Source organism: Artibeus jamaicensis, unplaced genomic scaffold (assembly GCF_021234435.1).
Source record: "Artibeus jamaicensis isolate MK-2021 breed Jamaican fruit bat unplaced genomic scaffold, CSHL_Jam_final contig_1582, whole genome shotgun sequence".
Lineage (NCBI taxonomy): Eukaryota > Metazoa > Chordata > Mammalia > Chiroptera > Phyllostomidae > Artibeus > Artibeus jamaicensis.
The window spans coordinates 853,557-1,098,802 of NW_026521309.1; the positions used below are offsets into that span (position 1 = coordinate 853,557).

Genomic DNA, 245,246 nt, shown 5'->3' on the forward strand with positions numbered 1-245,246 from the left:
ATGGGCAGAGACTTGACTTGGGGTGGTGAACACACAAGACAATGAAACCTGTATAATGTTGTTAACCAGTGTTGACCCAATAAATTCAATGAAAAGGAAACAAATACACAAATGAAATCATATCAGGGTTGCTGAGTGGCAGGGAAAGGGCACCATGGAACTTTCTGGAGTGATGGAAATGTTCTGTGCACTGAGAAGGGTGGGGGTTACATTAGTGTACGCATTTTTACTTTGTAAAGTATTCTTTCCAGTTAAATCCATTTGACTATGTAACACCTTGTAAATTTAAGATGTACAACATGTTAATTTGATGCATTTGTATATTATGTATTGCCATTTGTATGAATAGTTAGCCTCTCCATATATCACACAATTATCATTATCATTTCTTTTTTGTGGTTGGAATCATTAAGATGTAGATTCTTCGCAAGTTCAATGGTTATAATACAATGTTGTTTTTTATATTCACTATGCCGTGCATTAAATCTCCAGGATCCATTAATCAGTTGGAAGTTTGTAACGTGTGCATTTTTCAAAACAACCATTAAACTGTATACTTAAGATCTATGTATTTTATTGTTTTCAATATAAAAAGATAGAAAAGAAGGAAAACTTATCATTACAAAAGTTAAAGGCAAGCCATAGACCAGGAATAGATACTTGCAATACAGAAATCTATAAAGAACTTACATCCAGAATATGTAAAGTGAAGCCACTCCATTCGGGGTAAAGCTTGAGGCCCTCAGCTTGGCATTCAAGGCCTCCGTGGCCCACCCCACTTGCCTCTCCAGGCTGTCGGACCAGATGTGAGCTTATGGGGCCTGTGGGGGACCTGGAGGGGTGTGGAGCTGAGCAGGCACTCATCAGGCTGGCATCAGGGCAGGCCGTGGGGAGGCTGTGGAAGGCCCAGAGCATTGTTGGGGGGATGAGACAAATCAGGCAAGGCTCGGAGAAGTGTGGAGTGGAGGTGGGGTGGCTGTGCAGTTGGTGAAGGGGAAAGGGAAAAGCCTGCGCCACCGCCACCGGGAGAAGTCAGCCAACTGTGGAGGGTGGGGGCATTGGGAGGTCTCAAACTAAAGCAGCTATTCCTCAGCTTTGTGGATTTGAGGCAACTGCCGGAGGTTAGCCGCATCTGTCAAGCAGACCCTGGGCGCCAAAACTTGTGGTGGATTCTGTATCAGGAGGGTCTCAGCAGGGGGTCAGTGATACACCCAAAGAAATTAACAGAAAGGACTGTAGATAAGGGAGTGTGTGCAGAAAGAGGTGGGGCGGGGGCGGGGGCAAAAGAGCCAAGAAGAGGTGTGGAGGCCCAGCTGCGATCCACCTGCCCCCAGGCCTGGAGGGGAACAGGACGGGAAAGTGCTACCAGGGTCCAGCAAGAGTAGGACCCCCCCATCCCACCCCCAGCAGCTGAGAGCCTGGAGGAACAGCCACTAGCAGAACTGGGGTAAACACCCCCACTTCTCTACCTCCTGCCCTGCTCCCACAAGCACCTCATATGCACCGCTCGGTCATCATCCTTCATTTTTAGTCCATTTTATGGGGAAGGAAAGTGAAGGTCAGCAGTAAGGGGACCTGCCCACAGCCACTGCACAGTTGCTGAGTAGCCAAGGCACAGTTCTAGGACCTTGAGCTTGGCACTCAGGGCAACTCTCCAAGGGATTCTTTGGGCAGAGGACACAGAAGGTGTGGCAGGCCGACCCTGGTTAAAGCCCTGGCCGGGCGGCCCCGTGGGTCGGAGTGCTGTCCTGATAGCCTGAAGTTGTGGCTCCCATCCCTAGGACACCTACAAGAAGCAACCAATGAATGTATAAATAAGTGGAACAAGTGATGCTTCTCTCTCTCTCTCTCCTTCTCTCTCTTCTCAAATCTATAAATTTTTTAAAAAATGTGAAAAATTAAAGCTAGCTTCAAGGACCTGGAGCTATCAAGGTGGCTCCCTCAGGATGGTGACTTCAGCCCTCTCCTCCTCTGAGCGAGGCCCTGAACGGCATCTGGCCCCCCTCTGGTGGCTCCCCTCAAGGCCATGGCTCCACACCAGCCTGTCACGTGGCCTGTGCTGACAGATTGGGTGTCTCCGGTGCGCCGGCGGCTGCTGCTAAGTGGCTTCCTGGCAGGGAGTCAGGGGTCACCTCATCGCTGCTCTACTCAAACAGCGCTGGCCTCTTCAGGGCGCCTCCCACATCTGTCTGCTACGATTGGCTGTGCTTAGCATCACCTCGGAGATCCAGCCCCTGCCCGGAACTCTCTGGAGAGGGGCCTTGGGAATCTGTGGCCCCTAGGGCAGATGGACTGTCAGCCGAAGCACCCTGGGCAGAGCTGGAGAGTCTCACCACCCATCTTCTCGGTGCTCCCCACATGCTGGGCCACTCTGCGTCCTGGGCTCCTCTATTCCACACCTCGTTCTGGGCAGTGGCATCCAGGACTCTGGCTCTGGGCCTCAGCTCTGGGCAAGCCCTTGATCTCAGAGGTTTTTCTTTTTCTTCTTGCACTGTGTCTCCTTGAGGCCAGTGTAGGGCCTGGGGACTTGGTGAGACCGTGACCAAGCCACTGTCCAAGACTGTGGTCCTGATCAGTGAATCTACTGGTGTGGGGGGGTGATCACTGGGGTCAGTTCTGGCGCCAGCACCGCCACCTCAGCTGAGTGATTCCCCTTGCCCAGGAAGGGTAAGCCGATTCCCCTTCCTGGGGCTCTGCTGTCTTTGGGAAACAGAGAAGAGAGAGCTGAGTACATAGCAGGACTTCAGCAGCCCCTGAGTCATCTGAGTCTGGGCATGGGTGTCCCCACAAGGCAGCTCTGACCCGCTCTCCTGGCAGCCTTGGCTGGCCCTGTGCAGGGGCATCACACACAGCCCCAGCGGGAGGGGAGGCAGGTTTGCTACAGAGTGACGAGTGCAACTAGAAGATATATCAGGACAAGGGACAAGGTGGGCATCAGGGAAGGCTTCTCAGAGTGACGTTGGAGCTGGTCTGTGAGCCGAGCGGGAATATCTTGGGTAGAAAGGAGGCCATCAAGCAAACGTTCCAGACTTAGGGGCCAGCACAGGGAGGAGGACAGGGCACTGCGTGCTGGGCAAACAGATGTGCTCTCCCTGGTCAGAGCAGAGGGTACATGGGGTGGGGAGGTAGGAAGTCTGCTGGAAAAGTGAGGGCCTGAGGACCAGGGAGCCAGGGATGTGCGTGAAGCTCAGCAGGCAGCACAGGACATTCTGGAAGCCAGGAGACGATGGCTAGCTGGGGAAGGGACCAGAGCACCTTTTCTTCAGGTGTGGCCTCGATCACCTTCCTGGGCCTGCAGCTCCACAGTTACAGCTGGGTTGATTGCAGAGAAATCTGGGGAAGAAATGAAGGTTTTGACAACCCAGTCAAAACTTGGGGCAGTTTTGGGGGCACTTGCAGAGAGCAGCTGAGGCCCAGGCTGAGCCAAGCGGGTGGGCCCTGGGGGGCCTACCACATGCCCCAACTCTGCTAGGCCTCTGGCTCAGCCCACAGGTGGACTCTCTGCATGTTTCCCAGCAGGCAGCGGGCTCAGTTACCTCCACCTCTTCCTTTCAAGACAAGGAAAGGAAGGGCCTGAGCTTCTAGGATCCCTGATTGGGGCTCAGGCCTTGGATCCCTTCAGTGAGAAGCTTGTCCCCACAGCCAGTGGGTGGAGGTGGAGCCCACCCCACTGACACTCGCTCTTTGTCTGCTTCTCAGCAGGAGAAGGTGCCTGAGTTGGTGTCCAGCTTGGTTGGTATTCAAACTGGCTCAGCAGCACCAGCCTCCCATCTGGCCCTGGAGACACCCCCAGTGTTCCAGGGACCCTCTGAGAGAGGTCAGGATGGCCAAAGGCTCAGGGGCAAGGAGCTGGCACTGTGGTTGGCAAGGCCCCTCAAATAAACAGCCTGTCCACCACTTGCAGGCAGAGGCTCATCGGATGTGCGGAGATGTGGATGGGCTGTGCTGGGCCAAACCCCAGGCCCAGGGTGGCAAACCCCATGCTGCTCCAGACAGCTCAGAGGCTTGGTGAGTTTGCATACGGAAGTGAGGCGTTCCCCAGATTACCAAGGCTTGGATTTTAAATAATCCCAGCTCAGTGAGGGCTGGGGGGCTGAGGAGGCCAAGGAGGAGGGTGGGGCACAGGGACAGGGCCTGGGGAGGATCTGAGGGCTCCAAGAGGGGCTTGCATCCTGAGCCCGGGGATCAGCCAAAGCTTGGCCCAGGCTTAGCTCCCTGGGTGCCTGGCACCAGCTGAGGCTGGGGGGCCTGGCTTCTTCCAAAGCCCTCCTTGTCCAGCAGCGGGCAGGCCGGGGGCTGGGTGAGGCCGCTCATATCTTCCTTGTTACTTCATTCATTTTGCTCCCACTGATCCCTTGTTTATCTCACTGGGAATGCAGCTGTGGTGGAAGCTGGGGCCAAGGGGAGGGCCAGAGCCTGGGCCCCATCCAAGAAAGCCCCAGCCCCACTCATTCGCCTCCCTCACCTGGGTCTCTGGGTGGCATATGGCCAAGGATGGCCAGCTCTGACATGGAGCCCAGGGGCCAAGTTTTGGACCAGGCTGAGTTCTAGGCTTTGCTTTTTCCATCTGTGAGTTGAAGGTTGTTCTAAATGACCTTTGGAAATGCTTATTGTCATCAGCAATAAAGCCACCCTGTCTGGCCCAGAGGTTCCTACTTTCACCTGAGGCTCACACGTCTCCATGGATTACCACGATCCCACCTTACAGAAGAGATGGGGTGCGAGGGGCATCCCCAGTAGGGCTGGGAGAAGACCCTCTGAGCAGGTTGGGGGGGTGCAGCAACGTAAGTCAGTGCTGCCAAGGGCAGGGAGGGATGTGAGAGCCAGCAGGGCCAGTGTCTGAAAATGTCCTTTAAAAACTGGTCAGAAGGGTAGGCCGGTCCCTACCACACACTCCTGTTGTTGGGCTCCTGGCTGGGCTCAGCTGTGGTCCTTGGGGGCTTAGGTTAGGTGGGCCCTAATCCCATCACCGAACAAACCTGTCTGCCCCAGAAAATCGCTCCCTCAGGGAGGGGGGTGGGCACTTAGGCTTCCAGCAGACTGGTCTGAAACTTTATCCTTCGTCAGTGATGTCCAAGGACACCACTGCCAGGAAGGGGCTGCCAGGCCCCCGGTCAGATGTAAGAACTGAGGCCCCGAGAAGCAGATGGAGTTACTCAGGCTATAGCTGTGAGTGGCAGGGCTGGGATCCAATCACAAGTGGTCTGTCCCAGAAGTTCGCCCACTCTCTATCTGACTCCATGTCCCCAAAGGGTGTGAATTCAGGCCCTCTTGTCTTCTTTCCCTCCGTGATTTGGTTTTCCAGTCTGTAAAATAGGGTGGGTGGGTCCAACTCCAGGCCCATTTCTACCCTCTGTCCTGGAGCCTTGTGAGGAGAAATGAGGTCATATTTGTCTAGGGGCTGGAGTGTCTTGGAAGGAGAAAGCTCGGCAAAGACAAGGGCCCATTGTCCCTTGTTCCCCAGACCCCTGCCAGCTCCCGCCCCAGTCACCAGACAAGGCCAGCCCTGCCTGCGAGCTCCAGAGGCCACCACGTGCCAACAGGGGATGACTCAGTGCCCCCTCCCTTCCCATTGATTGACAATGTCTGGAATCCCACCATCAAAACTTTGCTGGGGTGCCACAGAGGGAAAGGCAGGAGAAGAAGGGAAGGCTCTGGGGGTCCTGGCTTGGGGATTTCACACTCAGGACATTACAGTGGGCTTGAGAGGGGCCAGACAATGATAAGTAAGAAGAACAGTGACTTGTGCACTTACTTCCACAGCCTTGGTGTGAAGCTCTTACAAGCACTAGCTCAGTGAATGCTCACGGAAGCCCTGAGGGGACATTGATGTCATTGCCCCATTTTACAGATGCAGAACCCTTAACCTAGGGCTCCCATCTCACAACTAGTTAGATAAGGATGGAAGAGGTAGAATTTGGGCTGGCTCTTGTGTGGCTCTAAGGAATTCTGCAGAGAGCACCCGGGATGTGCAGGTGGAGGCTGGACCGGGGCGAGCAGAAGGATCAGGTCAGACCCTGAAGCTCACAGTGGATCGGGGAGAGGTCCCAACAGAGATGTGGACACCTCCTCACTGAGCCTATGGACCAGGTCATGGTCCTTCTTTGCTATAAATGGAGAGGTTGGGGCAATTCCTAAGGACTAGGAAGGCTCCTTGGTCTGTGGCATTTGAAGGCAGGGTAACGGATGCTCAAGAATTTCAATGCTTTGAAACACCTAATAGGGCCACACATGGGTAGGACGGTTTCTGGCCTAGAGACACCCCTCTCTCTGCCCCCCCGCCCCCACAGCTCTGAGGCCCATGGAGCTCTGTCAGCAATTAGCCAAGCAAGACAAATAACGGCTCAAGCTTAACAGGTCCAAAAGCAAACTCTTGATTTCCTCCCCAACCTGCTCCTCCCTGTGTCTTCCCCGTCTCAGGAAATGGCACCATCATCCGCCCCACTGCTCAGGCCAGAAAACTGGGAGGCATCCCTGGATCTTCCCTCCCCTCACCACCCACATCGATTCATTGCCAAGACTCGTCAAATTCTACCTCCAAAATAAATCCCAAATCCACTTTGCTCGGTTCCCACAGCCACTGCTGTGTTCGAGCCACTGCTGGCTCTCCCCCGGGCCACAGTGCCAGCCTCCTGCCTGCCTCCCCTCTGCCCACTGCAGCCCACTCCCCCACAGAGCCGAAGGGACTGGCTTAAAATATAAATCAGATCCACCCTTCTCCTGCTTAGACAGCCCTTTCCCCCATTGGTTGCCTATTGCATTTGGAGCAAAATCGACACCCTTGGTGGCGATGAGGCCCCTCTGACCTGACGTTACCTCGCCTCCTTCTGCTCTCCCAGCACTATCTTCTCTTGGCATCGGTGCGTTGGCACGTGCTGTCCCCCTCTGCCTGGAAGCTCTTCCCCACTGTTCTTCACCCAGCTGGTCCATCCTTGTCCTTCAGGTCTTGGTCTCTTGTTTGTCTCCTTACAGGAATTTACCTTAATTTATAATTATGTATTCATCCTTGTCTCTGCAACCAAGACTATAACATCCACAAGGGCAGAGCCTTGTCTACCTTGCTCACTGCTGGGTTCCCGGTTGGCGTGCAGATCTCCACTGAAGGAAATAACAGCAGCAGCTATTATGTATTGAGCATTTCCAACGCTCTCTCATTTTGAGTATAATCATCTCAACTACCCAATGATGTAGGTAATATCTGTGTTTTCCACTTTTCAGATGTGAAAACCAAGGCTCAGAAGCTACAGTTAGTTACCCAGTGTAGCAAAGCCTGCCATACTGGGTAACTAATTGTTGCTCAGAACCTGGGTCAGTCCAATCACAGGCCTGCCCTTACCGCCACTACGAGGTCTCAGTGGCACACTGCAGGCGATGCCATCACCGCATCCCATCAAGCCTTAGAGGCCAGAGAATGAAAGATGCGCCATTGGTTTGTGGGCAATGAGAAGCCCTGCCCATGGCCCTGGAGAGTTCAAGGTTGAGCAAGGTCAATCCAATGTAATATGTGTGCTGGATGCTGCAATGGAGAGTGCTCAGGACCTGCCAGGTATTCAAAGGAGAGCCCCCAGACCTGCTGGGAAGGCGGTGAGGAGGAAGAGCACAAACAGGCTTCACGGAGGAGGGGGTGTCTGCAGCAGATGCCGGAGCAGGAGCAGAGGTGAAGCGGGCTGACGGGGGTGGGAAGTGTGCCACACCCCCCCCACCCCCGCAAAGGCCTGGGCACATCTTTCCTTGTGGGAAATGGCATGTAGCTAGCTCAGTGTGGCCAAAACAGAGCAAGAGAGAGGAGGCCGGAGGCGTCATGGGGTGGATGGCGGTGGTCTTTTCGGGGCTGATGAAGGGGTTGAGGCTTCATCCGGCAAGGAAGCGAACCCATGAAGCCATTAAGCAGCAGGGTGACAAGGCCACCTTTGTGAGTTAGAAGGACGGAGTGAAAGATGACAGAGAGCCTGGGGGCCTGGGGACATTTGGGGAGATGCTGGGGGTCCCCAGTTACCTTGGGTTGCGCGGTACAGTAGGGGCACCGGGTGGAGGCTGGGCGGGGGGGGCATCCTCCCCCCAGGCCTGAGAATGTCCGGGTCGGCTGACAGCCTGCTGGAGGCTGGTGAAAGGCCCACTTACCGTGACGGATGGGGGCCCCGTCAGGCTGCGCCAATTAGGCAAGATGGAGTGCCAGTGCAGTGCTATAAATATCTTGGCTGCCGACCGGCCCAGGAATGTAAATGGTGGTGTTGAACAAGCAGGAGAAAATGTTCAGTTCAGACAGGGTGGCTTTTTTTCGTGTTTTAAAAACATGTTCTTCCCGCCACAAAGACTTTGAATTGAGCAGCAAGGGGACAAGGGGACTGACTACTTGTTCAGCCCAGGGTAGGAGCAAAGGCTCGTGAAATTGAAGTTTTACGGCAAATCTGTGAAAAATTCAGTGCCTTTGATGCCCAGAAAAAGCCCGAACCTCACTTGTGAGTTTGTCCCTGCTCAGAGGGGCACCTGGGTGAGGGCGGGCACTAACCATCCAGTTTGGGGACACACAACCCAGCCAGGTGTCAGGTTTGCCAGTGGCGAGTAGATGTGCCTTCCTGACATGGGGCCGCCTCCCCGAGCTCCCTGTCCCGTTGTGGGTGCGGCCCAGCAGGGTGTCACGTGCTAGGGTGGAGGGCTCAGCTGCTCTCAAAGGCCAGAGTCAGGAAGACCTGGCTTTTTGAGGAGTCATCAAACGGTAAAGCTGGGAGGCCCTCAGAGGTACCGCTGGAGACATGCGTCCTGTTTTCCATAACATCCTTCGTAAATTTCTGAGCAACGCTGATCCCACATTAACCCTCCGACTCATCGCCACATTTGTTTGGAACCACGAGGTCGCAGAATGACAGGCAGAGAAGGTGAGAGGGAGGAATGCCTTTGGCGTGCCCGGCAGTCTTAGTACCTCTCTGCCTGCACAGAGAGGCCACCCGTGCAGGGTGCTTGGAGCAGCCCGGTAGCCCTCAGTCAAGCCCTGAGAGGGAAATATACACACTCAGAGGGGACACAAGGATGCCCGACACGGAAGAGACCAGGCCCAGGATGAGCCAGGCCTGCAGAAAACCTCACGACAGCAGAAAGGGGGCCATCCAAGGTACCTTGTGGTGTTAGGACCCTGCTCTGTGTGTCCAGGAGGAGGCACTTTGAATTGGAAAGGACACACCCTCCCCAGGGAAGGGAGAGGCACCCGGGGAGCACGAGTAACTCGGGATGGGAGGCAGGAACAGAGTTGCATCGGGCAGGTCCTTGTCTCCTGGCCCACAGCAGCCCACTCCAGGAGCAAGGCAGAGGGGATGGGTTGCAGAGCTTGCTGGACTATTTGAGGAGACTGCAGAGGAACTGACCCGTTTGGCAAATACTGATTGCCAGCCTGCTCTGTTCCAGGGGCTATGCTCAGCTCTGGCTGAAATCTCCTGGATGTGGAGAAGGGGATCTGGCCTATAGATGGGATGAGGGCTCAACCAAGCTCCAGATGAAGTTTGGGACAGAACTCGAGTTCTAGGGTGAAGTTCTGAGTCTTGGAGTGGGGGATAAACTCAGGCAGATGTTGGGGGTGGTGGGGCTGGACCAAGTGCAGGGGGGTAAAGGGCAGTGAGGGGCTTGGTGGGCAACAGCAGACCCAGGGAGCAGAGGTGAAGGCCAGCCCTGCTCCCTGGAGACCCCTGAGAAGGTGGCAGAATGTCCTCCCAGCCTGCGCTGGTGGGCTTGGGGAGCATAGCTGAACCTGCAGATGAAGTGGTGATGAGCAAGACCTGCGCCCTTGCCTGGAACACACTACTGATCTCTCAGGCCTCCAGACAGGGCTCAGAGCAGATGAAGATGTGCAGTGTGGCTTGGGCTGGAGAGGGATCCCAGGTGGAGTTCTGGGGGGCAGCAGGAGCTGAAGCAGATCAGAGGGTGAGTTGGGCCCTGGGCTCTTCCTGGGCCCTTCTGGGTCGGCCTCAGGACCCTCAGCTGCCACACTCTGGAGTGAGTTGGTCACCCAAAGAGGCCAGGCTGGGTAGACAGATGGTGCCCTGGCCAGTGCCCAGCCACTGGCTGTATCTTCCCAGCAAGCTGGCACGTGACCACATGTGCACAGACGTCTCAGCAACCCCCAAGGGAGCGCTTTTTTGAGAGAACAATGGGGTGTGCGAAGCCAAGAGAAGATGTGCCTGAGAGTGCAAAAGTGTGTGAGTGCAAACCAGGGATCTGGTGCACAACTGAGGATGTAAGTGTGCCTTGGGGATGTGGCCTCTGAGAGCATCCAAGGGCTGCCAGTGGATTCCAGGCACCCGCAACGTGGCCGCGGCACGCTGCTGTCTGCTTCTCAGTCTCCACAGATCATTTCCACAGCCGAGCACTGCGGCTTCATCCCCACGGTCACCGCTAGGGTCCTGCCCCTTCCCCCACATCCCCACCTTAAAGCCGAGACCATTCATCTCTTCCATGTGATTTCTTCTATTATTTGGAAACTTATAAGCCCCTCAGGAAATTTAAGAAACGTTAAGGAAAACTTATAAATGCTTTTCCAGAGGGCAAAAAAGACTCACTATTTCCTACTGGCTACTGTAGAATTTTATTACTTACTTATATAAGTTTTAACTCTTTCATCTGCCTGGAGATAATTTCGGTGTTAAATATAGTATTAGCTAATTTTCTCCCACTCTGAATCGCTGACTCTTCAATTCATTTTACAAGACCTGTTTTACCATGCATTGCATTTTTTAATATGTAATTGCTCCTTGTATCTATTCCAGTGGTTTGTATTTCTGACCTTACTCTAGTACCACACTGTTAAATTATTGTTCTTTTAGAACATGTTTTATTGAAGGCTTTATAGTATAGTAGTTAATATTATGACCTTTGAAGTCAAGCTGAATGGAATTTATATTGAAACTTCACCATTTAATAAATATAAGGCCTTGGACAAATTGCCTCACAGTTTCTCATCTGTAAAATAGACCATTAGGGAGCTTATAAAACACATTTTCCTCACAATTTCAGAATAAGCTGAGAGAGACTAGGAATCAGTCAGACAGAGATAAATAACCTTACTACAGTGCATTTCTGTCCACTGCTTCCACTAGTATCAACATTGTACTGGAGGGCCTAGCCATTGCACTAAGGCAAGAAAAAGAAAGAAAAGGTATGATGATTTGCCCAACCAATCAAAAAACAAAGCCAAAGTGGACATCTGGCCCCTTATCCCTGACTTAGATACACTTGGACCCAGTCATAGGAAGTGCCAGACACCCCAGGTCTCCCTTGTACCCTTGCCAAGCAGAGCCTTCTCCACAGAATTACTATAGACTACAACATAAAATATAGGTGTCCTGGGGGGTGGGGAGAAACAAGAGTGAAGAGGAGACCGGAATGTCCTCTTGCCAAAGTCCCTTCACATAGAAATATGAGGTGGAAGTGGTGGTGGAGACCTCCCCAGCGACAACCTCACACAGGGCCACAGTGAGTGTGCTGCGAGCTAGTGCCCATCAGGCCCTCAGCACAGGCCCGATGCGCAGTGGGTGCAGCGTCAGTGCTGCTCCTGTCACCAATATGTGAAGGTCTCGTTCCATCTCATTTCCCTTCTTGTTCTGAATTCCTAAACAATAAAAAAAGCATCACATGTATTGGTCCAGAAGAAATATAGGACTATTTGGTGGTGTTCTAAGAAAAAAGTCCTAAAACTCCTACCCTTCGTGCTCACATTTCAATAGGTGCTACCTCAACTTATAAATGATGGGTGGGGGGGTGGTAGTTAATTCTGGTACAGGACATGGGTGACGGCAGGGACAGGAAGGAGGGCCGGTGAGACACCAGCTATGGAGGGGTCAAGCAAATGCTACAGAGGGGGCTAGAGCAGGGCCTGGCTGGGTGGGTGGAATGGTTATCAGGTTCAGGAGAGTGTGAGTCTGAGGTAGAGCCAGCGATGAAGGGCTGAGGGGGTTGGGAAGATGGTGAGCAAGTTGTGGAGGAGAAAAAAGGTTATAAGAGAGCCAGATAGGCTTCCAGGGGTGATGCTATGAGCACAGAGAGTGAAGGCCAAAGCCAAGGGAGGTGTGACCTTCTGGGGGCTGAGCCTATGACTGTCAGTCAGGGCCCTCCTTTCCAGGGTTTAGCTCTGCAACCTGCCATTGTGTGGCCCTGGCAAAGCTCCAACCTTCTCTGGCCTCAGAGCCCCTTTGTCAGATGAGGGCCTTCTCCATGCCGCGGTGCTATGAGTCTCTTCCCCAGCTGGAGTGTTCCCAGCCGCCCCAGCCCACTCTACCTCTCCCAGACAGCCCCAGGCCTGCTTCTGTTTCCATTTCATCTGCTGGTCTCTGCAAAAGAGAAATACTCAGGTATCTGGACTCCCTCCCTCCCTGCCCACCACCCCATGTCCACCAGGCCCCTCTTTCAAGAGAGCCACTCCTCTTCTTCTTTGGCCCCATTGCCACCTCTGCTGTTCGTTAGTGCATTAGGTCAGCCGGCCCTCACATCCCCTGCCCTGTACCTGGTTCTCTCCTGGTTCCTGGGAACACAAAGGGAAATAAGCCAGGGACCCGCCTGCCTGGAGCTCACAGTCTGGTGGGGACCTGTGCATGGTCTGGCCCTCTCTTTATGCTCATTCATTCTCAAAATGGTTTTAAGTGACTGCCATGTGCTTGGAACAGGAAAAACAGTGGTGGGCTCCCAGTCTCTGCTCTTGGGGCTTCTTCCAACCTTGAGATCAGAGAGCCAAGAAATCGTGACTCATGTGATTTGTGCTCCCCTGTTTCCATGGCAGCCCAGTGGGGAACCTCGGACCAGCCCTGGGAATGAGGGAAGGCTTCTTGATGGAGGTGATGTCTGTGCTAAGCAGGTGGATGAACAGACCATATGGTTGGAAGGAGAGAGGTAGAGAGGGCTCTGGGGAGGGGGTGATCTAATCCTGGCTGAGAGGGGAGCACAGTGCAGGCTGCCTGGGTGGAGTGGGAATGAGAGACCACTGCAAAATCAGTGCAGGAGGCTGGAAAGCACAGGGCCCTGTGGGCATGGGAAGGAGTGAGTATGTTCTTCTACGGGTAGTGGGAAGTTATTGTAAGTTTTAGGCAAGTGGCATGATAAGATTGGCATTTTTTAAAGATCAGGCTGGACTAGAAGGGGCGCGGATGGTTGAGGGTAGATGAGTTGGAAAGCTAGCCCAGGAAATCGGCTGATGGCAGCTTGCACTGCAGTGGGAGGCCGCAGGGAGTCGGGAAGAAGGGTGGAAGTGCTGGATGGGAAAGGTATGGGCAGGGTGAGGGGGAGATGGTGGTTTGAGGAGTGATGAGGTGTGGTGAGGTGTCAAGGGGCTACAGATGAGGGCGGGTGGGGGTAACAAGGCAGTGCTGTGTGGTGACGGGGGCGGCAACAGTGTAGAATTAGGGAAGTGGGCAAAGGTGAGAGATACTCACCGGGTAAGATTTCCAGGGCATGGCATCGCGGGGGGGGCCTGGGGCGGGGAGGAAGAGGGAAGTGTGGAGAATGACCCGGGTTTGAACAGCAGAGATGGTGCGATCCACTGGGCTGTGAGCACTGCAGGGCGAGCAGTTTGAGGGAGGAGGAGGAGCCTGGGTTTGAACTGCTGAGATCAAATTGCCCGAGGGCCAGCCAGGCAGAGGTGGCACTGCGGGTCTGAACTGAGGAGGACAGAGTGAGGTCCTAGGGCCAGAAAAGAGCAGGTTTTGGGGAGTGGGTCGTACAGTGTCAAAGGCTGCTGAGATGGTGGTGAGTTAAAGACTGCAGCAGTGCCCTTTGGGCTGGGCTCCGCGGGGTCACCGCTGACCTTGGGCAGCATGGGGGGGCCGCTGACGGGACTGGGCATAGGAGCAAGAAGGAGGCGGGGGTGGAAACGGCTGCGCAGACAGCTTTTTGGACAGTTTGACTGCGACAGGGAGGTGAGAGCTGGGGGGCAGCCAGAGGTGGAAGCGGGTTTCAGGGAGGGTTCTCTTTTTCTTTGTCAATGGAATGTTTAAATACCGATGAGGAGCTGAAAAAATGAGAAGTGCTGGAAATAAAGGTGGTGGATGGGCTGAGGTGTCAAGCAAGTGGAGGGGCAGGGGACCAGGTACGGGTCAAAGGGGCCTGTGTCATCCGAGCAGGGAGGGAGGAGGAGCAGGCAGGAGGCCCCAGGCTTGGCGATGGGAGGTTGAGGACAGTCCCACAGAACTGGCCTCAGGCTGAGGATGAAGGCTCAGAGCTTGGGGACAGTGAAGGAGGTATGCAGGATCTCTGTGTGGAAGCTCAATGACAGGGGGACGCCCTGCCTGGGGCTGGGGTCAGAGGTCATTGCAGGCCTTGGGTCAGGTCCGAGTCTGGAGTTGGGGTCCACATTCAATCTGGGGTCAGAGAGGGCTCTGTCCAGAGTGGGAAGCAGATGGCGAGGTGAAAACAGGCCAGACACCCCTGGGGTCCATCCCGAGCTCAGGGTACAGTCCCCGTAGCCACTGAGGTCAAGGGTGAGCTCAGCCAGGCGTTCCAACTCCAGGTGCTTGATCTGGCCAGGCTCTCATTCAAGAACCCTCCACCCTGAGGGGCAATGCTTGTCCAGACCCCACTCTGCCTTCAGGCCAGAAGGGCCTCCAGCCCAGCCAACCCTCCCCACAGCTGGGCACGAGCCGGAGTCCTGCCCTGCCCAGTCCAGGGTGAGAATTCCGGCCACACGTCTCTGTGATGTGGTCACGTTGGAAAAATGTTAATCAAATATTCTCCTCCGTGTTTCCTTTCTTTCCCAGGCTGGATTCCTAGAAGACAGGAATTTATGGTGTGAGAGCTCCAGCCCCCGCAAACCCACAGCCAAGGTCAACAGCATAAGGCGGGCAGTGCTGCCAAGCCAGGAGGGGAGCGGTGACTTTGGGAGCTGATATCACAGAAAATCAAAGTACACGAATTAAAAAAATCCTTTCTCTCCCTCACATTCCCCAACTGGGGGCTCACACATGTCCCCCAGACTGACCCAGACGGGCTCCTTGTCTGGGAAGCATGCTCCACTCAGAGACAGGGTCTGTGAAGCCGCCAGGAGAGTCCCTTGGCCCCGAGGAAGGTCAGAAAGTGGTCCCATTGCTGAGACTCTAGTGTAGCAGCCCCTGTCTGGCCTCAGGGGGTCACGGGCAAGCTGCCCATGGCGCCCTCATCCTTTCGGCCGCCCGAGGGCGGCTGCAATGGCAGGAGGCACCCTGGGCTCCTTCACAAAGCCCCATGAGGTGGCAGCCTGATCCACCCCAGTCTCCCCTCTGCCTTCTGGGGTCTGGGGTCTTGGCTGCCCATGCGCAGTGAACATCCAATGCCCAGGGCCAGGGCTCCCTGTCTCAAGCCCAGGCCCGTGGGTCTCTGGCAACAGAGAATAGCTTATTCCAGCCTCCTGGCTTAGCTGAGGAGAGGTAAGGAGGGGCCTGGAGACCACCTCAGTTCAAACCCCAGTGACTCGGTGCTGGGAAGACACCCCTGCCCTGCCCTGAGCCCCCGCAGGTATGACTGAGCACCCATGAGCCATCCGTGCACATGATATTCCCTGAGCCCCGTGGGTACCAGGCACCTGGGAAGGAGGAACGACTCAGACTCATGCCCTGGAGGGACCCCTCCGAGTCAGGTGGAGGAAGACCAACAGGGAAATGGAGAGCGATCTTCAAGTGAGGGGTGTGGGTCCCCCCAAGAGAGTGTGACTGCCCCTGGGTGGGGGGCACGGACATTGGTCAGGGAAAGCTTCCTGAAAGAGAGGCCTAGAAGGATGGCTGGAGGTCACCAGGCAGATGCAGAGCAGGAGAGGGGCTTGGAGGGAACATTCCAGCTAAGTCTGCCGCATGTGCAAAGGCCCAGAATGTTTATACCTCGGTAAGACTTTTCATATAAATAAATGCTCAAATCAAAAAAAAAAAAAAAAAGGCCTTTGGCAAATCCCATGTCTGGGTTTCTTGTTCAGAAAATGAGGCCCTGCCCGGCCCGGGGCTGGGGGCCAGCAGAGAGTGTGGCCCGACACAGCCCCCAGGCTCCCAGTCTTCCCTCCAGCCCCCCCCCCCCGTCAGCCGTGTCTCACACCGTACCCCCACCATACCCCCGAGGGGCCCACCGCCGCTGCCGTCCAGGCCCTCGGCTCCCACCTCACAGTCCGGCTTCCTCCCCACCAGGTCCCTTCCAGTCCCAGTTTCCATCTTCATCCTGTTCTCCCTTCCAGGGCCAGGGTAGGAGGGGATGGTGGCCCGCACCCCAGGTCTTTCTCTTCCAGGGCCTCTGCTCCCTGGGTGCCTGGAGTGGAGGGAATCCGAGCCTCTATTTTATACTTTACTATAAAACAGAACCCCTTTTCGGTTCTTACGTGGTCTGTGTTGATCCCGTCCCCCCCACCCCAGCATGTTCCAATGCGTGTCCTTTCATGTGTGTGTGTTCCTGTACAGCACGGGCAACAGATGAGCACTTAGTGGGCCTGGGTGTCCTCTCGGAGGGAGACGAGGCTCAGAACTGGACGGAGCGGGGAGCTGCACCCCAGGGTGAATGTGCTCAGTGCGGCTGGATCATGCACTTTAAAGTGGTTCATGGTCAACACTGTGTGAATGTTATCTCACATTTTTAAATGTGTACCACTGTTTTGGTGGGATTTTTATTTAAGATTATTTATTTATTTATTTATTTATTTATTTTTAGAGAGAGGGGAAGGGAGGAAAAAAGAGAGGGAGAGAAACATCAGTGTGTGGCTGCCTCTCATGTGTCCCCTACTGGGGACCTGGCCCGCAACCCAGGCATGTGCCCGGACTGGGAATCAAACTGGCACATTTTTGGTTCCTAGGCCAGTACTCAATCCACTGAGCCACACCAGCCAGGGCAGGAGGATTTTTATTTATAAAAGTGGAAGTGTGCCGTGGTCCATATTCTTTTTGATCTTTTCCACTCAGTGTTCTGTTTTTAAGATCTAACAACACAGTCTCATCTCTACCAGACTTGTTGCTTTGAACTGCTGATGGGGGTCCCCGGATGAGCATGGCCAGGTTTAGGTGGAAGAGCCTTGAGGAGGAAGCCAGGCAGCGGGGTTTCAAGGTCACGAAGCACTTCGAGATGGGACTCCAGTGGGCTGCTCTCGCCCGCGTGCCGGCCGACATTTGGCATTGCCCAGCTCGCTAATGCCCAGAAATCTGAGGGGCTTCCGCCAATATCTCATTATGGTTTTAATTTGCACTCCTCCGATTATAAGTGAGTTTGGGTCTCTCTTTCTACGCTGTTTAATTGTTTAATTTTTTTCCTCTGCAAACTGCCAATACATACTCCTGGCCCATTTTTCCGCCGGTTTTGCCGTCTTTTTCTCCTTGCTCTGCAGGCATCCCCAGGGTACTCAGATCTCAGTTTCTCGTTGCTCTAAAATCACAAAATAGCATCATCCTCCCATTTGTCACTTTGTCCATAGCCCTTCACTGAACCGAAATCCCTAATGTTAACCAGTTAATGTGGAGGAACTTGATAAACTTCCTCCCCAATATATAGAATACACATCTGTGAATGGCTAGGGAGTGTGAAAAAAGCATGGAGAGGGAGAGCTTGCTTTGCCTGGTGTTAGCACGTACCACAAGCCTCTGCAAGGGGAAATGAGGGCAAGAACAGACGGACGGGCGACGGGGCAGAGGACCAAGCACAAAGACAGAGCTTCACACGCCGCAGGTCCGCTGTTGGCAGGTTGCCGAAGTGGGCTTACTTTGTGGAGGAAAATTTGCAACTGGGTCCTACCTAATATCTCTTAAAAAGGTGACTCCAGATGGATTACATTGAGAACCTAAACATGAAAAAAAAAAAGACTGAGTGTGCTTGAATAAACTGTTGGAGAATATCTTTGTAACATAGGATCAGGGAAGGACTTCTTAAAACAAAACCCAAAATGCATAAACCATAATGCAAAAACTGTGGGCCTCTGGCCTTATCCACAGGAAGTGGCTTTTCCTCCCGGACACCAGCCTGGGCCCTGCCCACCTGGTGAGTCATGGGTGCTCTCTTGAGCCTGTCGGCCTGGCCCGCCCTTCCCGTCGGTACCCAAGAGGGAGCCGAGTGCAATGCCCGCCTTATCTCGCCCTCGCCCAGGCCCTGCAGACATGAGGTCAGGGCTGGGGATGTGATGAGGGTGGGAGGTAGGAGGGAGACAGTGGGGGGGTCAGGGAGAGGTCAAGGGTCGCTGGCAGAATTGCAGCTGCCCTTCCAAGGCGGAGGTGGGAGGCAAAGCAGGCCATTGAGGGACCCCAGCCAACCTCCAGGGCTGGGGGTGGTGAAAGGTTCATGTCATCAGGGGGTGGCTGGGGTCAGGGGAATAGGGACTTATGAGGCAGCCTAGTGGAGCGGAGGGCTCTAGATTAAGATCTCATGTCTGGGACTCTATCCCATACCCTACCCCTCCCAGAATCCTCTCCGGTTTCTCTAACAGCTCTTCAGAGCCAACCCCTTCCAGCCAAGACACACCAGACTCAGACACTGTGTGGAGAGAACAATCGAGGGTGTGTCTGCCTCTCCCAGCGTGTGTCTGGGCTCCACCTGGACGTCTTCCTAAAGAACTTCGGGCATCTGGGCCTCCTCCCTGGGTCACCCGATGAAGGATCACCCAGCGGCGGCACCAGCCCTGGTTCTCTGAGTCCAAGGTGGAATGAGTCTCCCTCAACAGCAGGTGTCTTTTTTCCTGGGTCCTGTGGCTCAGCCGTTCCTCTGGTTGCCTGACCCTCGGACCCAAGCCCAGTACATGAGGTCCACACGTGTCTGTGACCATGTGTGTGCAAATGTCCAACCGTCTGTCCCTCTTGCTCTGTCCCTGAATCCACGCTGGCTATGCCAACTGCTCTTTTTTCAGAAGGTCCGCAGAGGCGGCGTGTTCTCCAGCCTGTTCCTGGGCATCCTGACCGGCGGCAGACAACGGTCTGTGAGTTGTGCAGGCAGTCAACCAACAAACAGTTCTCTCGGGGGTGTAGGTCGGCCCTGGGACTTACTGCCTGGTCTGCCTCCACGTGCCAGCTTGTAGGCACTGAGAGGAGACGTAGTCGTTCCCTCTGACAAGTGCTACGGTTTTTCTCTGCAGCTGGAGGGGCCCCAGAGCCCTTCCCCTTCCACAGGGTGCTGGTCTGTGGGTGGGGGGACCTACTCCATAGTCCATACTTCCTGCTACCCTTCCCCCAGCGGAGAACCCAAATGTGTTTCAAGAAAAAACATTAGCCAAATTCTCCTGAATCTGCAGATATACAGAGATAAATGATAAGTAGGTAGGTAGGTAGGTAGACAGACAGATGATAGATAGATAGATATAGACAGGCATACGTTTGCATACACGCACACACACACACACACACATACATGTATTAAAATACTGTCCTAAATTTTGAACTTTTTAATTGTAGTATTACATTATTTATATAGAGAAGTGCACAGATCATATGTGAACATTCATCAGACCAAATGTGAATTTTTACAAACTGAACATTTGTCCTGACTGCACCCAGACCAACATGCAGAGCTCTGCCAGGCCCCCAAAACCCCTTTGCACCCCCCCGTCCCTGCTGTCCTACCCACAATAACCTCCCTTCTGACTCCTTCAGTGTTGATGGGTTTTGCCTGTTTCTGAGTTTGGTGTACGTGGGATCCTGGAGAATGCCTGTCCTTTCTGTCTGAGATTCTTTAATTCAAAGCTGCCACCTACCGCTAACAGTGTGTGTGTGTGTGTGTGTGTGTGTGTGTGTGTGTGTCCTCCACTCCGTCCCCACCCTCACCTGCGTTCTCAGGAGCACACCCGGGGAAGATTCTAGAAGCAGCCTTTTTGAGAGAACTAACCCCTTGGGCCTGCTGCCCTCCCAGAGAGCGGGGTGACCTCAGTGGCTTCTTCTCTTTTTCATCCTCAACGAAGAATATTTTTTCAGTGCTTTTTTAGAGAGAGGAAGGGGAGTGGAGAAACGTGGATGCGAAAGAGAAGCATCTATCAGTTGCCTCCTACACGTGCCCAGACCCGAGGTCAAACGTGCCCACACCCAGACCAGGGAGGGAGCCCACAAGCAAAGTATGGGCCCTGACCAGAAATCGGACCAGCTACCCTTCAACAACGCTCCAACCAACTGAGCCATGTTGGCCAGGGCCGTCAGTGGCTTCTGCTGAGCTTCCAGACCAACGCCCCTGGCGCCGGGCAGCAGGGAACGAGAGACCAGAGGGTTGGCCCCCAGGCCTCCCCTGGGCCTTTCCAGAAACATGCAGAGGGAAAGCAAGCCTGGCACAGGTGCTGGACGCAAGCAGCCTCCTCCAGGGTGGGATGGGGACCCTCCTCAGGCCGGGCCCTGGTGGACGTGGCTCTAAGGCCTTGGGCAAGGGGAGCTGGGCAGGCGTGGATGGAGCACCTCCTAGGCACAGCGGGGCACTGGAACATTCCACTGCCTGTCTCCAAGAGAGAATGCCTTTGTGGGCCACTCAACCAACACGGGCCCCTCCCCAAGCCCTGTGTCTGTGCCAGGCCCAGGGACAAATGGGGGCCAGACACCCCTGTCTAGACATCCTCTCGCTCCTCTTCTTAGGCCCAGACTGAGCACTGCCTCCTCTGTGAAGCTACCTGGACGCTCTGCCTGGACCCCTCCTGGACCCTATGGCCCCTTCCTCAGTACCCTCAGGGTATGTTCTGCCCATAGGAGGCAGTGCTTCAAGAGTCATTCTAGGATGCAATACTGGTCATGCAGCCTCTCTGTGTTGAACCTCTCACGGCTCCCATTTCCTTCACTGACTGTTCAAAGTCTCCCGTCTGGCATTTCATGCCTGGCAGGATCTGGCCCCACTGGCCCCCCCACCTTGTTTCTAGCCACTGTCCTCTCTCAGGCACTCCACCCAAAGTCTAGCCTGCTGTGTCTGGCTTTGTGCTTTCTGAATTGTGGTTACCCTGATTGCAATGCCCACTGAGTCTCTTTCAACTAGCAAGCTTCTCCTTGTCCTCTAAGACTCTGCTGGAAAGTACCTCCCCCCATCTACCCAAGAAGACTTCTTTGACTACTAATGCAAGGTCTATACCTGCTCTGGGATCCTACAGCCTTATGTTCCCCACAGGACACTCCATTCCTCCATTGTAATAGCTTCCTCACTGGACTTTGGGTCTCTGGGGGAAAAGGCTGGTACTGAGGAGGGGCACCATGTGGGCCTGTGGCAGGTGGCTGCCTGAGGGCATCCGGGCGGGGGCAACCAGCAGGCAGCTGGCCATGTGGGTCTGGGTCTTGCAAAAGACACCCCCGGCTCTGTGGGAAGGCCAATGGGATCAGGACTGCGGCCTGGCGAGTGTGCCACAACAGACAGATGCGGGACTGTTACTAGCATCGGTCCCCATTGCCTTGGCTGGCACAGGGCCCTGGAAGGGACCAGTTGCGGGAGGATGGTAGGACCCTGGTGAGGACATCTTCCCAGGGATGAGCCAGCCTGCCCTCCGAGCTGACCGGGCAGCTGTGAATGCAGTGTGATCCTTTGGATCAGAAGCCAGTCTTGAACAGCGCCTCTGCTTTGAACCTCCTCTGACTCCTCCAGCTGCCCCTCAGGATTCCACAGCCCCGGACCAAGGCTCTCAACCTTCCCTGGCCCATTCTCCACACGGCAGTCAGAGGGCTCTTGTTCACATGCAGATCTGACTGTGTTGCTCCCTGCCTTAAACACGCCATGGCTCCTCAGTGCCTCAGGGCAGTCTTTTGGCTTGATTCCCATGGTCTGCTAACCTCTTCAGTTTCATATCTCAGCACTGGCACCTCACCCCCAGGACCTTACTCCTGCAGACTATGCCATGGGCCGGTCCTCATATGGTCCCCCTGAGCCTTTGCCGCTGCCTGGGGTGGTCCCTCCATGTGCTCACCCGGCCCCGGGCACTCCTCTGAACAGTCCTGTTTGCCCCAGAGAGGACTGACTGTTCATCTGAGTCCCCCTGCCACGCCCGTCGCCATCTGTCCTGGACCACGAGACACGCTGGGGCACTCCAGTGTCCTTGTCTATCATCCCCACTAGGCTGTGCACTCGGCCAAGGCTCTGCCTGGTGCATCTCCGTGCCTGGGGCTCTGCACACAGTGTAGCCGTCCCCCCTTTATCCAGAGGGACACAGCCCAAGACCCCCAGCGGATGCCTGAAACCACAAATAGTACCAAACGGTATATACGATGTTTTTCCTGTGACAAAATTTAACTTATAGATTAGGCACAGTAAGCAATTGACAAGAATAACTAATAATAAGATAGAACAATTATAACAATATGCTGTAATAGAAGTTATGTGAATATGGTCTCTCTCTCTCTCTCTGTCTGGTAACCAGTCGGATAAACAAGACCGCTGCTAAGTGACTAATGAATGGGGAGCATTAGTGCGGAGACAACTCAACAAAAAGGTAATTCGTGTCCTGGGAGGGATGGAGAAGAACAGTGTGAGATTCCAGCACATGCTCAGAACTGTGCTCAGTTTAACATTCGTGAATTATTATTCTGGAATTTTCCATTTAACATTTTCAGACCACAAATGACTGCTGGTAACTGAACTACAGAAAGCAAAACCAAGACAAAGGAGGGACTACTGCAAGTGTTTGTGGAGTGAAAGTGTGAATGCACCCATTTTACATACAAGAGATGTGAGGCTTGGGAGAGCAGTGATGAAGGCTTTGACCCACTGTGGAAGGCAGACACAGCCCTCTGAGGTTCTAAAAGGGGGTAGGCGAGCCCCAGCTAGTGTGGTTCAGTTGCTTGGACATCGTCCGCACACTGAAGGGTTGCCACTTCAATTCCCAGTAAAGACATGTGCCTGGGTGGCAGGCCAGTCCCCAGTCAGGGCGCATGTGAGAAGTAACCAACCAATGTTCCTCTCATTCTTTGTCTTCCTCCCTTTTCCTCTCTGTAAGAATAAATAAATAAAATCTAAAAAATAAAAACAAAGGGTGTAGCCCCATTTCCAGCCTCTGATCTGCCCGTTCCCCACCCTACCCTGAGGCTGTCCTCTGAAGGGAACAGCAGGCTCGACCGTGCCCCCAGGAGCCAGGAAGACGGGTGGCCACTGGAGAAGTCTTTGGAGGCCTTTGGAGATGCTTCCTGAGGACCAGGTCACTCAGGACAGCTGCTCTGCCAAACCCAGAGCTCCTGGACCAGGCCTAGGCTTGCCTCTGGGCCCCTCTCTGCCTCCAAGGCAGGGTGGGACTCGGTGGGGCAGGGAGCCAGGGGAGGGTGTGGCAGGAGCAGGGAGGCGAGGGGTGAGGCGGGCCTGATTTATGAGGCAGGCAATGATGGGACCACTTGGCAAGGTGGGCACGCACGACAGACCCTTGCAGATAAGAGCCCAGAAGTATGTGAGCAATGTAAACAGTGGGGGAGGGTGTCGGGCAGCAGACAGCCTAGCTCCCCAGTACCAGCCAGAGGCATCGCGACCAGGGCAGACATCTTGGCTGGTCCTTGCTCTGCCCTCCAGCAGACCTGGGCCCCTCTTTTTTCCCCCGCATTGCCACCTCCCCACCACTGCTCACAGCATCCCTTCCAGGGAGATCCTACTCTGTCACTGAACCCTGCCCAACTTAGCATTCTCTTTCAAGGTCAACCTGCTCCATGATTTTCCCTGACTTCCCCTGTCTCTCCTTCATCCCCAACTGGTTGAGTCCGGCTCTCCTCCTTCGTGGCTCCTCATGGCCACCCTCAAGCTCGGCCTTCCAGACCTCCTGCACTTCCCCGAGTGTGTACCACACTTCCTATCACCTTGGGTCTTTTGCACACATGATGACTTAACTCTGAAGTCCTTCTCCACTCTGATCTACTGGCAAACTCCTACTCAGCCTTCAAAACCCATCTCATAGGTCCCTTCCTCCAGAGTCATGCCTGCCTCTCTGATGGACGCCCTCAGCTCCCATGACCCACCCCAGCCTTCTCAGTCACAGTGCTCAGCACTCTTGCCAGACTTTGGTGGGGACTCTCTAGGGCAGAGGCCTCACAGTGCCCTCTCTGGACCCCTGACTTCCACCTGGGACTCTTGAGGACTCAGAATCTTCCAGGTCAAGACTAGAAGCTTCCTTCTTTTGTGAAGTTGCCAAAAGATCAGGCCTTTAGCATGATTCCCACCAAACTCAGTCCTGGGCCCAGGGACAAAAAAATGTTCTGGCCGTTGCCCTTTATCACGATTGCAGTGGTCACGTGAAGGGTGCAAAACTAGGCCCACTTAAAGAGGAGAAAGCTGAGGCTAGGGCCTGGGAGGACATATCTATCCACGTCATTCTCAAGCTGGTTGACTTAAATGACCCTGTGTCTAAAGCAGGTTGAAGACACGCCCACTGTAAGTGCAGTGCAGGGCACAGGTAAGCTGCTGTCTGCACAGGACACAGGGACAGGGGAAACGTCTGTGTGCGCAGGGCAGGTGCTGCCCCGGCTGCCTGCTCAGGGCTCAGGACATGCCACTCGTCCACGGGGAACCAGGATAGGTACCAGCTGAGTTCCCAGGGCAGAAAACAGAAGAACCAGGGCATCGGCCATATGTACAAGGCTGGTGTTGCTGACTGCCTGCAAAGGCAGGAACACAGCTGTGTGCCCATGGCACAGCTACCCCGGTGGGGTGCATTTGGCATGGACCCCCCAGGCTGTGGGTGCAGCCCAGGGACCCACATCTGCACGTAGGACCGTGTGTGCCGCAGCAGAGCCCCCACCACTGCAGACAGCCTCGACCCCTCCTCACTGCCCTCCCACAGGAATGCAGGACTTGGGATGGAGAATGTGTCATCCAAGAAACATTCCATGTTTTCCTTGGTGCATGCTCTGGGAACGTGGCGAGAACGGCTGTCCACACTGCCGTCCACATACTTGGGCAGCTGCCGGAAAGCTGGACTGCCCAGGCCAGCTATGTCCTCAGTCTAGAGGGGCCTGGCCCCTGGGAAGCCTCCACCTACCACCCCCACCTGCCTGGGGAAACAGGTGGGAATGTTTTAGGGCTGGGATCTAGGGGGCTGCTGGCGGGGGGTGGGGTGTGTGTTAGATTTCAGAGAACTGAGCTCAACTGCCCCCCCATCCAGGCCCAGGCCCTGTAGATCGAACACTGTCTTTGAGTCTGGGAGACAGAGCCATGGATGCCAGTTGCCACACAGGCCACGCTCATGTGACACGGGGCAAGCCATGCGTTTCCCTGAGCCTCTGTCTCACACTCCATACAATGGGCTACCCCAAGGCCTTCTCAACTCTGAGGGACCTGCAGATAGAAACCTCGTGTCTTGACCTGGGCAGCTCACACCAACGGGAGAGTAGTGGCCCCACTAGAACCCCCACTCGCACTCTCCGCTACGGCAGGGACCTAGCAGCCTTGGTTCCTGCTGATGCCTTGTCCCCGAAGCGTCTCTCCTTTCACTTCTTTGAGCACCGGGGCTGGCCACAGGGCCCTCCCTGATAGCTCACCCAGCTTCTCCTTCCTCTAGGGCCTCCAGGGCTCACCTGTCCCTACCCTTGTGCTGCAGGTGACCAAACAAGGTGGGGGCAGGGGGCGCTGCTGCCTGTATTCCTCCCTCTCTAGTGGGGAACCCCCCCAGCCCTCAGGTGGCTCTGAAACGTTTCTGGGATGGGTGCGCTTCCCTGGGGCCCCAGTGGGGCAGGAGAGAGAGTGTCAGTGGCCCAGCAGTTCTGCAGCAGCCGGCCTTTCCCTCCTTTGCCCCCCACCTCCCTTCAGAAAGGCCTCCCACTGAGACAGCAGGTCTGGGTGTCCCTGGGCCCAGGCGTGAGTTTGGCTGACACCAAGCTCCCACGTGCTGGCCAGTCCTAAACACGCCTGGGGCCCGCTGAGGGGCAGCCCCGGAGGGGCTGCGTCAGGACCCCGCCCCGGCCCTAGGCCTGCCGCTCCCTCCGCAGGAGTGCACGGCAGCACTGCAGCGCCTTGTTTTTGGTTAGGATGTGGTGGACAGAGCTTAAGGATTTATGAGGTTCTTTCCACATTGCTGGGCTGGAGCCTGGGCAGGGGCTTCAGGGTGAGGAGTCAGGCACCGCTTGCCCCCTGTCTGGGAGGCCATGTTGGAACAGCAGAGCTCAGGGTGTCCTGCTCCCCGGCTCACGGGGCGCCCAGGCCCACAGGGTGGCAGCGCCCAAGTAGCCTCTTTCACAGACGAGGCAACTGAGGCCCACGGAGTGGAGGAGCTTGCCCAGGGCCAGCAGGGCAGAGATGGGACCCCGTGGCACCTACCTGCGGCCTTTGACTGAGCAGCTTCTGAGGTGGCAGCTCTAAGGTATGTACCCTGTCTCCCGGGGGTCAGAGACCCTAGTTGAAAGGGGCCTTTCCATATAAACTGGGTCTGCTCCTCCTCTGGGCCTCAGGTCCCTGCCGTGGGGACACAGGTGTGTGTATGTGTGAGGCACGTTGAGGCTACACCCTCTGCCTGATATTCTAATTTGGGAGACTCTGGGACTGCAAATCCACCAGAGAATGACCCCTAAGGGCTTAGTGTGCCAGCTCCCAGGCTCAGGGTCTCATCTGGGACCCTGGAGCTAAGAACTGGACCAAACCAGGCATGGCCTCAGCCAGTCCTCAGGCCCCTTGGCCTTCCAGGCCCATCCTCTGCCCGCCCCCCGCCCAGTCAGCATTTGCCTCGGCCTGACTCTCACCCAGCCCTGTAGAGACCCAAGCTCCCGGATTTGGTCATATCTGGCCCAGCCCTCTAAATAGGCCTTAGACCCTAAAGCTTTCTGGGCCCAAGGGGAGCCCAAAATAACATCTGAGTCAGCATCCCTACAGACACCCCCACCCGGGCCCACAGGGAGAGGCCCGGAGTCAGCCCAGACAAGGGACGGGGCCAGGTCAGATGGCCACCTGCTCCAGCGAGGCCCCGCCAGCGATGGGCCCAGCCCAGAGGGCAGCAGGACAAGTAGGGTTCGAGAGGGGGAGGCTGGGGCAGTGGGAAATGGGGTCCCTGACCTGGGGGTTCTGAGGGAGACAGGTGCCTGCAGATGCTGGCGGTCCCGTGTGGTCAGTGTTCCAGTAGAGGGAGAAGCAGGGGGCTGGGGGAGCGGGAGGAAGCCTGAATCCCGGCCTCGGGTTAGAGAACACCCCTGGAGGCAGGGCAGTCTGGAATGACGTGTTGGAACTGGACAGGACAGGGACAGAGGAGACACACTCCAGACAGGGGAGGGAAAGGAGCAAGGCCGGGGACGCTGGGCCTCAGGACAAGCTGGGTGCCTCCACCCCTCTGTGGACAGACACAGAGGGCAGAGCTCCCACCCCAGCCGCCTGACAGCTATCCACCCCTCACACCACAAGTCAGGTCTCAGCCTACGAACAAGGACCGGAGCTAGGCCACTGTCATCCTGGGCTTAGTCTGAGGCGGGGCCAGAGCTGGGCCTGTGCCAGGGAGTGGGTGCTCCAGGCCGTGAGACCTGGGCCTGTCTGGGAGAGTGGTTAGGAGGCATTCGGCCCCAGCCCCTCCCTAAAGGGGGTGGTCTCGGAATCAACCTGGCCCCGGTGGTGCTGCGTTCCCACATCCCTGGGTGGGAGGCTATGTCGGTCCTTTTGTTTCCCAGCCCCGGGCTGCTGTGAGGTCATCCTTTCCCTCGTCTCCAGTTGGGGACAGGAGGCAGATACCTGAGTCCCCTCAGGCCTGAGGCTAAATCCCCCGGCTTTCCTGAGAACGGCTCTGCTGTTCTTGGCCAATGGCCTCCACTGAGCCTGGCACGGCCCAGCTTGGCCCTCACCAGCGAAGTGAGGACTTGGCGGGGTCCCAGCCGGGGCGGTGGACACAGTGAAAGCACGGAGCGTGGGGCCCAAGCGGGCAGCAGGGCCCCAGCTGGGCTCAGGTCAGCGGCTCTGCAGAAGAGATGGGGCTTACCTACCGGCTCCCTCTCATCCAGAGGAGACCTAGTGGCCTACTCCCAGCTTGCCTGGTCCAGAAAACATTCAGACCCTGCTCTTTCACGCCCCTGAAACAAATCAGGGCTTTCCCAGAGGGGAAAAAACAGGAGATTGAGAGCAAAACCCTGGTCCTCCCTCCCCCCACCCCCACAATGGGCCTTGATCGTGTCTTTACCATGTCCCCAGCTCAGTGCTGAGCTCTGGGTAGGGCCACAGAGGTGAGTTTTCTAAGGAGCCCTGAGCTCAGGCCGCACACCTCCTCACCGCCCCGGTTTCTTGGTATAGCCCGGAACCGGCCCCCTTAGTGGGGCGACAGGGAGGCTGGGGCTGACGTGTGCAGTGCACTCGGCCCCTCTACACACCTCTCTCTAATAAAGGGGAAGCCGGGGCTCAGGGAAGCTTGCCTGAGGTCAAAGAGTTCAAAGTGGGACAGTGGGAACTTGAACCTGAGTTACGGGAGCCCAGAACCTTGGCTTTTATTCAATACCGTGCTGGTAGTGGGAGGAGTGGGAGAAAAAGAGATTCTCTATGTGCTCGTGTCTGCATATATTGTCCGTGTCCACGTTTGCATGTGTCTGCATGTGTGTGTCCTTGTGTGAGTGTGTGTCTACGTGTCCATGTACACGTCTCTGTGTGTGTGCACACCGGGGAGGGGCAGAGATTCCTGAGGCCAGCTCGGAGGGAGAAAGGCCAGCATGGTGCCCGAGCAGCCCTGAGCAGTCCCGTGGAAGTCCCAGAGCCCGCGGTCCCTGGGGTTTTCTTTGCAGGCCTCATTTGTGACCTCCTTTCTGAAAAGTTATTTGGAGAGAAACATTTCAACTATGGAACCCTAGTGACCCACCAATTTCTAGTTTTTAAAAAAATTGTATAATAATCTCACCCCAGGGACTGGGGGTGGAGGTGGAGGAGTAAGCAATAGCCAGCTCAGCAGATGGCAAATGACCATGACTTGGGACCCATGGTTCATTCATCGTTCAATATACATTGAATGTCGGCACGGAGGAAGTCATGCAGACCTCAGCATGGACCAGACTCTGTGCCCTGCACTGAAATACGCTATGACTGAAACACAGGAGGTGCTTAGTCAATATTTGTTGAATAAACGAATAAGGGCCTCTGCTGAATAGCTAATACTGAGCCTCTAAGCCATCTCAATGAAGAGCTGAATGAGCCCTTGAACGAGTCCTTTAAAATCACCAATTCAAAAGAATATATGCACCCCTATGTTCATAGCAGTGCTATTTATCATAGGCAAGATTTGGAAACAGTCTAAGTGCCCATCAGTAGATGAGTGGATAAACAAGCTGTGGTACGTTTACACAATGGAATACTATACAGCAGTAAAAAAGGAGTCCTTGCTTTTTGTGACGGCATGGATGGAACTGGAGACCACTATGCTAAGTGAAATAAACCATGAAGTTTTAGGCAAATACCATACGATCTCACTGATGACTGGAAACTAAGGAACAAAATAAACTAACAAGCAAAATAGAATCAGAGGCATGGAATCACAGAATAGACTGACAGCAGTGAAAGGGGAGTAACAGGGGACTGGCTGAAAGAAGGTGAAGGGATTAGTCAAAGGACATACATGCATGCATCACCCATGGACATGGACAACGGTGAGGGAACTGACGGTGGTGAGGGGGTTGGTGGGAAGGTATCAAAGGGGGGAAATTAGAACAACTATCACAGCATAAACAATTTTTAAAAATCTACTTTGGACTAATTTTAATGAGGGGCTTCAACTAGATCAGAGACACCAAGGACAAAGCATGCAGGGCAGCCAGGCTGCCTCTTGCTCGCAGGCCGGCATTACCAAGCACCTGCCGTACCGGGTGCAGAACCCTTTCTGATGCCACTTCAGGCAGTTGTTGCTGGTCAAACGTGGTTGGTGACAAAACCTGTTTTCTATCCCGGGAGTGGCCGAGACCCTCCGGTCAGTAAATCTGTGCCCCCGGGGAGAGAAGCAAGGAGTGGGGAAGGATCAGCTGAGGTTCCTTGGAGGTCTCTTGCCCCAGGCTGAGCACTCTCAGTGTGGTGTGAGTGGGTGAGATGGTCCAGCCAAAGGGGGTAAGAAGTGCAGCTGGGGAGGGGCTGGCGGGCAGGCTGAGGCCTGGCTCTGCTGAAATTTGAAACGCTCCTGTATCAAAGTAGATCAGAAACTTTAAAGGGGAAGGGAAAGCTACAGAGCCTCTAGAAGAATGTCTGTGTGACCTGTTAGTAGGCAAAAATGTCTTAAACAGCACAGAAGAGACACCTACCAGTAGAGAAAAGATGGATAAATTAGACTTTATTACTTCATTAAAATCAAGGACTCCCATTCACCAAAAGATAACATTTTTTTAAAGGCAAACCACATAGCAAGAGGTCTTTCTAATACATTAACTAAGCACAGAATTGTATCAGCATATACAAAGAACTGCTACAAAACAATAGGAAAATACCAAACAACCAATTTTCCAACAATGGACATAAGACTTGAATAGACACTCCACAGAGATTTGCAAATGTCCCAAAGGCATGGGAAATCGTGCTCACTGTGATTAGCCATCCGAGAAATGAAAGTCAAAACAAGGTGAGAAACCCCTATACACCCACCAGAATGGCTGAAAGTTCGAGACTGACAATTCCGTCAACAGCACGTGGAGCTACTGGAACTCTCATCCGTTGCTGGTGGGAATGTAAGACGGCGCAACCACTTGAAAAGCGGTCTGAAAGTTCCTCAAAAGACTAAACACACACTTAGCATAAAATCCAGCGATTCCACTTCTGGCTCTATACCCGTGAGAAATGAGAACATATGTCCATAAAAAGAAGGAAGTATTCCTAGTAGCATTATTCATCATAACAAAAAAAAGAAACAACTTAAATGTACATTAACGTTAGAGCAGGTAAATAAAGTGTGGTATATTTCTAAGATGGAATATTACACAGCAATGAAAAAGAATGACCTACTACCTGAATAAATTTCATAGGCACAATATGAGCAAAAGAGACCAGACACAGAAGAGTACATACACTGGGATTCCATTTACATGGAGCTTGTATTAGTTTCCTGGTGCTGTCATAACAGATTATCACACACAAAAGAACTTTATTCTCTCACAGTTCTGGAAGCCAGAGTTCAAAACCAAGGCATCGGAGAGACTGTGCTCCTTCTGAAGGCTCTGCAGAAGAACCTTTCCCTGCCTTTGTCTAGCTTTTGGTGGCTAATGGCCATCACTGGTCTCCCTTGGCTTACAGGTGATTCACTCCAATCTCTGCCTCGATCTGCACATGGCCACCTTCTTCCTGTGTGTCTCTGTGTCCCAGGTCTTCACATGGTCTCCTCATGACACATTGCGTAGGACTTAGGACCCACAGCAATCCGATATGACCTCATCTTAATTGGATTGTATCTCCAAAGACTCTATTTCCAGATGAGGCCACATTCATAGGTACTAAGGATTAGGGTCTGAACACATATTTTAGAAGACACAGTGGGACCCACTGCAGAGTGGAAGAATAAGCAGAACTAATCTGCGGTGAGAGACACCACTGAGTGATGTGCTCTCGCGGGGACTGACCGGGAAGGGGGCACAGAGGGGCCTGCCAGGCTGGGGATGTCCTGTGTTACTGTGGGTATAGTCATATGGGTACACAGACCTGTAAAACTTTAAGCTTTGTGCATTTTGTGTGTGTTATTCTTACTTTAAAACACTCTTGTGGAGTTGAGTTAGTTGTTGGGTGAGCACGTATCATCGTGCAAGTCGATATGAAAGCACACAGAGCACACACCCACAGACAGTCGGACACACACACAGACCCACCCGCCCTCCCTGACGCCTCCCGTGCGGGCCTCGGTCCCCTCCTCGATCAGCAGGGGCGGCAGCAGGCCCGTCCAGGCTGCCCTGGTGATTTCGAGTGTGGAGCACGAGACGGAGGAAGGATGAGCCTCCCCCGGAGCTGAAAGCCATGACGGGAAACACGGAGACCACCCCCCTGGTCGGACGTCCTCCTCTGGGTCCTGGAATGAGAGTTCAGGCAGCCGAGTCTGCTCAGGATAAACGACTTTGTGCAAACCCGGCAGCCGGAGAGCCTCAGGCTCTGCAGGAGCAGACCCCTGAGAGAACAGAGAGAGAGGCCAGCAGGAACACAGAGAGGCTGCTTGGAGAAGAAGCTTCACACAGACAGACAGACAGACAGAGACTCAGAGCAAGAGAGGTGGAGAGAAGGGGCAGAGCAGGGGACGTCCATCCATTCACTTTTTTCCTACCACCCAGGCATGTGTTCTGGGCCAGGCCACGGGGGTGCTGTGGACACGGAGGGCCTGAGACACAGCACCAGCTCCCAAGGAGCGCCTGCAAATTGGAAGCAGACGCTCCAGCTATCCAGAGGGAGGGGGGCAGGCACAGGGCAGGTCTGCCTCCTCCTCTTTCAAAGGAGTTGTGTCTCCTTCACCTCCCTCCAAGCCCCTCAAGAATCTGGACACAGGACAGAGCACAGAGAACGGAAGTGATGGGCCGTCCCAGAGTGTCTGGACCACAGACTCGGCAGGAGAGGGAAACGTGGGCAAGAGTCTTTGCTGTTCCTTCTGTGGCAAGGAACCGGCAAGGCAGGGTAAGCAGATTTGGGATTGGCTAGTTTGAATAATTTCAAACCCAGTGTGCTCTTAGGCACAGGGGCTGCCCCTGGCTGCATGACACCTGGCCGTGGGGTGAGTAGGGCAAGTGCGGGTGGGGAGGAGGGCCAGAGTGTGAGAGCCATGAAGGTGGTGGTTTGGGTGTGGCCCTTGACATGCTCTGGGCAAGCTGTTTGCTTTCTCTAGGAGTTCGTTAGCCCTGGAAGGGGCTGTCCCTCCAGAGTCAGCAAGGCTCCGAGATGGCAAGTCACCAAAAATACAGAATAAAAGGATATGATTAATACAGGGGAATAACAGCACCTTTGCATTTGTTTGGGAACTAAACCAGCTATTTTCATGGAAGCCCCCAGCACGGTGAGTGGGTGGTGAGGATACCACACAGGCCGGAGTCCAAAGCCCCATCGCACCTGCTCTGAGCAGCCTCCCCAGACCGGCCCCAGCTGGCATCTCTGCTGCTCGGCACCCCTGGTTTCCGATCAGCACCGTCAGGGTTTCCTGCTATACCAGTGAACTCTCACACACACGTTTCTGGGGGACCAGGGATCTCACCGGATTGGGCTGATGGGGAAAGAGTGGGCAGCTCAGTGTGAAACAAAGAATATTCTGAAGGAAATAGATGAGAACAGTCATGCTTGGACACTCAGACCCCTCAGGGACGTCAGTGCAGGGGTGGGGTCTTCTTTGCATCTTGTTTCAAGAAGGGCACACCTCCCCATGTGCACCCCTCAAGAACCAGAGCTGGAGGGTCTGCTCTCAGGAGGACAGTGACACATTGATGGTCAGGAAAGGAGTTGAGTTCCAGGAGGAACTAAGAGAATCTGGAGGGCTTAGTTCCAGAACGCCCCTCCCTCAGGACCCCACAGGCCCCTGTTACGGGCGGGTTTGTGTCCCTCCCCCAAATTCATATAATGAGGCTCTGACCCCCGTACCTCAGAATGTGGCTATATTTGGAAATAGGGTCTTTAAAGAGGTAATTAAGTTACAGTAAGGTTCTTAGGTGGGCCCTAAACCAGTATGGCCAGTGTCCTAATAAGAAGAGATTAGGACAGTGACACATAGAAGAGAGACCACATGAGGACACAGGGAGAAGGGGCCATCTGCAAGCCAAGGCGAGAGGCCTCAGGAGAAACCAACCCTGCCAACACCCTGATCCCAGACTTCCAGCCTCCAGACCGGGAAACAGTAAGTTTCTGCTAATGATGGCGCCCCGCCTGCGGAACTTTGTCCTGGCGGCCGGGAAAAGGCGGCGCACTCACCAGAAACCACTGGTGGCTCCGTCCTTTCTCCAGAAGCAGAAGCGCTGTTTGCGGGACACAGGTGACCTTCACGCAAAGGAGTCTGATGGCCAAGGTTAGGTCAGTGTTCTCAAGCTTGAGTGTGCATCAGCATCACCTGGTGGGCTTGTTTGAGCACAGGTCCATGGTCCCACCCCAGAGTTTCTGAGCCAGAAGATCTGGGGCAGGCCTGAGAATGTGCATTTCTAACATTGATTAGGATGCTCGTTAAACTTTGAGAACAGCCTGAGCACCCTGTGGGATGGTCCCTTGTAGAGATGGGCCACCTAGCCCAGTGGTTTTCAAACTCTGCTGTGTGGAGAGCTGCACGAACACTAACACCAGGGCCCTGCCCCCGAGATTTCAGTCAGGGCCACGGCCCAGGCAGTGGAACTGATGAAGCGGAGCCCCAGGGGTTCTAATGCGTGGCCAGGGGCCGGAGCCACGGCTCCAGTCTGCACCCCCAATGTTCAGAGGCAGCTCCAGAGGATGGGAGAAGCTACCCAGAGTCACACAGCGATTGGGGCAGGTCAGGGAGTTGGACGCCAGCCTCCTGAGGACCCCGGCTTCTCAGCAGAGTGGTAGTTTTTGTGATTTTTTTCAAGCCCCAAGAGCCTGTCTTCAAATGAAATGTCACTCAGAACCCTAGTATCTCGTATAAACCACACAAAACCCGGAAGCCCTGCCCGCCCAGCAGCCCCAACAATGTCTCTCAGACTTACTGGCCATGACGTGCAGACAAAAATACTCATCATAATCCAGTGCTCAGGTGCAAACATGTGTAACTCAGGCAAAATGTTCAAGACACAGGCTGATTTGGTCACCTGTATTACATGTGCATTTATTTTATTCTATTCCCTCATTTTCCAATGCTGTTCCTTACCCACTAAATCAATGTCACACCCCACCAATAGGTCACGTCCTATAATTTGAAAAGTACCAGAGGCATGGGGGAAAGGCTGAGCAGGAAGGGCCGACATCTTCCCAGAGTCAGCGACTGGCAGGCTCAGTGCTGGGTGGGGACAGCTGGGATCTGTGCTTTCGGGAGCTTGGAAAGGAGCAGCAGCCTGTGGGTGGCCTGATGGGCAAAGGCCAGAGCTGCCCGCAGCCTTCCTCCTCCGGCCAGCACCACCCAGACACGTCTTCCTTTGAGAGAAGGGAACAGGACTCAGCTCTGGCATCATCTCCTCCAGGAAGTCTTCCTGATTGCCGCCCCCTGTCCCAGGACTGCGGGTGCTGATGTCCCGTCTGTACCCCTTCCTAAAGCCCGAAGTCCAGCCAGACCAGGCAGCTCAGAAATGTGGAGAGCAGAATAAATGAGCGAGTAGATAACCCAGGCCTGGTGGGAGCCCCTGGCCCAGCCTCTTCTGCCTCCCACCCCGCATCCTGGCAGCTTCCCGGCCCGCCCTGTGGGACCCGCCCGGCGCCACAGGAATCAGGCCAGCTGAGGGTTCCGGGCATGGGCGGAGGGGTCTGCCCAGGGCAGGGAGTGACCAGACGTGGGGTAGGGGTGAAGACCGGCAGAATCCTGAAGGAAGAGAGCTCCCTGCACAGCAGCGTTCCCAGTTCGGGCTCTTGGAAGGGCTCCTCCTGGGCATGGCGGGCTGGGGGAAGGGAGGCGATAAGGGAGAGCAGGAGCGAGCACTGCCGTGAGCAGGGCGGAGAGAGCACGGGCCAGGGCGGGGCGGGGTGGGGGGCGTGGGGAGCTGGGACAGCTCTGCCCATCAGGCCCCTGGGCCAGCACAGAAACCCCTGAGGCTCCCAGCATTGAGCAAAAAGCTCTGCTCCCCAGGTGCTGAGCGTGCCCAGAGCTGGGGCTGCTGCCCCATTGGAGAGCTGTGTGGTCGGCAGGGTGAAACACCCCAGTAGCCCCAGCTCCAGACCGCAGTGCCTTGGGGTGACCCTGGGCCAGTTGTGAGTTTTCACAAGATTCTGTTTCCTCACCTGGGGAGAAGGGTGGTTTATTAAGTCATGAGCCCCGGAGTGTATCCTGCCCCTCCCACTGTGTACCAGGCTGCAGGCCAAAGCAGTCTGAAGCCTTTTTTTAATTTGAGAAACTATCCTAAAGTGGCAGGAGACTCAGGGGGAAGATGTGCCACCCGGCGGAGTGGGTCCCATGAGCCGGTCACTCCTTGCAAACATCCCCAGAGCCAGCCCAGGGCCGGGCTCCCTGGCCTCGGCACGTTCTCCGGGCGCACGAAAGCACAGAGGCTCCGATAAAGGGGATCATCAAAGCTAGGGCCCCCACCTCCAGGCCCTCACTCTTGACGCCTGGATTTCAGTCAGGGGTGGCGGCAGAGACCCAATAACGAGGGTGGAATTTACTGCTGTCCGTGTGCCGGGGGCTCCAAGTGAAGATTAAATAGATCTAAAGGAGATACCAAGAGTGCTCTTTCTGGCGGCCAGAGTTTGTAGACAGGGCTCCTAACCCTGTGTTTATAAACTGGGATAATAATATCTGTGATCGCAAAGAGCGATGTGCTTTGTAAACTGTCAAGTGTCAAAGGAGAGGCGTGTTCTGGCCTCCTCATCCCAAGTCCCCTGGGGAGGGGCACTCGAGCACCCAGCTCACAATGTTCCCCCCAGACCGCAGCAGACAGGCGATGTGGGAACAGCACAGGGCAGAACGACCGGTCCAGGACACCCACCCCCCACCCAGGCCTGCACCCGCCAAGGACCCAGACTGACAAATGACTCAGACATGCAAACACCCGGCCTGAGCAGAGGCCGCATCAGAGATGCAGCTCAGGAGCCAGGGGTGCCAGGCGGTAGTGGGGCTGGTACTTGTGGGAGGGGCTTCCTCCCCCCCCCCCCCCGCCCCCAGCCTCAATTGTTTGCTCCAGATGCCTGTGATGATGTCATGGACCTCGTCCCACTTTTGAGCACTTGCTGTGTACCAGGCTTGTTAAGACATGAGCCTTCAATCTTGAAGGCTTGTGAAACGCCCCCCCCACCCCCTGTCTCCATAAAAGGTAACAGGGGCTTCCCTGCATTCATTACTGTTTATGCCACCATGATCAGGTATGACTAAGTGATCTGCTAATTATGCTAATCAGTGCTAATCCCCGTCATCACCACTGGCCCCTCTGCATCTCCCCTGCACCCCACCTCTGCTCCCAGCACCCTGGCCTGGGGGTTGCAGAAGCAGCTGGTACTGGAACTCCAGCCCCCCACCCCAACTTTTAAACCCCTCTCCGAGCACAGCCTTTTCTTCCCTCAAGCCAATCCTACACGAGGAAGTGAGACCCAACGAGTGGCCCAGACCAGCCGTGTCCCTGCGGACCCTTTGCCTCCAATGAAGCCTGTGGCAGGTCCCTTCCTTCCCTGGCTTCTTGCTCTCAGAGGGTCGCTGGCCACATCTGGAACAAGATAAGCTGCAGAGACCTTTCTTGCGTCCTCGCCGAAGTGCTGGCTCTGGGCTGTTGCAGCCTGGTGCCCGTCTGGAAGCAGTGCCCTCTTGGGCTTGGTCACCAGCATGAGGGCAGGGCCTCTCCCTGGGGGCTGCCTGTCGCGGGTGTAACCAGGCCTTTCCCCACCAGCCCTCCGGGGTGCCCCTCCCGCCCTGGTCCTCTCCCTCACCCTCATGGGCCATCCTACCGGCAAACTTGGAGCAGCAGGAGCCACCATTTGGTGTCCCCTCCTCACCTGTCCTAAGTCAGATTCGTCCTCACCAGTCCCCTCATGGTCTCAACCTGTGCTGTCCCCGCTGGTGGCCCCTGGCCACACGTGACTTCTGAGCACTTGAAATTTGACTAGTCCAAATTGAGATGTGTTCTAAGTATAACTTACATACCAGTTTTAAGACTTAGTCCAAAATAGAATGCAAAATATCTCATTGATAATTTTAAGTATATTGTATTGATTATACTATTATAGTTTTCCCAATTGCCCCCCTTCATCCCCCTCTGCCCTGACCCCCCAACCCTCCAGCATTCTCCCCTCCTTAGCTCATGTCCATGGGTTGTGCACGTAAATTCTTTGAGTCCTCTGTTTCCTGTACCATTCTTAACCTCTCCTGTCTATTTTACGCCTACCGATTACACTTCTCATTCCCTGTACCTCCCCCCCATTCCTCCCTACCTCGTCCCCACTGAAAACCCTCCATGTGATGTCCATGTCTCTGATTCTCCTCCTGTTCTAGTTGTTTGCTTAGTTTTCGCCCCCTTACAACTGAACAGGTGGTCCAAGACAAAGAAATAGGGCCCAAATGAAAGAACAGAGCAAAACCTCAGCAAGAGAGCTAAGCAATGAGATAGCCAACCTATCTGACGGAGAATTTAAAGCCCTGGTAATCAAAATGCTCACAGAACTGATTGAACTTGGTCATTAACCATTTTAACTTCAATTACAGGTTCGAGTGATAATATTTTAGCTGTATTAGGTTAAATATAGCATATTACTAAAATGAATTTTACTTACTCTTTCTTTTATGTTATTTGGCTTCTAGAAAACTTTTAATCAGAGGAGAAGGAGGTTCCGGCCCCCTCCCTAACGCCTGCAGCTGGTCTAATGGGTGAGGGCAGGTGGGTTGCGGGGAGGTGTGAAGGGGTCCTTTACCTTTCTGCTTGTTCTCTCCTGGAATATTTGCGCTTGAACCCATGCTACCCAATCAGCATGTATTTCAGTCCCAAACCTCACTTGGGTCCACATGAGAAAGTCATGGTCCTCCCTCGCTCACACACAGGCACAAATGACTGGAGGCAGAGAGGTCTGCACTTGGAGAGAGAGCAGCAGGGCCCTGGGTCCAGCTGACACTAAGCTCTTCCCAGGCAGTGCATGCTGGTCTCTCTCTGGTCCAAGGTGCCATGCAGATGGGGCATCCTGCACTCAGTGGGTGAAAGGACCACGTGCAGACAAGGGAGAAAACAAAACTCGTGCCCCCAGGTTCTTGGAGGCCTGTCCCCATCTTTTGGAAAGCACACATTTCCTTATCACCTGACACTCTTGGATGAGGGGGGAAACGGACAGAAGTGGTCCATCCTTTAGCTGGCTTCAGTGATGGCCAGGCCAGTAGGGGAGAAGATAAAGCCACAAGCTCCACCTCTGGGGGCCGGCACTGAGGATCCTCAGGGAGATCCTGGGGGCAAGGATGCCAAGGGCACAGATCTGCAGGGAGGGAAGCTGAGATGAGGGAACCTTGGCGACAATGGTCCAGCATCTGAACCGCTAGGACAAGCCTCGGGGTCTGAGGAGCAGCTGCACCAGCCAGAAGGGAGGCCAGGCTGGCTGGCCAGAAGGAAGAAAAGTGACAGAGAAGTTGAGCTGGGTCGTGCAAAGCCTTGAAGGCCATTCTCAAAAGTCTGGACTTTATCCAGAAGCAACTGGGGGTTTCTGAGCAAAGCAATGACATGCTCAGAGCTGTGTAGAGGCTGGAGGCTCTGTTCTCCCCAGACAGGTGCACCCGGAGGGGCTGAGGACGAAGATGGCCTGTCAGGGACTCACCTGAATGCCCAGCAGGTGAGGCTTGTCAATGGTAATGGTGAAGCCAGGCTCACACAGCATTCAATGAGCCCTCTGTGGGAAGTGCAACGTTTATACCTTGTATACAGCTATGCAGGGAGGTGGCACATAACAGCTGAGGACTGTTAGATTTCCTAAATGTACGAGTGAGTGAATGAGTGAAAGTTTGTTGACAACTCTATCCCCCCGTCCTTACATTATGTGTTGAATGCATTGGGCTGAATTGCACTGGATAATCAGTTCAGTGGGCTGGAGTCTGAACTGAGGCCCCCTTGGAGGTGCACAGCGCCTGGTTGGGTGCGAGTTAATGGAGCTCCTGCGATGAGCACGGAATGCTAAGAAGAGGGGGGAACACAGGTAGGGGGCAAGATGCAGGGCCCTGGTTTTGCAGAAAGAGGCCTGGCCCAGCAGCCTCAAGTCTATCCCTGCAAGCGCCCCTCCACACCTCTCCCGAATCCCCCCACAGCAAGCCCTCTCCAGCTGGCTACAGCCTCTCTCCCGGTCCTGGAATTAATAAAGACTGAGCAGACTGCGGTTTGCAAGTCTGAAAGCCGGTTCCTGCCCACGTCATTGCCCTGAGACGAGTGGGGCCCAGCTCCTCCCCAGCGCCCCATCCTTCCCTCTTCCTGGGAGGAGACAGGCATGTAGATGGACCCCTGGGTCTCCCCTCCCCACCAGCAGGCACATCCAGGCACTGGGCCTCAGACCCTGACCCAGAGCAGCCTCTACCTCCCCAACGAGGGCTAGCTCAGGCTCTTGATCTCCATCAGCTACCCCCAAAACACCCCGGGATGTAAGAGTCACACACTTGCTGTGCAAACAGCTGTAAGGCAATTCCTCCAGCATGCCCACCCCTTCCAGGCCCCTGGAGTGCCCACCACCGGAGAGCAGGAAGAGGAAGGGGTAGCCCAGGGTGCCGCTGTACAAACAAGAGTGGAGCTTGCGGAGCTCATGGTAGTGACGGCGGCATTACAGCCGTACCAGCACCCAATGAGCACAGAGCATCTTGGATCGAGCAGGCGCAGTACAGAAACATACAACCACATGTCGTTTATGTTTGCAATAACCCTCTGAGGGAAGGATAGTAATCGCCATTTGACAGATGAGGAAACCGAAACTCTACAAAGAGGTGACCCCAATAGAAAGTGCTAGAGCTAGAATTGAGGCCTAGTCCCGGGTCCCCAAGCCCGTTGGCATCTCCACTCTTGGCCGCCCTTGGTGGCCCTCCGGACTGCCACGATGCTCCTGGCCAGAGGAGGGACCATTTCATTCCTTCCCTTGATGTCGAGGCGGTGTCCTCCCCTCATTCTCCTTCTGGGCGAGGAAGGTGGGGAGAAGCTCTCAGATCTTGTGACCTCGACTTACCCCTTCCCAGGCTGCGATGAGGGCAAGTACCACTTTCCCCCTCCTACACTGTGGCTCCCAAATTTCTTCCCTCCCCCAAACCCCAAATCCCCAGGGGGTCCTCATCGTGCCCAGTTAGGCGGTTATAACCCCGTCCTTCTGGAAATGCTGGTCCCAGCTGCTTCAGCACAGGGCCGCCCCCTTCTGGCCACCCGAGGAATGTCATCCCAGTCTGGAGCCAGGAGAGAATCAGCAGTCTGCGAGTTCCCATGTCCGTCCAGGTGCTAGCAGTGCTCAGTTTGGGGACAGGTGGGGGCAGAGTGGTAAAGGGAGGCTGGGTCACCTATGAGTCTTGGCAGGCTTCCCAAGCCCCTGTTCTCCCTCCCACAGGCACCTTGGGGATCCAGCCTGATCTTTGCTAGACAATGTGGCCTGCACAGGCCTGCGTGTGGGACTGTGACTTTGATCCATGTAAGGGGAACCCCTGTGGTGTGTCAGGGTCTCCCACATGTCCCCCAGATGCCCCAGTAAACAACATCAACATGGTCTCAACTCCCAGGCCATCCCCCTGTGCAGCCCCTCACCCTCTGCCGCCAGGGACCACAGACCCGACAGAAGCCCCCACCCCACCCAGGCTTCAGGTGGGAGGCTGTGACCTTAGCTCCTGTAGAACCGGACCATGTATTGTGTCAGGGTCCCCCTTCCTGCCCCCCGATGCCTCGGGGGATAGCAGCAGGGTGATTTTACCCTCCAGGCCGTTCTGCCTGCAGGTAAACCTCAACCTCTGTCGGCACTGGCCCTGGGCCGGAGCCCCCAGACCTGCCCGACACCCCACTCCCCCAGCTTTAAGCAGGGCCTGTCTCAGGCCAGGCCTGGGGGTGTTGGGGAAGTCTGGAGGGCCAGGGTGGGGGCAGAGGCGCGGGACAGCTGGCCTGTGTCCCCACACTGGGCCTGGGGCCCAGCCGGAGGGGCGGGGGCCTGGCCACTTGGGCCTTGGCTGGGGCTGGATTTTTGGCCGGGCTGCAGGGCCCTCCCTCCTGCTTCCTCTCCCGAGGGCTGTCCTGGCAGAGGCCCCCCTCACACTTTCTGGCGGGAACAGGGCCAGCAGTGAGAGAACAGCCACAGAGGGAAAGCGAGAGAGAGAGAGAGAGAGAGAGAGAGAGAGAGAGAGAGAGAGAGATGAGGGGAAACTGTGTGTGTGTGTGTGTGTGTGTGTGTGTGTGTACGCGCACGCGTGAGCGAGTGTGTGTTTTAAGGAAAAGAGCCCACAGTCCAGTCCACTCAGACCCAGCCTGGGAGGCTTGTGAACCGGCCTTTCGTAATTGCCCCCCTCCCCACAGCCCCCTCCCCCAGGCCTCCCCCTTCTCAGGCCCTCCTGCCCGCCCTCTCTCCCTCCCTTCTTCCCTCGCAGCCGAGGAGGCAGCAATTACGCTTTGGGGATAAAACGAGGCGCGGAGAGCGGGCTGGGGCATTTCTCCCTGAGATGGCGGGTCCGACAGCTGCAGCCCTGCGGCCCGGAGTCCTCCTGCTCCTGCTGTCCGTCATCCACCCCTCGCAGCCTGGAGGTAGGCCTCACCCTGTTCCCGGAGCTGCCGGCGGACCCTCCATCCTCCCAGCCAGGTGTCTGGGCTAATGGATGAGAGGGTGCCCTTCACCCCGGCATCCTCCAGGGGTTCCAAGGCAGGAGCCCAGCGATCACTGGATCCTTATAGCCTCCCATCCCCGGACCTCGCCCATTCTGAGGTGGAACCTGTCACATAGATACCCCTCGATGTGGGATGGTCCCAACAGTGACCAGGTTCTGCTGCGCTGAGGGGACCAAGGCGCTCCTGCTCTGTCTCTGCTCTGTCGGGGCGCTGTCCCAGTGGGGGTGTTGGGAGCCTGCTGAGGAGGGGCCAGGCACCAGCAGTTTGCATACCTGCGGACCCAGCCCAGTGAGCACGTGTGCCCTGCAGGCAGGGCGACCTGAGCTAGCGACCAGCCAAAGTGAGCTATGGGGCTTCAGCAGGTTCCTTGTCCCCTGGGAAGTCAGGAACCCCTCTGAGGAAGGTCAGGGTTAGTTGATTACGGGGTCGCCAGTTAGAAAGCTCCTTCTGTGGTCTGTCCATGGTAAAAAGGGCTGGGACTTCTGAGTGTGTGAAGTGTGTGTGCACACGCATACAGATGCAAACAGAAATGAGTGTGTTGCATGCTATTCCATAGGTGTGCATGGGTGTATGTGCCCAGAGACATCACCAAATAGTGGAGGAGGTTTCTGGGATAAATCTCTGTTAACAGGTTCATCCCCGGACAGGTGTGTATATATGTGTGCACGTGTGTGTGCTGGTGTGTTTTGGGGGAGGAGGTTGTAGGGTAGGTGAAAGACATTCACAGAAGTCTGCCACCTGATAGACATGTACACATGGGAGATCTGGTGTCCAGGTGTGTCCTTAGGTGTGGATTGTCTCCATGTACGTGATGGTGCACGTGAGAGTGTGTGCGTAGCAGTTGTCGTGTGGAACATAAGGGAGAACAGGGAGGCTGGGTGAGGTGTTTACCTCCTGGCAGAGGCTGGAGTAGACCTTGGGGCAGTCCTGGACCATCTAGGGTGTGTCTTGCCTCAGGCCTCAAGGGTCTCCCCATGGGGATGCCACGCACTTTGGGGGCCCCTGGGAGGCACACACCAGAGACCCTGGTAGGTGCTCCTGGCCATGGGCAGAGGGGAGTGAAGGCTCAGGAGCCATGTAGAGGGGGCCAGGGCGGGGTCTGGTCCCTGTGAGAGTCCTCCTTGCCATGAGAACTTGACCTCAGTGGGGACCACCATGGGCGGCACATGGGGTGGGGGAGCAGGGCCGAGGAGGAGGGCAGCAGCGGGGGGCCGGGCAGGAGCAGCAGCTGTTTCCGTGAGATTGACTGTCTGGACGGGGCTGCTGGGAATAGGGGCTTCCTGCACAGAGGTCATCAGCTCCGGGCCTGACCAGCACTATGGGGTGTGTGCGCCGTCAGATGGGGCCTGGGGGTGGGGAGCAAGACAGCCCAGAGGACCAGCACCCCACTGTCAGAGAGCAGCAGCTCTGGACCTGCCTGAACCTCCCCTTGCAAGGCGTGGCCCTGAACACCTGCCTGCCTTCTCAGAGCTCCCACCTGGAGCACAGCAGTTAAGCCCCACAGGAGCCCTGACAGTGAAGAATTACTAGCTTCACTTCACAAGGGGGACACTGAGGCACAGACTGGCTACGGCAGCCCCAGGAGCTTCGGTACCAGCCAGCTCTCTTCCCTGGGCCAGTGGATGAGGGGTGGAGGTCAGGTGCTAGGCAACATCGGGGCAGGTTGAGGCCTAGGGCTGAGTCCTCTAGGGCGGGCAAGCCCTAGGGCAGAAAGCACCCTGTGCTTGTCCCCTCAGTGACACTGGGAAATGCTCAGCTGGCCTTGGTCTTCCCTTGCAAATGTAAATCACAGCTCTGTTCCAGGTGGTAGAATGAATCCTGGGTCTAAGTAAGGGGTGCACGATTGATGAGCTCCTTAGGGGTTTGACCAAAGTCTAGAGAGGTCAAGGAGTAGAGGGGCCGAGATACACATGCGCACACAGAGCCACCTGACTGGCTGTCCTGGGGGAGCCCAGCGGCCCCCCACCCAAAGACAGTGTCAGCCTCATATGTTTCCCAACTCCAAAGAGCCACGTTACCAGTGGGGGCAAGGAAGGGGCTCCCCGGGATGACTGTGCAATGGAAAAGGTTGTCTAGACTGAGTCCAAATGAGTCCAAAGTCGCTTCGAGGGCCAGGTGTCCAGACTCCCATACCAAAGAGGGAGAGAGAGAGAAACTAAATTAAGCATCTCCCATCCCCCAGAAATACTATCAGGTTTTTAAATTTATTCTGGAACTGAGGATGATTTGGAAGATGGGTTTTGAACCCTGGCTGCATATTGGGGTTACCCAGGGGATTTTAAACAATTCTGATATGGGGGTCCCACTCAAGAATTCTTGTTTCATCTGGTCTGTGGTGGGACCCTGACATGGAGGTTTTGTCAAAGCTGCCCACGTGACACCGATGAGCCTCCAGGGCCGAGGACCTCTGGCTTAGGGGCTGATCTGCTCTCTGCGTCCTCGAGGCCGGCACAGGAGGGCAGACGCGCCTTGCGGGCAACGGGGACTGGAGCCCTTCACTGGGAGGACAGATTGTTTCTGAAAAGCCCTTGGCAGCCTTTCTCCAAACAAGCAGCAAACAGCTTCGTGTGGTCTTATCTGCTCCCCAGGCGGGCCCTTTGGACTCGGGCTTGGCAAAAACACCTACCAAAGGACCGCTTGCCCACTGCCTGCTCCCAAACAGCCTTCTCCCAGATCTTTGAACTTGGAGCCCAGGCTCCAGGCAGAAGGCCCTGCGTGTGACTGGGTTCAGCTCTGAGTCCTAGGCCAGGCACTTCATTTCACGGGCTCTTGGTTTCCCTGGCTGGGAAATGGGGAGAAACATCCCTGCCCTACTGTCTCCTAGGGCTGGTGGGAGGCTCCAGCAATACAACATCTGTCAAAACTGTATCAAATAAGAGAACCGTGGGGATGTGGACTTTTAAAATGATGATCTTCTTATTTAGAATTTGCTAACGTGGGCCGATCGACCTTTGTAATTAGTGCACATTTATAAGCTTTCGTTTCCCTTTTCCCATGTTTCGTCTAGTGGGGAGCAGAGTGCTGTGATGGAGGAAGCAGCCAGGACTGAGGCAGGGAGTGTCTGGAGGCGTTCCAGAAACCCCAGGAAGGCTTCACGAGGAAGCAGAAGTGACCTCTGAGCTAGACCTTTAAAGAAAGGTCAATGTTTGAAGGGCTATTGTTGAATGACAGGTGAACTTCAGTCTATGGGGCTCTGGGAGGCAGAATTAGAAAGACAGAGGGGCAGATTCTCTCCCGATAGGAGGACGGCCTCTCTGCAGGTAGAGTGGACAGCACCAGGAAGAGGTGATTTTCCCATCACTGGAGGCGTGCAAGCAGGAACACCAGGGGATGTTTGCAGGAGGAGGTTTCAGCCCAGGCCAGAAGACTGTTATGATCTCTGAGAGTCTAGGATCAGGATTCCAAGATGCAAGAGACAAGTTCACCCTGGACCAGCCGGTGAAATAAGCCAAACCCACATAAAACAAGACAAGCGCGCAGCAGGCCAACCATTCTGGGCCAGCTGAACAGTGAGAATCACAGGCTCAGAAAAGGCAGCAGGGAGAATCTGAGCTCAGTCTCGAGGCAAGGGTAGGACTTGGAGAGAGGAGAAGGCATTCCTGGCAGGAGGACCTGCTCAGGCCAAGGAGTGAAGATGACCTGCTGGAGCACAAAAGTGACTGCTGCCTTTTCGTAGGCCCTTGCTGGCCTCTGTTTTATTATAGTCTCGCCTCTCCTGCACCTGAAGAGAGAAGGCCAGGCAGGGACCCTTCACATCCACTAAGTCGTCTCTGTTTCCTCTGCGCCGAATGGGCATCAGAACCCATAGTTCCCCAGGCTGTCACAGTTCAGGCTCGGAGTTTGGCACATGCTGTTGGGATTTGAATCATGGGGGTGGAGAGTGGGGAGAGGAGATGGGTAGGCGCTGGGGAGAAAGGAAGCAGAGGAGGAGCTGGCAGGCCTGGGAGGGGCCGGGTCACAAGCAGGTGTGGGACGGCAGAACCCCGAGAGAGGAAGTGGGGTTCCAGCCAGGCCCCAGTGCTGCCAGAGCAGGCCAAGGGGGGAGACTCCCAGGCTGCCTGGGGGTAGAACAGGTCAGATCCAGACCCGCAGGCAGAGTCTTTGTTTCCCCTCTACCGAAAGTGCCCATTGTTTATTGAGCACCCACTGTACACCCAGCCCCAGGCTGTGTAGGGCCATGGATACAAAGAGTCACCATCTTTTTTTTTTTTTTGAGAAATTAACTGTCTACCAGGTCCAGGGCAGAACAGGTGTCTCTTAATTGAACCATTTGACAACTTGCAGCAACTTTGCACAGCAGCGGCTATAGGCCCCCATTGCTGGAAAGGAAACTGAGGCTCAAAGGGGCCGAGTGACTGGCCCAAGGTCACACTGATGGTAAGAAGTGGATGGCACAGCCAGGAGTAGAGGCAGATGGGTCTGTCCTGAGCCCCAACGCTGCTCCCACAGTCCGCTCTGGACCTAGAGAGGAGGGAGCCAGGCTGAGGCAGAGAAAGGCCCGGAGTGCACCCGGGAAAGGACAGAAGACACAGCGCTCAGAGCTGGAGGCCAGAGCCGGGGAAGGCGAAGGCATCAAAGGCTCGATGCGGCCCATGTGTGTGCTTGGCAGCGGATGACAGGGCTGCAGCACTCACTCCCAGCGGGCCCGCCCTCCTGGGGCCACCACTTCAAGCCCCGAGGCTTTGACCAGATTTCTTGCACACTCCAGGCCTGGAGTGCAGTTCCTGGGGGACCGCAGGCCTTGGGGGCGGGTGGTGGCGCCAGGACATTGGCACGGGGTGGCCGTGAAAGCTTGGCATGCCCTGTCCTGCTGGTCTGTGTCTGGGGCTGACAGGGCCCTGGGGCCAACAGGCCAGCTGTGTAGCATCGCCAGGGCACAGAGGCCAGATGTCTGTCCCTGAGGCCTCCGGATACACCAGAGCTGACCAACACTGTCCCCCAGCCCTGCCCGTGCCCTTTTCAGCAAGGTGGTGCTGGGGCTTGGGCTGGGGTATCGGCAAGGCAGCTTGTCAAGGTCGGGACCATTCTGAGGCGGCGGAGTTTGGGCCAGGTCCGCAGCAGGATCATCTGTTGCCATGACCAGGCCTGGGGCTGGGGCCTGGCCTCACAGCATTCCCCAGTGAGAGCTTCACTGCTCTGTGGGGACTGAACCCGTGATCTTGGCTGTGCAGACAGTCCCTGGCCTGGCCAGTGAATTAGCTTTTCCTTAGGAAACTATTCACTTTGCTCATTCATGGTGTCCCCCTCTGGGGCCCGGCGCCTCCTAAGACAGCCCTATGTCAGGCAGCCAGAACCCCACCCATCCACTGTTGCCCAGTGGCTGAGGACGCTGACCTCACGCCGTCCTATCAGTGTGGGAATGGCTGCATTTTTACTGGCAGCGGCCTCATTTCCTTACTGCTCATTTACAGCCCGGCCTGCTCTCCCACAGCCCTGGCCCCTGCTGCTCAGGCTGGAGAGAGCTGGCTGCCCAGTGAAAGGCGCTCAAACCCAGCCTCACACCAGGCCCTCTCCAGGGAGAGAATTGTCTGGGTTTGAATCCAGGTTCCATCTCTTTCCAGCTGTGTGGCCCCAAGCATGTCCCTTAACTTCTCTGAGCCTGATTTCACATCTGTTGGGATGAAGATAGTAATCCCAGTCCTTCCCACTTCACAGGGTCACTTAGCAGAGCATGAATAAAAAAATGCTTTGAAAACAAAAATTGCTTTGTGTACATGCAATATTATTATCATAATGGTCATCATTGTTACCATGTTTGTGTTAGTTCTGGCTAACAGGAAACTCTACCTACTTCCTTTCAGGGGTCCCGGGGGCTATTCCTGGAGCCATCCCTGGAGCCGTCCCTGGAGCCATCCCTGGAGCCATCCCTGGAGTCGTCCCTGGAGCCATCCCTGGAGCCATCCCTGGAGTCGTCCCCGGAGGCATTCCCGGAGTTCCTGGAGCCATTCCTGGAGGGGTTCCTGGAGGAGCCTATTACCCAGGTAATGTACACGAAACTTTCACACACCCAGGTGAGGCAGACTGCGAGTCCCTTCCTGAGAGGAACACATTTTGACACTGCTGAAGGGGACAATGTTGTCATGCCTACCACGGAGGACCCACAAGTCACTCCTACTTAGAAAAGCAGTTTATATGACAATTTCACACCTGTTAAGGGCATAAATCTTCTGAAAGATGAAACAGTGCTTTTGAGGCTACAGGAAAGTAGGTGTCTTCGCACATTCCTGCCATTCACGGTCTTCAAACCGTGGAAATCCATTGAAAGGAAATAATTGACGAGAGAAAAGGAAGGACCTGCAGCAAGGTTCATGGGAGTGGTGTTTGCAAAACATGAAACAAGAACCCACCTGACTGGAGGGCATGATGGAGAAAAACTAAAATATTACCCTGTTACTAAAAAGTATGAGTAGGTTACCTGTTGTGCAATATGGTGAGGTGCTTTCCAAGTAAAAACAATATAAAAGCAACAGCCATGTGCCGGTGGAAACCGGCTCCCCCCACCCCCCAAATGAAAATGGGCAGAATGTTGGAGCAATGCCATCCAAGGGCCATATTTTCCTTTAATTCAGGGGGAAAAGCATGGGGCTTTAATGTAGACTGAAGAATCAAGGTAATATTTTCAATCCAGAGCTGACAGGGAAGTGAGGGCAGCGACCAGCACACTCTCAGGCACAAACTGGCACAGGACGACTGGCCCGATGAGGCAGATGAGGAAACTGAGGCTCACAGGGAAGGCTTGCCCGAGGTCGTGTAGCGAGGCAGTGATGGATTTGACCGTGGGTTGATGGGTGGCTTTCTGGCAGGGGCACTGTTGTTTCTCTTCTTTCTCTCTCTCTGTATATATACTGTGTGTGTGTGTGTGTGTGTGTGTGTGTGTGTGTCCCTGAGATTGGCCTCGAAGGCCTGGGAGGAGGAGGTGAGCTCAGAAGCCAAATGTGGTTCCTCACTGAGGGGGACTCGGTGTCACCCTGGCTCACATAGGTCCTCAAACCCCAGGACCCCAGAAGGCCCCGGCATCAAGGGGGCCCTCGTTTTATAGGCTGAGTGTCTAATGGAGAAAGACTTGTCTGAGCACTGGAACCCACCGGCCTTTTGAGCACCTCCCCCAGGCTTCTTCCCTGGCGGTCCCTGCGTTCATTCACATTTCCTTTGATCCTCCACAACATTCCTGAAATGCCGGCTGAATGGGTACTAACGTCCCCTTCAGAGGCTGAGAAACTGAGTCTGAGAGTCAAAACCACAGATCAGGGCGGGAGCTGGGCTTCCTACCAGGTGTCTAGACATTGGGCTTCCAGCAGCTCCTTGTCCTAAGGGAGGGCTGTCCCTGACGGCCCGTTTAGGACTTGGAGAGTTAGACCCCACAATGCCCTTGCTTTGCCCTGGGGGGATAAATTGTAAGGCAGGTGGACCATTCACTACTATCTCTTTCCTCTGCAGGGCTGGGGCCTGGAGCCAAACCACCTAAGCCAGGTAAGACCTGAGGTCTTAGGGCACTGAGAGCAGGCCAAGGGCCAGGGAAGGGGAGGGGAGAGGGGGAGAGGGTCCACAGAGCTGCAGACCTAACAATGGAGCCTCCGGGCAAAAGGCAAGAAGGAAGTGGGGGGGGCTGTTCTGGCCCCCCCAGGTACGAGCAGTCTCAGGCAGGGCCGAAGGGCTCTGGGGACAGGAAGCTGGTGGCAGCTTTTGTGAGGAGTGTCCAGCATTTATTCTATAAGTGCCTATGTGCCCAGCTGCCCTGTCCCTTCTGCACATGGTCTCAGAAACAGCCTGGTGCTCAGGACAAAGGTAAGGGTTGAGGTTCCAGGGCCCCAACCCTATGAATGTCACTCTGAGGCTTGGACACACATGATAGGCTCCAGACTCCACCTGGATGCTGCCCTGACTCCAGACCGAGCCCCCTCTAACTCCATGCCAAGACCCTCAATATCCCTGACCTTGCTGACGATTCAAGCCCTTAGCCTGATCCCATGCTGAGCCCTGACTCCAGACCGAGCCCTAAACTTAACCCCAGGCTGGACCCTGGCCCTGCTGCAGACAGGCGTCCTTCCTGATCCTTGGCCCTTTCTAGCTGTGTCTAGACCATGGAGTTTTCCAGGCAGGAGATATGACTGGATTGTCCTGGCCTCGCCCAATGGGCCATAAGGGTCCACCTCCAGTTCCAAAGAACACACCCCCAGGAAAGACAGAGGGCGTGCCCTTCCCAGAAAGCACTGGTGGATACGGAGCAGGTGGAGGAAATGGTGTCTCTGCGCAGACCGATGACCCCGCTGGTGTGAGATGCTCCGCATGTGGCCTTGGCACTCCCCGCCACGCTGTTTCTCCCCGGCTCTGGAGGCTGAGGCTCTAGGATAATCTGCATGTCCAACAGCTCTTACGAAATCCCGCCGTTCGATGATGCAACTGCAGATGAATCTGCAAGACCCAGATTCCCCTTCCCTGCAAGCCCATCTGGGTTTTGAAACTCCAGGGTGAGGGCCAGGCTAGAGAGAGGCCGAAGGGCAGGAAGCTAGGGCTGCAGGCTTCCTGGAGTCTGGGTTTCTGCAAGGCCGGAGTCCTTGGAATTCACTGCTGTTCCTGCCGGAGCCTGTATTCTGCCTCTTTGGAGGGACCTTCCCAGGGTCTTTGATGGTAGAAAGAATGGAGGGAAGGATTAGGTAAGCCAAGGTGTAGAGGTAGGTCTGTGCTTAGCCAAGAAGACCCAAAATGTGGAGGTTGTGACCGCAAAGCTAGAGGGGAGATTGTCTGGTCCCACTGGCAGCAGGGGACACATGTCGTGCTGTGATTAAACACAGGAGGGAGGACTGAAAGAACTGCATAGAATCCCACAATAGCTGGTTGCTAAAATGAAGCTTTTAGTAACAGTTTAGTTTAGACTTCCAAAAGAATTTTCAGCTCAGGGTGAAGGAGTAGACATAAACAAACAAACAAACAAATAAATAAATAAAAGTCAGGGCATCTCTTTCTCTTTCTGATGAAAGAGGGCTGGATCTCACAAACTCCCTGTGCTCATCTTTGAGCCTCAGGGCTCTGGACCACAAAGGCCTGGACAAAGCCAGTCCCCCGCCCTCCCCCAGGCAGCTCCCCACATCCGGGCCCTGGGGATGTCCGGGCCTGCCCAGGCAAGATGGAACAGGGCATAGGTCGTGTGTGTCGTGCTTCAGAACAATTAATCCCTTGGCGAGTAGCGGGTGGGTGGCCTGGCAGCTGCTCCATGTGGGCCTCGGCGGCTGGCCTGCCTGGGCTCTCTGTGGGGGACCAGGCAGCTGGGAGCCAGCAACACCCACACCCTCGGCACTAGCTGGAAACCAGCCACCCATGGGAGAGGACCGGAAGGAGCAGGGCACACCTACTGGGCACCCTGGCATATTCCCCACACTAGGTGCTTTCTGCTCATGATCTCACAGGTCCCAGGAAGGTCAGGGACACAGTGGCATCTTGTAGGTAGGGAAACTGAGCCTCAGAAGGGAGAAGGGATTTGCTCTTGCATGCACAGTCAGTAGGGACAGCAGTATTTGAATCCAGAGCTCTCTGATTGCAGAAAGAGAGAGGGTTGGGCTGGCCAGGGCCCTCGGCTCCCAGCTGTGGTCAGCATCTCACCCCTCCTCCCCTCCTTTCCAGGGGCTGGACTCCTTGGGGCATTTGGGCCAGGTAAGTCCAAAGGAAGGAGGGCAAACAGCCATGGAGCAGGTCACGCTGGAGGGCAGTGTCGGGACCAGACTGCTAGAGGGAGTGAGGGAAAGGGACAGGGGGCTGCAGAGAGGCTGCCCGTTCGCATCCGCGCTGCCCCAGCCTTTCTTACTTCAGGTTCAGTTCCCATCTTCCCTTCCCAGCCCCTCTGTGGTCGGGAAGGCTGGAACAGGCATGTCCCCTGCCCTGTTGGAGCTCAGGAAACAGGCCTGGCTGGAAGGAAGCCCCTAAGAGAGCTGGGGAGGGCAGGGTCTATAGTTCTGGGAAGTGAACTCCACCAGCCCCAGGCAGGGCCTGCCTCACACCCTGTATGCCTGGAAGGCAGACTAGGCAGAGTTAGAGGCCCGTCTTCCAGAGGCGCTGGCTGAGTTTCAGATGGGGCGAACTCACACAAGTAGGAAATGAGTGGGGGGAAGGGAGACCACACCCAGTGAAAGCCAGGTAGACCCCTCCTGGGCTTGGCAGTCAGTTTCCAGTGAGGGCTTCCCTGGGCTCAGGACCCTGGCAGCCACCACTGGTGCTTGCAGGAAAGATTCTCACATAATTGGAAACAACCCCGGCACGCTTGTGAACTCCAACCTGATTGCCCATCAGTCCTGGCCAAAGTCATGGAATGTCTCCTGGAGGGGGAGAAGCAGCGATTGGGCCCAGATGTGGGGAGAGAGAGCCAGAGGGACCCGTTTGACTTTTCATAAACATTTTAGCATCTGTCTGAAATAGAGGAGGCTCCTAGACTGCAGGCATGCTGGATGGACAGATAGATAGATGGTGGAGGACAGAAGGGTCTCCAGATACACAGAAGGAGGAGTGGGCTGAGCCAGGTGACTCCTGAAAGGAAGTAGAAGTGAGGTCTGGGGGAGGGGCTGGTGTGGGAGCAGGACAGGGCCTGGCCTGGGTGAGGGCTTGCCGGCAGACTCCACTCAGCTCCTGCCCCCACAGACAGCCCTGCTGAGTCCCCCATTAGCTGTCAGTCCTTCTAGGAGAAGCAAGGCCTGGCCTAGGCACATTGTGGGGCATGTGGGGTGGGAAGTCAATGCAGTTACATCTACATAGCACACAGCAGCTAGTCGCTACATGGCAGCTGCTTTTCTATCAGGATCAGCCCCTGAGAACCAAAGGCTTCAGTCCAGCTTAGGGTCATGAGCAGCTGTACACTGACCATAGTGCTGCTTGGTTCCTGCCCGCCCTCCACGAGACCCTTCCTACCCAGGATCCAGGAATGATGCCCACTCACCAGTCTCTCTTCTCACCTGGCTCTGTCTCCTTCTTCCTACAGGTGTTGGAGGAGTTGCAGGAGCTGTCCCTGGGGCAGGTTAGTGTTGTCACCCAAACAAGATGCCCATTTTCGGGGCCAGAGCCAAGCTCAGGGCATCTGCTTAGTATGTGGGCCAGGCCAGTCCTGGGCATGCGCATGGGGGTGATGCTGGGACCACCTGCCCAGAGTAGCTGCCCTGAATGCAAGAGAGTCGCTTCCGCTGCATCCTGAGTGCTATTGTGATGTCGTGCTAAGAACTGAGTGGAAGCGGCTGCAGAGGTCAGGGGAGCCCAGAGGAGTAGCTCTACTCAGCAGGGCTTCAGGAAGGCTTCTTGGAGGAGGGCCTGTGGAAGTTTGACCCCAAAAGATCCCTGCAGTTTTGTCAGATTGAGCACAGCCATCTGGCACACACCGCTCTCCAACACCGAACCCGGTCCTGAGAGCAAAGGCTGCTGCTTGGCGTGGAAGTCCTGCAGAGAGCAGAAGATCTACCTCAAATGTGCCTCCTGGGCAGAGCTGGGTGGGCTCAGACCTCACCCCATCCTCCCCTCCACAGGGCTTGGGGCCTTTCCTGCAGGCGCCTACCCGGGGGCTCTGGTGCCCGGCGGAGCGGCTGGTGCTGCTGCAGCCTATAAAGCTGCTGCCAAGGCTGGTGAGTGTGACTCTTTGGGACATGCTGCAAGACCCTCTCACCTCTGTGGGCTCTGCACTTTGCAAAAAACATTTCCTGGGAAGCAGGCAGGTGGGAATCCTCATCTCTAATCCGCTGGGGCTCAGGGAGGCCGCCAGTCTCCAAGTGAGGGGGGAGCGAGCTCGGATATCAACACCGGGCTCTCCGCGTGCACTCACATCCCTCCTGCATGACTCCTCGCCTCTCCCCCTCCTGGCTCTATAGGTGCTGGGCTTGGTGGCGTCGGCGGTGTTGGCGTTGGAGGTCTCTTAAATGGCTTAGGAGTGTCTACAGGTACGGTGGCTAGCCCTGGGTTGCCCAGGTGAAGGCTGAAGACCTGGTGACACCCACTCTGATGCGGTTCCTTCCATGCCAGGTGGAGTGGTGGCTCAGCCTGGAGCAGGAGTCGGAGCTGGAATAAAGCCTGGGAAAGTGCCGGGTCAGTGTGGAGTCCCTAGGGCTGGACATAGGTCAGGGAGGCAATGAGGCTCCTGCTCTTTACTGGGTAGGAAAGGCAGGGCCTGGCTGCAGAGGGCAGGGGAGAGAACCAGGCCCGAAGCGTGGCGCCTTGTTAGAAATCAGGGAGAGGGGCCCCAGCCTACACTCTGGGCCCTTCAGCCAGAATGGAACAGAAACAGACCTCAGAGACAGGCTCTGTGGCCAACATTTAGGTGGCAGATGGGGACACGGGCTCAGAATGGAGAGTCAGTGCAGAGGGCCCTTGGTGGTCACAGCAAAGCCAGGGTGGCCCGAGGTGCCTTGACTCCCGATCTGGTGCTCAAGCCCTTGACAAAGTGACTTCAGGTTAAACAAAAGCCTGCCTGAGTCCACACAGCAGGAGGGAACATCTGGAAGCTGTTAGCCCAGAGGTGGGCTGGGCTGGCCATGGTAAACATGCTCCAGGAGACAAGATAAATCAATGCACAGAAGGGTCAGCAGATGACTTTTAAAACTCCCGCGATGAAGGCCGCAGCCACCACACATGTGTTCCTGGCTGCCCCTGCCGGAACTGGGGTGGCTGGTTCGTGAGCCCTGGAACCGCAGAAGGAAGGGCCAGGGAAGGGGGGGTTCCTGGAGGCTGGGTTGCTGCTCATGGCTCCGCCCTCTTTTGGCCACAGGTGTGGGGCTACCAGGTGTATTCCCAGGTGGAGTGCTCCCGGGCGCAGGTAAAGTTGAAGAGGAGAAAGTACCCTATTGCAAGGAAACCATCTTCTGGTGGCCTCCTGGGAGGCTGCTCACCCCTCTGCAAGCTGAGGCCACCAGAAGCCTTCGGTCCCTAAACATCAAAGCCTGAGCTTTGATGACACAGGGCCCCTGTCATCTTTCCCCATGAAGGCCAGTCAGCTTCTCCTTGTCCCACCCAAGCCCTGACCCCAGGCCCAGACCCAGATCATCGACGCAGCCTGAGGTGGGCCCCCGAGGACACACCAAGTCCCCAGTGTGGCCAACTAATTCCCAAAAGCCATGAGTCACCAGGGAGCCCGCTCAGAGCGTCTGCCCTACAAGAGACCCTCGGAGTTGCCCTCTCACCCTCCGCTCCCTGCCAGGGTCTGGCCATCCCACCCAACATGTGACCTCCTGAATTCCCCCAAAAGCCCAGACTTAGGCTGTTCTGCAAGATTTGCTGACAGTGTCCCTCCCTCTGTCCCTCTGGCCGAGGTGGCCCAATCCCAAGTGAGACAGGAGAGGTAGGAGCACCAGACACTGGCAAATGCAGTTTCCGGCCACAGCAGATGGCTGTGTGTGTTCGTCTGTGAATGCATGTCAGGCAAGGGCCCCGAAAGGGCCCGGGCTCCCACCCGGTGCCAGCTTTTCCTGTCTGTCTTATCTGGTAAGGGTGGACAGGGGGCTGGAAATTCGTTCCGGCTGAGACGAGGCCAACTGAGGCACGAGATCACATAGCCAGGAAATGGGATTAAAATTCAGTTCTGTCAGAGAAGGAAGAAAAGTCACCACTAAACAGCCCCCACCCCACCTGAGCCGTGTTTGTCCCTGACGTCAGTGCAGAAGGTCAATTGTGTGACCCAAGGGGTGGCGAGGGTGCCAGGCTGGCGGGCCTTGGAGGCCTGCCTCCCGCCCTCACTGCCAGACCCCACTTTCCCCCCAGGAGGTCGGTTCCCAGGTGTGGGGGTGCTTCCTGGGGTTCCCACCGGAACTGGAGTCAAGCCCAAGGCCCCAGGTACGTGAACGGTGGGCTGAGGACACATGGTGGAAATCTGCACCCGCTCTCAGGACCCTATGGGAGGGGGAGTGGGAGGGGCCCTGGGGCCCTGGGCTCAGTGCCCCGTGGGTGGGCACCCCTTGTGCTCCAGCCCTGGTACATCTGGCAGAGATGGACAGAACACCTCTCAGAAATCCCAAGTATACGTGAGGGCAGCATAAGCCAGAAGATCTGGGCAGAACTGGTCACTACTAGGGCCAGCCCACCTCTCTGTGCTGCCTGGCGCCAGCCATTGGTGCCTCTACCCTGCACCCATGGTGGAAGGGCTTCAGTGACGTCTCCTCATCATTGCAGGTGGAGCCGGAGCTTTTGCCGGAATCCCAGGTGAGGCAAGAATCCCCAGTGAGTGGACAGGCCAGCAGGGTGGCCAGCCAGGCAGGGGCTCCTGCCTTGGGAGGGGCTGAGCATTCAGAATCCCATCAGGCCTGCCCAGTTTCCCTCATGCCTACTGCTCCAGGCCTTGGACTGGCTGCAGCACAAAGTGGCACCCACCACAGGTCTGCTTCCGCAGTCCCAGCCCCTCATGAGTAGCAGCCCACACCAGCCCAGAAAACCCGCCAGTCTGTGCCAAATGCTGTGGAGTGGAGTGGATTCTGCAGCTTTCTGTGGGAAATGGCCTTGCACTGGCAGGGCCCAGATGATGGGTGACAGGAAGGGATACCCTCTAGCAGGACGGTTTCTGGATGCAGTGGGAGCTCGTTCTGTCTGAGCAGAAAGTGGAAAGTGAAGCTGGGGGCTCAGCAGGAGCTGCTGGCTCAAGTTGCTAGGACCTGATTTTGCTCTCCTTGTTCCCACAGGAGTTGGACCGTTTGGGGGCCAGCAGCCTGGCGTTCCACTGGGATACCCCATCAAGGCACCCAAGCTGCCAGGTAAGTCAGAAGGAAGATTCAAGGGGCACTACTCACCAGGTCTCACTGCTGAGAGCAGCTTGTGGGGGGGCACTGTTAGGGCTACCAGTGTCTCTTGTGGGGGCCGTCAGGAAACCTGGGTACCGAACCTCACTTCTGATCGCCAGCAGAGGAAAACCTGGGGCAGCCATCCTGCAGGGGCTGGTCTCACTCACGTGCACACCTGCACACATGCACGCACAGGCACAAAGACCCACAGTCTTGACAGGAAACCACTTGTGTTGATGGGAAGAAACACTGTTCATTGGAAAGATCCCTCTGACATCCATACCCTTCCATCAGCTCACACGATGAGATGTTTCTTATTGGGGAGAGGAGTAAGGAAGCTACTCAGATGCTAGGGATCTGGCAGGGCGCCCCATCTTCCTCTCCCACCCAGGGCCTCTGCTCCCTGCTGGTGCTCTGTGAGCACCAGCCTCTGTGAGCTGCTCATGACCCTCAGGAGGGTCTCGGGCCTCTGCAGCTGTGGGACTAGATCTGTCCACCAAGGCAGTGGGAGCCCAGCAAGGCATGGGGCTGCTGCATGGCAGTGCCTGAGCCCTACCCTCTCCTCAGGTGGCTACGGACTACCCTACAGCACTGGGAAACTGCCCTATGGTGAGTAAGGCCCTGCTGGACCAGCTCTTTCCAGATGCAGGGTCCTGGCAAGGAAGCTGCAGCCCCAGCCCTGAGCTAGGGGAGCACTAGCTGGGGGTAGGGGGTGGGAAGGGAATCCCCTAAGGAAGGAATGCGGAACCTGGACTCAGACAGCTTGGTTCTCAGTCCTGGCCCTCACTCACGCTTACCACCAGGCCTTGGGGGAACCAGCTTCTCCTCTGAGCCTCAGTGTCCTAACCTGTATCGTGGGAGTAACCATCCCTCACACACATCCGAATTTGTCTTAACCCTGACTGGGGGGGACAGGGTAGAGATTCTGGAAACCCAGCCTGGAAGGGCGTGGCGGGGGGCAGCTATGGTGAGATCTGCATGGATGCCCAGTGAGCCTCTCTGTTTTACAGGCTATGGGCCTGGAGGAGCTGCTGGTGCAGCGGCCAAGGCCGGGTACCCAACAGGGACAGGTAAGGAAAGCCTCACCCCACTGCCAGCCAAAAGGGCCGTGATCACCCAGACTCCAGAGCTGGCCAGGGTCTCTCCGGAAATCAGGCCAGCCCACCCTGCATTCAGACCCCAGTCTTTGCCCGGAGAAAGATCCCGGGTGGGGCAGCTTTCTCAGTCTCTGCTGCCTACTGAGCACCCCCACCTACACCCACCGGTTCTCTTAGGGCTGGAACAGGAGGGCTCTGGAGATTCAGGGGCAATTTTTCAGTCTCTGTCTTTCCCCTCCCCCAGGGGTTGGCCCCCAGGCTGCAGCAGCGGCAGCAGCTAAAGCAGCAAAATACGGTGAGCACTTGCGGAGTCCCCGACCCCCGGCCCCCAGCTCCCCACATCTCCATCCGGGTCACCACCGAGAGCCTGCCTCGCAGAAAACTCAACAAGGCAGCTCCTCCCCAGTCTGCCCCATTCCCCCTCCTTCACTCCATCCTTTCATTCGCTCTTCCCCATCCCTCTCTCCATCATCCACCCATCCATCCATCCGTTCCTCTGCCCATCCCTTTATTCACCCTCCACCTCTCCATCCCTTCATTCCTCCCTCCCTCCGTTCTTTCATCCATCCATCCACCCACTCACCCAACTACTTATCCCTCCCTCCCTCCCTCCATTTTACAGACCAGGGACAGGTGAGAGCTTTGCTGGAGACAGTAGGTGCTGGTGTGGGAATCAGGGAGAGGGGATATTGTTTCTACCGGGAAGAGAAAATCAAGAAGCCTTCTCAGAAGAAAGGATACTGATTGAGGCCTTAAAATATAGGTGGAGTTTGTCATGTGGTTAAAACAGGAAGAAGGAGCTCTTGCACAGGGAATGGGTACTACAGTGGTTAGAGAGATTATTTTAAGTGGGACCTATATGAGCATTTAAAAAATTTAATAGTCTAGTACCAATTTAGTGTGTACTATAAAATTTTTAACTAGCTCCTCAAACTCATGACGCCTTGGCTGGCAGACATGCCATGTCCTTCCCTGTCCCCATGAGAGGAGCAGAGTGGGCATCTGTCCCCCTGCCCCAGGTAGTTCCAGTTCGGACTCAGATCACTGGGGCTAATGTCCTCACCTTCACCCCCAGGGCCAGGGAAGCCCTTATGGAAGGGACAGAAAACATCTGCCCACCAGCCAAGGGGACGAGAATGCGGAGTGGAGGACTAGGCTGGAGGCCTGCCCCAAGGAGGCCCCACGGTCCCTCCCTCCAGGACCCTAAGGGTGGAATGTGGGAGCAGGAGAGCAGGGCGGCAAGGGGCTGCCAGATCCAGGCAGCCAGGCACTTGGATTACAACTTGGCCGAGTCTTCGGAACACAGGGAGAGGAAGCCTTGAACATTCCTTCAGGGGCCTCTCTGGCCCGGGGAGCGGCCGCTTGTGGTTTCTCAGTATGTGGCAGTGATTAGAATGGGATTTGTCTGAAAACATACAAGTCCCTTAATGAGTGTGTTGAAATGGACACTTTGGGGGTGAGTCAATGAACAGTGGGGTGGGGGCCTTCTAAAGCAGGCTCAGCCAGAGATGCCTGGGCCACATTCCCAGAGGAGATCGTGCTAGTTTAAACGCCAGCATCTGCGTGGCCTTTCTTCCTGGCCTCAGAGAGGCCCCAGGAGCTATGTCTGCTCTGTCCCCATCCCAGCAGGTGCTGGAGGAGCCGGAGTTCTCCCTGGGATTGGAGGGGCTGGTGCAATTCCTGGGATTGGAGGAGTTGGCGCAATTCCTGGGATTGGAGGCATTGCAGGTAGGGTCTGTTCCAGCAGGGGCGGGGTGTCCTTGAGAAGGCCTCTTGGGGAAAGACCTCACCCTCTGTGGCTGTCTTGTCTCTCCAGGGGCTGGGATTCCAGCTGCTGCTGCAGCTGCTAAGGCAGCTAAATATGGTGAGTACCCCCAGGGGAGGTAGGCCTGAGGCTCCAGCCTGCCCTCAGACCCTTGGGGCCTGTTCAGTCCTCCAAGGCTAGATGGACTTTGCCTTCATGCATCTGTGGAAACCACTTCCACCTCCCCAAACATGGCTTTACCCATTCTAGCCATTCTGCCAGGCCCTCTCTGTTGTTCTCCACTGACTGGTCTAGCATTGGGGGGGGGGGGGACCACTGTGGAGCACCTGGCTCCTCCCTCCCTCCTCCCAAGGCCAACCCATAAATGCTGCTCCAACTGCCTGTGTGCTAGTGGTACGCTCTGAATTTGTTTTAGACACAGACCATGTTCTCCCCATCCACATTCCCAAACCTTTAGCGCTCTGTAGGCAATGCCAGCCCACCTGGGATTCCACACTCAGGACCTGCCATTCCCGCAGCTCCCCAGAGCCACGCCCTTGGAGGCCCTCTGAGGTTCCCATGGGGTTTGGGCCAGAACAATCCTTTCCTCCCACAGGAGCTGCTGGAGGCTTAGTGCCTGGTGTCCCAGGAGTTGGAGTCCCAGGTGTTGGAGTCCCAGGTGTTGGAGTTCCTGGTGTTGGGGTCCCAGGTGTTGGGGTCCCAGGTGTTGGAGTCCCAGGTGTTGGAGTCCCTGGTGTTGGAGTCCCTGGTGTTGGAGTCCCTGGTGTTGGAGTTCCTGGTGTTGGGGTCCCAGGTGTTGGGGTCCCAGGTGTTGGAGTTCCAGGTATTTTGGGTAGACCAGGTGAACTGGACTCTGTGTGTGTGTATATAAGAGAAATATCAAAACTATTGCCAAGACTTTTAGATTCTCCCTAACACTTCACTCATCTATCATCTTCTCCCATACCCTTGGCCATAACTTATCTTCTCTCCCTTGGGTTATAACAAGATCCTAACTAGTTACTGCCAGCATTGTCTTCTCCAACTCACCTCTGGCTGTCAGTGTGACCCTGGGGGAAGGAAGCATGCCTTTGTCATCTCTGTGTTCTCAGCCCTTAGCTAAATAGTTGCTCAGTAAATAGTGGGTAAATGGGTGGGTAGGTGGACGGACAGATAGATGGGCAGATGGGCAGCTAGGTATGTGGGTGAATGCCCATGTGGATGAGTAGAGAAGTTGCTGGATAAGAGGATGAATGAGCAGATACAAGGATAGATAAATACACGAATGAACAGATACATGAGTAAAATGGTAGATGGGGAGATGAATGGATAGATGGAAGACAGGTGGAAAAGCAGGGGAGGGACTAGATAAGTGGTTTGAATGATGGATGGATGAATAGATAGATAGATAGATAGATAGATAGATAGATAGATAGATAGTGGATAGATGGATGGATGGGTGAGCATGTGATTGGAGGAGGAGGTGGGCAGGGGCAAGTGAAAAAGAGATGGTTGGATAGATCATTTGATGAATGGGCAAATGAACAAATAAATGATTGGATAGATGGGTGCATGAATGGGCAGAAAGATAAGTGGTTGAGTGGTCGAAGTCTAAGGATAGACAAACAAATGGAGAGATACAATGGGTAGGTAAGTGGGTCGATGAACAGGGGGCTAAGTACACAGATAAATAGATGGAGATGTGAGTGGGTGAATAGATAGACATCCATTGGATTGGCTTGATAGAAATAGACTGGACAGATGAGTGAAAAGTTAATGTACATTGAACATTTACCATCCATGCTCTCCTAATCACTTGGGTTCACTTGGGTCTCTCCAGGGGCTGTGTCACCAGCTGCAGCTGCTAAAGCAGCCTCCAAAGCAGCAAAATATGGTGAGTGTGCTGATAGCTGTACTTCATCCTACCCTGTTCTGGCCAGAGAAAGGGCATGGCTTGGCCAGGGTTAGCCAGCAAGTCACTGGCAGAGCTGGGAAGTTGGACCTGTTGGGCTCCAGGATGATGTCTCCCCAGTGGACTCCCACCATGAGGCCATGGAGCTGAGTGATGGGAGAGTCCTCTATGGCATTCCCAGTGGGGACCGTGTCTCTGACCTTCCCTGGCCCAGCCAGGGCCCCTCTCCGTGGAGCCTGAGTCTGGCTGGGGAAATGGGACCTGCCCATAGCCTCCCCACAGCCACCAAAGGGGCCCTATCCCAATCAGAGAAGAGAGGGGTTGGAGAAATGCTGGGGGCAGGGTGGGGGCTGGTTATCAGTAAAGGCTTCCTGAAAAAGGCTGTGGGAGGCCCAGGCATTCTGTGATTTACTGTCCTTCAAGGACCAAATTTGTGTGAGGCTTGCACCCACTTCCCCAGCCCACCAGCATTCCCTGGGACCCTCCCAGTCTCTCACTGAGCTCCTTTTCTATTCAATTCTCCTCCTTCCAAAGGGGCAGAACCAGAGTGGGAGTTGAAGGTATTCCCACTCATGGGGTTGGTGCTGGGGGCTTTTCAGGTCTTGGAGCTGTCCCTGGAGCTATTCCTGGAGCCATCCCTGGAGCTATTCCTGGAGCCATCCCTGGAGCCGTCCCTGGAGTTGTCCCTGGAGCCATCCCTGGAGCCATCCCTGGAGCCGTCCCTGGAGCCATCCCTGGAGCCATCCCTGGGGTTGTCCCTGGAGCCATCCCTGGAGCTGTCCCTGGCATTTCCCGTGAGCCCTAGTTCCATCTGGGGAAACCGGGAGAAGGCATGGGGGCTTCTCTTCTGCAGAGCTCTAGGGGGAGTGGGAAAGTGTTGACTGGGCTTCAGCGAGCTCAGGGGGAAGCTGGGGAGAGCACAGAGAGGGCCTGAAGTGCCTCTCTGGGCAGGAGAGCAATCAACACAGCCCCACTGGGGTCCAGTGAGGTTTCTAAGGGTCTGTTTCATTTTCTTGTAGCTGCGGCCGGGGCAGCAGCCGCTAAGGCAGCCAAGTTTGGTACGTGTCCCCGCCCTGCATGCCTCCATGCCCAGGGCATGCCCAGGGCAGCATTCTTCTCTCCTGGGGCTCGTGCTTTCCCCTCCTCTCCACCCCAGCCCTGCCCTGCCCTGGGACCCAGGCTCTGAGCTCAGAGCAATTTGCCAGCATCGGGACAGAGCAAGCTCACACTCAGGCCTCCAGGGCTGAAATGGTTTGGGCTAAGATTGGAAGCCCCTGACCCCATCTTCCAAAGCTGCACTGAACTTTTCTGCCCTTTTCAATTCCCCATCATTAGGATTATTGGTGCCCAGCTTATCACCCCACCCCAAACCAGTGAGTTAAAGGTGCTCACTGAAGCCACTCTGGTCTCCTCCCCACTCCTAACCCTCTGCTCCCTCAAGGATGGGGAGCTTCTAGGGGCACAGCTAGACATTCTCTTTACTCCTCTAGGTGCTGGAGGAGCAGGAGCCGTGGGAGGGCTGGTGCCAGGTGTCGGAGGTTTAGTACCAGGTGTACCAGGTGTGCCAGGTGTCGGAGGCGTGCCAGGTGAGCTGTGTCTCCAACCCAGAGTCAGGTGTGGTTTGTCTCATGGAAGGGGTCTTGGAGGTGACTCAGGTCAAGTGCACCATTTTAAAGATGGCAAGACTGAGCCCAGAGATGGGGAGGAGGGGAAGCAATGTCCCCTACTTTGGGGGAAAGAGCCCTTATGCGATTCCAGTCTGTAGAACGAACCTGGCAAGTCCCTCCCTCAGGGATGCTCAGGACGTCCAGACGTCAGCCAGCTGAGCAGAGGAGCTCTGCTCTGTCCGAGTGGGGTGGCCCCATTTACTCTGGGGTCCTTTCTGTCGCTTACCAGCTGGAAGGGCATGTGTCCCCCTTGGGTCCCCCTGCACTCTTTATCCTCCACCAGTCACAGGCCAAAGGGAAGAAATTAGGAGATATACCAAGATGAAGTTACATCCTTCCTTGGTGGTTTTTTCCTACCAGCAGATTTCTCTCCTAGATTCCTTCTTTCTGGGACAAAATTCCCCTTTTGAGTTTCCCTCCAAAATGAGATATTTCCTCTAACAGTTTTGGATACAGACACAATAAAGATTTTTTAAAAATTAACATCATCTTTAGCAGAATGCTTCACAAATATTTGAGGCAAAGGTTTGGAAAGGACCTAGACCTTCGCCAGTCAGATTTGGGCTGCCACCGCCACAGTCCAAGCTAGACTGTTGCAGTCTGTGGGCTGTTTTCAAGGAAGGGGTGTGCCCAGGGCAGCTGGTGGGCCACCCTCAGAGCGGGCCTGGAGCCTGGGCGGCCTGACTCAGGCTGGGCTCTGCTGGGTTCCGCTTCTGTCTCTGTGTCTGGTGTGAAGAGGCAGCCCCAGAGAGGGTCTTCTGGGAGAAGGGATAGCGCCCCAGAGGCGGACTCTGGGAGGTCTTTCCAAAATGGGGGTGGGGGAAAGTGAGGAGGGGTACAAAAGACCCCCTCCCCAATCCCCTCTCTTCACCCTCCCAGGTGTTGGGACCCCAGCAGCTGCAGCCGCTGCAGCAGCCGCTAAAGCTGCGCAATATGGTAAGGTCCCACCCCAATTCTGCTCCGTGCTCATCCTATAGCACTGCTCTCTCATGTCCCCTGTTCTGGGGTCTGGGAGCCCCCCGAAGCTGTCACATCCTCACTGTGGGTCTTTTGACCCATCTGTCCACTTTTAGGGTGTGGGTAAAGTCTCTGATTAGGAAAGCAAAGTGAGAACAGGCCCTGGGGAGCCCCGCCCCGGGACCAACTTCCCCACCCTTCCCAAAGTTCCTGCTGCCCCTGGGTCTAGCTGGGGCCCACCCCACTTCCAGACTTCAACTTGGGCTCCTCTGGTTCCCACCCCCTTGGTAGCAGTATTTCTTGTTCTCTGACAAGGTTCTCCAACTCTCCATGCAACTGAGGGCCACCCGGGCAGCCCCAGCTGCCTCCACCTCTCTGAATACAGAGAACGGCAGTAGCCCCAACTGAGAGCCCGGCCGTCTGCCAGGCCTGGGCCAGGGCGTCTGCACACCTTGGCTTTAGGGACCTGTGGGCAGCAAGATTCAGATCAGAAAACCTAGGGCTGTCTAGACCACAGGAATCTTAATTTTAGGTCCACTGACCCCCAAACTCATGTATGACAAATGACCCCTTTTTTGTAAAGCTGCCATTGGCCGAGGCAATCTTTACAGCAAGTTTATGAAGTTGGTGCCGTTCTTTCCATTGTGCAGATGTGGCAACTGAGGTTCTGAGAGCTTAAATCACTTGCCCATTGTCACACGGCTAGATGGTGGCTGAGCTGAGCTTTGAACCCACATCTGTCTATCTTACAGAGCAGCCTTTACTACATAACTCTGCCTCCTTGACCCTCAGAGGTCTCCAACAGGTCCTCGCCCCTCCAGGCGTTAAGGACTCCTGGTCCTACACGTGCCTCACCTTAGGGGTGATGAAGCTGAGATGCATCAAGGGAAAATAATCTTTCCAAGGTCACTCAGCCATTCTGTGCCCCATGCGGGATGGAAACCCAAGGCTCCTGACTCCCAGCTCACTGCTCTTTCCATTACCTTCTGTCCATCTTGGTTGGAACCGGGTTAAGGATCAGTTCTTCTCACTCTCGTAGGGTTAGGCCCTGGCGCTGGCGTGGTTCCTGGCGTTGGCGTTGGCCCTGGTGCTGGTGTGGTTCCTGGCATTGGCATTGGTCCTGGTGGTGTTGCAGGTGAGCTATGTGAGGAAGTGGGCCTGAGGACCCACTATGGGTGGGTGACATCCTGATGCCCCCTCCCTCTCTTTTCAGGAGCAGGGGTGCCAGGTGCAGCCAAATCTGCTGCTAAAGTGGCCGCCAAAGCCCAGCTCCGTGAGTGCCCTGCCTGGCTTTCCCTCCTCACCCCGCTGAGCCCAGGCCATCCCAGCACAACCCAAGCAGGAGCCGCTCCCTACAATATGCAGCTTCTCAGGCCTGCTTTAGAGACTGGGGGATCCCCGAGGGGGCAGGTGGAGGGGTGGGAAAAGCAGATTTAGTGTAAGGGAGGCCCAGGCTCGAATCCAAGGTCTCACACTGAGTGCCTGGCCTCTGAGCTTCTTGTCCTCGTGCACAGTGAGGGAGCGCTGAGGGCATCCACAGCAGAAGGCTGTTGGGAGCATTAGATGAGCTCAACTGAGAGGGGAGGGGAGGAGGTCAGCCTGGAAAAGAAAGTGGTGTACTGAGCGTGCACCCCTGAATACCGGCTGGGGGAGGGGCCAGACTCGGCGTTCAGTGGGAGTTTCAGGAAGGCCATTCTGGTGGCAGCATAGAGAGTGGATTAAGGGGGTCTGGTCCCATTCTCTCGGGGCCTGACTCAGCTCCCTGGGCGGGACACCCCCAAGGGGGCACGCTCCACGCCTGCTGTAGCCACCCACTACTGATCTTTCCCAGGGGCTGCAGCTGGCCTTCCTGCTGGTGTTCCCGGATTTGTGCCTGGTGCTGGCGTTCCCGGATTTGTGCCTGGCGCTGGAGTTCCCGGATTTGGGCCTGGCGCTGGTGTTCCTGGCTTTGGGGCAGGTAAGGGGTCTTCCAGGCTGGACAGAAGTGACCCCTGAGCTCAGAGGAGGGAGACCTCTCCCCTCCCAGCACCTAGTAAATTCCCCACTAGGTTCTCCTGAAGCAGTCAGAGATGCCTAGAGTAACAGAGGTGGGACAGGCCAGGCGAGGATGTCCTGGGCTGACATGTCACAGTCGCTACCTCCCCAGGGAAGGGGTCACAGGCCTCCCAACCAGAAAGAATCCCATCATCCAGGGGAGGAAACTGGAGGTCCCTGGACTCCAAGGCCGTAGGTGGGCCAGGCTGGCTCCCCTTCAGCAGTGCGCCACGGCAAGGGCCCCTGGGAGCTTCCAGTTCTTCGCCTGGTGGTTACTGGCCCCGCTCTGTGTGCAGCCTCAGGTGGACCACACCGGACCTGAGGGGGATGGGAGGGGCGGATGGGAGGAGGAGGCGCCCCCAGACCAGACTGGCAGAGGCATGGTTAGACACTGGAGATCCACCGGGCAGGGCGAGCTCCTGGCTGGGGAGCCACAGCTTCAGGGCTTTGAGAGAAGCAAAGAAGGCCAGAGAAGGCAAGGAGGGCTTTCAGGAGGAAGCAGAACCCGTAAGCACAGAGCATAGCTACTGACCACCCCATGATTCTTTTTCCTTTTTCTATAGTACCTGGATCTCTGGCTGCCGCTAAAGCAGCCAAATATGGTGAGTACTCCCCACACTGACCACCATGGTTGGTTCCACTACCGCCCCATCATCCCTGGCAACACCTGGTCACCCACCTCCCCTCCCCCGGCCCAGGGCCCCATGCCTAGAGCCTGCAGCACAGAGCTGGGATGGTCAGGATGGAAAAAGGCAGTTTCTAGGACGCATTCACGGCAGCTTAGCAGACCTGGCACCCGACTACCAAATGCCTGTTGAGCCTCCAGCCCTGGGACAACCAAACACACCCCTCACATTTTCAGCCTTCCTGAGGGCAGTTCTACCTGGGTAAAAGCCATGGTCCCTAAGTCACCTCTGGTCATCACAGTTTTGTGGGCCTCCGGGTCACAGAGGGGCCAGGGTTGCTGCCAGCTCAGCGGCTTCTGCCTCCTAGCCAGCAAAGGCCCCAGTCCCCCACCCACCTCCCTGTCAGCATGACTGCGCCTGCCACGAGCCACGAGGACGTGGCAGACATGCCTGCCCCTCCACTTGGCACGCAGCAGCCCTGGCTGTCCAGACCCACACTGTCTGTGGCCCCCAAATTCCTGGCCTCCTGGGAGTCAGGCCAGGGCCTCTGCTAGGGAAACACCACCCCGCCCCCAGCCAGTCCACTTGGGGCCAGTTTCCACCTCGGAAAATCCCAGCTTCCTCGGCCCCCACCCCTGGCGGGCCTGGTGACCCACAGGCCCTTCTCCTGTTCCTTGCTGGCTGCTCTGCAGCCTGAGTCTAGCAGACATTGCCAGGGAAACAAAGCAGTTAAGGGCACAGGCTCCAGAGCCATTTCCTGCCTGCGGGACCTCGGGCATATTGCTTAACCTCTGCTGTGCTTCAGTTTTCTCACCTGCAAAATGGGGATGATATTAGTACCCACCTCCCCTGTTACATGGAAGAATAAGCATGCTAATTGTGAAACGCATTGAGAAGGGTGGAATTCCTGCCGCTGCTATTCCCAGCAGCTCTGCCCTGGACAGTGCTTCAAAACTCAGAGTATGTTTACAGATGTCGTGCTCTTTTCCTCTCCAAACACCTGCAGGGTGAGCGGGCTAAGGATCCTCACCTCCTCTAGGGAGGCGTGGCTCTGGAGCTCAGAGAGGCGCCAGCTCTAATAAGTGGAGAAACCAGGATTTGAACTCAGGGCTGTCAGAGCCTGAGATTAGTCTTCTCCCCCGGGCAGTATGTGGCTATCGCTTGTGACCACCTGCGGCTCTAGTGCTGGCCCAGGGGGATGGAGAAAATGATGTGCAAGCCAAGGCTCCAGGGGGCCTCCTGTTGCCTGATTGGTCAGGGACACCAGCCCAGGCATCTGGAAATGGCCTTCTGTCCAGTGCTCCTTCCACCGGTCACATGACCTCGACCGCTTGTCTGCTTGACTAATAATGTCCCTGGGTCGGGAAGACTCTGTCCTTCAGAAATGAGGGGACTAACCCTCTGCCCCCTCTCCTCAGGAGCAGGCGTGCCTGGGGCGCTTGGGGTGCCTGGGGCACTGGGAGTGCCCGGAGCCCTCGGAGTGCCTGGGGCTCTGGGGGTACCTGGAGCCCTCGGTGGAGTAGGTGTCCCAGGTGGTGTGGCAGGTGAGTTGAAACCCCGGGACGGGCTGGGCAGGGAGGGAGACTGACCCATGGAGCATGGCTTTCTGAGCTCCCTCTGTGTCCCCAGGAGCTGGACCTGCTGCCGTGGCTGCCGCCACAAAGGCTGCTGCCAAAGCTGCCCAATTTGGTGAGCACTATGTGGAGGTGGGCGCTGCCCCCCAGGTCCCAGGGTCTGGGGAGCCTCCGACCGACTGTGCGCTGTGCAGCCCTATTCCCTGACCTGCCCCTAAGGCCCTCGGGGGCATCGTCTCCCCAAGGCCCAGCCCGTCTCCTGGCCCCACGGCGCCTACAAAGGCCCTGCAAGCTCAGGCTCCACCTGGTCCTGGGATGAAAACTCCACAGATGAGCAGCAGGGGTCCCACTGGTCGGGTTTTAACACACAGCTCTCTCCACAGGCCTGGGGGGAGCCGCTGGGCTCGGACCTGGCGGGCTTGGAGTCGGAGGACTGGGAATTGGAGGGCTTGGGCCTGGTGGAGTTGTCCCAGGGGTTGGGGGCCTCGGAGGTAAGAGGCTGTTCAGGAATCAGTGAATGTATACTGTGTGTGTGTATTTGTGTGTGCGTGAGAGAGATTTTCCTTCCTACCTTACTGCATTTTGTTCAAGCTGTCTTCTCTGCCCCAACCCCAACCCCACTTCACTCATCACTCAAGCGCGTGGTGGGCAGGCCCCACGCCTGGGCTTCCACAGCAGGCAGAGGGGGCCTTGAGCAAGCAGAAGCCAGGCTGCTTCCTGCAGCTGGGGTCCCACCTTCTCCCTCTCCTCTGTCCTTCAACTCACATGACCGCTTCCAGTGGGAGTTCATTAGGATAATGGCGGTTATGCCCGTTTTCTAGAGAAGGAAACCAGAGCACGGAGGAAATAGCTTTTCCAAAGCCTCTGCCGTCCTGGCAGGCCTTGTGTCGACATCTCACGCTTCTTGGGGCATCACTGTACCTCCCTACACAAACCTGCCTAAAGTCTCTTCCTGTGTGCACCACAAGACGGGGCACACAGTGGGAGCTTAATAAAGACTTTCGGAAAGAGGATGGAGGAGGGGTGGAAGGACAAGTCGGTGGGCCGATGGCGGAATGGGGAACAGGACGGGAGAGGGACATGACTGGCAGGGAGGGCTATTCCTGAGCCCTCATTGCCCCATCTCCCCAGGTGTGTCCCCAGCTGCAGCTGCTAAAGCAGCCAAATATGGTGAGTCGCTCCCTGCTGCCCTCCTCCTGCCCAGGCCTGAAGGCCGCTAATACTCCCCGTCCTGACTGCCCCATCTCACCTACCTCAGGCCTCAGCCCTGCTTGAAGCCCCATGACAGGCTGTCCAGGATTTTCTTGACCCCAGAACCCAAAGGGGGTGCCCAGGGCCCCTTCGACTGTGCCTTGTCCCAAACCCCATCTGCCCTCTTCTCAGGTGCTGCTGGCCTTGGAGGAGTCCTAGGAGCTGCCAGGGCGTTCCCAGGTGCAGGTAGGGGCCATCTCTGCTGCGAAATCGTCCCCTCCGCCCGGGTCCAGAGAAGGCCTGTGGCGCTGGCAGGGGAAGTCCTAGAGCCGCAGCTAGCAAGGACATGAGCAAGAGGGCAGAGGGGGCAGTCAAGGAGAGGAAACATCCTGGGCAAAGCAGTTGGGGGTGCACCACGGGCCTCAGGCGCCAGGCTGACAAGCCGAGGCTATGGGGCCCCACACCAGGATGCCGGGCAGGGACAAGGTTTGTGGAGAAAGCCACTCTGGCTATGGAGGATGAGGAGGAGGAGGTGCTGGGCAGAGAAGAAGAGAGGACGAGGTTAGAGGCGGGCCTGACGCCTGCTAACCACAAGTCCCTCCTGCAGGAGCAAGACCTGGCTTCGGATTATCCCCTATTTTCCCAGGTATGCCCTCGCTTCCCCCCCCCCGGGCTGCAGCTCTGGCTCCATCCTTCCCCTCCCCTGCTTCATCTCCTGCTCGGGAGGCCTGAGCCAATCCCCAGGACGAACCCCATGACCTTAGTTACACCAGGCTGGTCTCCCCCTGATTTTTTCTTCCTCCCCTGCAAGGCCAGGGAGCAGCAGCTTTCCTAGAACGCCATGTTCTAGATGGGGTAAACTGAGGTTCATCGAGCGCCAGGTGCTCACCCAAGGTCACGCAGTGACTGAGGCGGGGCCAGGGCTCTGAGCACCTGAGCGCAGAGTTCAGCCCCCCTCAGGCGAGGCCCACGCTGCCAGGGGGGCTCGGAGGGGTAGGCCCGGCAGAAAGCGGGGAGATTGGAGGAGCTGGACACCTCACCCGTTCCTTCTTCTGCCTCTGACACAGATGATCAGATCTGGGGGTAGGCCCAGAGCCCTTCATGCTCCCTGGGGCTGGGCCGGGCCTAGCAGTCCCCTCCTCCCTGCTGCCACACGCCCTGCAGGAAGGAGCCAAGGGAAAGAGAAGGGAGGTGGAGGAGGAGGAGGAAAGAGCTCAAAGGAGCAGAGACAGGGAGAGAATGGATGAGACAACCAGGGCCCTAGAGTTAGGGGATCCGAAGGGTGGAAGGGGGACCCAGGCTGCCCAGGCTGGGCAGAGGAGGCAGAGGACACTACCGGGCACTGAGCCACGCCCTTGCTCAAAAATGCACACGTGCCTCTGGAAGTGTGTGGGCTGGGTCCTGATCACCACCCCCGGAGTTCTGCCCAGCAACGCCGACAGAGACTCAGAAAAACCCCAGCTCCACCCCTGTGGTCGCTCAGACTATGCATCCCTTCCACCCCCACCTGCTTCCCACTACACAGATGAGGCAGCTGAGGCAAGGCCGGGGCTCGGAGAGCAGAGGCAAGAGCAGCCTGACCCTTCCCGGGCACGTAGTGATGCCTGCGGCCCTATCCCACTGCTTCCCCAAACACCCTGGATGAGCCTCGGAGATGCCCGTCCCTGCACCACTCGGCTTCTCGCTGCCACCAGGTGGCGGTAACGAGCCATGCCTATCTCCCAAAGGGATAGGAACTACTCAGGGCCCGACTACCAGGCAGTGTTGCCTAGGTTAGAAACAAGGTTTACCAATCAGACCTTCCCCAGGAGAGGGCAGGGATTCTGGGTTCCTGTCCCAGGTCAGCCACTGACTGGACGTGTAAGACTCTCTCCGCTCACTTGTCTGAGGCACTGTCATGTTTCTCTATCACAGCATTTCCCTTGAAGGGGGGCGGCCCTGAGTCACTCGCTAAAGGCTTCCCAGATATGTCGAACTCACAGCTTGGAGAGCTTGTCCAGGCCCATTCCTTCCGGGACCTGGCCGCAGGCCCCCTGACCTTTTCCCTTCTCTGCGCCTTGGTTTTGTCAACCACATCTTGAGCCCTGGTCCCGCCCACCTGTCTAGTGGGAGTTTGTACAATGAGTGTGGTGCCGTCCAGGCTTCTGGTGGCTTCTTGGAGCCCCTGTTCCCCACCACGATGATGTTGTTCAGTGGGCAGCGGCTTGAGCAGCAATGAGGAGGGCCTGGGCTAAGTGTCACGTATGCCTCCCCCGACCCAGGTGGGGCCTGCCTTGGGAAATCCTGTGGCCGGAAGAGAAAGTGAGCTTCCCAGAACCCCTGACTCACGACCTCATCAACGTTGGTGCTACTGCTTGGTGGAGAATGTAAACCCTTGTGACCCACCCCCCACGCCCCCTCCTAAGTCCCCACCTCTGGAGGGGACAGGGCTGGCCGGGCGGACTTGGAAATCCACAGGACAAGGAAACAAGAGAACGGTGGCCAAGTGGGCCCCGGGAAGCCCCCTACTTCAGAGGCAAGGGGTGGGTGGGCTCGGCCCCCTGCCCCCACCCCCTTCCCACCAAGGTGCTCCCTCTACACACTCTCCATCTCCAGGGGAACTTGGTGCTAAGTGTTGGTGCTTCATCTTCCTGGGGGAGGGAGGAGGGAAGGGCAGCCCCCCCAGGAAGCCTCCTCCCTGGGGCTCCCCTGAAAATGGTGCAGACACTTTGTGGGCAGTCCTACCTCCCCCTGCCCACCAGGACCCACCCCTGGCTGCGGTCCAGTTGGTACCCAATCATCGAAAACCTCAGGCTGCATTCGGTCACACCATCTCTTGGCCTCTTTAATGCCCCTTCCCCCCCCCCCCAATCGCTATTCCCCATGCCCCAGGCACCTTCAGATCAGAAGAACCCTGAAGCAAATAGCCCTCTTTCTCTTGTGGAATTCATCCGCCCATCTGTCCATCCATCCATCCATCCTTGTCCCCACTTGACCACAGGGCACCACAAGCTGGCCGGGCACCCCACCATCAACCTGGTTAACCTGTTGTGGCAGCCTGTGCCCTGCCTTCGCCCCAACTCCACACACCCCTACGAAGGGGCCTGGGGCGTGGGGGCTCGTGCCAGCTGGGGCACGGGACCCCCCTCCCGAGCCTGGGTTTCCCCACGCAGTACTGTATCCCCCGACCCTCCCTCGAGCCACTGCATTTCACAGCCCCTCCCGCCCCGCCCCGCCCCGCCCATCTCTTTGTGTCTCGCTGTGATAGATCAATAAATATTTTATTTTTTGTCCTGGATATTTGGGGATTATTTTTGATTGTTGATGTTTTCTCTTGGTTTTACTTTTGTGGTTAATTAAAAAAAAATCTATATTTTTTCTGATCTGGGGAGCTATAACCCCAGAAGAAAATTCATTTTAATCACTTTGGTATAACGCTGGATGAAACACACATTTTTTTTTTAATAAGAAAAGAGAATTAACTGCTTCAAAAAAGACTAATAAATGAAAACATTTTAAAGGAAACTGTGTCTTGGCCTCCTTTGTAACCCCTCATCTGCTGGCAGCTCCTGGCCCAGGCAGGGAAACAGAACTTGGCCTTGGGGAACCTCCACCGTTCACGGTGCATTTACGGGGGCTGCTTACCAGAATCCCCCGCCGTCGGCTTCTGGTGTATGGTCCTTCTCCAAGTTCACACTGTCCTCTAACAATTAAAGCCTCTCTGGAGGGGAGGCTGGGCCGGCCGGTCCCACACACACCCGCCCACAGCAGGTCTCCTCTGGTGGGCTCACCTGCCCAGCCACGCCTTCCCCAGCCCTCACCCCCCAGGGCCCCGTTGCGGCCTCCAGCACAAGGGTGGGCCTGGAGGCGTGGAGTGAACAGACAGACCCTCCTATCCAGACCAGACCCTTGGCCTTGGTGAACAGCGATACGGAGAGGAGAAAACGGTACCACCTAAGAAAACTAGAAGACGTGTTTTCCTCTGAAATATCCACTCCCACAGTCATGTAAGGAACCACTTCACTGCTTTATAAAGCGGAACAAATGTCACCCTGCAGGCAGCACTGGGAAACCCAGTACCACTCTTAGGCGTACCCATCCCCAGGGACATCCCCTGCCCCTTGGGGCCAGAAATCCGTGGGGCCCGAGGACATGCCTACGACTCCCTTCTAGACTATTCTGGATACCAGGTTCTGGAATTCTTTCCCCAAACCACCAAATTCACTTGCAGGAACCACATGGTCTCATGCCACGTGTGGCCTCCTGAGGGTGGACCCCAGGGCCAGGGACACACTCCTAAGCCAGAAGGGTGGCACAGGAGCTATTTGTCGGGAGCGTGGGTGGAGTCGGCAGACTGAACTGCTTTGTATTTGTTCGCAGGGCCCTCTGAGTGCCAGAGGGAGTGGGGCCGAAAAGAGAAAAGGGATGGGATGGTGCTCAGAGGTAGCTTCCTAGGGAGTAACAGAGAACAGACAGCAATCTATCACACTAAGAACAAAGCAGGGAGGAGGGTCATGCCTTTTGGGCAGGGAGAGCAGCCTGCGTAAAGGCCTAGAGGGCAGGGCAGTAAGAATGCCCCAGTGGGACCCGAAGGATGGAGGAAGGATCTGAAGTTGGTAGGGGGTGGATTCATAAAGACCCACAGGGGCTGCTGTGAGAAGGGACAGCTTGCCTGAGTAGTAGCAAAGGAGAGTCATTCATTTATTCCTTCAACAAAAATATCCCTTTCTGATCCCTCTTAAGTTCTCTGGCCTCCAAAATGTGGCCAATCCCAGGTGGGGGCATCCCTGCTTTTTGGCTGCCTATGATTCGTGCCTTTAAATACTGTCTATGAACTGGTAACTCCCAAACTGACAACTCAAGGCATAGAACTCTATGCAGCTGCAGACTTGCCCACCAAGGGCCAGTTCTTAATATCTCTACCTGGAAGTCTTATCCCTGCATAGCATGGTCCCCACTTCTATCCCCAGCCCCAGACTTTCCCAGCTCAGTAAATGAGCAGCTGGATTGGCCAGCAGCTTGGAGCCACTCGAGTCCTCTCGTCCTACTCACCGTAGCAGACTGACCAGCAAACCCTGCGGCAAATCTGCTTTCAGGAGATATCCAGAGTCTAGCCACTTCTCACAACCCCCAGGGGTCACGCTCTGGTCCACCAGCAGCTAGTGTCTGAATTACTGACACAGCTTCCTAAATGGGCTCCCTGATTCTGCCCTGGCTCTCCAAGAGGCCTTCTCTCCACAGAGTAGCCAAAACAATCCTCCCAAAACTTAAGTCAGTTCAGGTCATGCGTCTGCTCAGAATCCTGCAGTGGCTCTCATCTCGCTCAGGCACAAAGCCAGCAGTCTTTCAATGGCTAGAAGCCCCTACCTGAGTTGCACCAGCTGCCCTGACTTCACATCCTGCCACTCAGCCCTCCAGCAGGCCATGTGGCTACATGGACCCTATGGTTCACTCTGTAGGCAGCAGGCCGCCCACTGCAGGCCAACGCGACTGCTGTCTCTCCTGCCCAGGACGCTTTCCTCAGCTGTCAATGTGCTTGGCTCCCTCATTTCCTTCACGTCTTGACTCAGACGTCACCCTCTCAGAAGGTCCTTCCCTATCCCCTTTCTAAAATAGCAACCTGTACCCTTCCCCGTGCAGCAGTCCCTCACACGCCCCTGCCTTTTCTTCCTCCAGAGCACCTGTGTGACCAAGTAGACTTCCTTCTTGTTTTTATCATCTGACTCTCCATACCAAAATGTAAACCCCTGAGGATAGACACTGCTTTAAGAACAAAATAGATAAAGTCCCCACTTCACTAGTTAGACTCTCTGGTAGAGAGATGATGTGCTGGCAATGGCCCTAAAGATACCCGGTTTCTAATCCCTGGAGCCGTATAAATATTACTGTATTCATCTGCTCGAGCTGCCACGACAAAGGACCACGGACTGGGTCGTTTTAACAACAGAAATTTATTTTCTCACAGTTCTGGAAGTCCAGGATCAAGATGTTGGCATCTTGATTAGAGGTCTCCTTCTGAGACTTCTGTCCTCGGCTTGCAGACGGCCGTCTTCTCCCTGCGTCCTCACAGGGTCTTCCCTCTGTGCATTTGTGTTCTAAACTCTTCTTGTAAGGGCATCGGTTTTACTGGACTAGGTTCTACGCTAGTGACCTTATTTTAACCTAGTTTCCTCTTTAAAGACTTTATCAACAAACACGGTCACATTCTGAGGTACTGGGGTTAGGACTTCAGCATATGAATTTGGAGGGGGGGGGGACACAGTTCAGCCCATATGTGATTAAGTTAAGAATCTTGAGGCCCTGGCTGGGGTAGCTCAGTGGATTGAGCTCAGGCCTTTAAACCAAAGGATCACAGTTCGATTCCCAGTCAGGGCTCATGACTGGGTTGCAGGCCAGGTCCCCGATGGAGGTGTGTGTGAAAGACAGCCACACATTGATGTTTCTCTCCCTCTCTTTCTCCCTCCCTTCCCCTGTTTAAAAATAAAAATAAATAAAATATTTTTTAAAAAGAGAAATGCAAATACAAATCAAAACCACAGTGAGATATTATCTCACACCTGTTAGAATGGCTATTATAAAAAAAAGCAAAAGGTAACAAATGTTGGAGAGGATGTGGACAAAAGGGAACCCTTGGACACTGGTGGTGGGAATGCACATTGGAACAGTCACTGTGAAAAATGGTGTGGAGATTCTCCAACAAATTAAAAATTAACTCCACGTAACCTGACAATCCCATTTTTGGGTACGCACGTCCATGTTTATTGCAGCATTACTTACCACAGGTGTGGAAACAACTTAAGATCCATCAACAGGTGAATGGATAAAGGAAACATGTTGTATACACACAATTATAGTAGAATATTATTTAGCCTTAAAAAAGAAGAAAATCCTGCCATGTGCAATAACATGGATGAACCCAGAGAACATTATGCTAAGTAAAATGAGCCAGATATAGAAAGACAAATACTACACAATATCACTTTTATGTGGCATCTAAAAAAGCCCGAGTCATAGACACGAAGAGTAAAATGGCGGCTGTTCAGCGGCTGGGGAGCAGGGGAAGTAAGGAGCTGCTGGTCGACCAGCACGAAGTTTCAGTTATGAAGGATGGATAAATTCTGGAGATCCGATGTACAGCATGATGATTATAGTTAAGGATACTGCATTGTATACTTAAAATTTTCTGAGAGTGGACCTTAAGTGTTCTCATCACACACACACACAAAACCAACTATGTTAGGTGATGGAAATGTTAATTAGCATGATTGTGGAGATCATTTCCCAGTGTATAGGTATATAAAAACATCATAGTGTACAGCAAATAAAATATACAATCTGCCCTGGCTGGTGTAGCTCAGTGGGTTGAGCACCAGCCTGCAAACCAAAGGGTCGTCAGTTCGATTCCCAGTCAGGGCACATGCCTGCATTATGGGCCAGGTCCTCAGTAGGGGGCATGCAAGAAGCAACCACACATTGATGTTTCTCTCCCTCTCTTTCTCCTCCCCTTTACCTCTCTCTAAAAACAAATAAATAAAAAATAAATACAATCTTATTTGGCAATTATATCTCAATAAAGCTAGATATTTAATTGATTAATTAATTGATTGATTTTTGAGGGGGAAGAAAACTACAAACCAATATCCCTGATGGCTATTGATGCAAAAATCCTCAATAAAATATTAGCAAGCTGAATTTAATACAACATTAAAAGGATTACATACCATGACCAAGTGGGATTTATTCTTAGAAGGCAAGAATGGTTTAACATATAACATTTAACCAATATAACGCACCATATTGACAGAATGAAGAACAAAAATCACATGATCATCTCATAGATGTGGAAAAAGCATTCAACACTCTTTCATGATAAAAAGAACCCACTCAACTACCTAGGAATAGAGGGAAACTACCTCAATATGATAAAGTCCATATATGATGAGCCCAGAGCTAACGTACTCACTGAAGAGAGACAAAGCTTTTGCTCTGTGATCAGGAATATCATAAGGATGCCCATTCTTGCCACTTCTACATATAGTATTGGAAGTTCTATCCAAAACAATTAGGCAAGAAAAAGGAAAAACAGGCATCCAAATTGGAAAGAAATAAAATTATCTCTGTTTGCAGATGACATGCTCTTTTGTGTAGGAAATCCAAAAGATTACACACACATACATAAACACACCCCCTCAACATGTTAGAACTGATCAATGAATTCAGCAAAGTTACAGGATAGAAACTTAACACACACAGAAAAAATCTGTTTCTAAAAAATTGGGAAAATTTTTAAAATAAAATGATAAAACATTAAAAATAAATCACTTGTGGTTTTATACACTAACAATAAGCAATCCAAAAGGATATTAAGGACACAGTTTCATTTATAATAAAGTCAAAAAGAATAAAATTCTTAGGAATTTAACCACAGAAATGAGACTTACACATTAAAAGCTACAAAACATTGCTGAAAAAATTAAAGAACACACAAATATATAGAAATATTTCATATTCATGATTGAAAGCGTTAATATTGTTAAGTTGTTCCTACTACCCAAAGCCATCTACAGGGTCAATACAATGTCTAGAAAGATCCCAATGGCACCTTTTGCAGAAATAGAAAAATTCATTCTAAAATTCATATGAGATATCAAGGACCAAAAAATTTTGAAAAACAAGAATGAAATTGGAAGACTCACACGTCCTGATTTCAAAACATATTACGAAGCTACAATGATCAAAGTAATGTGGTACTGGCATAAAGACAGACAAATAGACCAGTGGAATAGAATACAGAATACAGAATAGAATACAGAATACAGAATAGAAAACTTTCACATATTTGGACAAATGATTTTCTTTAAAAAATTTTTTTAATTTATTCATTTTAGAGATGGAGGCAGGGAGAGAGAGACATCTATTTGTGGTTCCACTTATTTATGCGTTCATCAGTGGCTTCTTGTAGGCACCCTGACCAAGCACCTGCCCTGCAGGTGTCTGACCTGATCAAACCTGCAACCTTGGCATATCAGGACAACACTCTAGCCAACTGAACTACCAGTGGGTTAGGGCTGGTCAAAGGATTTTTCATAAGGATGCCAGAACCCTCAATGGGGGAAGGATAGTGTCTTCAACAAATTGTGTTGGAAAAACTGGCAAAAGGAGTTGAAACCTTGTAAAAGGAGTTGAAACCTTATCTTACACCATAGACAAAAATTAACTCAAAATGGCTTAAAGTCTCAAAACTGAATTTCCTCTAGGAAAGTTTTATGTTTCCTAGAAAAAACATAGGGGAAAAGCCTCACGATATTGGAATTGGCAATGGTTTTTTTAATATGACACCAAGACCACAAGCAACAAAAGAAAAAAGCACACATGACTACATCAGACTTAAAACTGGAGTGTATCAAAGGACATGACCAACGGAGTGGAAAGACAGCCCTCAGTGGGAGAAATAGTTGCAAATTAAATACAGGGGTGGGAAAAAGTAGGTTTACAGTTGTTCATATGAAAAGTAATACAATAATTAATAACCACTAATAAACTCTGCTTTGTGTACCCATAACTGTAAACCTAATTTTGCCCAACCCAGTATATGGTAAAGGATTCATATTCAGAATATACAAAGAACTACAACTCGGCAACAATACGAGAGGGGGCCCCACAAAACCCAGAATTTAGTTATAAAAAATTGTGTATTTATTCCTGCATGTTTAAATTTCAGTCACCTTCAGAGTACTCTCCATTTGATGCAATACGCCTCTGCAGCAGTCTTTTCAGATCGCTGAACAGAAAGCAGAGATTGATGATGGTGCTAATACTGGGAGAAGAGTGAAAAAACAGAGCTGGCATTTCCATCCCTAGTCGGAGCTCCTTGTCAGCAACATTTCCTGGTGGAACCAGGGACCGGCTCATCGGACCTGACATGTTCGGTTACATCGCTCATGTAACTGAAGGGACAAACAGACCAATGAGGGAGAAGGGAGACAGCAGAAGGGAGCTGCTGTTTAATGCGTATCGAGATGTTTTTTGCACTGCTCAAAACAGTTTTTGAACTTGTTGATTTTGATGCCTTTCAGTGCTTCTGCTGTTGTTGTTTCAGCTCTTCCACCATGGCAAAACATTTCCCTTTGAGGACTTTTTTCATCTGGGGAAACACAAAAAAATGTCACTGGGGCCGAGTTTGGGTGAATAAGGAGGATGGGGCATGGGGGTCATGCCATTTTTAGTCAAAAACTGCTGAACACTCAGCGCAGTGAGGGTAGGTACGCTTGTAAATCACCCATCGTGAATTGGGCAAACACATTGTAAGGGTCTCCAAAAAAATCACTGAAGCTGAATGCAGTGTCTCACAACAACACCAGCAGGTACACTGATACAGATGGGTTCCTGAAACACTCACCTAGCAGGGAAGCCTGTCCTACAAAGGGCCGACCCTCCAGAAAATAATTCTGGGGTTTTTTGGGGGGTCCCCTCTGTAAATCAAACAACCCAATTAAAAAATGGGCAAAGGATCCGAACAGAAATTTCTCCAAAGATAATATACAAATGGCCAACAAACAAGTAAAACGATGCCCAGCATCACCAATCGGCAGAGGAATGCGAATCAAAAGCACCAAGTACTAACTGACATCTCAAAAACTAGCCTGAGTATCGCAGAAAAAAATTAAAAGTCATCAGCTACCTCTACAGAACTTCTACAGTTCGAGACCAAAAAAAGATGAAAAGGAGTTATCGAAACTGACAACCCATGTCCGCCAAAACTTTTCCTCTGTTAAACATCCTTATTTACTTTTTCTCTCATAAGACTTATGTATTAATTAACCTATTTGCTATTTTTCTGATGTGAACATTTAAATTACATCACATTCCCAAATGTACATTGTGATTATAGGAGAATAAAAACTCTGAATCAGTCTCTAAACACACACACACACACACACACACACACACACACACACACACAAATATTATCTCATATTCATTAAGGTGGCCAATGTCAAAAAAAGCAAAAAATAACAAGTGTGGATGAGGATGTGGTGAAATTGGGACCCCTGTACTCTCTTGGTGGGAATGTAGAATGGTGAAGCCACTGTGGAAAACAGTGTGGCGATTCCTCAAAAAGTTAAAAATAGAACTACCAGCCCTGGCTGGTGTGGATCAGTGGATTGAGTGCCAGCCTGGGAACCAAAGGATCGCTGGTTCAACTCCCAGTCAGGGCACATGCCTGGGTTGTGGGCCAGGTCCCCAGCATGGGGCGTGCAAGAGGCAGCCACACATTGATGTTTCTCTCTCTCTCTTTCTCCCTCCCTTCCCCTCTCTAAAAATAAATAAATAAAATCTAAAAAAAAAAATACAACCATCATATGATACAGCGTTCCCACCACTGGGTATATCCCCAAAAGAATTAAAAGCAAAGTCTCTAAGAAATATTTGCACTAAGAAATATTTCAAAGTCTCTAAGAAATAGGCATGCCCATGTTCCTAACAGCACTATTCATAATAGCCAAGAAGTGAAAGCAACCCAAATGTCTACAGATGAATGAATGGATAAACGAAATGTGATGCAGACAATAGAATATTACCAGTCTTAAAAGGGAAGTAAACATTATATGCTACGACATGAATGAACCTAGAGGATATTATGCTAAGTGAAATAAGCCAGTCATGAGACAAATATTGTGTGATTCCATTACTATGTGGTGTCTAGAACAGTCAAAGTCATAAAAACAGAAAGTAGAATGGTGGTCACCATGGGCTGGGGCGGGGGAGAAGGGAGATGTTGTTTACTGTGTACTGAGTTTTGGATTTGCATCAGGAGAAAGTTTTCGAGACCTGTTTCTGTGGGGTCGTGCTGGACACGTCTCCTCCAACCCCCGTGATGGAAGGCTTGCCGCAGGGCTGTGGCCTGGAGGAATGTGTATCGCTTTGGAAATGGATCATAATTCCCACCTTATCTCCTTTTGGAGCAGCTTCTTGTGCCGTGTGACTGCTTCTTGACCTTTTCTCTCTGCACGTACACACTGAGGTAATGCAGTTTAGAGTCACGGGCAAGACACATGCCCCCTTTGTGTGGGGCCCCTTAAAACAAGCCTTGGACTCGGGGAGGTGCGGTCCTGCTTTGCCCATCTGCTGCTGTCGGCGGTCCCTGTAATGTGAGCAATAAAGGCCACGTCTGCTCCACCCAGTCCTCCTTGTGGTTTTCTTGGCTTATCTGAACAAGCAGGCAAGCTCCCCGGCTCGACCTGCAGCATTAGTCTCACCATCACGGAATACACTTTAACACTATTGAAATGCATCCTTAAAAATGGTTAAGACAATAAACTTAGATTATGTGTTCTTTACCGCAATTTAAAGAGAAAGAAGGAGCTGGAAGAGGAGAGGAAGTGATTTTCCTCTAGAGCCTACACAAGGAGTGTGGCCCTTGACTTTGGCCCAGGAAAACTGGTTTGGGGCTTCTGGCCTCCAGAAGTGTGAGAAAGTTAATTTCTGTTGTTTTAAGCTCCCAAGTTTGTGGTTATTTCTTACGGCAGCCACAGGAAAATAATACAGCGAATAGATGATTAACTCTAAAGTCAAGTGGATCCGTGCTACGAAGATTAAGAGTCGTGGAAGGAGACAGAGAATGAAAAAGAATATTAAGATGCTTGGGATAGTTGGGGACACCTGACCTTGAGCCAAAGACCCTGTGATAAGCACATGGCTGGAGAGCCAGAACAGCAGAGAGGTACACCTTTGGTTAAAAGTGAGCAAGAAGTGAAAAAATAAGGACAAAGCAGTAGCCAGGGACCACATCCCATAAGGCTTAAAGTAAGGGTTTTGGGTTTGAAAGTGAGGAAATACTAGGTTTGCGCGCACGTGTTCAGAGGCGGTGCAGGGCACCAGGGGCGCAGACTTGGGTCTGTTGCACTGAACATCCAGCTAGACCAGGGAGAAGTGGCAGAATTCTGGACATATTTTGTACAGAGAGCCAAAAGGATTTGCTGATGGATCAGACGCAAGGAGTAGAGAGAGAATAAGTGAAGTTAAGGACACGTGCAAGTTTTGGCTCGAACCACTTAGATGACAGTGGTGGCATTTATTGACATAAGAAACACCTGGGGAGGAGCAGCTCCAGGCTAATTAAGACCCAGGCTAACTTATTAAGAGCTCTGGCTTGGATGCACTAAGTTTGAGGTGCCTATTTGCCATCCAAAGGAAGATGCCAGGTAGACATTTGGGTCCTGGTGTCTGCAGTTCAAAGAGAGGCTGAGGGAGCCGCCCAGCCCTGCGTCTGGGTTGGGTCAGGAGGAGGCCGACTGCAGCTGACAGCGGGGAGCCCATGATGCGGCTCTCTCCTCCTCCCCAGGCTAGGGCGGCGCAGGCTCTGAGCTCTGTCCTGGGTGACACAGTCTTGGGCTCATCCTGTGACAGTGTCCTCACAGAGCCTCTCACTTGTCACCAGCTTCTGTTTGGCCAGGCACCAGTGTAGTCACATCCTAGTCATTGCCCTTGGAGTTGCACAGCCTTTCCCACAGGCATCTTAACCCCTTGTCTAGAACATTTTATCACTAATCCCATCAGTAAAATAACTTTAAAAATATTTCTTATTTATTTTTAGAGAGAGGGGAAGGGAAGGAGAAAGAGTGGGAGAGAAACATCAATGTGTGGCTGCCTCTCATGTGTCCCCCACTGGGGACCTGGCCCACAACCCAGGCATGTGCCCTGACTGGGAATCGAACTGGCAACCCTTTGCTTCACAGGCCCGTGCTCAATCCACTAAAGCTACACCAGCCAGGGCGAATAACTTTTAACAAATCTATATCTATATCTGTATCTACATTTGCCACTTGAGTTGCAAATGGACACCCAAATTAAGATTTATGCCCTATCACACACACGTGTAGACACATTCACTTGTAAATTATACACATACTTGACTATACAAATAATAAAATATAGTCATCACATAACAATGCAAAAAGAGTTTAAAAAGAGTGCCCTAAAAATGAGGTAAACAAACCTTTCGCTTTCAGTTAAAAAAGACCATACCTGTATGAGCGATGTAACTGAACACGTCAGGTCTGATGAGCGGGTCCCTGGTTCCAACAGGAAATGTTGCTGACAAGGAGCTCCAACTAGGGATGGAAATGCCAGCTCTGTTTTTTCAGTCTTCTCCCAGTATTAGCATTGTCATCAATCTCTGCTTTCTGTTCAGCGATCTTTTGCAGCCACAGTTTATTCTGTGTGGGTTAGTTTTGTTAAAACTAGGTAACATCACTCAGCTAACTGGGGACAGGCCCACAGCTCCTTCCCGTCCACTCTGCACACTCCCTTCGCCCTGCACTGTCGTCCTCTCCTCAGCCCCTTCCCCCTGGGGTGGTAACTGCTGCCATCCCGAAAGTGTGCCTGTTCTTGTTGGTTTCCCTTAACCCTGCCCAACCCGCTGTAAAATTCCTTTATTAAACTCTCCTCAGTAATCTCCACTGAGTGCTCCTGTTTCCTGCCAAGACCCTGTTTGAGATATACCGCATAGAAAAGCAACAAACAAGCAAATATATTGCTGTCTAGCCTCGCAGGACTTCCATGTCTCCTGGGGACACTTTCCTGTCAGTGCTCTGGGGCCATCTGAGATGAAGGCAGTGAGGGCACTAGTAGCAATCTAAATATTAAGTATTTCTAATGCGCAGCTTCTTTATATTAGAAGTCAAAATTTGAATATTTCCCCTCACCAGGTAATTGTTTTGCACCCAGGGGTGAGTGCACCCACCTTACAGACCACTCGCCAGGGCCCTGGCAAGAGAAATTTAGCAAATATGGTGGCTGAAGCCAGCGTGGGTCCTCTGCCTTTATTCAATGGGTGCACTTGGGCACGTGGTTCAACCTCTCTGCTCATAGGTTCCTGGGCAGTAGGATGAAGTGGGAGGTTGGGTCTCGGGGGCAGATAGGGTGCTGCCTCCCCAGGGGGCATTGTAGGATTCTCCACTTCTAGGCAGGGTGCTACATCCTTCCAGTACTGGGCTGGGGACCTTTGCTTTGGGAAACACCCATTTCCTCAGCCCACTTCATTCAGCCAAAGCCCTGTTCAGCTGTGTCTGCTCCTCATCCCCAGGCAGGGCAGACGCCTGGGCACATCTGTCACAGTCTGGCAGATCACTCGTCCCCCAGGTCCTGCTCCTATAGCTTCCTGCCTAGGCGGCGAGGGCCTGGAGATTTGGGTATCGCCTTCCCGCCCCCGCCCTCACAGCAAGCCTCGGGGAGAGAGAGGAACTGGGCTGCGCCTCCCCCCAAGGCGGCTACCACCGTCCTCAGGGTCCACAACGTCTACTCCAGCTCACGTCCGCTTCTTGGCCTCCATCTAGCTGGCTTGGGTCAGAAGAGGTCCCCGCAGGGAAACTGAGGCCGCTTCTTGGGGCTTCTAAACCTGCCTAGGCTGCCGCGTCGGAACACATGTCTCTCCTAAGCCGCAGTTTTCGGTTTCCGATTCTCTGCCTCCAGACTCCAGGCACAGTTGTAGCTCCGGGAAGATGAATGAAGGGGAGGAGGAGTAGTGAGGGGTGGAGGAAGGGGAGGCCCCCCCGCCCCGGGGTCGCGAGGAGGGGCGGGGCCGCGCAGGGCAATTTCGCCGCTTGCCCGCCCCGCCCCGCCTCCTGCCGCAGCTGCGAGGCCCCGCCCCGGCCCGCCCCTCCGCTCGCTCCCCAGGCCGCCGCGGCGCGGAGCCGGTGCCCAAGCGGGTGTCCGAGAGGCGGCTGCGGTGCCGCAAGCCCCGAGCCCACCCGGCCTGGCCCGCTCTCTCCGCCTCCGCCTCCCGGGCCCGCGGCGGCCGCGGGCGAGCTCGCCGGGCCCGGGCCGCCCCTAGCCCCAGCCCCAGCCCCTCCGGGCCCCGCCTCCCGCCGAGTGCATGAGGTTGACGCTACTTTGTTGCACCTGGAGGGAAGAACGTATGGGAGAGGAAGGTGCGCGGGGCGCGGGCCGGGCGGGGCGCCGACCTGGGGGCCGGGTGGGCGCCTTCTCGGTGGGCCGGGGGCACGAAGGGGGCTGGGCCGGGCCGGGCCGCTGCGGAGGCCGGGTCTGCAACGAGGCCGTGCCCCTCCCTCCTTGAGGATGAGCGGGACCTTCCGAAGCCCGCAGGCCCCTCCCTGACACGCTACCCACCACCCGACCCCCGGCTGACCCCCCTCATCCCTGGTTTTCCCCGTCTTCGGCCCTCGGTGGGCTGCCCTCCCGCGAGCAGAGCGCCCCTCCTGCCTTTCTTCCCCGCCTTCCCGTAGCCACCGACCGACGACCACCCGACTGGAGTCCCGGGCGTGCTGCCCCCACCCCCAGCCTTTATCCGCGTACTCCATCCACCCGGAGCTTGCCTTGGGCCACCCCTTATCCAGTCTCTATCCTGGCCTGGGCAGAAAGGCTCTAGGGGAGCCGCAGCCGAGGTCCGAGTCGCCGTCTCATGACTGCTTGGCTCCGTGACCTTGAGCCAGGCGCTACCTGCGGAGCTTCAGTTTCCCAGTTTGTACACTTGGGGGCCGCATAATTGGACTCTGGTGTCGGTGGGTAGGGGCTGAATGGGCAGAGCCTAGAGGAGCTTCGAGGGAGCCGTTGGCAGTATGCTGGGGGCCCCCACCCACTCTCCCTGTAGCAAACACGGTGCCTGCCATCAGTATTGGCTGGGAGGATGACTCATCCCAGCCTCCTCTTCAGCCCCTTCCCCCTTACTGGGGCTCAAGACTTGGGACTACGGGACAGGGTGTGAAAACCAGAACCCAAAAAACTTCCCCAAGCCCAGAGCAGGGTCAGGTCTCCTTCCCTGGGTTTCCTTAACTGCGCCATCACATAGGCCCACCTGGCCCGGACTAGCCAGACCCACCAGCCGTTCCCTCCACCAGGGCTACTGCCGGCTCTCCACCAGGGGCCCACCTCACTACCACCCCTGTTGCAGGTCCCTGGGTCCTCATGGAGGGGCAGGCAGTGGCCTGGGAGGCTGCTGTGTGACCCAGCAAGCTTTAATCTCCCCAGGTCTCAGTCTTGCCATCTATACAATGAGGAAGGGTGGGCCTAAGGAATCTTCCAGGGCCCACCCAGTTCCAGTCGTGCCAGGCCCCAAGGATGACTAAGCATGCCTAGTTGGCAGCTTGTGGAGGGGCCAGCCTCCCTGGAGCAGGTGTCTGGAGTCCCCAGCTCTGCAGTCCCACCCCTAGTCAGGCCAGGACATAGCCAAGGCTCATTTGGGGCTGGCACCCCTGGGCTTCCTGCCCTTCCCCTCCAAGGAACTTCAACCCAGGGTGGACCAATTCAGTCCTCTCCAGTCCTTACCTGGACTTGAAGTGTCCTCTTAGTACCTGTTCCTGGGCAGGCAGGGGAGGAAAGGAGCTGTGACAAGAATGTCACTGATGTCTTATTTCTAAATCCTGCTGCTTTTTTTCCTCCCCGTTTACCTTGAGTTGAAGAATGCTGTTGCTGCAGTGTGGACATCTGATCCTCCTCTTCAGTTTACAGTCAGTTTATAGACAGGGAAATTGAGATCCAGAGAGACTTGATAATTTAGCCAAGGTCTCAGCAAGACTTACAGACCTAGCTCCTTTCTTCTGCCCAGCACAGTGGCGGCCCAGCCTGGGTGCTGTGTGTGTGGGCACGAGGTTTGTGCACATGGGGTCAGCAGGGACCAAACCGGGACTCCACCAAGAATGGTTCCTGGCTCCCTTTCCACCCCTGCAGGAAGCGAGTTGCCTGTGTGTGCGAGCTGCGGCCAGAGGATCTATGACGGCCAGTACCTCCAGGCCCTGAATGCTGACTGGCACGCAGACTGCTTCAGGTAAGGTGGGCTGGCCAGAGGTGGGGTGCCCTAACGTAAGGCCTGCCAGAGACGAGAGACTAGGCAAGCAATCTGGGAGAGCTGGCTCTTCCCTCGGTGGTGTCTCTTGAGTTCCAGCAAGTCCTTGGCCTCAGTTTCCCCATCTGTAAAACAGGCATTTGGACGAGAAGATTCCTAAAGTTCTCTCTGTTTTGACATTCTAGACCTTTGAGAAAAGGGGGAGAAAAACCTGCCTTTCCACCAGTGTTACCTAGGCCTGTGGGCACTTAGGCAGAGGGAAGAGGGGACAGCAGTGCACCCTTGCCTTCTGTGTGCTGATGCTCCAGGGAGGAAGGCAGAGAAACCCAGCCTTGGGGAAAGCTGGGCCTCCTTCACCGGGCCCCAGGCTGCTTGTGAAGCTGCATAGTCCCGTGTGCATAGCCCAGACACTAAGTGTTGAAGAGAAGGGTCAGGGCTGTGGCTGAGCACTTGGGACCCAAAGGTGATCCAGCAACCCAATGGGACCATAATTAGAAGCAGGGTCAGGGATGGCCTTAGCGTTGGCTCTAGAGCCAGCGTTGGTGTCACAAAGGTTGTGAGATTTCCCACGTGGGAAGGAACTCCAGGCAGAGGACCCAGCAGGTGCAAAGGGCCTGGCTCAGTCAGTGCACAGCAGGGTTCAGGTGGAAACGCATTGCAAAGGCAGGAAGGTGACGTTGGGAGGCTCATCTGGGGTCAGGGCACCGACCCCAGCTGACGGAGTTTATTTTAGTCAGTGGGGACCTCTGACAAAGTTTTGTTATCCTTTTCTTTTTTAAGAATGATATCTAACATTTTCTACAATTTAGTAAGGGCCAGGCACTGGTAAGGACTTTGTATAGTTGGGTATTGTGTTATCTCCATGAATTGAGACACAGAGGTTAATTCTTTTGACCGAAGTCACCCAGCCAGTGAGTGAAATGAACACACGGCACCCACACCACTGGCTAGGGAGACCACAGGAGGGACAGGCAGCGTGCCCGGGGGTCCCCAGGCAGGTGTTCAGAAGGAGGTCTTCAGGAAGGCAGGGGATTCTCAGCAGGTAGAGAAAACGGTGTGCACAGCAGGGAGGTGGGACAGCGTGGGCAGCTCTGCACGGGAGCTCCGAACGGGAGCAGCTCATTTGGTAGGAACAGATGGAGTCCAGGGATGTATCGAGGAGGTAGGGCTGGGATTGATTTGTGCAGGTCCCTGAACGCCATGATAAGGACCTCTTCAGGGTGGTGGGGAGCCAGCAAAGGGATTCAAAAAGCAGAAAGCAAGGGAGGGACGTGGGCAAAAGTGCTACTGAAAAGTGCTGTCCCAACGGCAGATGGTAACTTGGCAGGGAAGGGACCATCAAGGTAGTTCAGAGTTCTGTACTCAGAGTCTGACCCACAACGGTGCCTAAGGGTGGAGAGAACTACAGGTGTCGAAGGGACAGTGTTGGACAAGTTTTAGTCATATTAGCCACTACTTATTGAGCACTTTTTTTTTTTAAGATTTTTATTTATTTATTTACTTTTAAACAGAGGGGAAGGGAGGGAGAAAGAGAAGGAGAGAAACATCAGTGTGTGCTTGCCTCTTGTCTGCTCTCTATTGCGACCTGGCCTGCAACCCAGGCATGTAGCCTGACCGGGAATCAAACCAGCGATCCCTTGGTTCACAGACCGGCACTCAATCGATTGAGCCACACCAGCTAGGGCTTGAGCACTCTTTTAATGTCATCTCATTAAACCTTCAACATAATTGAATGAAGTACCATTACTTGCCCAGCTTGTACAATAGGTGAGAAATGGGGGCTCAGAGAAATAAAATAACTTACTGAAAGTTGCAACAGCCAGAGATGGGACTTGAACCTATGTCCTTCTCATTCCAAATCACCGCAGAGTTGAAGAGGTAAGGGGCCTTAGGGCGGGGCTGGGACCAGGTGACTGGCGGGGGCTGAATTTAAAACGGTCCAATTTTTACCCTGGTGCTGGGGAGGGCAGTGGCCTGTTGGTTCTGATGAAGTCGAGGGCTGGGTTGGCGGTGAGTTGTGCCCTGTCCCTGTTGAATTGGAGGTGCAGTGGGCTGTCCAGGGTGGCAGTGCCCAGCCCAGAGCTGGCCGAGATGGTCTGAGGTCAGAGGTGAAAAGGCCAGAGAGAACAGCCTACCTCGGGCTGGCACTGAGATGGTGGGGAGATTTGAGGTGGGGCCCAGAGAAATCAGAGTAAGAACTTTAGGGCCCCCTGGGCCTCGCGTGGGGAGGGAGATGGTACCTTGGGAAGCCCGGGAGAGGGCCAGGAGCACAGTAAAGTAGTGGGACAGGGTGCATCGAATGTAGCTGTGAAGGGTCCCTGCCTGCAGTACCAGGGGAGGGGGGAGGCCCCTGGTGCGGGAGTGGAAGAGGGCATGTTCGGGGTCCCTGTTGTGACGGGGCACAGGGAGGGCTCCCACAGTGAGGAGGGCCCTCCGGCCGGAAGAGCCAGAGGGCCATAGAGTGGCTTACACTAGAGTTCTGACGTGTAGTGTGGTTCTCTCAACAGCCCCTGGCGAGGCCAACAGTGTCCGTATCCCATGACAATCAGGAAAAGCAGTTTAGGTGGAGTCACTGTTTGTCTGGTCCCCATGGTTAATAGGCAGCCAGTCTGCTTCTTAGTGGGATGCCCAAGGCCCCGGAGTCTGTTTGGTTTTTCCTTGGAAGCATCTCGGTGCCAGGAAGTAGGGCTGGCACCAGCCCCTGGGCTCTGAGGCCTTGTAGTGGGAGAGTTGCGGGCACACAGGATGTGTCTGGCATTAACACTAGGGGTCATTGTCACCGCAGAGGCCCCCCTTTCTCTGTTCCAGGCACGCCTCCCGGAAGGTTATGGCCAGGCCCAGAGTGGTCCAAGCTTCCCTTTAGCCCAGCTGCTGCCTTTGGGAGGTCCCTTCCCAGCAGCCTGCTGCGCATGAGCCCTGGTGCTGCCGCTGCTGCTGCCGTAGCTCTGGTAACACCTCCCTGGAGGCTGGGTGGGCTGGCCCTGGGCAAGGAGGGGTGAGCACACAGCTGACACCGTGGGTCTGAGCCTGGGCCAGAATGCAGCCTCCTCCTCTCTGGGGGACCTGTGAGGCAAGGACAACAGACTGTGCAGGAAAGTCAGCCTCTGTTCTCTTGGGGGCAGCACCAGAAGAAACAGCTACCTTTGAGTTTGTGCCTGTCCCCAGAGAGCCCTGAGCCCCCAGGGCGTTTGTCAAAGTAGACACTGAGGAGCATGGAGGGTGCCTTTCTCAAGGTGTGACTGCCACAGCTTCCCCGCCCGCACCAGAGCCCCAGCGGCAGCATAAGGCCTTCAACTGCTTCCTGTTGCGGGCTCAGACCAAGTCCTCCTGCACCCACAGTGCTGCATTCTCCTCCCATGTGGGTGGCCACACTGGCCCCACCCTCCGCAGCCTCCAATCCTGAGTGCCTGGAGTAGGATGGGGAAGCAGCCAGTCTGTTGGCCCACCCCTGCCCCTTCGCTCCCCATTGGCCCCCAGAGCCCCTGCCGTGGGGAACTGCAGAGGATGCTGGCCTCACCTCTGAGAAGACGATGCTTCCTTAGAGGGGCCAAGTAAGTGGAAAGACCCTTCCCTACCTGTCCCAGGCCTCAGGAAGGCCCCCCCCTGGTGTGAGGGCTGGGGCTAGAGGCAACTGTGGACTGGCCGACCTGGGTCCCAGCTGTGAGGCAGGAGAACTGAAACTCCTGGTCACTGTTGTCCTGTCAAGGGGAAGCAGGCCGACACTGAAGCTTCAGGCCTTTCTGGTGCTGTCTCTCCGTGAGCCGGTCCTCCTTCCTTTGCCTCCGAGGTCCAGAAATGTAGCTCTGGGTGAAGGGCACACCTAGAAGGGATGGACCTGTCATTGCAGAGGTTGCCTCTGCCTCTCAGCCCAGGCCCCCCATGTCTTCTCTACTTCCCGAGCCTGGCCTTGGCTTCTGCTCTCAGAGATGGGGGCCCTGTATGGGGCAGACAGACAACTGCCCTTTAGGACTTCTCCGTTTGGCCCTGGGCCGTCTCTATACACCCCTAGCACCTGGCACTTCTCTCTTGACATCTCTTGTGGGGGCGGGGGCATGAGTAGGACACCCCTTAGAGCCAGGCCAGCCTGCCCCACCTGCCTCCTCTGGCTTCTGGCTGGATGTGGACCTGAGGGATGAAGGGATGGACAGGGTCAGGGGCTCCAGGTGCCTTCCATCAGCAAAGGTCACTGAGGCCACAAGTGCCAGTCACCAAGCTGCTGCATGAGCCTGGGCTAGGTTCCCTATCTGAAATGGAGGTCCCCTGTGCCCTCTCTGAGTTAGAGGCCCAGCTGGGGTGCCCTGGAGCAGCTCTGAGGATGCTGGGGGGTGGGAACTGCTGCAGATGGAGTGCACACAGCAGGCCTCTCCAGCAGGAACCACTTTGTTCTCTTTGGAGTTCAGTGTTTGTGGATGCCTGGCCTGGGACCTCAGAGCCCCTGCAGGCTAATGGCAAGGACTGGTGGGTCAACAAAGGCAGGCTGTGCAGGCTGGTGCGCGGTGGGGGGACACCTAGTAGGCCTCTGAGCAGGCTTCAGGGAAATAGTGACCAGGTTTCGATTGCACTCACAGATCCCTTGGATGAGTCAGCTTCGGGTCTTCCAGGGTTGTTACAGTGGTGAATATGTGTAAAGGAGTAGGAGTTTGGAGGCTGGAGAAGAGCAGAGGCAGGACCCCTCCCCCCACCCCCTCCCCTAGCCTTCCTGCATCCTGGCAGCTGCAGAGTGAGGGGGAGACTCCTGTGGTGACACTCCTGTGACGAGATGTGTCTGGTCGGTAGAAGGCTGAAGTGAATCACTGATTAGCACAGGGCTTGGGGGACCTCCCAGTTCACCGCCTCTTTGCAGAGCCGCCCCCCTCATCACCCAGTAGTGAGATGCCCGCCCCCTGCGGCCCAGGGCAGGAAGGGTTGGGGGTGGAGGGGGGCGGATGACATCGTGGCTCTGGTCCAGCTGCTGCTTCCGCTGCCTCCTCTCACATCCCAGGCAGTCTCCAGAGGCCCTCTCCTATAGGGTGACGGCACCAGACTTCCATTATAGGCACCTCCCTCACCCCCTCACCCCTGCCCCTGAACTTAGGCGTTTCGTGCCTTCCCTGCCCTTGCCGTGCCCCACACCAACCTGTCCCCTCCCCCACTTCAGGCTCCCAGACAATAGGGAACAGGCTGGATCCTCTTAAAGGGACAGTGTCCCACCAGCACTCTAGCCTGCTTTCCTCTCCCTCCTCATTCCCAGTTCCCAGACTAAGGGAGCAGTCAGTGAAAGCAGTCTACATAGAGTGGAGGGTTCTCTGGGGGATGGGACCGTCTCACTCAGGTCCCAGTCTTTCCTGTCCCCCTCTCCTCCTGATTGTTTTCCTACTGAGCCCAGGTCCTTCTGTCCCCGGGTGACCTTCTCACATTACCCAGAGGGCCTAAAGAGCAGCAGAGCTGGATGGATTCTCTGCATGGCGTGTACTCCAGCCTTTGGAACCCTGGATCAGGCTCTTGAAAACATGCCCCTAAGGGCCCATGGGATCCACATTTCTGCATTTGCTCATCCTGATTTAGCTGGGCTGTTGGTGCCCACTCCCTGGGCTGGACACTCGGATGGAAAGAAGCCAGGCACGTGGGTCTAGCTCCAAGCCTGTGGGGTGATACTAAGAAGCCAGCATGTCTTTCTCCCCCATTTGCCCTTCAGGGGCCCCACCAGTTGGGCCTCCCTGGTAGCGCCTGGTGGGGGGGCATGGGGACTACGCTCTGGTTGAGGTGGAGGGAGGGGTTAGGCTGTGCTGCCCTTCAGCCCCTGGTTGTGACTGGCAGCAAGTAGAGGGCTGGCTGGGGACTAGGAAGATAGCAGATCCCCTCTCTTAACTGATACTGACGCGTCTCTGCTGAGCTGAACTCCTGCCTGACCTAGGGCAGTTTAGATGCTCTGAAGCTCATCTGCCTCACCTCTAAAATGAGGATGCTCATGCCTGCCTCATGGCAGCCTGTGAGTATTAAGTAAATTTAACCAAGACAATGAGAAGGCCTCCAACAGATCACTTTCATGTATATGTCAGTTGGCTCAAGCTGCGTACACATTGCTGGGGGGTCGGGGGGAAGGCAGAGGAGAGGAAGCTGACTAGACTAGAGAAGTGGGGCCCAGGATTTGTTCAGGGCCACCACCTCAATCCTGGGCTCTCTGGTTCCATTCCCCCTTTCGCCTAACTGGTGACCAAGAGCAAGTCACTTTCCCTCTCTGGGCCATCTTCCTTACGTGACAAGGGCAGAGGCTCAGTTGAGAAGCACCGCCCACATACTCTGGGTGCAGAACTGCTGTCGGTGGCTGTGCAGGCTGTGCAGGCTGTGCAGGCTGTGCACTGCACAGAGGCTTCTGGCCAAGGGGCCAGATGGGGCTGAACCCATCCCTGACTGCACTCTCTAAGCTCTATACTCCGGTGCAGGCTGCCTCTGCCCAGACCTTTTTCCAAGTGTCATAAAAGCACCTACAGACTGTGGCAGGACCCAGCTGTCAGGGAGGGGTGGAGTGGGCCATGCTAAGCCCCGTCTCCTCTTCCACCCAGGTGTTGTGAATGCAGTGCCTCCCTCTCACACCAGTACTATGAGAAGGATGGGCAGCTCTTCTGCAAGAAGGACTATTGGGCCCGCTATGGCGAGTCTTGCCACGGGTGCTCGGAACACATCACCAAGGGGCTGGTCATGGTGAGCACCCCTGCCCGTCATTCACACCTCATGTGGGGTGTGTGTGTGTGTGTGTGTGTGTGTGTGTGTCCTCACAGGTTTCTCTACTCCAGATTTCTCTCCCATCACCTCTCTCATTGTTCATTTCACTGGGTCTCTAACTCTCCCCACCCCCACCTTCTTAATGAGTTTGTCTGTCTGTATCCCTCAGCCTCCTATCTTTAGAGCCAGCCGGGCCCCTGAAGTCATTTGGGGCTGCCCTTACTGAGAGAAGGCTGAGGGGAGGAGGTGGGGGCACAAGGGGCTGCTAAGTTGTGTTGTCCCCCCACCCCCCTGCCAGGTGGCCGGGGAGCTGAAGTACCACCCCGAGTGCTTCATCTGCCTCACATGCGGGACCTTCATTGGTGACGGGGACACCTACACACTGGTGGAACACTCCAAGTTGTACTGGTGAGTGCCCTGGCCTCTTCCTGCTTCTGCCCTGTGCCCCTGTATCACAGGTCTTCCACGCTGGGGCCTTTCCCGGCCCGTGTGGGGCAGTCATTCATCGAAGTGCTTTGTAGAAGGGACTGGGAAATGCGGTGTAAGAGTGACACTGTGGAAGCCTCAGGTGTCAGCTTTCTCACAGATGTATCACTGCATGCGGTGCAATTCTGGCACCAACCATTGACCCTACAAGTTTAGGGCTCAGTCCCCAACAAGACCACTCTCACTTCAGGCAAGTTTAGGGGTCTTCAGCGCACTCCCTCCTCAGACCAGCTGGTTACAAATCAAGGATTCCAACAAACCCCTCAGGTTTGCTCATTCACAAAATGACTCACAGAACTCTGGAAAGTACTATAATTAGGATTCCTTTTTTTTTTGAAGGGTGCAAATCAGGATGAGGCAGATGAAGAAACGCAAAGGGCGAGGTCTGAGAGAATCCTGAAATCAGAGGGTCTCTGCATTCTCCCTGTGGGATCAGGGCATGTGACCCTTCTCCACCCCCCTGTCCCCGCATCACCAGAGTTTTTTATTGAGGTTTCACTATGTAGGCAGAATTGATTGAATGAGTGGGCATGTGATTGGACTCCATCTCCAAATCCCCTCCACTCCTTGGAGGTCGGACTGGGTCAAAGCCCTAGGCTTCTAATCACATGGGTCTGTCTTTCTGGTGCCTGACTCCCATCCTAAATCATCACGTTAGTGTAAACTCAGGTGTGGTCTGAGGGCTCAGGAAAAACAAAGGCACTCTTACTCCAAGGATTTAGGGCCTCTTTCCCAGAAACCAGGGATAAAGACCAGGGGAATCCTTATCACATAACACTGATAAAGAGGGCAGCATGGCTTGATCCCAAATAGACTTTTAATGACTTACTGCTAAACTGGATTTAATCCCTGGCCTTTTTCTGGTCAGCTCACCACACAACAAGTGAGCAGACAAACCCAGAATGACTGAGCACCAGAGAGGGCCAAGGGCAGGGCCCTGCACGTGCACATTCTGCTCCCAGTCCCACCAGGCAGCTAAGACTCTCCTCCTCCCATGAGGGGCCATCGCGGGGAGCCTGGGACTTGGGGGTGGGGGATGCTGGTGACCATCGACGCTCTTTTCTTCCCACTCTTTGGGTCTCCGCTGCCTGTGGCCCTTGCAGTGGGCACTGCTACTACCAGACCGTGGTGACCCCCGTCATCGAGCAGATCCTGCCTGACTCCCCCGGCTCTCACCTGCCCCACACAGTCACCCTAGTGTCCATCCCAGCCTCAGCTCATGGCAGACGTGGCCTCTCAGTCTCCATCGACCCCCCTCACGGCCCGCCGGGTTGTGGCACGGAGCACTCCCACACCGTCCGCGTCCAAGGGTGAGTGGCCGGCCTGCCGGGGCTGCAGCTGGCGTGGCTGTAGCGTGGATGCTTTAGACGTGTAGCCGACTTGGGCTGGGGGCTCTGAACACAGGGAGCACTTAGGTCCAGATGGAACCCAGCTCTCACGGCCCACTATACCAGACGCCCGGTTCTTCTAAAAACCATTACAAATGCCAGATAGAATACAGCGTCCAGCAGAAGGAATGCCTGCTTGAGTGTGGTTGGTAGGGTAATAATATGGGTGTAATAATTTGTCATTTTAATTAGAACATTTCACTTAAATGTCATATGGTGTGCTTGAGTGCGATATTATTATGTTACAGAATTACATGCTTATGATTTTATAATAAAAAAGGGGGTGTTATTTGTGCTGGACCCTGGATTTTAAAATATTTTCTTTAATCCATGCATGATCCAGTGAGAAAGAGAAGTAACCAGGTCAGGAATAAGTGAAGGAGGGAGCCCGGGGCCATCTGCAGAACACTGAAGGTAGCCACGCTTTAGGGCAGATCTAAATTGGGTGAAGTTAAGCTTTAATTTTCAAGTCCTTTCATAACTGTGTCCCTCAGAGCCTCAACCTGCTAAGGAAGCTAATCTAATAAGAGAACTGCTCTCCCGCCCATTAAGCTTGGACCCCAGAAGGGTTCTCAAGGTGAGGATGAATGAGAAATAAGCCACACCTCCCATCAGCACCCCACTCTGAGAACTGTAAAATAAACTGGTTTGAACCAGTTTAATGGAAGGGAAAAGGGAGTCTAACACTTCATAAAGCCCGGATCGCAAGCCAAATTCACGTGTCAGGGCAGTTCAAAAAACCTTCAGGCAAAATTGTAAAAATTGAAAGTGCTCCCCAGCTGGTGGTGCTGGTAAGCCCTGACAGAATCAGATGTAGATCCTTTCTGAGGAAACCCACTGCCATTCTTCACCGAATTGACTCAGATGAGTGTCCCAAGGATGATGATCCAGTCAGAAACCCCCCGCACACACAGGTGAGGCAACAAGTCATGGTGACCAAGTGTCGGCAGAAACAACAGGAAGTGGAACCAGGCCTGTCAAACCTTCCAGTGTTGGAGTCACCCAAAACAATATAAAATAGACTTCCGGCCAAGATGGAGGCGTAGGTAGAAACACTGTACCTCCTCACACAACCAAGTTTAAGGACAACAAAGATTTAGAAACAAAAACACAACCAAAATGGACAGAAAATTGAACTGTACGGAAGTCTGACAACAACGAACCATTCATCCAGACCGGTAAGAGGGGCAGAGTCAGTGGCCAGACTGACCCAGGCGTGGGGTGGCGATGGGCAGACCCAGTGAGGGTGCAAGGCGGCTGGCTGACCATGGTCACACATTCGTGCGCCGATAAACCAGGTGAAAAAATGGACAATGAGACAGACTGCACAATGCAGGGCCCCAGCGCCAGGAAATAAAGCCTAAAAGCACCGATTGAAAAAACTTTCAGGGGTTGAGGTGCCAGGAGAGGCTCCCAGCCTCACATGGAGAGTTCGTTGGAGAGACCCACAGGGTCCTAGAACATACACAAGCCCAGCCACTGGGAAACCAGCACCTGAAGGGCCCAGTTTGCTTGTGGGAAGAGGCAGAAGGGACCAAAATCTGGGAGAGAGCGGAACAAATGCCATTGCTCCCTCTCTGACCCCACCCCCAGTCACAACCCAGCAACTGTGTTGACCCGCCCTGGTGAACACCTCATACGTAATAGGCACGAACAGACCAAAACATTATGGCTCAAGCAGAAGAACAGCTCAAAGCCCCAGAGCCAATACTTCTGAGCAACCAAGAGATAGCCAACCTATCAGATGCACAGTTCAAAACACTGGTGATAAGGATGCTCACAGAACTAGTTGATTTTAGTCGCAACTTAGATGAAAAAATGAAGGCTACACTAAGTGAAATGAAGGAAAATGCACAGGGAACCAATAGTGATGGAAAGAAAACTGGGACTGAAATCAATGGAGTGGACCAGAAGGAAGAAAGAAACATCCAACCAGAAAAGAATGAAGAAATAAGAATTCAAAAACATGAGGAGAGGCTTGGGAACCTCCAGGACATCTTTAAACGTTCCAGCATCCGAATTATAAGGGTACCAGAAGGGGAAGAGGAAGAGCAACAGGGGGAACACTTATTTGAGCAAATAATAAAGGAGAACTTCCCCAATCTGGAAAGGAAATAGACTTCCAGGAAATCCAGGAAGCTCAGAGAGTCCCAAAGAAGTTGGACCCAAGAAGGAACACACCAAGGCACATCATCATTACATTAGCCAAGATTAAAATAAAGGAGAATTCTAGAAGCAGCAAGAGATAAGGGGACAGTCACCTACAAAGGAATTCCCATCAGACTGTCAGCAGATTTCTCAAAAGAGACCTTACAGGCAAGAAAGGGCTGGAAAGAAGTATTCCAAGTCATGAAATCCAAAGACCTACAACCAAGATTGCTCTATCCAGCAAAGCTTTCATTTAGAATAAAAGGGCAGATAAAGCCCTTCTCAGATAAGATCAAATTCAAGGAGTTCATCATCACCAAGCCCTTATTATATGAAACGTTAAAGGGACTTACCTAAGAAAAAGAAGATAAAAAAGATGAACAGTGAAAGGACAGCAAACTCACAGTTACTAAAAACTGCCCCTAAAACAAAAGCAAACTAAGAGGACAGCTAGATCAGGAGCGGAACCACAGAAATGGAGATCATATGAAGGGTTAGCAACAGGGGAGTGGGAGGATGAGAAAGGGGGAGAAGATACAGAGAATAAGTAGCATAGATGGTGCATAGAAAATAGACGGGGAGGGCAAGAATAGTATGGGAAATGTAGAAGCTAAAGAACTTGTGACACATGGACATGAACTAAAAGGGAATGGGGGGGAGGGAGTGTGCAGGGTGGAGGGAAATGAAGGGGGGAAATGGGACAACTGTAATGGTATAATCAGTAAAATATATTAAAAACATAATTATGCTCGATATGTTTTAATGAGAAAGGTACTTGAAAAATGAATAAAGAGTAATAAATTTGTAAAGGAACTAAATATAAACCCTAGAAATGAAATATGTGATTACTAAAATGAAAACATTAATGTAAGTATTTAACAGTGGAGTAGGGTTTAAAACAGCAGAAGAGAGAAGCAGAGACACAAAAAGATGAAAACTGTGAGAGAGACATTAAGGCACGTGGAGGACCGTGAGGGGACCGAATCACCTATTTGGAATCCTAGGGGCAGAGAGAACTAATGGGGGAGAGGCACTCTTTGGAGAGGTAATGGCTGCGAACTTCCCAGAACTGGTAAAAGACCAATCTACAGACTCAAGCCCAGTAAATCCCAAACAGCAAAATAAAAAGAAATCCACCCATGGATCACCTGTCTAGTGAAACCAGCACTCCAAGGCAAAAGAAAAGACCTTTAAAGACCATAAAAAATAGACGAATTACCTTCAGAAAAGGACAGTTGGACTGACAGCTGATTTCTCAACAGAAACCATCTAAGCAAGAAATCAGTGAAGTGATATATTTAATGCATTGAGCAAAAAATAACCATCCACCTAGAATTCTATATTTGAAAATATCCTTCAAGAATGAGGGTCAAATAAACATGTTAAGGCAGACAAAACAGAAAAAAAAAACCAAGATTTACTACTAGCAGATCGTGCCCAAAAAAATCATGAAGGATGTAGAAAAGGTCTGAGACGCCAGAAGGAAAGAAGATTAGGGAGCCAGCCCGGTGACGGCGAGCCGCTCCCTTGTCACTCTGGGCTTTGGGGTCTTTGAACAATGAGGAAGTTGGCCACTTTGGAGCCTTCCAATATCTGTTCAGGGCCTTTACTGACTCCTTGAAAAGTATTTTTAAATGTCTCCCATGTCTGGACATTTAAATGCCTGGACATGAGAACTAAGAGCCAGCCCCCACTGGATTCAGTGAACTTTCTCACATACCTGCTGGGTACCAGGCACCGTGCCTTTCTCACATACCTGCTGGGTACCAGGCACCGTGCCTCGGAGCTGATAAGAAGTGACGATGGTACTGGGAAGGAGGATGCTGTCAGGCTCGACTCTTCATTCCCACCCCCCATCTTGAGCATCAGCCAGGCCAGCAGCTGCCTCACACGCACAAGTAAGCAGACAGACTGGTGAGAGAGATGGGGAGACTCCCAGACCAGCTGGTGCCTGACAGCCAGGCAGAATTTTAGAAATGAAGAGCCAGTAGCACCTCCCCCCGCACTATCTCCCTTTCTGGCTGAGTGTTCCTTCTAGCCAACATCTGCTTTCCAATTTCTGCAAAGAGCCACCCCCTTCTCAGAAGCTCCCAGGTTGCCCAGAGGCTGCTAACCGGATTTACTTGTTTTAAGCCAGTCTTAGTTAACCACTTTTCATTTTGTTTGTAGTAGAATTTTAAGCAAAGTTTAATTTATCTGTGACCCGGCCCTCTGTTGCCCTAACAGGAGACTGACGGAGAGAAGATGGGGAGTTTAAGTAATATATACATTTTTTAGGGAAAAAAAAGTAATGAAAGTGTGTTCATTGTTTTTTTCAACTTTTTGTCGTGAAATTTATAAATTTACAGAAAACTTGCTAAAATAATAAGTATATTGAATGCCTATAAACCCTTCCCCTAGGTTCACTGATTTTAATTTTTTGCCACATTTGGGGTGTGTGTGTGTGTGTCTCCCTCTGCATTTATGTGTGTGTGCACATGTACTGATTTATATTTATATACACACATATGTACATATTGTTATTACAAAATCATTTGGGAATAAGTTGCAGATATCATTGACCCTTCCTCCCCCCGCCAAAAAAAACCCTCAAATACACTTTACATTCTCCTAAAAACAAGGGTATTCTCTTACATAAGTATCGCTTGTATCTTACATGTGATCATGACATTTAGGAAATTTAACATTGATACGGTACTTTTATGCAACTTACCATCCATTTTCAGATGTTGCCAGGTTTTATTCTGCACCTTTATTAGTTTTCTCAATCCAGGATCCAGTTCATGACCCTGCATTTCACTGGGTCCTCGAGTCCCTTCAGTCTCTTTTAATTTGTGACACTTCCTCACTTTTCATGGTCCTTCATGACATTCACGAGGAGTGCAGGTCCGTTGTTAAGGGAGCGTCCCTCCGTCTGGCGTTTTCTCTTTATTAGATTTAGGTCATTTTGCGTTTTGGCCTGTCCCTGCGTAAGCGATGCTGTGTCCACTTCTGTGCGTGGTGCACGCGGTGTCGCAAAGCCCGCCCTTTCCTGGGGCTGTCGGCTGTCATTCCTTGACAAAGGGCAAATACTCCTCTCCGCTGTGAGGGACATTTTTTCCCTTGGCAATGTACTCAACAAGTAAGTCATTTATGAGATTTGCCTTTGTAAATATCCTGTTCCCCAAGGACCTGCCACCAAATGGTGCTAGCACCCACAGATGATCCTTATCTGTATCAGTTATTACCACAATGGCTACATAATGGTGATTTCCTAACTCTGTGCTTCCTTCTGCACTTACTACCTGGCTTTCCAGTGTAAGGAAGAGCTCCCCCATGTGAGAATATACTCTGTATAATGAAATTTTTTTATGAATCTGTTTTCCACAAAGTTGTCAGTCTCTGCTGTCCCCCAGCCCTTCTCCATATCAGGGCAGAGAGAAAGTGACCATTCTTTAAAAAGCTTTTATGAAGACAAAGGAAAACCAGATAATTAACACCAAAGAGTTAAAAGAAGCAATTAAACTTGGCAAACTCACTGGCCATTCCGTGAGTTAGCTTATGGCCCACTAATCCAGGGTGTCATCCTGTCACCGCTCTGCAACTGTGGCTCAGGGCAGGCTGTGGGCTTCTTCCTGCTGACTCTGGGGGAATGGGGGCCTTCACCACACCTCTCAGGGCAAGTTCAGGAGTCAGGAAGGAAGCCAGAGGATCCAGACCCTTTCAGGACTCATGACACTCGTCTGCCCCGAGCATCCCCGGAAGCTCCTCCACGGCAGAGATGACACTCTGTTGGACGGGAGCCCCTGAGCATGCAGGGCAGCTCCACCTTTCCCCAGCATCACAGGGCAGACGTTGGTGATTAATTACAGAATTCTTACCACCAAACCAGAACTCCGGGCTCTAGACCATTACCATTGCTGATCACACAAGACAGAATCATCTGCCCCCTCACCCCAATGTGATCCCTTTGCTTTGGTTTCCTCTCAGGGCTCTAGGGGGCAGACAGGGGGCCAAGGGTCTGACCACTGCTCTGTGCCCACAGAGTGGACCCAGGCTGCATGAGTCCAGATGTGAAGAATTCCATCCACGTTGGAGACCGGATCCTGGAAATCAATGGCACACCCATTCGGAACGTGCCCCTGGATGAGGTATGGGTCCTGAGTCTGGTAAGCGGGACTGGAGGCGGTGCCTTCAGTACCGCCCCCCACCACCTGGGGCTCACCTGTCCGCACACCTGTTCTCCCCAGATTGATCTGCTGATCCAGGAAACCAGCCGCCTTCTCCAGCTGACTCTTGAGCATGACCCCCACGACACACTGGGCCACATGGCAGGGCCTGAGCCCAGCCCCCTGGTCTCCCCAGCTCACACTCCCAGCGGAGAAGCAGGCAGCTCTGCCCGGCAGAAACCCGTCCTGTAAGTCCACCCTGCACCTGGGCGTATCTAGGTACTTTCACCGACACTGGGCCGCGGGATGGGACCTGATCCCCACCCTTCAGATGCTCAGTCCATGAGATAGTCAGCCCTGTAAAAAGGCAAGCCAGCAGAAGGTGCTGGGGACAGTGCAAGAGGAAGGAAGGGTGATGAGAAATGGGAAGACAGGCGGAAGCAACTCCCGAGCTGGGGATTATTTACTCAGCATCATGGGAGCCTTGGGTGTGGTTTGGGAGGAGTGGCTTCCAGGTAGAAGCTAACTGTAAGGCTTGAGATGTTGGCAGGGGTCTATGACGCTGTCTGCCCTCAAGGTATCGCCGCAAAGTGATGTTTTTCACAGAGACCCCTCTGGTCCCCTGTGTGGAAGGACACCCAAGACCAGAGACAGCTAGAGGGCTGTCGTGGTGGTCCAGGTGTGGGGGGTGCCCCGTACCCTCTTGCAGGGGGTTGGGAGACATGAGGAAGAAACCTAGAAGCATTCTGGTCCTCACTCAACTCACTGTGGGCCTGCTCAGGACTCCTGGTAAAGACTTGGGGGGGGGGGGGGACAACGTCTCAGGGGACAGCCTTTACTCTAAGAAACAGTGATGTCGAAGTCATGTATTTTCTCCCCATCTGTGTTTATCTGGAGCTCCTGCCCCACCCTAGAGGGCCACCTATATGGCAGGGCTTCCTAGGCAGGTCATCTGCTTCTGTACCCAGGACTCAAATGCTGGGAGACAGAAGTGTGTGACCCAGGGCCACCAAGCAGGGAAGCCCAAGGAGAAACATTCCTACCAGTGGGCACCAATGGGCAATTCCTACCAATTCCTACTCAGCAGGGAACCTGAACAGTAGTGGGCCTCAAACAGGAAGGCCAAGCAGGGCGGGCCATCGGGATGAGGCAAAAGCCTGTGACCGCCCCAGGAGAGAGCCGCTGTGCGCTACCCCCTCGGGCCGATGACTGTGCAAACACCGACATAGAGGGGAGCATGACAGGCGAAAGGAAGGGTCAGGCTGAGGCCTGGCCACCCCCAGGGGGCTCAGCCAGGTGTCCATCTGCCCCCAGTGGCACTGGGCTTGTGTGTGTGCCCCCAGGAGGAGCTACAGCATCGACAGGTCTCCAGGTGCCGGCTCACTGGGCTCCCCTGCTTCCCAGCGCAAGGATCTGGGGCGCTCTGAGTCCCTCCGCGTGGTCTGCCGGCCACACCGCATCTTCCGACCATCGGACCTCATCCACGGGGAGGTGCTGGGCAAGGGCTGCTTCGGCCAGGCCATCAAGGTATAAGGCATGCCGTGTAGGGTTGGGCCAGGAGTGGGAGCAGGGGTCTCAGTTCTGCCTCCTCCCGCCGATGCGTCTAGGAATCCACATAGATGGGGCTCCAGACTTCCGGCCAGTACTCACCTCCACTGAGGCCTCCCTGAGCTAGTGACAGGGAGGGGGCCAACTCCAGACGGTCCTGGAACCTCATATGGAGGAGGTCGTTGGAAGGTGGTGGAGGGGAGGGCAGCCCAGCCAGACCCTGAAGGCCTTGTACTGAGCTTGATGCCAACCCACTCGGGGCTTGGGGCTCAGGGCTGCTTTCCCTTCACACTCTCCCCGCCTGAGACATGAGCCCTTCGCTGGCTCTCATGTCACCAGCTACGACTAGGGTAGAAGATCCAGGATTACACAAAAGGCACTGGCAAGGCCACCCATGCGCCCTTGTTGAGATTGGCCCTGGCCCCCAGCCCTTGTCTCCATCCTCTTGCCAGGGGAGGAGTCCCTTGTAGAGCCACGTTCTGCCTGCTGGAGACGGCCCAGCAGGACAGAGGAAAGAGCTGGCCTCTGGTCAGGCAGTCCTGGGCCCAAGCTCCAGCCACCCCCTGCCCTGCCAGCTGGCTGACCTTGGGCCCTGGCAGGAAACCTCTGAACCTCAGTTTCCTCACCTGTAAAGGTATTAAGGCCTTCTGCCCTTGAGGGCCAGGAAATGTCTGTGAAGATCTGGAGGCTGACCGTTGATCTCCCCGGCAGTCCTGGGGTATGGACGGGACCTCTGACAAGTCAGACTTAGAACAGAGCCTCTGTTTGTCTGTCTCCATGCCTCGGTGTCCCCACACAGGTGACACACCGGGAGACAGGTGAGGTGATGGTGATGAAGGAGCTGATCCGGTTCGACGAGGAGACACAGAGGACATTTCTCAAGGAGGTCAGTAAGTGGAACTGCCCCCTCCTCTTCACCAGACTTCTGCAATGTGCTGTGGTCCCCACCCTTTCCCCCACTGAGAGGGGGTGGCAGAGGACGTGGCACTCAGCTCACATATTGAAAGAAGAGACAGTATCTGCCAGGAGGGCGAGAAGGACAGGGCCACCCTTGGGGGTCTGAGCAGCTTGAACAAAGCACCGTGGCCAGTGGGTGTGACAGGACCCCAGGGGGTGGGGAGGCCCCTCCGTCTGTGGCACTGTCTGTGGCCTGCCTCTGGGACAGTGGAGGAAGAGATGTGGGCACAGCCCCGGGCCCAGCCTGTTTTCTCTCCACCAGGTCAAGGTCATGCGATGCCTGGAGCATCCCAATGTGCTCAAGTTCATCGGGGTGCTCTACAAGGACAAGAGGCTTAACTTCATCACCGAGTACATCAAGGGGGGCACCCTCCGCGGCATCATCAAGAACATGGTGAGTGCTGAGCTGCCCCCTGCCGGGCACCTCCCCTCTGGGCCCAGTCTCTCTTCGGTGGGGTCAGCCTCTGGTCTCAGAGACCCTCCAAAGCCTGATTTGAGGGAATCCAGTAGGGCCGCACTGGCTCCATCTGAAGCCGGGGAAAAGCTGGGGCCCAGAGAAGGGTGGTGGCTTTGCTGAGGAGACACGGAGGCTTTCATGAATTAGCCGTCCTTCAGGGCCACAAGCCCGACACAGCCACACCTGCCACAGGTCAAACACCTGAGGAGAGGCCCCTCCTGTTATCTCTTCATAGTGGGCCTTTGTTTTACTTCTGGTGAAACCAAACAATTGTGCTGTTCGAGATTTTCCATAAAATTCAGAACTTTCTTTTAAAAAATGACGAAGCCATCTTTGGAAACAGTGCTTGGAGGGGCGCATCTGGCGCTCTCGTGCTGCTGGCAGCGACCCCGGGCCCTGTACTAGGGCCCCCTCAGCGTTACCCCGACACCTCGGGTCCTGTCCACCTCCCACGCCTGCCGTGGGTTCCTCACCCCTCGGCGGAATTACCTGGCATCGCCAGAGTGTCGCTCCTGTGGGCTCCTACCATACGTAACTTCTCAGAGGGGACTCTGGGGTGGGTACCACTCAGAAACACTGGGCTGCGCCAGCTTCGGCTCCCTAACTGCACCCCGAGTCTTTAATTTGCTCTCGTGGCTTCACGTCCTGCTGGAGGTCTCCTAGGGAACGTGGCGAGAGAGAGACGGTGTTTCCCCACATGACTGGAGCCCAGAACCCTTCTCTCCTGAGCAGTGTGGCTGGCGTTCTGCAGGTCACCCCACCAGGCCCACCTGTCTCTGATGGTCCGCCAAAGTAGCTTCAGATTTTTTTTTAATTTGAAAAAATGGGATATTGTGTAAGATAAAAAAGCTTTTTTCCTCAAAGGTGGCGATCAGGAACTAGAGTGGAGTATTCCCCACACCTCCCTTTTTACTGTTTGAAATCAGTCTGTTAGAAAATTATTCGGAATTGTTTACCCACACCCCTTAGAAGGAACAGGTGTGGGTGTAGAAGAGAGTAGGGGTTTCGGACCCTCTGGGACACCCCTCCTGCCCCTCTCTCACCCCCTTGTCCTGCCACCGCGGCCCCACTGGCCCCTCCTGGCCGTTGTTTCTCCGCCCACCCAGGAGAGCCAGTACCCGTGGAGCCAGAGGGTGAGCTTTGCCAAGGACATAGCTTCCGGCATGGTGAGTAGGCTCTGGTTCTGACCTACAGAGTCTGGGCTGGGGGCCCCAACCACACTTACAAAAACTTTCTCTCTGCTAGCCTAAAATTCCACAGGGATTTAGAAATGGAAACCACAAGGAAGCTTTGAGAGTGGGCAGAGGGGCTTGAATGGAGGGTGGGAAGAGCACCCATGGCTGGCCTGAGTAGGGGGGAGGCGGGTGGGAGGCTCTGGGGCAGGGCTGGGGTCCTTCAGTGCACTGCCTCCTGACCTCCGTGCCCTCACCCCCAGGCCTACCTCCATTCCATGAACATCATCCACCGGGACCTCAACTCCCACAACTGCCTGGTCCGGGAGGTGAGCAGCCTGGGCCGGGGAGGGAGGGGCAGCAGGAGCCCTGCACACCGCACTCCTAGGCGGGGGGCCTTCTCTGAACGGGGGTTTCTGGGTAGACACCTCCACCCCAACAAGCCCATAGGGAAGCAGCTCAAGGCCAGAAGGCAGACAGACCTCGCCTGCAGTGTGGCTGCAGCTCTCTGAGCCGCTGACCTTGCAGGTTGTAGGAGGCCAAGGAGAAACTGGTGTATAAACCGTAAAGGACCAGGAGTGTGGCGCTCACCGAGAAAGGCCGTGGCAGAGCGGCTCGGCCTGCACTGGGCAGCGCCCACAGCGGTGGGCCTGTAGTCGGGCCTGGGCTCGTGGGCGGGGGTGGTCAGGGCAGGCTTCCTGAAAGAGGCTGGGGGGGACATACTTAAGTTGGGGGGGCAGTGGAGGCAGGGAGTCTGGAGTGAAACAACCACCGGCGGTTTCAGAAAGAAAAGGAGGGGCCGCTGACTGTGCCCCGCTGGAGAGGTTTCTGGGGCTGCCAGAACACAGCACCACAGGCCGGGTGGTGTAAAGTGACAGAAACATGTTCTCAGGGTTCAGGAAGCCAAAGGTCCAAAATCAAGGTGTGGGCAGGGCTGGTCCCCTAGGGCCTCCGAGGGAGAGTCTGGCCCCGGCCTCTCTCCTAGCTTCTGGCGGCTGCTGGCCCTGCTTGGCATTCCTTGGCTGCAGCTGCATCACTGCAGTCTGCCCCATCTTCACCTGGCCCTCTTCCCTCCATGTGCCTGCGTGTCCTCCTCTCATAAGGACATTGGATTCAGGGCCCACCCTGGTCCAGTGTCGCCTCATCCTAACTACTTGTATCTGCAAAGACCCTATTTCCAAATAAGTTGACATTGAGGTTCTGGGCAGACGTGAATTTGCTGGGGGATGTGACCCACCTCACTCCAGGCAGGGTGAGACCCAGCCCAGGAGGAGTTTCTCCTGGGAGGTGTTTGCCCAGTGAATTCACTGTGAGAAGGGTGTTTATGGTGGTGGGAGTGCAACGTGCAAAGGCCCGTATGACAGTCAGGAAGCCTGGAGTTGCTCCCCGTCAAGTGGGGGCCCTCAGCCCTCTGGGATCAGTGGGAAGCAGTGGCCAGCCAGCACGTGAAGCTGGATCCACTCTGTGGGCCTCCCAGGGAGCCTGCTTAGACTGCCCCTGCTGGCAATGGGCGTCACTGCAAGGCCCCACCAGCACTCTGGGCAGGGCGAGGACAGGGAGACCTGTCACAGCCTTGATCCCGCAGCACAGCCCATCCTTTGGGAACCTGATGAGAGCTGTGAGCCCCCCTGTCCCCAGAGTGCATCTGGGCACAATTTCAAAACCTTGGACTTCAGCGTGGGGCCTCTGAGAATGCAGTGGTCATCCTGGCTGCTTTCCCTGGAGCTGCTTCCCACAGCAGAGTCTGCGGGCCCTGCACCATTAAGTCCCGGGAGACTCATCAAAAGTGCACAGTCCAGAGACTGCCCGCCCGCCCCCACCTCAGGCCTTCTGAAAAGGCTGGGTCAGGAACCAGCACTTGGACAATCCTGGTGGACCCTGGCGTTCAAGAACCACTGCCCAGCAGTCTGGGGACCCCAGGTCCAGACCCCTCAGCTGCCCCCCACCTGGTATTACCCCTGAGGAAGGAGATGGAGCCCTGAGAGGGACTATTTCACCTGAGGCCCCTTCAAGGTGGGCAAGGGCTGCAAATGCCTCCCCTCTGCCACTTGCCATCTCTGTAATCTTTTCTACGTGACTGTCCACATCTGTGTCACTCTCAAAGGCAGCACAGGGTTCCTCCCTTCACAGTGAGCCTGGCCCTAGCGGCCACCTGCCTGAGGCCCTGCCACCTCAGCCTCTGTGCCCACTCCTCGGTGTCACCAGCAATAGTCACCCTGGAGCTGACAAATGGGCTCCAGAATTCCAGGGCCCTAGGCACCAAGCCTGAGAGGCTGGGCCACGGGGCACTCAGAGGACCTCCCCAGCTCCCTGGCTTGGCACTGTGCCCTGGGCCTCACCGCCTGCCCCTCATCTCTCAGGAGGCTCTGTCCCTGAATTTCCCGCCTTGTGGGGTAGACATAGCAGTTAGCACCCCAACTCTGCCAGGGTTCTGACCGGGCCCTGGGAGGGGCTCCGCCACACCTGAAGCAGTAGAGCAGGGGCTCCAGAGACCTGGGTTTTTGAATCCCAGTCCTGTCCTTGGCCAGCTGGGTGGCCTTGGGCAACTTTCTTCACCTCTCTTGGCCTGAGTCACCTCACCTGTAAGATAGCACGTACCAGGTTGTTGGAGAATTAAGAGATAAATAATAAGCAGGGGAGTGGGGCCACACTGGTGTTTTCGGAAGCTTTGGACAACTCCATTCGCAAAGAGCGGAGGGATTCAGGGAAGGAAGGGGGTCCTCACCCTGCACCTGAGCCCCTCTAAGCGGTGGGGTTGCCACCCCCCTCGGCAAGCCCCCAGGTGTCAGAGGTGTGTTCTCTGGCTGGCTGTGGGTTGGGGTGGGTCCGGGCTAGGAGCACGTAGCTGGATGTGGCAGGAGCATGCTCAGTGTGACCCCTTTTCCTCGTCACCCCAGAACAAGACTGTGGTGGTGGCCGACTTTGGGTTGGCACGGCTCATGGTGGATGAGAAGACTCAGCCCCAGGACCTGCGAAGCCTCAAGAAGCCAGACCGAAAAAAGCGATACACGGTGGTAGGCAACCCGTACTGGATGGCACCCGAGATGATCAACGGTGAGTGGGCGGCCCCACCTGTCTTGTCTTAGGGACCCAGGGGTCCCAGGCAGAGCTGCAGCCCCCCAACCCCTGGCCTCCCTGGCCCCTCCACCTCTACTTTGAGTCCTATATGAGCCTCCTATTGCTTGTGTAACAAATTACCACACACTTGACCTAAAAAACCCCAATGATCGTGTGGTTCTGGAGGTCAGGAGTCCAACAGCAGCCTCACTGGGCTGAAATTAGGTGTCAGCAAGGCTGGCTCCTTCGGAAGGCTCCAGGGGACAACCTGTTTTCTTCTTCCGTCTTCTAGATGCCACCTCATTCCTCAGGTGGTGGCGCTTTCTTCTGTCAAGGCTAGCCACCTGGCATCTTCTCTCTGACATCTGTGTCCAGTGTCACATCTCTCTCCTTGACTCTGAGCCTCCTCCCTCTTTCATAAGGACCTTTGTGATTACACAGGGCTCACCCCGATAATCCACTGTAATCTCTTCATCTCAAGATCCTTAACTTAGTCACACCTGCACAGTCCCATGTAAGGCAGCGTATTCACAGTCCCAGGGCTCAGGATGTGGACATCGTGGGGGGCCATTATTCATTTTCTCTTTCTCTCTCTCCCTCACCCCCATTCCACTCCCTTTCTTTTTTTAATCAGGCCCGCCACACAGCGGTCCTGTGTATGCCCAGACCACGTGTTTAAAGCCCCTCCACGGGCAGGTGGCATGCCAACACAGGGTCATCTCAGTGCCAGCTCTGACCAGAGCCAACATAGCCCCCCAAATAACTCATCTGTAAAATGAGGCTAACGGTCCCTATCTTTAAGGGGTGGTATGAGGATTAAAGCTATAAACTAGGCAGCATTCAATAAACAATTGGCTGTACTGATTGTTTTTAACATCGTGAATTAGATGTTTTTAACATCATGAATTAGATGGTATTCTTCCCATTTTACAGATGAGGAAACTGAGGCTTAAAGAGTCTGTATCAGTTCCTGAGGCTGCTGTAACAAATCACCACAAAGTGGGTGGCTTAAAACAAAAGAAATTTATTCTTTTATATAAGCTTCTGGGAGACAGAAGCAGAGCTGTATCCACTGCAGACTGTAGGGGAGGGTTCGTTCCATGTTGCTTTCAGCTCCTGCTGGCTGTCCTGGTGTCCTCAGGCCACATCATTCTAATCTCGGCTTCCATCTTCCCGTGGCCACGGGCTCCTCTGCTGTACCTTCTCTTCTGTCTCTCTCTCTCCGTCTTTTAGAAAAGATTTTATTTATTTATTCTTACAGAGAGGGGGAGGGAGGGAGAGAAACATCCATCAGCAGCCTCTCGTATGTGCCCTGCCTGGGGACTGAACCTGAAACCCAAGCGTGTGCCCTGACCAGGAATTGGACTGGCAAACTTTTACTTTGTGAGATGACACCCAACCCACTGAGCCACACCAGTCAGGGCTCTTCTATCTCTCTTATAAGGACACTTGTGATGGCATTTAGGGCTTGCCTGGGTAACCCAAGATTATGCCATCTCAAGATCCTTCATCATATCTGCAAAGATCGTATTTCCAATGAAGTAACCTTCACAGGTTCCAGGGGTCTGATGTGGTCAACTTTCAGGGCCACCGTGAAGTTCATGACTTGTCTGGAGTTATACGGCTTGTCAGTGACTGAGCTGGGCCTGGGACCCCTTGCCCAGGGCTCTCGTTCTCACCCCACGACAGTTTGCTCAGACCTGGTGGGGTTAGGAGCAGAGCATCTGACCTGCTGGCCTGGGCATCCAAGAGGCTGGTCAGTCTCTGGCCCAGCCCCCCTGCCAGCTGGCCTTCCTGGCCCTGCCTCACCCAGTAACAGTCCGTCTCTCTGTCTAGGCCGAAGCTATGATGAGAAGGTGGATGTGTTTTCCTTTGGAATCGTCCTGTGTGAGGTAGGTCCTGGGCTGGGCAGCAGCTGGCATTAGGCCCAGTGGCTCCTGCCCACTCCCTGCCCTCCCAGGCTGCAGGCTGGAAGTCTGCAGGCCTCTCGAGCCAGAGAGGCTTCTGGGAACTGGGCTGCCCACAGCAATTTGCATCCAGGCCCAGTGTGACCTGCTTGCAAACCCACCTGGGTGGCACTCAGCCCCAAGGGCACCTGGGTAACTGCCTGCCCTGTGCTGGACAGATCATCGGGCGGGTGAACGCTGATCCTGACTATCTTCCCCGCACCATGGACTTTGGCCTCAATGTGCGAGGCTTCCTGGACCGCTACTGCCCCCCAAACTGTCCCCCAAGCTTCTTCCCCATTACCGTGCGCTGCTGTGATCTGGATCCAGAGAAGAGGTGAGTAGGGTGGGGCTTAACCTGGGCAACCTTGGGGGTGGGCCAGTCCCCTGCAAAGCCAGAATCCACCGTCCCTCTCCCCGTACCCGTCACCCCAGGCCCTCCTTCGTGAAGCTGGAGCAGTGGCTGGAGACCCTCCGAATGCACTTGGCTGGCCACCTCCCACTGGGCTCACAGCTGGAGCAGCTGGACAGGGGCTTCTGGGAGACCTACCGGCGTGGTGAAAGTGGACTGCCTGCCCACCCCGAGGTCCCTGACTGAGCCCAGCCCACCCAGAAGCCCCGTCCCCACTGCAGAGAATACACCCTGCACCAGATTCCTGTGTAGGAGGTAGCTGGGTGTGAAGCCCTCAGCGGGCAGCGGGCACCCAGACCCCTCCCCAGCACCAGGCCCTGACTTGCCTCCTCCTCCCCTGTGGGCTGTGGCCCCTACCCCATCTGCCCCTGGCCCCAGAGCCGGCCTGGCTGCACATACACCATCACCTCGCCCCACCTTACCTCTGTCTTGGTTGGGGCTGCCCCCTCTTGCTTCTCCTTGCATGAGCTGGAGGGCCCATGTGAGTTGTGCCCCACCCCGCGCCCCACCGCCCCGGCCGTCCTGCACACCCTCCACCTGTCCGCAGCTCTTCCGAGGCCTGATGGAGGACAGCTGCAGACCGGGCCCTGGCACAGCTGGGTGCACAGTGGGGTGTGTGTCAAGGGAGAGGCCGTGTGCCCAGGAGCCATAAGGGAGTCTGGGGCCTGTCACCCCCAGGGGTGTCTAGGTAGTAGCAGGTATTGATAACTATCCAAACCCCCAAAGCAGAGGGAGGTCTGCTCCTACAGGAGGACATCCCTGCGGTCTGGGCAGCAGCCCTTCCAGCTTTGGGTCTTTTTGTTTCTTTATTGAAGCCACTTTAGTGAGAAGCAGGTACCAGGCCTCAGGATAAAGGGCAGTTCCCTGAGCCCGAGCTGCTGGGAGGAGCCGCAGGGGGAGGTTGGGCAGAGCAGACGAGGCAGGCATCCACCAGCATCGCAGCCCCTGCGGTCCATCTCAGCGCCCCTCCTGGGCCTCTCCCCAAGGCTCCCCACCGGTGGCTGGAGCAGCCCCTGCCTCCCCCCATGTCCCTCTGTCCTCTGGGTTCTTTCTGTGTAATCTATTTTTTAAGAAGAGTTTGTATTATTTTTTCATACGGCTGCAGCAGCAGCTGCTGGGAGCTTGGGGTTTTATTTTTTTGGCGGGTGGGGTGGGGGGGCCATTTTGTCACTTTGCCTCAGTTGAGCATCTAGGAAGTATTAAAACTGTGAAGCCTTCTCAGTGCACTTGAACCTGGAAAACAATCCAAACAAGCCCACAGGACTGTGACTCAGGGAGGTGCGACAGTCACCTCCATCCAGGAATCTTGATGTCTAAGGAACAAATCCCAGACTCAGAACAATAAACTCGATTCTGCGCTCCCCCCACCCAGCTCCTGCGTAGCACTGTGTGTCTGGGGCCCAGAGGAGGTGGGACAGGAGGAGAGCTTTGTGACTGGAGGCCTGGTGGGAGACAAATGCAGGGGGCAGAGGATGCAGAGGGCAGAGCAGAGGTGGTGGCCCGTCGGGACAAGTGAAGACTTCCCCAGAGCCGGGTTTGGGAGGGGGAAGAGTAGAGGGAAATAGCAGAGACTATATTGCTTTCATTTCATGTTTTCTTCTTTCTAAAACTTAAAGGGTTCAATCAGGAAAACAGAAACCACACTAGTTATTTCAAATACAGGGCATTTAATCCAGGGAATTTGCACAGCTGTCGAAACAGTGGTGCTGAGGTAACCTGGAGATGATGAACTGCAGCCACCTTTGGCTGCATTTAGGGAAAGAAGAGGTGACAGTAGTTATCCGATGTAATACAACTACTCACCCTTTAACCCTGGTGGCTTAAAATAACAGTGATCGCACATGGCTCTTGATGTCTGTCCAGAATTTGGGAGCAGCGTGGGTGGGTGAGCGGGTGGTTTTGGCCTGGGATCTCTCTTGAGGTTGGGTGCATGGTTCTGGTTTGGAGTGTGTCCTGAGATTGGTGGGTGGTTCTTGTTTGAGGTTTCTCTTGAGGTTGGTTGGGTGGCTCTGGTCTGGGGTCTCTCCCGAGGTTGTGGTCAGATATTGCCTGGGGCTTCGGTCCTTTGAGGGAGTGGCAAAGGCCCTTTGATGTGGCTCATGCACATGGCCACTGCCCTTTATGACCCAGGCTCGGGTCCACAGCATCACTTTCACCATATTCCACTGGTCACACTGGCCAGCTGGTTCAGTGGAAGAGCAGACATGGCCACTAATACCAGGACTGGAATGGATCACTGGGGGTCATCTGGGAAACTGGCCAGAACCTACAGGGAAGAGCCCCATGAGACCAGCACTTGGATTTTTGATGTTCACTGAAGGGAAGGGTTGGATTCGTAGCAGTTGGTGCTGGAACTTCTAAGAAGGTAGGTACAAAAATGGCCCGTGCTGGAGCTAAATGTCAAAAATGGCCCATGCCGGAGCTAAATGTCCACTTCTGATAACTGGTTTTGAGAGTAGAAGAAAGTCCCTTCCCTTCTTTCACTTCCCAGTCCCCTTCAGCCAGTCCCTACTAGCAGGTCAGCCTTAACAAGAAGCCCATTGGAAATGTAGTTTTCAGCAGTCCAGCTATAGCCTCACAGAACGGAAAGCAGAGCGGGTTTGGGGCTGAGACACAGTAAGTAACCAGCACACTCCCCCATCACTCATACACACCTTTGTGCCGAATCCGAATTTCCATACCACTCGAAACCTTTCTGCTTCCCCCAGCGCCGGGCAAGTGCCCTTCTCACACAGACCTGTTGTTCCCTGGAAGGGAGGACAGCAAAGTTCCATAGTCGTCACATCCGTCACTGTTGGTTCCAGCCAAAATGCCACTTGAGTGTTCCATAACTGGAAGAAATAGTAAGGTGCATCAGCATTGTCAATACTTTCACATAAAATACTAGAGGGAAGGCAAAATTAGTTGATGGACACGTAACAAGCAAAGAGGAAAACACACAGCTGCTAGAGTCCTCATTGCTACGACTGATTACAATGTCATCGTGGATTTTGTAACATACAAATCACATACAAGCCACCTTCTTAAAATGTAAGATTCAGTAGTTTCTAATGGGTTCAGAGGAGCACAAACCACCACAACCTAATTTCAAAACATTGTCATCGCCCTAAAAAGGAGCCCCGCGCCCATTAGCTGCCACTCCCCAGCTCACCCCTCCCCCAGCCCTCAGCAACCACTGGTCTTTCTGTCTCTTTAGATTTAGGTAAGTTTTGTCCATACAGTGTCTTTTACTGAACATTTTAAGGCTCATCCATGTCATAGGATTTATCAGTACTTCATTTTTTTTATGTGGAAGAACATTGCCCTGTGGGATATGCCACCCTCATTCATAGACAGGTGATCTGCTTCCACTTTTTGGCTCCTGTGAATAGTGGTGCTGCGAACGATTACAAGGTTTTGCACGAATGTATGTTTTCACTTCACTGGGTAATATACCTGAAGGTAGTAATTATGCTTAACACTGAGGAACTTTCAAAATTTTCCACAGCAGCTGGCTATACCATTTTACATTCCTACCAACAATACATGAGAGTTTCGGTTTCTTTAAGTTTCACTAACACTTATGGTTTTTATTTTCATTCCCTAGTTACTAATGATGTTTAACACCTTTTTGTGTGTTTATTGGCCATTTGTATATCTTCTCTAGAGAAATGTCTATTTAAGCCCTTTGCCCACTTTTAATTGGGTTATTTATCTTATTATTGAGTTATGATAGTTCTTTCAATATTCTGGATGCAAATCCTTTATTATATGTATGATTTGCAAACATTTTTTCCCACTTTCTGGATTATCTTCTCTCTTCTTTGATGGTGCCCTTTGATGCACAAAAGTTTTACATTTTGATGAAATAGACTGGTTGTTTAAAAGACACAAACAACCAAAATTCCCCAAGGAAAAAAATAGAAAATGTGACTAATAATTTATTTGCTGAATGAGTGCATTTGTAGTTTAAAATCCTCAGAAAAAGAATTTGACAAATTCAAAGAAGGAAAAACACCAACTCCATACGATCTCTTTCAGGAAATAGAAGAGAAGGGAGCACTTCATAACTCATTTTGAAGTAAGAATTCCCCTGCTGCCGAAATCAGATACAGACTAGAAGAAAGAACTCACAAGTCACATACACAACAAAGGGCTTTATGCAGAACATAAATAACTATCAAAACTCAACAAAGCAAAGCGACCTAAATTTTTAAAAATAGGCAAAAGATTTTATCAACCACTCCACCTAGAAAGGTATACAGCTGCCAAATAAGCACATGAAAAGCTGCCTCACGTGCGTGGTTAGGTATTAGGGACGTGCAATTTGCAACCATTGTGACATTCGCCTCACCACCCCTGTTAGAACAACGAACATTTGAAACTGGCAACACCAAGCGTCAGCAAGTACTGGAGCCCCTGGAGCCTTCATATGTTGGTCCTGGGGATGCCAAGTGCCACAATCACTCAGTAATTCCTATGACGTTAAATGCACTTTTCATGTAATTCACCACGTAGCCCTGCAGTCCCAGTCCTGGGTATTTTCCCTGGAGAAATTAAAACCCATGTTTACACACACTCACACAACCCAAAAAATGTTAAACCCTGTAAGCACATGGATGCTGCTAAAAGCTCTGTTCATAATTGCCAACACTGGAAACAACTCGAATGTCCTTCAACAAGTGAATAAACAGAAATCCACACCATGGAAACTACTAAATAAGAGAAAGGAGTGAATCATTTATACGTGCAATAATGTGGAAAAATCTCAAAAGCACTAAGCTGACTGAAAGAAGTCAGTGTCAAAATGTTACATGCATTATGATTCTCTTTATATGACGTTCTAGAAAAGGCAGGACCCAAGGGGTGGAGAGCGGGCCACTCGTGGCCAGGAACTCGGGGCGGAGGAAGGAATTGACAATGGGGCAGCATGAGGGAGTTTTCTGAGGGTGATAGAACTGTATCCTAATCGTGGTGATGATTAGGTGAGTCTATTAACATGCTAAAATGTATAGAACTATAAGCAGAAAAGTCCATTTTACTCTATGTACATGTTTTAAATAGTAATTTTTAAAAATCTAATCAAAGGAGATAACAAGCCAAGAGAAAAATTTTCAAACAACAGAGAATTTCTACCAAAAAGAAAAAGTGATCATATTGGATTAATATATATATATATATTTTTTATACATATACGCCAGCCAGGGTATATTCTCCTCTGGCTGGTGTGGCTCAGTGAACTGAGCACCAGCCTGTGAACCAAAGGGTTGTCAGTTCTATTCCCAGTCAGGGCACATGCCTGGGTTGTGGGCCAGGTCGCCAGTAGGGGGCACGTGAGAGGCAACCGCACATTGATGTTTCTTTCCCTCTCTTTCTCCTTCCCTCCCTCTCTCTCTAAAAATAAATAAATAAAATATTTTTTAAAATAAGTTTAAATGTATATATGCACTGTTTACAAGAAACCAACTTGAAAATAATGATATATGAGTAGATAAGTTAAAAGTAAAGGGAAAATATATACCACACAAACTTTTAAAAAAAAAAAAAGAAAGAAAATCTGGACTGGCCTGGCTGGGTAGCTCAGTTAGAGTGTCATCCCAATATATCAAGGTTGTGGGTTCGAGCCCCAGTCAGGCACATACAAGATGCAACCAGTGAATGCATAAACAAAGTGGAACAGCAAATTGATTTCTTGCACTCTCAACTCAATAAATTTTAAAAAAAAAAATAGCCCTGTCTGGTGTAGCTCAGTGGATTGAGTGTCTTTCCTCCCCTCTCTCTAAAAATTAAATAAAATATTTTTTAAAATAAAATAAAATAAAAAAGGTTTAAAGCTTGACTGGTTATATTTAGATTAGATTAGATTGATATCAAACAAAGTAGATTTCAGAGCTAGGAAAATTATTAGGAATAAAGAGGGAACATAATGATAAGAGAGTCAACTAACCAAGCAGACATAATGTGTATGCACCTAAAAACATTGTTGTGAGCCCTGACCAGTGTGGCTCAGTTGGTTGGGCATTGTCTTGGAAACCAAGAGGTCAGTGATTCAGTTCCTGGACAGTACACGCCTGGGTTACAGGCCAGGACCCTGGCTGGGGGGCATGTAAGAGGCAACCAATTGATGTTTCTCTGGCACATTGATATTTCTCTCCCCCTTCCCCCCTCCCTACCTCTCTCTCTAAAAATAAATAAAATCTTTTTAAAAATACAAAAATAAAGTCTTTTAAAACATTGTTTTTGAAATACATGAAGCAAAAATGGCTAGAACTGAAAAAATAGACATCATACAAGCACCAACTTTACAGCCATGTGAAGTAGTACCTTTGAAGCGGGTCCTTCAGCTTTCCACTGACATCTGTCCCAGCCGATATGAGAGACCTTGAGCCAGAACTAGCCAGGGTAAGCCACTTCCGAATTCCAGACTCTCAGAAACTGTGAGACAAGGGTGCGTTGTTCTCTTAAGCCACTAAATGCTAGTATAAGCTGTTGCACAGTAATAGTTGATACAGCCGCCGTAAAACCTCTTTGGTTCTTTGACCACGACCTGAGCTGAGAATCGAACGCCCCAAGCTAACCCTTTCCTCTCTGGAGTTCTGCAGTGCAGTCAGAAACAGCCCAACTCCCCACCCTTATCGTCTTCCTCATCCACTTGTTTTCACGTGGCATCGGATACAATAGGCACTTCATCTCCACCAGGCGTGAGTGGTGACTAGAGTATTTGAAATGTCTGTCTCTTTATGCCAGAGGATACCAGAATCCCATCTACACAGGCAAGGTGCTCAGTCCTGAATTCAAGATCAAAGACATAACCAATTAAACTTCACAATCCCATCTAGGAAGTTCTGTTTATCTTGCCAGCTGTCTTCCTCCTGACAACAGGAAGCACGAAAGGAACCTCAGAAGATGGACAAAGGGGAAAAGAGACTTCCTTCCATTTTTCCAAGTATTGTCTGTATTTCTCAAGCAGCGGCAAACATTTGGCCTCTGCCCCCAGCTACTTGCAGCACACACAGCCCAGGCCGCCTGCAGCTCTCTCTTCAGAAGTCTGAGCAGCCGTCACGGCACCCCTCCCCTTGCCTCCCTGGGTAGTCTGGGCACCCCCCCAAGGGCACCCTGTCCTTAGGGTTCTGAACAGCAGCTGCATGGAGATACAACTCAGAGCTCCCAGGTCCTGGCAAATTATAAATTTTCGTTTCTGCTATCCTGACTGGTCCCTGATTGATAATAGTACTTGGTACCAGGAGTGAGGTTGAAGTATTTGCTGGGTAAATTGACGAATAAAATAATTTATCATTGAACTTACAAGATCTAGGACGCCCAGCTGCCATCATACTGTCCAAACTACTCATTCAATAATTTAATCATTCAGCATTTGGTTTTCTGCTTCTGCTTCTTAGCCCTGTGCATTTAGTTTTTAGCCCTACAAATTCAAATAAGACTGAGTCTCTACAACCCCCTGTTTGAACAAGAAATCTGATAAACTTTGAGCTTTATTAGGAAAAAGAAAAAGTCCCAATGCTCCTTTTCATGGCTTAAAAAACTGAACTTTAATTATTTGTATCTTTCAGAGAGTGTATACATCAGATTAAACATCATTACAAGGGCAACACATTATTAAATAAGACAACCGGTTGCAGACCTCTAGGGATTATTGGTTACAGTTCACAGAATACAGTAAAAACTCTGAAATCTGGATGTCTCAGAAGACTCATCTGAGCAAACACCGATTCTTGAGGAGGGTTATATATATTTGTGCGCTCTCATGTCAGACGGGATATTTTTGTGAATCCTCTCGATTTACTACTTTGTCAGAAATAGCTTTCTGATAATCAGTGATGTCTGCATTCCTGCCACTGTAGGACAAGCATATGTATTTTATACTTTTCTTTCTAAGCCTTTTGTTAGCATTTTTAAGGCGACTCCCTAGAATTCCATCAGTTAGCACCGAAAATCAGGAGAGACCTAATGAGGCTAAAACGTAAAGTATGGACAATGAACCACCAAAACAATTTTTAGATAAAATGTACACACAGTGAAGTGGATACCTCTTTAGTGCACAATTTGAATAGCTGTCGTAATTGTATGTGCCTGCATGACCACTGCACCAATAGGGGTGTCCAGCCTTATGGCGTCTGTGGGCCACACTGGAAGATCTGTCTTGGGCCACATATTAAATACACAAATACTAATGAAAACTGATGAGCAAAAAGGAAACAAAACGGTTTTAAGTAAATGAACGATTTTGTGTGGGGCTGCGCTCATAGCCATGCCGGGCCACATGCAGCCCCTGGGCTGTGGGTTGGACGCCCCTGTGGACCAACCCACCTCCGGGTATTTGTTAGGATACAGGTTTCCGTATCCCGGGGAAGTTTCCTCGGTGCCTTCCCATGAATGCGCACCGCCACCACGTCACATCCGGCCACTGTTATGATTTCTGTCACGCTCCAACACATTTTCCGGTTCTCAGTCTCCAGATGAATGGAGCCACACAGCATGTGCTCCTTTACATCTGGTTTCCATTGTGCAACCTCACTCTTCCCGTGTGTCCATGCTGTTGAGTGAAGTTGCATTGTACTATGTTCATTGCTCATTGTACTCCATTATAAGAACCTACTATGCTACGATTTATACATTCTTCCAGTAATGAACATTATAGCGTTCCTGGGTTTCGGCTATTACACATATGTTTCCATTTGTACTGAACAAATACTCAGGAGTGGAATTGCTAGGTCCATATAGTAAGTGTATGCTTAACTTTGTAACGAACGGCCAAAGTGGGTGTAGCGTTGTTCGTGTCCACCAGCAATGTCTGAGGCTTCCAGCTTCTCCACATTCTCAGCGGCAGTAGGTGTGGTCAGTCTTTTTAAGTTCAGCCGTCAGCATCTCTTTGTGAACTTAATTTCTCTAGTGACTGGCCTAAGGACCTTCTCATTTGCTTATTTGCCACCCAGTTATTTTATTTGGTAAAGTATCTGTTCAAGATGTTTGCCATTTCTTATTGGTTTTGTTCTTTATGTTATTGAGTTGTGAACGGTCTTTATATGTGCTAGGTTCAGGTCTTTTATCAGATGTGTTTTACAAATATTTTTTCCAGTTTGTGACTTTTTTCATTTCTGAGCTGTATCTTTTGAAGACCAGAAGCTCTTAGTTTTGGTAAAGTTCAATTTATCTATGTTTTTCTTTTACAGTTGTGCTTTTTGTGTCCTAAGAAATATTTGTGTCCTTTATTTTAAGGTCAAGAAAGGTTTTTGCTATGTTTTCTTTTAGAACAGTTAGAGTTCGACCTCTTATGTTTAGGCCTATGATTCATTTTGACTTAATTTTTTGTTAGGATGTAAGTTTAAAGACCAGGTTCATTTTTTTGGCATTTATATAGCCAACTATTGCAGTGCCATTTGGCTTTTTAAAAAGAGATTTAATTGTATTAGTTTTAAGTGTACAACATAACGATTTGATATATGTATATGAGGGTCCGTCCAGAAAGTATCCAGATATGTAGTATGAAGAAAGGAGATATTTATTGAAGAAGATACAAGGTACAAGAAACCTTGTACATAGGAAAATGATACCTCAGTCCTCTTCAAAGTAGGTACCTGGAGGCCTCACACAGTTCTCCCAGTCGCCATTAGCTGCCCTGTCATATTTTCCTCAATCTCATTGATGGTCTGAAATCTCTTCCCTTTCGAGGGTGATTTTAGTTTTGGGAAAAGCCAGAAGTCACAGGGCACCAAATCTGGGCTGCAGTGGTGGCTGAGTCACCTGGGTGATTTGATGTTTTGCCAAAAAACTCTGCACAGGATGTGAGGCACGAGCAGACATGTTGTTGGGAGGAAGCTGCCAATCACCAGTTGCCCATGGCTGAGGTCTTCTGAATCACCAGAATAGTTTCTGCAGAGGAATGTCCAAGCCTAATGCAAAATTTGATGCAGATTCATTGCTCTACTTGCTCGATCATTTTGAATGTGACAGCCACACAGTAAACATGCTCACTCGACAGCATCTACCACCCCTACTGACTAGTGCAGTGAAGTCATTACTATTTACACATGCACATTCCAGTCCACTGTCCTTGGCTGCCAGGTTACATCAATGTCGTGCAAACCATTCTCCTTATATTAAAAATTGCTGGATCTTTCCCAGACAGGCCTTGTAACTGTAAAATAATTAGTACCATAAGTATAAGTGACACCATTTTTTTAATACCTTTCCCCGTTTCTTGTATTGTGCAGCTCTGTCATTCGGTGCCTACACAGTTAGGGTTGCTATGTCTTCTCGATAACCTGACCCTTTTATCATCGTGAAATATTTTGCTTTATCTTCGATAAATGTAACCATCCCTCTTTTATTATGGGTAGTGGTTGCATCATATGTCTTTCTGTATCCTTTTACTTTCAACCTATCTGCGTCTGTATAGTTAAATCCCACCTCTTGAAAACTGCATATTTGGTCCTGTTTTGTAACTCATTCTTTCAAACTCTGCCTTTAATGATGTTTTGTCCATTTACAGTTAATATATTATTATTAATGTGGCAATTATTGCTATTATTTTTCTAACCCTCCACTCTCTTTGCTCTTATGTTTCCTTCTTCTGCCTTCTTTTGAATGGAGTTGTTTCTTAGACTTCCATTTTATCTCCATCTTTAGCTTTTCAGTTATAACTCTTTATATGTTTTATTGATTGCTCTAGATATTACAAAACTAACCCTTAATCTAGTTTACTTTGAATTAATGTTTACCACTTCATACATAAGACTGTCACAAAAATGTAATTTCATTTACCTCTTCCCATATTTGTGCTATTATTGTAATATATTTTACTTCTAGACATTCTATAAACCTCACAATGTGTTTTATTTTTTACTTCAAATGGCCAATTTTCTTTTTTTTTCAGCCTTTTTCTTTTTTAATTTATTTTTAGAGAGAGGGGAAGGGAAGGAGAAAGAGAGGGAGAGAAACATCAATGTGTGGTTGCCTCTCACATGCCCCCTACTGGGGACCTGGCCTGCAACCCAGGCATGTGCTCTAGACTGGGAATTGAACCAGCGACCCTCTGGTTCGCAGGCCCACTCTCAGTCCACTGACCTATGCCAGCCACAGCTAAATGACCAATTTTCTTAAATAAATTAATTAGAAAATAGTCTATTTTTACCTACGTAGTTGCAATCCATAGTGTTCTTCATTGTTTCCTTCAGATACGAGTTTCCATCTGGTATCATTTCCCCTCTGACTGCCAAAATCCTATTGTAATCTCACAGTTCATGTCTACTAGAAACAAATGATCTCTACTTTTGTTTATCAAAAAGTCTTTATTTTACCTTCATTTTAAAGGCCATTTTCACTGGTTATGGAATTCTAGGCTGCCAGGGTCTGTTTTCAGCCTTTACACACATCTTTGTACTGTCCTCTGGCTTTCAGTGTTTCTGATTAGGTGTCAGCCATTATTCTTATTGTTTCCTTGTATGTTGTATCTTTTTCCTCTGTCTCTTTTTATGACTTTCTCTTAACCTTTGGTGTCAACAGCTTTGCTCTGGTTTGCATCAGTGTGATTTTCTTTTTATTTACCCAGTTTGGACTCCTTAAAAAATAGTTTTTAAGATTCTGTTTATTTATTTTTAGAAAGAGAGTCAGAGAGGGAAAAGAGAGTAAGAGAAACATTGATGTGCAAGAGAAACATCAGTCAGTTACCTTTCACACACCCCCAACTGGGGACCTGATGCAACCCAGGCATGTGCCTGAACTCAGAATCGAACCAGTGACCTCCCGGTTTGTGGGATGATACGCAACCCACTGAGCCACACCCCACACTGGTCAGGGCTCCTGAAGTTTTTGAATGTATAGGTTAGGTTAATGTTTTCCATCAAAGTTGAAAATTTGGTTTCACCTCTAGTAAGGCCAAGTAAGCACCTAACAAACCTCCCCGTCCTAGAGATAACAACTGTAAATTCTAGACAGTATCTTTAAGTGGCATGAAGGTACTGGAGGGTGAACAGAGCAGGCAGATTCTGAAGGGAGGTTGAAAATTGGAAGACGAGACTGGCTCAGTGTGAGTGTCCCACTTTTATAGCTTTTGCCCTGAAGTCAAGACAAAGACAGCGTCATTAAGTAAGTGTTCTGTCCAAACTAAAATTAATATATCTGGCTTGGAGAACCAGAGGACAGTATTTGGGACAAGCACAGCCAATGGAAAGCAAAGGGGCATTGTGGAAAGAAGAGAGCCAGGGGAGTCCCAGACTCTGGCACAAGTCCACCCAAAGCTCTGGCTGACTCCCACACCCTGTCTGCAAGGGCAGATTCAAGGCAGTTTAAAAGGACTGAACTGAGATTCAGGCTGCTGCCCAAAAGACAGCATTTGAATTGGAGTCCACCAAATTAATTTTCCGTTTCAAAAAAATCACTGCAGAGTTATATAAAAGAATCTAAAATCTTTCCAATGTGATATTTACAGGGTCCAGGATAAAATCCAAAAACCTCAACATATGACCAAGAAAATATGACCAATTTCAAGAGAAAAGAAAATCATCCAAGGTCAAATGTGGACATTAACACTATAGTATTTTATTTTAGAGTAGCTATTACAATTATGCCAATGGGATAAAGGAAACATTTTCACAATGAATTAAAAGATAGAAAATCTTAGCAGAGAATTAGAAACTGAAAAACAAGTGCAAATCTAGAATTCTGTTCTAAAATTTTTGTTTTTTTCTCGTTAGTATAGCTCACATTTGCCTGCTTCTTTAAATGTGTTTCTCATAATTTTTTGTTTTGGATATTATGTATAAAAGGAGAGCAGAGACTCCTATAATATTTCTGTTTTGTTCACATTTTTCTCAGAGGATGCAATCCTTTTCCTCCATCAGGAGGTTAGGGTAGAAGAATGATCATTGCAATTCCCCCCAAAATACAATTGATCCGGGGATGGTCTGCAGCTTTAATTTGATGATGTTCACCTCCCATTTCAGGTGGGATTAAGGAGCTCTCTCTGCCCTAAACCCAGACTCTAACTTTCAGCGCCATCACAGAGCAGCTGATCTTTGATCTCGTCAGGATTTGAACTCAGGAGTTGCAGTTTGGCCTTGATTAGCTTTGCTTCCCTTTAGTATTTAATTCTAGTAATGTCATAGGATCTGAGCACCATGAAACTGTCAAATCTCTCTGCTTTGTAGACTCCTTGCCACATACTCAGCACCATCCCCAGAGGCAGCGGGGACTGTAGGATTGTCAGGTTGCTCAAACCATTTGTTTTTTAAGGAAATATAATCATTAGAACATAACACCTTTCTTAAGAACAAATCTACCCTACACATATTGTACAAGCCAACTTTTTTTCAAGTATAAATATTTACACATCTTTCATTTAGTTGAAATGTTATTTGGGTTGTAAAACCAAACTCCCATTTTTAAAAAATCAATTAAAAAATCAAATACTTAATGTATTTGAGCTTCATTTACACATGAACTAACGAGTCTTAAGTTAAATGATATTTTACACATGTGTTTTTGTGCAAATATAATTCACATGCCATAAAATTCATCTTTTTACAGATAATCCAGTGGTTTTTATTACATCTACAAGGTTATGCAACCATCACCACCATCTAGTGAGAGAACATTTTCATCACCCCTAAAAGAATCCCATACACACTAGGAGACACTATTCATTCACCCCTCTCTGCAGCCTCTGAAAAATCACTACATCTGGTTTCTGTCTCTAAGGAGCCTGCTCTGGACATTCCATATAAATGGAATCATACAGTACATAGTGGCCTTTCGCGTCTGGCTTCTTTCACCGAGCATAATGTTTTCAAGGTTCATTCATGTTGAATCATGTATCAGTACTTCACTCCTTTTGATCTTTGAGTAGTATTTCACTGTACATAGATAGATATATAGATAGATATCTACATGTGCATCATATTTCCTTTGTCCATTCATAAATTAATGGACATTTGGGCTGCTCCCGCCTTTTGGATATTAGAAATAACAGTGCTATAGATACTTGTTACCAGTTTTTGTTTGAACATGTTTTCAATTGTCTTGGGTAGATACCTTTAGAGCATAATTACCAGGTCATATGAGAACTCTGTTTAACTTTTTAAAAAAGATTTTATTTATTCATTTCTAGAGAGGGGGGAAGGGAAGGAGGAAGAAAGGGAGAGAAACATTGATGTGAGAGAGAAACATCAATCAGTTGCCTCTCACACACCCCCAGCCAGGGACCTGGCCTGCAACCCAGACATGTGCCCTGACTGGGAATCAAACCAGCCACCTTTCAGTTTGCAGGCCGGTGCCCAGTCCACTGAACCACACCAGCCAGGGCTCTATGTTTAACTTTTCGATAAACTGCCAAACTTTTCCAAACTAAGTGAGCCATTTTAAATTCCCAGCAGCAATGTATAAGGGATTTAATTTCTCAGTATCTTCACAAACACTTGTTATTGCTCATCTTTTTCATCATAGACATTCTAGTGGGTATGAAGTGCTATATTATGGTTTATGTTGCATTTCTTTCATTGATGTTGAACACCTTTTCATGTGTTCATTGACCATCTGTATATCTTCTCTGGAGAAACATACATTCGGAAGCTTTGCCCATTTTTTAATTGGACTATTAGGCTTTTTATTGATGAGTTGTAACTTATTTACATATTCTGTATATTATATTCTTGTCAGGTATATAATTTGCAAATACTTTCTTCCATTCTGTGGGTTGTCTTTTACTTTCTTGAAGCACAAATTTTTAATTCTGATGAAGTTCAATTTTGTCTATTCTTTTCCCTTTGATGCTTATGCTTTAGGTGGATCAAAGAAGTTGTCGCCTCATCCAAGGGCAAAAAGATCTACGCCGATACTTTCTTCAAAGAGTTTTTTTCTTGTTCTTTTTGTTTATTGTTCATTTTCTTCTTCAAAGAGTTTTATAGTTGCAGCTCTCACGTTAGGTCGAGATGTTCATCTCGAGTGAGTTTTCGTGTATCGTGTGAGGTGGAAACCCAGCTCCATTTATGTTGCGTGTGGACATCCAGTTGTCCCAGCACCATTTATCGAGGGAATTTTTTCCTCATTGAATGATTTTTGGTACAGTTGTGAAAAAAATTGACCATAAATGTATGGGTTTATTTCTGAAGTTTTCATGCTATTCTACTGATTAATATGTTTATCTTTATGCCCATACCAATAGTCTTGATTACTGTAGCTTTGAGGTAACTTTTGAAATAGGAAAGGGCAAGCCCTTTAACTTTTTTATTCTTTTTCAAGACTGTTTGTCTATTTGGGGTTCCTTGAATTTCCATGAATTTTAGGAACAGCTTGTCCATTTCTTGGTGGGGAAGCAGCTGGGGGTTTTATTTATTTATTGTTCTCACTTGAGAACATGCTCATTGCTTTTAGAGAGAGGGGATGGGGGGAGGGAGAAGGGGAAAACGTTGATATGAGACAGAAACATCAATCAGTTGCCTCTCATACTCACCCAGACCAGGACCGAACCAGCACCCTAGGCATTGGCCCTGACAGGAATTGAACCCATGACCTTTCCGTTTATTGGGATGCTCCAACCAACAGAGCCACACTGGCCAGCTGGGTTTTTAATAGGGACTGTAGATCAGTTAAGGAGTATCAGAATATTGACATCTCAACAGTTTTAAGTTTTCCAATATATAATCATGTCTTTACATTTATTTACGTCTTCTTTAACTTCTTTCAATGATGTTTTGTAGTTTTCAGTGTATAACTCTTATACTTCTTTCATTAAATTTACTCCTGAGTATTTTACTCTTTTAATGAAATTGTTTTTGCCCTGGCTTGTGTGGCTTAGTGGATTGAGTGTCGGCCTATGAACCAAAAGGTGGCTCGTTTAATTCCCAGTCAGGTCACTCTCTTTCTCCCTCCCTCCTTTCTCTATAAAAATAAATAAATAAAGCCTTTTTTAAAAGAAGAAATAGTTTTTTCTTAATTTCTTTTCAGATCATTTGTTGTTAATACAAATAGAATTGATTTTTATATATTAATTTGTTTCTTGGCTGAACTCTTATTAGCTCTAGTAATCTTTTTCTGGATTTCTTAGGATTTTTCTATACACAAGATTATGTCATCTGCAAATAGGGTTTTACTTTTTCTGTTTCAGTCTGGATACCTTATTTGCTCTTCTTTCCTAAGTGAACCTCCAGCACAATGTTGAATAGAAGTGGCAACTGGGGTGGTAAACACACAGTACAGTGTACAGGTGGGGTGGTGGAGAGTTGTGCACCTAACACCTGTATAATTTTGTCAATCAGTGTCACCCAATAAATGCAGTAAAAAGGAAAAAAGGTAGCGAGAGCAGACATCCTTGTTTTATTCCTGGTCTTAGGTAGCTTTCACTGTGGTGTTTGTTCTCGGGGTTTTTTAGACACCCTTCATCAAATGGAGGAAGTTTCTTTTTATCCCTCATTTGTTGAGTTTTCTTATCACAAAAGGTTGTTAAACTTTATCAATTTTTTTCTGCATATATTGAAATAATCATGGGTTTTGTAGGCAATATTTTAGTTAGAAAAAAACACTAATTTTCAAATAGTTTAGTATACTATTTTTGTGGCTTAGGTATATATATATTAACTTTCCCTTTTGTAGGACACTTGACAAGTTGGTCATTTACATTAAGCATTATAAAATGAAGGCAAAGACAGCTGGATCAGGAGTGAATCATAGAAATGAAGATCATGTGGAGGATTAGCAACAGGGGAGTGGGAGGAGAAGGGGGGAGAAGGTACAGAAAATAAGTAGCATAGACAGTAGATAGAAAATAGATAGGGGGAGGGTAAGAATAGTAGGGGAAATACAGAATCTAAAGAACTTGAGACACGTGTTCATGAACTAAAGGGGGGGAATGGTGGGGGAGGGGCATGCAGGGTGGAGGGGGGAATAGAACAAATGTAATGGCATAATCAATAAAAAAGTTAAAATTAAAAAATAAATAAATAAAATAAAATGCATGCACCTGGAAAAAAATGAAGGCAAAAATCTAACTGCCTTTTGGCAAACTACTCCGGATACAACAACTGCCAGTATCAGAAAAACTATTTAGTGGTTGTAATGACGTGCCCTGAAATAGGCACTGACTGTGCTGTTTTTCAGGTGGCGTCTGGCCTCCACAATCGGAAATAAGGTTTTCCCTCGAATGAAAAGCACCGCACTGCACTTAGTGCTTAATGTGGGTCAATTGCTTTAGCAAGAAGAATATTATTAAAAGTATTAAAGTCCCTGAGATTTATGCTGGAGTTGATTTATAAGTCAAATAAGGCACAAATTTCCTTTTAGAAAAAGTTTTGTGGTCACAATTACTTTAAAATGTAACTACATTCCAATAAACTGACATATCATGCTTTAGCAATTATAGAAGTGTGACTTTTGACACATGGCAATTTTATATAAGTTAGGCAAGTGTAAAATGCTAAAAGATGTGAACAACTGTTCCTCTGCTTAAGTTTAAAAGTGTTGCAAAATATAGGTAATAACTTTCATTTAACATAATCAGACTATCATACAGCATTCTAAATTATAAGGACTTGAAATACAAATTTAAAGAAGGTTATTCCTTTGCCAAATGACAAAAATTTTGGCAAATCAGTGCAGTACCTTATAAGAAAATAAAACCATGTTGGATTTGTTGGAATCATACATCACTTTAATGAAAATTTCCACTGCAGAAATACCATTTAAGGACAAATCCAAATGACTAGATCTTTTCGCCAGAGTGTATAGCAGAGCCAGCTGTTTTATACAAATTAATACGGCTTTTTAAATTATATAATTTCTTTCTCTCAGAGTGCATTCTTTCTCGCAAGCTGAGGGGTTAGCACAGCGGGGCAACTGTGTATACAAAGTGTGCCGTTTGCTTCTGCCGCCTGTCCCAAACCACGCATGAAAAGATCGAAAGTTCTGCTTTGAGGAGCTCAAGCATGTCAATAACGAATTAATTTTTCAAATATTGGTGAGCTCCATAAATAGGGAAACCTTCAATAATAGGCACCCAAATGACACACTCCAATTCAAATACCTTCAGTTCTTGTTGGCTGTACTGGCTAATGCCCCATATACAATGTAAACAGAAGTAGAGATAGTGGACAAAGTTTTTCCTAATTTTAAAAGGGTGCTTTCAATATTTCTCTTTTGAAAATTCTACTTATTATAGGTTTTTGGTAAATACTCTATCAGATTTTAAAAGACCCCTTCTATTCATTATTTGCCAGGAGTTCACACCATGAATAGAATTTGAAAAGTATGGAATATTTCCTTTTCACGTATTGGGATGCTCATATAGTTTTTCTATTTAAAACTAATAATGTGATGAATTACATTGATTTTTTTAATGTTAATAATCTTACGTTCTTGGAACAAACCAAATTTTGCTACAGTGTATTCACTTTTGTATATGTTGTTGGATTCTATTGGCTAAGATATTTTAAATTTTTTAAAATATATTTATTGATTTCAGAGAGAGAGAGAAACATTGATTGGATCCCTCCCATTGATTGGTGCCCATCCAGAGATCAAACCTGCAACCTAGGGATGTATCCAGACCCAAAATGGAACCCGCAACCTTTTCGTGTGTGGAATGAGGCTCCAACCAACTGGGCCACATGAGCTGGGGCTTGACTAAAAGTTTTTTCTGATATTTACACCCATAATTCAGAGGAAGATTGTCCTCGAATTTTCCATTCTCCTATTGTCCTTGGTTGTTTTGGCATTAAGCCTATATTAACCTCATAGATTTTGTGGGTACTGTTTCTTTTTTTTTTTCTTTTCTTATTCTCAGAGAGTAGGTATTACACTCTTATGTGTAATTTCTTTTTTAAGATTTTATTTATTTATTTTTAGAGACAGGAAGGGAGAGAGAGAATCATCAATGTGTGAGATAAACATCCACCAGTTGCCTCTCACACACCCGCAACTAGGGACCTGGTCCACAACCCAGGCATGTGCCCTGACTAGGAATCGAACCAGCGACCTTTTGGTTCTCAGGCTGGCACTCGATCCACTGAGCCACACCAGCCAGGGCCAATTTCTTGAATGTTTAGCAGAAGTCAACTGTAAAGTTGTGAATGCTGTCATTACAGAGAAATTTAAAATACCACTCAGCTTCTTTGATGATTTCCTATGTCATCTTAAGTCAGTTTTAATCATTTGCATTTTTCTAAGAAACTCGCCGTTTGGTCTAATATTTATTTTTAAGTCTCGCTTCCTAGGCCTCACCCCTGAGTCAGCATAGCTTAATGACCAGCCAAAGGTTGGTAAGAACTTTCCATCAAACATTTTGAGCCAGTGGCTTCCACCTGTGCCAAGAGAATCTCTGTCTGTGCTGGAGCACACGAAGTTCAGGCAGGTTACAAGTCAGCCTTTTACTTTCTGATTCACAAGGCCTCGTGATCAGCCAGGGACCTGGAGTTGGCAGCCTCTCCTGCATGTGTAAGTAGCCCTTAGTGTGTACACTCTTTGAGATCCCCAAGAATATGTTGGCAGTTTCTCAAAGCCCCCTACAGCTATTTTGTGCCCTACATCTCTTGTTTAATTACTGGACTGGTCTCTCATTTGCCCCAGGCAGCACTGTAGTCTTAGGTGACTGGGACGTCGGCCTTTCCAAACCGTTTAGCACCCATTGATATCACTGTCAACATCCCCCCTCACCATGCTTTTCTGCAGCGCTCCAAGTCAGGTCAGGCCCAGCAACGAGGCTGCCAGCTTTCACGGTTTCCATCGCATCTGGAAAGGAGGAGAGGGACTTGGGAGCCATTTAGAGATGAAATGCCGTCGACATCACTGTTATGACCAAGGTTCAGGAGTTTTTCTTGAATACATGCCTTTCAATTTGGTACGTGCCTTTAGTTCACTTCCAGAGTGCTGAAATGGTTGCATTTGATAGTTTTGCCAGTCTCACCACTGCTTTCTTTGAGGTGAGGTCTTCCCTCCGTCACTTCCCCTCTACGTTCCTCACTGCTTCTCACAGTGCTCATGGAGTAAATCCACTAGCAATTGTTTCAGAAAGGATCTGCGAGTGACAAAATCTTTTTAAAATTTCTTTTTCTTATGAGCCCAGTTAAAATTATGTTTAGGATTTATAGTGTTTCTTCACCTTTGACAAATATGATTCAGCTATTCCAGAAAATGTTTAGTCATTATATCTTCAAATACTATTTCTACCTCATTCTTTCCACCTGGAGACTCTACTAAACATATGTTGACTATTCTGATTCTATTGTCTGTGTCTCCTTTTTTCCATATTTTTTTTATCATTTCATTTCTCTGTACCTCAAATCTCTCCTCCAGTTCACTAATCCGTTCTTCAACTGTGTTCAATCTGATGTTGAATCCACCCACTGAAGGATTTGCTGTGATCTTTGTTTCAGTTACTACATTTTTCATTTTTAGAAACTCTATTTAGTGCTTTATCAAGTCCTCATAGCTTTATAGTGTTTATTTTCTTAAGGCTTAGATTTCTAATTTTATGTCCTTAATAATTTTCAACATAGTGAATTTTAAAAAAGATTTTATTTATGTATTTTTAGAGAGAAGGGGGGAGAGGGAGAGAAACATTGATGGGAGAGAGAAACATTGGTTGCTCGCCTCCTGTACGTGCCCTGACCAGGGACTGAACCCACAACCCAGGCACGTGTCCTGATCAAGAATCAAACCTGTGCCCTTTAGTTTTGCAGGACAACATCCAACTAATTCAGCCACACTGGCAAGGGCAACAGTGAATTTTTACATTCTCTTTCATGTTTTATTTGTATAATCTCAACATCTAAGGGCTCTCATTGTCTTAACTGTTGTACTTTGAGTCTCACATGTGAAAAACTATTCCCTCAAGGTCTTCAGCCTTTCTTAACTACAAATTCATCATTTATTTTTTTCACTCTATTTGAGAATCCCTTGCAGCCTGGGGGCACACCTTCTGGGCTCTCCAGTCCTCCATCCTCACTTTTTTTTTCCTACCTTGAGAGTATCTTTATTTCTGTTCATTTCTTGGCTTTCAATTTACTGAACCATTTCTAAGAAGTGATCTGGAATCCCACAGACATTTGAAGCCAGGTCAGGGCTTTGACTTCTCTGGCTGAGGCAGGCAAGCTTATCACTTCCCTGGGCGGACACATCATCTCTAGTCTATCCTCTCACTGAGAGTGTGGATTTTCAAGAGTCAAGTTTTACAGAGTTCTTCGGTACAATTTCCATTATAGGTGGGCCTAGGTTGACTTATATATATAAATTTTACATACACATATATATATATATACACACACATGTATACATATATATGTATATATATATATCCATCTCTGTATTTTATATATATACATACAGGAATCCTGTATTATCCTGTTATTTTTAAGTATACTTTATTAATTATACTGTTACAATTGTCCCAATTTTTCACTTTTGCTCCCCTCCACCCAGCACCCCCCTTCACTCCAGCAATTCTCCCCTCAGTTCACGTCCGTGGGTCATGTGTGTAAATTCTTTGGCTTCTCCCTTTTCTGTACTATTCTTTACATCTGCCTGTTTATTTTGCTCCTGCCAATTATGCTTCTTAATTTCTATGCCATTTTCCCTTTTTCCCCCTTTTCTCCTTCCAGCTGATAACCCTCCAAATGATCCCCATAACTATGATTCTGTTCCTGTTCTAGTTGTTTGCTTGTGTGTTTTTGTTTTTGGTTTTGATATCCAGTTGTTGATAGTTGTGAGTTTGTTGTCATTTTAATGTTCATAGTTTTGATGTTCTTTTTCTAAAACAAGTCCCTTTAACATTCCATGTAATAATGGCTTAGTGATGATTAATTCCTTTAGCTTTACCTTGCCTGGGAAGTACTTTATCTGCCCTTTTATTCTAAATGCTAGCTTTGCTGGATAGAGTAATCTAGGTTGTATGTCCTTGCTTTTCATCACTTTGAATACTTCCTTCCAGCCCCTTCTTGCCCTCAGAGTTTCTTTTGGAAATCAACTGATAGTTTTATGGAAACTCCTTTGTAGGTAATTCTCTGCTTTTCTCTTGCTTTTAAGATTCTCTCTTTATCTTTAACCTTTGGCATTTTAATTATGATGTGTCTTGGTATGGTCTTTTTTGGGTCCAACTTGTTTGGGACTCTCTGTGCTTCCTGGACTTTGTGTCTATTTTCTTCACCAGATTAGTTCTCCAGTGAAGAAAAGTTCTCTTTCATTATTTTTTCAAATAAGTTTTCAATTTCTTGCTCTTCCTCTTCTTCTGGCACCCCTATGATTCAGACATTGATATGTTTAAAGTTGTCCCATAGGTTCCTAAGCCTCTCCTTGTTCTTTTAAATTCTTGTTTTTTCTTTCTGTTCTGGTTGAATGTTTACTTCTTCTTTTTGTTCCTAATTGTTGATTTGAATCCTGGCCTCCTCCTCTTCACTGTTGGTTCCCTGTAGATTTTTCTTTGTCTCACTTTGTGTACACTTCACTTCTTCCTTTATTTTGTGGCTGTACCGAATGACTTCTCTGAGCATGCTGACCCCCAGTGGTTTGAACTCAACATCTCACGGATTGACTATCTCCATTTCATTTAGTTCTTTTTCTGGGGTTTTGTTTATTCTTTCACTTGGGCCATATTTCTTTGTCTCCTTAATATGACAGCCTCCCCATGTTTTTTTTTTTTTCCTGTATATTAGGTAGAGCTGCTTTTACTCCCTGTCTTAGTAGCATGGCCTATATCAAAAAGGCACCTGTAAATTGTGTAAGGCAGAGCCTTAGGTAATCACCAAGGTGGAGCAACCCACTTTACTGCTTCGTGTCTCTGGGTGAGGGGAGGGGGCTCAGAGAGGGAACATCTCCACAGCCTGGCTTCTGGAGGTTTTTCTGGCACTCGCCCCGTTTGTAGTCACTTCATCCACTTCCCATATCCAACGGGCACCTTTCTAGATGCTGCCCTGGGATGTGCATAGTTTGACACCGAGTGGACCTTTTAAGTGGTGAAAACCCAGTAGTTCTTCCACTACCCCAACCCCCACTGGTTTTTACAACCAGAGGTAATGGGGGTTCATCTTCCCCGTGCTGGAACCCTGGTCTGTGTGGTCTGGCCTAGGGCTGGATGGCTCACTCCCAGGGTATCCCTCCCAGTTTTTATTTACCACATGTGAATGTGGGACTGTCCGTGCCACCACCACCTCTCCGCCCTGTCTCCGCATCTCCACCCATCTTACCTGTCTGGATGAATGTGGCTTCTGTAAATCCTTGGTTGTCAGACTTCTATACAGCTCAATTTTCTGATGGTTCTGGGTGTTTTTTTGTTTTTGAGATCTGGTTGTAATTCTTTCTATGGTTGTGCGAGGAGGCAAAGTGTGTCTACATATGCCTCCATCTTGACAGGAAATGCTGTATTGTGCTGTTTTGTTTTCTTCTTGGCAACCATAGTGCAGGGCCTCATCTGTTGTCACTGCTGATTACTGACTCTACTTGACACCTAAGGAAAGACACATTATCAACTCACTGGCTGTCATCTACAATGTTTTATCCCCTATTTTTTACTGGACTCCTGAGATTTCCCTTTCTTTTATGGGATCTCAGCTGTGCATTTAAAATAAAATTGTTAAATTATATCACACATTTCAAAGAGTTTTAATAGGGGAGGGGTTTTTTGTTGTTGTTATCTATCGTGCCAAATCAGAAACATATGGGGAGGTTTTTCAAAGTATGTTTCAAAACCCCTCTTCCTCTGCCAAAATTCTGATACAGCCCCCTAAGGAATACACAAAATTTGGGTGGAGTTGGGCTAGTAATTGAATAGAGGTGGAGATTATTCCTGTGCAATTTGAAAAACAACACATAACTCACTTCCCTAGTGTTCTGATTCAATTCCTGATGTTTTAGACTTTTGTATCCCCTAACAGTGCCTAGTGCAGTTTAAAAGATACTGGGTAAATGTATACCGAATGGATGAATGAATGAATATCAGCACACACTTTGTGATCAATGTAAAATAACAAGAATGCCTATTGTGCATGTCTGATATACAATCAAACCAGACAGTACCTGACACTACCCAACACATAGTAACTGCTAAACAAAGGTCCATTTCTCCTTACCCCGAAGTGGGAAAGAGGAGCTCACCACCACTCCAAGGGTTTTGCAGGCTCAGGTCAGACTAATTTCAGGGTGTGGACAACCTGCATTCCAGTCTTGGTCCAGGTCTCTGATGACCCCGATGGAGGTCAAGTGGGAAGCATGTGGGTTGGCCTAGTTTCCATTCTTGGATTTGGACCACAGGTGCTTGATGAATGGGCCAGTCAGCCTAGAGGACAGGCCCTAGGGGGTGTGTCAGGAATCTGTATTAGGCCCCACCTATTCATCTGTTTAAAGCTTGGCACAGAGTTGTAAAGAATCAGAAACACATTCAGTTAGCACCCAGGATGGCATCTTTTGCCCCATAAAGTCTTAGCTTTCCTTCTCCGTTCCCTACCCTCTCCTTCATTCTGTCCTCGGCCCTTTTCTGCCTCTGACTCTCTCCAGAGAGCTCCTTCTCCAGCAGAGCTGCCCACCCAAGGGGCTCCAGTGCATCCACTTGCCAGCTGTGCAGTGTGTTGCAGAGGGGCCCAGAGGCTCTTCAAAGGCCATGTGCCCAGACAGAGACTCTCCTTTCCTCCATACTCCGTCCTCCACGATTCCATCTCCAGAGTGTCACCCTGGACTCCACCTCCCCTTTTCTGCTTACTCACCATATCTCTGGGGTGGCGTCCACCTCTGGGCATCTCTGCAGTCAGGCCTCTGACAGCCACCCTCTTCATCATCACCTGTCAGCCACCATCACTGCCATCTGGATTATCACACGAGGAATGGTGGCCCCTGAGCTTGACCAGGGCCTCAGAACTGTTTTCTCTGCCTCAAACAGTTGTTTGCTTTGCTTTTGTTTTTAAATGGGCTAAGACTATAAACTAGAAGATTTCACATTAAAAAAAAGAATTCTGTCTGCCTTTGAGAAGTTTTCTGGGCCCACATACAGTTCACCCCCTTGGAAGGAACATCGGCTGCCTCTGAAGGCAGTTGTTCCCTTCAGAGAGGACAGATTAACACAGACCCTAACCCGTCTGCCTTGCCCCTAAAGGCCCTAGAGATTGAGGCTCCTATTTTTCCAGTTCATCGTCACCCTCACTGCTCCCAACAAAAATGCCAGAGGTGACCCTGCCATTTAGCACTTGTCTAAGTCCCATAGAAAAAAATCAGCCTCTTTAACCTGGCATTCAAGGTGCTTCCCCATTCTGTTACTGGAAAGGAGACCTGACCCTAAGTGAGTCTGCCTAGGGCTGGCTAGTAGTGTGTGGGTTCTTGACTTCATGCAGGAAAGATTTCACAACACAAGTCCAAGTGATTTTTAGAGGATGTGTATTAAAGCTAGGGGCAGTCAGACAAGGAAGGGTCTAGGATAGAAGCAACAGGAGAGGAACTAGGTGGAAAAATGAGCCTAGGCCGGGCTGCTTCAGCTCACTAAGAAGTCAGAGAAAAGGGGGCCTTGGGGACAGGGTCAGGGGGTTAGCCCGGGATGATCTGCCACTGCAAGTCTCATGGGGTTCCTTAAAGCTTAGGAGATGTGTACCCATGGGGAAGAAGAGGAGAGGGAAGGGAAAGGTGCAGGTGTGCTCCTGGGAAGGAGAGCGTATGCCAGAACCTTCATATTGAGGGTTTTTAAAGGCTAAGAGTTTAGGAGAAGATCTCAATAGAATACTTACCAGTTTTATGCTGATGTGCCAAAAGGAGATTTATTCCCTTAAGTGCATCTGTCCTTGAGTGTGGTTGACAAATGGCATTAATTGGATTTTTGCTATCCATCTCCCTGAGTAGGGTGATTTAAGCTAGGTACCATCTAGTTGGGGAGAAGTGCAAACCATATACTTTTAACTGTTCTCCATTAAGGAAAGATAAGACTTACTAGACAGTGGCAAACACTTGGCATTTTGATTTACTAGATGGCTGCAAACTGCTTATTTAACTACCTCAGGTTCCCTATCCTGCTTGTGCTGGCTTACTAGCCTGTCTCAATCCTCCCCATTCCATGTCTCTGGCCTCACCCCAGTTCTTTCGCTCCCCTAGAGCACCACAGCTTACTGCCTCACGTGTCTTCTCCCATCTCCCAAATGGATCCCATTTTCCCAAACCTTTCTTGCTTATAAGTTGGGCCTTCGATCCTCCTTAGTTTACATAAGAATAATTGTACAGAGCTATATACACAAAAGTGTGTACACTAATGTCCATGTAAGAAATGTCCAAACCAGTAGAAAATTTTTATGGGTTTATTTGAGCCAAACAACATATGCCAGAGAGCAAGATTTAAACTCTCCAGAGAATAGCAGTATTGCAGTTTCTTTTATGCATTTGAAATTAAGGAGAGAAGGAAGATTACATACAAGTGGGAGAAAACAAGGTAAATAATGGATTACAGGAAGTTAACAAGATTATGTGCTCTCTTTGGGGTGGTCAGTCTTTAGAAGAAGGGGTGTTTCAAAGGTGTGTTAACCCAGGACACAGAAACAATGGACAGGGCTTGGTCAAGGCAAAGATAGCCTTTTGCAAAGAAGTATGTGCCCGGGGTGAGACTGGCCACGGCGACCAGCCCAGTTAGGAATTTATTATCAGATTGCCCCGTGAGGTCACTTTCCATTTATCCTCTTTTTCATCCACATGAAGTATAGAACACTATCCAATGGGCTGTCTTGGAGGAGAGATTTTCCCCAAACTTTAGGTTTGGGGAAAATCATAGGTTAATGAGTCCCTATGCCCATCATCTACATTCAACGATAGTTACCATATGCCTATATGGGTATAGGGTTGGTTAGTTGGTAGGTTGGTTTTGCTGAATCATTTGAAATTAATTCATAAACATCATAACATTTCCCTTCTTGAGTACAGTGACTATTTTAGCATGCATCTCCTAAAAGTACATTCTCTTCAAAACACAATACTATGATCAGAGTCAAGGCAACTAACAATGAACAATTACCAGTATAATATGATCTAGTCCATAGTTTCCCCAATTGTCTCAGAAAATATTTTGTATGTTTTGTTGTTGTTTTGTTGGTCACATCAGGATCCAATGAAGACTCCTCTGCCTGTTGTGTCATTGTGTAACTGGGCAGTATGGGGTCTGGCCACTTGTCACCATGTATATGCACAACATGATTTGTGGGGTAGGAAATAGGTTTTGATTAACAGAGCCCCCAGTTTGAGGGGGCTGGGAGCATTCCTGTTCTGAGCCCTTCTCTTCTGCAAGAAACAGAACCTCCCTTGCTCCTAAAAAGACTGCAATCCAAAGCCATGCCCAGAAGTTCCATATTATTGCTCATCTGTCCTTTTGGAGCTTAAGCTGGCCATGCAGACAGATCTCTATCCTCTCTGGGGTGTGCATTTGTGGGTTTCAGAGTCACCATCATCTCACAGCAGCTCACGCTCATGCTTTCTCTCTCTCTCTCTCAGGTTCTCAGGTGCACTGCCAGAACACTCCAGACAGTTGTGCAGTGGAAACCATCTGCAAGGAACTTTCCAGCTCACGCCTCCATATGCTGCTCTCAGACCAAAAAGAGTGGAAGCAGTCCAGGACCTGTGTGCCATGTTGTACTGTGTCATAGTGTCCCAAGGGCTGGTGCCCAGCGAGGCATACATGCCAGTGTGTGACCCTGCCTTCGGGAGCTGGCTTCCAACCCTGTGAGGCCTAAGCCCTGAGCAGCCCTGGGGTCTGCCACTCCTGCCCATGCAGAGTGAAACAAGAGCACGGGAAGTCAAAAGGCCAAGCAGCCAAGCAGCCAAGGGCCAAGAAAGTGGGCTTCTGTCCACCTTCTGTTTAAAAGCCCTCTCGCAGAATCCCGGGTTCTCCGGAAGCCAAAGGGAGCGTTCAGCTTTTCAACCAATGAGAGTTAACGTTGGCTGCGTTTGCCTTGCCCCTCTTCCGGCCTCCGTGTTGCCGAGGCAGGCAGTCTCCAGGCAGTCTGGGGTCAGGCTAGTTTTGTACAAGCTGCCTTTTGCAGAGTCACAACTCCACGCCTACCTCAGGCAGTGTCCCTGCTCCTCGGCCCCTCCCTTCACTGGAAGGGGAAACTGCTCTTGATCTTCGGCTCTGCCGGGGGTTCTCCCTGCCCTTTACCTTCTCCAACAATTTGGCCTCACCTGTTCGTCACAGTCGCCTCCACCAATCCTTTATCCCTTTTTTTTTTAAAGCATCCAGGCCAGGTGTCTCACATAAAGTCCCACCTTCTGGATTTGTCACATTTTCTTGAGTTGTCATTTAACACACTCCTCCATCCCCTATATTTCCTGTAACTGGGTAGAGAAGTTAATGTAACTGCTCGTCTGGGATCAGATTAGACGTTTTGACGAGAGCATCTCTTAGGTAGTGCAGTTTACATAGGGGAAAGAAGTTTGATTTCGTCTCTGAGTTCAGACTGATTATCTGGAACAACCTGGTGAGCATTACCAGGAAAAAGAACAAGCTGTGTACAGAGACCAGTGCTGCTGAATGCGGCATGGGCTGCCTTGTGAGACTGTGAGCTCCTTGTCACTGGGAGTGTTGGGACATCAAGTACACTCATGAGGAGTCTCTTGCGTTGGGCAGAGCGTCAGCCTCCCCTTACCCACACCAGCTGGACACTTGGCTGTCACAATGACTGCACGTTCATAGACAGCGGACCTACGGCCCTGGGACAGTCCCATAAAAAGAACCAGGAACTTCTGGATGAGAAGTTTGTTTAGAAAATGGCTTTCAACCTTCCTTCAGCAATGAAAATATTTTTCCAACAATAGATTTGCAGACCCAGAATACATAATAGAATCACAGTGCTTAAAGCCAGGGTGGCTTCCACCAGGGCCCCTCTCCAGAACACTAAGGCACCAAAGAACATGTGTGAAAACCACTGAGGTTGGTGGCCTGAGATCCAGACGCTTCTGAAAGTCTCTGCCTCTAGCACAGGCACAGGACGTCCATTGCAGTCTTCACAACTGCCATCACTCAGGCTCAGACCCCCTCATGCTCTGATGAAGGGACAGCAGTGCCCACCTGCTCTTACAGCGTGCAGGACATGTGGCCCAGCCAGAGCCTGGCTTGTGGCAGGGGCTCCATGTTGGTTAAAGCCAAATCCAAATTTCTTTCTTTAAGACTTTATTTATTTTTAGAGAAAGGGGAAGGGAGGGAGAAAGAAAGGAGAGAAACATCAATGTATGGGAGATACATCGATTGGTTGCCTCTCACACGCCCCTGACTAAGGACTTGGACCAAAACTCAGGTCTGGGAATCTAACAGGCGACTTTTTGGTTTGCAGACCAGCACTCAATCCACTGAGTCACACCAGCCAGGGCCCAAATTTCACTTATTTGCTTGGATTAGAAATACATTCATGGAGCAGCAAATTCAAAAGCTGCAATTTGTACTGCAGCCGTGCCCAAAAGATGCAGTATACTCTCCCCCAACTCCCAGCATGCACTTGTTTGTAACAAGCATACACACCTCTGTTCCTTTGATCCACCTTATAATCTCAGCAATCACTTCATTCCAGTACATGAAAAGGTTTCTCATTCCTTTTGTAACCTCTTTTCAAAGTACACTACAGACATCTTAACGTGTACATGAAGACACGTCAGTGACTTCTCACAAAGGGAAAGCACTCATGTCACCAGCACCCTGATGAAGACACAGGAGAATCCAGCCCCCCAATGCCAGCACTGAGCTACCCTAAAAGTAACGACGACTCTCACTTCTAATGTTGGAGTTTAGTTCTGCCTGCTTTTGTATTTTATATAGACTCAGAGTATGTTCTGTTTGGCTTCTTTTACTCAACGTTGTGCCTGAAATCCATCCATGTTTCGTATAGTTGTGGCTGACTCATTCTCACTCCTGTGCGTTACTCCAGTGAAGGGATGCATGACCACATGTCCCTTCTACTGTCCACGAGCGTCTGACAGGGTCTAAGGTTCAATTGTAACTCACAGTGCTTCTGTGAGCATTCTATCCATGTCTTTTAAAGAACAAACTTCTGTTTATTTCTGATAAATAGGTACCTATGAGAGATGCCTCATTTGTTTTTAGGGCTGCTATGTGGATGAGCCATAATTTGTAGGCATTTAAATTACTTCCAATGTTCTTACTGAAATAGCCTTGTATGTATGTCATTTCCCATGCGTGTGAATATAGTGAAAGTAGAATTGTTGTGTTTTAGGATTCTGTATAAAATTTGTTTCATTACTAAAATGAAACTTAAAACTACTCTTCAAATGAACCCTTTCTCCCCGGTGTTTCCAAATACAGGCACTCTCAGCATTTTCGGCAACCTTTGCCATGTGCATTGGTCCAAAAATTGGGTTCATTAAATGTCAGCTGGATTCCCTAGTCCTAGGGAATTCTTTTAAAAAATTCCCCACACATTTCGCATCGGGAAGAGCAACACTCTCCCTATGGGGATTATTGCTGCAACCAACACGAGAATTGCCTCATCAGAATTCTCGAGTCGTACCGCACGTCTGTTGGAATAGCTCCAGTGATGGAGACCTCGCTGACTCACAAGGCAGCCCCTCCGATGTCAGGCAGCTCTGATCACTGCTCGGCCCTTCTTCTCTTTCAGCCATTAACCAAGTTTGCTTCTCTCAACATGCGGATGGTAAATCTAAACTGTCTTGAGCTTCAGCTATTTTAAAAATCCCCAGGCCATCCCCTTTTTACATATAGAACATGGTTTCCAAACCTTTCAAATACAGAAAAGGAGTATCATTTCATTTATCTAACTCTAAATTGTACTGCTCAGAGCTGACAGCCTCCCTTGCCAGTCCAGGAGCTCTCATTCCACTTGATCTAGCTTGTGTTAGTTGAACTCTTATGGTCTCTTGATAGAAACTAACTCAAACTGGCTTAAGAAAAGCAATACAAAACCAAAATCAAAGCCAGTGATTTGCATAGCAGTCCCAGGTTAGCAACCCAGCAAGGGGGGTTTGTCTCCTTGCAAAGGTGCATCAGTCCAGGGAAGGCTACTGATTGACCTGTTGGGTCATGTGCACACTCCTTGGACCAGTCATTATGCCCAGGAAGATGGGTACTATGACTGCCTGAGCCTGGATCCTATGTCCTCACATGGCAGATGCGTGAATGTGATAAACAGCGATGCTGACAAGATGAAATCCAGTTGATGTCTATTACTTTAAAGATGGGCGGCATTTGCTTTGTGAAAAGCAGAGCTCATTGAATCTCAGAATGAGAAATGACTTTATGGATGACTACAAAATTCACGTTAACACAGTTTAAAGCCAGGTCTCACTTTCCCTGAAATAATGGTACAAGCATTTTCAAAACTCCATTTATTTGGCAAACATGTTGCACACCCAGTTGCTAAGATGAGGGGGATAAAAACGAACCCCATGTTGCCCTCGGACTGGGGGACCCACAGTGCAGTGGTGAGGCAGACGTGCTAACAGTGTTGTACAACCAATGCTGTGAGGAGCTCCCTGGAGGAGGTGGCACTTGCAATAAGCATACAGAAGGAGGAAGTGTTTGCCTGGTAGACATGTGGGAGCAGTGAGAACAGACAGGGAGAGGGACAGAGCCATTCTGGGAGCAGTGTGTGCAAAGGCACGGATGTGAACAAGGACTTGGAGTGTCTCAGCACCACCAGGAGTCCAGCACTGTAGGAGGATGCACTATGGTGGAGAGGCTGGGGATGGGGTTAGGCTGGACCAGATGCTGACTTCCAACCAAGCGTAGTGACTCCTGCAGCCTGAGTCATCAAGTTCCCATGAGTGTGGATCAGCACGATGCCTTACAAAGGAGGCGAATTCCCACCGGTGTTCCAGAGAAGCTGCAAACGGCTGAGCCTGAAACATGTGCACAGTCGATAATGTAAGAAACGTCTTAACCTGTAGGGAATTTTTATGAATTTGAGCCATCCTGAGACACATCACGTCAGTCTGAGCATATGCACGATCTCAAATGCTTCCTTACAGGTGGTCTAGAAAAGAGGCTTACCCTGGCATTTCGAAGGCATGTTAAACCTCCATGCACAAGAACAACGGACAGGGTTTGCTTAAAAACCTTTTCCTAAAGAAGTTACAGGCCTCGGGCAGTGACTACCACCATAACCTGCCCAGTTGAGAATTTATGATCAGATCACCCTGTGAGGTTACTTTCAGTTAGAATTGTCATAGCACTTCTTTTTTGTCCACAGCACTGATGTGTTTGATTGTCCAGGACAGTATCGGGAGCCACAGCTAATATTTACGCATAAGATCATCCTGGGAACAAATCCCAGCTCCTACCCTTGGTGCCCTCAGAAAGATGGAGGGTGAGTTTCTTAGTAGCACTGCTGTCCATTCCCCTGTCAGGGGTTCACAAGTTTGAGTTTAGGGTCAGACCCCTCGTTATAGCTCCACTACATTCCCTCTTGCTATCCCAGACCCCTGTCCTCAGATGGTCGCAGTTTTGGTTTGCCCAATCATCAAACCCTTCCTTGGTGCCCTGAAGCCTGCAGAGAAAGAACAAGGTCATCCCTGCCTGGCACTGTCTGGTAGGTTAAAAGAAATCCACATGGCCCTTAAGGAAGGATGTACGCAGCAGTTGCCCTTGGGAAGAACTGGGTGGCTGGAAACCCGGGGGTGGGGAAGACAGACGTTTCACCATATACTTGTGGGTGGATTTTGAATCTTGTACATTGTGCATATAAAGCTTCCTTCAAAATTTAATTTTATATGTATATATGCACAATATACATACACATATGGATTAGAGTGCAATATGTGTGTTAGCAAGTTTTGAGAGCATAGAAGTTAGGCTTTCTAGGGGAAGTAACATTAAAGATTGGTTTTGAAAGAGGATTAATATGTACCCATCAGGCCCTGGTTGGGGTGGCTCAGTGGATTGAGCACCAGCATGTGAACCAAAGGGTCACTGGTTCTATTCCCAGTCAGGGCACATGCCTGGGTTGCTGGCCAGATACCCCAGTAGGGAGCGTGTGAGGGGCAACCACACATTGATGTTTCTCTCCCTTTTTCTCCCTCCCTTCCCCTCTATCTAAACAACAACAACAAAATTCAAGTGTATGCATCAGGAAAGTGGGTGGGGGTAATACAGAGGGCTTGCTAGGAAGGCGTACAGCATGGGCAAGGCCTACAGGCTTGGGAAAGCAAGATGTGTTTAGGGAATCATGAGATGTGTGAGGCTGAAAATGAGGTACCTGAAGTAAACCAGGGAGCTGTAGCGGCTTGGGTGGGGGCACCCCTGCTGGAGGAGTTCTCCAGGAAGAGTCTGGCGGTCAGGAAAAGCCTGAGGACACAATGTGGGAAAAGGTAAAAAGCCAAGGTTTAAAGGGAAAAATAGAGAAAATTACAACTAAACTATAGGACCATCACTCAGAACCATTAGAAATCAAGTTGAATGGAAGTCTGACAACTACAGAATTAAAGAAACCACATCCATCCACCCGGTAGGAAGGGTGGAAACATGGAATGGACTGGTCCCACACCCATGTGTGGTGGATAAAAATTTGGAAGGGATATCTTGGGAGTGAGGAGTCCCAACCCCACACCAGGCCTCCCAGCCCAGGGTTCCAGTGCCAGGAAGGTAAGTCCCCATAACTTCTGACTGAAAAATCAGCAGGGGTTGAGTCAATGGAAGAAACTTGTGGAGTCCCAAGCAGTTCCTCTTAAAGAAGCTGCATGTGGACTTACTCACTCCCTCTGGGCTCCAGCACTGGGACAGCAGCTTGGAAGGCACCAGGGGCGGACAGGGAGGAACTGACGTGTCTGGTGAGAGCTGGGGGACAGCTTTCTCCCAGACAAAAAGGTGGTAAGGGCCATTGTTCCCTTTAGTTTTTTTAAATATACTTTATTGATTATGCTATTACAGTTGTCCCATTTTTTTCTCCACCTTTTTCCCTTCCACCTTGCACCCTGCCTCCCACCAGCATCCCCCCACCCATCCCTTAGTTCATGCCCATGGGTTGTATATACAAGTTCTTTGGCTTCTCCATTTCCTATACTGTTCTTAACCTCTCCCCGTCTATTTTGTACCTACCATTTATGCTTCTTATTCCCTGTACCTTTTCCCCCATTCTCCCCTCCCCTTCCCCACTGATAAGCCTCCATGTGAACTCCATTTCTATGATTCTATTTGTTCTAGTTGTTTGCTTAGTTTGTTTTTGTTATTTTTAGATTCCTTGTTAATTGTGAGCTTCTTGTCATTTTACAGGTCATAATTTTGATCGTCTTTTTCTTAGATACTTCCCTTTAACATTCATATAATAAGGGCTTGGTGATGATGAACTCCTTTAACTTGGCCTTATCTGGGAAGCACTTTAACTGCCCTCCCATTCTAAATGAAAGGTTTGCTGGATACAGTAATCTTGGATGGAGGTCCTTGCATTTCATGACTTGGAATACTTCTTTCCAGCCCCTTCTTGCCTTGCCTGCCAACATTTTTTTGTAGCCCCTGACAGAGCCACACAGCCACCAGCCCAGTGGCATATCCATGACTCTGTCCACTGGCCAACACTGTGTGCCCTGCCCTGGAGATCCCCTGAGGCTCTGAACCACCCTAACTTATGGGTCCACCCAAGCTGTTAACAGTGGCTTTTCCACGTGAATGGCTGGTCTTGGCTCAGGCTTCACAACTTCCTAAATCCTCTCAAACAAGCAACAGCCAGACTCAGTGAGCCCCCAGTATCTGTTCCTCTTGCTAAATGGCCCTAGGCCCAGCACTAGCAGCAGCCAGCCTAGGTTCAGTTCACAGCTTGGCCTCACCTAGGAACATCCAAGCCCAGTAGAAGTAGCAGCCATCTCAGATTGCTTTGTAGCTCATGCAGGGTGCCCCCAGGCAGAACACAGGTGGGGGCTGGACTTGGCCTGCACCACACTGGGAACCCCAGTGCCTGTGTACCCAGTGGGCAGCTACAGATCATGTTGGAGCACCACCACCCTGCCCCTGCACAGCTGATCCTCCACACAGGGTGGAGGTTAGTGGTCAGTGGTCAGAACCAATACTTGCAGCTGACTGGCCTGGGTGAATCTCCCCCCCCCCCCACTGACCTGCAAATATCAATCAAGGCTCAACTACATAAGGAGGGTGCACCAAAAGCACCCAGCTTGGGTGATAAATGGAGTCTGTGCTACTGGACCCTACATTAGGCCACATGGCCAAGACACAGAGTCATAGCAGCTCTGCCTAATACACAGAAACAAACATGGGGAAGCTGCCAAAATGAGGAGACAAAAAATGAAAGAATATCAAAACTCCAGAAAAAGAACTAAACAAAATGGAGATAAGCAAACTATCAGATGCAGAGTTCAAAACATAGGTTATAATGATACTAAAGGAATCTAGTGAGGACCTCAACAGCATAAAAAAGGTCTAGTCAAAAATGAAGAATACGCTAATTGAGATAAAGAACAATTTACAAGGAAACAATAGTAGAGTGGATGAAGCCAAGAATCAAATCAATGATTTGGAATATCAAGAAGCAAAAAACAACCAATCAGAACAAGAAGAAAAAAGAATCCAAAAAATAAAGATATTGTAAACGGCTTCTAGGACAACTTCAAACGTTCCCATATTCACATCATAGGGTCACCAGAAGGAGAAGAGCAGCAAGGAATTGGAAATCTATTTGAAAAAATAATGAAAGAAATTTTCCTTAATTTGGTGAAGGAAGTAGACATGCAAGTCCAGGAAGCACAGAGAGCCCCAAACAAGATGGATGCAATGATGCCCACTGCAAGATACATCATAATTAAAATGCCAAAGATTAAAGATAAAGAGAGAACTTAAAAGCAGCAAGAGAAAAGCAGTTAGTTACCTACAGGGGAGTTCCCATCAGACTGTCAGCTGTTTTCGCAAAAGAAACTTTTCAGGCTACAAGTGACTGGCAAACAATATTCAAAGTCATAAAAAGCAGGGACCTACAGCTAAGATTACTCTACCCAGCAAAGCTATCATTTAGAATCGAAAAGCAGATAAAGAACTTCTCAGACAAGAAAAAAACTAGAGGAGTTCATCATCACCAAACTATTATTATATGAAATGTTAAAGGGACTTATTTAAGAAAAAGATAAAAACTATGAACAACAAAATGGCAATAAATACAGATCTGTCAACAACTGAATCTAAAAAACAAACTAAGCAAATAACAGAGACAGAATCATGGATACAGAGAGCATTTTGATGGCTGTCAGATGGGAGAGGGTTGTAGGGGAATAGGTGGAGAGGCGAGGGGATTAAGAAATACAAATTGGTAGTTACAGAACAGCTGTGGGGATAAAGTATAATATAGGAAGTGGTGCAGCCAAAGAACTTATACACATGACCCATGGACATGAACAAAGGGGTGGGGATTTCCTGAGGGAGTTGGGGGTGCTGGGTAGAGGGGGGCAAAAGGGGAAAAAGACTGGGACAACTGTAATAGCATAATCAATAACATATAATTTAAAAAATGAATAAAGGACAAAATAGACCATCAGAGTCCTGACTCCTCACAACCGCTCAGAGTCCCTGCTCCTTCACAACTTGGTGCCATGTCCCAAGCAGCCAATGAGGTGAGGCCTAATCCACATCCCTGGACACACCCCGCTAGGGCCTGTCCTCCAGGCTGACTGACCCAATTCATCATGCACTGGTGGGTCCAAAGACACAGAATGGAATCTAGGCCAGCCAACATGCTTCCCACTTGACCTCCACCAAGGTCGTCAGAGACCTGGACCAGACCAAGGTTGGAATGTAGGTTGTCCACACCCTGGAATCAGTCTGACCTGGGACTCCCAAGACTGTGGGGCCATGGTCAGCTCCTCCTCCTTCTCTAAGGCTTTACTGTCCGATATGGAAGGCAGTAACCATGGATGGCTATTTAAATTTCAATGCCAATTGATTAAAATGAAATAAAATTTAAAAATCAGTTCCACAGCCACGTTTCAAGTATTAAATAGCTCAGGTATTTCTGACTTTGCAAATTAAGTAACCTAAATATTTTCTCATCACATACTCTTTAAAATGACCAACGAAACAGAACAGAATTTATTTAAAATGCACAGCTGAGTTCCCATGACAGGAAGAGAAACAAGATGGGACTGACCCCTGCAGCTAGTGAGCTCACCCTGAGTCTGCCTTGGGATGAGGTTGGAGTGAGCAGCAGGGACTTAATGATTAGAGCCCATATGGGGACAGGACACAGTCTTGGGGTACACCTAAGGTCAGAGAGGACTTGAGATCTCCGCATAAAGCTGGACCCTCGTAAGGCCACAACTGTCAGTAAAAGGGCAAACTTGAGAAAATGTGCCCATCTTCAAGGAGGTGACAAGCAAGCCTGTTTCAGGCTGAGAACCCAAAACCCCCAACCCAGCATTCCATGGTTTGGGATGTCAATTTACTTCCTGTCGATACACTGGCACCCAGTCCAGTGATACCCGGGGGCATGAGCAAAAGGGGAAAAGCCTGAAGCCACCCTCCCAGGATCCAAGGTTGCAACAGACTGTATCCGAGGTAAAAAAAAATAAGACTCAGCCGCCCTAAGGTTGAATTTACAATCCTCTGGGATTGAAACTCAGGAGACGCAACAAACAGATGATCTCCAGAATATACAACAATCTGAACGAGCACACAAAATGTCTTAAAAGTGGCTATGAAGAGTGTTTGCCTCTGCAAGGAAGGAGTACCTGGGAGGCATTATGAAGGCTTTAGGGGGCGGGGCTGGAGTGTTCTCTGTCCGGACCCCAGTGCTGGTTTTGAGGGTTTTTTTCGGTCCTTGAAAACTGAGTGAGGTATACATTTATAACTTGTACACTTTTCAGGATGTATATTGTAACTTAATGATTTAACAAGTGATTAAAGAAAAAATATTAGGATCAGCAAAATATTACAATCAGAACTGTACAGAATAAGACTTTATATGGGGCGGGTTTGTAAAAGAAACAAATAAAACTTAAAAATGAAAAGTGCACTCAGTGAAACAGTTTTAAAAAGGAAATATTACTTATCAGGTAAAATGTACCTGAAATGAAAATTAGCGAACTGGGAGGCATGTCCGAGGAACACACTGTCTGAGCCCAGAGTGCACAAAAAGCTAAAAAGAGGAGAAATACAGAAGTCAGGAGACATGGAGGAAAGAATAACAAAGTATGGCAGACAGCTAATAGGAGTCTACCAGGAGAACGAAAAAAAGGGTCAAAGACAATATTTAAAGAGAGAACAATAAGGTTCCAGAGTTGACAAGACACAAGAAGTACAAACCCTCCCATGCTTAGAAACAGAAGTCTACACTTAGAACCACCATAGTAAAAGTGCAAAATAAAGGCAAATGGCAAAAATGTTTAAAGCTACCACAGAAAAAAATGCTAATTATTTGATAAGATTGACAATAGGAACCATAGCAACAACAGAAGATTAAAAACAAACAAACAAACAGAATAACATCATTAAATTTTATAGGAAAATAACTCTCAACTGTGAAATCTATACCTAGCTTAATTATCCTTCAATAATAAAAGTAAAAAAAAAATTCAGAAAAGACGGAGAGAATTTAAAACCTTTCTAAAGAATTGTAAAGTACGTATTCTGGGAAGAACAGAAATTTGGAATGAAGGGGTAGGATGCAAGAAGTGAAGATAACAAAGACATGAGTACGTATGTGGATAAATCTAATCAGCATGGCCTTTTAAAAAGCCTGATTTTAGTGTTAAAAATAAAATACTGGAAATCAATAACTTGTAAGATGTTGCATTTGTTTTTTCAGGTCTGTGTTAGCAAACTGCCACAAACTGGATGGCCTAAAACAGAAATTTATTCTCTCAAGGGTCCTGGAGACCCGAAATCAAGCTATTACCAGTGCGGCTTCCTTCCAGAGGTTCTGGGGGAGAATCCACTCCATGCCTCTCTAGCTTCTGGTCGCTGCTGGCACTCCTTGGCTTGCGGCTACCGGTTGCAGCTGTGTTATGATGGTTTCTGCCTCCATCTTTACACATCTTTTGGGGCCACTATTCAACTTACTACAGATGACAAGAGAGTTATTAAAGCATTCTAGGGTCCTTGTTTTGTTTGGGGTTAAAATTTAGACTTTTTTTTTTTTTTTTTAGAGGAAGGGAAGGAGAGAAGGAGAGAACTACCAATGTATGGTTGCCTCTCATGCATCCTCTGCTGGGAACTGGCCTGCAACCAAGGCATGTGCCCCAACTGGGAATTGAACCGTGGTTGTTTGGTTCGCAGGCCTGTGCTCAATCCACTGAGCCACACCAGTCAGGGCAAAGTTTAGACTTTTTAAATCAAATATGCATGCTGGAAATTGAACAGCAACTTCTAACTTCTAAAATACTTGAAACTGGGGAAAGCTGGGGAAAGAATAAAAATTTTGATCAAAGCACTGGCTGGTATAGCTCAGTGGATTGAGCATGGGCTGCGAACCAAAGGGTCGCAGGTTGGATTCCCAGTCAGGGCACATGCCTGGGTTGTGGGCCACATGAGAGGCAACCACACATTGAAGTTTCTCTATCTCTCTTTCTCCCTTCCTTCTCCTCTCTAAAACTAAATAAAAATCTTTAAAAAAAAGAAAAGAAAAAATCAGTAATACTGATCCTGTCTGTATTTCAAATACTTATATTAAAAAAATTTGATCAATGTAATAGAAGATAAAATCATAGAAAGGCAATCAAAGAAAAGCAAAGTATTTAGAAAGCACAAAAGAGGGTGATATAAATAATCTATCAGTAACCACAATAAATGAAAATGGACTAGACAAATGAAGGGTAAACATAATCTGATTGTTTGTTATTAATTATAGTTTAACCACATGCTGTTCTTAAGAGGCTAACCTAAAAATATAAAGATTCAGAGCTGGCTGGTGTGGCTCAATGGATTGAGCACCAGGCTGTGAACCAAAGGGTCAATGGTTCGATTCCCAGACAGGGCACGTGCCTGAGTAGCTGGCCAGTTCCCCAGTAGGGGGTGCATGAAAGGCAACCACACACTGATCTTTCTTTCCCTCTCTTTCTCCCACCCTCCCTTCCATTTAAAAATAAATAAATAAAACCTTAAAAAAATAAAAATATAAAGATTCAGAAAGGCTAAATGTAAAGTGATAAAGAAAAAATAAACTAGGCAAAAGGAAGCTGTTGAGCATGTGTGTCTCATATGTTATGGACATATTTAGTTAGACTTTAAAGCAAAAATAAAAAACACTACTATATAATGTTGAAAGGATTGGTTGACCAAAATTAAGTAATTCAAACTTGTATGCATGTAACAATATAGTCTTCAAATATACAATGCAAAAATTACAGAATTACAAGGATAAATGGACAAATCCACAAGCATAGTGAAAGATTTTAATATACTTCTCCCACTGAGAGCTAGATCAAACAAAAATTATTGTGACATAGATTTAAACTACCTTCCTAAAACTCCAGAATCAATAATTAGAGAATACACAAGCAACATTTTCAAAAACTGACCATCTAAGTCAGAAACGAGCCTTAATAAACACCAAAACATTAGTGTCACATATACCATATTATCTGACCACAATACAATGAGAAATCAATGACAGAAAGCATAATCAAGTCCCCATACAGCTGAAACTTTAAAACAGACTCTGAGTATTTACTGATCAAAGAAGAAATGAACATAACGCATTAAACTTGTAGGATGTGGCCATACGAGTATTTAGGGTGATTTTTTTGTATCTTTGTCCAATGATATGTTTATTGAGAGACATCGATTGGTTGCCTCCAGTACTCCTGCCCAACTTTGGACATCAAATCCACACCCTAGGTACGTGGCCTGACTGGGGATTGAACCCCAAACCTTTTGGTGTACGGGATGATGCTCCAACCAAGTCACCCAGCCAGGACCCACACTGTATTTTTTTTGACGACTATCTATGATGGGGGGGGGACTCAAATTTTGGAATAAATTTAGTTTCAGGTAATAGCTAATAAGCTTAGTAATCAATGTATATAAAAAGCTATTGTTTCATCAACTGAAAGCGTGACCCACCCTGACTCTGGGAGACCATAAACTGTTCCACCTTTGTGCCTCAGGAAGACTGCAAGGAATGAAGATGGTATCTGAGCCATTCTGCTCCATGATTGGATGGGCACCACCCAGGACACAGACAAAAGAATGCTGTTTTTTATCTGATTAACTTTTCCCCTGAATTCCAAACCCCTTACCTACATTTTTCTTCTCCTTATAAAAAGGATGGGTTTAAAATGAAATTTAAGATGGGCTCTTAGGATATAAACCCACCCACCATCTTCTCATATCGCCATCTCAATAAAGCGCCATAAAGATTCAATCCCTATCTCTGCTTTTTGGGTCTAGTAGGAACCAGCAAGAACGCTGGTTTTTCCGGTTTCATCTAGAATTCCACTATGTGGTGTATCATAATCTAGCTAGTCTCCCATCAAAGATCATTTGGTGGTTCCAGACTTCAGCTGTTACAAATAATGCAGTGAATTGGTTTCCACAAATAAAATTACATAGTCAAGAGTTTTTTGAGCTTTTGTTTTTGCTAGTTGTTTCCAAACTGCCCTCTATAAATGTGTAGTGTCCAACAGTGGATTAGAGTGCTGTTCACCCACACTATCACCTTCACAATGAGTCATCTAAGTTTTGCCAAGCTGATACTTATAGTGAATGAGGTTGGGTACTCCATATATATTATCCTTTTCTTTTGACTGTCTATTCCTTTTGACTATTTTTAAAAATTACTGGGTGGTCTTAACTTCTTTTTAGGAGGTCTTTATGTAATAGAGAAATTAGCCATTTTTTCTGTTTTGTATTACATTGTTCATATCAGAGATTCTGCAAACGCGAGATACGCCAACTCAATGACAACCTACACTCTAATCTCATCCCTCACCCCTACTCCAACTCCAATACCCAGGCCTGGATCAGACCCTGGAAAGCGACTCATCTGCATTCCCATCTCCCCACAAGCTCGGATCTGACCCCAATCTCACCCCTTCAAGGCCCTTCGCCCCTGTGCATTCTCAGCGAGAGCCCAGCTCTGGAGTCTCAAACTGGAGGTGGCCCTTTGTTGTCAGCCGCCAACCCCTTGGCCAGGAAGAGGGTTTTGGAGTGGGGCGAAGCCGAGCAGGATTCCAGGTCCCGCCAGTCCTGGAATAGGAAAAGCTAGGCGAAAGCGGAAAGCACTGCGGGCCTGGCGCAGGGTCCGAGGCCAGCAGGGCGACGGCCCTCAAAGAGTGTGGACGGAGGCACCGGAGGTCCCCGAGGGAGGCAAGGCTCGCGCCACGGGTGGGGCAAGGGCAGGAAGCGGCTGGCGGTGAAGCCGCAGAGCTAGCACACAATGGGCGGGGGCGCGAGGCCAGGCGCAGAGCAAATACACCGCGGCAACACGTGGGCTGCAGAGGTCGCCGGGCCCAAAGCAGCCCGTCGGCCCAAGCAGGGCGCGGCGCGGTGTACGTGCGCGCGCACGCGCGTGCGTGCATGCAATTTGCGATCAGGCGTCGCTGCGGACAGCCCCGGCAGCGAGGAGGGGGGAGTTATATTGCGGGGTCCTTCCTCGCTCACCCTGGTTCCTCTCGGAGCGGAGACGGCAAATGGCGGACTTTGATACCTACGACGATCGGGCCTACAGCAGCTTCGGCGGCGGCAGAGGGTGAGGCGGCGGTGCACAGACTTTAGCTGGGTGCCGGGGATTAGCGGAGTCCGGGACCCCAGGGCGGCGGCCTCCCCGTTCTGAACCTAGGGCTGCGAGAGGTAGGGTCTGGGCTGGGTCGGCAGAGGCCTGGAATAGGCGCCTGGAGGGCTGGGGCCTGGAAATGGCGCGCTCGGGGAGGGGGCAGTTAGCCTACTGGGGTCTTGCTCTCAGGGCGGATCCCTGGCTCTGCCGAAGACGACGTTTCGTCTTCCCCCTTTCTCAGCCTCAAAGCCAGGCGGTAGCAGCACTGAGCGCCCGGGAAGACGAGCTCCCGCTTCCAACCCCATCCCCTAGTATGGTAGAGCCGGCATGGGTCTCTGCGGCAGCTTGGGGTCGGGGCCACGGCCTGCCCCGCTTTGGTTGGGGCTCGATCCCCGCTTCGACCCTCCTGTTTGTTTGCGCAGCAGGCGCCCTGACCGTTTTCGCCGGGAGGCCCGCCGACTGGGTAAGGTCGGGAGGCCGGGAGAGGGACGATCCACTTCCCTTTACGTGTGAGGCAGGGATTTGGTGACTGGAGCCTGGGAATGGTCCGGTTTACGTCGGAAGTGGGGAGACCAACCAAAACAAATACATCAGAGGGTTTTTTATTCTTTCTTGAGGTAGAGTACCTTATTGACAAGGTGCTACGTGCTTGCTGGCAGAATATTTTATTTCTCCTAGTTTCTCGTTCTGATTCTGGCCAAATACAGACTGTATATATAATTAGGTGCCCTGTTGGAAAAAACTAGTGAATAAAAAGCTTAAGGTGTTTAATTCCAAGAACCTGCACTGGACTACTTTTTTTAATACAAGTTACCTCATACAGAATTTAGAAGAAGATAAGCTATAAACATTTTGCTGTTTGTCAAGGACACACTTGGCCTTTGTGTGCCTTTACAAAAAGATTACTTTCCCAGGATAACACCACAATAGTACCTACTGAGGTGTCCAGTCTCCTGGGTTTCAATCCCAAAAGTATCTTTGTTTGGTGAAGAATGATCTTTTAATGCCTTGGTTTGGGAATGGCTCAGAGGCTTGTTTGGGTTTGGGAGTGTACCCAGTATCATTCATTACACTATAGCATGGAAGTGGAGCCACCTGTTATTTCAAAGAATATTTTATTTGCTCATAAAAAAGAAATAGATGTTGGATGACATGTGAAATAGTGTTGCCCCTGGGGTAGGTTTCTAGAGATCAGATTGGTAATTGAAGTTTAATAACTAGGATTTTTTTCTCTCCATTCATTTAGAAGGACCCAGTGAACCTACTCTTAAAACATAGTCGTTCAATGTAAGGCAGATCCAAGGATTTTTAGTTGGTTTAGAACTACTGTAAGTGATTATACTGAGCCTGGGAGTTTTTGTTTTTATTTTTAATTCTACCTTTTCACAGATTCGCCAGCTTTTCTAGTGACTTGAGGTGTTCAAGTTAGACTTTTAGTGAATGTCAATTTTGACAGTTGGAATGAAAGTGGTCAGAAGTAAAATTCTCTTGAAACTATTTCCAGTATTAAAAGACAAATGAAAATGTTAGCCATTTGCTCAGATGTGCTCTAAAAACTGGTAGGAGGGAACAGTAGCTAGCACTCTATATCACTGTAGCACTTTATAAGCTTCCTAATAAAAAGTCTCTTTACTGTTAAACGTCTACATCTGCCCTTGAAATTTTCCATTTGAATTCTTATTCATGTAAAAGTAAGTAGGAAATATTACTCGGGTTCTTAAAAACCTGCTGGTGAATTTGTGTGCTCATTCAGATAGTGTCTGGAGTGGGTCCCGAAACTTTGCGGCGGACCAGACTTGTAGTGTTGTGGTCTGCGCTGAAGCTTTCCTTTTCCCAGGAGTCAGCTACTTTATGTTACTGTGATCTCTGGAATTTAGCAAGGTGGTTGAATAGTTGACTGGATACTCGTTTATGATCATTTTACTTGTTATTTGAAGTATATTCGCACCAAAATGTCTTGGTGCTATTTGCTTATGTTCCTATGCATTGTAGAAGATTATGCCACCTATAGAAAGCCAGTCTTTTTTTTTTTTTTTAATCTTTAGAAGGGAAGGGAAGGAGAGAGGGAGAGAAATATCAATGTATGGTTGCTTCTTGTGCATCCCCTGCTGGGAACTGGCTTGCAACCCAGGCATGTGCCCTTACTGGGAATAGAACCAAGACCTTTTGGTTCCCAGGCCGGTGCTCAATCCACTGAGCTACACCAGCCAGGGCAGAAAGCCAGTCTTAATGTTGCTTTGTTTGGTACTTTTATAAGGCACCTTCCCTCTAGCCTAAAACACCTTAGTATGCCTCAACTCTAAGCCACTTGGGTAACAGGTAAGAAGAATTCAACTTTGAACTGTACAGTCATAATCTAAAAACTCATTCCCATAAGTTTATTTTACAGCCATATGTAGTAACCAGTGCAGTTGTAGGGAAGCAATACTGACTTGCTTTGTTTTCCCAGCCTATAGAGGCATGTCCCCAACAGCCAAGCAGAGAACCAGAGGCCACACTGTTGCTCAAAAAGGAAGACAAAACAAAATTCCAAAGTATCAAGAGTTGATTACACTAGAACTTGAATGTATTTTGTTACCACATTTGCTCATTTATTCTGAGGTTCCAGTTTTTCGTTTGCCATTGTCGATAAAGTGGAGAGTAATATGATTTTACATTCTTGACTGCAATAAAGCCTTTTGAGTGTTTAACCTAAAACCATCAATCTTGAAAATTGGGTTGGAACGTGGAATTAGCAAAAATTGAGGTTTCTGCCCTGGCCAACGTGGCTCAAAGCGTTGGACCGTCGTCATCCAGTAGACCACAAGGTTGAGGGTTCAATTCCAGGTCAGGACACGCATTCAGGTTGCAGGTTCAGTCCCCAGGTGGGGCATGTACAAGAAGGCAATACTTCTCTGTTTCCGTTCCGTCTCCCCCACTGCCCCATAATTCCCGTCTCTCAAAAGTAATGAGAAAAAATGTCCTAGGGTGAGGGTTAAAAAAGAGGAATTGGGGTTGCTGAAATGGTACCTGCTAAAAATTGATTAAACTACCAAACTTAAAATATTCTTTATCAGTTTCCAATTAAGGGGGTTAGAATTATAAATTTCTGAGTCTTGTAGGACTTAAGCTTGGCATCTCTGACTAAATTTTTAAGCATATTTTAACTTAAAGCTGGAAGGAAAACAGTGTATAATAACAGTAGCTATTTTCACTGACACCAGGATCTGTAAAGGTATTGAAAAACTTCTTTTAAAATTGTTTACCAAAAAAAAAAATTTCTGTTTACCATTCAGATGGCAAGTTGTTTGGGTTTATTGTTACCCTTCTCTTCACTCCCCAGTCTCCTAGTGCTTGATTGCAAATCACTCTCTATGGAACGGGTTACAGTTACAAATACTTGGTTTTATCAAGAAGTATCTGGGAGACAGACAGCTAAGGCAAAAGCCTGAACGGAGGCTCAGAGCTTGTGTGTCAGTTCAGCCATGTGTTTAGATGTGTGATCTGGAACAAGGTTCCTCACCTTGCTGAGCCTCATTTCCCCCACATGTGAGATAGAAACTTCTCTATCAGGCTGTTGGGAATATTAAATGAGATATAGCTAAAGTGCACAGCATAGCATCTAGTATATATAAATGCTTAGTTATTGGTAGCTATTGGTTTATTTTTTTTTTAATTCTTAAAATATTTCCTTTGTGGTTAGTAGAGGGGTGGACAGTTTTTGCTTAACTGGTTCTATTTTTAAATCCAAGTAAGAGAAATCTGTTCATAGTATTATAAAATGAGTACTAAGTAATTCGTTCTTTGAAATTATTGGTTTGTTACAGAATTTGGAGTCAGATGCTCTACCTTTGAGCTATGAGATCCTGCTTGGTTTGTTACAGAATTTATGGTTAGAGTGTTTAATATAAATGCCTCTGAGATTTCTCAGAAGTTTTTTAGCATATTTTTTTAAATTTGTATTTCTGTTTGAAATTAACAGTATTCTGGGAAGACTTGACATAATTTTAGTTTTCCCAGAACTTTAGAACATCTGAAGCAGAATGTTTGCGGGGAGTGGGGGGTGGTCAGTCCAAAATCAGATTCCATCTTCCAGTTTTTCAGCCTCCCCTGAGAAACTGAAGGGAGAGTTGGGCTGGGGAGCCTGCCCTGCCTCTTGACCTTTTCATCAAAGTCAGCTTTTAAAATTGAGTGTCCTGGGTTCTTTCAAGTCTTCCCCATGCCACAGTTTCTGAGTTTCTGTTTGATGGGTCCTTTGGATGTATTCTAACATGTTGGTACTCCATTGAAAATATAACACCTCCAGTTAAGCATTTTACTCCAGTATAGAGTAAATGGAACTGTCCATGTCTCTTGTTCTGCATATATTCTTCTCTGATTAATCAGTTGCGTTTTTGGAGCCTTTTGAATGTCTGGCTTAATAGAAAATGACCAGTTTCTCATACCTGCTTCTGGGATAGGTTCTGGTTGACATAGGTGTATGAACAAAGGTACATGCTGTACTCTCCAGCCTTGCACAGTTAAGTAGTTGGAAAAGGGAGTATTTTAATAGCCTTTTCGGGTAATTGTGGGTATTCTTATTTGCTATTGTATTATACCAAAACTCGACAAGTGGTAGTTTACATAAAGGTTAGTTGATCATCTGAAACTTTATCAGTAGAATTTTCATACTGTTACATTAAAGTCCTTCAGTCTGTCTTAATATTTTGAATGACATACACAGTGGTCATTTGGGAGATATCAATAGACTTGAGTTATGCAAATCTTCCAAATGTTGACACATTTCTTTACAAAGTATCAAATACCATGTTTATTACTATCACCATCAATTTCATCTGAGAAATTTCAGGTATTGGAAGTCTGTCAGGCTTACATTGATGAATACAACTTTTCTTTTTAGAAAAGTTATTATTTATTTACTTGCTTACTTATGGCTTGAAAGCCTGCATTTTATCATTGGCTACAGGTACTATTATAGTTGTTTTCCTTGAAGTGACAGGCTCATTTATTTGTTTATTTTATTTTGAGAGAGGGGGAAAAATAATGGATCTGCGGTTTTACCCACTTACGCATTTTCTTTGGTTGCTCTTTGTATGTGCCCTGAGCAGGGGGTGAACCTGCAACCCTGGCATGTGGGGATGATGCTCTAACCAACTGAGCTACCCGGCCAAGACCATACTGACTTCAAGAAAATGTCTGCCAAATATCCAAATCTGAACGACCAGTTTGTCAGTTCGTTCAGGTGAAAATGTAGTTTCATAAAAAGAATAGCTAGTTCAGCTTGTAACTCCTTTACATGAGGGCTTTTCCTGGAGATAACCATTGTACTTCTGTAAGCAGAAGTGCTTGTCCCTATTTCATACATTAGATATAGAAATATATCACAATTTAATAAAATTAATAATTTTTACTGCTTTACGAAGGGTATTCCTTATTGAACCTGGCTTTATTTTTTTCCTTTCTCTCCTTTAAATACTGCAAGTGAACCATGAGTAATAATTCAGTTTGGTGTTCTAACCAGTGTGACTCAGTTGGTTGGCCGTCATCCTGCAAAGCAAAAGGTCACCGATTCAATTCCAGGTCTGGGCGTGTGCTTGGGCTGCAGGTTCGCTCCCTGGTTGGAGCGCCTACAAAAGGCAACCGATCACTTTTTCTCTTGTGGATATTTCTCTCCCTTTCTTTCTCCTTCCCTTCCTCCTCTAAAATAAGTAGGTAAATTAATTAAATTAAGTAAATAACTTCTAAAAATGACTACAATATCACATATGAAAACTTAATGAAACAGACCACTAAATATTTATATTTCTCTGATAGCTTATGTTTTTAAAAGGTTTTTTTTCATTCATTCATTTATTTATTAGAGTCGGGGGAAGAGAGGGAGAGAAACATGCATCTCATAAACACACCTTATCTGGGGACCAAACCATCAACCCTTTGTCTGAAGGATGATACCCAACCAACTGAGCCACACTGATCAGGGCTTAGCTCATATATTCTGATATGCAGCTGATCTTTTTGGATCAGAACCAGACAGGATTTGTACATTATGTTTGATTTTTCTGCCTTTCAGACATCTTAATTGATAGGTTCCTCTAGTTTTCTTAGCTATTCGTTTATAAAGGGGGAGTGTGTATAGCTTTTTTTTCAGGTACTTTTCATACATTAAATTCTTGTAATTGTGTGTGAAGTAAGTATAAATTAAAATTTGATATTGGCATACACAATTATTAGTGTTAAGTATTCATTTTAATACTTTTTAAAATACTAGTAACTTAGATTTTTGGTTTTTCAAATGTTACATGAAGAAAAGGCTCTGCGATAAGCTAAGGTTGCAGATTCAATCCCCAGTTGGGCGTGTACAAGAGTCAACTAATGAGAACATAGTAAGTGTGACAACAGATCGATGTGTGTGTGTCTCCCCTCTCCCTCTCCAGTTCCCTCTCCTTCTCTCAAATCAATAAATTAAAAAAAAGAAAAAAAAGGCTCTCACTGAATGCCTTGAGCTCTACATTTTATTTATTTATTTATTTATTATTTTTTCAATTGTTTTATTGATTATGCCATTACAGTTCTATTTCCCTCCTTCATTTCCCTCCGCCCTGCACACCCCCTCCCCCACCAATTCCCCCTTTAGTTTATGACCACATGTCTCAAGTTCTTTAGATTCTGTATTTCCCCTACTATTCTTACCCTTCCCCCTATCTATTTTTTATCTATGGTCCATGCTACTTATTTTCTGTACCTTCTTCCACTCCCCTGTTGCTAACCCTCCATATGATCTTCATTTCTATGGTTTGCTCCTGATCTAGCTGTCCTCTTAGTTTGCTTTTGTTTTAGGTGTGGTTGTTAATAACTGAGTTTGCTGTCCTTTCACTGTTGAACTCTACATTTTAAATGGTAGTCTCCCTATAGCATTTTGTAGTTATCTAATAGTTAAAAATTTTAAATACAAATTGTAGAGTTGTAATTTATTTGTTGATCATATGAAATACAACATTGAATGAAAAACTGAAGTTTCATTTAAAATTAATTGCAGATGGTTTGTGGAATGTCAGATCAAATAATAAGCATTCTAAGGGAAAAAAGAACTCTTGGCCTCTAAAGTTCAGAACTAATCCATAGAAATAGTTTACACCATAGCTTTAACACTATTGTTTTTATGTGGCAGTATTCTCTGAGGACCAGTAGATAGATCTGAGATTTAAGATTTTATTTCCTTTGGAAAATCTGGGACTTTTGGATTGAGTAACCCATATGAAGTAAATTGATTACTCATTAATTTGCTTTCATTAATGCGTGGGAATTCAAACCTTTAATATAATACAATAAATGCCTTTTGCCTAGTAAGAAAAATTCCCTAAAAGGGTATGTAAACCAAAAATCCCCTGGAGTTCACTGTTCATCTAAAATAAGGCTTATGGACTGCCTGTTGTATCCTATTGATAGATGATGGAATTAATTATTGGGTCCTAATAAGCATTTTTGGAGGTGAAATATAAATATACACTAACTCATATGTTTTACTGAGTTAGTGCTATTGGGCAAGCTTTTATTTGTATAGTTAATGTGCAGGCATGTATATATGTATGCATTGTTAAGTCATGATGTGAAGTGTATTTATTAGTGTTGGTCACAGCCAAAAAGTTTTTTGAAAAACACTTAAGTGTACCTAATTGGGGATGTCGTCTAAATACATGGAACCCTGCCCTGCCTGGTTGGCTCAGTGGATTGAGTGCTAGCTTGTGAACCAAAAGGTCACTAGTTCGGTTCCCAGTCAGGGCACATGTCTAGGTTGCAGGCTGGGTCCCTGGTTAGGGGTGTGAGAGAGGCAGTCAACCACTGTTTCTCTTCCTCTCTTTGTCCCTCCCTTCTCCTCTCTCTACAAATAAATAAATAAAAAAGGGAAAAATTTAAATTCAAAAAAATAAATACATGGAACCCTCTGGCATATTCAAAATTTTTTTTTTCTGAGTAAGAACACCCTTATTAGTGAGAAGTTATTTGCAATGCTAAAGTAGTTGGTAGGCCTGCGACTTCATTGCTTCCACCTCTGGTACTGTATCAGATAATGCAAAGTTCTGGAGATAAAGCAGTATACAAGACTGAGTTCCTGCCTTAGAACTACTTTACATTTTACTGCAAGGCTTTTTCATCTTACAGATGTGATTAAATTATTAGAATCTCATTCACAGCAAAAAAGGGCTCCTTGAAATAGGGTACATTGAAGAATTCACCATAGATACTGCCCTGCTTCCAGTGCTTACCAGAAACTTTCAGAGGCTTCCATGCACATGCTGTAGTAAATGACAGTTGTCGGGATGAAGGGATTTAATTTCGAGTGCTGATCGAGGGCCTTAGAAAATGCATATACTCAGAGGAAGATGTGCTTGGAAGGAAAACATGAGCTAGTTTTTTAAATGCTGTAACTAAAATCCATGTGGTATGTCTTTGATGGGATCTTGGAACAGAAAAAAGGACACTCAGTATAAACTAAGGAAATCTGAATAAACTGAACTTTAGTTAATGTATTGATGTTGGTTCAGTGATTACAACTAGTATATGCTTACTAATGTACAATAATAATAGGTGGTGTAAATGAAATAAGGGCTTGGCTTTTGAGAGCTTAACCTTTTTTTGTTGTTGTCTAGGAACTAGGTTACACATTTTGACCATTCTTTTTTTTCTTGTAAGCATGCTCACTGGGTTCTTTTTGTTTGCCTTGTATTTTACTCTTCTAACAACAGTCTTACTGTGATTTTGTGTAGGATCTACATGCCAAATGATATGTACTAATGAGTGTTTCTGGGTGGCATATGAAAGAGCAGGGTTGTTGATCAGCTAATGAAATTATCTCAGTTATCGCTTAAAGATAAAAGTGGTCCAAATACCAAAGGGCGATTAATACCTCTTGGTTTCTTAGCATTGGTCTTGAAATTTTAAGCTTGGCAGCAACAGTGCTTAAGTCGTATATAGTTAGTTTTTAATTCACCTAGAAATCTTTATAAAATTTTTTTCCTGGAAGCGTATTTCCTTCATTTTTCATTAACTTTTATAAATACTTTGGAAGTAAGTCTTAAGCACTTAATTTTCTCCTTTATCTGTTTGCTGGATCTAATCCCAGTCATAATAATTTTTTCAAAGATTTAGTTGTTTTTGGAGAGAGGGGAAGGGAGAAAGAGAACGAGAGAAACATCTACTGATTGCTTCTCACACTTACCCAGACGGGAATCAACTGGTGCTCTGTGGAATGATACCCAACCAACAGGACCACAGCAGCCAGGGCCCAGCCCTAGTAATTTCTAATCTTTATATTGTTTCTTATGGTCACTGTTTAGCCTCCTTTCAGTCCTACATATCTTCAGTAACTCACACATTGCCATCTTGTTAAGAGTTCAGTGCTCTCCCTATCTACTCTCTGGAAAGTAGAGTCCAAGTCCCCCTTCTTCTCTGCAGTGATGGCTCTCATTGCTGTCTCCTGAGTCTTCTGCAGTCCTTTGCTCAGGGTGGGATTTCCTTTTCCCAGGTGCCTGCCCCCCCCCTCCCCTCGGTTGAATTATAAGCTCCTTGAGGGCAGAGACTGAGGTTTGGGTTTGTTATACTGCCCTCTACTTCATGGACATTTAGATACTTAGTTGATGGGAGTGAAGAGAAGTGATTTGTCTGTGAAATGTTTTGATTATACTTGGAGTTGAAAGTGGGATTTTGTAATTCTAAGGGTGCAATTTATTACCTTAACTATCACATGTATTTTGTTTTTTAAGATTTTATTTATTTATCTTTAAAGATGGGGAAGGGAGGGAAAAAGGGAGAGAAACATCAGTGTGTGCTGTGTGAGAGAAACATCAGGATCAGCTGCCTCTCACATACCCTCAACTGGGGGGCTTGTGCCCTGACTGGGAAGCGAACCAGTGACCTTTCAGTTCAGCGGCTGGCACTCAATCCACTGAGCCACACCAGCCAGGGAACATGTTTTGTTTTGATATAAGTGTTTTTTTCTTTTATTGATTCCAGAGAAAGGGAGGGAGAAAGAGAGGAAGAGAATCATGAGAGAGAAACGTCCATCTGTTGCCTCTTGCACACCCCCAACTAGGGGAGGAACCCACAGCCCTGGCATGTGCCCTGGCTGGGGATCTAACCTGCAGCCTTTTGAGTTGCCAGACAGTGCCCAAGCGACTGAGCCCCACTGGTCAGGAGAGTCACATGTTGTTTTAAAAAGCAATGGACTGTCCCCCAAGGGACAGTAAGAAGGGATAATGAGCAGGGAGGGTCATTGCTCAGTGGTGCGATGGTGTGGCCAGGGAGTTTGCTGCACAGACCTTGAGGTGCCCACTCTGAATGGGGAGGGGGGTCTGCCTGGGCCTGCCGGTTATGTTATCTGTTTTCTGGTTTGCACATACCCACTGCTGGTAGTGGCGCAGTGTGACCTCCAGGCGCTGCAGGCGCAGTGTGACCTCCAGCAGGCTAGTCTTCCTGTGACACGCAGAAGTTTCATTAAACTTTTATAAAGCAATTGGGGTTTATGAAGTGTTTTTATGGTCAATTTTAAACTTCTTTAAAAAATAAAGATTTAAAATAGACAAGGAAACTTGAGGGACAGAGGAGATTTGGAAGATGTCCTACACAAAACTAAGGTCTCAAGTGAGTCTTTCCTGTGTTGTTTGTAACCTGTTTTAGGAAGTGCTTTCATGTGATACAGGTTATTGATTTATTTAATATCCCCCTCTAAACTTATATTAGCTCAAAGAATTTTCTGACACTGGATTTTTTTATTTGGTTCATAACACAATGTGTATTTCATTATGTGTATGTGCACACTCTGGGATTTATCACTCAGTTGCTGGCACACTAGATGCTTCATAAATGTTAGAGTGGATAAATTGAAGTCTGGCTAGATGGCTGCATTTAGGGGTGCCCTGCAGTATCTTCAGGGCACAGCTCAATGAAAGACTTAAAAATGCTTAAATCCTGTAAAACTGCGTCAGATAGGATATTATTTAGACCTGCTTCAGTAATTCTTGAAAGCGGTCAAAGCAGCAATTTTCAGCCTTTTTATCTCGTGACACACATAAATGTGTAATGGCATAAGAAATTCTGCAGCACACCAAAAAATAGATTTTTTTTTTTTTGCTGATCTCACAAAAAAATAGGTGTTTTTAAACTTTTTTTTTTTTAAGATTTTATTTACTTTTAGAGACAGGGGAGGGAGAGAAACATTGATGTGTAAGAGATATACATCAATCAGTTGTCTGTTTTATTACCCCAACTAGGGACCTGGCCTGTACCACAGGCATGTGCTTTGACTGGGAATCAAACCAGTGACCCTTTGGTTCACAGGCTGGCACTCAGTCCACTGAGCAACACCACCCAGGACTAAAATACTTATTTTTTAGAGAGAAGGGAAGGGAGGGAGAAAGGGAGAGAAACATTGATGTGAGAGAGAAACATCTATTGGTTGCATCTTGTACACAGCCCAGCCTGGAACTGAATCTGCAGCCTAGGCATGTGCCCTGGCCAGAAATTGAACCAGCAATCTTTCCTTTGCACAATGACGCCCAGTCAACTGAGCCATACTGGTCAGGGCAGAAATAGGTATAATTTTGATTCATTCACACCGGATGGCTGTTGTTTTGTGAGCAGTTGTCTTTTGTTGTTGTTGACAACAACCTAAATAAGAGGTTAGTGCCCCTGAGTAGTCAGGTGTTGCATGTTTTAAAAATTCTCAAGGCACCCCAGTTGAAAATCATTGGTCTAGAATGTTAAGCCACTGATGGTTTTGTGATACTAGAGTGAAATGAGCAAGTTGTTGGATTTGGGTTAGTTTGCCTGTTTCCACATCTGTAGCTCTTAAAATACTGCTTTTCTGAAAAGAGATTCTTCTATCTTCCCAAAGCTGGATTTTTAGCCAATTTCATTCTTATTAGTGCCCCCATCATCTTCCTACTGTTCACCTAGGCTGTGGCGGCCCTAATGAGAGCTTTCCTGGTTCCCTGTGCTGAAAGGTCATCTGACCTTACCTCCTCAGTTCTGCACGGAACACCCTTCATAAGTTCTCATATATGCATTTAACATACCCTTTAGCGAGCCTTCCCACCTCCATTTTCCTGACGCAGCTATCACACACATGGAATTTGTCATCTCTCTATCTTCCCCTTTACCTTAAATTTTTAAAAAAACATCGTGGATTTGTTTTATATATATATTGTACAACAGGTCCTCAAACAGCTTCATTTCATTCAACACAGTTTCTTAACAACGACATGATGCTATAGGAACTTAACTCTTGGTTTATATTCAAGCCTCTGGTAAAATTGGTTTCGTTGTGTGTTGTTTTGCTTAAAGTCACAGAATCTATCAGTAATAAATGAGAGTTTACTAAATATGTACACATGCACAAACATGCATGCATGTGTACAGTTACTTGTGTTTTATAGGTGCTACTCAACTGTGAGGGGTTTGAAGACTGTTTTCCATCAAGATATTTAATGGATGTTGCATGAATTAATTTAAACAGTTTATTATTCTCCATTTTGACATTTTCCATATGGTTATATATATATTCAGTATCCAAAGAGTATCTTACTGAAAATAATTCAGGCTTTATGGTTGTTGAGATAGTAATAGTTGTGTACTACCAGTAGTGTTACAAATGCAAAAGTGAGTCACATTTGCCAAGCTTTGGATGGGGGAAGTGGGATATGATTTACTTGTAAACCTGTTTTTCTTCATTCTTACAACAGAATGCAGAATAATACTTCCTATTGGGAAGTAGTAGAATTCTGAGTCATTAAACTTAAATTTTTTACCCTCTAAGAATTACACCGTGGCTTGGTTCTTCTGCTTCAGAAAAATGTTGTCTTAAAGAATGGTATTTAGCCCTAGCCAGGCAGCTCAGTTGATTGAAGCATCATCCAAGACTAATACTCATATTTCCCCTGCAAAAAGGATGACTTCGAGCAGATCTTTGTTGTGATAAGATTCATTTATTTTAAATATTCTCTTAAACAATGCTTCCCTTATTCATTTTTTCTGTGTTCTGCAAACATTTTATTTTGAAAATTTTTCAAATCTGCAGTTGAAGGAATAACACAATGGGCTCTGATAGATTTTTAACAAGTTTCACATTTGTTTTATATATATTACATACATGCTTGTATGTCTTTCATGCTGAACTCTTTGAAAATACAGTAAATGGCCTTCAGTGGATTGAGTGCTGACCTCTGAACCAAAGGGTCACCGGTTCGATTCCCAGTTAGGGCACATGCCTGGATTGTGGGCCAGGTCCCTAGTCGGGGGTGGGGGGGATGTGAGGCAACCACACGTTGATATTTCTCTCCCTCTCCTTCCTTTTCCCTCTCTCTAGAAATAAATAAATAAATATTTTAAAAAGAAAATACAGTAAACAATGGCTATCTTGGCACTTCATCCTCGACTACATTAAATCTCGAGAACAGGGCATTCTACTGACTGCAATACCAGTTGTCACTCATAACAAATTTAACATTGATACAAAAATCTATACATGCCATATTCAGATTTCTCCACCTGATTTTTTTTTAAGCTGTGTATTTTAGGATCCAAACATCATATGTACCATTGGGGGTACTTTGTTTGTTTAAGATTTGTTTATTGATTTATTTATTTATTTATTTATTTATTTATTTATTTATTTATTTATTTAAAAGGGAAGAGAGGGAGGGAAACATGGATCAGTGCCTCTCACATGACCCCCAACTAGGGGCCTGGCCTGCAACCCAGGCATGTGCCCTGACTGGGAATCAAACCTGTGACCTTTTGGTTCACAGGCCGATGCACAATGGACTGTGCCACACCAGCCTGCTCCATAGCATTGGTTTTCATATTTCATTGTTAGTGTCTGCCTTTTTCATCCTTCCTGACTTATTTGAAGAATCTGCACCAATATAGAAGGCATATAATATAATGTGAGCTTGTTCCATTGTTAGTGGTACCAATTACCTGGTTAAGGTGGTGACTGCCAGGTTTTCCATTTGAGAAAAAACTCCCCCCCCCCCCCGTAATAATCTGTGGAGTGATAATTTAAGACCATGTTGTTCTCCCCCCCCAAAAAAAAAAAGTTTATTAGTGGTTTTAGCATCTCTTGATAAGCCTAGGCCTAAATCGGTTACTGCTAACCACATTGCAGAGTAGTGATGATTCCTTCAGTATTTATCAGCTAGCATTCTTATTGATGTAAAGAATAGCTCCCCTTCCCATTCGTTCACTCATTCATTCATTCATTCATTCATTTAAATAGAACTATTTAGAGCATTTCTAGATTGACGGCCAAACTAGAAATGGCAGAGGTCCTGTGTACGCCCTGCACGTGCCCATCCTCCCCTGCTTGCGCAGCAGTAGTACATTCGCTACAGTCGGTGAACCTCTGCATTGAAAACGTCATTATCACCCAAAGTCCAATTGCATTCGGGTTTAGTCTTGGTGTTGTACATTCTGTGGGCTTGGACAGATGGTCCCACTTAATTATCTGTAAAACATTTTTAACCTCAGGTTGTAGGTGGCAGTGATAATACTACTTGTTACTCTGTACATACGTGCTGTCTATTATGCAGTGTTTGTTGAAGCACCTTATATTTGTTATTTCTCAATAATTCAAGGTCTTAATTAATTCTAACCCAATTTCACAAATAAATAAATAAATGCTTAGAGAAAGTGAGTTTACGAGATCATATGGCTAGTAAGTGGCAGAGCTGGGATTTAAACTGATAACCTCTTCAAATTAGCAATGATGAAGTATGATCAAGGTCCTGCCTTTGCCACTTCTTAGCTCTGTAACCAAAGACAAGTACACCACTCTTGTTACATCTGAGGAAATGGCATTGAGGTTTAAATGGATAAGTAATACACACCCCATATGCGTGAGAGCCCAGTGAAGTATTGCATGGGTAATGGAGAGTAGTATATACACAGTACTTGCTAAATTAAATCTAAAATTTCTATAGTGTTATTATCCATAACCAGATAATAGCAAGAAACAATTGTAGTGTGAATACATTAAACTTCGACAGCTTCAGTAATTCTTCTTGAGCTCAACCCAGAGACTCTGGACAGTCCGTTTATGTATGCGTTAGTATTGAGTGTGAGGGAAGGCATTTGCTTAGGTTTTAGGAAGTAAACACTTTGCAGATGCTGATTCTGTGTGAATATGAGAACCATTAGGAGCACGTGTTAAATTTGGATTTGATTTTTCAGAGAAATGTATGTTTACATAGAGTCTGTGATTCTGTGGACATTTCTATCACTAAAAAACTAAGCACCTTTTTCAGAAAATGATACTTAGAATACTCATAATTTCCAGGTGAAGATGATGGTACGTCAAGGAGGAGTGTTTCGCCTGGGTGGTGTAGCTAGCTGGGAGGCATTTTTATTGTTCCTGGTCTGGGGCTGGAACACGTGGGCAGACTTGAATTCTGTCTGTTTCATTTCCTAGGTCTCGCGGCAATGCTGGTGGCCATGGTTCCCGTAGCCAGAAGGAGCTGCCCACAGAGCCCCCCTACACAGCATACGTAGGAAATCTACCTTTTAATACAGTTCAGGGCGACATAGATGCTATCTTTAAGGATCTCAGCATAAGGAGTGTACGGCTAGTCCGAGACAAAGACACAGACAAATTCAAAGGTGAGTTTGTTTGAGGGACATTCTTACTGTACATGATTCTAAAGGGAGAAGTCTAAACCAGACTGTTTTAGTGAACTAGAGGGCTTTAATGATGAAGTTTTAAATGTTTGCTTAGCGTTCAGATATTATAGCTGAAATAAATAGCACTTTAACTGGAAGGCCCTCAGTTCTACTTGGGGGAAAATGTTGTGCACATCATCTAGAAGTATATGGCACATACGAGGTAAACCTGCTGTCTGCCTGACTTACATAGCAGTCCTGTGTGACAATGCAGGCATTAACGTGGAGGGCAGGAGGGCAGTGGATAGATGTGAGCATACAGATCTGAAGACTTCTCAAGTATGTATCACCTTAGCCAGTTCATGCTTTTTTTCTTGGTAGTTTTCCTATAATTCAGTTACTTATTATAAAATCCAAAAGATAACCTAATAAGTTATCACTATACATTTGTGACTTCAGAGTACCGTACTTTTAGGACTATAAGATGCACCTGGGTTCTAGAGTAGGAAAAAATTTTTTGAAGCAGAAAAATGTAAAATACTGAGTAACCTGTGACCCTGCTTCCCCCGCCACCCCGGCAAGCCAGGTACGCTACATTTGGACTATAAGGCACACCCCTGCTTTCCTCCCACATTTGGAGGGAAGGACGTCTTACAGTCTTAAAAATAAGATAAGTGTTTGGGAGAGGGTTGGCTCAAAATTCAGATAGTGTCTATAGATTAGTATCTTCAGGGCACTTGAGCAGAGAAAGAGTAAGAATGAAGCATTGAATGACATCATCATCTAGCTTTCAAAGTTGCCTGAGGGGAAATGTGCCCAGCAGTGAAATACGCAGTGCAAGGTACGAGGTGTTGTTCATCTGAGTGGTTCTGTGTGTAGTGGCATTTTTTATCTTTTTGAAAGCTTTTTGACTTTAGAGCCTGAAGCCTTGTTATCAGGTGATCAAACAATAAAAACAAATATATTGACTAAACTTTGTAAATTCCACCCAGTTTGCTTGCTAACCGACACTAGGAATCCACATTTATAGTCAAAATGTGTGGATGAAGCCAACCTTCAGGCTAAATGAGTAAGCAGCAGCAGGTTTTAGACTTTGTTCTGCAGAGGGTCCTCTTTGGTTTCAGCAGCTCTAGGGTGTCAGGCATGTGACTGGGCCGTTGTTGCCTCTTTGAACTTCAAAGTGATTTTCTCGATTCCTCTCAACACAAATCCACGTAGAGAATAAAGTGGGGGTGGGGGGACCAGGGGACATTCTCCGGCCAAGCAGTGCATTCTTTGCAGAAGTACTTACTGAGCAGGTGGTGAACGGGAGAAGTTTGGACCCAGGCCTTTGAAGCACTTGCAGTCTCTTGGGCTTTGAAAGTAAAGTATAATCTTCACATAGGACGAGGGTACTCTGGCAGGAGTGGGGAGGGAATAGAGGGCGCAGTGTGAGTGTGTCAGGGCAAGGAGAGTACCTAACCCAGGTGTGGACTCCGGGAGCATGTGCTCAGGAGTACTGCACAGGAGTGGAAAGGCTTGCTCAGGTTTGTATACCAACTACCTGCGTAGTAATGGGCACCTTCAGCCTCTCCTTCAGAGCATGTCGATACCGACTGTGAAATCTGTCCTAAAAGTCCAATTAGATTATATTAAAGTGATTCAGAAATCAGAACCAACAACGCAGCAGTGATCCAAGAAAGGTTTTGGGGTTTTTTTTTGTTTTTTGTTTTGTTTGTGTGTGTTTGTTTGTTTGTTTTTTAAAGATTTTATTTATTTATTTATCTTTAGAGGGGAAGGGAAGGAAAGAGGGAGAGATATGTCAATGTGTGGTTGCCTCTCATATGTCCCCTGCTGGGAACTGGCCTGCAACCCAGGCATGTGCCCTGACTGGGAATCAAACAGCAATCATGTGGTTCACAGGCCCACGCTCAATCCACTGAGCTACACCAGCCAGGGCCAAGAAAGGTTTTAATATTATGGTTAAAATACATGAGAAGAAAGTTTTATGAAAACACAGCTGTCGGCCCTGGCTGGCGTAGCTCAGTGGATTGAGCGCGGGCCTGCGAACCAGACAATCACGGTTCGATTCCCAGTCAGGGCACATGCCAGGGTTGCAGGCAGGTTCCCTGCAGGCCAATTCCCAGCAGGGGATGCACGAAAGGCAACCATACATTGATGTTTCTCTCCCTCTCTCCTTCCCTTCCCCTCTAAAGATAAATAAATAAAATCTTAAAAAAAAAATTTTTTTTTAAAAAACCACAGCTGTCATTTTAGTGCCTGTTTGGTTAGCGCTTTCTGGTAGAATATAACTGAGAGGGAGGAATACCAGTCAAGTTCTACTTACTGAAAAGCAAAACCTGTTCTTTCAGAATCTACTAGTCTGCGGTTATCTAGAGGCAGCAACAGTGGTAGTTCCAATGTGGGCAAGTTGTGCAAATGGGGAACCCACTGTATTTTTGACCTGTAATTTCTTGAGGAAATGGAGTTCGTTTTTCTCTTACAGGATTCTGCTATGTAGAATTTGACGAGGTGGATTCCCTTAAGGAAGCCTTGACATACGATGGTGCAGTAAGTATGTTCACGTTTTCTCTGTCATGTTAGTAGTTGGGCTTTTTTCTTGCAAATACTGACACTGTTTTCCCCTTACCATTAGCTTTTGGGTGATCGGTCACTTCGTGTGGACATTGCAGAAGGCAGAAAACAAGATAAAGGTGGCTTTGGATTCAGGAAAGGTGGACCAGATGACAGAGGTGATTGGTTCTTCTAAAACTGAACATAAAACTTACCGGTTGCAACTCTGGAAGGTTACTGATAGAACTCTGTCCTGTAGGTGTGATAGGTTTTTGTGAGCTTTTTATAAAAATAAACTCTTAGAATGGATGATGCTTCTGCAAGCCTGGGGTTGTTTTTTTTTTTTTCCTGTTGGCAGCAAAAACTCTAATTCGGTTGAACTTCCCATCACGAGTTGTACATCGTCCCAGTGAATTTTTCCATGTTTGTGCAGCAAGGTAATGATCCAACCTCAACTTTACTTTTTTTTGTGTATCCTCAGGAATGGGTGGCTCTCGAGAATCTAGAGGTGGATGGGAGTCCCGGGATGACTTCAATTCCGGTATCAGTATTTAAAGTATCACCACTTAACCTTTTTCAATGGCCTTGGCGCTATTGTACATTTCCTGTGAGTAGCCGACCTGGCTGGGCTACTTCTTTAGTTTCTTTGACAAACGAAACTTTCCCAAAAGGTACCCAGGCATGCAGCAGTTTTTTCTCAGGGTCTGGCCCAAGGAAGCTCCTTGGTGACTCTTGTGTGTATGGCACAAATAGAACTGCAGTGAACTTCTAGAAATAATGTGGAGGTTCTAGAAACGTAAGAGAAGCCGTGTAACTGTGGTTTCTGGTGGCTCCTCTGGGACGGTAAGAGTCTGGTGACCTGTTCTTTCCTGAGAGGCGAGGGGCTCGTCCCTTCACGAGGGGCGGGACACGCTCTGCCTCGCCCGTTCTCACCGACCACGGCAGGCAGGTGGGGGCTTCCTTGGCTCAACTGAAGAGGCCAGTTTGCCCTCTGCTTTCAAAGATCTCTTAAACATTTCTTCATCTTAATTATACTTTTTTAAAGTAATTCATATACGTAATAAACCTGTCAATTACAACAGAAAGGCAGGAAAATTTTTAAAGGGTTTTCTTCCCTATGAACCCGAGCTTGTTTCTGTATTCTCCAATACATGAGAACATCAGCACAGCCAGCCTGTCACCCAACCCCCACCAAACAAAACTCAATATAAAGTAATGGGTGAGTATGGAGAAACCGGTACAGAATGTCTTGTGAGTCTTAAAGAGTTTAAAAGTTTATTTCCAGTACTGCTCTAGCTAAACAGATGACAGTTTATATCTGTTGAATAATTTAATTTTTAAAAGTCCTATGTAGCCAGTCAGAAATGAGCTTATTCATAAAAGTACAGTATAATCCAGTAAACCTGTAATTTTATGTATAAGCTAATCTCTGATTGAAACATGCAACAGATGTCTTCTCAAGGCCAATCCAGGAACAGCACTCAGTAGCTTGATAAGCAGTGGCCTTTGACCTGGCAGTTACGTGTTTCCTGGTAGTTTGGGAACAGCACAGTGAGCTCATAGCTCTGGGACTGTGGAAGTTAAGTAACTAATGCCTTTCTGCTATTGACTTAGCTTGTACTTTTACTCCGAAGCAGAGACATACAGTGAACACAGCCAGAGAAACTACCTTTCCACCCAGCAGGTTCACTGTGAACCGCACTGTTTCAGTGAAGTGCCCACATGGTAGAGGAATGCTTACTCGTATGTGTTATTTATGAAAATGGATCTCTTTTACTCTTTTAAAAAATGATGCTATTTTTTTGTGGTACATGCTTGTAAAAATATATCAAGCATTACTGAAGAGCAGGTAAAAACTTAAAAGTTCCACCACTAGAAATAGTCAGTGTGTTAAACTAAACTTTGTAAAGAAAACTCAGAAGATTCTTATGAATAGTGTATCTCCTAGAAATCTCATCAAATTGATTAAAAGATACTTGTTAATCTTAGCTGTGCTTTTCTCATAATCTTCCCACTGCTCTTACCATATTTTGAAATGAAGCCGTCAGTGATAATGTACACGGTTTTCTCTTCTGTACTTATCTCATGTGGACACAGCAGCAGTTGTGTTTATCTGCCTTGTTATTGTGGGTGTGAGCTAATGGATTTTTGCTGAACTGGCAGCAAAAATTACTTAAACCTCAATAAGAGAAAGTAATTTTCATACTCAGTGGAAAGGTACACATCACAGTTTAGATTGGGTTGGGGAATGTCAGGTTCAAAGACTGAAGAATCTTTCACTTGTCTGTATGCATCCCAATGTGTCTTCCCCCAAAGCAGTGTTCCTGTTTGGTCTAAATCCTTTTAGGATTGTTTTTATTGCTCATTTTGTTAAAGTTGGTATTGTTCAACTCAGCCTCTGAACTGGGTTTTTAATAACTTGATATATTTCCAAAACCCTTGCCAGGAAAAGCAGCACCATTGCAGGTAGGGTAGGTTCTCCAACTCTGCAGGGGTTGGGTTCTGGAGAGTCACAAATGCTGACCCACTGCTCCCAGGGGAAGTGACAAGGTCAGGGTCCTTTGAGCCTCTGATCACTGCATTTTGTCAACCAACCGGTCAACACAAACTTGTCTTATGTGTGTTTCTGTTTAAAGATGCCTCATTTAATGTGCATTGTTGATTCATTAACATTGAACTCACAGCCAACAGCATTGTAACTCTGCCCCGAACAAAGCTTATCAAACATACTAAAAAAAAAAGTATACTTTCTTCCTAAGACACCTCACACCTTTCTTATGCTTAGGGAGTACTACAAACTCTTCCGTGCTGTTTGGGGGCTATTTTCAACAGAAATCACCAACAAAAAAATACAAGAGGGAAGAAAACTAGCACTTAACAGATCATAAAAGGGTCTGTTTACTTTATGAGCTGAAACAAGGCAGAGTGTTGCCTCAGCTGCGAATATGTGCTTCTCGAGACCCAATCCTCAACTGCTCTGTGCGTGTCTGGATGGCAGGAAAAGCACCAAAAGTGTTGTTTGGGACTTACAAGTAAATTTTAGCAAGTAGGTAAAATTTGTAAAAATGACATCTTTGGATAATGGGGATCACCTCTCTCTAGAAGAACATGCCTCAGGCTCGGGTCTCTTAAAGACACATCCTACAAAACTTGGGGCACTGGCGCCATTCTTTGAGTGAGAGTCAGCTTTGGGAGCATGAACAAAGAGGTTAAGCACATTTGTTTAATCACAATCTTATTTTTTATATTTTTACTGGAAGTTAAGTTTAATTTTAGTAGGTTATATTATTAAAAGGTTACTTAGCTTAAACCCCCCGTAACTGAAGGTCTTTCACTTAAATACATCACTGAAGCCTAAGCTTCTCAAAGTCCATTGAGAAAATACTCTATTCTACACACTGATGACAATTGTCACTTTTAATTTTTAGAGAGGGGGAAGGGAGGGAGTGAAAGGGACATCAGTGTGCCAGAGAAACATGGATAAGTTGCCTCTCACACACCCCCTACTGGGTCCTGGCCTACAACCCAGGCTTGTACCCTGACTAAGAATTGAACCAGTGACCTTTTGGTTCACAGGCCAGCTCTCAGTCCACTGAACTACACCAGCCAGGGCATAACTTACTCTTAACACTTATAAATGGAGATGAATTTTACTTTTGTTGGTAATTGTTTTAGCAGATACAGAAATGAATGAAGAAAACCCCATTGCAACCAGAGGAGGTGAGATAAGGTTGGGTGTGAGTGAGCCCTCTTCGACACACCCCTTTCGGGGGTGGGCCTAACTCCGATAACTGCTCTGTTTACCACACAGGTGCTTTGCTTTTAGAATGACCCACGCTGAAACGCAGCAGGAACAGGGAAAATGGGGAGTGTCACCCAGAGGTGACTTTGTATTTTTATTTTGTCTTTGTATCTAGTTTTTTCTTGAGATTTTTTGCATTCTAAATCGTAACTTCTAAGTTTCAGGTTTATCTTCTTAATAACTGTATAGGTTTGTAATAGAAAACAATAAAATGTGCTTTGAGGACTTTCATATTGTTTTAAACCATATTAGAATATAGCCTCATATTGTTTTCCACTTTCACTGCAAGCTAAGGATTTAAATGGTTTATTTTTCTCTCCTAAGATTCTTTTTTATTTAAAAAGTCTGTTAGCATTGAAATTACCAAGCAGATTCACATTTGGACTCATTTTCAATGCACTATATTTTGGAAGAACTTCAGACGCTGGACAAACTAAAGAACTTAACGTTTTGGAGTCAGAAACAATTAAGATCGTATCCACTTGGAGACAGTTTAAAAAGTAATTCAGTGTCGTCTTTTTGCTTCAGGTTTCAGGGACGACTTCTTAGGAGGCAGGGGAGGGAGTCGTCCCGGGGACCGGCGAACAGGCCCTCCCATGGGGAGCCGTTTCAGAGATGGCCCTCCCCTCCGAGGGTCCAGCATGGATTTCAGAGAACCAACGGAAGGTATGGCGACCGCTTGCAGATGGAGGGTGCCTTTCCACAGTACCTTCTTAGGCCATGGACACCACCCTTATCTTAAATAGTAGGTTTGCCTTCGTTAGTGTATCTAGGGATGGAGTAGTTTTTCAAGGCTGTTAATTTTTAGGAATTGGGCTGGACTATAGGGATCAGCATCAGTGTGATCATTCTGCCTGGCGGGGAATAGGAACCATTCTTTAAAAACCTTGTTTTTCCCCCCCAGAGGAAAGAGCACAGAGACCACGGCTCCAGCTTAAACCTCGAACAGTTGCAACGCCCCTCAATCAAGTAGCCAATCCCAACTCTGCTATCTTCGGGGGAGCCCGGCCCAGAGAGGAAGTTGTTCACAAGGAGCAAGAATGAGCTTGCGGTTGGGAGGGAATGGGGTGTAGGGGCAGTTAGAGCGAGACCGCAGCCCGGCTAGCCCCCTGGACTGGCAGTCCTGCAGTTACCATTCCTGCGCCTGACCTTTGTCCTCCTTTCTTACAAAGGAAACGGAGCTCGTGAGTGCATGTCAGCAGTTAACAAGTGGTTTTTAGTACATTCTCGGCTTTGCTGTATCTAGTGCCTGTTTCGTGCATTTTTTTCCTGCCGCTCCTCCCCCCATTTTCCTTGTGTCTTTTTTCCTTCTTGCTCCTTGTTTCCTTCCAGCACATGAATTTCTCTAGAGGGACAAAGGCAGCCGCCGTGTGGGGAGGTCCCTGGGTATAGGTGCTGCTTCATTTTTCTGCTTTGCTTTCTCTTTCTTTGAACACACTGGCCAGACTCCAGTCACTTCCTTTGATTTTTCTCAGTGCTTCTGACCTGCATGTTGAGTTCTGTATTTCTGTGGCTCCCCTCCCCCCAAAAAAAAGGGTCACAAAGTGGATGTATCTTATTTTTATTCAGCCTTGATCAACATACAGATTTTGAGGCACCTTGTTTTCAAATCCCTTCCATCTCTATTTATAGGTAGCCCTGTCTCTATTGCCCCCTCTCCAAATGGATTATTAGAGCAGAATATATTTGGCTCAAATTTCAAACAGTGAAAGGTAAAGAGTGATGTGGAATGTCCGTAGGGAGTTTACACGGGAGATTAGTTGAATGCACTGCCCTGTGCGCGCCTTTATTACTGCTTTTCAACACCGTCCACCCTGGTTCCTTCCTTCACCAGCTGTGTCAGAGGCTCCTCTGGCTGCTGGACGTAGTGAACTGCCTGCTGCTGGTTTCCTCTCTGCGGGAGGGGGACAGGTGCTTTGGGGGACTAAAGGTTGGGGGCCAGGGTGGTGGCGGTAAAGCTGTGCTGGGCTAACTTTATAGTGTAGGCATTGCTTTTTCCAAATCCCCATTATCTGTGTGTTCTGTGTCTCTCCCTTGCGTTTATCTGTTTCCTATATAACAATAAGATACTGTGCTTCCCACCATCCCTTAATTTTATAATGAAAATGGGCCTAGAATCTGGCACTTTACTGTTTCACTTGATGAATTGAGAATTTTACTATGCAGTGCTATCAAGAACCTTAAAATAATTGGTAGGTGGCTATAAGTTGCTGGGTCTCATCTTTGAAACAAAATTTATTCTCACACTGTGTGCAGCATGTCCACAGGACTGGGGGCTGGGCAGTAGCTTTGGAGCTTGAACACCCACATGTGGACAACTTAAATTCCTTAGCACCTGGGACCCAGTTGTTTCATGCAGAGCAGTTTGGGGGCAGCCAGCAGCTGGAGCCCTAGAGAAAAGGGACCCCCACCAGCATGACTGGAGGGCCGGGGGTGTCCCGGCCCACAAAGCGCAGCGTGCTGAGACAGGAGTTGGTCACTAGCTGGCATCCTTGGCTCCTCCTACTCTGTCCCTGTTACGAGGGCTCAGCAATTTACAGAACTCTCCCTTCTTTCCTTCCACCTGTCATCTTTGCTTCTGGAATAAGAACCATTTGTGTAACACCAGTACTTAACTTAAGAAAGACATGCATTATGTGGTTGTAATCAAACCTGATGCTTTCAGACGACCTACTTATATCTTCAATGTGGAAAAGACTAAGAACAAAACAAATTCATCTAAACTTCTGGCAATCCAGTTGACTTTTAAATGTAAGAATGGAATTCCAAACACTTAACACATTCAACTATATGACAGAAAGTAAATCTATGGATATGGTATTTTGTGAATGATCTTTTAAATAAAAGAAAACCTTACGTAATATTTAATGCTTGTCTTTATTTTTGAGTTATTTTTACCCTCATGAAGTGAGCAGTTTTAAATTTGGAAAGCAGTATCCTAACTTAGTAGACTACTGCAATTTAAGTGAGAAAAGCATTTTTTTGAAGTTCCAGGATTAGTAAGATCGTCTTAAAAGGAATTAGTAAAGATTAAAAATGAGCCACCAACTTTTTTCCTCTTCATTGCCTAAAAGATACAATTTTCCTAGCACATAGAAACCTTATATAATGGTGTGGCTGTAGTTTTTGGTTGGACAAAGGGACTTTTTCCCCCAATATAGAAGAAATCAAATACTTGTGTGTCATGTACCTGCTTTTTTTCACTGCTTGTTTTTAGAAGAAATTCTAGGTACTCTTCATGACAGTGCTGGGTGCTACTCTGTGACAAGTAGGTCTTGTTTGCAGAGGCACTGCTGTGTAGTTCGTTGGTTTTATTATGACCTTGGGCCAGGTGCAGAGCTTCCAGCCTTTTGGGACTGGCCTGGCCAGCACAGGAGAGGTGGAGGGCTTGGCACCATGCAGAATTCCCTTCCTCGAGTGGGGAGCCTTGACTGCTGCTTGGTCTAGAGAAACAAGCTTGAAGACGGAACGCATGAGTGACTCTTCAACTCCCCAGCCAAGGGCATGGAGCAGAGGACTTGATACCTGCTGGTATTTTCTTTAAGGGGGAGACTCCCTGCGACCAAAAATCCTCTGCCCTAAATCAAGTTGGGACTTGGTCTCCGGGAGAGATTTCCTATGTCCAGAGTCTTGAAATCCAACTCTGTGAGGCTTCTTTCTGAAGGTCCTTTTAGATTCCATCTTAATGAAGGGCCTGTAGAATGTTCGGACCCTTACACCAGTCAGCCAGGTTTGCCAGGAATTCAGAGGGAATTGTGATGGAAATGAAACTCCCGTGGAGCTGTCTTTCTGCCTCCCCTCCCGGGCTGCCAGACTTCACAGTGTTGGCATCTCACAAGCACCTACCCCCTTGGGGTGTAATACTGAACAGTTACAGAAAGTGTTTTGTATCTGCCTCCCGTCCATAAGTAGCTGAATTAAGAGAGGAGGGTGCATCTTTCCCCAAAGAAGCACCTAAATAAAGTGTCATTTTCATAAACATTTGCACCTACTTTGTGAATGGTCCACAGACGAGTTTGAGTTTATGCTTGATTTCTCTCTACTTTTGAGCTGGCTTCAGAGAAAATTTAATGAAGTCACAAAAGGAGGCCCCTTTGTTATTAATAAGGGGCTCAGGTTTCTAAGAATGTTCTTACCTCCAGTCCATTTTGCCAGAGGCCAGATTGCTTCTCTAGGCCCTACAGAAGGAGTTGTTTCTACTGCAGACAGAAGCCCGGGATTCCTGTCAGGACAGGTACTGTTCCTTCAGGTTAGTCTTAAAGGGAAGAATTCGGGAGGTGGGCATCGAGTAAAGGAGGGAGGGGGGCGTTGGACTTCCACGTGCAATTCTAGGAACAGCCTGGTGTTTCATTGAAGATTACTTGGTAGAGATTAAGTCTAGAACAAGAAGAGCTAATTAACTTCAATGTAAAGCCACTCAAGCTTTGAGAATCACTAGAAATAGCATTTCTTTGCAGTGTGCTCTACAGCCTCCAGAGATTCCGGTGCCTGTTTGGTTTTTAAACAACAGCCCTGGGATCTGCTCTTTTCCCAAGTTGTACTTTACATATATTTTGTTCTTTCCCCTCTGTCCCCTTCTCCAATTCCAAATGGCTGTTGAGGTCATACAGGGTCAGTGCCTCTGTAATAAGGGTCACTCTGGAATGTCCACTGCAGCGGGACCTGACAGGGCCCAGGGTTGTCCACGGGGCTCCTTGATCCGCTGGAGAAGGGGGTAGGCGGACCGTGTTCTGCTCGGCCACTTCTTGCTGTCTGTCCAGTGGGACTTCTCACCTGTGCACTTACAGGACGTCGGGAGGGGAGAAGGACGGAGTGTCACACCTCAGATTTTCTAAGAGATCTTCAGGACAAGACAGCTGGCCATGGAGTGTATGGAGGGCGGCTGTCACCCGGGCTGCCCTGACAGGGAGGGCAGGCCACTCGCTCAGCTGGGCTCCTCGCATTTAGAGGAGTGGCTGACCTGCACCTGGCCGTGAGGGCCTTTTTTCCGTGAGGAGCTTCACTGCATCTTCTGTGTTTTCTTGGCCAATGTTTTACAACGTTGAGACGTTCAAGTTACTTTTGTGTTTGTGTGAGGTTAACAGGCATATATACATATCCAGTATCTTAAAATCTAACTTTGGTGATTTTTTTGGTCATGAAAAAGAGTCAAAATATGAAGACTACATATTTAATTATAACTTCCTAATCTCTTCTTCCACCTGTAACCACCCTCTAACTGTAAAATATTAAATATACAAATGAAAAAGCAGACTTTCACAGCAGCAGGCTCTTCAGTATTCAGTTGGGGCAGCAGACAGAACCTGTTCTCCATACCTGGTCTCTGTTCACCGTGGGAGACCAGGTACGATGTTAAAATTGTTACTGACCTACAGGCTTGATCTTTCTAAACAGGATTGGGAGGGAGGGGGACCAGAGCAGCTTTGTAGGTAGCCCAGAGTTTCAGTTAAAGTACTTTATCAAAACAAAAAGGGAAAAGATGCGTTATAAACTTAAAAAAAAAGGATATATGAAGAGTTCTGCAAGCTGGTAAAACAACTAAGCAAAATTCATTAAAAGGTATTTCACAGAATAGGAAATACGGCAGAAAAATGATGTTCGGTCTCATTAGCAATCAAGGAATTGTACATCAATACTAAAAAATAAAACACTCTTTCACACCCATTCAGACAGCAGGTCAGGATCCCTGAAAGACCCGTACTGGTGAGTTTGTGGGACTCAGCACCTCACAGATGAAAGTGTCAGTGAGTATAGCCACTTTCGGAATGATCTTGAAAACTGAACATCCCCGTACTCCATGCCTAGTGGTTCCCTTCCCAGCTGTATATCCAAAAACCTGTGTTCAGATGATGGGATGTTGTACAGAAGACTAAAGGAATGAACTTCTGCCACTCACAATAGTGTGGATGGGTCACAGTGATGGTAATACAAAGTCCCAAATGCTTACAGACAACATGATACTTTTAAAAAATTACATTAAAAACAAAATCTTTTAAAAAGCAGGTAGGGTGAGGCAGAGCAATGGAATGTTCTAGATTCCACTGAGTGGCAAGTTAATGAGCAGAGAAAGTACATGGCTGGGCGTGACAGGTGGGAGGAATGCCCATTTGCACCTTGAGACTTGGGGTGGCAGGCAGACGACTTCACAGTGGGTTCCCGGGGCTTCTAGATTCGTATGTACTTCACAAGATGCATTTTTCCTGAAGAAAATCCATAGCTTCCTATTGGCCTTTGAAGGATATGTGGCCCCAGGAGATTCTCATCCTTGGAACTGTTTTGAGTTCTTAGAGCTGTTGCATTACTACCTAGGCATTTTGCTGCTGTAACAAGTATGCACACAACTTAATCGGCTGTGAACTAAAAAGCTAAATAGGCCCTGGCCGGTGTGTCTCAGTGGGTTGAGTGCCAGCCTGCGAACCAAAGGGTTATCAGTTCAGTTCCCAGTCTGGGCACACGCCTGGGTTGTGGACCAGGTCTGCAGTGAGGGGTGTGTGAGAGGCAACCACATAGTATTTCTCCCTCTTTCTCCTCTTCCCCACTCTCTAAAAGTAGGTTTCTTAAAAAGCCAAATAACCCTGTTTGGAGTGATAAAGTTTTGAAACTAGTTATGGTTGTACAACATTGTGAGTATAATTAATGCTACTGAACTGCATACTCAAAGTGGTTAAAATGGTAAATTTTATTGTTATATATAATGTAATATACCCAAGCTCATTGAACTGTGAAAACAAAAATAAACTAAGTGCACTCGAATTTATACAACAGGACATAAACTGTCTAGTTTTTTAAAGCTTATTTTCTAATTCACAACTAAATGTTTTTTAAAAGATTTTGTTTATGTTTATTTTTAGAAAGGAAGGGAGGGAGAAAAAGGGAGAGAAGCATCAGTGTGCAGTTGCCTCTCGCACACCCTGTACCGGGGGCCTGGCCCACAACCCAGGCGTGTTCCCTGACTGGGAATCAAACCAGCAACCCTTCGGCTTGCAGACTGGCACTCAATCCACTGAGCCACACCAGCCAAGGCCACAAGTGAATGGTTTATAAATAAAATAGAACTTGGAGGGATTTGAGAAGTGCCTATAAGGGGGCAAGGTCCACTCAGGTCCAAAAAGGGGTCTTTGGGCTGACAGGCCCATTTTTGTAGGTGGAAAGGGGGCTCAGAGAGGGTACGAGAGGGCCCCTGGTCACACTGTGGTTGGGCCCGGAGACTGCCAGTGGCCCGAGGTTACTTCTCCAGCCATTGCTAAGTCCTGGACAGACCAGGAATGTAGAACAGAAGTCTGCTCCCTCACGTGCATCCGCGTTCCTGACCCTCTGCAGGCAGGAAACCCCTGTGAGGCACGCGGTCCAGGGATTGGTGGAGACCACTCAGGCGTCCCAGTCATGTGGGGAGGGGCCAGGCAGCCCAGTGAGGAGGGCTGTTGGCTTTCACCCAGGCTTTTACCCAGTGACATCCTGCACTCAGGTGGTGGAAAGACAATGGGCTTTGGATGCTTTGGAAGCCTGGGTTCAAATTGAGTTAGCATCTGTGAGCCATGGTGTTCTTGCCTGTGTAAGAAACTAACATAAACGTGGCCTCGACCCCATGACGTAAGGGAGTATGCTGGTGTGATTGCACTATTGCAGGCCTGGGAGTCAGAGGAGGTTAGTTTTGGTTCTAGTCCCACCCCATACCGGGTCCATGGGATCTCCCGGAACAAGCTCTGGTCCCTGCACTGCTCTTCTCCTCCACGTGGTGTCAGCAGCAGGCCCAACCCACCCTTGGTTCCTGTTTCAGTTGCGAGTCTGCAGTCTGCACTTGGCCCCTCGCCATCCCTGTCTGGGCCTTGGCTGCAGTTTTTGGCCATCCCCCTGAACCCACCCTGGGGCCACAGAGACATCCTGTCCCAGGCCTAGAGCTGGGGAGACCGGGCTCTGAAAGTGTGAGATTGAGGGGGTGTCAGGTGACCCTCACGGGCTTCCCTGGGATCTCCAGCAAGTGGATGCCACTGACAGTTCCATGGCGTTGGACAAGTTACTAGCGACCAGCAGCATGAACCCTGGAGCGCAGTGGCGGTTACCAATCTCCCAGTGAGCAGGTCCCCTCCAAGCCTCTCATCAGCCTCCCACAGCTGAGCAAAGGGCTGGTGCGGGGACGGCGGCCGTTGGAGCAGGGCAGTGCCCTCACCCTGCTCTGTGCCTCCATAAGCCCCATCTGGAAAATGGGGGTGAAGAGACGTGGCTCCCAGGACTAGAGGGGTCACGATTGTCCTTCCTTCTGTCCCGCAGCATGGCTGCCTGTCTTGCTCCCCCTAATGCCTGTGGCTGGCTGTTCCTGTCAGCAGTCCTCGTCTCCAGCCGTCAGTTCTGCCTTCTCCATCCACCCAGGTCCCATGTTCCGTGCGTGTGTGCACTGCCTGCCTCATTCTCGGGACTCTCGCTGTCCGAGTACCTGGCTCTGGCTCTCTGGCTCCATGTCCCTGACCGCCTGTGCGTCTCTCTCTGTCTCCCTGTGTCTCTGACTGTCTTTCTGTCCCTCTGTGTGTCTGTGTATGCTGCGTGCTTCCCTTTCTCATTCTCACACTGCCTGTTCCTCTTCTCTGTCTCGCTCTCTGGTTCCCTGTCTCTGGGTTTCTGTGTGTGTGTGTGTGTGTGTTTCAGTGTTGGTGTGTATTTGTGTGTTCCCTAGTGTGTGCTTCTCTGTCCTCCTGCTCTCTTGTTGCCTGTGTGTGTCCCAGTGAAAGTTCCCACTGCATTCTTTCTTCCTGCTCTGTGTGTGTCTCACCCTCCATGTGACCTGTGTGTGTGTGTGTTCAGTGTGTGCGTCCATGCCTTTCTGTTCTCTGCCTCTGTTTGTCTCGTTCTCTCCCTCTCGATCCCTCTGTCTCTCGTGTGTGTGCGCGCATGCGTGTGTATCTGTCTCGTTCACAGCGGAGCCTGTCCGGCAGGGCAGCGGATGTGTGAGGGATGATTCAGTGGCTGACAGGAAGCCCGCCCGCCTTGCCTGCTGCCCGCAAGTGTCAGTGGCGTTGGTGTCGGCTCCGGCAGGTGTGTGGGCTCAAGATGAGGTGGCTGCAGTGAAGAGCTTTCAACTCTCAGGTAAGCCTTTCCTAGGAGCCTGGCCCTGAGGGCAGGGATCCTGGGTCTGCCCCAGGCCTCCGACACCCCGTGGAGGTTGGGGTGTTCTCACTGGCCCAGCAGGAGTACTCGGCTGGCCCACTGGTTAGAGGGGGAAGACGTCAGGACACCCAGCACCCCCTTCTTTGGCCCCAGTCCTGCCCTGGCACCCCTGAGGAGGGAGCCTTCACCCTGGACCCTGCGGTGCTCAGAGGGGCAGCCTGTGTCTGGGGCTTCAGCCACCTTTCTGCCCGCACCATCCCCAGCCCGGCCGGCAGTCCTAGGAAGCCCCAGGGCGATCCCATCACTTCCTGAGACAGACAGGTGAGGGGCCAGGACAGCCCTCGACTCGGGCCATGGGCCACCCCAGCCCATGCCCGAGTTGAGGTTTCTTCATCTGTAAAATGGAACAGTAACATCCCAGACATGGGCTGTGGGAGAGTGGGCGAGACTCTACCGGCAAACATGCCCAGGTCCTGCCCCGGGCCAGATGGAAGCGTCTGTCCCGTCGCCCCCACCCAGTCCCCAGCCTGACCTGCCAGCTCTCTGCTGTGGTCCCGAGAGGCTAAAGGCCCCTTGGGGGCTCCCCGTGCCCAGCTCTGTCAACAGGTGGCCCCGGCCTCTGCCCTGGGACTGGGGCTGCCCAGGCCCTGCGGAGTCACTAAGCATTGAGAGCCTCTAGTAGGAGCATCTTGCCTGGTCTTATCTGAAGGCCAAGGTTATTTGGGAAAACGAAACAGACCCCAGAGCACAGCCCGGTGACTAAATCCTTCCCAGGGCTCAGACTGGTAACTTTCACTCCACCCCCACCCCAGCCTGTCCCGCAGCCTTAGTGGGCCTCAGTTTCCCCATCTACAGCACGATGAGTGCTGGGAGAGGGGGCAGTACCACCTCCAAGGGCCTTTCCGGGCCGGAGGTTCCGATGCCAAGGCCCAAGCCGCCCAGCCCTGGGGGCCTTCCCACAGCCGGCTTGTTGCAACCTTGTTCATATGAAAACTGCCCACTTCCCCTTGTGCTATTTTGGCCTGCGGAGGCATGGGCTGTGGCAGCCTCCCTCCCTACCCCACCCAGCCCTGCCTGGCTTCTCGGGGCCTCCTGGAGCCGTTGGGTCTGCCTCTCCTGGGGCCCGGCCCCCTCGCCCTCCTCCCTCACCCACCCCACCTGCTCTCAGAACATGGATGGAAGGCAACAAGAGAGGGCGGATTTATTCACTGTGGCAGGGAGGGCACGGGAGTTTTCCTCAAATTAGCCTTTTAAAAAATATATTTTATTATTATTGAAAACATAAGAAAAACGTGAAGGCGTGTGGCCTTTGGAAACAGCCTGCCCTGGGTTTTGATCTCGGCTCCGAGACTAGCTCTCTGTGTGGTCTTGGACAGGGTCCCCCCCCTCTGTGGGCCTACTGTTCCCACGCAGGCTGCGGGTGTCTGTGACAACTGACTGAGGGGCGGGGGCAAGGCCACGCTCTCCTCCCGTCCCAGCCCCACTCAGGGTCCCAGCTCAAAGCCCATGCGAGGCAGTGGAGGGAAGTTCAGCCTGCCCGTCTGGAAACCAGGCGGGAAGCCCCCAGAGTCACGCCACACTGCTCGCTGCAGGCCGCCCAGCTAGCTCTGTGCCCCACAGCAGGCTGCAGCTTCCCCTGCCCCTTCCACTGGAACCGTGATAGTGGCCAGTCACGGTGGTCACGGCCGACCATGCCCCACCCTGCACTGGAACCTCAGGTACGTCATCTTAACACTAGGCCCCATGTGACAAACCCACGGGAAAAGCGTCATTGTTTCCCCTATTCGACAAAAGGGGTGACCAAAGGCCCATAACCCTAGGATTCAACTGTCTTTCCCAGGCAGAATTTGCACTCTCGTGCCCCTCTCCCACACCTGCCCCCATGCCGGGGCCACCCCTGAGTGTGCTGTTCAGGAAGCAACAGGGCTCTCCCTGGTCAGGGTCCCCTGGGGTGGGGGCTCAGGGCTCTGAGTACCAGGTGGACAGTGTGAACTTGCTTCTGGGGTCTTAAGCAGCCCCTGGGGATGGCTGGTGGTGGACTCATGTCCCACCCCAGGTGTTTGTGCCCAAATCTCCTTTGGGGACAGAGTCACTGTCTTAACCAAAGGGCAAAGTTGTCAAGGGTCAAGGAGCCTGAGGGAGCTGTCCCAACCAGCCAGCTGGAAATAAGGTTTCTCTTCAGAAAGCCCCAGCCACGGGCCTGCCTGCCTGGGCATGACTGACCCCCGTGTCACAGATGAGAAAACTGAGGCCAAGAGATGAGGTGCTATGGCACAGGCAGGATTTGACCCTGGAGCCCTCCCTCTGCGGCAGGTGTTCCCCGCATCAAACAGCCCGAGATGGAGGAGACGGAGGAGGGCCCTGCCTGGGGCTGGGGAGGGAGTCTGCCCTGGGGCAGCCACGGGAGGCAGAGCGAGGAGCGAGCCCGCCCCTGAGAGGAGGGGGTCGGTCTTTCTCCTCATGCAGAGGCTGCCCCCTCACGAGATTCGGGAATTCTCGTGTTCCCACTGACTCACTTGGAGTTTTGGGGAAGGAGAGGTGGCCTCTCTGTGACAGGCCCCTGACCAGCTCTCCGTGCTTCATAGAGGCCCCTTGTCATCTTAGCCGCAGAGATTCGGGAAGCTCAAAGCGGTGAGGGGACAGCCAGGTGCACACAGGCCTCAGGGGAGTCTGAAGCAGGAGGTGGGCAGTGCAGCGCAAAGTTCACCTTCTCTGCAAGCCTCACCCTCCACGGCTGTAAAGTGGGGAGCAGCCCTCCTCCCAGGTGTCTGATGCAGGGGGCACAGGTGTGCACAGAGTGGGTGCTCAGTGGCGGGGGCTCATGTGTCCCATTGGGCGTGGTCCTCTCAGAGACCCCCTGCTACCCTCAGCTGGGTCCCATCTATTTTGAGGAGCTGAGTCTCTGTATTTCAGTGACTTAACCAGACCCTGATGTGGGATTGAGATCAAGGCCTGACAATCACAGTGGCCCAAGGCCGTGGCCTGGAGCAGCCACTAAGACGGTTGGCAGTGAGAGATTCAGGGCTTCCTCGCCCTGCAGCCTCTCTCCTCCAGCCCCACAGCTGCCCTGGGCAGCAAGTCCCTCTGCCCTGAGCACATTTCTTCCAAGCTCTCAAGCCCACCTCCTCCAAGAAGCCTTTCTTGATCTCCTGCCTCCCAGCTCCCATGACAGGAGGAATCTGGGTGCACTGGTGTTTAATGAATGGAATCTCACTCCCAGCTTCCCCAGGAGGCCATGGATGGGGTGGCGAAGCGTTGGGTGAGGGCTGCTGGGAGCTCCCATCCAGCAGGGTCCACCAGCTCGGAGTCTGGGGAGTAAAGTCGGGTTTATAGGAAGGAGGGGATGCCGTGAGCAAAGCCAGAGCTGGAGTCTGGGGGCTGGAACTGAAACCCTGTCTTTCTACTCAGCATTTCCGAGATCTCTGGCCTGTGTCGTTATCTGTGAAAAGGAGCAGCCTGCCCTTCCAAGGGCAGTTGTGTGGGTTGAGTGAGGGCATCTGCAGGGATGCACACACGCATTTGGTGCTGTCTGGTGGGCCCCAGAACCTTCTAGCACTTATCAGAGTGCTGGCCCAGGAGGCCAAGGGCACACGCCTGGGGGCAGGTGGAGGAATGGGTCTGGTCCTAACCCAGTCCTCCAGCAGGGCAGGAGGGCGCTTCCACAGCCAGAGCTCATCTGGGGGGCTGTCAGGGAACTTCAGAGGTAAGAGCCCTGAAAGTGTGGGGCTGGGTGGGTTCCTGGAGGGGCAGCCCCGCTACCCTCCCACCTGACTCATGGGGGCCTCCGGTTGCAGGGAAAGTGGCCAGGAGCGGGCATGAATGCAGAGACTGAGCTGCTGTGGCCTGGGGCGGCCCTCCTGCTGCTGCTGGGGGCAGTGGCTGCCAGCCTGTGTGTGCGCTGCTCCCGCTCAGGTAAAGGCGAAGTTACGATGGGGGAGGAGGATCACAGGCACAATGGAGGCGAAGATGGTGTGCCCAGAAACCCTCCCAGGCCCAGACCTGACTGTGGTTGGGAGGGGAAGTCGGATGAGCCTCACAGGGCAGAATGATTCCCCTGCAGACCCACCCCAAACTGTGCCTGAACACAGTGGATCTGCCTCACTGTGCGGCTTTGGTTTTGCCGGATCGAGGAGGGTGTGTCTGGGGTGCGGGTGTTGCCCTGGACGAGGTGGGGAGGCTGGGCGGCCTGGGCAGCCACCTTTTCTACATTCTGCTTTTCTAAGTAAACCGGAGAAACACCCTGTCAGTGCCAGGGGCCCGCAGAAATTGGCAGGCCCCCGCGTCCTGTCCTAGGCCTGCACAGGGCACAGGGGCGACAGGGGAGGGGGGCCATGGATCTCGGTCCCACTCTGGCTCTGGACACTTGCAAATCTGATCCCGTTCTTGCAGGTGTGAAGCGGTCCGAGAAAATCTGTGAGCAAAGGAATCTGTGAGTGCTTCAGTGTCCCTAGCCTGGTGACTTCATGTGCCTTGCGTGGGGTGTCCCCTCAGGCATCCCTGCATGCTGTCCCTCACCCCTTTGACCCACAAGTCCTCCATGCTGAGCTCTGCTGGGTCCTGAGCAGTCCAGGGAGGGAGAGGGGGCCACCCAGGGGCTGTCCAGGCCCTGGCCTAGCCTGGTCTGCAAGGGCTTCAGGAGGAGGGGATGCCACCCTTCCGCTGGCCCAAGAACATCTCCAGAGATGCTCCCTGTGAACCCTGCCCTGAGCAGCCCCCCTTGCTGGTGGTCAGGGTGGGGCGGGGCAGGGACAGAGGAATCCCGCCTCTGGGGCAATGCAGGGTTGAGCGTGGGTCAGAGACTGGACGAAGTGTGAGCTGTGTCTGTGTCTCCCCCCGCCACCCCCCCCTGCCCAAAAGTGCAAAAGAAGCTCAGGGGAGGGTGTGGGCCTGCTGCTGGGTGACTAAGGATGGCCCCAGGCATAGAGAAAGTGGGGAAGAATTTAAGAGAGAACGAGGCAAAAGGGAACATTCCAGGGAGACAACAGTGTGGGCGGTCACTGACACAGGACCATGCTGGACACTGTCTTCCGGGGATGAGGTGGCAGGTTCTGTGGGCCTGGGAGCAAGGAGCTGGGTGAGCCCTTGATGGTGGGGAGAGGCCTTGGCCTTTGTGTCAAGGTGGCAACAAAAGAGCTCAAAGCAGGGGCTTCTGTGCAGCAGGAAAGGGGGGAGTGGGGTAGAGATGAAACTGGGTTAGTGACCATTTTCTGCAGTGTGGCAGGACCCCAGTGATGGAGCTCTAGGTACATTGAAGGCCAGTTTTCCACTCCATGAGCCCCGGGAGGGTTGGCCGTGCTGAACACTGCGGACCAGGGGGCGACCCAAGAACAGCCCCAGGCGCGGGGGCAGCGTCCTTACTTGGAATAGGAACATGGCCGATGGGAGTCCTGGGGGACCACTGGGGCCTGCGTGCCCACATGTACACAGGCCTACACGCCTACTCTCGCCCACATGCTTCCTGCACACTTGCTCATGCGTGGACTTCTCACACACACACACCACTGCATGCACACCCGGCTGCTACTCACATACAAACACGTACACACACCCTTTTCTCATTTCCTTTTGCAACCGAAAAACCACAATGAGATTTGAAAATAGAATTTTCCCATCCGGGCCCATGCCTGGGGCCAGGACTGGATCTTTCTAGGCATCTTTGGCTACTGGCCATCTAGATTGTCAGCCCGCCACCTCCACCGAGGTGGGCTGGACTCTGCTGCTGCCCCTCCACTCTCCTGCCCCAAGGCACAGATGGGTAGTATCTCCCCTCTGCCCTCCTCCCTCAGTTCCTGCCCGCTCAGGCCCCAGATTGACCTTAGAACTGTAGACCAAACCCCCTTATGTAGGGAGCACGAAAATGGGGCCAGGCCCAGCTCCTGCACCACTTCCTCTGGGAAGCCGTGCCCGACTCCTGTGGATTTAGGCCACCCTTCCTAAATCAAATCACCCTGACCCCCACACCCCAGGAGCTTCTGGAAGGCTGGGCCAGATACCCATATTAGTCCAGGGGAGGAACCCCAAATGCTCTTATGATTAGCTAATCTGCTCTACTATCCTTACTTGTCACTTCCATTCTCAAGGGCACTTCATGGTCCAAATGGCAGCTAGGGCTCTGGCCCTCATCTCTGCATTTTAGGTGGTAGTAAGAATGAAGGCCGAGGACAAAAAGGCTGTACCCCAGTTGCCAGTAACTAACTTCTTTCAGGAGCTTTCCTGGAACTCTCAGCAACATTGGCTTGCATCTCAAACAGCAGAGCTTAATCACTTGGCCACACTTAGGTGCAAGGGAAGCTGGGAAACAGTCTCTTAGAGGGGCATGCTGCTGGCTAAACAAAAGTCAGGGTTGTGTTTCAAAGGCAGGAGGGGCCCCTGGGCAATGGCTAGATACCTGGCTGTGTCTGCTAACCCGAAAGTAGTCCTACCAGTCACTCGGGAGTACGCAGTGTGTTTGAGGCATGTGCTCTCTTAGGGTCAACACTCCTGGAGTGGGAGGGGCGGGGGCAGCTTCCCTGTTGCTCCTGCTCGAAGTCCCCACTAGGTCCCTGAGCAGTTGCCGCAAGAGTCTCAGGGCTGCCTCCCGGGCCCCACCCACAGACCCGCTGACCAGATACCCCAGGGTTCTTGGGTAAGCCCAGGTGAGAGATGGGCCTCGCTGGCAGCTGGCTGCAGCCCAAGGCCATGTGACAAGGGTGAGCACCAGGGGACAGGGCTCTAGCCCTGAGACCTGGATGGGTAGCAGCTCCTTCTCACTCTTGCCCTGGTGTGTCCCTCCTCTCTGTCCATTGTCCCCGTCTATCCATCTCTCCTGTCTCTGTCCCTTGGGCTGTGGGAGCCAAGGCCCTAGCTCATCACAGCCCCATGCATTTCCAGGCCAGAGGACCAACAGAACTTCTCGGGGGCCTGGACCTATTCCTGTGAGTCCCTAGATGGAAGGGTTCCAGGGATGGGGTGAGGGGTTGGGGGGTCCTATCAAAGTCCCTTCTGTCTTTATCACCCTGAGGTTGTGGCCTGGTCTGGTGGGGTGAGGGGCTACACTGGCAAGCTGGCCTGGGGTCCGGCCAACACCCCTTTGTCCTTTGCAGTGGCCAGGCCCATGGTGGACAGAGCCTCTAACATGGCAGCAGCACGGTAGGAAGGAGCCACTTGTCCTGGGCCCAGAGGGGTGGCAACCCCCCGGGGGGGGGCAGTGAGGAGGACCAGGGTCCCTACCTGGCTGAGCCCAGGCCAGGACCTTACTCCCCCCTCAGACCTCAGAGTTGCATGGCTGGATTCCAGAGCCCCACCACGAGGCTGGAGAGCTGTGGCCTTCCAATCCCCCAAACCCTAGGGCCATTCCTTGCCCCTCGGCCCCTCCTCAGCCCCTGCCTCCTTTCTGCTGCAGGAAGGATAAGCTGCTGCAGTTCTCCCCCAGCCTCGAGGGTGAGTGAGCCTGGCACGGGGGCGGGGCAGGGTGGAGCGGGAACTGAGACAGAGGCCTTTGCAGAGGAGACACACAGCCAGGCTGGGAGTCCTGACGGGCTTGGCCTAGTGGGGGAGGGGACAGAGAAGAGGTGCAAAGGTAGGAAGCCCTTGGCCCTTCTTCCAGGTTCTGCGTCCCCAAGGTATCAGAACTTCAGAAAAGGTAGGCGGGCTCCAGAGTTGTGGGGGCTGCAATGGGGGCCACCTCTTGGAGCTTAGGCCTAATTCTGCTGCTCCTGCAGGAAGCAGACTTGGATCCAATGCAGTCTACATGTGAGTGGCCTTCTCCCGGCCCCTCCTCCCACACCCACCCACCCTGTCCCTGAGCGTCCTTATTTTTGGTGGAAGGTCCGGCTGCCAGCCCAGGCCCAGGCAGGCTCTCTGCAGCACTGTCTCCCTTCAGGTGGTCTTGTGGGAATGGGGATGGTGACAGGAACATGGCCCTGCTCTGGGGATGGGCTGTGTAGGGGGGACTCATCCTTTGTCACCCTGTCAGAGGCAAGTGACAGGGGCACCTGGAGCCCCAGAGAGGAAGGGCCCTCAGACATCTCATCTCACCAATGGGCAGACTGAGGCCCAAGGAGGTGGAGACTTGCCTAGTGTCACATGGCAAGGTGGCAAGTGCCAGGCTGCCACCCTCTCAGCCTCAGGGAGGTTCGGGGGGCCGGGGAAAGGGGATGAAGGGAGCAGAGGAGACCCCGGCCCAGCCCCCATGGGCCCCTGGGGCAGTGATGGCTGGAGCAACCCTTGCCTCACTGCTCCCCCAGGAAGCCCCCGCCCTGACCACAGGCCTGCCCAACAGCTGGTATTGTGTTTGTGTTTTCTCCCAGAGACCCCACCCCCATGGACTGTTACATCTGGGAGCAGTTCCAGAAGCCCCAGGAAGGTGAGGCAGAGGGGAAGAGGGGGACAGGGAGGAGGAGCGTGGGAGCTCAGCTCACTTGTGGGACCAGAGGCATTTGGGAGGACTCTAAGGAGGAGCCTGGGCCTGCCTTTGGATGGGTTGGGGAGGGGAGGGAAGATGAGGGAGTTGGCACCAGGGGCAGGAGCCCAGGTGCAGAGGAGGGTGGGCCACAGGGGTGAGGGAGCAACGGAGGGCTCCAGGGATGGGAGGAAAGCCGGGCCCCTTGTCATCCGGGCCCCTTGTCATCCAGGCCCCATCCAGGGCTGGGCACATAGGGGACCTCAGGGGAAAGCCCTGATGGGGCAGACTTGCTGGTGGCTGCTGAGCCCGGCAGGCTCTGAGGATGCTGGAACCGTAGGCTCTTAACACCTTTGCTTTATAGAAGGAGAAACTGAAGACTGAGAGCAGGGAGCACCTGCTGGGAGATGCACGGGCTGGGCCCCTGCCTGGGCTCTGCTAGGGGGGGGGTGAGGCGCTGTGGTGGGCAGGGAGTGGGGTCCCCGTCTTCCCCTCTGCCACTTCTAAACTGGGGCGGGGCCTGCACTTCTCAGAGCATTTTTGATGTAGATGGACCTGGAAGGGGCGGCGGTTAGAGCCCAGCTTTCTCCCTGGAGGTGGGGTGATGCCAGGGTGCCAGGCTCTGGTCTGCCACACCCACCCAGACCCTGGGCCAAGGCTCCCGGCCCCACCAGCCCTGCCTAAAGGGTTCTGCTTCCAGATAAGCTTAGACCCGGTTCCTGTCTCCTGGGCCCCCAGGGGCTCTCGGGGCCCCCCACTGCCTGATAGAAATGCACCTCCCTCTATCCAACCATCCATCCTGGGCCTGAATGCAGCCCTATCCCCTAACCTCCCCTCCCCAGTGCATTTGGGGGTGACCCTGGAGGACAGAGAAGGAGCCTGGGGTGGCAGCTGCTGAGTCTGGCCAGTGCCCATTTAGAAACTTGTCCAGGAAAATGTTTGAGGCCCCTGGGGGACCCAGAGTCAGGGAGCTTGGCAGGACCAGTCATCTGCCAAGAGAGTGCTGGGTGAAGGGAGAGAGGCAGAGCCAGGCTTGATGGACAGGTGTCACCATAACCAGAGTCCTCCCCCCTCTTCCCAGCAGATGATGACGACGATGCTAATTCCTATGAGAACGTGCTCATCTGCAAGCAGAAGCAGCCCGACTCAGGTGAGGCTGCCGGCCCAGAGCTGAGCAGGGGCTGGTGAGATCTGAGGTCCTCACGGCTCAAAAGCATCACCTGCCTTGCAGCCTGAAAGTTCCCCGACACCCGTAGCCTTCGGTCAGGCACTGCCTGGTCCCCATCGTCCTGGGCCTCAGTGGGCATGCGCTGTGGGGACCCCTTCCTCCCCCGTGGGGCTGCCCACGAGGGCGTAGGGTGCCTCTCTGAGGGGCTGCGGCACCTTGCGGGCCTGAGGACTAGCCGCGGAGGCCCCCCCTGCAGTCCCTCTCCCGGTCCCTCTCCCTGCAGGTGACGAGGAGTCTGAGGATTACCAGAACTCGGCTTCCATCCAGCAGTGGCAGGAGTCCAGAAGGGTCGTGGGTATGTGGCCTGAGAGCAGGGACTCCTGCACCGTCCACTTCAGCAAAGCCTGGAAGGATGAGGGGAAGGGAGGTGGGAGTTGTGGGGGCTAGCTCGGGAGGGCCAGACCAGGGTGGGGTCCCCTGCAGCCAGTTCAACTAATTTCAAGTGAAGCCTTCAGCAAATCAGTGTCTTCGCTGGCCTTGAACCATGCCCGGACACCACTGAGCAGCCTGGCCCCTGGAGGCGGGGTCCTCGTCCTGGGCAGCCCATCCGGCTGTATAGATGGAGTCCCACTTGTTCCACCCCCCCAAGGACAAATCTGGCAAACCCCAGAACCAGGACAGACACGCCGTCCAGAGCGGCCTTTCCTTCAGACCGCTTTGTGGCATCTGGGGTTTTGCCCCGGGCGGGCGGCTGGCTCAGGGAGCACGTCTGGGCGCGTCCGAGTGAACCACCTGACGGTTGCCTGCTGGTCCGCAGGGAAAGGCCCGAGAGGAGCCCCTCCCTGCCCTGCAGGAAGCCCGGACAAGGATGACGAAGAGCCCGATTATGTGAACGGGGATGTGGCAGCCGCAGAAGCCTAGGGCAGACCTGAGAGGAGGTACATCTGCCCTGGTGCAGGGTGGTGGCCGCACTGGCCAGGGGGTCCCTTTCCAAGGGGGATGATGGCTCGGGCTGGAGGAGCCACGATGCTAGCCAAGAGGCAGCACCCACGGGTGCTGGGATGGGGTGGCTCTGCAGGGCGCTGCGCCTCCGAAACAGTGCCTGCCCACCCTGCCCCCACATCCCACGGCAGGCTTGGTGGGGTGACAGATTCGTGGCCAGCACAAGGGTCTCATTCTGTGGGGCTGTTAGATAGGGAAGGCTGGTGAGTCATTGGTTAAAGGTGGGCTCCGGGTGGGTCCCTGCAAACTTGGGGGAGTGACTTAACCTCCCCAGACTTGTTTCCTCATTTGCAAAACGGAGCTAATAGGACCTGTGTCTTAGATAAGACACTGCACGTAAAGCATGAGCCCAGCAGGGCTTGGCCAGGGTTGGACTCAGGGCCAGGGGCCAGGGCTGGGAGATGAGAGGGCCGATGACAGCAGTGGCTGAACTGGGGTGAGCAGCCTCTTTGCCAGCCAGCATGGTGCCAAGTGCTCAGACTCACCGTCTCTTACCGCCCCTCGGGCATCCAGCACCAAGCCGTCCACCCAACGTCACACTTGGAATCAGCGGAGGAGGGGACATTGGAGAGGCAGGATCCACCCCAGGGCCCTCAAAGGTTGTCTGAAGTCCCTGTCAGAGGGACAGGTGCATTTCTCTCAGTGGGTGGTGGGCCTGGGCTGGTCAGGAGCCAGCCACAGAAGTTTGAGCTCAAGTGCAGAGAAGCCCGCTGCTCACTCCTCCACCCAGCACTTACCACACCTGCCAGGGGCGAGTCCTGCCTTTGGTGGCAGGGACACAGTGATGAACGCAACTCACAAGATGCCTGTAGAACAGACAGGAAATAGGGCACTCGAGGTGGTGGTCACTCGAGGTGGTGACAAGTCCTTTGGAGACACCACGGCAGGAGAGACGCAGGGAATGAGGTGGGGCGTTAAGCAGGGAGGCCCCGTCCTCACCCCTCTGGGGTAGGACACCCCGCACGAGGAGTGGTAGACAAGGACAGGAGGTGGAGGCCAGCGCTGTAGGGCCAGCATCTGGGTTTTTCTGAGATTTGGGGCTGAGGAGTGGGGATGGGAAGGTTTGAAACAGAGACTTGATATTTCTAGAGGATCACTGGCTACTACGCAGGGAAATGAATACAGCCGGCCCTCTGAATCCTTGGATTCAACCAACCTCAGCTGGAAAATATTCTGGGGAAAACAGAAACAACACCTCAGAAGGTTCCAAAAAGCAACATTTAAATTTGCTGAGCACTACGTGGAGTCCACATCATTGGCGTGCACGTGTACCCTGCTGCAGGCAAACACAAACACACCATTTTACATCAGGGACTTCAGCATCCTCGGGTTTGGGTATCTGGCTGGGTAGGGTAGACAATCCCAGAACCAAACCCCAGGATTCCAAGGGGCAACTATATGCAGGGGGCCAGCAGTGGGAGCAGGGAGACCAGTAAGCTGAGTCCAGACCAAAAATAAATGCCGCCTTGGCCCAGGAAGACAGCGGGAGGGTACTGAATGTTGTGTGGAGTCAGCAGGCATCCGCTGGGTGTGGGTGCGAGGTGGAGGGCTCGAAGGGGATTGCGGGTTCTGTCTGAGCAACAGAGGAGTCCCTGTTGGCCACTGATGTCTGGGAGGCTATGTTAGAGGCAGAGCAGGTTTTGTGGGCAAGTCCAGTTAATTTCTGAGCCTGTTAATTGGAGAGACCCACGCAGGGGGCAATCTGCATGCAGACAGGGGAGAAGCAGGGCCAGAGAGGGACACGGGTTGGAACAAGCCAGGCCTCGGTTACTAAGGACCAAAGAGGAGTCGGGATTGCCAAGGAAAAGCAGAATCTCCGGGAAGCACTCAGTTTGGCAGGCAGGCTCTGTCCTCGGCCCAGCTGTGGGCGTGCAGCTCAACGCTGACCATCACTGTGTCCCTCTTCCTGGCCCAGGTGCTCCCTTGCCAAGGGATAAAAGTGCTAGCCAAGCAAACCTTTTCCTTTTAGCCAACCATTTTCATCTTCACCGAACGGGCCCGGGAACCCAAAGCTCACAGGAATACTGACTGTCTCCCAGTGACCGCTTCTCCAGAGCTGCTCGACTTCCGGACCCCAATGGTTACTCACGGGAGGTGCACTGTGTCCCAGGGACCACCCCTCTGGCCATGCGGAGCCAGCCTGGCGCTGAGGGCAGTGCAGCTCCTGCTGTAATTGAAAACCCAGCAGTAAGGGCGAGTCGCATCTCCTTGTGTCCCATCTAAAACTTCACACAATGCTGGTGTTGTGTTCTTTTCTGCTTCGGATTTGGATCCCAAATTGCTTACCAATGTCAGTTGCTGGGATTTTTTTTTGTGATCGATAGTTTGTACAATTAATTTATATAGATGGAGCCATATTTAGTACTCTACATTCCAGGGCAGATGTGGTCTATCTCGTCTCCTGTAAGCATTACACATACTAACTTCGGCAGACACCCAGGGGGAACCCTGGGGCTCCTTCCTTGGGGCCTCAGTTCACTGAGGAGATGAGGCTCCGGCATCCACATGCCCCTTCTGTGGGCACATCCTGTGGACAAAGTACATCAGTTCTGCTGAAGGGGCAGGCAGGTGCAGTGGAGGCGCCCCGTCAGTTGCCCCGAACCTTCTGCTCCAAGGCCGTCCTCGGTCAGTGGACTGGGCAGCATGACCATCTCTCCACAAGGGCAGAGGCCCAACGGGACCTTGAGTCAGAAGAGCCAGGCAGGAAAATGCCTCCTCCAACTACCTTTTCAATAAACCTTTCTAGTTCAAGAGCAGTAATTCTCCAGTGTCTGCTTTCTGACTCCTGTAAAACCAGGGGAATCAATCAGCCTTGTTTCATAGAACAGGGCCCTGAGGCCAAGAGGGAGAGAGCAAGAGAGAGAGATCGGTTAGTCTGGGAGCAGGGGCCCCAAGGCAAGCTCCTTCCAGGATGCCACATTTATTCTTTCCATGAGAAATTAATGCCGCAAATTAGGAAAAAATATTTAGAACACAATTGTGGCCACTTCACAGCCTGAAGCTCCAACCTCACAAGCTCAGAAGTCAGCTTAGGCCCGAGCAGGGGACCTGGGGGGTCGTGGGGGCAATGCTGCAGGAGTGGAAACCCTGACGTCCCTCTGGGCCCTTCACCCGCACACTGGGCACAGTCACCTCTCCACCTCGCGGGGATCCCAAGGATCCAGACAAAAAATAAGACTAAGGACATGTATTTTGTAAGACTTCACCTTGTTTTTGAGGACCTTGTATTTCTCCTAATAGAAACCCAAACCTAAAGAGCCAGCCATTTCAGAGCCTATGTGTCCCCATCCAACAGCGGGGTCTGGGCAAGTGGCGTAGCCAGCCCTGGAGGGACGGCACTAAGTGGAAGTGCGGCAGGCCCTCCCTCTCCCCGCCCTGGCCGGCTGAAGAGGTTCAGGCTAGAACACCAGACCCCTGGGAGCCAAGCCTCCCCGGGAGGGAGCCCGGCATTGCTGCAGCAGGGCCACGTGGCTACACACTGCAGCCCTTCGCCCGGGTGCCCACGAGTGGGAGCCAGCCCGTGGCACAAGCGTCTTCAATCAAAGCTTTCCACAAGACCACCAGTCACAGAGGCTGAGTCACTCCCACCGCAAGCACCTTAACACCACGAGGAAACGACGTTAGGGGTTTGCTTTGGGACAATCCCAGAGTGGGCTGGGGTGGGGGCTGCCGAGGAAACAAGGTGGGCGTGTGCTGGTATAACTTTAAGATGGATGATGAATATGTGAAGGTTCACTGTATCATTCTATGTACAACTGATATTTTTCATAATAAAAAAAAATAGTACCTTGCCAAGAAGAAGAAGAAATTCTACAAGTTAATGTGAAATTCACTGAGAAATTCTAAAGCACCAAGTACTGCACAGAACAGGCGCCGTGGCAGGAGTGTTTCTCAATACTCGGTCCTGCCGCATGTGGACGGTTCTCCAGTTTCTAGAACTCAGACTGGCTGAGCAGCCCACGACCTAAATCACCCTTTCTACCTGCAGCACGCAGGGGGCACACGCAGACACAGGAAGCTGGCTTTCTTTGCGGCCGTGCATTGCCACATCATTGATGACAATACCGTGTGGTTTTATTAGGTAAAATGCCAACACATGCCCAGACTGGATGCTGTGCCCTGGAGGTTCTCTGGGGCCTTCCCACCATCCCCGTTCCTGAGCCTGGGGCTGAACAGAAATGCCCCGTGGCTGAGTGGGGCACCAGGAAGGCCGCGCCGCGCTACAGAGAGGCGAGTTCCGCTGCAGCCCGGGCAGTGTTTTCTTCCAAGGCAGAAAAGCCTGGGACTCCCGGCCTTCGGGACTCTCATAGCCCGACCAGTGAGTTCCCTCTAACTGGCCACCGGGGCCACTGTCTTCTGACACAGCCGGGCCAGCAGCCCTGACATCTGCAGGAGGGAGTTCACACCTTCCACTACCTTCATGTGAGTGTATCCAATTTCCTGAAACACAAATCAAATCGAAATCGGGTTAGGTGAGGGAGGAATTTATTTATTTTTAAATCTGTACTGATGGTTTACTCAAAATTGATGCAGTGAACTCGAACTCCAACTAGAAAATGAACTCGAAGTCGTCATGGATTATCTTTAACTAAACTTCAATTTATTTTCTAAAAGAATGTTGGTATTTCTTTGCAAAATACTGTTAATTCAAAGAAAAATCAATATGAAAATATTTATAAAATACATATCTGACAAAAGATTTGCATCCAAAGTATATAAAGAACTCTTACTAGGTTAATAAGAAAACAACCCAATTAAAAACTGGGTAGATTTGAACAGATGCTTCACCAAAGAAGACTCTGAATGGCAAATAAGCACATGGACAAGTGCTTGACACCATTAGTGGCTGGGAAATGCAAACTAAGCCATGAGATACTACTACGTGCCTATTCGAATGACTTTAAAGGACCAGCCGAGCGCTCCAAGGGCGGGCTGGGATGTGCACCAGCACAGATGCTCGCACGGCTGGCCAGGCTGGTTGGGTGCAAAATGCTACAGCCACTTTGGAAGACAGTTTGGTGGTTTCTTAGCAAGTTAAACCTACACTTACCATTTGACCAAACAGTCTCACCTCCACATAGTGGAACACTGCTCAGCAATAAAAAGGAATGACCCACGGACACTTTTAGCAAAAAAGATGTATAAATCCAAAATGCATTTAGCTAAGTAAAAAAGCCAGGCTCAGAAGACCGTTTTTGTTTGATTCCATTTGGATGGCGTCCTGGAAGATCCCGCCCCCAAGCGGAAAGTACACTGGTGGTTTCCAGGTGCTGGAGGGAGGAAATGACTACAGGGGGCCACGTCAGTCTGGGGGGTTAGAGCCGTGTGTACAGGACTGTTTTGTCAACAGAATGCCCCTGAGATCCCAAATCTTACTCTATGTAAATTATACTTCAATTACCCTGACCTTAAAGATAAACAAACAAACCTCTAATGGGGACAGTCATCCCCAGGAAGAGAAGGGCACTGACGGGCAGTCGGCTGAAGCAAACTCCCAGCCCCCGGGAGAAGCGGCCACCGCCTCCATCATGGTCGGGGACGCTCGCTGAGCATCGTTCTGGTGCCCGGACGTGAGTCAACAAACCAAAGAAACCCACAGCGTCCCGCATTCTCGAGGAGAGAGGACTGGCTCTACTCTCACTGACCTTAATAAACTCCAGTTTCAAGTATTCTGCCATTTGGAAGGTTTTGCACACTCGAAAAATGTTGCCAATAATGTCTTCTGGTGAGTAGCCCAGGTGCCACAGGTGAGCAAGAATCTAGACAGAAGAAGGCATCTGTAAACGGCAAGGACACTCGGGGGAAATGAGTTTAAGTCACACCAGTTTGGGCCTGTCACACTGCCAGGAGCGGACAGATCATCCTACCAAACCCAGGAGATTCTGAATCAGCTGAACACCAAGGTGCTGTGGGCCACGCCCTGTGCATCACGTGGGGATAACTACCTGGTTTTCCCAGCAGACAGAAAGATAATACCGCAAATGTTTCAAAATGTATGACAAGGTCTGCTAAGACCCTGAGGCTCTTTAAATGCCTTATTAATCATTCCCAGAGCGGAAAGAGTAGCAGCCTGTATCTGCCACGCCTTCCCTAGCTATGAGTCCTAACACTCCGTCCGCAGGAGCAGCCCTCGCACGCCCTGGCCAGGGCGGAGCTCACAGCAGTGGTCTCAGCCTCCGCTTCTCGATGCCCAGCCCACCGCATCTGGAGTCCAGTTTTTTTTTTTCCTTTTAAAGATTCTTTGTTTATTTTTTTAGAGAGAGGGAAGGGAGGGAGAAAGAGGGAGAGAAACATCAATGTGTGGTTGCCTTTCACATGTCCCCAACTGGTGACCTGGCCTGCAACCCAGGTATGTGCTCTGACCAAGAATTGAACCAGTGACCCTTTGGTTCGTAGGCCGGCACTCAGTCCACTGAGCCACACCAGCCAGGGCTGGAGTCGGTTATTTTTGCCTTTGCTTGGTTGTGCTGGGGCAAATTCAGGGTGCTGGGAAGCTCTGGGCGCCTAAACCCGAAGGCTTCCTCCAGGCCCACTCAGCGATCTAGTCCTGGTGCCTGGTCTCTGCCTCAGTCTCCCTGCCTTGCACTTCACTTTCACGTGAGGTCTAGCCCTGCCCTAAACTCAGTCGCTTCTAGTCTATTCAGATGGGAGCAGGGAAACCCACAATAGTCTGACCAGTGGTCTAAGATTATACCACTGCCACCCATGTGATTTGAGGGTCACTTGAACGCCAAAGGTGCCCACTTGGACCTGCTCACAGGACCGGACTCTGTAATTAGGCCAATTAGGCCAGAAACCTCCTGGGCTCCCCTTTCCTGGCCCACTGGGGACTGCTGGGTCCCAGGGTGCCCACACCCAGGTTCCTCGGGAAGGTGGCAGAGAAGTCTCCCCTTTCAGAGACAGATGGCTTCACTGCAAAGCAAGGAGTTGGGCTGGTCCTTCCTCACAGGTTAGGTGCACAGAATATAGTTACAATACAAAGACATGCCTGAATTCCAGGTCTACCACTTTTAAACAATGTGATACACACAGAGAAGGGAATTTAGCTTCTACCATGGTTTTCTCATCGGCAGGGTGTACACAGCATCATTTTAAGAACTAAGGGGAGCTCCCTCGGCTCTGCTCAAGAAGAGAAAGTTCCCTCGGGGATCAGGGGGTGGGGCGGGAAGGAAGCAGACCTTGTAAGCTTCATCGATGTTGGCATTCACACAGTGCTGGATCATCTCCTTCACCAGCAGGGGGTGCGGCTCATCGCAGACCTGACCGAACCAAAAAGAAGCGGCTGAGGGCACCACCTGAGGAGGACCCCTGACACCCCAACTTCTGGACGATTTGTGGCCAACTTTTCTACTTGTTTTTCATCAAATTCTCTAGCAAACAGAAGCAGGTTGGGGAAGACCACTCACCACCAAACAAGGCGACAAGTAAAAAGAGGACGATGTCGACCTACTGCAGTGAGGAGAGCTTCCGACACCATGTGACCGATTTCTCCAACAGAAGATGCATCAACAAGGGCCACGGAAGCACCTCTGCTCGGGAGCAGCTTCAAAGCTATTACAAGTCACATCTCAGACCACCCGGCTGATCACTTGCTCAGAACCACTTAGAACCCACTTAAGACTTAGGAGATCTTTTGGGCTGGTCTCCCATTGGAATCGCAATTGGCTTTCCCGGGACAGAGTCTCCCAGCCTCAGCATGACCCTCGGAGCCACCCAGGAAGTGCTGGGCAGCTCTTCCCGAGACCAAAGGCTGCTTCCGCCATTGGCCTCAGATCCCAGCCTCCAGTGCAACATCAACACATAAATCTAAATGAAAGCCTCTTGATGTCTCGAGATAGTGCCTACAGCTCCCCTTCGCCTTCTCTCCCCAGTTCAATGAACTGCCCCCAGAAGTCCTCGTTTCTGGGGCCCCCAATGCCGTGCTCCAGGAGGACAGGAGACCCTAAGTGTCATTACCAGTGACTAAGCGAGTTCCCCTCAGTGTCCTGGGTGCACATTACTGCCAGGGTCTAAGCAGAGGCTTTTAGCACAGCTTCCTTCACCCAAACACCTGGTAAGAAGGAGCTATAGACGGAACACATGGACAGCCCTTCCCGATTCTTAGCCCCAAATAAGGAGGAAATCAGACACCAAGCTATTGGATGTGGCAATGCGTTTTCAAAAGTATTCCCAAAAGAAAAATCCTTTGCCAGTGTGGGAGAGGGAGAGTCTTTTAGCTCGGCTTTGAAGAGAAGTGGCACGTCCCGCAGGCACCACAAGAAGGGCAAGTCCGAGTTGCTGGCCTCAAGCAGCTGGGTGGTCTCGGGCAGGCCACCTGAGCTGCTTCCTTAGCCACAAAATGCTGCTGAGAACCTCTGGGTGCAGGGCTTCTGAGAGGCTCAGCAGGTGAGGAAAGCACCAGCACTTGCATCTGTCTCACTGCGGTGGCATCCCAAAGTCCCTCTCAACTCCCCCCAACTCCCCAGTGGGGGGAGGCAAGTGGACAGACTGGAGCCGGGCAAGCTCCCCACCCACCCAGAGCGAGTCAGCAGAGCGGTGATACGGAGTCCGTCCCCTTCCAGCCAAGATCGTCCCACCTCCACTCCACAGGCCCCTGCAGATAAACCCTGTTTTCGCATGCTGTGATGCCCACGCCAGTCTCCTACCTTGAACACATTCTCACTGTTGATGAAGCCGAATCCCGAGAAAGTAGACTGCAAATTGTTCAGTGCCTGTTGAGGAACAAAAACACAGGAGGCTGATATTCAACCTCGGCTCTTCCCCATCGCTCCTGGCTGAACACCCTCCTGGCAAGCCTGCTCCCCGTCAGCCCAAGGCCCCAGCGCTTCTCCCTCTGGCTATGCTCGGCTGTGCCGCTGGCACTTCCCGCTTCCCCCTAAAATAAGGGGCACACACAGGTCTGAGCCTCACGGCGGAGGCCACACCCACCTGCCTCATGTCCCCCTGGGCGGTGAAGATAATGGCTTCCAGACCATCGTCAGTGTACTGCACCTTCTCCTTCTCGATCACGGTCAGTAACCTCGCAAGGATCTGGGCGTCGGTCAGCTTTGTGTAGCGGAGGACTGCGCATCGGGACTGAATGGGCTCTGAATAGACAGGAAGCAATTAGGCAACTGGGCAAGGATGGCGTCAGCCTGCTGGCTCTTCAGTTACTGGGATGCAGCTGCACAACCCGCACAGCCCAGCCACGCTCTCTACCCAGCAGGCACTCACCAGTGACTGACTGATTGGGGCTCAATTTCAAAATATCAACCAATAAGCAACACGAGAGGCCTCAGCCAGCACTGCCTGGGACGACCTCAGCTGGCTACGGCTTCCAGAAGGGAAAGATCCTCCAACACAGAGACCTCCGCGTGCCACAGCCCGGAGGTCTCCGTGCACCAGTGCTGGCCCAGGCGACCCAAGATTACCCGGTGTCTGCTGAACACCAGGGCCCTTCTGGGGAGGTCACAGCCTGGCCAGCTGGGTAGGCACAAGACACCTGTGTGGCTTCTTTAAAGATCCACAGGTGATTCTGACCGCAGCTTGGGCTGAGAACCACTAGACAGACAATGCAGAATTCTGGAATCTGTCCTTGACCTCTGGTTTGGACTATGACAACAGCTTGGTCATAGCTGTTTGTCGTAGTCCAAACCCCTCTCCAAGCCCCAGTTTGGTCTCTCTGCTGCCACGATGGCCTGCCTCAAGCTGTTTTGATCTGTCACCTCTTCTTGCCAAAGCAAGCCCTTCAATGGCCTCCCAAAGTACAGTACAGCTCACCTCTCACCCTTGTATGTAAAATCTTCTGCATACTTCACCTGTCTCAACTCTCCTAACTCCATGCCTGGTACCTTCTCTCCTGCAGCAAACAGATTTTGCATCTCCTGGAGGGCTCTTGCCACCTAGGATGTTCTTTCCTCCTGTTCCTTCCCACTTAAACCCCAACCATCATCAAAAGCTCCTCTCAAACCCCCTCCTCATGCAGCCGGCCCAGATCTCCCCAGCCTGCAGTTACCTCCCTTCCTTCGTTCACACTTTTCAAGGAACATGTTCCTGTTAGCCTATTTGCATTAATGAAACCAGTTAGCACCCCAGGTTTTGGGGACGCATGGATAAATATAATGATGAGGTCCTGGCTCCTCAGCGCCTAGGTTTATCAGGATGGAGGAGACATGAATGAGAATGATACAACACGGTAAGATGGGGCCTTGGCAGAAGTTTCTTGGAACAGCTCTGGGAACCCCGGCCAGACAGGGTGATCAACTCAGCCTGATGGAGCTTCTCGGTGGAGAAGCTGGGTTTTGGGGGACGAGGCTTTTGGCCTGGAAAGGCAGAAGGAATAGCACATTCAAACGCAAGAGTGAAGACAGGGCCTAGGGGGTTGGGGAAGGACGAGACTGCCCTGTGTGGGGGTGAAAGGAGATGAGGCTGTGGGCACAGGACTCTGTGTGTTAGCCTGGGGTGGGGTGGGAGGTGGAAGCATGGCTGTGCGGGCGTCGGGAGGCCACTAGAGGGTTAAGCAGGGGAGTGGCAGGGTCACGTGCTGAGATGACTCTGGCAGCCCGCTCAGGTGCAAGAGAAGCCGGGAGAACAGTGCACCAGGGAAGGGGAGAAACTGAAGCCAGACCTGGAGTGAGAGCGGCAGAGGGTAGGGGTTTTCGACACTGGGGAGGATTTGATTGGGGGCGGGGCTGGCTGGGGTGCAAGCAGACAGAGGAGGACCTGGGGTGGGTGGCAGCTCTGTGCAGGGAGCCCCTCTCCTGTCCATGCACGAGGTCCTGCGGGGCCGGACAGAGCCTCACACGGGCCTGTGGCCTCCGCTGTGCCTTGTGCAGAGTGGATACTGTGTGCACATCTGCCAAGTGGGTAAGCCTTCAAAAAGCAGCTTTCCTAAGGGTTAGTCCGTCACAACTTATCTGAAAGCAGGAAGCCTCAGAACAGAAACTTACTCGCATATTCGGCTTATTAGCAAAGACGAGAAAGATCAGTTTGGAACTGGAGCCCATATTTTAAAGCAATTAATATTCCAACAATACTATAAGTTTCCTTTAGTAGATGTTTATCTTTTGAGAAGTCCCCAAACTGAATTCCTAGGATTTAAATACATGTGAGAATAAGGCAGCCGTGGCTTTCCTCAAAGTAAGCCTCTCTCTCAACTGTATGGCTCCAGGAACCAAAGTGAGACTCAGCTATTAAGTTTCAAAAATCAACTGTGCAGCAATCTGATTGCGAACCATTTCTCTAACGCTAGAAAGAAATTCCTATAGAGATTTCATTTATGTTTGCCATATCCTTTTAAAAATTAAAAATAATGCAAGACCTGCATCACAGATATCACTTTCATAAAGAGGGAGGGCCAGAGCTTTCTCCAACAAGTGCAGTTTCAAATCACTGCCACTCGTTAACACACAGCCCTGTGCAATATGTGTGGGGAGGGGGTCTCTAAGCACAATACCTCCCCCGCCCTCACAGATTTCTCTCACCACTGGCTAAGGAGACAAATCACATACACATCTGTCAGTCAAGAACTTTTAGTACAGTGTCCTCCACCACACTGTTGATGTCTTGAAGGCAGAGAACGTTTTTCGTTAAACTTTGTATGTTCTGCATCAGTGGTACCCAACAGCTACTGAGCACAAAGTTAATGCTTGTTGAATGAATGGCTGAATAAACTAATGAACAAATAATGACCATCTAGAAAAACTAAAAAGGCATAAAGGATTCCTGGTAACTTGAGGAGCCCGCCACCTTTGTGGGGGGTGTCACAGTTGGTGACCAGCTTGTCTGCAGCAGCGCACCATGGCCGGGTGGAAAAGGGGCAGTCAGAGAGCCGAGCTCACACAGGCTGGGGTCTCGCACGGGGGATGGGATGCAAGGACAAGAGAGCTGTGAGAAAAGTCAGAGAGAGAGAGAGAGAAAGCTGGACTATGTCTGCAGTCTTTATCAGACAGGGAAGGATGTGAAACCACCAGGAAGTTGAGACACAGAGCCAGGAGGGCTCAAAGCAGTGAGCAGACAGATTGACGAGCGGGAGTGAGCAAAGGAACTGGCAGGACAAATGCCAGGTCGGAGAGAAGACTCAGAGGTAAGGTCTCGCATGTGAGGCAATTGCCAGTAATGAGCAAGCCCAGTGTGCAGACGCAGTGCGTGCCAAGCACTCAGACACACAGAAAGTGCAAGAACATGTCTGGAGAGGGGCAGTGACTATGACACTGCACAGGATGTCAAAATGTCACGTGTGCCTGGGATGGTGCAAGAGTCGGAAAGACGTAGGGTTCCAATCCCAGCTTCCACTTGCTAACTCTGAGCAAATTACTCGATCTCTCTGAGCCCCAGGTTTTCTCATCTCTGATGTGGTGCTAATAATACCTCTGCAAATGACTGTATAAGAATAAAGGGAAAAGATGAGGTACAGTATAGTGCTCAGCTCGCGACATGCAATCAAAAAGTCCCTACTCTCCTGCTGCTAAAGAGCCAAATGAGCACCAGTTGGACCCCAAGCTGCCCAGAGCTGACCCTCACCTATGATTTTATCCGAAGCATTACAAGCCAGAGCAAAGCGAGTCGTTTTGGAGTAGATCTCCATGGTTCTCCTCAAGGCTTGCTGGGCTCCATCAGTCATGCTGAGAAGAGAAACAATGAGAGTGCAGTTTGCAACCACACCCAGGGCCCACTGGACACAAACCCTCCCTGCAGAGCCTGGGAACCGGACCTCCTAACTGAGCATGCTCAGTCTCTCCTCAGGACCCAGGCTGGTCTTAAACGAACAGGCTGCACACAGGCACAGGGCGGGGGCTCTGCAGCCAGGCTGCCCGGGCTCACCTCGCAGCTCCTGCCTCTGCTAGTTTTGGGGCCATAGGCAAATTACCTGAGCCCCAGCGTCATCACCTATAAGGAGATAACGATTCTGCCTGCTTCAGAGGGTTGTGATGACAATTAAATGAGGTAATAATATGTAAAGTGTTTAGCAGAGTGCCTGGGATAACATAAATGCTTATATATAACTGCTCAATAAATGTTAGCTGCTATTATTGCTATAATGTTACAGTAAAGTAGGGTAATTGCACTATAATATGGCAATTACAAACTATGTTCCAAACAAGATTATAATGCAGAACACTGCTTTTTACATTAAAAGAAAAAACCAGGAGACAAAAATTATATATCTCAAATATGTAAAAATGCACAGTGTAGAAAAAGAAAACAAAGCAAGATATTAACATTTTCTAAATTTTCTTCAAAGAATGAGTTACTTTTTTTTAATGTCATGGGCTGTACAACATTGTGAATGTCCTAAATGTAACTGAATTATAAACTAAAATGGTTAAAATGGTAAACTTTATATTATGTGTATTTCACAATTAAAAAATAACATTTAAACAATTCATAGAAGTGATGCTGGAACAAACACACCGCTGGCTGTCTTAGCCAACTGTTTGTAAGTTACTCAATTAAGACAGGTTTAGGTTTACAAACAGGCTGCCTATTAAATTGGTTTCGAAGACAAGCAAACACACCACAAAGGTGCCAAGGTAGGAGCTTTTTCTCCGGATTTAACGAAGCCCAGTAACAGATTCAGAGATCAAGGTCAAAATGCCTGGAAAGCACTCTACCTGTCCGCTTCATCCAGGATGATGATCTTGTGCCTCCCTTTGGGGAGGGTGACTTTCTGCTGGGCGAACATTTTGATTTTGTTCCTCACGACGTCAATGCCCCTGAAACAAGGAGCCAGCATGCACTTCACTTGCCTGAGACAAACCCGTTACCTCCGAGGGAACTTCCAACCCACACACGCCGCAGGCAACCCAGCTCTGGTTTTCAAGTTTCCTTTTCGAGAAATTCTAACTTTTTATAAAAACTGAAATTTCATCACTCTTATTCCTTCTTTTTTTTTTTTTAAGATTTTATTTATCTTTAGAGGGCAAGGGAAGGAGAGAGGGAGAGAAACATCAATGTATGGTTGCCTTTGTGGGTTCCCTGCTGGGAACTGGCCTGTAGGGAACCAGCCTGCAACCCAGGCATGTGCCCTGACTGGGAATTGAACCGCGGTTATCTGGTTCGCAGGCCAGAGCTCAATCCACTGAGCTACACCAGCCAGGGCACTCTTATTCCTTCTTAAAGGTCTTTAGAAGAACCAAAAAAAAATTTACTTACTACTTAAAATATAATAAACTCATCATATAATTACCTGTGGGTCCACTGAATCATTTTATGATCAGATATATTTTAAGGTTTTAACAACCATATTGTTCCTATATCTTGAAACTGTTTAGTTTTTATCATCCCATTAATTATTCCACCATTACTCATTAATTATTCCCAACCATACTAAAAATAACTAAAATAATTTTTTTAAACGAAAGAATGAAATGGGGAGTGGGCTGGGATGGGGGTAAAAGGCAGAAAACTGTATTTAAACAACAATTAAAATAAAAATTAAAAAACAAAAACAAAAGAATGATGGAATTGACCAGAAAAATAATACAATATTAGAGGGAGGAAATGCTATTATTATCACCTCATCCTTCACTTTTTTAACAGATTTAAAAAATATATTTTATTTATTTATTTTTAAAGACAGGGGAAGGGACAGCAAAAGAAACATCAGTGGGTGAGGGAAACATCAATTGGTTGCCTTTCACACACTCCCAACTGGGGACCTGGCCCACGACCCATGACTGGGTATCAAACCAGTGACCTCTCCCTTTGTGGGACGACGCTCAGTCAGCTACCTGAGCCATGCCAGCCAGGGCTAATCCTTTATTTTTTTATTCTGTTGCTTGATGTATCACATTGTCTTTTGGAAGGGAAGGAGAAAGAGTGGGAGAGAAACATCAATGTGTGGTTGCTTCTCACATGTCCCCTACTGGGGACCTGGCCTGCAATCTAGGCATGTGCCCTGACTGGGAATCGAACCAGTGACCCTTTGCTTCACAGGCTCGTGCTCAATCCACTGAGCTACACCAGCCAGGGCATCTTTGCTCTTTTTAAAAGATTTCATTGACCAAACTTTAAAAAAAAAATCAAAACTTTTTATTTTCCATCTACCGTGTCATAGAGAAAAAAAACTGACAGAGGAAGATATTTCATAATTATCAGACAAATCAGAGAATGACTGCAAAGAAGCAAAAAGCTCTCCAGACTCATGATGGTGACACTGGAAATGTAAGCAACATTTCAGTTGTTTCCTCAGATGCCAAAATCCTAGGTGAATTTTCTCAAATTTTAGAGTCAAGGAGCGTGCTTCCTTTGGCAGCATGTACACGAAAACTGGATGAAACAGAGAACACCACCATGGCTCCTGCACGAGGGTGATACGCAAATCTGTGAAACGTTCTGTTTTTAAAATCAGTGAGTCACGGGACAGAGCAGGGGACAGTCAGTAAAACGGAACAACCCGTGTGGTGTCAGACGGGCACCAGACTCGCACGGCGATCACTTCACTAGCACACAGAGGCTGACGGACTATACTGTACACTTAAAACTAGTACGATATTGGATACTGACTGTTATTATAATAAAAATAAATTTTAAAAAAAGAATCAAGGAGTGAACTATGCGTTTCTAAGGGCAAAAATGAACTTTATTTTCATGTAGTTGGTCTATCAACAGGAACGACTTCGCTCCCCAATACCCCGCGACAAGAACTTGGACCTTTGGTTTTGATACAAGAACACGTGACGATACTCCCTCATCGTCTTGTGATGTTCACACACTAACACGCACAGGCTGCAGTTTGTAAGTGATCAAAAGCTGAAGGCAGGTCTGTACACAAAGGTGACTAGAAAGAAACAGCAGATATAGAAACGGAAAAAAAGTCATTATGTCACTCATTTAAATACGTGTTTATAAATCTAAAACTGAAAATACTTGTAACTATGGGCCATTATTTCTTCAACAAAATTATGAGCCACCAAAGATTTCAAAAATAGTAAGTTTGATGATGCAAGTGTGAGAAGAACAAGAGGTAAGGATAAAAATCAGCACTGATATCCTCGCTGGTGTGGCTCACTTGGTTGGAGCGTTGTCCCATGAACCAAGAAGTCCAGGGTTTGATTCCCAGTTAGGGAACATGCCTAGGTTGCAGGTTCGGTCCCCAGTCAGGGTGTGTGTGAGAGGCAGCCGATCCATGTTTCTCTCTCACATTGATGTATATCTCTCCCTTCTCCTTTTCTCTCTCCCTTCCTTCCCCTCTCACTAAAAACAAAGCACACACACACAATCAATAAGCATGTCCTCAGGTGAGGAAAAAAAAAGTCAGCCCTGGCTGGTTGTGGCTCAGTAGATTGAGTGCCAGCCTGCGAACCAAAGGGCTGCCAGTTCAATCCCCAGTTGGGGCACCTGCCTGGGTTGTGGGTCAGGTCCCCAGTGGGGGTCGTGTGAAAGACAACCACACATTGATGTTTCTCTCCCTCTTTCTCCCTCCCTTTCCCTCTCTCTAAAAATAAATAAAGTCTTTAAAAAAAAGGTCTAGAGATGAGCTGCACAACCATGCAAATATACAATGTGAATATACTTAATACTATTGAACTGTACACTTAAAAATGGGTAAGGTGTTAAACTTTATGTTATGTGTATTTTACCACAATTAAAAATAGTATTTTAGATTTCCATTAAAAAAAGTAAGCCATCAAGTCAAGTGTCTATGATGCCACCCTGAGGGGCAAGCAATTTCCATTCACTCTCACTGGGGGGGATTGAAGGAAAAAGACAAAGCTGGCTGGGCAAGCTCCAGGTGCAACACAGCACAGAAAAGAGGCTGTTTCTGTAACAATCCAAAATGTACAACACTCGCTGCCCTTTAGTCCTAACTCCCGGGTGCACCTGTCGTTTGAGGCATTGAGTTCCAAAACGGCATCCTTGAGAGCTGGACCCAGAAGGGCTCGTGCCAAACACAGGATGCTGGTAGTTTTGCCAGTTCCTGGGGGGCCCTAGGAAAGAGATCTCCAGTAAGTGCTTCAAGCCAACAGAACGATCTTAACGCAGCTCCTGATTTACTCTTTGCCACTCTTCTGCATTCACCTCCCCCTCAAACCCTCAACCCCAGCCCACAGAACACACTAAATCAATATAGCAGCCAACCCAGAGGCCTCCTGACCAACTGTTTCACTTTGCAGAGGGGAATATAAGGGCTCCGGGGGTAACGGGCTTCTCTGAGGAAGAAGCTCTGTGCACAAGAATCATTTCCGAGGGAAGCGAAAGAGACTTCAAGACATCCACCGGGGCTGCCAGGGCTGAGTACTTACAGCAATGATAATATTGGGCACATTCCCTTCTCGTGCAAAGACCTGAAGGAAGAAATGCCCGTTACAAGTGGTTAGCCTACAAACCGTAAGGGGCCGAGCCTCCCCAGCCATGCACAGGCCTGTGAAGTTAACACGGCTACAAATTTCTCCACGTGGATGCCCCACAGAGCTCTAGCCTCAGCATATTCACAACTGAATCCACACCTGAGGCCTCACCCACGTTTTCCCTTCCGTGGACTGTCAGTGCCAACCCTGTCACCCAAGCCAGGAGCCTGGAGTCACTGTCGCCCTTGACCGGGCCCTCCTCCTCGCCCCGCACGGCACCTTTGTTACAAAGGCTTGGTCATCCCTCCTCCCCTGGCCAGGAATCTTGCCTCGCTCCCGCCCACTTCCCATGCTGTAACCACACCAGTTTCTCAAACACACGCCTAACTGATGCACTTTTACCTGACTGAGACCCTTGGGCACCTCCTCACTGCTCTCATCATGAAACCCAAACTTCCTCCCTTCCTCATTTATTTATTTTTATTGAATTTACTGAGGTGTCACTGCTTAATAAAATTATATGGGTTTAGTGTATAATTCTATAGTCAATCATCTGTATATTGTACTGTGTGTTCGCCACCCCAAGGCAGGTCTCCTTCCATCACCACCTATCCCCCCCGCCACCCACCCTCCCCTCCCCTCTGGTAATCAGCATGCTGTTGTCTGTGTCTATGAGGGTTTTTTTCCTTATTCCCTTCACCTTTATGACTTCACTCATACACAGAGTCTAATGAACAAAATAAACCAACAAATAAAATAGAAGCAGACCCACAGATAGAGAGCAGATTGACAGCTGTCAGGGGGCAGGGTGAGGGGTTGTGAGGCTGGTTGAAAAAAGAGAAGGGAGCTGGGGGTTTTCTAATGTAAGTTGAGCAGTGTGCTAGCCCGGCTTCATGAAGCCCACCCGGTCATTTCTCACACACCCCAATAAATGCGCCCTACAGCCTTGTTATCAGCGGGGCTTGTGGACCAGCAGCATCAGCGTCCCCTGGGAGCTTGTTAGAAATGCAGAACCCGGCCCCACTCCAGAACTACTGCACCAGAATCTGCATTTTAACAAGATCCCCAGGCAATTCAAATGCCCATCTATGTATGGAAATCAGTACTCCAATCAGATGGCACTCTCCCACCCAAGACAATCCAAGCTTTCTCACCTCAGGGCCTTTGCACATGCTATTCTGGCTACCTCTTCTCTCTCCACCCCTTTCCTCCAAGTCTAGCTAACTCCCACTCTAGCTTTGGTATCACTTCTTCCACTTGGGAATGAAGACACTGTGAAGTTAACTCCTCCCTGAACTTTCCCCATGCGCCCCCACAGCAACCTGTGCCTCCTCTGGCAGAGTGCTCACCACCTTGCCTGCTGACTTTAATGCTGCCCCATTAGACTAACAATCTGGCTTGGGCAAGAATCATGTCTATTCTGTTCCCCATTATATCAATAGTTCCTAACACTGTCCCATATCTGTCCCAGAGAACATACTATTTGCAAAATGAATACATTTGTAAAATAAGTAAATACCTTGTAAGCTATTGAATTCTAAGCCCCAATTACTACAGAGACTGTCTCTGTCATGTCTCAAATAGCTGGGCTTTTAGATTCTGCTTAAAGACCTCTATAGCTAGGAATTCCAAGCTTGCTCACCATTTCTGTCTGTCCATTTCGAAGCCACCTGCCTCGCCATGCAGCCCCTCTATTCAAGGGTTGGTAAACTGTGGTAGAAGGGGCATGGGGGATTAGGGTAATCCACCCTGAGGCCCGTTTTTATAAGCCCCCTAGCTAAGAATGACTTTCACATTTTTAAAGGATTGTTTAAAAAATAAGCAAAGAGCCCTGCCTGGTTTGGGTCACCGGACTGCGTGCAGGCCTGTGAACCCGAAGGTCCCAGGCTCCATTCCTGGTCAGGGCATATGCCCCGGTTGCAGGCCAGGTCCCTGATTGGGGGTGAGCAAGAGGCAGCCAATTGAGTTTTCTCTCAAAAATCAACGTTCCTCTCCCTCTGTTTTTCTCTCCCTTTCCCTCTCTAAAAATAAATAAATATAATAAATTTAAAAAATCACTTACCTCCAGCCTGCTTACAGTATCTTCATTTCCGACAATTTCATTCAACTTTACTGGTCTATATTTCTCAACCCTGTTTGTAAGAAAATAAATAAAGATGTTGACATAGCCATTTTCACGCTACACAAAAGAAAGCAGTAGACCTGGCTGGTGTAGCTCAGTGGATTGAGCACAGGCCTGTGAAGCAAAGGGTTGTCGGTTCGATTCCCAGTCAGGGCACATGCCTGGGTTGCAGGCCAGTTCCCAGTGGGGGACACATGAGAGGCAACCACACATTGATGTTTCTCTCCCATGCTTTTTCCTTCCCCTCTATAAAAATTAATATATATATATAAAAGAAAGCAGTAAAGGGTAGCAATCCTGAGAGCTTTATCAGATAATATACATATATATCATCTGATACATACATATACCAAAAATACAGCAAAAATATACCAAATGGCAGCAGGTTTTAAATTTAAGGGGGTGCTGAAATGCCATTTGAAAAATGCATGAGGATTATACACCAGAGACTTCAAACACACACCAAAACCAAACAAACAAACAAACAAACAAACAAAACCCTGCTGTTGCTAGAGAAGGACCAGAGCAAGCCGCCTGACCAATGTGACACTGTGCAGAAACAGAGTCTGCCCATCACAAAAGAGGTCCAGCATACCTAGCACTGACATCAATTTACCTGACAGACACAGGTGCAGCCAAGCCGCCTTCTCATCCCTCATCTGCCAGTTTCTGCAGACTTAGCGAGGCGCACAGCAGGGCTGGCTAGACAGAAACTATAGGCCTATCCTGTGACCCTACTGAAATGGACAGGCTAGTGGCTTAGTCAGACCAATACTTCTCTCTTTTGCAAGCTATACTATGTGAGAAAATGATTTTCTTCAGCGAGAATAGAAATGAAAATAGATTTGCAATGATTTGACCATCAGGACTTCCTCTGTCCTTTATAATACTCCCTGATGTACAATATTATGCTGGTTGTGCTCCAGAAGCAGCTGCATGCAAAGCTTTTTTGTCACATAATATGGGAAAGAAAAAGACAGGTCTCCTCCAAGACTAGCATATAGAGCACGCTAGTTCCTACTCATTTATTCTTTATACTCAGTCCCTTCCAGGTGCCAGCCACTGTGGAAGGAGTTAGAGATCACAAGGGGAGGAAAGCAACGACACAGAGATAAACAAGACATGGTTATTGCTTTCCCAATGGCAGGGAAATAGAGCTTAGCAAGTCCTACTACAGTGTTAAACTTGTTATAGAAGCCAAGGGCTGTGGAAGCCCAGAGGAGGGAGAAAATCGCCGCCTGGGAATGTTAGGAGCTAAAATCTGAGCTAGATTTTGAACAAGGCAAAGATGCCCATCTTTCAGGGCTGTCATAGATGCTCCATCTACCTGAAAGTTTTCTCCACAGTTGCATGTCTTACTCCCCAAGTTCAGGTCTTTGCTCGAATGTTATCTTATCAAAGGCCTTCCCTGAACACCATAGCAATTTACTCCACAGCACTTGTCACCATCAAATATACTATATAGATACTTGTTGTTGTTTTTTTACTGTCTTTATCAAATGTAAGCTCCATGACAGCAGGGTTTGTTTTGTATACTGAAGTATCCTAAGCATATACTGTTGTGCATGAAAAATATGTTAGTATGCCTCAGTGGATTGAGTGCTGATCTACAAACCAAAAGGTCACCGGTTCGATTTCCAATCAGGACACATGCCTGGGTTGCAGGCCAGGTCCCCAGTTGGGGATGTGTGAGAGGCAACCAATCGATGTTATCTCTCACACACTGATGTTTCTCTCCCTTTCTTCCTTCCCCTCTCTCTAAAAGTAATTTTTTAATATATATATATATATATATATATATCATATATGCAATGTATATATGTCATATATACACATATTCAGCAACATATGTAATTTTAAACTGTCTGGTAGCCACATTAAAAAAAGGTAAAAAGAAAACAGATAAAGTGAATTTTACTAATATAATCTACTGAATCTAACATATTCAAAATATTACCATTCTCAACGTGAAATCAATATAAAAATTACTAATGAGTTTTTCTTAGTACTAAGTCCTCAGAATCCAGGTGTATAGTCTACATTTATAGCCCATCTCAGTTTGGCCTAGCCTCATTTGCAGGGATCCTGTGGTTAGTGGCTGGGGGGCTGCACAGCAGAGCTGTAAATACTCCAATAAGCTATGCTGCGCTTCATTTAGGTTATCTCCTGTCATTCAGAAGACGGGTGGACTAGAGGGATAGAAATACACAGAATATACACCATTACAGGGTGTAAACCACTACCATGAGCCATGGAAAGTTCTGAGAGGTGCTCTTTGGACGTGGGACCAAGCAGAGAGCCTGCATCATACCTGTGCCAGGGGCAGGTGACTTCCCAAAGTCACCATTCCTCCCAGCTACCTACGATGCTGCTATTCAAAGCAAGCCAGCCACAGAAAGGAGGCGGGTGCCTTCTGCACACAACCCGTAATCCCGAACCTGCATTCGACACTTCCCGCCAAGTGGCCATCAGAGTCGCCCTTGGCCTAGTGCACAGTGGGTGGTCACAGGGGGTTGCTAGACCACAGTTCACAATGTTCTGACCGACACTCCGCTTCCAGAGGTCAGACCGGCCACTCTAGACCCCCAGGTGGGCTCAGCGTCCCTCGCCCTCTCCAAATAATCTATCTCTTAGCCTCCTGCTTCGCTCAGATGTCCCTCGTACTAACTCCGGCCCCTGGGTTCTCCCGGAACACGATCCGCCTCTCGCCCACCTACGCTTCCAGGGCACCCATTATCTATGACCTGGGCCCTCACCACGGCAGCTCATAGTGGCTGGCGCTGGCCGGCGCCCTGCTAGGGGCCGGGGCAGGATCCTGGGCGCCGGAGTCGGCCGCGTCATTGCTGTTCTCCTGCACCTCCATTCTCCCACCGCCTCTTCCCGCCGCCAGAGGCCCCACCCCATGATGCAATCACGCTAGCCCCGCCCCGGGGACGCGCGGGACGCCAGATGCTTGAGGCAGCCTTGTGGCCTCACCTTTCTGCGCCTGCGCAAAGGGCACTGGCCTGGCGTGTTGCTAGTTGCTAGAGGCCGCGGTTGCTATGGGAGACCTGACCACCGCCTGTGAGAAAGAGGAAGGCGAGACCGGACCGCTTAGCCTTCCGAGAAGGCAGGGCGCACCGGGAACGGATGTTCGGCGGTTTTCGTCCTTGTGTGACTCGCTGGGAAGCACTCTCCGCGTGGCCTGTAGAACAGCTGCACCTAGGCCCGGCCGCGCGCTTAGGCCGGCCTGGTGGGAAAGGAGCCTGCTGCTTGCGCAGAGAGGAGCAGGGGTCTGTGGATAGTCCGTCCGAAAGCAGGACCCGCGGCGGAAACAGACAAGGACTGACGTCCAGCAGTGCTGAGTGGCAGAAGCCAACGTCTGGAACCTGCTGGTGCCCGGTTTTCCCGATTGCTCAGAATGTTCCCGTGCAATACCAGCTCCAGTTGGGTGGGCTCCTGCGTGCACCCTGGAACTTGACGTTTATTATCAGGGAATTCTCACAATGCTGCGAGATGGAAATTACTCCCGTTTTGCAGAGGAGGCAATTATTCCTCTGCAAGATGTGATTCAGTATCATTTCAGAGAAATAGGTACCTCCTATTCACAGACGATTTGAACATTCTTTTTGGCTGGTTTTCTACCTATTTTACTCATCTTTCCTCCCATAGCTCAAATTTATAATAATAATGAATAATAAATAAATATATAAATAATGATTGTCATTTACTATTACCTGAAATCCCTTGGTGGTAGATAAGGGGCCACGAGAAAGCAAAGGAGAGAAATCTCTGGGATTGGGTAAAAAGGCAAGATAAAGAAACACATACTTCTTTTACATTGGTGGGTACAGGATGGTTAATAACGAACATTTTACAGCACATAGAGGTGGTATTGGGGCAACAAGATGACAGTGAGGGGTTCTGTGGTCTTATGCCAGCAGTTGTGCCTTGAGGACTCTGGAAAAGAAAATTACTGTGACATTTCAAAGGTATGCAATCTTAGATGAAAAAAAAAGTATTCAGACTAAGTTAAGGTAAAGTCTGATCTTTGTCAAGCAAGCTACAGGCCTTGACCTGACTTCCCACTGTGACCCTTTTTTAGTTAGGAATGTTTATGTTTGGTAAGGCCTGTCATGCCTGAACTTGTCAGACTTAGTATGTGGCCTCTTTTTCATTCACAATATAGAACAGACAGATGATCTTGTCTTCTGGGTGATTGACTAGTCATTCAAATAAATATGGGCTCCAGAATCTATATTGTAGGTGATTGTTTTTCTATTTTTTAAATATTTTTATTTATTTATCTTTAGAGGGGAAGGGAAGGAGAGAGGGAGAGAAATATCAATGTATGGTTGCCTCTCATGTGTCCCCTGCTGGGAACTGGCCTGCAACCCCGGCATGTGCCCTGACTGGGTGTTTTTCTATTTTCATCCTTACCTTTTTAGTTGTCCTTTCTCCCAAAAGCCCTGCCTGTGATGGAAATTTATTGGGGTAGACAGTATTGCTCTTGTGTTTATTTTTCATGTGTAAATTCTGTGCTTCATCTTTCCAACCTGTGTGTTTAGCTCCTTGAGGACTCGGTACTTGCCCCTAATTCCCAGTTTCTTCCCTTGCACAAAGCAGGCGTGGAGCTGATGTCTGCAGATCGCTCATTCCAGTTATGCTGCCAGGCCAGCAAGGCCCCAGTAGAAGGGACAATTCACAATTGTGTTCTGTGCGATGGGACGAGAACATGTGCTTTCCCATCCTTTTCAAGTCATTGCCAATTGGCAGAAACCTCAAATGACTCAAATTCTGAAGCAGTTTGTTTTAATGATGGTAATTAAAGTTTCCAGGTTCAGCAATTACTCAGTGTTTTTCTTCTTTTATATGATTCGGAAAAAGTGCTTGAAGTTGGCTGGCTCACTTCAGTTACCCTTTGAACTAATGAAGCCATCTTGCATATTTTTAGTTCATTAATTTTTATATAGATTTTAGAGACAGAGAGGAAGGGAGAGAGAGAAGAATTGATTTCTTGTGCCACTTATTAACATATCCATTGGTTGATTCTTGTATGTGCCCTGACTGGGGATCAAACCCACAACCTTGGCCTATTGGGACAATGCTCTCACCAACTGAGGTACCTGGCCAGGGCCGCCCTTGCCTATTTTTAACATCACTGTTCACGGGTTCTTTATTTCCCTGAGGGAGTAAATGTAAATTTTTCTTGATATAATAAACTTCTCCTAAAATATCTCTTTGTGGTTTTTCCTGGGACTGTTTCCACATGGTAATAATGTTCATATTTTCCTTAGAGTCAGGTGTGACACCTGCATACCTCCCACCACACGCACCGGATGTTTGTGATTAGAAACTAAACATTCTTGCCCTGGCTGGTGTGGCTCAGTGGATTGATCACTGGCCTGTGAACCAAAGGGTCACCGGTTCAATTCCCAGTCAGGGCACATGCCTGGGTTGTGGGCCAGGTCCCAAGCTGAGGGTGCTTGAGAGGCAACCACACATTGATGTCTTTCTCCCTTTCTTTCTCCCCCCTTCCCCCTCTCTAAAAATAAATTAATTAATTAACTCTTAAAAAAAGAAAACCTGAACATTGTCAATAAATGCAGAAAACAGTGCACGATTCTTTCTTCTTTCATGGTTCTTTTCCAAAAACCCCCTCTCTACGACAGGCCCGTTGGCCCTCCCTGCACTCTGCTTTCGCTAATGTGCCTGGAATGCCAGGAAGACCAGAGGAGGTGACCTTTGGGACAGAACTGCACTATCAGGACATTTTTATTTTCCCTAGACTGAGCCTTCTATGACTTGCTGGACTTGGGCCCAGACAGAGCTAAGAGCTTAAGAATTCCAGCCCTCCCGGAGGGCCACACAGCGCCCCTAGGGCCACACCGAAGGCCGGGGGGTGTTGGGGAAGCCACAGGCTTTTGTGCCAGAGCAAAGATGAGCCAGAACAAATTCCTACTCTTCCCACCAAACAAGCCTGTGAAATCCCAGGACACTGAATTCACCGCTAGGCTAAACTTCCAGATTATTTTCTCACAAGAGGGCAATTAGCTATATAAAAGAGGAAAGTCTCAAAATGAGAGAAAATTGAAAACAAAATCTTTACTTAAAGCCAGAGCCTTCCAGTCAAATGATCACAGGGGACAGGCAACAAACCTTGGTTAAAATGACACCTTGACTTTTAGCGGTAGATGATAGCCCACTTTCCCTATTGCTGGATGGAGCTGAAAATCTGGTGTCCTCTCAAAACCAGGACTACTGGCTACTCCTGCTTCCCACCCACCCATTGGCCCAGAATGTTGGACCTGCTTGATGCTGTTTGCCTTGTATACACTGAATTTTTTAAAATTTACTTGTTGCTTTCCAGGGCATTTCTTTATTCATTTTAGCTATTGTTTGAAGATGGTGATACTATTACTGAAATAATTGTTTTCTCTCAGACGCTGTAATGTTCCATCACCATTAGAGTTTCTCTGACATTCTTATTAGCATTTTCAGTATTAAAAGGCTCCTTATGTAGTGAAAAAGCATATTTCCTAAATATATCTATAGTGTAAAACTTCGTCATTTGGGTAACATGTGTCCTCATGAATTGCTCTGAGTAGGTTCGTAGAGTTTGGAAGCTGGTTTAGCCAGACTCTTGGTTTCTGTGTTTAACTAATATTGATTTAGTGCCTGCAGCCACTGTGATAGACACAGGATGTGTGAACATGGCAAGCTTCTGGCCCTCAGGTCACTAACAGACACCAAGCAGCCAAACAGACATTTACTTCATTCTAATTATGGTGTGTTAGAAAGGCACCGAATGATTGTTGGGATATCAGCAACTGGGTCCCACCCCACCTGGGGACAGGCATTTTGTCGTGAGATCTGAGATCCGATGGCCTTGCCTGCAAGGCCATCCTCACACCCTCCCTGTCTCTCACTGCTCTCTTCCCTATCGCCTTGTTCAGTTCTTTATTGTACTTATCCACAATCTGTAATTACCTGGGTTTACTGCCTTGTTTGTCGATTGTTCCGACCTCCAGAATGACAGCTCTTTGAGAAAGGGAACAAACTGTCCTGGTCACTATGATGCCCTTTGCCTATACGGCTGGCCCAGCATAGCTGTGCCCTGTGCTGAAGGGGTGAATGGCTGACTGACAGCGAGGGTGGAGCAGCCGTGGTGGTCAGTCCGGGACCAGTGGGAATGGGGTTGGAGAGCGGTGAGCCCAGGGTAGCACGGGAGCGATGAGCCCCTGGCGGAGGCGGCGAGGTAAAGCTACCTGACCCGGTTCACACTGTGGGTCACTCTCCTTGCCACGTGGCAAGTGGTGTGGAGGGAGGCAAGGGTGTGTGTGGGGTCAGGCGTGTAGGAGTGTTTCCTTTTGTTTTATGATCTTTTAATTTCTAAATTTTACATTATAAAACATTTCAAGCATACTGAAAATAATATCACTGTTCATGTGCTCACTGTCAAGACAGCTATTACAATTTTGTCTCTGTTTTTAAAGAAGAAATAACACATGGATACTGCTACAGCTCTCCACTGTCTTGTTTTCTCTTTCCTTTTCACTCCCTCTTTACAGAAGAGGAAACTGAGGCACAAAGAGGTTCCCCAGTGTCTCTTGGTGCCTAGGGGAAGACTGACTCTAGACTAGACAGTCTGAACCCAGGGCCTATGTGTTTTATATACTTTTTTACTTTGATAAGATTTAGATTATCTGTTAACAGGATGTATTATTGTTTGGCCAGTGTGGTCGATTTTTAAATTTTCCATAAATTGAATCATTCTATGAATAACTTTCAGTCTGTTTTGTTTTTCACTTAACATGATGTTTTCGAGGTTTATCTAATCAGTCTATTTCCTATTACCTTATAGAATGTAAAATTGTCTCTTTTGTTCACTGCCCGGCATAGAGTAGGTACTCAATAAAAACTTGCTGAAGGAATGCACTTGTTTTCTGCCATAGTGTATTCCACTGTGTTTCTGAAGCAGTTTCTCTAGAGTGAATGCCTAGAATGAGAACTGTGGGGTCCCAGGTAAGGGCATCTCCAATGTAATAAGGATCATTGAAATGGCTTTCTTTGGAAGGTCTCCAGACAAATCCTCGCAGAATACTCAGGGTCAAGGTGGAATAAAAACCTCCCTTTCCACCACCCTTACCCTCACACACTTGATTCCTGTCTCACGGGCCTCCTTGCTCGAAATGAGAAAGCCCATGGACACCCTCACCCCAGGGCCTTTGCACTCACTCTTCCCTTGGACGTCCACGTGGCTTGCCCCTACCTCATTCTGGTCTCTGCTTGCTGTCCTTCATTCATTGAGCCTTCCTGCTTCCCAAAAGTTCTTTTCTTCTCTACTCTGCTTTCCTTTTTCCATAACATATAACTCTAGCTGTCAGTGTATTATTCTGTATGTATTGAATGTGTCCCCCATTGGAATAAATTTCATGATGGCAAGGATTTTCTCTATCAGCCACTGCTATCGTCAGTGCCCTGAATAGTGAGCGCTTGACCTTTTGCAGACATTGGTGAATGTTTTTGTATCAGTGGGTAATCTCAGGGAGTTTCAGAAGTACAGACATGATGGAGAAAATAAAAATTTTGTATTAGTATTTTTTGTAGCACTCATACACAATTGTTATACATTTGATATGTTAGAGAATTTGATCTCTTGCTGGTGTGGCTCAGTGGACTGAGTGCCAGCCTGGGAATCAAAATGTCCCTGGTTCGATTCCCAGTCAGGACACATGCCTGGGTTGCAGGCCACGTCCCCAGCTGGGGGCACGTGAGAGGCAACCGATCAATGTTTCTTTGCTTCTCTTTCTCCTTCCCTTCTCCTCTCTGTAAAAGCAAATAAAATCTTTTAAAAAATAATTTGAAATGCTTATGAGAACTTGGCAATCACTTTTTTAAAAAGTGATTTTAGATTGAAATTTACCAAATTTATAAATAGTATTCAGATGTTTAAAAAAAGCTGAGATTCAGCATATTACAAATTTGATTTATTAGCTTTATAAGATACATTTAAGTACTTTGAAAGTTTGGCAGAAAACTGAGATACTTAAAAAGAAAACCAAATATATTAAACCTGTAAGTGTCATTTAAAATACTTCAGAGAATTTAATTATACAGAGTCTAAAAAGACCTTTAAAAGTTATTGTCAAAATTTGCCAGAGTTAAAAGAAGAAAAGTAAGATTTGTAAAGCAAACTTGAAAGTTTGAGGAAGAATGAGGTTTTTTAAATTTGTAACTTTCACAAGGCAAAAACAAAAGTTTTTAAGTAACTTTCCAAGTAACGTTTTCAGTGGACAGAAGTTGTCTCAGTGGGCACCGGAAGCCACATTCCCGCAGGGCCGGCGCTGCCACCGGTGTCCTGAAAGGTGGTTCTAGCACACAATCCAACCAGCAGTGTCCGGAGGGAATTTTTCAAAGTGCCATTCAATAGTCAAGTACTATTATTTTTTTTAAAGATTTGATTTTTTAAAAAGATTTTATTGTTTATTTTTAGAGAGGGGAAAGGAGGGAGAAAGAGAGGAAAACATCAACATGTGGTTGTCTCTTGCACGCCCTCTACTGGAGACCTGGCCCACAACCCAGGCATGTGCCCTGACTGGGAATTGAACCATTGACCCTTTGGTTTGCAGGCCTGCACTCAAAACACGGAGCTACACAAGCCAGGGTGATTTGACTTATTTTTAGAGAGAGGGGATGGGAGGGAGAAACAGAGAGAAAGAAGCAACAATGCACCAGAGAAACATGGATCTGTTGCCTATCACAGCCCCCCAACTGGGGGACCTGGCCCGCAACCCAGGCATGTGCCCTGAACCTCTGACTGGGACTTGAACTGGTGACCTTTCAGTTAGCAGGACAACACCTAATCTACTGAGCCACACCCATCAGGGCCAAGTACTATTATTACAGATGAGAAAACTGAGGGCTGCTGAGATTCGATGAGGCCCCGCTGCAAATGCATGCTCAGCCCACAGCCGCTACCTCAGGCCTGCTCGTCCACCTTGGGCGGCTGCCTCGCAGCCTGCCAACCTGGCCCCCCCTCAGCGTCTGGGGCTGGTGACTGTCTTCAGGCCCTGCGGAGGGTCCGTGACAGTAACTAACAATTGGACCAGGTAAAAGGGCTTTATGCTTTTGTTCAAAACTCTTCTGTGAGGTTGTAATTACCTCCATTACAGGTTTGGAAACTGAGGCACATGGCACCGCAGGTTTCTCTGTGTGCAGAAGATGGAGCCCGGACTCAACCTAAAGGTCCTCCCTCTCCTGAGCCTGTGCTCCTCCCGTGTCTGAGCAGCTGCTCTCACGTCTGCCTGAGGACATTCGGCCAGTCCAGGAGCTTCCTGGGGGCCTTGGTATCCTGGGGTTAAGGTCACTCTGTCCACAGAGGAGGCACACCTGCCACCTGAAAGGTCCTCCCTCTGTGCCTGGCTCTACCTCTCTGAGCCTCTCCCTGAATCTGGTCTGTGTCTCCAAGTGTGCGAGTGTGTGTCTTGCTCCTGTCATTCCACTTAATGAGTTCACAGGGTGATACCCAGTAGGACTGTCTCCACAGGCACCCATTCCAGAGAGGGCTGCCCTTTCAACAAGGACAGGCTGTGCCACAGAGTCCAGGTGTGACTCTTGCATGGTCAGCGCACAGAGGACCAGCCGTATGTGAGCACTGTTTTGGGAGCACTGTTCTGGGAGCACTGTTCGAACCATGGTTCGAGACGCAAACATGAGTTTGACAACAAGTTCACAGTCTGAGAATCCTGGCAGGTGTTCAGATGTCCCGCACACCTGAAGAGCACAGGAAGGGAAGGGTCCCTTGTGGCTGGAGTGGCCCAGGCTCTACAGGGAAGTGACCTGTGAGCGAGGCCTTAAACGGAAGCACAGCACAAGCCTAAATTCGGTGCCTCTGAGCCAAGGTGTCCAAGAGGACTAGTGTCTTTTCGGTTTCCACACCCCTCAGCAGTAAAGCTCTGGTCCTGCCTCCCCACATGTCTATTTCGAGGGGCTGAGAAGATGTCTATGAAATACACTGAGATACATCTTTTCAGACATTTATTTTTTTCTCACAAGCTGGCATTTTAGAGTGGGTGAGGCTGATGATTTCAAGGAGAGCCTGCCCTGCTTTAAGCAAATCCTGAATAGTGATACTTCAATAACCCTTCCAGAGAACAAGCTGTTCTACATAAAGATGTGCTATGGTTAAGTGCCCTCTGTATGCCAAGGTTTTCATTTTAACTGTTCTGTTAAATTTAACAATTAGGAAACTTTGAAAACTGCTTAACACACTTCCTTACCCTCCTAAAAACAAGGGTACCGGATTTTCCCTGGCACTTTAGGGTCATTACCACCAAGGCCAAGTGATGTGTGTGCTGTGATGTGGGAATGACCCCAGACTACGGGCGTGTGGGGGACTCTACACCCGCACTCTACAGCAAGGATCTTTAGGCTGTTGGAGTCTTTACTTCTAATTTTGTTCTGTTTGTTTATTCATCCAAGCGCTTTCTGCTTCCTGTTCTCAGTCAGCATGTCTGTCCTGGCCTCCACGTGGCCAGTTCCAAGTCTGCTGAGGGACAGGGGACCAGAGCACCGAGCCACTTCCAGCCGCATCCAGTTATTGCTCCATCAACAGCATATGAGAGCGGGGAGTGGCTGTGTTTCTTTGGTTTCCAATCTGGTGTGTGTGCGTAGTCTGTCCAGAAGGTATCCAACCATGTACTATGAAAAATAGAGACAGTTGTTGAAGAAGATACAAGATACAAGATACAAGACACATAGTACATAGGATAAGGATACCTCAGTCCCCTTCAAAGTAGGCACCTTGGGACCTCACACAGTTTTCTCAGTCACCATCAGCTGCCCCCTCGTATTCTCATGAATCTCACCAACGGTCTGAAATCTCTTCCCTTTCAAAGGTGATTTTAGTTTTTGGAAAAACCAGAAGCCACAGGGTGTCAAATCTGGGTTGTAGGGGGGCTGAGTCACCTGGGTGATTTGGCGTTCCACCAAAAAAACTGCCTAAGACGTGATGTGTGAGCAGTGGACATTCTTTCTCACCCAGAATTTGCTTCTAGAAACTTGTATTACAGAAGTGTTTACACATGTGCACAAAGACATCTGTACTAGGATGCTCACTGCACTCATCTGTACTCATTGCAGCCAGTTAGGGAGGCAGAAAACAGGAAATGATAAGACAAGTCCATCACTGCTGGAATGGGTCGGTAAATTCCCACATGGTATGATGATATGTTCGTACTACATAGTCCCTGAAATATGAAGGCCATCTATGACACTAATCTTGTGGGGGGAAAGTTGCAGAAAAAATAATCTAATGTATCTAAAAAGAGGCTATAACTCTGCCTGGAGCCACAAACGTCAGTTGCATCTCCCCGTGGGAAGGACAGTGGTGTGGAGGGAGTGCGGGTAAAGGGGGCGGGGTAAACTTTCTCTCATGGTTCGCTCCATGCATTTCTGTTAGTTTTAATCTTCTGCAGTAAGAATTACTTGGGAACTGCTTGTGTCCTCAAAACTTTATTTCAAGTGAAAAATTATTCTGCCTAAAGTCTTGCCACTTCCGGTGTATCCCAGGGACCAGCAGCATCAGCTTCAGCTGAGAGCAGGTTGGAAATGCAGAGTCTCGGGTGGGCCCCGTCAGGTTCTCCAGCCTGGCCACACAGAATCGCCTAGAGTTTTAGCCAAATGCTAAGTCCCGGGCACAGGGTTTCTGACGTAGCAGGTCTGGGGGCCTGAGCACACACCGGGGCTGAGCCTCTGTCCTAAGGCATCCCATAAATGCAGGAACCGCCGTGTGCGTGGAGGCCTGGGCACTTCCAGAAGGAATGGGAAGGCCCAGGCAGGCCCTCTAGGCTGCTGCGGGTCCTTTTTTTTTTTTTTTGCTTCCTGTTGAACTCTCTGTTTTGTGGGATATTTGTTCTGCTAAATCACGGAGCCTATTTTAAGCTAAGAAGTCTTATACGTAGTGAAAATAATCAACATGTTCACACAGGATGAATTAGAGGTTGATTAACTGTGCTTAAAGAAACCTCACCCAGGCAGTCTGACATTTCTTTCAATAGCAGTCTCCCCAGGACATTATTTCTCAGCGTGAGGCTGTGCCTGCCATTTCCATCCCACCTCCACTGCAGACGGAGTAGTTCAGCTGGGTCCAATCTGGCCGGCTGGTGCTCCCATCTGGGGTGTATATTTCATGTTTTTCCTAATCTCAGAAGTAGCCAAGCATGGTCTCATTATCTGAAGAGTGTCAAGAACATAGTCAACGAAGCCTAGTTCCAGCATGCCTGCTCATACCCATACATGCTCACCACATTCTTTGGGAATCTTGGGCAGGGTGTCATTTCCAAGAAGTTATGTCTCACAGAAATGTTTTCCTCATACCTGAAGCTGTTGGGTGCAGGGTGTAACTTTGAAAATCCTTTTTACCCTGTGAAAGTCCACCAAGACTGCTACTTATAATGCTCTAGGCAGCATCCTGGGTGCACAGACCTGCAAAAAATAAACAACAAATGCACAGTGAGTGTAAGGCACTGAAGGAGGGTGGTCTGACTTCCATTGCGCAGACACATGGGCGTGACGGCAAGTCAAAGATGGCCACAGCCACAGGCGGCAAATACACTACGACTTCACCCATCTATCCACCCATCGACCCATCCGTCCATTTATCCATTCAATTATTCAACAAGTATTTACTTAGTGAACAGGACCGAAGGGTTTGGGCCCTATCTGAGTGCAGGATAAAGAGGAAGGGCCTCAGCTCAGCATTGCAGGTGCTCAAACAGAAGTCTCAGGCAGTGGGGTGGAGGAAGGCTTCAAGTCCAGATTTGGAGGGGAAGTATCAGGGACAGTTTCTTGGAGGAAGTGACACCCACGCCAGGCCAGGTAACTGTAGCTGAGCAAGAGTCATTGTCCCAAGGGAGCCCAAGAGGTGGGGAGGCCTGATTTGAAGGGGAAACATGAGGGACAGTTTCTTGGAGGAAGTGACACCCACGCCAGGCCAGGTAACTATAGCTGAGCGAGGGTTATTGCCCCGTGGGAGCCCAAGAGGTGGGGGAGCTCTGAGTTCCGGGAAAGGGGCGCTGTCCAATGCAAACATCTGGAGGGGGTCTTAGAGACCAGCGGAAGCCCAAAGAGGTAAATTCACACCAGGTGGAACAACTGGAATAAGCAAAGGGACAACGCCACAACACGGTACAATTTGGGGAACGGGAAGGGACTCCACAAAGCACAAGAGGTGCTTTCTGGCACTTCGGCAAGTGCCCAAAAGCCAGTCCTAAGTCTCAAGCTGAGGACGGTCCCGTGATAACGGAAACGGGATATGGCACCAGGGGAAGCAACAGCCCCACTCACGTGGAGGGAACCAGTCTCCAAACCAGGTCTCCAATCAGGGGTACAGGCTGCACAAGCCTCCCACCCCCCACCTATCGACGAGATGGAGGTGGGCGGGTCCAAGCAAGCATTGTCCTGGAGGTCCCCACTTCGGACAGTCCCTGCTCAAATACCACCTCTCCACCACCACCCGCAAATATTTACATCCTGTTTATGCCGAGGCCTCCCAGGGCCTCAATTTTCATGAATAAAATATGACTCTAGGCCGAGCCAAGAAGGGAAGAAACCCGCCAGCTGGTAGGGACCGGAAGCTGTTTAGTGTTTCGGTTGCTGTCACCGCCCGGGTGGTATTTGGGAAAACCGACTCGCCAAGGCACCGGGCAGGGACTTGACGTTTTCTATTTTACCTGGGAGGCTCCTAGAACTAAACTTCTTGCAGTACACGTCCCTTGAACTTTACTCATAGGGCTGTTTCCTGAGAGACTCAGACTGTCTGTCACTCTATCCTTCTGAAATGTTGTTAATAGTAAAGGCACAGCAATTCAAAGCCAGAGGGGATGTTTAGAGATAATCAAGCATAATGGCTCATTTTAAGGATGAGAAAACTAGGCTCAGGGGGCAAGGGGCTTTCCCAGGGCCACTCAGCTAACCAGTGGCCATCGGTCAGCGTTCCCTGTCACCAGGTCCCATGTTCTTTGCACCACATCATACTTCCTGCAAGTACACAAGCTTTAAATTACTAGACTGCATTTTTCACAATAGTTTTATATTTACAGAAAATTAAGCAGATAGCTCAGAGAATTCCCATATAACTCCCTTTACAGGCACACAGCTTCCCCCATTATTAACATCTTGCATTAATGTGGTACGTTTATTACAATGATTGAACCAACAGTGATACATTGTCGTTATTAACTAAAACCCATAGTTTACGTTGTTTGCTCTCTATGTTCATTAGTTTAAGGGGTTTTATAAGGCCAGGAAGCTACTATTACAGTGTCATACAGAGTAGTTTCACCATCCTAAAAGTCGCCTGTGTTCCACCCATGCGATCCTCCTCCCTCCCCTCTCTTAGCCCCTGGCAACCACTGATCTTTTTGCTGTTTTCAAAGCTTAGCCTTTTCCAGAATGTCACAGAGTTGGGTTCATGCAGTCTGTAGCCTCTTCGGACTGGCTTCTTTCACTTGGCAATATGCACCACATATATGTATATTTTAAGGGCCCATAGAAACTTCTGCACGAGTGACAGAGACCTTTGGGTCAGTCGAATGTTTCACATTCTTTGTCCAAGCTGCACTCCTTCCGAAGCTGCGGAAATTCTTGGAAAACTACACAGAATTCTCCCTTCATTATAATTAGAGGAGGATCCAGGTTGGAGCCTCGAGTTGCTTCTTTGAGTTTCAGAGTCTTTTCTCCCTCGCCTTCCTAATGTCTTCTATTCAGTCTTTTTCCACTGTGAACTCCTCTCATGAATTTTTAGCTCGCTCTTTGCCCCGCCCTCTGTTTGGACCACTGTGTGGAGCCTCGACTGGGAGGAGCTTAGGGAGATGTTCCGTCTCCTTGGCCAGTGAGGGCTTTTCCTGTGCCGGTCTCTGCACTGGAGAAGCCATTTACTGTGACATTGTATTTAGTCTCCACAAGTCTATCGTGAAGAATTTTTTTCTATTTTTATCTGCAGTGACAAACTGAGCGAGGCCTTGAGTAATTTGTCAGAAGTCCGATCACCAGCAAGCTCCTCCGGGGGGGGGGGGGGGATTTGAACCCAGGTCACCAGGTCGAACCAGGGCTCTGAACATCCACTGCTTCCTTGGGCAGTCTGTAATCTAAAACTTCATTCAGATAAAAGCCCCAAATCGCCCTCATTCTCAGAGTGGGATGAATGTCAGTAATCTGAAGAAATACTTTTTATGGGAAAGAAAGTTTTGCTTTGAAAACTGCTGATGGAAAACAAAACAGGAAGTCAAGCATTCCAGCTTAAAAGAACCATCTGGGAATCTACTAGGTTGGTCCTGCCATAGGCCTGGCTGTGCGAGCTCCCCCGGGGCTCAGGGAGAGGGACTAGAGACTGCAAACAGCCCCGAGCCAGGTCTGCCTCCCATGGGGACCAGGGTCGGGGTGGTTGAAGGCAACTTCCGGGGTGAAGCTGGCAGCGTGGAAGAGAGGAGCAAGGATGGCAAGAGCACAGGACGCCACCTCACTAACGGGAAGCAGTGTGGGTGTGTGGGCGGAGGGGGACACAGACGCCAGGGCCGGGGAGGATGAATCAACCTCAGAGGCATTTGGGAAGCCTGCCTGGCTGGCGCTGGGGCACTGTAGTCATTTCCTCCCAGCAACCCCTTCTCTGCGAGCGCATAATTATTTGCCCTTACATAGTACTTGCAGCATCCCAGGCGTTGTGCGAAAAGCCCTAAAGAAAATGTTCTCTCAGAGAGGGAAACGGAGGCACGGAGTGGAGAAGGTTGGTGCCCAAGGTCACACAGAGAGGGAGCAGCAGGACCAGAATCCTACTGGGGGCTGATGGTCCACAGAGGCTGCATCACCCAGCCCTGCAGCCTTTATCTTTGGAAAGACACTCCCATGATTTTCCAGAAAGTCCACCAGGACCTGGGCCTGAGGTGTCATCTCATCTCACACCTGAGGCAAAAAGTGGGGAATAGGGACGGGGGTCCCGGGGGTCCCAGGTGTCTGCGGCCGCAGTCTGGTCAGATGGTTGGAGGAAGCCGCCATGGGATGGGGGCTCCCTGGGGAAACAAGATTTATGGATATCCTTTAAAAATATTTTATTTTTTGAAAGAGGGGAAGGGAGGGAGAATAACATCTATCAGTTGCCTCTTACACACACCCCAACCTGGGACTGAACCACAACCCCAGGCATTTGCCCTGACAGGGAATCAAATGGTGATTCCTGGTCACTTTTCACTTTGTGAGACAATGCCCAACAGACTGAGCCACACAGGGCAGGGCGGATTCATGGATACTTTCCCAGCCCTGGACTCCTTGGGCTGGGGCCCCAAGGCCAAAAAGCTGGTAGGGCCCACAGGGCACCTCCCCACCCCAGCCCACCCGTGGCAGCGGCCCCGTGAAGGCTGATCCATCCACTTGGAAGACAAATGGGCGTGTCCGCATTGTAACAGCCAGACCATAACCCAGGTGGAAAGGAAAGACTAGGTGAGGTTGACAGGGACCTTCACCTTCCTCCTAGGGGTGCTATTGCTGCTGGCAGGGCCAGGGAGGTGAGGGAGACCAGGCCCAAAGGGCACCTTGGTGGTCTGCTACCCCAGGCCCACTGTCAGGGCCCAAGGCGGGCAGCAGGCCAGGCACCTCACTTGGATGCTGGTCTGAGGTGGCTGAGATGAGCTCCACCGTTGACAGGCCACATGTCCAGAGGCAGCCATTCAGGTTTGAGGAGCCCATCCAAGGGGAGGGGCTTCCCTGGACAGCCCCACCCCTCTGTTTCTAGGCAGCTCCTCCTCGGTGGGCTTCTTGCAACTCAGGATCTCCGGAAAATGGACCTTAGCCTCCTAGTTCATAAAATGAGGGCATTTGGTCAAAATGTTCCAGGATCCCATCACATTCCAAAATACTGTGATTTTGTGTCATTTATACATTTGTTATTTAAAACAAGTACTAAGTTTACTCAGTGACTTTCCCTGGAAACTTGGATTAAAAATACATCCATATTTAAAGTGCATAACCAGAGCTTATGTAGCAATGTTCTGAAATTACCTCGCAAAAGAAAGAATCATCTTGTGAACTAGATTAACTTAATTTTATCTGGAAAAAAAAAAGTGGCTGAAGAGTCTCGGCACCCTGGAGCCTGGCCTGGTGGCCTGTAGCTGGCCTAGCTTGTGAGCTGAGCGCTCGCTAGGTGATTTCTGGAAGCATTTGTAGAATTGTGTTGATTTCTCTGTCTTTATTCTTCTTGTTTCATGGTTGTTGCAATCAAAATTCAATTATTTAAATAAAATAAATATGTGCATCACATATTTATTTTGTTAACTATTTAAAAATATGTAACATTAGCCCTGCTTGGTGTTTCTCAGTGAATTGAGTGCCGGCCTGCAAACCAAAGGGTCAACAGTTCGATTCCCAGTCAGGGCACATGCCTGGGTTCCAGGCCAGGTCCCCAGTAGGGGGTGCTCAAGAGGCAACCACACACTGATGTTTCTTTCCCTCTGTTTCTCCTTCCCCTCCCCTCTGTCTAAAAATAAATGAATAAAAATCTTTAAAAAGAAAATGTGTAAAATTAATCTGCATGGCAATTAGATCTTTGTTTTATGATAGTTTGCCCAGGAAAATTTATTCAAGAAAAGAACTGGTCCTCTAAGGGGTGGGCATTCAGTGTGGGCAATTTGTGGGTTCCTTTGAACAAAGAGCCATGTTGCTAAAAAGTAAATTGAAAATCTCAGATTTAAACAAGATCCCAAAGACTTCAACTGTGACCAAAAAAAAGACAATAAATTTTACTATATTCATACGGCTGCCTATATTCATACTATATTCATTTTCGTACACACAATAAGGTTGAATGACAAGCCACTAACCGGGAGAGGTCTTGACAGTTCTTTAAACTGGTAAAGGAACAGTGTCTAAGATATGTAAATAATCCTACACGTTATGAAGAGAGAAGACAAACAGCCCAACAGCAAACAGACAAATGCACGGATAGCTATTGCACAGGAGAACAGACATTCAAAAGGCGCCTCACGTGTTGTCTGGTGTTGGTCCCTTTTTTGCTTTCCTTTTGTTTTTTACAATAACCAAACCAGCAAAAATGAAAAGGTCCTACCCTACGCAGTGCTATTATGGATACCAGACGGCAAGGACTTGTATTCTGCTGTGAAAATATAAATTGGTACAAACACTTGGGAAACCAATTTGACAGTATCGTATAACCGTGACTCCGTCACTTCCCTCCTAGCTGTGCACCCGAGAGGCACCTAGGCAGTGGACCCCACGAGTTTTGCAAAAACAACAAAACGAAACAAGACCCCACACCGGAAACAACAGCAGACGAGTGCACTGAGGGACGGGACACAAAGGGACCCTCCGCGGCCAACCTCGCCTGTGCCCGTGCGGCGGACTCCCAGACGTCAAATTGCAGCACCAGAGGAATCACAGAAGAACACCGACTGCACACGCCCATTTACGTGCGGCGGGAAGCGTGCAGCACGAACGCAGCCTCGGCTGAGGTGTGTGCTCACGGGAAGAGAAGCCGAGCAAAGGGAGGAGAAACGCAGTCACAAAAACAAGTGCCTTCAGGGAGGGCATAGAAAGGTGCGTGTAGGAGATTCAAGGTCCTGGTAAAGTTTTCTTTCTTAAGCCAGACTGTTGTTTAAGTCCTTACCCCAGGATATTTTAATTACTATTTTAGAGAGGGAGGGAGAAAGTAACACTGATGTGAGAGAGAAACATTGGTTGGTTGCCTCTTGTACGTGCTGTGACTGGGGATAGAACCTGCAACCTACGTGTATGCCCTGACCAGGAATTGAACCCACAGACTTTTGGTGTTCAGGACGATGCTCCAGCGAACTGAACCACCCGGCCAGGGCTTAAGCCAGATGTTCTTAACATAGGCATTCATTTTATTATCTTCCAGTCATGTCTACAAATGTGCTGTATATGTGTGATATTTTATAATCAAAACCAAAAGCAATTTACCACCAAGCTCCCCCATCTATGAACCAAGGGAGAGGATATTGGGTGCAGAAAATTGCCCAAAGTCACACAGTGGTTCCACCGTCATCCCCACCTTGATGTAGAGACTCCCATCCCACCCACACCCTGGTCTACAGACTCCCCCACTACAGGGAAACTCCCTGTGTGTCTCCTTATTCGCAGACACAATTCACTTCTGACACCAGATATGTGGATTTCCCACACCAAGCAATTCTCTGTGACACCAACTAGGTGTCCTACAATTTCATTCAGTTCTGACACTGCCTACCTGGAGTTAGTGCAGACCCCACAGCTCAAGGGCTCAGTTCCACAGGATGACCCCCACCCCCCACCTCAGGCGCCATCACAGTCCAGGCCGTCCCCTGTGCCTCTGCCTGGAGGGCTGGTAGACAACACCCTCCTGATTTGTGCAGGCCTCTGACTTCCTCTGGGGCCTCTGGGACTTCAGCTCCCAGGGCTGAGTGGGAGCCTGTAGTTTACAAGGGGAAAGGGAGGCTGAGGGGGCCAGCGGCCTGCGGGTGGGCGCTGTGGGAATAGGGCCCCACTGAGTACTTCCCTGCATGCCGCTGGAGCAGTCTCAGCTTCCATTGGAGCGCTGTGGCTCTGGACTGAGTCTACCTGTCCTTGTGTGTGGAGGTGGAGCCTGTCGTTCGAATTTGGCAGACTAGGGGCTGGAGGCTGGGACCCCAGTCCCTCATCCAGGGTCGCATGCCTGGTACATCATGTGCATCAAAAGCAGCTCAGGGCCCCACAGGTCTGCGGCTTCCCAAGCCTGTGCTTCTTTCTTCCGCCACGTAGCCTCCCCCAGCTGCTCCTCCAAGGTGAAGGGTGCATCGGCGCCATTGCAACTGCAGCCCCAGCCGGACGCCCAGCTAGGTGCTCCCTCCGCCTGATCGGGACCCCTGGGAATCACCCTGTTGTGGCACCACCTTTCTTTGGCTCCTGCCTCCCTGCCCGAGGGTCCCAGGGAGCCCTGTCCACAGGGTGGGAGGCTCTAACACATAACACAACATCCTTCAGGAGCGTGGTGGAGAGTGCAGACTCTCACAGCGGGGCAGCAGGTTTGGGAAACGAGAACGTGCTTGTCCCTGGCCCTGCTTTCTTAGGTGGGCAGCGGCATCTATCCTCCATGCCAACTGTAGGCAGCAAAACCCTCCCTTCAGCCTCAGCATCAGGGGCTGGGGTCCCTCCTCTCACTGGGAAGGTGCCGGGAGCCCAGAGTCTGCAGGTCCTGTCTTCAGAGACTTACTCTTTCTCAGCCCACACCCTGCTAGACATCGAGGCCGGTGTGGCTGAGCCATACTCCTGGACCCTGTCCACATGACCCCCCCATGACCCCCCTCACCAACTGCCCTGCCGCTCTAACCTGCCTCCACACTGTCCCTACACAGCTTTCAGGTCTCAAATTCATGCCCCTCCCCTTCCTAGAGCCCTTCGGGGCTCCCTGTTGCCCATAGAAAAAAGCTCAAGCCCACAGCCCAGCCACAGGAAGCCCTCTCTGGCAGGAGCCTGCTGCCCCTCGGCCTCCATCCCGGCTCCATTCCCTCCCACTCTGGCGGCCCAGGTTCTTCAAGGTTCCGCACCACAGCACCCACCTTCCTGCTGCTCCCTGTGCCTGCCACACACTTATCCTTCAAGACACATCTGGGCTGTCACCTTCTCCAGGAAGCTGCACTTGGTCCCACACATCAAGAATGAGATGTGGCCCAGAGCACCCCGCGGGTAACTCCGTCAGAGCTCTTGCCACTTTAAACAGTGTATATTTGTGTATCTGTGTTTTCAAAGTAATTTTGTAGCCATACACTGGGCAGAAAGGGAGCTAAAGGATTTAAAGGCAAAAGAAAGGATTCTGTTGCTAGGACACCAGCAGTTTGAATAGGAGCTCTAACTTTTGTATAATATACACACGTGGACCACATCTGTGGGATGAAGGGGCAGTTTATGACCAAGGAAGCTGCAGGGGTAAGCTGCAGAGACGGGAGGCTGTGGTTTTTCCAGAGGACTGCTAGCTTTCCTAATGGTACTTTGTCTAACGGTACTTTATCTTTCCTGCTGAAAAGCAACAGGGATTGGACAAATTAGCTGGGAACTTCTCTCCAAACATCTGGCTCACAGACAGCCAAGGCTCTGGGGGCCCCGGAAGGTGTGCATGTGGGGGGATGGAAGGGCGTGTGGACTGGTCCAAGAAAAGCCAAACAAAGCAGTGCAGTTCTCTCCGGAAACCAAGGTGCCTGGGAGCAGCAGGAGGTGCGGGGGCTGGGGCCTAGGAAAGTCACTGCCCTGGCCTGGGAGCCGGAGCGGGCCTTCTGAGGAGGCTGGTTCCCAAACGTCCCAGGAGCAGCTGCAAGCTTGACCGAGTGTCTCTCCTTCAGCAGCAAAGCGAACAAAACAAGAGATGTTTTTTTCCCAGAAAGCCACATTTACTTAGTATAAAGGGTTGGCCTGTGTTCCAAAATTATGCTCCTTCCTTTACCTGGTGCTAAAACGTCCTTCCTTGTCGGAAGTGATGGCAATAGCATGGTTATTTCTTCCAGTGTTTTTTTCATGGTAAAGTTAGTCACATTCTGTCGGTCTCTAATTTTTGTGCATTTGGTGGGGTGATGGATGATTTGTGTGACTTCTCAGAAGGACCCAAAAGAAATGTCCCCTTCTACCTGGGCTGCAGAAGTGCAGCCTTGTGAGGGGCAGGCAGCCTCGGAAGTGGCAGGGGCCAGTGGGCAGCATCCTAGGAAGAAAGACACTGGCTGTGGACCCTGCAAAAAGCTCACAGAAGCACAGAGCAAACCGGCTTCCAGGTGTGCCACCACCTCTGCTGCCTGGAACACACAGAGGTGCAAACTTGGGGACGTGGAGGGAGAGGGGGTAAATGAGGAACGCAGCAGTGAAGAGAGGCCTTGAGGCTGGGAAGCGAGGGACCGAGAAGAGCTGCACTGCCAGCACCTTCTAGACACTCCCTTGGCAAAAGGAGGCTGGATGCCTGTGGCCCAGCTCAGCACCGAGGAGGAAGGAACCCCAGGGCCAGTGGAGGCCACGGGCACCGAGGCCCCTCCCCAGGAGGTGAAGTTCCACCCCAGCAGCACAGGCCTTAACACACGTCCACACAATTGTTAGTGGCTGCGGGTGTTGTCCACCCTCAGAGGGGATGGCTCTTTCCTCCACATTCGCTCGTTTCCAGGGCCCCTAGTTGAAGAAGCCCATTCAGGAGTCACTGTGAAAGAAGCAATTCACCTTATCAGGTCTCAGCTGAGGCTTCGTGCCCGCCCCCCCCTCCCCCCCCTGCCCTGTTCAGTTCAGAGCCACTGCTGCATCTCACAGGCAGTGAGGGAGGGGGGCCGGAACTCCTGCTCTGGCTCCAGGAGGCCTGGGTTCCACGGGGTGCCCCCCACCTGCTGTGTGAACTCCCGCAAGTTGCAGCCCTGCATCTGTAGCTGGGGCAGGTAATGCCTGCTCAGGGGGTGTCCTGGGGATTACGTGAGTTGACAGAATCTCAGGTGCTTAGAACCCCGCCTGCCAGAGAGGAAACAATAAACACAGCTCCCAGCAGGCGCTACACACACACACACACACACACACACACACACACACACGTGTGCAACTGGCACTCCGCGTCCAGTGCCTCCTGTCAGTGTGGCTCTCCGCGCGGCCCTGTGCCGGAGGAGGGCTCCCACGGCACCTGCCCTGGGTCGCAGAGCTGCCGAGTGGCAGAGCTCAGGCTGGAGTCCCAGGCGCTGTCCCCCTGTTGTCTTTTTGTGCTTAGGAGCGAGCCCGGCTCCGAAGCCCCGTGTCCTGGCTAACCTTGCTCTCGCAAGCTGTGTGACCTCGAGCATGTCCCTTGACCTCTCTGTGATTTGGTTTCCTCTTCACTGAAGCAACATCGTAATCACACCAGCCTTAGCACAGTTGGCGAGGACCACGTGAGTTAGCACTGAGAAACTGGATATACGTAGACAGACAACAGCCAGACCATGTACAAAAGACTGAACTACACTCTCTGCAGCCTCCAGTCCAGGAAGCCAAGTGACAACCCCAGATGGCCAGGACTTGACCGAGAAATGCCAGCTTTCCGAGTTTTTGCTTCCTCTCCCAACTGGGGACCAACTGCACAACGCCAAATATGCTCCCCTCACCGATGCCCGCATCCAGCTCCCCACGCCTACAGCCGCCCCCATCAAGACACACCTGCGCCTCCCCTCCGGCCCACCCCGCAGCTTCCTGACCCCTGCCTGCCGTGACCTGCCCCCACGCGCAGAGTTGGCGTGGACTCTCTCACTACTGCAACCTCTGACTAAACTGCCTTCGCTTGTTCCCATCGGGGAGGTCTTTATTTCCGCAACTCACACAAAGTTCTTAGCTTGAAACCTACCCTGCAATAAGCTCGCTTAGAAATGCCAGCTTTCCTTCACTCAGCAGCCTTCACGAAATGCAGGGGGCTGCACAGAAAAAAGCCCCCTAGGGCCTTGGAAATCCCCAACAGGAAGTGGCCATACCCCCCAGTAGCAGACACCTTTTGTCCCTGGGGGGGTCTCCCTCCATCAGAGGCTGCGTCCTCCCGGGAAGGGAAAGCGAGAGCTGGACTCAGGCAGAGCCCACGCGTTTGAAAGGGGTGTGGCCTCAGCGTGCCGGCCTCAGCTGATGTCTCCATGGTGATACCACTCCCGGCCCCAGGCCACTGACAATATCCAATCATTTGTGTGTGTGTGTGTGTGTGTGTGTGTTTGCAACAGAAAAGGATTGGGGTTTAAATTTCTTTATCCTTTTTCTGCATCTATGAAGTTTCTTTCCCTTTCCATTTCCTTAACCCCTTTGACTTTTCCACCCAGCCCCAAAATCCCCTCCCTTCTAACAGCTGTCAGTGTGTTCTTTGTATCTGAGTCTGCTTTTATTTTGCTAGTGAGCTTATTTTGTTCATTAGATTCCACATATGAGTGAAATCACATGGTACTTGTCTTTCTCTGACTGGGCTCATTTCACTTAGTAAAAGGCTTTCTAGGTCCATCCCATGCTGGCGCAAAAGGTAAGATTTTCTTCTTTTTTACAGCTGAGTGGTAGTCCATTGTGTAAAAGTACCACAGCTTTTTTATTCACGCATCTACTGATGGGCACTTGGGCTGCCTCCAGATCTTGGCTGTTGTAAATAACTCTACAATGAACACAGGAGTGCATCTGTTCTTTCAAATCAATGTTTTGGATTTCTTTGGATACATTCCCAAAAGTGGAATCATTGGGTCACATGGTAGTTCTATTTTTAATCTTTTGAAGTATCTCCATACTGGTTTTAAAAAATATTTTATTCATTTTTATAGAGGGAGGAAAGGAGGGAGAAAGGGGAGAGAAAAACCGCTGTGTGAGAGAAATGTCAATTAGTTACCTCTTGCACACCCCAGCTGGGCATGTGTCCAGTCTTCAGCCCAGGCATGTGTCCTGACTGGGAATCGAACTGGCGACCCTCTGGCGACCTTCTGGCGACCCTCTGGCTCGCAGCCTGCGCTCAGTCCACTGAGCCACACCAGCCAGGGCTCCATACTGTTTTTGACAGTGGCTGCTCCAGTCTGCATTCCCACCAACAGTGTACTAGGGCTTCCTTGCCTCCACATCCTTGCCTGTGCTTGTTGGTGATGTATTGATGGTAGCCATTCTGACAGGTGTGAGGTGACACCGCCTTGTGGTTTTAATTGGCTTCTCTGTGGTGATTAGTGACATCGAGCAACTTCTCATATGTCTATTGGCCATCCTTATGTCTTCTTTGGAGAGGTGTCTATTCAGGTCCTTTGCCTATCTAAAAAAAAAGATTTTGCTTATTTATTTTTAGAGAAGGGGAAGAGAGGGAGAAAGAGAGGGAGAGAAACATCAGTGTGCAAAATATACATTGATTAATTACCTTTCTCATACCCCGAAACTGGGGACCTGCTACAACCCAAGCATGTGCCCTGACTGAGAATCAAATTGGCCACCTTTCAGTTCGCAGGCTGGCACTCAATCCACTGAGTCACAGCAGCCAGGGCGCTTTGCCCATTTTTAATTGGATTGTTTGCTTTTTTAGTGCTGAGTTTTATAAGTTATTTATAAATTTTGGACATTAACCCTTGATCAGATGTATCATTGGCGAATATGTTCTCCCATTCAGTGGGTTGTCTTTTCATTTTGTTGATGGTTTCCTTTGCTGTGCAAAAACTGTTTAGTTTGATGTAGTCCCATTTATTTATTTTTTCTTTTGTTTCCCTTGCCTGAAGAGACATAACAGAAAAAATATTGCTGTGAGAAATGGCCGAGATTTTTCTGCATATGTTTCCTTCCAAAATTTTTATGGTTTCAGGTCTTACATTTACCTTGAATTCATTTGTGTATGAAGTAAAAAGTGATCTAATTTAATTTTTTTCCATGGATATGTACAATTTCCCCAACACTATTTATTGATATACTATCTTGACCCCTATGTATGTTTTGTCTCCTTTGTCAAATATTAATTGACTGTAAAGGCAGTGGTTTATTTTGGGGCTCTGTATTCTGTTCCATCGTTCTGTATGTTTCTATGGTAGCACCATGCTGTTTTGGTTGCTATGGCCTTGTACTACAGTTTCATGTCAGGTAGCATGTGAAACTTTGTTCTTCTTTCTCTTTGTTCTTCCTTGACAGGAATTGTGTTGATTTTATAGATGGCTTTGGGTAGTATGGACATTTTAATGATGTTAATTCTGCCTATCTATGAACATGGTATATGCCTCTACTTATTTGTATCTTCTTCAATTTTTCTCTTCAGTGTCTTACAACTTTTCCAAGAACAGGTCTTTTATCTCCTTGGTTAAATTTATTCCTAGGTATTTTTTATGCGATTGTAAATGGGATTATTTTCTTAATTTCCCTTTGACCGTTCACTATTGGTGTATAAAATGCAACTGATTTCTGGATATTTATTTTGCATCCTTCTACTTTACTGAGCTTATTTACCAGTTCCAGTAGTATTCTGGTTGAATCTTTAGTGTTCTCTATATAAATCACTTTTGTTAGCTCTGAAAGTAACACGCACTTGTTTAGGAGAATGCAGAAAAGGGCAGGAAAACCCCCCTGGGTCCTCCCCACCCGAGGCCACCAGGGTGACCAGTTTTTCCCGTTCTACCACATCTACAATTTTTTGATGTCCATTTCTCATTTGACACAAATGCCAGCGTGTTTCTCCATTCCTTACAGATTCCTTATAAATAGTGATTCAGAGACTATAAAATACTCCATCATGTGCATGTCCTGCTGTTGGTCCTAATGAATGAGACAACAGCACAGCATACCCGAGGGGCAGGACCTGAAGGGCAGCCGCGCCTTGTCTGTGGCTGCCCCAGGGCAGGGCTCTGAGACCTCCGCCCTGGTCCCCAATTATTCCTGATGTGCTCTTCCCACAACTACCGCCCTCCCCCTCGTGGGGACGCCGGTCATAGCCAGTGTCAGCAAGAAAATGGTCAAATCAGCACTTTCTGTGAAGATAAAAGGCTGTGAGAGGTCTTCTGGGAGCCCTTCTCCCCCGCCCCACCCCCACCCCACCCTCATTCCCAGGCCTGGTGCCTGGGGCATCATGCCCAGCTCCACCTTCCACTTCCACGTCTAAATCTTTTGTTTGGTTGCAGCAAGCAGAAAACCCCAACTGAACCTGCAGTAAGATACAAGCCTATAGTTTCTCACCCACAAGCCTAAGAACCGAGTCAGCAATTGACCTCCTCGTGGACGAGTATTCTCGGCCTTGCCTGCACAGTCTAGGTGAGGAGAAGTTGGTGCTCGGCAGGAACTGGGAGCTCTTGGTGAGGGAGGGGCAGCGGGCCTTCCACCCACCTTCTGGAGGTAGGTGGGGAGGTTGGCTGAACCTGCTGGTGCAGGCAGCGCGGGTGCTTCACAGCAGGGTCTCTGTGTCCTGAAACCCCTGCCTCTTTGTGGACCTCAGTTTCCCCACCTGTGCCAGGAGGGGCTGGGATGCAACGATGGTTTAAATTCTCTTAAGGGACCTTCTTAGTCCCTCCCTGATGGGTGATATCCTGAGAACTTTGGCCACTTTCCTGGTTCCAGAAGCCTCAGGTGTCAAAGAAGGGAGGGGTGCCTGCGGGCTGCACCCACCCTTAGGTCTGGGTCAGAGACCCACAAATCACGCTCTCAGCTACAGGGCACCTGCCCTGTTTTCCTCAGCCCCAGAACTCTCTCTTGCCCTAGAACCCAGCTGTACAGATGGGGGGGGGGCTTTCAAGGGGTCTGTGAATGGTCTGAACCTGCTTGAGAAACTCTGTGTCTATGTGTAAGCATATCGTGTGTTTCTGGGGAGAGTCACCCTGGGTTTCGGTCTCAAAGGAACCCCGAAAACCTGATCTAGACTGGTCTCTCCTTTGGTTTCCTCTGTTGCTCCCTCCCCCTTAGAGTGTCCCAGCCCCCCCAGCACTAGCTTGGACCCCCACAGACTTCCAGCGGGTCTCTCAGGGTCTCAGCCTACCCCCAAGACCTGCCAGGAGGGAGAACTTTCAGAATGGCCTCTGACCGGGCCTCCCCTGCTTCCCACCGTTGGGACCCCCACGGCCTTTGCAGCCTCCACTAACCCCCAGGGAGGGAGGAGTGGGCGACCGGAAAAGCCCCAGTCTTCACTCTGTGCTTCATCCTCTCCGTGGGAGAAAAGTCTGTCCGAAATCTCCCTCTCACAGCAGAAAAACCCAGGCTCCTTCCATGCAGTCATTTTGATGACCTTGCTCTCTTGACAACAACCCTAGGGGGCAGTCTGACACTACCTGCATTTTATAGATGGGGAAACAGAGGCCCAGAGAGTCTTGTCCATGGGCTGGAGGTGATGGAGCTGTGCTATTACCACTGCCTGATGCCTTGGGTCTCATTGCTTAATATCTGGACCGCTCATCCCAGCCACCCGGAACACTTTGCTCTCTGGTTCCTGAGCACAGCAGCCCTTTCCACCTCGAATCCCCTTTCTTCCCATCGGGTTGACGCCTCCACCAGAAGCTTGCCCCTCCTCCGGGCTCACTCTGCACCCTCCTCCGGACCTGGTCTCCAGGTCTGGCATCCCTTCCCCACTGAGGACCTCCTCAGGGCTGGCCTGTGACCAGCCTCATCACTATACCGTTACACGTCTGCTGAACCAAAGTGAAACACTGTCTCTACTTTATAGGTGGGGAAACTGAGTTCCAGAGGTTAACTCATTTCTCAGAGATTATGGATACCAGGGCAGCAGAAGGATGGTTGGTAGCCTCTTAGCAAATTCATTCATTCAACAAGTGTCATTGAATGTCTGCCCTGGGCCAGAGTCTGTGCTGGGTGCCTTAGGGGATGTGAGCAAGACTGTGCCTCCTGCCTGCCCTCTGGAGTGGGCCTCACTGTGCAGACCACAACCTACCCCAACACACCCGCATCGCCACACTCAAGGGAAATGAAGGTAAGTGGGAGCCAGGCTTTGAAGGGGAAGGATGATTTGTCAAACAGAGAAGGCAGGGGTGGGGGGCGTTGCTGGTCGAAGAACCATCATAGCAAAGGCTCAGAGGTTAGTTTATCAAAGGGGAAAGGGTCACAAAGGCATAGAAAGCAACCACAGTTGGACACTGGCACCTATGGGTGTTGGGAATTTATTTATTTCTTTCCCCTCAGCTGACACTTAGCTTCTGCCACCCACTTAGGGGAGAGGACGATACAACTGTGTCAGCTCCTCTGATATCACAGGAGGGAGATCCTGCTCCAGGGAGCGGGGTCGAGGATCATCTGTGTATTGGGTACCACTTTTTGCAAAGACATGTTGGAAG

At 50.1% G+C, this 245,246-nt stretch overlaps 5 protein-coding genes, 2 long non-coding RNA genes and 1 other non-coding gene across 26 annotated transcripts; 5 read left to right on the forward strand and 3 right to left on the reverse strand.

Moving 5' to 3' along the window:
* Window positions 1–41,871: 41,871 nt before the first annotated feature.
* ELN (elastin) lies at window positions 41,872–73,172 on the forward strand. 4 transcript variants are annotated; one of them, XM_053669585.1, is made up of 34 exons: window positions 41,872–42,056; window positions 47,939–48,118; window positions 49,575–49,607; window positions 51,756–51,785; window positions 53,101–53,136; window positions 53,636–53,731; window positions 53,975–54,043; window positions 54,126–54,188; window positions 54,868–54,915; window positions 55,857–55,928; window positions 56,265–56,294; window positions 56,768–56,839; window positions 57,434–57,475; window positions 57,877–57,936; window positions 58,208–58,258; window positions 59,590–59,691; window positions 59,780–59,827; window positions 60,324–60,551; window positions 61,548–61,601; window positions 62,219–62,413; window positions 62,639–62,677; window positions 63,110–63,205; window positions 64,166–64,222; window positions 65,283–65,378; window positions 65,457–65,516; window positions 66,075–66,200; window positions 66,841–66,879; window positions 68,322–68,447; window positions 68,533–68,592; window positions 68,861–68,968; window positions 69,609–69,647; window positions 69,861–69,914; window positions 70,276–70,314; window positions 71,930–73,172. In XM_053669585.1, the coding sequence occupies exons 1-34, from the start codon at window positions 41,975–41,977 to the stop codon at window positions 71,971–71,973; spliced, it is 2,574 nt and encodes an 857-aa protein (XP_053525560.1). In that variant the 5' UTR covers window positions 41,872–41,974; the 3' UTR covers window positions 71,974–73,172. The 4 variants fall into 4 exon arrangements, with proteins under 4 accessions (XP_053525560.1, XP_053525565.1, XP_053525567.1 ...); XM_053669590.1 differs by having other exon boundaries at window positions 59,593–59,691; XM_053669592.1 differs by lacking the exon at window positions 51,756–51,785.
* A 12,165-nt stretch (window positions 73,173–85,337) lies between these two features.
* Window positions 85,338–113,242, forward strand: LIMK1 (LIM domain kinase 1). Of its 2 annotated transcripts, XM_053669447.1 has the most exons (18): window positions 85,338–85,579; window positions 87,336–87,432; window positions 90,259–90,398; window positions 90,790–91,001; window positions 93,993–94,131; window positions 94,451–94,560; window positions 95,742–95,948; window positions 102,199–102,304; window positions 102,404–102,570; window positions 103,666–103,849; window positions 104,670–104,756; window positions 105,090–105,221; window positions 106,391–106,450; window positions 106,720–106,785; window positions 109,354–109,510; window positions 111,350–111,405; window positions 111,639–111,796; window positions 111,895–113,242. In XM_053669447.1, exons 2-18 carry the CDS (start codon window positions 87,405–87,407, stop codon window positions 112,055–112,057), a joined length of 2,172 nt encoding a protein of 723 aa, XP_053525422.1. In that variant the 5' UTR covers window positions 85,338–85,579; window positions 87,336–87,404; the 3' UTR covers window positions 112,058–113,242. The 2 variants fall into 2 exon arrangements, with proteins under 2 accessions (XP_053525422.1, XP_037010646.2); XM_037154751.2 differs by lacking the exons at window positions 90,259–90,398; window positions 90,790–91,001 and having other exon boundaries at window positions 85,340–85,579.
* LOC128628044 (uncharacterized) lies at window positions 110,531–135,288 on the reverse strand. 2 transcript variants are annotated; one of them, XR_008392374.1, is made up of 3 exons: window positions 135,034–135,288; window positions 114,526–114,702; window positions 110,531–110,739 (listed from the first exon to the last, which is right to left on the reverse strand). It is a non-coding gene; the product is annotated as an uncharacterized LOC128628044 (long non-coding RNA). The 2 variants fall into 2 exon arrangements; XR_008392373.1 differs by lacking the exon at window positions 110,531–110,739 and adding an exon at window positions 113,599–114,137.
* A 19,026-nt stretch (window positions 135,289–154,314) lies between these two features.
* Window positions 154,315–179,315, forward strand: EIF4H (eukaryotic translation initiation factor 4H). Of its 2 annotated transcripts, XM_037154730.2 has the most exons (7): window positions 154,315–154,443; window positions 169,910–170,097; window positions 172,583–172,647; window positions 172,733–172,829; window positions 173,132–173,191; window positions 176,981–177,118; window positions 177,357–179,315. In XM_037154730.2, exons 1-7 carry the CDS (start codon window positions 154,385–154,387, stop codon window positions 177,494–177,496), a joined length of 747 nt encoding a protein of 248 aa, XP_037010625.1. In that variant the 5' UTR covers window positions 154,315–154,384; the 3' UTR covers window positions 177,497–179,315. The 2 variants fall into 2 exon arrangements, with proteins under 2 accessions (XP_037010625.1, XP_037010626.1); XM_037154731.2 differs by lacking the exon at window positions 173,132–173,191 and having other exon boundaries at window positions 154,318–154,443.
* Window positions 179,316–184,527: 5,212 nt separating this feature from the next.
* On the forward strand, window positions 184,528–205,035 carry LAT2 (linker for activation of T cells family member 2). 13 transcript variants are annotated; one of them, XM_037154726.2, is made up of 14 exons: window positions 184,531–185,530; window positions 187,172–187,269; window positions 189,346–189,463; window positions 189,941–189,980; window positions 192,422–192,465; window positions 192,634–192,679; window positions 192,933–192,970; window positions 193,137–193,172; window positions 193,252–193,282; window positions 193,840–193,895; window positions 195,013–195,081; window positions 195,383–195,454; window positions 195,917–196,037; window positions 203,476–205,035. In XM_037154726.2, the coding sequence occupies exons 1-13, from the start codon at window positions 185,260–185,262 to the stop codon at window positions 196,018–196,020; spliced, it is 1,023 nt and encodes a 340-aa protein (XP_037010621.2). In that variant the 5' UTR covers window positions 184,531–185,259; the 3' UTR covers window positions 196,021–196,037; window positions 203,476–205,035. The 13 variants fall into 13 exon arrangements, with proteins under 13 accessions (XP_053525463.1, XP_053525452.1, XP_053525451.1 ...); XM_037154725.2 differs by lacking the exon at window positions 203,476–205,035 and adding an exon at window positions 203,337–203,463; XM_037154723.2 differs by lacking the exon at window positions 203,476–205,035 and adding an exon at window positions 198,071–198,857 and having other exon boundaries at window positions 184,568–185,530.
* Window positions 200,154–218,381, reverse strand: RFC2 (replication factor C subunit 2). The gene is made up of 11 exons (XM_037154722.2): window positions 218,250–218,381; window positions 215,434–215,503; window positions 213,327–213,368; window positions 212,905–213,011; window positions 209,694–209,795; window positions 208,603–208,703; window positions 205,030–205,187; window positions 204,747–204,812; window positions 203,280–203,360; window positions 201,747–201,860; window positions 200,154–200,541 (listed from the first exon to the last, which is right to left on the reverse strand). Exons 1-11 carry the CDS (start codon window positions 218,354–218,356, stop codon window positions 200,431–200,433), a joined length of 1,059 nt encoding a protein of 352 aa, XP_037010617.1. The 5' UTR covers window positions 218,357–218,381; the 3' UTR covers window positions 200,154–200,430.
* LOC128628061 (U6 spliceosomal RNA) lies at window positions 211,321–211,426 on the forward strand. Its single transcript, XR_008392389.1, has one exon. It is a non-coding gene; the product is annotated as a U6 spliceosomal RNA (small nuclear RNA).
* Window positions 218,382–226,929: 8,548 nt separating the features above from the next.
* LOC128628056 (uncharacterized) lies at window positions 226,930–230,035 on the reverse strand. Its single transcript, XR_008392388.1, has 3 exons — window positions 229,822–230,035; window positions 228,853–228,960; window positions 226,930–227,175 (listed from the first exon to the last, which is right to left on the reverse strand). It is a non-coding gene; the product is annotated as an uncharacterized LOC128628056 (long non-coding RNA).
* Window positions 230,036–245,246: the final 15,211 nt, after the last annotated feature.

Bases quoted from the DNA above. Each gene is read 5' to 3' on its own strand.
- ELN (XM_053669585.1), top strand. From the start codon at position 41,975: ATGGCGGGTCCGACAGCTGCAGCCCTGCGGCCCGGAGTCCTCCTGCTC. The intron at 54,044-54,125 runs GTACGGTGGCTA...CTTCCATGCCAG, and splicing joins TGGCTTAGGAGTGTCTACAG to GTGGAGTGGTGGCTCAGCCT. The intron at 62,678-63,109 runs GTACGTGTCCCC...TTACTCCTCTAG, and splicing joins CGCTAAGGCAGCCAAGTTTG to GTGCTGGAGGAGCAGGAGCC.
- LIMK1 (XM_053669447.1), top strand. From the start codon at position 87,405: ATGCTGACTGGCACGCAGACTGCTTCAG. The intron at 90,399-90,789 runs GTAACACCTCCC...CTGCACCCACAG, and splicing joins CTGCTGCTGCCGTAGCTCTG to TGCTGCATTCTCCTCCCATG. The intron at 103,850-104,669 runs GTATAAGGCATG...GTCCCCACACAG, and splicing joins GCTTCGGCCAGGCCATCAAG to GTGACACACCGGGAGACAGG.
- EIF4H (XM_037154730.2), top strand. From the start codon at position 154,385: ATGGCGGACTTTGATACCTACGACGATCGGGCCTACAGCAGCTTCGGC. The intron at 154,444-169,909 runs GTGAGGCGGCGG...TTCATTTCCTAG, and splicing joins AGCTTCGGCGGCGGCAGAGG to GTCTCGCGGCAATGCTGGTG. The intron at 172,830-173,131 runs GTGATTGGTTCT...GTGTATCCTCAG, and splicing joins AGGTGGACCAGATGACAGAG to GAATGGGTGGCTCTCGAGAA.
- LAT2 (XM_037154726.2), top strand. From the start codon at position 185,260: ATGCCTTTCTGTTCTCTGCCTCTGTTTGTCTCGTTCTCTCCCTCTCGA. The intron at 193,173-193,251 runs GTAGGCGGGCTC...CTGCTCCTGCAG, and splicing joins GTATCAGAACTTCAGAAAAG to GAAGCAGACTTGGATCCAAT. The intron at 193,283-193,839 runs GTGAGTGGCCTT...GTTTTCTCCCAG, and splicing joins GGATCCAATGCAGTCTACAT to AGACCCCACCCCCATGGACT.
- RFC2 (XM_037154722.2), bottom strand. From the start codon at position 218,356: ATGGAGGTGCAGGAGAACAGCAATGACGCGGCCGACTCCGGCGCCCAG. The intron at 209,796-212,904 runs GTGCACCCGGGA...TCCTTGTTTCAG, and splicing joins CTCAATGCCTCAAACGACAG to GGGCATTGACGTCGTGAGGA. The intron at 200,542-201,746 runs GTCAGTGAGAGT...TTTGTGTTTCAG, and splicing joins TGAAACTGGAGTTTATTAAG to GAAATTGGATACACTCACAT.